Below are 276,088 nucleotides of genomic sequence, written 5' to 3'. Positions count from 1 at the left end.
TCACATACCAACCACCCATGTCTCACTGAAAGTGTCCTTAATATCTAATTGCTTCACCTTAGGAGATAAGGATGACTTCATTTCTTAAATTTCTTAAGTTTTGTCTCCTCTTGTAAGCTATCTAAAGTAAGTATTTCATGCCCTGATAATACTGACCAATGCTGTTTAATGAAGGAATTTATTTAGTGTGATAACCTAGAACTGAAAATACAAGTGGTTTGCTCATTTTCCAGCATGAACGTTACTTGTAAAGGCCAAAGCTGTGCTTGTTTTATACACTTGTATGGATATCTCCACTGGAAAAATTTCATGAGCAATACTCAACTCTGCGTTTTAACATCCTGAAGATCCATACATATATGTTGTATGCAAAAAAACAAAACGCTGTCTGATTAGTCTAATTTTATAGGTTTTGGATAACAACCTTGAAACCTAAAAATAAAATTTATGTTCTGTAGATTTTCTGTACAAAGGAGTACAGAATCATTATTCTCTAAAAAAATATCAATGTCTAAAAAAAGGAATATTTATACTGGATCCAAATAGTATAACATCAAAAGCTTCTTAGCATCCAGTTAAAGTCCATTAAACATCCTTTTCACACAGATATGAATCATTCACTGCTACTTCAATTTCTGTTCAACATTTCTCTACATATGAGAAAATTTATAAGCAATTTTGATGCTCACCGCCCTCCACCCTTACAGGATTTACGTGGCGATATCACAAGCATCAGCCTCTTCACAGGTTCACTTTTCAAACATTACTTCAAATACAAATAAATTCTTTCAATAATTATTGATTTATCTTTTCAAGACTCTATTTAGTCGGATCGCAGGGGTGTGTCCTTGAGGCAGCTCGCTTGTAGAGCGAAACATGTCGGACAGTAGAACCCCTGGGTCCGACTAAATAGAGTCTTGAAAAGATAAATAAATCATAATTATTGAAAGAATTTATTTGTATTTGAAGTAATGTTTGAAAAGTGAACCTGTGAAGAGGCTGATGCTTGTGATATCGCCACGTGAATCCTGTAAGGGTGGAGGGCGGTGAGCATCACTGAGGTCACTTAAAATCCATCAAAATTGCTTATAAATTTTCTCATATGTAGAGAAATGTTGAACAGAAAATTGAAGTAGCAGTGAATGATTCATATCTGTGTGAAAAGGATGTTTAATGGACTTTAACTGGATGCTAAGAAGCTTTTGATGGTAAAAGGAATAGACATTTTGCCAAATTCTATAGTAAACATTAAATAAGGATTCTTATTGTTTAATTCAACTACTATATAAAACTCAAATGTAATTCCTTTGTGCCATTCTGTACCAAACTTAAGTCATAAATGTATCTCCCCCCCCCCCCCCAAATCTGAGTCATTCAGTCAGAGGTGTATAACTTGTTTTCTTCAAAGTGGATGATCTGCAAAGTCTGGAGTCATAGAAGCCTCCCTAGCCGTGCAATGAATCTGTATAGTTAAAAAAAAAAAATCACCATTGAACTCCAAAACGTCTTACATAAAGCCAATTGTGCCAATCCAACACTGATTAAGGACTGAACTGATGATGTTAATGACATGGGGGCCTTTTACTAAGCCACATAGGCGCCTATGTGCCCAAAGCATGTCAATTTGGAGTTAGCACCCGGCTACCGTGTAGCCTGGGTGCTAATTTCGTTTTTTGTGTCCACTGAGTTGAGCCAGAAAACAATTTTTATTTTCTGGCGTGTGGTGGAAACCGGGTGGTAATCATCATTCTATGTGCATAGACCATTACTGCCCGGTTAACACTTGAGGCCTTACTGCTAAGTCAATGGGTGACGGTAAGGTCTTAGGCCCAAAATAGACACGCACCAATTTTTATTTTGCTGCACATCTATTTCAGCCCCCCAAAAAAGGTCTTTCTTGCAGGTGCGCTGAAAATGGACCTGCGCGCATCCAATACATGCGTCTACACCAGCGCAGCCCATGTTTCAATGCAGCTTAGTAAAAGGGCCCTAAGGTGCGCTGATGTTCTGAGGTTCTAAAATTTATATATGTGAAAGCTAAAACTACACGAGAGAGGTTATTATTATACAAGGTGATTTCCTTGCTTAGTGAGTCTTTTGAATCAATGAGTGAGGCAGTTACATTTTAATTTAGGGTGTTTCATACAATCTGTTTCAGGTTTTTCTCATTAGCCTTCATAAAATAAGAACCTAGGTGTTGCTATACTTTGTGAGACCAACGGTCTATCTAGCACTCTCCTGTTTCTATCAATGGCCAATTGAGGTCACAAATACCCGGCAGAATCCCAAAAGTAGAAAGATTCCATGCTACATACACTGACGGATAAACAGTGGCTTTCTCATGGTCTCCCTTAATGACAGATTATGGGCTAACCTCAATGAATTTCTTCAAACTTTTTTTAAACACAGCTACATTAATTATTTTACCACATTCTCTGGCAACAAGTTCCAGAGCTTAACAATGCACTGAAAAAAATGTTTTCTATTTGCTTTAAAAGTATTTTTACCATGCAGTTCTTGGCATGTCCCCTAGTCTTTTCACCTTTTGAAAGAGTAAACAATTGATTTGGTTTACTTATTCCACTCTTAAGTGGTTTACCATACTAACCAAAGAGTAGTGAGACCGGCAGGGCTCTTCCATGAACAACAGGAAGACGATAAATTAGATGAGAACTTTGTGTTTGCAATACTAAAAAATAAAAAAAAGAGCAGGAGAGACAATTGCAGCAGAGGGAGCATAGGTAGGAAAGAAGAAGCAGAGAGAATAGAAAGAGGAGGGGCATGATATAAGGAACTATAATGTTTTGTTTTCCATTCCTTATTAGGAAAGGAATGGAAAACAAAAAGAGGACGTTATAATGCCTTTGTTTCGCTCCATGGTGCGACTGCACCTCGAATATTGTGTTCAATTCTGGTTGCCTCATCTCAAAAAGATATAGTGGAATTAGAAAAGGTGCAGAGAAGGGCGACAAAATGATAAAGGGGATGGGTCGACTTCCCTATGAGGAAAGGCTAAAGCGGCTAGGGCTCTTCAGCTTGGAGAAAAGGCAGCTGAGGGGAGATATGAAAGAGGTCTATAAAATAATGAGTGGAGTTGAACAGGTAGAGAGAAGCGTCTGTTTACATTTTCCAAAATACTAGGACTAGGGGGCATGCAGTTTTTGTTACATTTGTACCCCGTGCTTTCCCACTCATGGCAGGCTCAATGTGGCTTACATGGGGCAATGGAGGGTTAAATGAACAGTGCCCAGAGTCACAAGGAGCTGCCTGTGCCTGAAGTGGGAATCAGACTCAGTTCCTTAGGTTCCCCAGGACCAATGTCCACCACCCTAACCACTAGGCCACTCCTCCACTCCTCAATGAAGCTACAAAGTAGTAAATTTAAACAAATCGGAGAACTTTTTCTTCACTGAACGTGTAATTCAGCTCTGGAATTCGATGCCAGAAAATGTGGTAAAGGCGGTTAGCTTAGCAGAGTTTTAAAAGGGTTGGATGGCCTCCTAAAGGAAAAGTCCATAGATCATTATTAAATTGGACTTGGGGAAAATGCACTATTTCTGGGATAAGCAGCATAAAATGTTTTGTACTATTTTGGGGACCTTGCCAGGTTTTGTGACCTGGATTGGCCACTGTTGGAAACAGGATGCTGGGCTTGATGGACCTTTGGTTTGTCCCAGTATTGGCAATACTTATGTACTTATGACAGGAAAGGAACAAGAAGACAGTGAGACAGAGGGAGGGAGTCAGTAGTTGTGTCCAACATGTCCCCACCAAGGGAAAAACCATCTTATAGCTAGGAAAAGGCATCAGCAATGAAGTGCACTTTTAAATTGAGATTTAAAGGTTTGTGAAGAATCAAGGTCACATAGGTGAGAGAGGGAAGCACATTCCAGAAGGAAAGACCAGTGGACTGAGAAATGCAGTGATGTGTGGCTACATGAGTTAGTTGCCTGAAGGAGAGAATAGCCAACAGGTTTTGCTGAGAACAATGAAGGGAAAGGGGGTGGGACTTGGTATACCACCTTTCTCTGGTTACAATCAACGCAGTTTACATATTATACTCAGTTACTTATTTTGTACCTGGGGTAATGGAGAGTTAAGGGGTCCTTTTACAAAGGTGCACTAGCGTTTTTAGTGTGCGCTAAGTGCTAGAGATGCCCACATAGTCCTATGGGCGTCTCTAGCATTTAGCACACACTATCATTAGCGCATGTTAAAAACGCTGGCCTGCCTTTGTAAAAGATCCCCTAAGTGACTTACCCAGAGTCACAAGGAGCTGCAATGAGAATTAAACCCAGTAGGGTATCAATAACTGGCCAGAAAAGCTGGAAGGCCAGCGGACCTGATTTTAAAGAACAGGAGAAGACTTTTATAAAATATGATAGGTAATTAGAAGCCAGTGAGCAGTCGAAGGAGAGGGGTAACATCTGTTCTTTATTCCCTAAATCGTCATTGACCTCCCCTGGATGAGAGGATGGTTCCTGTGAAGTTTCATTGCATTTGCTTATACCATGTCCTAATACATGAAGAATGAGCAAAACCAAACATATATCATCTCTTGGGGGCAATGTCTCACTCCTAAGCTATGGATGCATTGGGTATGATCTCAGTTTCTCATATTTACTGCTAGCACTTTCCTAAATACTTGCATTTTGCCAAGGACAGCTTCCTTCTGGAAATCATAGGATGAGTTATATCGTATATAGGCAACTTATCAAGGGGCACTTAGATTTTTTTTTTAAATTAATTAAGGCTACCACATTGCCATAGTCTCTGATTGCATGTTTTGGTACTAGAGGATCATCTGTCTCCACACAATGTACTGTTTATGCACAGAAAACATGCCACAAATTGGGGGGGGGGGGGGGGATGTGCCATACACATATGCAGAAACATTTTGTGGTATGCAAATGTTCAGAATAAAACACAAGTGCCAGCACACATCGGTGCCTAAATATGAGCCTTGAAAAATACAAAAGGAGACAACACTGGCAGTGAAATCTCAAAACCCAGCATGAAACCCTCTCCACGTTCTCATTATTATCCCTATGTCAAAAGCCCCTGTTTACCTCTCTGTATTGCCACAGAATACTCAATGACCTCATTTATATTTATATTCATTTTAAAGCAATGTGCAACCATGTACTCCATGTGGGTTACACCTGTGCTCAATCCCTCTCTGCATTGCTTGGCATGTACAACCTGTGTTTCAACCCTCAGTAACCATGTGGTTAGGCCTGTGGTAGCTTTCTGAATCAGCACCTCAATAATTTACGTTGGATTGCTGTTTCTTTCTGTATGCCTAGTTATTTATATACACCTTAGGGTCTTAGTTCCTCTATGTTACAGTCTATTTCTGTGACTAGTAAATATTTAGAAATTTTATTTAAAAAATGTTAAAATAATCATGGTCAAGTCATTCAAATTTCTGTAAACCTTTTTTTTTTTTCTATAGATACTATGAAACCACTGATAATAATTTGTTAAAAGTTATGATCTGACCAAAGAGTTGCTCTGTGTATGTTGAATAATATGATTTTGCCAAGGGACATCATTTGAGACTATATAAAGAAAAATACAATGTGATCAGTGTGATCAGTTGGTGGCCTCATCTATAGCCAAGATTGATCACTTGTTATTTCTGCTTCAAAAATGAAGAAAAGCAAAAACTGTGGCCTTGTAGCTTAACTGGTGGCATTCATATGAATATGTTTGTAAAAAGGGCCAGCCGCACATGGAAGCGGTGCCACTTACACATGAAGTTGCAAAATTGCCGCTTCCATGCGGAAGCGCTGGGTTTATGCATCTCTCTGGATTTGGCAAGGAACAGGTCATTGCAGACTTTAGAGAGTGCTGTTTCTATTGAGTGGAGAGGGCGAAAACCGGATTGAAGCGGATCGAGGATGGCCTGAGAGGAGAGAAAATCAAGGCAGCGGCTGTGACAGCGCGTTCAAGTATTTTGGAGAGGAAGGTAAGGAGGGAGATGGGGCGGTAGTTGGAGGGACAGGTAGGGTCAAGTGATGGTTTCTTGAGGAGAGGTGTGACTACGGCGTGCTTGAAGGTCTCGGGGACCGTTGCAGTGGAGAGAGAGAGGTTGAGGATATGGCAGATGGAGGGGGTGACAGTATGAGAGATGGTGTTAAGTAAGTTGGTGGGGATGGGATCAGAGGAGCAAGTGGTGCATTTTGAGGAGGAAAGAAGGCGGGCGGTTTCCTCCTTGGTGATATCAGGGGAGGAGGAGGAAAGAGGCCAGAGCTGGTTGGTTGAGGGGGAGGGTTGGAGGGTGAAGGGGAGGAGGTGGCTTGGTAGTGAACTCAAGGTAGTAGTCATTTTATCCACATGTATATTTGTAAAATGACTTCTCCTGGTGTACATGTGCACTCCTGCATATCCTTACAGATATTTTACAAAATACATCGTATTTGGCACACTCTTTGGCAAAATACCACTGAATTGAGCACATCCCGACCTGGATAACTCAGTTCCAATCTCAAAATTCTGTGTAAAATGGGCCTTATTGTCTATTATGCTTGAAAATTATTTTAAACACTTAAGTTACTTATTGTAACATGGAGTAGGTGAGGTTGCTATAGGCAACCAGAAGATAACTGAACCTGATGGATGCAAATTTGTATTTAGTGTACAAATGCTTGAAGGTCAGTCATCATGTCATTATCTAAATCTCACCAGAGCACCGACTTTAATATGAGTAGAAACTAGTCCTAACTCTACATAGTTCATGTTTGATTTCTAAATGTATCACAGTTAAAAACTCCTATGATCAAGGGTGGGAGGAAGGGAGTCAGGTTGGATAGGACAGGGGAATTGTAACAGGGGCACAAAATCTCTTCTAGATCACTGATTATAAACCACCTTACATGTTCTTGCAGATGCAGCAAAGGGCGACTAAAATGATAGTGGGGATGGGACGACTTCCCTATGAAGAAAGACTAAGGAGGCTAGGGCTTTTCAGCTTGGAGAAGAGACGGCTGAGGGGAGACATGATAGAGGTATATAAAATAATCAGTGGAGTGGAACAGGTGGATGTGAAGCGTCTGTTCACGCTTTCCAAAAACACTAGGACTAAGGGGCATGCGATGAAACTACAGTGTAGTACATTTAAAACAAATTGGAGAACATTTTTCTTCACCCAACACATAATTAAACTCTGGAATTCGTTGCCGGAGAACGTGGTGAAGGTGGTTAGCTTGGCAGAGTAAAAAGGGGTTAGATGGTTTCCTAAAGGACAAACCACTACTAAATGGACTTGGGAAAATCCACAATTCCAGGAATAACATGTATAGAATGTTTGTACGTTTGGGAATCTTGCCAGGTGCCCTTGGCCTGGATTGGCCGCTGTCATGGACAGGATACTGGGCTAGGTGAACCCTTGGTCTTTTCCCAGTGTGGCATTACTTATGTACTTATATGTACTTATGATGATTCCCATCTGAGTGCTATATGAAAATATATGCAATTAGTCAGTGGCTTCATTCCAGTCTCCTGTTCTGAAAATCACAGCTATGAATGATAAACATCTTTCATTGACAGTTAAGGCACAGACCCAAGGACAAAATTGACAAGGGGGTCAAACTTCCCCATTACTGTAAGCTTTTTAGAGCAGAGTTAAAGCATGTATTAGTTTTGTTAATAATTGGAGAACTTGATTGTCAGTGCTGGGAATATAATACTCTCCACAAGTGCTACATTTACACACACACACAAAAAAAGAAACTGCATTGGGGTACTTGACGGATAGTGGGAAAGAAATCCAACAGTGGCACAACTGAAAGTGTGAAGTGCTTCAGATGAGTCACATAATTCTTTGGTTAATGGCTGTGCCATACTTACTCATACATTTTTTGTTCAAACTATACTGATTTAGATTGTCATTTAAACTGCTGTTTCATGAATGATTCATCATGCCCTTTCATTAGGGAAATTTGTAGTGAATCAGCATGGTGAAGTTAATGGATAGGTCTCACCAGAATTCCTTTCTCGTCTTCTACGTGGGAAGTACCTGCTCGAGTAGGATAATTATACTGCTATGTGATTAGGATAGAACAGGATCAAAATAATTTGAGAGATGTGCAGAACAAAGGGGCCTTGATAGTCCTAAATGTACCACTACCACTCATTCTATAGTTCTGGTAGGACATATGCAGCACTGTACATAGAATGTAAAGGACAGTCCCGCTTGACAGAACTTACAATCTATTCAAGATAGACCAAAAGGAAAAATAGGGACTTAACTTTATTATGGAATGATTAAAACTACATGGGTATTGAACAGGAGCATAAGGATGTTAAGAGTTAAAGCGGCCTGAAAATAATGAACTTTTAGCCTGGTTTGAACAGGGCCAGGGACATGCATGATGTAGTTTTGGTGTACTAAGACACAGGCATGGCCCAGGTAAGCTCTCCATAGGTGCATCTTGCATCATTATTCTGCACACCATGGGGGAGGGGGTATCATACTATTTTTGGGGGGACTGCAATCATGGGTAATAGCAACAATGGGATTGGGAAGCACTGTCCTAGCATCCATAGGTCAGGATTTTGCCATAGTGTCCTGAATGTTCCTGGCTCATGTGATCATGCAACACTTACTGTGGTGATAGTCTTGGCTTTTGTGATAAGACTATGCCTCATAAGGAGACTCACTGCTTTAGGCTATTGCCAGAAAGGAAGAATATCTTAACAGTGTATCCATCAAGAATGCAGGAGTCTGGTTAGCTGAAGCTGTTCACCTATGATGTCTGGCGTGGAGGCTGGCTCTGTGGGTGAAGAGCACCCACAGTGCTGAGTGACTGAGTGAGTGGAGGGTAAACTAATAGTTAGTGTAGCAGGCTTTGATCCTGGAGACATGGGTTTGATTCCCACTGCAGCTCCTTGTGACCTTGGGAAAGTCACTTAACCCTCAATTGTCCCAGATACAAAAACCTAGATTGAGAGCCCTCTAGGGACAGAGAAATACCTGCATGAAATGTGTACAGTGCTGCGTACGTCTAGTAGCACTATAGAAATGATTAGTAGTAATAGTAGAGTGAATGCCTTCACTGTGTTCAGGTGTTGTGTTTAGATCATTATGCGAAGTTGGTGCCTATGAAATGTTCAGGGCACTGACACATGAAATGTCCCATGAGTTGTGGATTAGGCAATGGGAACTGCAGTGTCCCTTTGGGCAGTATGAAAGTGAGGTTCCGGACAGCTGAGAAGGAGCCAGAGAGGCACCCAAATTGTTGGGGAGAAGCGGGGAGGGAGCACAGCTGGGGTGCCATAGAGAAAGGAACAAGCTAGGAGACAGAATAAGAGACTGGGGCCTAAATGTCCTGGTCCTAAACAGTAGGGCCTACAAGGTGGTACATAAATGTGTTGCTCCCCTTGCACTAGTCACACTGGAATCAGCTTTAGACACACACACTGACTCCTGCATCACTGCCATCCCAGAGGAGGAAGGGAAGATGAGCTACTGAGCACCTGGGGGAGGGGGAGGGAAAGAGAGATGTTGAATACTGCAGAGGTGAGTGAGTGGAGGGGAGCTGCTGAACACCTTGGAGGTGGAGTGGGGAATGTTGAACACCATGAGGGAGAGAGGAGGTAGGGAAGGGGAGATGCTGGACATGAAGGGTGAGGTAGGGCCTTGCGCTGCCCTGTAGTGGTGGAGAACAGAGATGAAGGTTCACCTAGCGTGAATGATACCCTTGAGCCAGCCTAAGGAAAGGGAGTAATGTAAACTAGAAGAGGGAGAAATATTACAGGGCAGGGATAGAAGAAAGCGAGAGAGAGAGAGAGAGAGAGATGTGGGGGAGATATTACAGGGCAGGGAAGGATAAAAACTAGAGAGGTGAGCATTAGGGGTCAGCTAGGAGAAAGACAAAGGGAGGCAGCACTGGGTGAGAGAAGGAGAAGAAAAGCAGTAGCATTGGAGGGGAGATAAATTTTGAACCTTTCACTTGCTTATTCTGATCTCCCTACCCTTTTGCTTTCCACCTCCATCTCTCAAATTAAATTGTCAAACTTTGTACGTCTACGGCTCTGTCATCCTAGGTAGGTGATACATACAAGATTCAGCCCTCATCCATATTTTCCAGCCCTGCAACAATCCAAGCAGCTGCCAACATGAGGGCATCTGTTGCCCAAACCTCTGGCCTCTTAGGATCCTGTGTCCTTGCTGTAGATCCTCTTTTTAATGTAACTTAAAAAGTCAAGAAAGTAAAATAACAATTTGAAGTATTTAGGGGTAAAAAGCCTGGATATGTCTTGCTCAGATTTCTTCAAAATCAAGTGTGTAGCACAGATGTAAAAGTTGCAAATGAAAATGTACTTAAATAGCAGGGTACCAAGGACACTGTGAGAAAAATTATCTCATTAAAAAAGGAACATGAACTGCAAATGTTTGCAAGCATTATATAATATTGATTTATATTTTACATACATATATTTGGTGCAATAAAGTTACTCCAATCAACCCTTGGCTGACGAGACTTCTTGATCCACCGCTACTTCTTGACTTTGACTGTTGTTGTATGAATAGGGGTTCTCGTACCCTGACCTGCGGGTTTCTGCTTTGGAACATACATGTATCGCAGTTTGTGAACGACCTCATACAGCTAGCTACAAGGTTTACCTACAAACAGGGTAGATGCTAAGTTTTCAAGGTGTAAAAAAATAGAGCTCTAATACATGCCTTAGAGACAGGGGTTATGCAGTGTCTATGGATCTGAATTTAGGACATAGGCCATCATAATCCAGCATCTATCTTAACCACATTAATCCATCACAGTAGGCCACAACCATTTCAATGCAACACAGTTACAATGATTGTTTTTTTGACATTTTATATACATTTGTCTAATATTCCTGAAGCTAGATCTGGCCTGCTGTAGCAGCAGACATGCACTTTGATGGCTACACTATTACAAACTGACAGATGAAAGGCAATTCGTTTCTGCACTTCTTGTCAAACCACTTGCCATTGGCTATTCCTGACAAGGCCGCACAGTTCTCCTGCTTCCCTCCATCGGGCTGGGTGGTGATTTCTGTCTCCCAGTTTTTGAAGCTGATGCTGCTGCCAGACATGTCCACCCAGGTGCCTTCGTTTGCCATGTCGTTGATGCCAATCCAGACCTCCTCCTCTGAGCCTAGGATCTTTCTCATGTACTCGTATAATGAGTCATTCTCATCACCATTTTCGGGGGTGCTGAGAATGCCTCCCTGAGCCATGCAGTCATTGTTAGCTTCGTGGTAAGTCTTTGCCTGGGAGAAGGGCAGGAAGCACTTGTTCTGGACCTTGAAACCTTTGAAACAAACTAATAAAAGAGAAAGACAAGAGAGTCCCCTGATGAACTTGAATCTTGCCATATGCCCATCAAAACACGGTATCTTTTTTTCTCTTGCCTCTTCCCTTTCCCTTTCCCTCTAGCCCTGCAATGTTGTAATTGGCTGATTTATCAAAGCAGTGCTCCATTGCAAAAACTGTTTCTGTTGCCCACTGAAGATGCTGGGGATTTGGACAGATAAATTCTGGAAAAAGATTTGTTTCCACAAAAGCAAACTATGTAATCACCCCCTCATACTGTATACTCACTCAGCTAGAGTATGAGCTTCCTGTAAGGAAACCAGCATCATTTACATTGGGCAAGTCGCTTAACCTTCCATTGCCCCAAGTAAAATTAACTTAGCGGCCATTTTACTAAACTGTGGTAAAAAGTGGCCTGTGGTAGATTTGGCACGTGAAATTGGTACGTGCTAGGCCACATTCTATCATGGCAGGAAAAAAAGTGCTTTTTTAAAATGGAGCCTTAAATGGCCATGCGCTTAAAATAAAATTAGTGTGCAGCCATTTACGGTCTTAGCCCTTACCACCTCCTATTTATTTGATTATTTTATTTGCTGCATTTATATCCCACATTTTCCCACCTATTTGCAGGCTCAATGTGGCTTACAATATAATACAACTACAATCACATTGATGGAATAGAGAATCAGAGTATATATAACAGATAAGGTGCATAGGGAATATTATGGCAATCATATTAACTGGAGAAGAATTTCAGAATTATTGCTATTAAGGTTCATACGAAAATTATGATGATTAAGAAGTGGGTAAGTGGATAACAACATAATATAATGATATCAGGACAAGGTATAATTGTCAGTAATTATAAATGGATAACAACATAAACATAATTTTCTAGGCAGTAAGGGCAAATGCGCTAACCATGTGGTAATCGGGCAGTGTGTGGCAATGTGGGTCACTGCCAGTTACTGCTGGGGATGCCTCCCATGGTAGAAAATAGAAAATAATTTTCTACCACGGGAAGCTGCGCACGCCAAACTTGGAACTGCTGCCGGGCCGGCAGTAAGGCCGATTTGGCACACACAGTGCTGGCATTCCTTTCTAAAAGGGCCTCTCAGATTCTGAGTCCATTAGGGCTAGAGAAGGTACCTGTATATAATATATAAACCATTTTAGTTGTAACACAGAAAGGTGGTATATCAAAAGCATTGCCCATACATTTTGGGTGATTAAAATCTCACCTTTTGTAATTAAAATGCTCCAGTAGTCCACACTGTGGGATCTGGCTGGTGCATGTGACCTGAACCATTACTGGTTATGGTTACATGATTTCTTGAGAGGTAAAAGAAGCATTGAGAGGCTGATGTAATAAGCTGAGTTGTCCTTTTGTGTGGCGGTTTACTTTCAATTCTCACATGTTATATTTACTCTCAAGGCAATAAGAGCAAAATTATATAACTTGGTGCCAAGATGTAGGTGCTACAATGGGGTGCACTTAGCACCAGTTCTATGATGGCAGTTAGATGTGCCTATGCCAGGGGCATAGCCATGGGTGGGGCCAGGTGGGCCTGGGCCCACTCAGTTTGGACTCAGGTCCACCCAGCAGCAGGTGCATCTTAAAAACACCAGCATTTGCTGTCCTGGCGCTTTTTTCCAATGGGGCCCACGCCAATCTCTTCTTTATTCCTTCCCTTACTTCACCATGACTCTCCTTGCTTCAGCGGGTCCCCAGCAGCAGCGGCACAGCAGAAATTCCTATATGCTGCTACCTGCCTCTAACCCTGAAGCCTCTCCTCTGCCGCAGCTTCCTGTTTCTCTGCCTGGGCGGGAATTGGTACGCGACAGAGGGGAGGCTTCAGGGTTAGCGGCAGGCAGCAGCATATAGGAATCACCGCTGCTGAAGGAGACCCACTGGAGCAAGAAGTGTCATGGGATGGGTGAGGTGAGGGAAAGAATGAATAAGAGAAGCTGCATGGGGGGGGAGGTGAGAGAGGGAAGGAGAGTTGCTGTATGGGGGGGGGGCAAAAGGGTGAAGCAGATTTGCTGCACGGGAGGGGGGACGAGAGGGGGAAGGAGAGTTGCTAAATGGGGGGATATGCAAGATAAGGAAGGCAAGTTGCTGCACAGGGAGGCAAGAGGGAAAGAGAGTTGTTGGGGGGGCAAGAGAGGGAAGGATAGTTGCTGTACGTGTGGGCTAGAAAGGGAAGGAGATGATGTACAGAGGGCGAGAGGAGGAAGGAAAGTTGCTGCACAGGGGGGCAAGAGAAGGAAGGAGAGTTGCTGCATTGGGGGGCAAGAGAGGGAAGGAGAGATGCTGCATGGGGGGGGCAATAGAAGGAAGGAGAGATGCTGCATGGGGGCAAGAGAGGGAAGGTGAGTTGCTTAATGGGAGGGGGCAAGAGAGGGAAGGAGAGTTGCTGCATGGGGGGCAAGATAGAGAAGGAGAGATGCTGCATGGAGGGGAGAGGGAGGGATGATGCTGTATGGGGGAGAGATACTGCACAGACAGGGAGTGCAAGAGAGGGAGAAATATTAGGCATGATGGTGAAGGGGAGGAAGGGAGAGATGTTGGGCACAAGGGAGGGAGGGAGAGAGAGAGATGGTGGACAATGGTGGGGAGGAGAGAGGTGAGAGAGAGGGAGAATTGTTGGATATGGGATGGATGGAGGGGAGGAAGGGAGAGATGTAGCAAAGGAGTGGAGAGGGGCGAGAAAGGGAAGGAGAGATACTGCATGGAGAGGGGTGAGAGAGGGAGAAATATTAGGCATGATGGTGGAGGGGAGAAAGGGAGAGATGTTGGACCCAGGGCACAAGTGAGAGAGAGACAGAGATATTGGACAATGGGAGGGATGCTGGTCAAGGGGGTTGAGAAGGAGGGAAAGATATACAGGAGGTGGAGAGGGGAGAAAAAAAAGGAAAAATTGGATCCAGGAGCAGAGGGGAGTGATGGAGAGATGCCAGACAATGGGAGTGAAGGAAGAGAGGGGAGAGATGCTGGACTATGGGGGAGAGGGCAGAAATGCTGGACTATGGGTGAAGGGAGGAAAACGCTGGGAATGGTGGAACCATGTGGGAGAAGCCAGAAAGAGGAGGAAGGGGGTGGCAAGGAAATGAATGGGAGGATAGTGTTACTGAGGGTAGAAATATGGTAATGGGAATGGAGGGCTGAGGAAGAAGTGAGATGGGGAATGGGACAGCTAGAAGATGAGAGAAGATGAAGATTTGATAGGTAGCTGAAAAGTAAAAAGGAAAAGAGTGAGAAAGAGGGTGAAATTTGAGTTGACAGGCAGAAAATAAAATAAAAGATAGGAAAGACATAAAAAAAGAACAAACAATGTGTCAGAGGCAGGTGTAGTGAAGGAATAGATAGGAGAGAGGGGAAAAGAAATAGACAGCAGCCACTTGAAAGAGAATTAGCAGATGACAGACTGGAAAGCATAAAAGAAACAGTGCAACCAGCATGATGGAAAAATAAAATGTCCAGGCAACAAAGGTAGAAAAAGGCATTTTATTTTGAATATTTTGAATGGAATATGTTAGCTGTGGGAAATGTGCATAACAAATGTCTTTGTATTGTGATCTGTGAAATGCATTTCTGTTTTTTGTCTAAATATTTTTATTTCTAGTTTATGATCCCTTGTTCTATATTTGGTGAGGGTAATGGCAGGTGGGGAAATTGGAGGGGTTGCAGGGAGGAGAAGGGATCGGGAATGGGGGCTCTCCTTTATTTTCTGACCTGGGCTCTAGCATGTCTACTACTGGTCCTGACCCTTGCTGTATAGCTTGTGCAGATCTTCAGCTGAGGACCTCCTCCAAAGACAGCCAGAACTCTCTTCTACCAAGCTCTGCAGTCCGTGAAAGCATCCTTGAGCCCCTGACAACTAAGCATGCATATAGTGCAGGCATTAGTGGCTAAGGGCAGCTGCTCCCTGCACCCCTCCTGCAGCATGCACCCAGGGCGGACCAACCCCACCACCCCGCCCTTGGTATGCCACTGGTGTTTAGCACATGCTTATTTTTAGCGAGCACCAAAAATGCTGCCATAGCTTAGTAAAAGTCCCTATTAATGTCCTCCTGTCAATGATTATATGCCAAATTTCATTGAATTTTTATGGCTCCTTGCACCAGGTCCTGCACGCTGGTGAGGGCTAAATATAATATAGTTCCCCCCCCCCCCTCTAACATTGATTCCAGGATCTGCTGCTTCATGAACCTGTCATTTATAGTATCTAAAAACCTTTACCTGCCTAGTATATCCTGATGAAACATTTACCCAATCAATACAAAGGTAATTGAAATCTCCCATTGTTATTGAGTTGACAATTTTGTTAGCATTTCTCATTTGTATTACTGTTTCATTGTCTGTTTCTACATCCTGACTACCTCTCTTATTTCTAAAGAAATACTAGGTGTATGCTGCATAGTACAGACACACATAAGAAACTGTAAGCTCTGGGCAACAGTTGACATTCTCCTCACGCAGCTTCATGTGAAACAGGGCCGCTGTTGAGAGAACTATAAAGACCCCATGGATTGCGCTGTTATGGATGTGCTGTGGAATTGAACTATAAGAATTTTGTGGAGCTTGCATGATTTTGTTGTTTGGAGACTGTTAAAGGTTCTCAAAGTCTTAAATGTTCCTCCTTGGGAGTATCCTGTTTTCCAGTCTGTCCAACAACGTATAAGATAATGCTTGAAAATTTTGTGAAAGAAGATAATTTGGCACATTTATGTAGCAGACTTTTTTTATGACAAGTGACTGGGACAGCTCTTTTTCACAACACTTTCTGTAAGTGGAATGAAAAGGGGTGCTTTATCTCTAAGGTCTTTTTCTCTCCACCTTAATTATATTGTTTTTCATTTTTTTTAAAGTTTTTGGCAGGACTAGTACACTACACCAATTTAGAGCTGTGTTATATTTCATGTTTTTTTCTGACTGAAACTGTTTCTCCATTGTGAGATTGGTGTACTCCCATTGTCATCCTCATTCTTGTCACACATGAAGTTTCTACAATGCATTCTTTCCTGCCAGGCTTTGATGCTTTGTCTGTATGCTATCCTTGTCACATAGAAGGGCATAATCGAATGGGGTGCTCAAGTTTTCCTGGGGCCGTCCTCGCAGGATGGCTCCATAAGGGGCAGGGAAACCCGTATTATCAAAACAAGATGGGCGTCCATCTTTCGTTTTGATAATATGGTCGGGGATGCTCAAATCTCAACATTTAGGTCAACCTTAGAGATGGTTGTCCCCGGTTTTTGGCAATAATGGAAACCGAGGACACCCATCTCAGAAACGACCAAATCCAAGTTATTTGGTCGTGGGAGGAGCCAGCATTTGTAGTGCACTGGTCCTCCTGACATGCCAGGACACCAACCGGGCACCCTAGAGGGCACTGCAGTGGACTTCACAAATTGCTTCTAGGTGCATAGCTCCCTTACCTTGTGTGCTAAGCCCCACAACCCCCCCCCCCCAAAAAAAAAAACCCACTCCCCACAACTGTACACCACTACCATAGCCCTAAGGGGTGAAGGGGGGCACCTATATGTGGGTACAGTGGGTTTCTGGTGGGTTTTGAAGGGCTCACATTTACCACCACAAGTGTAACAGGTAGGGGGGGGGGGATGGGCCTGGGTCCGCCTGCCTGAAGTGCACTGCACCCACTAAAACTGCTCCAGGGACCTGCATACTGCTGTCATGGAGCTGGGTATGACATTTGAGGCTGGCATAGAGGTGGGAGGGGGTTAGTGACCACTGAGGGAGTAAGGGGAGGTCATCTCCAATTCCCTCCAGTGGTCATCTGGTCAGTTCGGGCACCTTTTTGAGGCTTGGTCACAAGAAAAAATGGATCAAGTAAAGTCGGCCAAGTTTTCATCAGGGATGCCCTTCTTTTTTCCATTATTGGCTGAGGACGCCCATCTCAAGCACGCCCCAGTCCCGCCTTCACTACGCTGCCAACACGGCCCCATAAACTTTGGTCATCCCTGCAACGGGAAGCAGTTGAGGGCGCCCAAAATCGGCTTTCGATTATGCCGATTTGGGTGACCCTGAGAGAAGGACGCCCATCTCCTGATTTGTGTCGGAAGATGGGCGCCCTTCTCATTCGAAAATAAGCCTGATAGTGTCATCCCTCCACCCAGTTTGTTTTTTTTTGTTACATTTGTACCCCGCGCTTTCCCACTCATGGCAGGCTCAATGCGGCAGGCAATGGAGGGTTAAGTGACTTGTCCAGAGTCACAAGGAGCTGCCTGTGCCGGGAATCAAACTCAGTTCCTCAGTTCCCCAGGACCAAAGTCCACCACCCTAACCACTAGGAGTTGATCTGTCCTCTCATTTTAACATACAGAACAGCAACCAGAGCAGATCTGGAAATCTTTATTGAAATAGACCCAACATGGCCATGTTTTGCCAATTAGGCTACATCAGGGGTTTTACAAAACACCGACAAGGAGTTGATGCAAGGTGTCCCCTAGCTAGTAATTGCACATCCAAGACTGCAATTGCAACTTCTGAATTTCACAAATGAAAGCAGAGCAACAGCTTCTCAAATCCATGTTTTATCCCCTGTGAAAATGTTTTGTAGGTGTGTATTTTTTACAATGTACAGTATATGTGCTTCAGGAATTCACTCAAACATCTCCCCTAAACATGACTAGATCCAACCCCATGCAAGTGCACACTTTTGTCATAGTGGCACTGGTATGTATGGGTCAATTCTATAAGAGGCTTTATATGCATGAAACAGTGTTAGTAAGTTATTAAGGGCAATATAGAAATGAAATGAAAATGATCCCCTAACAACTATCTCTGTACATGAAGATATCAAGGTGCAGTTAAAATCACCTTAATTTACTGAGGGAGTCACCAACTGGCAGTAGTTCAGTAGCACAGGTTTCCAACTCCCACAGAACAAAATCAAAACTTCAAAAGCAGCGTTATTGTTCTGTCCTGGAAGCATTTGGCCACTTCTCAAAGGCACTGGTGCTAGCAGTAACGAACTGCCCCTCTCCCTTCCCTTTGAATGACATCACCCACTGCAAAGACCCCTCCAAGTTCTTCCTCCTATTCCAAACTGACTCCCAAGTAGTTAAGTACTTCCCCCCTCTCCACTGCAAAGGTCACCCAATTACATCCCCTTAAGTACAGCCAAAGCAGCCCCCCACCCCAGACCAGTATTGTCTAGTGCTCTTTTCAAATTCTCTTTTAGCCGTGGGTGGAGCATGTGCATCTTATAGAATACCATCCATTACACACATTGCCTTATACCTGCTACTGACCTGTCGTGAGTGGGTATGCTTAAATTTGCCTGTACACTAATGATTTATAATGGCATAGGCCAGTGGCATAGCCAGACCTCTGCCCCACCCTACCCCACCTCAAAATATAAATACTTTAGCTAATGAGAATCCCCACATACTGTCAGAAGGTGGCCAGCAGATCTCCCTTTTACCAAGCTTGACAGGCAGCAGCAAGGTCCCTTAGCCACTAATGCCTGCACTATATGCATGCTTAGTTGTCAGGGGCTCAAGGATGCTTTCACGGACTGCAGAGCTTGGTAGAAGAGAGTTCTGGCTGTCTTTGGAGGAGGTCCTCAGCTGAAGATCTGCACAAGCTATACAGCAAGGGTCAGGACCAGTAGTAGACATGCTAGAGCCCAGGTCAGAAAATAAAGGAGAGCCCCCATTCCCGATCCCTTCTCCTCCCTGCAACCCCTCCAATTTCCCCACCTGCCATTACCCTCACCAAATATAGAACAAGGGATCATAAACTAGAAATAAAAATATTTAGACAAAAAACAGAAATGCATTTCACAGATCACAATACAAAGACATTTGTTATGCACATTTCCCACAGCTAACATATTCCATTCAAAATATTCAAAATAAAATGCCTTTTTCTACCTTTGTTGCCTGGACATTTTATTGCTTTCAAAAAGGTAAACATAGGAAGTCAAATATGTTAGGGTCAGCTTTAAAAAAGGAAGCTATGATAAAATGAGAACGGTAAAAAGAAACTTAGAGGAGCGACTGAGAGGGTAAGAAACCTACAACAGGCGTGGATGCTGTTCAAAAACACCGTCCTGGAGGCCCAGGCCAAACATATTCCACGTATCAGAAAAGGAGGATGGAAAACTAAATGACAACCGGCATGGTTAAAAAATGAGGTAAAGGAGGCTATTGGAGCTAAAAGGAATCCTTCAGAAAATGGAAGCAGGAACCGAATAAAGAAAATAAGAAGCGGCATAAGGAATGTCAAATCAGATGCAAAGCGCTGATAAGAAAGGTAAAGAGGGATTTTGAAAGAAAGATAGCGCTAGAGGCGAAAACTGATAGTAAACATTTTTTTAGATACATTAAAAGCAGGAAGCCAGCAAAAGAATCAGTTGGCCCGCTGGATGACCGGGGTGTAAAAGAGGCAATCAAGGAAGACAAAGAAATAGCAGAAAAACTAAATGAGTTCTTTGCCTCGGTCTTCACCGAGGAAGATTTGGGAGGGATACTAATGCCGGACAGGGTATTCGAGGCTGACGAGTCGGAAAAACGTAATGAAATATCTGTAAAACTGGAAGACGTAATGGGAGCAGTTCTGCAGACTGAAGAGTAGCAAATCTCCTGGACCGGATGGTATTCATCCCAGGGTACTGATAGAACTAAAAAATGAGCTGGCAGAGCTACTGTTGGTGATTTGTAATTTATCCTTAAGATCGAGCGTGGTACCAGAAGATTGGAGGGTGGCCAATGTAGTGTCGATATTTTAAAAAGGTTCCAGAGGAGATCCGGGAAATTATAGACCGGTGAGTCTGACGTCGGTGCTGGGCAAAATGGTAGAGACTATTATCAAGAACAAAATTACAGAGCACAAAATTTTAGGATATTAGTACAGGCAATCCTTCTCCCTCAGTTGGATTACTGTAATTCATTCCATTATAATATTTCGATCAAACTCCAGAAAACGCTGCAGCTATTGCAAAATACTATTGCTAGATTAACTTTTGGTAAAGGTAAGTTTCATAGTTCTGCTCCACTTTTGTCTAATCTTCACTGACTATCTGTCAATAAGCATATTAAATACAAGATAGCTTGTATAATTTTTAAATCAATTCATGGTCAGAACTCAGAGGGAGTTATAGAACTACTTGTTATTCCTTCCTATAAACAAAATTCTTGTTTTCTTCAAACTCTGCAAATAGGCTATCCATCGCTTAAAAATGGACAGTTAAAATCCATTCACGAACATTCGTTTCCATTATTAGGTGCAAGAATTTGGAATGTTTTGCCTTGTGAGTTAAGACAATTACCATCTTCTATATGTTTCACAAAGGCTTTAAAAATGTATGTGTTTGAAAATTAATGTATTTATCCATATTTGATGATGATTATAATTCCCTCGGTTGTTGAGACCTTTTGATTGTTAACCACTATGAATCCAAATTTTGGAATGTGGGCGGTATATATAGAACAGAATAGAACATCAAAGTGTTTCACAAAAGCCAGCAGTACCTCAAAGTAACATGCAGATAACCGCAACCACTTGATAGCAATAATGTGATTGAAGGATTTTCTGTGAATGCTCCTGAGGCAGCGCTTTTGCTTGGGTGAAACATGGTCCACGTCGGGCATTTTTATTGCATAAACATCTTACTATGACTTGACGTGTGATCTGCTCTTTTGTGCTCCCTGATCACTGTCTGCAGACCACCTCTTCTTTGCTGTGTTCTACCTCAAGTGTGCGTTCTGCTTAATGTTCATAGAGGGTATTTGTAAGGGGGGGGGGGGCAAACACAGGGGCAAAGCATTGGGGGGACATAGGCCAGGATCCCACTCACGTGACTGTAAGTTATGGGAATTTCTGTGACACTTAGACACTCAACTCACACCAGCTATATGGCTGGGATGTGTGATCACACCTAAACGTTAGGGGCATTAGTACCTGGTTACACTAGTATTCTATAAACAAATGAAGGTGTCTACGTTCCTTTGTTAAAAAAAAAAGGCTCCTACTGCACAACCTGTGGACACGAAATTCAAGGCGTCGTGTTATAGAGTTACCCTCTTAGGAAGCTCTGGAACAAGAGGACATAGGATGAAGGTGAAAGGGGATAGACTTAAAAGTAACTTGAGGAAGTGGTGGAAACAAAAACAGTATCTGAATTCAAGAGAGCTTGGGACAAGTAAACAGGATCTCTAAGGGACTGATAGGGAGAGTGGATGGCATGGATGGGCAGACTGCGTAGGCCATATGGTCTTTATCTGCCTAAATTTTTCTGTGTATAACTGACTCCCTCACAGACTTCTTGCTTCAAATGTACAGGGTGAGGCAAAACAAGTAGAGTTTTTCTGTCATTTTCTCAGCAACTGTTTTGAATTTTAATGAGAAATTTTACGTACTTATTTAGTCATCATACTTACATATTACTATTAAACAAGTTAATTATCTTAAGTTATGTTGATGTTACTGACATTTTAGCGTACCTACCTAGCAATTTTTGCGCATTAAAAATGTTCGAGCTAAAGCACAATAAAATAACATCACTCAAATGATATAACTAACAATGTGTCAGAAATTTGCAGTCACTGTGAATGCTCAAAGTGTTCATCCCCAGCTTTAACACAGGCCTTCAGTCGCTTTGGGAAGTTCTTAATAGTGATATTAGACCTGGTTTTACATAAATTAGATTTTATTTGCGTAATGTCCAAATTAACGGCACAAAAAATGGCAAGCTAATAGATTTTCATAAAATTGGAGACATTTATACAACGTGGTGAAACATTCAATAATTTACTAAGTTGATTTGCTGATATCTGCTTCCTGATGCATGGTTATTAATCTTAGGACCTACTGGAGGAGGTGTCGGGAAAAGCTTAGACAGGGCCGTAGCAAGCTATGCGTGGGCGGTGTGGCCGCACAGGGCGCAAAGGAAGTTGGGATGCCAAAATCATGCTCCTTCCATTGAGTTCCCTTGCAAAGTGGGCAGAGCAGGGGCACGTCAGCAGCATTTGGGGATCGTGTTACAAAGGGCACGCACCAGACTTGCTATACTTCTGAGCACAGAGATAGGAGAGAGACATGGTTTACTCATTCCATTCTTCCTGAATAGAGGCATTAACTTCCTGTGGAGAGTTGTGTTTACAAAGAAATGACAACCTTAGAATCTGATGAACTAAAGTGCATTACTGTACAATAAGGAATATTTTTAAAGCACTTTGGGAAATAGGTCCTATTTGCTGTTAAGTAAGCTGCACTAAGTGGTCACTGTGCTTTATAGTGGCTTTTTTTTTAGCATGATTTAGTGAATCAGTTTTGTAATGATGGTCTATCTAATCATGAGCTCAGGAGCAAGATGAGAGGGTTGTACAGAGAGATCCATTTCTATAGCAATCAAGTAGTGTTAAAATGGATTAACACTGCCCTCTTCTGCCTAGCTAAGTATTTGCAGACTTCTGCAAAATGGACACTATTAGGTAGATAGTGTGGATGTTTTCCCCAAAGTCTGTTTAGGTCAGGAGAGGAAAAACAGTACTTCCTTTCCTGCCCCAAAGCTACAAAGATTATGCAATAATCACCTGGACTTTGGTTCAATAATCAAATGTGACTGAATTCCATCTATAGGACAATGGGAATTTAGAAGTTGAAAGCGAATAAATCAGCAGAAAGTACCATTCAGACTCAACAGAGGAGATTCTCCAGGTTTGAAGCGACCTTTAGATCTCAGGCTGGCAGGGCTTAGGGCAGGGGAGATGGTCTTGGGACAAAGACAGGGAAGTGTGTTATTTTCACAGATCTTGTGACTAATCCTGAAGCAAGTGCATGTTCTGGAGTGGAGGGAACTTACTTGTTTGTAATGCCTGCTGTTCCTTCAATAGGTTCACACACATATCTGAGGCTGTGCATTATCTCCATTGGATAAAAGGCAAAGCCTATCAGGATGTTTTTCTGAAGAATTTATGTGGATCTGTGATGCTTTCCAAGGCACATTATAGAATGATTTTGTGTCAGGAAGGTGGTATATAAATCTTTATTATGCAATCTTCATCCATTCCGACCCTCCAGTTATACCTCATAAGATCACTATACAACTTTGTATTTGTTATTCACCGACTGAGCAAACCCCTTTGACGGTACTATGCAAGCCACATTGAGCCTGCAAATAGGTGGGGAAATGTGGGGTACAAATGCAATAAATAAATAAATAAATAAAAATAAATAAATAGATAAATGAAAAAAGACAGAGGAAGGAAATAAATAAGGCTGTGCGATAGGAATGTACACAGGCAAAAGTTTCTGGTTTGCTTCTGGAAAATGTGACTTTTTTTCCATTGACTTTCATACTTTTTTCAGTTTCATATATTCATGCTAACAACAAATTTTCAACCCACTTTGGAACATTATAATGCATGGTATTTGATTGTATATTGTATGCACATTATATTGTTTTTGTGTGAACTGAGATTTTTAAGGCACTTAAACAGACTGAATGTTTGCTAAAAAAAAAAAAAACCCATAACCCTCCTATATGAGGCCTAGCTCACTGCTAAAATGAAGGATACAAGTAATATACTACCAGTATAAATGGAGTACATTTGTTTGCAGTAATGGTAGTGATGAATGGTCAATTCTGTGAAATGGTGATGTTGAAGGTTTGCAACAATAACTTACTTGTTTGTAATGCCTGCTGTTCCTTCAATAGGTTCACATCATGTGCAATGTCATTGATTTGCTTCTTTATCTCATCAATGATTTGCATGGTTACCACATCTGTTCAAGAAACCAAGTTATAAAATTGCAAATAAGAGTACATTTGCAAGATCACATCAATACAGGGTTACTAAAAACACATAGGGGAGTGGAGACACCTAAATATATAAAGAGGCTCATTTTCAAAACATATAGACTTATAAAGTTACATAGGCTATGTAAGTTTATGTGCTTTGAAAATGGGCACCTTTAAAGTCTCACAGAGCCCTTCGTTTTTTGAATTTCCTGCCAATAATATATTCTGCATGCTACTGCACATAAAAATCAAGGTGTTCTAAGAAATAATTTGAAACGATATTGAACTAGCAAAGTACTTTTACATTTCTAGTGCTAGAAAGTCTGCTTCTCTCTCCTACCATATCTTACCTATTTGCCAGTGTCTAACTCCCCTATTTACTAAGCCACGCTAGCGGCTACCATGTGCTATTGCCAACACAGTCTATTCACTTTGAAAGGAGGTAAATGATTAGATTTACAGATAGAAATTGGTTTAAAAATAGAAAATCAATTCATAAAAATATGGTTTGGAGCGGATTATAACTAGATTAACCAGAAACAACTAACTGGAAATTACAAAATAATAATATCAAAGTTAGTAAAGCTAAAACAGGATTATCTTACAAGAGCACGTTTCTTAAATTAAACAGCCTTATTCAATCTGTGAAAAGAATAATAAGCTAAACTTGTTGGCAAAGTATTTGGCTGCTTGATAAGAAAACAAGCATGTGTTTCAACCATAACTCTTAAAAGTTGGAAAAGATAACCTAAAAGTGTTACGAGTAGTAATTCCCGAACTCAACATTTTAATTAGAGGACACATATAGGGCTTCTTTTACAAAGCCCTGCTAGCGATTCCCATGTGGCAAATGAGAGGAAGCCCATAGAAATTGAATGAGCTTCCTCTCATTTGCTGTGCAGGAATCACTAGCGTGGCTTTGTAAAAGAAACCCATAGGCTGAAGCAGTGGTTCCCAAACCTGGTCCTGGAGGCAATCAGGTTTTCAGGTTATCCACAATGAATATTCATGAGTGAGATTTGCATGCACTCTCATGAATATTCATTGTGGATATCCTGAAAACCTGACTGGTTGGGGTGTCTCCTGCACCAGGTTTGGGAACCACTGGGTTGGAGCATATCCATGGACTATTTTATAAACAAAACAACATAGCTTAAAAATGATTCTGCCCTGTATTGGTAACCAATGAAGTTGGATACAATAGAGAGAAACACTGTCAAATTTCTTTAGCAAACAAATTAACTGAATTGCAGTGTTTTGTATGGTTTGCAACTTTCTTAATATATTCTTAGAACAACATATAAAAATAACCTTGGCTGAAAAGTAAACCAAATATCAGAAATTATTTATTAAGCCAACTAATTTCATAAAATCATTGTGGCAATCCTATCTAGGACATCAGTAAATGTTCCCACCGACAGATAAATAAACACTGCCAAGCCCCATGAATATACAGAGCCAGCTATGTTAAAGAAAAATAACATCCACTTATCTGAAGAAAAACATTGCTGATTCAAACTCAAGCGGTAAACCACAGTCAAACTGCAGATGAAAGCATCGTAACAGGCTCTGTCCCAAGTATTTCTTAAAGATATCACCCAGAGTCAATCCAGCAAATTTAGGAACGTTCAGAAAACGCGCATTCAAGCTATGATTGTAGTTTTCAAAAGTTTCTATTTTTCTATGAATTAAAGTGTTATCCTTTACCAATGAAGCTGTTAAATCTTGCACGGATTTCACACATCTCTGTTGAATTTGCGTTGAAAAATCTGACTTGACTGCCTCAACATTTTTAGATAAAATATTGATTTTACCCAGGAGTGTAGACAAGTCAGTTGAAATCTTGGTTAAAGAGGCTTCCAAACTTTATAGCATTTGCCACACACCATCCAGAGTCACTCCACCGGAAGCAAAAGATGAAAAATCCACCACAACCAGAGGAAATCCCAGCAGAATTAGAACCCAAAGGGCAGATCACCTCTAGCGACTTCCCAGCAGTGCCTTCTGCATTCAGGTCAGGGGCTGTCAAACCTTTTGATTCTGCCAGGCAGGAAGACAGATTGCAGATTGGTAGAGACAACGATGTTTCTAAGCTCAAGTTCTTGGGCTCTCCCACACCAATGGGAACAGCGAGCTCTACTACTCCATCCTTCACAGGGGTACCAGTGGCATACCAGACAATAGACTGCTTTACTGGGGTAGATGTACAGGTCACAAAGGCAGCAGTCTTAACCTCCCCTTTCTGGTTAGCATGAGGCATTTAGGTATGTGGAAAAAGAAGAACTAAAGTTGTGGTAAGCTTCAGCCTTCTCAAGAGACGCCACCAGCAGTCATGCTGCTATCTTGGTTCTGCCCCTTGTTGACCCTCTAACTAATATGCATTATAATATAATACACATGATTTGTCATTCAATGAATGTTAAGGGGCAAATAGTTTGAGTGGAGGAACGGTCTAGTGGTTAGGGAACGAAGGTGACAACTAGGGAAGCCCAGTTCAAATCCCACTACTACTCCTTTTGATCTTGAACAAGTCACTTAACCCTCCTGGGACAAGGAAATACTGGGGGCATGGCAAGATGGCGACCTGAAACTCGCACGCTAAGCAGCTCTGTGGTTTCCTGGAGTTTTCCGCTTACATGTTCTGTTTGTCGATGCCGCACACGAAGAGAAAGGGAATGGCAAAAAGCCAACCGTCGATGGCCAGAACTTCGTCCCCCCATCCAGCAAACTTTAGACTGCTATGTGATGAGTGCCCACAGACAACCGGCTTGACGAGTCCCGGGCAGAGTGCTGGCAGAGGAGCGCCGGCACTCCAGGGCCTAGAAACAACTTTATCCTTGCCGGAACTAAATCCACCTCCATGTCCTGCGAGGTCCAGAGGCAACATGGAGACCCTAGCTGAGATGGAGCGCGTTTACAGCGGTGCCCAGACCGGCGGTGCAGTCTCTAAACCCACAGAACTCACTAACTTGGAGCACGAATCTCCCGTGGAGGCTACATTTGGAGCCATATGGAAAGCAATCCAGGAATTAACAGTAGCAGTTACTAAGTCGACCCAGGAAACAACACTAATTGTGAGTAAAATGGATACTCTTACTGAATCTCTGGAGAAGCTAAAAACTGAAACAACAAATCAGGTTTGACAGGCACAAACAGAAGTTAATAAGATAAAGCTTACGATGGACGCTTTGGTAAAAGATAAGCTAGTAACATACCGAAAAATAGAACAAATGGAGAATCACAATAGGCGACTAACATTGAGAATATTGAATTTTCCTAGCTCGGCAGGTATAACACCTCATGATTTCTTTAAAAAGTATTTACTTGAAATTTTGAAGATTTCTTCGTCAGCTGTTCCCCAGTGTAATTAAATTTATTATTGTATTGTAACATTTATACCCCGCGCTCTCCCACTTATTAGCAGGTTCAATGCAGCTTACAAATATAACAGGTTTACAAAATAACACAAAATGGATAAAACAGCTGAATATGTGGACAATAAAAAGTGGGTAAGTAAGATGGGTAAGGGAGGAAGGTGGTAGAGGTAGGGAGTGGGAAGAGGGTGTAACTTGGGATAGTGTGTTGTAATTAAGGAAGAATGTATAATGATGGTTAGAAGAGGGATGAAATCAAAAAGGGTACATGAGGAAGCATATTTCAGGTTCTGTCATAAAGTCAGATCCGGGAAGTGCAGAAGGATCTTAATTTAAGTTAAGTCCTTTGTGTAGGCTTACTTGAAGAGGTAAGGTTTTAGCAGCTTCTGGAAGGGTATATGGTTATTGACTGTTCGAATCAATCTTGGTAAGGCGTTCCAGAGCTTGCTACCTAAAATGGAGAAATTGGATGCATAATATGTTTTGTACTTGATTCCTTTACAGTTGGGAAGATGTAAGTTTAGATACGTTCGAGAAGATCTAGAGCAATTCCTGGTAGGAAGGTCAATCAGATTGTGCATGTAGGCTGGTGATTCTTCATAGATAATCTTATGAATCATCATGTGGACTTTGAAATTTATTCGTTCCATAACAGGGAGCCAATGAAGTTTTAAATGGAGAGGTGTTGCGCTCTCAAACCGCGAATTACCAAAAATAAGTCTGGCTGCTGTGTTTTGGGTAGTTTGGAGTTTTTTTCAGAATTTGGGCCTTGCATCCAATAAAAACACTATTGCAGTAGTCAACGTGGGTGAGTACAGTGGATTGGTCCAAATTGCGGAAGGTTTTTAGGGGAAGATAGGGTTTCACATGCTTCAACATCCACATCATGTTGAACATTTTCTTTGTTGTAGCTTTTGCGTGATTTTCCATAGTTAGGTGTTTGTCTAATAATACTCCTAATATTTTTAGGTTGTCTGATATGGGGATGGTGACGTCATAGAGAGTGTAGAGTACTTGGATGTAAGGATTAAGCATTGTGTTTTCCCCTTATTCAATTTCATCTTGAAAGCATTGGCCCAAGAGGCTAAGGTGTTCATCCCATTGATTATTTTATCGGAAATTTCTGCAATGTTGGATTTGAAGGGGATAAAAATAGTAACATCATCTGCATAAATGAAGGGATTCTTTTTGAACAGAAGATGGGTTTACCATCTTCTGTTCAAAAAGGAGGGGAACCTGTAAATCTTGGAAATTTACCTCAAATACAAAGAGATGAACAAGGTGTTCATGATTTATCAGCTTTTCTAGAAGATTCATTGACTGAAGTATTTACTCTTGGGACATTAATTGTTTCACTTGTATTTGAACAAGATCCATACTCAGTGATGAGATTATACTTTAAAAATTCTTCTATACCATTCTGTGGATAAAAAGTATGGATTTATCCAGATGTGGCAAAAGTGACACAAGAGAGAAGGAAGCAGTTTCTGACTCTTGGAGAGGAAACAAGAGCTTTAGGAGCAACTTTTCAGTTAGCATATCCATGTAAATGCTTGATACGTTTCCTGGGAAATAAGTATGTTTTCTTTGAACCAAATCAACTACGAACTTTTTTGGACATGAGAAAGCTATCCAGTGGACCGACAGAACAACTGATACAGGTTAAGAATTAGAATTTGTAGGAACACGCGGGCCAGGCCATTTTCCTCTTGATATTTCAAGTAATGTAATCTTAATTTTACTTAAACCCCCTTATCTGACTTTCAAATAGTGGTCTAAGGAAGAGTATAGTATATAATTTACTTTGACATTGTATTTTGTTTCTTCATTATTATTTCTCTGGATTTCATTGCAAGTTTTCTCTACTTGTAAAAATTAAATTGCAAAAAAAAAGGGGACAAGGAAATACCTAGTATACCTGACACTTTGAGCTACTACTAAAAAGGTGTGAGCTAAATCCAAAATAAATAGTCATGTATCATTCCCTATGCACATATTAGTAACTCTCCCCCTTATATGGCTAACTTGTTTCTTGTCTCTTTTTCTGCACTTCATTTTCAGTAGCTTCCATCTGTTTCCCTTTCAGATTAGTTCATCCCATCCTCTATATATGTTTGAATAAATATTTCCTGCAGGCTGCCATACTACCTTTTAGGCTGACATCAGAATTAGCTATCATAGTGTTCAAAGGAAGCAGTTTTCTAGTTTCTACCGGTAGTACTCTACACTGATTCATATCTAAGCTGTGTATCAAATTCATTTGAAGGAAAGATAAAGGCTGTGTTTACCATATCAATCAATGTACCTGAGATATCTGAAGCAATAAATCTTGAGTGCAGCATCCCATTTATTGCAAAATTCAGCTTTCTTGTATTTACTCATTAACCTATTTACAGGATCTATCTATATTAATATTGGCTATATGCATTTAGAGATGCATTCTTCTCTAAAATAGAAAACAATCTTTTTTTTTTTTTTTTTTTAACAAGTAATGACATTAAGAGAGGGTTTTTTTTTTTTAAGTTATATGGGACAACATTTCAACCAGGGCACAAAACATGGCCATTAAGTACCTCTAATTTTTCTTTATTGGAAACTTCAACAAATTTATATCAGGTAAGTCTTCAGACTCTAAAAGAATTTACAGCATCAATACAGAACCTCATGTAGGGAAAAACAAATCCAGGTAGTCAATCACCATAACACACATTAAGAGGATAATGAGAAAAACTCCGCTACCACAATGAAGGAAAACAAAAATATATCACCAGGAGCAAGATTTGAGAACACTATGATGCTCCCTAAACTCTTGAACATAGGGTTTGTACTGTCAGTCTTATCATCCTTCTCAAATTTCAAGCTGAGTTGGTTAAACCTGCATTTTGTAAAGAAAATACTTATTTAAAGTGTTGCCCACAATTCCAGACGTGTCCTACCTTTCTTGGAATTGGTCGGTTTCTGTCTGGGTTTGCTGTTGCTTTGCTGGATGGTGATTTGTGCAAGGTTGAGGAGACACAGGATTAGGCATGCACTTCTGAACGCCATTCTGCTTTTTGCACAGAGAGGGTGGCTGGGGCTGTGCTTCTTTAGTTAGGCTGTGCTGTAATCAGGAACGTCTGCTGAAGGAATACTTCCAGATTCTCATCTTTTTTTTGTTTTGTTATCTTTATTTTAGATCAATAGCATTCCAACAACACAAAAGAGAGAAATTTTGGAATGCAGGGTTAGGGATCACGAGAAATCGAAGTGAACTCATTTTGTGACTTGGCAATTTCTGTGTTAGTAGTAGATTATGGTCAAAAGGGTTATAATAAATTTTTTAAACAAGGACATTAATAATTGTTTTAGAAGTGTAACCTGTACAATTTTTGCAGTCCTGTCGGGGCTTCTACCTTGAAGAGAGACCGGGACATACTGGGTCAGACCAATGGTCCATCTAGCCCAATATCCTGCTTCTAACAGTGGCCAATCCAGGACAAGTCACAAGCACCTGGCAGAAACCCAATTAGTAGCAACATTCCATGCTACCAATCCCGGGCAAGCACAAGATTTTTTTTTACTGCACTCCAGATCCTGACAAGACTTCAAGACAGTTTATATAACTTTTGTCACACCTCGGAGGGGAAAGGAGAGGCCGGATGGCTTATCAAGTTTCCTCTATTCATTTAGGGTCTTTTTTACTAAATCGTGCTAGTGGCTCCCGCGCAGCGAATGAGCTGCGGTGCATTTACCGCACTGGGAATTGCTAGCACGGTTTAGCAAAAAAAGGCCCTTAACTTTTTGAGTCATAATATCAGAAAGCTTTGACCTCAGCTAGGCAGTATAAGCAGTTTTAAACATTAAAGTACAAATGCTTATTGTAATTTTTTAATGCTAGGGCTAACCATCTTATATTGTTTCCAACTTCCTCAAAATAGAACAAGGGACCCTACTTTTACCACAAAACAGCACACAAATGAAGGGGTGTTCAGAGGTGAGAAGAATGGGCAGAATACTGTAAGTTATGAGCTAAAAGCACCAAAAGTAATAAGGTTCACCTTATTGTCATTGCTCTTCCCTAAGCTCCACCTCCTTTTGATGATGACATTGGATGTGATACCATAACTCTGCCCTACACATGCTGTTTTTTTCCAAGATGGCAATCTCCATGTGATGAGAAATGACATCACAAATCCCAAGATGTTAACAACCAATCTCATATGATACCAGTGCTATCATGACTCCTTCCTAAACCTCTCCCCTTTTTATGTCATCACTGGAAGTGATGTAATAACTCATCACTGGAAGTGATGTAATAACTCTACCCAAGCCACAGCACATGCATTTTTCCAAGATGACGGCACCCATACTACTCCACATGCGCACTGCATCTAGGTGCTTAATGTGTTGTTCCCAATTGTAGAATTGCCCCCTATAAGTGCAGGAAACATTCTGTTTGATGGTATTTACGTGCTGTAGGCCTAAAGGAAGCTTCAACAGTAGCTAGTTATAAATATGAAACCAGTTTAGTGCTTCCAATTTCTAAACTGAGTGAATTTCAAGAATATATTTTAGTAGGTTTATTTACAGTTCGTTGTCTCTGGTTTCTGCTTTCCTCATCTTTTCACTGTCTTCCTTCTATCCAGCATCTGTCTTCGCTCTCTCTCTGCCATCCAGTATCTGCCCTCTCTCTCTGCCCCTTCTATCCACTGTCTGCCCTCTCTCCCTTCCATCCACTTCTGCCCCTTTCATGCACCATCTGCCCCAGTCTGCCATCTCTCTCTCCCCCTTCCATCAACATCTGCCCTCTATCTCTGCCCCTTCCATCCACCATTTGCCCCAGTCTGCCCTCTTTCTCTCTCCCCTTCCACCCACCATCTGCCCTTTCTCTCTACCCCTTCAATCCATCTGCCCTCCCTCTACCATTCATCCAGGGTCTGCCCTCCCTCACGCTCCCCCTTCTATCCCCTCTCTCTCTCTCTGCCCCCTCTTTTCAGCTCCCAGTTCCAGCCCCCTTATTCCACCTGCCCCTAGTTCCAGCCCCAGCCCACATCTCCCACCTGCCCCCCTTTTCAGCCCCACTATCCCACCAGTTCCCAGCCCTTTTCTCCCATCAGTCCCGAGCTTCAGCCCCCAGCCACTTCTCCCTGTCCTCTTTTCAGCCTCTAGTTTCAACCCCAGCCCTTTTCTCTCACCAGTCCCGAGCTTCAGCCCCAGCCAGTTCTCCCTGTCCCCTTTAAAGCCCCTAGTCCCCACAGTTTCAGCCCCCTTCATCCACCACATGCCTTACATCCCCCCCTTTTCAGCCCCAGACCCACTCTCCCACCTGCCCCAGGCATGGACCCATTTTCCCTCCTGCCCCCTTGTCAGACCCCAGTTCCAGCTTCAGACCCCTTCTCCCATCTGAGCACTCCCCTCCCCCTCTGAGCACCCCCACCCTCTCCAATCCCCTTCTCCCCTCTCTGAGCACCCATCTGAGCACCCCCACCCCTCCCCAATCCCCTTCTCTCCTCCTTGATGCTCTCCCACCCACCCTAATCCCCTTTAAGCACCCCTCTGAGTTCTCCCACCCCTCCCCAATCCCCTTCTCCCCTCTCTGAGCTCCCCACCCTCCCTAATCCCCTTTAAGCACCCCTCTGAGCTCCCCCCCCCCCCCCCAATCCCTTCTCCCCTCCTTGATGCTCTCCCACCCTCCCTAATCCCCTTTAAGCACCCCTCTGAGCTCTCCTACCCCTTCCCAATCCCCTTCTCCCCTCTCTGAGCTCCCCACCCTCCCTAATCCCTTTTAATCACCCCTCTGAGTCCCCCCCCCGACCCGACAGCTGAGATCTGTTCTCCTGCTGCTCCTACCCTGTCCTGCCTTAAAAAAAATTTTTTCGAAGCGCCGGAGAGTGGCAGGCAGCGTGCCTCGCGTCTGCCCTGCTAGTAAAGAAGATCTCGTCGATGTCATCATCCTTCCCACACTGAGTCCCGCTCGCCCTCGCGGTAATAGGAAGTTGCCTCAGAGGTGGGCGGGACTCAATGTGAGAAGGGCGATGACATCAGCGAGATCTTCTTTACTAGCAGGGCAGACGCGAGGCGCGCTCCCTGACACTCTCCGGCGCTTCGGAAAAAATTTTTTTTAAGGCGGAGCAGCGGGAGCGGAGCACCCCCCACCCGATAACACCCGGGGAGGACCGCCCCCACCGCCCCGCCCTTGCTACGCCACTGTGTGTGTGTGTGTAGTAGGTCTTTCCTATCATTTTATGGAGTTCTTTTTGAAATTGAGTTGCCAAGTAGTGGTGCTGAGTGGATTTTAGAAGAGGAGAGGTTTAGTATAGATTAGAGGAAGTGAGTTAAGTTACTTAATTTTCTAAAAAAAAAAAAAAAAAAAAAGGTTTAGATTTATTGTAATACCAAAGGGAATTAATCGGGTATGCATGAAATCGTGTTTGTGTGTTTGGAATGTTGTATGAAGAGCTGATAGAATCCCAGAGTGACAGCATATGCCCCTTCATTTGCCCTTCCTAGTTTAGGGACATAAAAGTAAAGTGCAGGCCTGGAAGTAAGGGAATATTTTAATTAATTTTATTTTTATTAGATTAATTGACCACAGTGTTTTAAGAATTGTTTAATGTCACCTATTGGAGTTTAATGAATAGTGTCAGGAAGTTAGGGTTTTCTTCCCCAAATTTAATTTGAGTAAGAGAGGTTTAGGAAGAAGCTTTGCAAGAAAAGGAAAGAGAAAGCTGTGAACCACAACCTGGAAATTCTTCGGGCCCCCACGCAAGAAAGAATTCTGCACTTCAGATTTCATCTGGAGAATAATATTTTCAGCTACAGCTAAGTAACTGCATAACAGAAAGATAAGCTGATGTACTCACCTGAATATTTGCTGGGTTTTCTAAAGTGAATCCTGTGAACACACAAAAATACCCACAAAGAATCAAATTCTTACTATATACAAGAAATTTTAAAGTTTAAAGAAAAATTGATACATTTTAATGTTGGAAAATGTATACTTATCTGATGGTTGTTCTTGTTCTGGGGTATTTGAGGTAACTCTGTTAAGAGAATAAAAATAAATATAAGTAAATAATTATAACCACATATAGAATACTTATGTTCAAATGTTTGAAGAAAGGAAATATTGTTGAATTTAAGAAGAAAAGGTTAAATACTTACTAAGTTCTGTTCCAGGAAAAAAAAATAATTTGTGAATATTTTAAATGGAAGTTGTAACTGGACATGTGCTAATAAAAATATTGGCATGCAGTAATTTACTATTTTAGTAGGTGGTAATGGTTCATGCACTAACCTGGTGGTAATCGTACAGTGCGCGGCGATGGTCAATTACCGCTGGCACATCTACACTGCATCCCTGTACTAGAAAATAGAAAAATATTTTCTGGTGTGGGAAAAGCCACAAAGCCAATACAAAACTATTGCAGGGCACCTGGGTGTGCCCTGCAGTAGTGCCATTTTGCCATGTGCTACCCACATGGTAGCCCTACCCCTGCTTTGTAAAAGGGGCCCTTAATGAGTTAAGGTGCTAAATACCTTTTATACATACGTCAGCTCATAATGAGTTCAGTTTACAGACTTAGTTTCAATGCACTTAACCAGTCAGAAGTTTACTAATTAGAAGTTTGCCTAGCTGATTTACGGTGGTGCTTATTTTAGTTTACAAGAGGGGAGAAAAGGACTGGCAAAGACTGAAAGATACAAATGATTTATGACAATAGAGATAACTTTTCCAATGGTAAGCTTTTATATTCCTATCTGGAAATTAATTAGCAGAAAATGAGCTAATATATTTCAAGAGCTGGGATAAGATTTAAATGCTCACTTGCTAAAAATGTAGCTTTTACTGTATTTTCTATTTTTTCTCTGTAATTATCTATATAAAAATTATAAATGTTATCTCCACTGTGATCGTTTGAATAAATGGCAGATAAAAACCTCACTTTTCCAGATTCCCTGTGGTAGTTTGTTCAGTACATTTTTTCCCTTGGATTGCATGACTTGCTTTGGTTTCAATTAGTTGCAAGAGATAATAACACTATAAAACAGGGCACATGACCCTTTTTTTTTTTTTTAGAAAGGATGTGAAAAGGGGAGTTCAGATGTCAGGTTGTGATGCAGAAAATTCCCACAGTATTTTACAAGACGCTCAACCAAACCTAGAGGGTCTTTTACTAAGGTGTGCTCATGTTTTTGGCGCACGCTAAAATTGTGGGCGCGCTAAACGTTAGAGATGCCAATGCATTCCTATGGGCATCCCTAACATTTAGCATGCCGACAATTTTAGCGCGCACTAAAAATGTGTGTGCGCCTTAGTAAAAGACGCCCCTAGAGCCTCTTATAAACTGCACGTATATGTCCCTTCATATCCAGGAATAGCAGCAATTTCAAAAAGCTACATGTGGGGAAAACAGTCATGCAAGGACTTCTCATATCTGCATGGGAGCAGTGCTTTGAAACCACTGCTCCTACATTCACTGTTGCCCCTCCCCTTCCCTCAAGATTGTTCCCTCCCTCCTGATCACAACTGCCATCCTCTGATGCCCCCAGTCCACAGTTATTTAATGGAAAACAAATATTTGTGAACTACACTCTAAATGTTGCTGTTATTTTGTTTATAGACTAGGATTTGGTCAGAACAATTGTTTTTTCCTCTATTCTTTTCCCAAACATGCTATTGGGAGGCAGAGCGGAAGCTAGGAGGAAGAAAGACTAGGGAGGCAGTAAAGAAATCCTGCCTTGGCATGGCAATCTATGATAGACTCTAGGTTTTATGGAACTGAGAAGTGCAACTAGCAGATTCCTTTCCCAAACCAGAGAGAGACAGAGAACAAGCAGTTAGAGAGAACTGAGAAGAAAGCATTGAGGCTGTAAAGGGACAGAGAAAGATGATAAGAGATGAAGTTATACGGAATGGCAAGGAGAATGAGTGGAATATCCTATATAATAAAACGCACCTCCAACATTCTGAAGCTGACTGCATGGCTGAGGCATTCTTGCTCTCTGTATCCATCTCCTGAATTGACATCACGTACTTCCGGGTTCCTCACAAGCAGAAGTGACCAACCACACAAGGTTTCTCGGCTTCAGAATGTTGGAGGTGCATTCTATTAAATAGGATTGGTCAGTTCCTTGAAGCACAGCCAGAGCTCAGTGTCCTGCACAGTAATGCTCAGACACCAGAGAGAGAGGGGGTGGGGGGGGGGGGGCCTGACACCAGAGAGAGAGAGGGAAGGGAGGCCTGACACCAGAGAGGGGGTGGAGGTATCTCTGTCACACACACACTCTCTCTCTCACACACTCCCTCTCTCTCACAGTCAAAGTCTTTCTCTCTCTCACTCTCACACACTGTCTCACACAGAGAGGGGGGGGAGGTATCTCTGTCACACACACACTCTCTCTCTCACACACTCCCTCTCTCTCACAGTCAAAGTCTTTCTCTCTCTCACTCTCACACACTGTAAGCTCTTTGAGCAGGGACTGTCTTTCTTCTATGTTTGTGCAGCGCTGCGTATGCCTTGTAGCGCTATAGAAATGCTAAATAGTAGTAGTAGTAGTAGTAGTAGTACTCTCTATGTCTCACACTGTATCACATTCACTCTCTATGTGTCACACAGTCACTCACACACTCTCTTGGTCTCATACACTCAGTCTCACAGAGAGTCTGTGTCTCACACACACTCACTCTCTCGCATACACTGTATCTGTGTGAAACACTCTCTCTCTCTCTCTCACTGTGTCTCACATACGCACTTGCACACACTCTCATTCTCACACACACACACTCTCTCTCACAGACACACTCGCACCCAGACTCACTCTCTATCTCTCTCTCACACACACACACTCGCACATTCACTCTCTCTCACACACAGTCACTCTCACATACACTCTCTCAAACATACACACTCCGAGGAAAACCTTGCTAGCGCCTGTTTCATTTGTGTCAGAAACGGGCCTTTTTACTAGTGGACTAATAAGGGAGAGAGAGCTCAAACATGTGAGAGACACAGACTGAAGTACAATCATAGAAGAAAATAATATAAGAATAACAACAATAGATTAGATAGAATTACACCATACATCAAACAATTAGTGGAACATTACCTATCACTGGAAAGGTGTAAGCTAAATAAAATAAATCAAGATAAACCATGTTTTAGTTCTATGGACATTAAGGGGTCCTTTTACCAAGCTGTGGTAAAAGGACTCCTGTAGAGGCATCCAAGGCCCCCTTTTACTGCAGCAGAAGGATTAAAAAAAAACAATCAAACCAGAAATGGCCAAGTAATAAGTTAAGCATGTGCCGTGTGGCCATTTCCTGGGGGAGCCCTTACTGCCTCCTATTAGGAGGTAAGGGCTTTGCGCTATCCAAGAGGTAAAAAAAATAAAATTATATTTTGAGTGCTGGAAATGATGTGTGGTACACACTGGCACTACTGCCAAACTCCTGCTGTAGCCCGACAGTAGGGCCAATTTGCCATGCGCCATTGCCATGGTAACCCTACCACAGCTTAGTAAAAGGTCCCTTAAATCATTCCAATTTGGAAATAAACCATAAAAATTTCAATCTAAATTCACTAAAACAAGCACCTATATTCCTTCTCATCTTGTTGGCAGTCTGATCCCTCACAAAATGAAACTACCATACAAATTTCAATAAGTCCAATATACTAAAGTGTGCTAAAATCCTCAAAAAGTAAGTTTGTGTGCTAAAATCTTGTAGCATGTGTTAAAAGGGTTATGAGCATTACTGACCCCTTTAGCAAGCATATTTATTTATTGGGATTTATTAACCGCCTTTATGAAGAGATTCACCTAAGGCATTGTACAGCAGGTACAGTTTAACATAAAACATACAATTTTGTTAACAGCATAGCAATAGTAGAATAACCAAGTACAAAACATAAATACAGTAAAAGAGGTAAACTTGAAAACAGTAAACTGAAACCTAATAATAGAACTACCGTGAAACAGTATAAAAATAGACACATTTAACAGCACTAAAATTCAAATACCAGAGATATAATACAATGTTGGCATAGTATTAATGATACACCTAATAAGCACACATTAGAAAATTCAAGTAACATAGATATGATGCTAATGATTTTCTACATTACAGCTTACCATATAGTTAAGGGACCAAGAGCAGATATATGAAGGGAACAAGATACGTGGTTCAGTGTCAGTTGGGATAATTAGATGTATAGTTAAGCAAGAGTTAAGAGACTGATCTAAGTTACAGTGTTTGTAGTAAGCTAGTCCAGGTGCAGAATGAGTGTATAGTTATTTTTTTTGCACAAACAGTAGATATTTTCATAAAAATTCAGTGTTGGAGTGACTAACACAAATTTATAGTTAAACATTGCTAAACTATTTAGCTATACCTAAGGAGATATACTTAAGCATTTTGAGGAAAATTTTAAAAGCAGTATCTTGTTCACACAATAGGTGCTTATAAAATTGCACACATGATATGCATGTAAAGTTAAATACATTCAGCTTTTATATATGTAGCTTTACCCAAAGTAAACCAAGGCATTCTTAGGAAGGAAATTGGGAAGGGGTTTATATGTATGCACATAGGAGCCCTTACTAAAGGGCATTAAACCCTTAATGTGGGAAAACAGGCTACTGCAAAATGCGTTAAAGTGTTTTGCGGTATTTTGCCTGTTTTCACTTGCTAAGGGCTTGTTAACTTTAAAAACTTTTTTTTTTAGAGGGGACGTGTCATGGGCAGAGAGGCTCCAATGCTCAAACTCCGGTGCTGTATAGAACAGAACGGAGGAGGAGGAGTGGCCTAGTGGTTAGGGTGGTGGACCTTGGTCCTGGGGAACTGAGGAACTGAGTTTGATTCCCAGCACAGGCAGCTCCTTGTGACTCTGGGCAAGTCAATTAACCCTCCATTGCCCCATGTAAGCCGCATGGAGCCTGCCATGAGTGGGAAAGCACGGGGTACAAATGTAACAAAAAAAAAAAAACAGCACCAGAAAAATAGCGCTGGGACAGTGCAATACAACTCCCTAATGCTCAACGCTAATGGTATGTATATATAGGCATGTCATTAGCATTCAGCATTAGGGAGTTCAGGGGGCATGTACACAAGAGCATGCTGTGGTGTCCCTTATGCCAACCCCTTCCCTATTAAATTTAAAAAAACCCTGGCCTGGCCCTGGTGGTCCAGTAGACCCCTGACCCCCAAAATAGATAGAACCCTGGTGGTCTGGTGGACCCCTGACACCCCCTTTCAACATCTTTGTAAAAACCCTGGTGGTCCAGTGGGACCCCAGCCAGACCAGGACCACCCCCCCCAAAGACTACCCTGGTGGCCTAGCGGTAGCCTCTGATCCCATCATACATGGGAGAAAGATTCCTACTCCCTCCTGCTGGGCACGTCATCAAAATACCCAGTGTATCATGGGATGTATTGGGTGGGCCTAACTATCATATAAGGGAGTTTTTAGGCCTCCAAACATATCAAAAGTGAAATGACTTCGTGGATCTTGGAGAGAGGGTGAAGCAGACAGGTGCACAGGTGGTATTCTTATCGATTCTCTATGTTGAGGGTAAAGGCCAAGGCAGAGAAGCTCATATCCTGAAGATGAATGTGTGGCTGTGCAGATGGTGTGTTCAAGAGCGTTTTGGCTTCCTGAACCATGAGATGCTTTTCCAAGGGCCGCTGAGCAGAGGTGGTGTCCATCTATCAAAGAAGGGATGAAATGTCTTCAGACTGGCTAACCTACTAAAGAGGGCTTTAAACTAGAATCATTGGGGCAAGGTGATCAAAGCCCTCAAATACATCTACACAAATGGGGAAAAGGGGCAACATCTGGAAAGCAGTATATACTAATGCCTGAAGCATCGGAAATAAAGTTTTAGATCTTGAGGCTGTTATGGAGGAGGTTGATTTTGATTTAGTGGCAATCACAGATACATGGTTCACAGCAGGGCCGGTCTTAGCAAGTGCGGGGCCCTGTGCAGACCAATTTGGTGGGGCCCCATCCTAGCCCTGCCCCCACCCTAGCTCCGCCCCACCCTAGCTCCACCCCATTGATAAGATTATTCCATTTTTAGAATTTTTTTTTATTTATGAAATTTCAAATAAAGACAAATGAAGCTAAACTTGTACAAAAAACTGATTGAAATAATAAACACAATGCTATCATCATGAAACCTCCCCTCCCCAGAAATTATTCAGTTCAAGTCCACTACAATTAGTAGTTCCAATTCTTAGAACAAAGGAGAAAATAAGGAAAAATATTAAGAAAAGATCCAGCACAGTGCTACAGTGTACAAGGTATGCCAGGAATGCTTTATCTGCCTATGGTTGGAAAGAGGTTGAGTGACTCGATGCGGTCCCGGTCCGGGTCGGAGCGGAGGCACGAGGCAGAGTTGAGGCACGCTGAGCGGGCCCCCTTAGGCGCGGGGCTTATGCGGCCGCCTTGGTCGCCTCTGCCTAAGACCGACCCTGGTTCACAGAGAACCTTGACTGGGATCAGTGGCATAGCCAGACAGCCAGCTTTGAGTGGGCCTGAGCTCAAAGTGGGTAGGGACAAAATTTTCTCTGCCCCGCCCTACCCCCCTGAAGATGGACAGATGACAAGGCAATTTTATAAGGGCCCTGAAGCAGCTAAGCGAAACGCTGGCCACCATTGATCTGGGGTTGTGAAGAAAGCTGGAAGAATTTGGCTTGCTTATTGTCGTTCAAAAGATAAGTGCTTAGTTTTTTAGTTTTTCTTATAATCCATTCTGCACTGAGGTTTCTACTTTTCTTAGCACTAGGCACAATGGCTATGATATGATCCTCTCATTGCCCTTCTGTTCTATTACCATGATGTTATTAGAGTCTATATGATCATATATTCTGTCAGTTTATTTATTTTGATTTTGGATCACAAGTAGCAGCAGTGGGATTTTAAAACGGTAACGGAGTTCAAACATGCGTGGGATAAACATAAAGGAATCCTGTTCAGAAGGAATGGATCCTCGGAAGCTTAGCTGAGGTTGGGTGGCGAAGCCGATGAGAAGGCGGGGCTGGTGGTTGGGAGGCGGGGATAGTGCTGGGCAGACTTCTATGGTCTGTGCCCTGAAAATGGCAGATACAAATCAAGGTAAGGTACAGTGGGGGAAATAAGTATTTGATCCCTTGCTGATTTTGTAAGTTTGCCCACTGACAAAGACATGAGCAGCCCATAATTGAAGGGTAGGTTATTGGTAACAGTGAGAGATAGCACATCACAAATTAAATCCGGAAAATCACATTGTGGAAAGTATATGAATTTATTTGCATTCTGCAGAGGGAAATAAGTATTTAATCCCTCTGGCAAACAAGACCTAATACTTGGTGGCAAAACCCTTGTTGGCAAGCACAGCGGTCAGACGTCTTCTGTAGTTGATGATGAGGTTTGCACACATGTCAGGAGGAATTTTGGTCCACTCCTCTTTGCAGATCATCTCTAAATCATTAAGAGTTCTGGGCTGTCGCTTGGCAACTCGCAGCTTCAGCTCCCTCCATAAGTTTTCAATGGGATTAAGGTCTGGTGACTGGCTAGGCCACTCCATGACCCTAATGTGCTTCTTCCTGAGCCACTCCTTTGTTGCCTTGGCTGTATGTTTTGGGTCATTGTCGTGCTGGAAGACCCAGCCACGACCCATTTTTAAGGCCCTGGCGGAGGGAAGGAGGTTGTCACTCAGAATTGTACGGTACATGGCCCCATCCATTCTCCCATTGATGCGGTGAAGTAGTCCTGTGCCCTTAGCAGAGAAACACCCCCAAAACATAACATTTCCACCTCCATGCTTGACAGTGGGGACGGTGTTCTTTGGGTCATAGGCAGCATTTCTCTTCCTCCAAACACGGCGAGTTGAGTTCATGCCAAAGAGCTCAATTTTTGTCTCATCTGACCACAGCACCTTGTCCCAATCACTCTCGGCATCATCCAGGTGTTCACTGGCAAACTTCAGACGGGCCATCACATGTGCCTTCCGGAGCAGGGGGACCTTGCGGGCACTGCAGGATTGCAATCCGTTATGTCGTAATGTGTTACCAATGGTTTTCGTGGTGACAGTGGTCCCAGCTGCCTTGAGATCATTGACAAGTTCCCCCCTTGTAGTTGTAGGCTGATTTCTAACCTTCCTCATGATCAAGGATACCCCACGAGGTGAGATTTTGCGTGGAGCCCCAGATCTTTGTCGATTGACAGTCATTTTGTACTTCTTCCATTTTCTTACTATGGCACCAACAGTTGTCTCCTTCTCGCCCAGCGTCTTACTGATGGTTTTGTAGCCCATTCCAGCCTTGTGCAGGTGTATGATCTTGTCCCTGACATCCTTAGACAGCTCCTTGCTCTTGGCCATTTTGTAGAGGTTAGAGTCTGACTGATTCACTGAGTCTGTGGACAGGTGTCTTTCATACAGGTGACCATTGCCGACAGCTGTCTGTCATGCAGGTAACGAGTTGATTTGGAGCATCTACCTGGTCTGTAGGGGCCAGATCTCTTACTGGTTGGTGGGGGATCAAATACTTACAGTGGGGGAAATAAGTATTTGATCCCTTGCTGATTTTGTAAGTGTGCCCACTGACAAAGACATGAGCAGCCCATAATTGAAGGGTAGGTTATTGGTAACAGTGAGAGATAGCACATCACAAATTAAATCCGGAAAATCACATTGTGGAAAGTATATGAATTTATTTGCATTCTGCAGAGGGAAATAAGTATTTGATCCCCCACCAACCAGTAAGAGATCTGGCCCCTACAGACCAGGTAGATGCTCCAAATCAACTCGTTACCTGCATGACAGACAGCTGTCGGCAATGGTCACCTGTATGAAAGACACCTGTCCACAGACTCAGTGAATCAGTCAGACTCTAACCTCTACAAAATGGCCAAGAGCAAGGAGCTGTCTAAGGATGTCAGGGACAAGATCATACACCTGCACAAGGCTGGAATGGGCTACAAAACCATCAGTAAGACGCTGGGCGAGAAGGAGACAACTGTTGGTGCCATAGTAAGAAAATGGAAGAAGTACAAAATGACTGTCAATCGACAAAGATCTGGGGCTCCACGCAAAATCTCACCTCGTGGGGTATCCTTGATCATGAGGAAGGTTAGAAATCAGCCTACAACTACAAGGGGGGAACTTGTCAATGATCTCAAGGCAGCTGGGACCACTGTCACCACGAAAACCATTGGTAACACATTACGACATAACGGATTGCAATCCTGCAGTGCCCGCAAGGTCCCCCTGCTCCGGAAGGCACATGTGACGGCCCGTCTGAAGTTTGCCAGTGAACACCTGGATGATGCCGAGAGTGATTGGGAGAAGGTGCTGTGGTCAGATGAGACAAAAATTGAGCTCTTTGGCATGAACTCAACTCGCCGTGTTTGGAGGAAGAGAAATGCTGCCTATGACCCAAAGAACACCGTCCCCACTGTCAAGCATGGAGGTGGAAATGTTATGTTTTGGGGGTGTTTCTCTGCTAAGGGCATAGGACTACTTCACCGCATCAATGGGAGAATGGATGGGGCCATGTACCATACAATTCTGAGTGACAACCTCCTTCCCTCCGCCAGGGCCTTAAAAATGGGTCGTGGCTGGGTCTTCCAGCACGACAATGACCCAAAACATACAGCCAAGGCAACAAAGGAGTGGCTCAGGAAGAAGCACATTAGGGTCATGGAGTGGCCTAGCCAGTCACCAGACCTTAATCCCATTGAAAACTTATGGAGGGAGCTGAAGCTGCGAGTTGCCAAGCGACAGCCCAGAACTCTTAATGATTTAGAGATGATCTGCAAAGAGGAGTGGACCAAAATTCCTCCTGACATGTGTGCAAACCTCATCATCAACTACAGAAGACGTCTGACCGCTGTGCTTGCCAACAAGGGTTTTGCCACCAAGTATTAGGTCTTGTTTGCCAGAGGGATTAAATACTTATTTCCCTCTGCAGAATGCAAATAAATTCATATACTTTCCACAATGTGATTTTCCGGATTTAATTTGTGATGTGCTATCTCTCACTGTTACCAATAACCTACCCTTCAATTATGGGCTGCTCATGTCTTTGTCAGTGGGCACACTTACAAAATCAGCAAGGGATCAAATACTTATTTCCCCCACTGTATTTCCCTCTGCAGAATGCAAATAAATTCATATACTTTCCACAATGTGATTTTCCGGATTTAATTTGTGATGTGCTATCTCTCACTGTTACCAATAACCTACCCTTCAATTATGGGCTGCTCATGTCTTTGTCAGTGGGCAAACTTACAAAATCAGCAAGGGATCAAATACTTATTTCCCCCACTGTATACACAAAAAGTAGCACATATCAGTTTATCTTGTTGGGCAGACTGGATGGACTGTGCAGGTCTTTTTCTGCCATCATCTACTATGTTACTATCCTGCTTATTTTCGAAGGAGAAGGGCGGCCATCTTCCGACACAAATCGGGAGATGGCCGGCCTTCTCCTGAGGCCGGCCAAATCGGTATAATTGAAAGCCGATTTTGGCAGACTTCAACTGCTTTCCGTCGCAGGGCCGGCCAAAGTTCAAGGAGGCGTGTTGGCAGTGTACCGAAGGCGGGACGGGGGCGTGGTTAAGAGATGGGCGTCCTCGGCCGATAATGGAAAAAAGAAGGCCGCCCTGAGGAGCATTTGGCCGACTTGGTCCCTTTTTGTTCACGACCGAGCCTTGAAAAGGTGCCCGAACTGACCAGATGACCACCGGAGGGAATCAGGGATCACCTCCCCTTACTCCCTCAATGGTCACCAACCCCCTCCCACCCACATTTTTTTGCCAGCCTCTAATGTAATACCCAGCTCCATCACAGCACTATGCAGATCCCTGGAGCAGTTTTTAGTGGGTACTGCAGTGCACTTCAGGCAGGTGGACCCAGGCCCAACCCCCCCTACCTGTTACACTTGTGGTGGTAAATAGGAGTCCTCCAAAACCCACCCGAAACCCACTGTACCCACACAGGCGCTCCCCATTACCCTTTAAGGGCTATAGTAGTGGTGTGCAGTTGTGGGATTTGGTTTTTTTTTGGGGGGCTCAGCACCCAAGGTAAGGGAGCTATGCACCTGGGATCAATTTGTGAAGTCCCTAGGGTGCCTGGTTGGTGTCCTGGCATGTGAGGGGGACCAGTGCACTACAAATGCTGGCTCCTCTCACGACCAAATGGCTTCAATTTGACTGGGTTTGAGATGGCCGTCCTTAGTTTCCATTATCGGCGAAAACCAATGGCGGCCATCTCTAAGGGTGGCCTAAATGTTGAGATTTGGCCGGCCCCGATCGTATTATCGAAATGAAAAATGGCCGGTCAAATTTTGATTATAGGTTGGGAACTATGGGCGGCCCCAGCTGCTCTGTTTTGGGTGTCCTCATTTGGATTAAGGGTGATAATGATAAACGTCCGCAGATGCTCTTCCCATTTGGAAGCTTGCGTTTGCTTTATTGGCGCCTCTTTAAAACAGCTTACTCTGTGCTTGCACTTCAGAGGTATTTCTTTACATTATGGGGTGGTATTTGAAAGCGTTTTAGCTCCAGTTATAGTAAACCTTGTTTTTCCCACCATATGCTTGTGTACATTTGTTTGTTTGTGGTTTTGTTTTGCTTTTAGGGGGGTGGGGGAACCTTTTTGCTAATTCTTGAAAGATAACTGGTGTGTGGGTTTTGTTTCAGACTGGGTGTTAGCTGGTAGCTTAGCATATACTCTGCATTTTCTACATGTGACCAACTATCCATTCTCTACCCTCCAGGAGTTCCTTGCTGTGTGTGATGTGCTCCCTCACTGCCCCCCATTCTCTCTCTCCTTTGTTGAAGCAGGCAACCTCTGGTCCCTTGGAGCCAACAGATTCTTGCACCACAAGTTCAAGGTAAGCTCATACCTGTCAGCCACCTCTTCCCTTTCTGCTATGTAGGTGCTAAACTAACACTTCTTGCATCTTGTAGGACAGCTGGTCAAGAGGATTGCAAGAGACAGCAGTGGACAGATGTCTTGTTCTTTATGGACACACTCAGTTGTGGCTGCCTGTGGGGTGGGGGAGGGGAAGAGGCCCTGAGAATGGATGTGTGCATCCCTCATGGTCAAGGGTTCCCCATTCTCTCTATGTTCTCTGCATTCAAATCTTACCTCTATTCTCACCAGGTTCACGCGTATCCACAGCTGGTAGTTTTTCTCCCGCTTTGCACCTCATGTGTCTCACCGCTAGGTTCCATCCTTCTTTATGTGGTGAACCCCAGTCCCGTTATGAAGTGCCCACCCATTCTCAGGGTTGTTGGGGGTGGGGAGGGGGGGGGGAAGCATATATGACCTGAATGTCTTTTCCACATTATTCAACATAGTCCTACAATCCTCCATAGTTATGGAACAACATTTCTATATTCTATCCTGCAAACTATTTTCAAGGTGGCCACAGGTGCGTGCCTACCACGGCCTTGAGCCCTTAAGTCATGGTGAGGAAGAGGGGTTCTGGTTACAGTTCCTATTCTAAATTACCTGCAGGTGGCTACAGCCCGGTGCCTATATAATTCCCCTAGCCTGTGCCCTTCTGTACCTGATGTATTATATTGTAATTGTGATGAAGTAAACATCCATCTAATGCTTTTACCCTTGGTTTCCCTTCTCTCCTGAGCACTATATACCATTGCTGATACATTCAATGTGAAAAAATGACCCAGCTGTTTGTAGCTCCTTCCTGGCCCTCACCAATGAGGTTTAGTTGTGGGTAAGAGTGTCTGGCGATCAGAGAGCAAACATTGTCTATGCGCTACCTATGGTTATCTGCAAGTTTCTACTTGGCAGATCACTAGTGCTAGACAACATACCTATTATTTACACAACTCTGTGCTGTGGGGCTGTATGGTAAGGAAGGAGAGGCTGGATGGGCATTTGTGTTCCTCAACAGAAATGCCCACCCAGCCATGCAGTTTGGAAGGAACAGGTGGCCTTCTGTATGGCCACAGTTATCACACATATATACCAAAGTTTCTCTGTCACAGGTCACTTGTCATGCAACCCAGATTGCTGCCTCCTCTCAAATCAACCCCAGCATTTGATAATATGTAGTGCACAAAGTAGACAATAGTTGGAGGATCACCATACAGGACTCCAAGATACAAGGTCACCAAACATATAAAGAGGAATCCAATAAAATTTATATGGAAATATGATGTTTGATTTTAACAAAATATTTCTAAAAAGCAAGGAAAAGACCTCAAAACGCCCGACCGCTTACTTTCAGTTTTCGGTGGCTTTAACTGGGGGCGTGGTGTTCATCACTGGTCATAAAAACCTTGCTTGGAAAGAATTATTTTAACTTTTAATTTAATTTCCAAATTTATTTCCAAAAAGATTTTAACAATTTTACACTTTTTTTTACAAAAAAGTTTTTTTTTAAATATATTGACAATATCAATGCTAACTTCAAAATTTATTTAGTTCATAAAAACCTTCACTGATTCTCATGAAGTGCTATAAAGCAGCTTTACAAAGATAAAGTAAAGTCGAGCACTTATCTGTTGCCCGACGGTGGCCCCATCCGCTTCGCTTGTAGTCTTTTCAAGGGCTGTGCTTCGACAGAGAAAGCATTGAGAAAAATGTTTTCCTCTCTCTTGATCTGATCATGGCTTAGTTCAAAGCAACACTAAGCCATGATCAGATCAAGAGAGAGGAAATATTGTCAATATATTAAAAAAAACCTTTTTTGTAAAAAAGTGCAAAATTGTTAAAATCTTTTTGGAAATAAATTTGGAAATTAAATTAAAAGTTAAAATAATTCTTTCTAAGCAAGGTTTTTATGACCAGTGATGAACACCACGCCCCCAGTTAAAGCCGCCGAAAAGTGAAAGTAAGCGGTCGGGCGTTTTGAGGTCTTTTCCTTGCTTTTTAGAAATATTTTGTTAAAATCAAACATCATATTTCCATATAAATTTTATTGGATTCCTCTTTATATGTTTGGTGCACAAAGTTGAGACACACACCCTGTTATATCGAAAAATATATAAAATGGGTATTTAACAAAGAAATAAATAGAACTATTTACAATTTTACAGGGAGGCGTTATTCTCCACCCTGAATGGCCCTCTGCAGCAGGCTAATGAGCAGCACCAGGAGCAGCCTCTGCACACTGAAGTGCTGCTCGTTAGCTTGCCGCATCGCTGACACCTCCTGCAGCAACTGGTTTTGGGTATTGACCAGTTGCTACAGGAGGCGCAGTGCTGGGGGTGGGGTTGCAGCTGGGGATGGGGTGGAGAGGGCGGGGGGGTGTTGGGCTCTCATCATCCCCCTCAAGGGGAGGCATGTCTTGCCATGGATCGGCCTCCTCTTGCCGCTGCCCTGTGTATGTAACAGGATTGTCTTTGAGATCAGCACATCCAACATGGCTTGTATAGTGCAGGAGCTGGCTGGCCTGAGGTGGGAGATGTGGAAAGGTGTGGTGAGCCCTGGGCTATACCCACGGGGTGTGAGATGCATGAGATGACATGACAGGGAACCCTGGATGCTGGTCTGACACAGAGTACACAGGCAGGCCACACTCATTGCTCAGCAGCATGTTTGCATTATGATTTGTGACTATGGCTGGCTGACCATTTTGGGTTTTTGTTTTTTTTTGGGGGGGAAGCACATAACTTTAATATGAGGCAATGACATCCACTAAGAGTAGGACCTCAGGCAGGAATACCATGAAACAGTATCCACCCCAGAAAGAGGGATACAGAAGTGAGGCATGTCATCTCATTCATCTCAGAGGAGCTTAGTTGCAAGTTGCAGCAACACTCACGGGAGGGTAGCTGCAACCTCAGGCCTTGATCTGGGACAGAGGTGTTATGACTTACTAGTTGCCTATTAGCCACATGGAAACTGATATTGTACAGGACATTTGCATTATTAAATAAATACATTTACAAATGAGTACAGGTTCCCTGTTTATAATACTTACGTCGAGCCCTGAGGCGCTGTCTCACTGCCCTGATGATGTCAGGGCTGTGCCTCCTCATGTGGCGGAACCTCCGCCGGAGGGACTTGAGGTCCCTCCGAATGCCAAATCTTCTGCAAGATATGTTTGTACACCAGGAGTCAGGGGATGGCCCTTCTTGCCTTCAGCACACAAATTAATTTGTAAATCAAATAGGAGAGACTCACAATGCTGATTGGGGGGGAGGGGACATTACATTGGTACAGATGATGTCATTGAGGTGGACGTGAGGACAGAGAGTACCGTTTGTGTGCAGTCTTGTAGGGATGTGGGAATGTTTTTGCTTTCTAGTACATAGATTTTATTAATGAATGTTAATGTGCACATATCACTGATTACCCTTCAATGCAGACTCCGGTTTGTGGTTACATTGCTGAGGGAGCTCTTATATGTGTAGCTACAGGAGGGGTCCCTGATAGGCCAGGATGGGGGGGGGAAGCAAACACTTACCTCTCAAACCTGTCCCTTATCTCACCCCAGGCTTGGATGGAGAGAGTCCTGGGGGGCAGGTGGTGGTGGTGGGGAAAAAGAATGTGCCTGTGCTTCAAGCACAGGCGCACAAGGCACAGACTTTCTGGCTCGCTGAAATTTGGCTCCCGTGGAGCCATGTTTCTCAGTGAATAACTGTTGGAAAGCGTGCATCACCTTATATGGATGCCCATGCGTGATGGGCGTCCTTACATGTACAGCACCATATATGGATTATCATCCCATATATGGAGAGGTCAGTATGTGCACGTCTTGGCATCTATAATGGCTCCACACATGGACGGCCGTGATGCATGGACGTTCATGGACTGTCGTCATGCGTGCGAGGCCTACGTGCGGAGTTTTCCTTATATGGATCATTATCAAGTGTGCAAACTTCATATATACACAATAAAGTATGTACGTTCCTTATATTTCCCATAGCTGCATGTTCCGCAAGTACAGTGCATGTAGTTGTGGACATCCAGGTACGGGGAAAATATAAGGAACATCGAGAAGTATAAAGTACAGTAAAGCATTTCTCACATAACTGCCGTATTTCTCCTATACTTTGCCCGCCCGATTTGGCCGTTTTCAACTGCGATAATGGAATGTCTAAGGCCGTCCATTTTCCTATACTTTGGGCGCCCATGATTTGACCGTTGTCAACCGCGATAATGGAATGTCTATAGGTGGCCATATTATTTTTCGATTATACTTACGTACTTTTGGCCGGCTTCGTGAGGGCGCCCAAATTCAGATTTAGCCGACATTTCGATTATGCCCCTCCATGTCAGCATCTATTATAGTGAACTGCTTATAGATCATAGGTAGACACATTATCGGTTTATAATTTTTGGTAAGGTTACTTGTATCTCCCTTTGGGAATAGAAGCATTCTTCATGTTATTAGCCAATATGGTGTCAAATCTGGCTGCCCGATCAATTGATTTCTGCATTTTGTCATTTCTTGGTGAAGAGATGGTAACTATTTGAGCCAAAAATTAGTCACTCCATCTGATCCAGGGCTGTTCTAATTTGGTGCTTTTAAACCTGTTTGCCAAGTGTTTTGTTGTTACTTCAGACCATTCCATAGTTGTAATGTTTACCTGTTTAGTTGGTGGTGTTTTATACTATATTGATGCTCTTTCCCTATAGAACTGTTTTTGTTTTTCTCTAAATTTATTTTGATATTATTTCTGTTTTCTTCATATCTCCACAATTTTTGTGCTTCACCAGTTACTTTCATTTTATTATTGGAGCATATTTGTTTGTTTTGAATCTTCCTCAGTAACGCTGGTGATCTTGAGCCTTTATAGATAGCCACAACACTGCTGCTCGGAAAGATTTTATTTTTCCCTCAATGCAATTTTTCCAAGGAGGAGTTGCCTTCTTTCTTTTTCTTCTGTCCCTACATCATCATTGGTAAAATGTTCTTGGTGGTAATTTTGGCAGCACGGTAGTGTATTTGGTTAACTTCTATAATATCTATAGATTATCTTTCATACAGATTATGACCTTATCTTATTTATTGCACTCTTTACTCTAGTTCAGAGGTTCCCAAACCTGATCCTGGAGGCACATGCCCTATATACTTTGGAGAATTAGTTTTTATGATTTTAGATGCATTGGACTTCTGGACTTTATTGTGCTTGTCATCTTGGTAATGTTGGATTTCAGTCTTCTACCCTTTTTACTGCTGCCTGTGGAAGCTTTTTCCCCCTTTTTCTAGTGATTTGATTTCCTAGAGGACCCCAGTCATTCAGGTTTTCAGGATACCCACAATGAATATTGAAGAGAGAGAGATTTGAATGCAGTGCAAACCAATGTGTGTGTGTGTCCTTCTGCTCCGGCCTCTGTCCGTGCTGCACCGGCGCGCGCCTTACCTCTCTGGCTCACTTGCTGTCTCCTCCCAGTGGCTGTCTCCTCCCAGCAGGCTCCGTCCTCTTGCTCTCTCTCGGCCTCACCAGTGCGCCCGCCCCTTCCTATTGTGGTAGGCTCCTCTCGCTCTCTCCCCCTCTCTAGTCGAGTCCTGCCCATCAACGTTACGACGCCTGCTTCCTCCCCCTGCAGTACCATGCGCGTCAGTGAGTGCGCCCTTTCTGCTTCGCCTCCTGCAGACCAGCACGTGTTTGTCGTGACTCCTCTCACGGCTGACCACCACCACACTCTTCATCCTTGCAGCCAGCCACGCGCTAGTAAGTAGCGCCTTCTCTTCTGCTTCCTGCACTGCTAGTCCACAACACCCTGCCCTGCCAGACCACTAGTCTATCGTCGTCCTCTTCCATCCAGCGGCGCAATCTAATATTTATTAATTGACAAAAAAAAAAACATTTTTCAGGGCATTTTCTGCTGCTGCTAGTTTCAGCCAGGGGGATCATAAATGTGAAAAGGAAGGACGTGAGGGGGGGGGGGGGGGGGGGAGGCAAGATAGAACAGTAGTAGCTCTGGAGGGATTGGGAGAGAAAGGGCAATGGCATTGGGCATGAATGGCTAAATTTCAATCCATCCTGATGCCTGGGTTCGTCTTAACTGTTGTTGTTCTAATCTACCATGGGGAAGCCTGGTGTTATAAAGTTGATGAAATATTGAAATTAAATAGAAGTAGAATTATTATTAAACTCTCCTTTCATTGGGGCACACATGGAATCAGATCTTCATCTGTTTTGTAAAAGTTTACCTTTTTTACACAAATGGATTATTCTGTTTTGAACATGTTTCAGGGGGAAGTGGTTTTATTAGTCAAAATAAATATTTTGTTTCATGCAGATTTCTTTTGTTTATACATAAATGGGCTATATAAGCCCCTAATGCAGCCCATATTGGTTTTCTTATATTTTAAGTGGGGGGGGGGGGGGGGGGGGGTGCAGAGGTGGGGGGGGGGGGGGGGAGAGCCTGTTAAAAATTTACCAGCACGCCACTGCATACAATCCATTCAGAAGTTAAAACAGTTGCATATAGAAAGTGTGGTAAAAGCATCATTGAAGACAGCCTCACAGTCCACCAGAGAATCCATGTTGAAGTAAACAATATACATGTGTGTGGATTACCAACTATATCCGAGACCTAAAATATGCAAGAAACAGGAGCAGACTTAAAACTGTACGAGGAAGTTGCTGGAGGTAACATACATAGTAACATGGTAAATGACGGCAGATAAAGACCTATACGGTCCATCCAGTCTGCCCAAGATAAACTCATTTTACATGGTATGTGATACTTTATATGTATACCCGAGTTTGATTTGTCCTTGCCTTTCTCAGGGCACAGACCGTAGAAGTCTGCCCAGTACTGTTCTTGTACTAAGGTCTGAAGCTAACATCGAAGCCCGTTAAAATTTACACTCCAGCTGATCCCTATCTATTCAGTCATGATCAGGGCATAGACCGTAGAAGTCTGCCCAGCTCCCGTTTTGTTTCCAATTACCGGCGTCGCCACCCAGCAATATAAGCAATTGAAGCAGGCATACATAATTTTCAAATACAAAACAATGTAATCCACTGATGGAAAGCAGCACCTGCCCTTTAACATTTTTCTGCTTGGGAAAAATGTAAGCTGTTAAAATTAGAACGCTAAAGTTTTTCTCTTTTTTTTTTGGGGGGGGGGGGGGGGGGGAGGGGCCGGGAAGTGTTGCTAAACATAATTTTAGAAAAGGGTTGATTCAAGTAAGCTTTTCTACACCTCCCCCCTCCACACAACTAGATCCCTGTATGATGGTTATAACTGAAGTCCTTTTGAATTTGAATGTGGATACATTTTCCTATAGTTTGATCAATTCTGCTTTAGATGTTGAAGTGAAAAATTAAAACCCAACACAAACCCCTCACAAGTTGACATGCAGAATAACTTTACAAGTCAGAACCCTTATGACATTTGACCATAATTAAATAGGTTCTTACTTTAGAAGAGCTACACTCCTCACCATGGTATGAAACAATTCCATAACATGTGTTGAAAATATGAAAATATACTTTATTTGCACATGAAAACAGCCTCTAATTCAGTTCTTCAGTCAGTCACACAAGGAAAAAAAAAAAAAAAAGGTTTTCTTCTTCGTCAATCATCCTACTGGTAGGAATGCAACTCATCCGAGGAATCCAACTTTCTGTCGTTGCTTTCCCAAGCTCTCTTCTTTGTTTAAGATCTCCTGCAGTGACACATGCACTGCCTTGCCAACTCGTTTCCCAGTCTGCCAAAGAATGAAGAAAAAGAGGGGGGGGGGGGGGGGGGGGGGGAAGATGAGGCACAACAGATATTTATGACACAATACTAATTTAATCCAGAGTCTAGCCTCTCTATTATCAGCTAACAACGCAAAAGCACACCATAAAGGATATCTCATCTACTTTGGGATCCGAAGCTTTTTAAAATGGTTCTGCTTCAAGCACATGTACACAGACATTTTTGCAACTGCAAAACCTTGTCACCAAAGTTTGAACTATGAGAGTTTCAAAAGATAGCAGATCTTAGAGATAAACAGAATTTTTTGAAGGAAGAGTAATCGTTTCCTTCTGTTCCTCTATATTTCCAGCTAAAATGGAACCTGACTGGGTCTGGTGCCATCAACCTTAAGGGTAAAATACCTTTGGGTATATTTGAATTATCTTATTCTTATCCCTTTTTTGTCTGTTTTAGGTCAACCCAGGAGTCACACTCTCCTGTGTGCAACTGTAGTTTTTGAGCCGATTGCTAGGTACTGCAGTTGCAAGATGGCTGGGACTTCCTCCTCTGCTCCAGGGGCTATGAATGCTATCTCCAGTGCATCATTTGTCATAGCTGGCCCAGACAGAACAGCCAAGTCCTCAGCATAGCAGCACAGCATCACCACCAAAGGTGTCCCAAAGAAGATTCTTAAAACAATGTGATTTGCTTTGCACCCATATCAAACAGGATTTTGTCTAAACCATAATACACTTTCAGGGAACTCAGTCACAATCTTTTTCTTTCACCTGTGGGGTTCCTCAAGGGGTCATTTTGGCACCCAACCTATTTAACATATTCCTGTCTCCATTACTTACTTTAATACATTCTCTTTGATCTATTTCATATGCTTACGCCAATGATAAACAGATTATTTCTCTGACCCTCTTGCTTTTCAATCTTTCAGCCAGAAAATCCAAACTATTCCCTTCTTTTTCACTATCAAGGTCTTAGGATTCCATCTTTACCACTATCTATAGGAGGGGTTTCACTATACATTGTTCAATCAGCAAAGGTGCTTGGAGTAATTTTTGATTCAGGTTTAACTTTTTGTCGTTTATCTTAACTGTGGTTCAAAGATGTCTATTTTGCTACGTTTACTTTGTTCAGTCAAATTGTTATTGCATCTGGCAGCTCTTCATATTCTGATACATGCATTCATCATCACTTCATACTGTAACGTTTTAAAGTTCCGCAGGGACGGAAGCGGTTCTGTTGGTTTCCCGTGGAAGTGTACGTTGCATTTGTGCCAGCCTCTCACTTACCAAGTACCAAGTTCTTTGAGTGCTGTCTCCTCCTTCTCCTTGCTTTAACAGCACAGATGCAGAAAGGCATCGGATGAACACAGAGGATCTCTAATTAGAAAATGGAAGTATAAAAAGACTATACTTAAATGGCTGCATGTGTGTGGATGTGTCGAGTGATGCTTAGATGGTGACTCCAGCTGTTATAAACTAGGGCCGATACTGGGTAAACTTGTATGGTCTGTGTCTCATATATGGCAATTTGGTTTAGGAAGGGTTGGAAAGGGCTTAGACAGGAACTTTAGTGGTTGGAACATGAGGATACAGCTGGACAGACTTTTACGGTCTATTTCCCGCAAATGAGAAGACAAATAAGCTAGAGTGGGCTTCGACGACAACTCCAGCAGTTGGAACATAAGGATAGGGTCAGGTGGACTTCAATGGTCTATGTCCCAGAAACACCAAAGAAAGACTATAATCAAGTATATAATATCATGGTCATTGCTGATTTAATTATGAATTGATAATCAGCGTGACTACTGTGCATACTGGACCATTCAGATTTTTATCTGATGTCACTATTAATCCTCTCTGCTCCCGGGCTGATGCACAGACCTCAGCTCTGACACAAGCACAAGCATTAGATGTCACCTGACCTACTGGCAACCATTAACTTATTGCAGGGATGAGTGGAGACAGGTTAAATTATTGCGGGGATGGGAAAGAGTTCTGTCCCCGAGCAACTCTCTAGTCCCAAGTTCAATTCCTGGACAATCCCTTTCGCATCCCAGGTTTGCAGGGGATGCTGCAGAGGCAGTATTTATAGCGACTGCAGGGAGGGAGTTACATCATTACTAAGAGGTGATAGCTGATGGTCAGAGTTACAGCCTACAGGCGTTTGGAAGCAGCAATGGTGAATCACTCCTGGCTTCAGGACAGTTGATGCAATGACCAGATTAGAACAATGAAAGATCTAATAAAATAGGGGAAAATGAAGTGGAAAATAAATATGAAAGGTGAAACCGGCAGACAAAAAGTATTAGTGTTACATCCCTCTCTTCCAATCATATGATATAGACCAGAGCTTCCCAAACTGGGTTGGGAGCCAAATGGGGTCATGACTTAGGTGGGCTCTCCATAGATGCATCATTCTGCACCACTGGGTGGTGGTGGCAGTGTTTCCACACAATTTTATTTGGCCACTATTATGGCGCCATGGTCACAAAAAGATGGACAAGCACAGATACAGACCAAACCAATTAGGGTGTTGGATAGAGAATGTCACGGGGACAAAGCTTGTCCCCATCTACATGGGCTCTGTCCCCTATGCCCAGCTTGTCCCTGCGGGCTCTGCTCCTATCTGCACAAGCCTCGAACACTTATGATTTTATATTTAAATCTTTTATTAAAGTGTAAAAAAAAGAACAATATTCTGAACAACTGTTTATCAATCACAAACAGAAAACAACAACAACGGACCACTGTATTGCTCCTCGAATACTATGTGCAATTCTAGTCACTGCATCTCTAAAAAGATAGCAGAATTAGAAAAGGTACAGAGAAGGGAGATAGAAATACTAAAAGGGGATTAGACAACTTCCCTATGAGGAAAGGCTAAAGTGGCTAGGGCTCTTCAGCTTGGAGAAGAGATGGCCAATGGGAGATATGATAGAGGTTTATAAAATACTGAGTGGAGTGGAACAGGTGGGATCTTGCCAGGTACTTGTGACCTGGATTGACCACTGTTGGAAACAGGATACTGGGCTTGATGGACCTTCGGTCTGTCCCAGTATGGCAACACTTATGTTCTTAACTGAAAATAACCTCCCCTCCCGCCCCACCACCATACCATCCTCTACCCTTCCAATCCCAAAAATATTTGACTTCTGTTACTCCAAGGAACCCAAGTTCACTGTTAAAATGTCCAAACAACCCACTCTGTGTGCCCTAGTGGGTGGAGAAATATGCCCTATGAATGATTTTTTTAAATCTGTGGATGAATACTAATTCAGGATTCAGTCTAGCTCTCCTGTCTTCTGCAGTCCTTCCTACAATAGAAAGATGTGCTGGTAGCAGGAATGCAAAGGATCCCTTGCACAAACCTTAATCTGGGCATTTTTATTCCACTTTACCAAAATGGCTCAAAGCAGATCACAATCAAGAAAAATAATCCCTCTTATATCAGTAAATGTCCCTAATAATTTTAACATTCTTTTAGATCTAAATACCTGTCAGATATTGAGTGAAAAGATAACCTTTAACAATTCTCCTAAAGGGGTGATAACAAGAGAGATTATGAATATTACAAGTGAATTCATTCCACAAAACAGGGCCCCTGCCAATCATAGTAACATAGTAGATGACGGCAGAAAAAGACCTGCACGGTCCATCCAGTCTGCCCAAGATAAACTCATGTGTATACCTTGCCTTGATTTGTACCTGTCTTTCTCAGGGCACAGACCGTATAAGTCTGCCCAGCAGTTTTTCCTGCCTCCCAACCACCTGTCCCGCCTTCCATCACCGGCTCTGGCACAGACCGTATAAGTCTGCCCTCCCCTATCCTCGCCTCCCAACCACCAACCCCTCTTCTCCCCACCTGCTCTGCCACCCAATTGTAGCTAAGCTTCTGCTAAGACATCTGCTAAGTAGCTGATGTCTGACAAGTTGATATTGCTGGAATATATAGTTTAATTTCTTGAGTGGAGCGCAACACCATGGAAGGGGAACAAACAAGAATTGTTTCCTGAAGATATTCCAGAGCTAACCCATATCAAATCTTAAAAACAAAACAGCAATACAGTTTGAAATGAATCCTAGCCTTTACTGGTAACGAGTGCAACTTAATGAACAAGGTGGAAGTGTATCATTAAAATTTCCACCCAAGATCAATTTTGCTGCCACATTCTGTATAATTTGAATTTGGCTTATTTCTTTTTCAGGTAATCCCAAAAGAACGATACTGCAATAATCAATCTCACTCAGTACCATAGACTGCATAATTGTCCTAATTTGAGACAACTCTAAAAATGGTTTAATTTGCCAAACTAATTTTAGTTAAAAAAAAAAGATTTCCTAACAATTGTATTCACTTGTTTTTCCACGGTTAGAGTACAATCCAAAATAACTCCTAAAATGTTGGTATCCTTTTGAATTGAGATTTCAGTCAAGGCTAATTTTTTTTTCTCTTGTGACAACTTCACATTTTTACCTGCTACCCATAACTTATTTGTTTTATCCGGATCAATTTTCAGACCATTTACAAGCAACTATGTCGAAAAAGGATCGAACACCTCTCTATGGGAAGCATTAAAGATATATCATTTGCGTAGGAAAAGTACGTTATGTCAAAAAGAAAGTTGTAGTTTGCACAGATATACATTTAAAAAAAAAAAAAAAAAAAAACTGGAGAAAGTGGCGAGCCTTGTAGGCCACTTTTGGCCAGCAGTTTTGCTTGTTTTTCCAAAAGAGGAAAACGTCATCTATATCACACGAACATAAATAACTCTTCAATTCATTAACAACAGTCTTCAAAGGAGGCATTGTTAAAAGTCATTCTTTTGGGGGGGGGGGGGGGGGGGGCTTTCCTGGGAGCGTGGAATGTGGAGGATCCTGAGTTGTCAATGTTGATGGACTATAGCCTTCCATTTCAAGCTGGTTTTGGTAGAACCTTTTCAAAAATTTGGTTGCCTGTGTTTTTACATCATCTGGAAAGATAATTAGATTCTTTCAGATGTTTAGATTTATTCCAGAACTTGATACACTGCCTTTACTTAAAACAAGGTCAAAGTGGTTTACATAAAAAAATATTTCAACAGAGACTTAAGGGGTCTTTTACTAAAGGTTAGCTCGAGTTATCTGCAGCAGGTCCCATTTTATTCCTATGGGCCCTGCTGCAGATAACTCAAGCTAATCTTTAGTAAAAGTACCCCTTAAGCTCTTACAAGATGGCTAGGAAACACTGTATCCCAAAAGCGGTCAACATTATTGCTATTTTTGCCTCCGACTTTAGACAGATATCCAGATCTATAAGAAACCAGTTTATTGTGAAAGATGCCTACAGGTTAGCTCCAGGTGTACAAACTGAGAAGTTGTGGCAAGGACTGAGAAGCATCCACGACGAGGACTACATCACAGCAGAGCCTCTGGCTTTGGTAATGTGGCCATCTTGGTTCAGTTTCTCTTTCCCAACTGCCAGATTTTTAAAAATCTGTCAAACTAGCTATGGAGGCAACAAAAAGCAGAAACAGCCAAACCAGACACACGCCTTACCTCTATCATTTCAAAAATACTCTCAGGATCCAGGCTTCCTTTGCCCACTTTCTTCATGCCTGTGAGCAGGCCTTTACTGGTAACAGAGACAAGAAGACTAGCCAGAGTGCAAGCCTCTTCTTGAAGCGTGGCATCAACCACATGCCTGTGACCGATCTGGAAAAACAATCACAGCAGATTCTTAACTACAATAGAATCATTTACTGAACTTAACTCCAAATCTTCTGCTCTGAAGGTTCAATGACTTCACATGTGCCCTTGACATTAGAAGGGGATATGAGATGAGCCATAGATATGAGAACCATTAGTTTTGAATTTTACATTGTTTTCATGGCAATAAAAGTGAAGTACACAAAGTATAAGATTAACTCCCTCCCTCAGGACCAAACATTTTGACTGAACTTGAAAAAGAGAGTGTTTAATCAAAAATGTATTTAGTCCAATAAAGAGGTATTAGATTTTGTTTGTTGCTCTTTAGTCAGCTTCAGTGCACAGAAATAACATGCAGCCACACATAATTCTGACTTTAAATGCATGTTCTATCAAGACAGTACATATGTTAAAAGTACGGGCATGTCACCGACAATCAAGCTTCCTTCACTGTAAGATTTTCCTACCAAGACATAGAGTAAACACTACCACTCAAGCATCTTAAGTACAGAACAAAAATCTGGTACCTTATACTCTTCAATTACTACCCTGCCTAACCTGAAAGGCAGACCTTCCTTCAGTCATATAGCTCTCTGTAATGATGCTGTCTGGCATGAACAAAAGAGAATCCAACAAGCGTGGAGAACTCAAGAGATCCCACGGAGAAACTCAAGTCAAGGAGGAGCGTGGGAATGAAAACCAGGATATCCAGAGACAGGACCACAAAAGATCTTGAGTGAAACAGTATTTATTGAAAATCAAAACGACTCAACACAATGCTGTGTTTCGGCCAGGCCTGCATCAGGAGTCTGTATATTTGTTTCGAAAAATGAGAGTTCAGGAATCATGGCGATTAGCAAGATTGCTATTGCTTTTCTCATCATCCAGTCAGAATCTTACATCAATGGTCTTTTTAAAGACCATCACAGCTAATCGCCATGAAACATGAAATCTCATTTTTCGAAACAAATACACAGACTCCTGATGCAGGCCCTCTGGCTGAAACACAGCGTTGTGTTGAGTCATTTTGATTTTCAATAAATACTGCTTCACTCGAGAACTTGTGGTCCTGTCTCTGGATATCCTGGTTTTCATTCCCACTCTCCTCCTTGTCTGGCATGAACAAGCAAGCATCGCTGCAATATGCCTGCTGGTATCTAGGTACTTTTCTCCATCTTTTCTAAGACACAGGAATCTGCAATTAACATAGGGCACAGGAACTGAACATGAGGACTCATGTAGTCCACAAGGTCAGTTACCAAATAGCTGGTTCCTGAATTATATGGAGCTAAGCCAGACCTGGTTTTTCCTTCATTGCATGCATGAGCTTGCACTTCTATTTTCTTAGAACATGCCACACTACAAAGGTTTATAGATGGATTAGGAGGGTGGTAAAACATGGACTGGCTGACCAAGGATATAAAGCTATCTTACTATTAATAAGACATCAACTAGAGTGGACTACATTCTCCATTAATGTGAGCTACACCACTATCACGTCAACGAAAACTGGAGGTCAGATGATACAAAAGTTATCTACATACAGGCACAGAGGTACTTGAATTTCTTGCCTGAACAGATCTTGGATTTCAGGCGCTTGGATTTCATGCAAAAACACATATCTTCATTTTACTTTTGTATGTACATGGCAATATTTTATTGAAGTTTTATTTTATTTATTTGGATTTTGGCTTACACCTTTTTCAGTAGTAGCTCAAGGTGAGTTACATTCTGGTACACTGGTTATTTCTCTGTCCCTGGAGGGCTCACAATCTATGTTTGTACCCGAGGCAATGGAGGGTTAAGTGACTTTCCCAAAATCACAAGGAGCAGTAGTGGGTTTTGAACCAGCCACCTCTGGATGTCAAGGTGGGTGCTGTAACCACTAGGCCACTCCTCCACTCCAAGGGTGGGCCATTTCTATCAAATAGATGTCCAGAAATATAACAGTTCACAGGAAAACCCACAAATAAGAGAAAGTGAACCCCCCTTCAGAAGCAACCCATCTCAAACGGAAGTTACTTACTTTGCTTAAAGTGATAATGCATGGTACATTTTCCACATTGAGCCGAATGCAGTCATATGGGTCATCAGAGAGTTCAATCTCTTTTGATCCTTCTTCATCTTCCAAAATACGGACTTTAGGTATCCTATGGAGAAAGAAGACAGCATTCCCAGAAAGAGAGAGAATATGAGACATTTGGGTTGACTGTATACCCTACAACACTCTGCTGTAATCCTTTAAGTCTGTGCCTAACTAGTATCTGCACTCACCTTTGCTAGTTTTCTTTGACAGAACCATTCTTAATCTTTTGTCCTCCCACCATTCCACAAAACTTACCATTTACGACTGTTCAATGCTCCACATCCCTTCTTTAAATCCTAGCTTAAAATAAACCCTCACCCTATATACTGTGTAATATTTGAAAGTGCAGATGTACAACCTGACAATTAGAATGGAGCATTTCTAAAACAGATCTTCCTATATCCCAGTTAGCATGAATTTTAGAAGAAAAATTACATTCATATGTTTGTTTTATTTGGGACCCAAAACTTTGCTGTTCCAATCAGCTCTTGTGTGTCAGGTAAATTAGAACTTTCTTGCAAATTAATCTCTGGAACACAGTGAGACAGGCTAAAAGAATTAAAATACACTGAAATGATGGTGAAGTTTTACCTGCCACAGGGCAAATATTAACTCTTATGAATATTTTTTGAAATACTGCACATAGCTCTCTTTTAAAGCTGCTTTTGCACCTGGTTTTGCCTTTCTTTCCCTTGTCCGTTATATCTATACAACAACGAGCATAGTCTGATTGCTTGAAGACCATTTTTTATCTGTATCACAATCTCAACTTAATTGTACCATTTCTTTATGCTTCTGCAAACCACATTAGAAGATAGTATTAAATTTCCTGTTCTTGTTCCATATTATTCAATCAGCCAAAACAAAGCAGATATATTCCACAGAAGGAGAAATCTTAAGTCCAGCCACAAATAGATTTATTGAAAAATGACTCCACTCGGCCAAGTTACGGCATTCACGCCTTCGTCAGGGATCAAAAGCACAAATGTGCATGCTACCACCGCTAGAGAAATAACGAATACACACTATTCTGGCAGCAGGCACATTTGTGCTTTTTATATCCACACAACTAAAAATAGAAAAAAGTGTTCTATTTAGAATTCATTAACTGGAATACGCTAGCTTTGGGAAATGTCTTGTGTTCAGTCTAAGAGGAAATAAGCATTTCTGTTTTTGTTTCTTCGGTGTTGCAGTGCATGTCAATTTTGACTTCTTGGTGTTCCCAATTCAATTTGTGTCTTCATATTTCAAAAAAAGGGGAGCTCGAGTCAGCATGGGTGATGAGAAGGCAAGAAAGCAATAATGGCAGAAGGGAGAAGTGCAGGTCAATTGCTGGCTACAGGAGGAAGCTGGGTGGGGGGGGGGGGGGGGGGTGGAAGGAACAGAAATCAGGTGGCAATGACAGGGTGGAAGGGGAGTGGTCAGGTATGGACAGACCCACAACAGCTGACTAGGGCAAATAAGTTGTCAAGACCATGCAGTGAAAAAAACATGGAGAAAATGCCTTGATTCAGATGGAAAGAAACCCTCAGTGCAGGCAGCTATGATGTGAGAGATAATTCAAAGTAATGACAGCAGCATTTGTGTATTAAGAAGCAGGACACTCATCAGGTGGTGAAAGCAAAAGTGATCCAAGACTATCAAAGCTCAGCAAAAAGACTACATGAGACCCACTGTCCACTGCTAGAGGACATGGTGCAGGAACGCTTCTGCCTGAAGCTGTGTCAGGGCTATGTCAACCCAGCACAGGTATCAGCTCCGATTCCTGTGGAAAAGAAAATCTTTACACACCACAGCTCCTCCCTTCCTCTACCAGTACAGCACACATATATAGCATGACACTATCTATATTTATATAATACTCCCATTACTACCCACCCCCCCCCCCCAATACAGGTGAGGTGGTGCAACTAGCAAAACTGCACGTCACGCCACCAAGTACAGCTGACACTACAGAGGCAACCCACACTGGTCTTTCTACTCAGGTATCATCTCAAGAGTGTGATGCCACTAGTTCCTGTTATCCTTTATGACATTTGGTGGAACACAAGGAGGGACAACCAAACTTCACTTTGGATCAGAGCTACCAGTTCTAGTGAGTGACACAATCACATCCCCAGAGCCCAGTACACTCCACCACACAACTGGAAGAAATAATTCCAGAGGTTATCCAATGGCACCAAGGGCAAAATCAGAGCATGCTGCAGGGCTGATGGTTTCCGAGAAGCAGCAGCAAAGATAACCTCTAGGCTATCTGAGGAAACACCTGCAGGTGTCACAAGCACCCCTGGAAGAAGTTGTCGAAATCAAGTCACAGCCACCTCCTTTCATGCTCCCTACATCCTTACCAACTTTCACCAACTGAGATACAACAACAGAAGGAGAAGGAGAACATGTCAGAATAAGAGTTGGAAAGGAGTGACTTGGTAGAGGCTGGGTCACCAAATTCTTCCTGGTTGAGGTTTTTAAATTAAGTTGTCTGGGCTAAGCCCTAAGTGAAGATCCTGTCTGAAAGCTCCAGTCTGTGGTGGGTCCTGTATGATTATCTTGCCTTAAATTTCCTTCTTTTGGTTACATCTCTAGAACATGATGCTATAAAAGCAGGGAAAATGAGGACATTCAGGATGTTTCCATGGTTGCCATCTGCATCACTGAAGAACTGCAAGCAATGGATGAACCTCAGCAACTTGACTCAATGAAAACTGGTCAGAAGTGCTGTTGCCTATGGAGGGTAGTGCCGATTCAAGTCTTCTTTCAAACAGTGGGACTTTAAAGAGGACCAAGTGCATGCTTAAAAAAAAAAAAAAAAAAGTGTTTTAAGGGAGAACAGCATTTAGTGTTGCCCCATGTTGTCTCTTCAATAATTGATGGTAAGCACTTCTCTGCGGTTGTCTTGCCGTCATTTGTAGATGTTACGCTCCTTTGAACTGGTTCATTTGCAAGAATTCTGGATCTCAGATATCATCCATCCTGCTGCTGGTGGGTTTTTTTTTTCATATGCTGGTCTTGCTGTTACTTTGTGCTGCACCTGCTACGGAGCAAGTTTTACTCTTCTCAATGCTAAACTGTTGCACTTTTTTTTACATTCATCCTGGCTTCTACAATTTGGAGTACAGTTAAGGGTCTTTTGATTATGTCATTATAATCTAAGGTTACAACTCTAAACAAAGGCAGAAAACTCTAACCACCTTACTGGGTAACTGAGATGGGCCATGCTGTCATTCACTATATTACTAATAAGATTTAATTTTAAACAATGGACTGTTGTGATCTGACTTCTCTGCACTGATTTGTCTTTTGACAGCATCTGTGCCATTCGTTGGTCGTTGGTTGAGATGCTGCTACACTCTTAAGAGCCTGGACATTTTTTTTCTGGAATCTACTCTTACAGGTGCTGCAGATCATGGTATATTGCTACATGAACTAAAATGATCCTATTTGTACAGTGACTCGACTTTGAAATGCTTCTCCGTTTGTACATCACTATTGCTCAACATGCTTATTACATCTCTATGTGTTTTTTTTTTTTAATTTAACAATTCAGGCCAAATTTTGTTTTACTTAAATTATCTGTTTTCTTTTTGTTACTTATCTGGTTGGGTGTACTTTCCATGAGATCTCATAATGTTTGGTGTTCTTTCCAGCCAGAACAAAAACATGTATGTCCTGGCCAGATGATATGTGTGTCCTGCTTTGGAGGGCATCCATTACATATGCCAGGGCTGCTCAGAAGGAAAAACCTAGAAGCAACATCTGTTAGGGGGTGCATCAACTGGGCCACTTTCTCTAAGGGAACCTCATGTGCCAGGCCATATTTTGTGTTTTTCCTTTCATCAGAGGTGCCCAAGGCTTCTCTTTTTTACTTAGTTAGCTCACACCTTTTTGGTAATAGCTCAAAGTGAGTTACATTCAGGTACACTAGCTATTTTCTCTGTCCCTGGAAGGACTTACAATCTAATGACCCAAAGGTCAAAGGTAAGCGCCCGCATTTATCTACATGAGATAATAAGAATGCAGATCTCATTTAAATTATATTTAAATGAGCTCTGTGGTATTCCATCTGTATGATCAGAGCACTGCGCTCTGATCATACGGGCAGAATAACACCTTAACTGTACGCCAGTTCAGAGCTGGCATTAGGGTTAAGGCCTCTCTTCCTCTCCCATTCATGCCAAGTGTCAGTTCTGGGGGGGTACAGTGGACCCCTGGACCCCCTCCAAAGACAAAGGCCTGCCCTGGTGGCCTAGCGCCCCCAAAAACGCTGACCCAACTCCCCACCCCCTGACAGCAGAGATGGCTGGAGGTCCAGTGGACCTTCAGCCCCCACCTGGTGATCTAGCGGCCCAACCCCCCGGAACCTTGGGTGACAGAGGAAGGAGTAGCACTCCCTCCTCCTTCCAGTGCCACCTCCAAAATGGCGGCAACCTACCCTGTGCATCCTGGGATGTGCTGGGCGGGGCTTCCATACCATATAAGGGAAGCCCTGCCCAGCAGATCCCAGGATGCACTGGGCAGGCCGCTACCATTTTGTTGGCAGCGCTGGAAGGAGGGAGCGATACTCCCTCCTCTGTCATCCAAGATGGGGGGGGGGGGGGGGGGGGCGTTGGACCACCAGGTCAACCGGACCTCTAGCCCATATCTGTATGTTTGACAGGTCTGGGATTTTTTTTTGACAGCCCGGACCTGTCAAACAATTTATGCAGGAGGATTGTGCCTTGGCGCAAGCCCAGGCACAATCCTCCTGCGGAAGCAGCCCGATGCATGCTATTAGTTCTGATCATTGGGGCGTTGTTTCCCCCATGCTGTTCCGGTGCTAATTTTACAGAGCTGTTCAGAACAACACGGGGAAACTGATCATTGGGTTCCAAGTTTGTATCTGAGGCAATGGAGGGTTAAGTAATTTGTCTTAGATCATGAGGAGCACCAGAGTGATTTGAATTAGGCTACCCTGGTTGGCAGTCTGGTGCTCTAACCACTAGGCTTTCTCCTCCACTGTTCAGCTCTGACTCGGTACCCTCTGTACTACTTACTTCACTTCCAGGAATGACAAAGATTCAGCACTAACCTGGAAGTAAAATCTGTGTTAAAATTAAGCACACTGCTGCACTGGAAGTAATTTCCTACATAGCTCAATAAAATCCATTTCCATGGTTGTATGGTGCTTTAATTCGTTCTAGGTACAGAGTTCTTACGCACTAAAACTCATTAGAAGTTACATAAGTGCCCAAAAGATCTATGCCAAACCACAGTTTTATGCTGGCTCCTAGGTTCCTGAGTTATTACAAGCTTCTAATGAAGTTCAAACCAAAGCTAATGAACCTTCCCTTGTCAGTAATTGAGTGACTGCTTGTTCTTAGAGCACTGGGAAAGGGTGTGGGAGTGTTTTGCAAAATGGATCATCTGGATATTATTTTCCTATGTATTACAAGACTAAAAGGTCAAATGGAAAATAATTCAAAACAACCTGACCATCTGCAGGCAGATTCAGGCACATTCCTTGTTTAATATATGCTTGTCCTAAGATGACATACTTGGAGACTGAACCCAACCCCATCATTATCCATAAACCACATGCCAGGACACCAACCGGGCACCCTAGAGGGCACTGCAGTGGACTTCACAAATTGCTTCTAGGTGCATATCTCCCTTACCTTGTGTGCTAAGCCCCACAACCCCCCCCCCAAAAAAAAAAACCCACTCCCCACAACTGTACACCACTACCATAGCCCTAAGGGGTGAAGGGGGGCACCTATATGTGGGTACAGTGGGTTTCTGGTGGGTTTTGAAGGGCTCACAATTACCACCACAAGTGTAACAGGTAGGGGGGGGGGATGGGCCTGGGTCCGCCTGCCTGAAGTGCACTGCACCCACTAAAACTGCTCCAGGGACCTGCATACTGCTGTCATGGAGCTGGGTATGACATTTGAGGCTGGCATAGAGGTGGGAGGGGGTTAGTGACCACTGAGGGAGTAAGGGGAGGTCATCTCCAATTCCCTCCAGTGGTCATCTGGTCAGTTCGGGCACCTTTTTGAGGCTTGGTCACAAGAAAAAATGGATCAAGTAAAGTCGGCCAAGTTTTCATCAGGGATGCCCTTCTTTTTTCCATTATTGGCCGAGGACGCCCATCTCAAGCACGCCCCAGTCCCGCCTTCACTACGCTGCCGACACGGCCCCGTAAACTTTGGTCATCCCTGCAACGGGAAGCAGTTGAGGGCGCCCAAAATCGGCTTTCGATTATGCCGATTTGGGTGACCCTGAGAGAAGGACGCCCATCTCCTGATTTGTGTCGGAAGATGGGCGCCCTTCTCATTCGAAAATAAGCCTGATAGTGTCATCCCTCCACCCAGTTTTTTTTTTGTTGTTACATTTGTACCCCGCGCTTTCCCACTCATGGCAGGCTCAATGCGGCAGGCAATGGAGGGTTAAGTGACTTGTCCAGAGTCACAAGGAGCTGCCTGTGCCGGGAATCAAACTCAGTTCCTCAGTTCCCCAGGACCAAAGTCCACCACCCTAACCACTAGGAGTTGATCTGTCCTCTCATTTTAACATACAGAACAGCAACCAGAGCAGATCTGGAAATCTTTATTGAAATAGACCCAACATGGCCATGTTTTGCCAATTAGGCTACATCAGGGGTTTTACAAAACACCGACAAGGAGTTGATGCAAGGTGTCCCCTAGCTAGTAATTGCACATCCAAGACTGCAATTGCAACTTCTGAATTTCACAAATGAAAGCAGAGCAACAGCTTCTCAAATCCATGTTTTATCCCCTGTGAAAATGTTTTGTAGGTGTGTATTTTTTACAATGTACAGTATATGTGCTTCAGGAATTCACTCAAACATCTCCCCTAAACATGACTAGATCCAACCCCATGCAAGTGCACACTTTTGTCATAGTGGCACTGGTATGTATGGGTCAATTCTATAAGAGGCTTTATATGCATGAAACAGTGTTAGTAAGTTATTAAGGGCAATATAGAAATGAAATGAAAATGATCCCCTAACAACTATCTCTGTACATGAAGATATCAAGGTGCAGTTAAAATCACCTTAATTTACTGAGGGAGTCACCAACTGGCAGTAGTTCAGTAGCACAGGTTTCCAACTCCCACAGAACAAAATCAAAACTTCAAAAGCAGCGTTATTGTTCTGTCCTGGAAGCATTTGGCCACTTCTCAAAGGCACTGGTGCTAGCAGTAACGAACTGCCCCTCTCCCTTCCCTTTGAATGACATCACCCACTGCAAAGACCCCTCCAAGTTCTTCCTCCTATTCCAAACTGACTCCCAAGTAGTTAAGTACTTCCCCCCTCTCCACTGCAAAGGTCACCCAATTACATCCCCTTAAGTACAGCCAAAGCAGCCCCCCACCCCAGACCAGTATTGTCTAGTGCTCTTTTCAAATTCTCTTTTAGCCGTGGGTGGAGCATGTGCATCTTATAGAATACCATCCATTACACACATTGCCTTATACCTGCTACTGACCTGTCGTGAGTGGGTATGCTTAAATTTGCCTGTACACTAATGATTTATAATGGCATAGGCCAGTGGCATAGCCAGACCTCTGCCCCACCCTACCCCACCTCAAAATATAAATACTTTAGCTAATGAGAATCCCCACATACTGTCAGAAGGTGGCCAGCAGATCTCCCTTTTACCAAGCTTGACAGGCAGCAGCAAGGTCCCTTAGCCACTAATGCCTGCACTATATGCATGCTTAGTTGTCAGGGGCTCAAGGATGCTTTCACGGACTGCAGAGCTTGGTAGAAGAGAGTTCTGGCTGTCTTTGGAGGAGGTCCTCAGCTGAAGATCTGCACAAGCTATACAGCAAGGGTCAGGACCAGTAGTAGACATGCTAGAGCCCAGGTCAGAAAATAAAGGAGAGCCCCCATTCCCGATCCCTTCTCCTCCCTGCAACCCCTCCAATTTCCCCACCTGCCATTACCCTCACCAAATATAGAACAAGGGATCATAAACTAGAAATAAAAATATTTAGACAAAAAACAGAAATGCATTTCACAGATCACAATACAAAGACATTTGTTATGCACATTTCCCACAGCTAACATATTCCATTCAAAATATTCAAAATAAAATGCCTTTTTCTACCTTTGTTGCCTGGACATTTTATTGCTTTCAAAAAGGTAAACATAGGAAGTCAAATATGTTAGGGTCAGCTTTAAAAAAGGAAGCTATGATAAAATGAGAACGGTAAAAAGAAACTTAGAGGAGCGACTGAGAGGGTAAGAAACCTACAACAGGCGTGGATGCTGTTCAAAAACACCGTCCTGGAGGCCCAGGCCAAACATATTCCACGTATCAGAAAAGGAGGATGGAAAACTAAATGACAACCGGCATGGTTAAAAAATGAGGTAAAGGAGGCTATTGGAGCTAAAAGGAATCCTTCAGAAATGGAAGCAGGAACCGAATAAAGAAAATAAGAAGCGGCATAAGGAATGTCAAATCAGATGCAAAGCGCTGATAAGAAAGGTAAAGAGGGATTTTGAAAGAAAGATAGCGCTAGAGGCGAAAACTGATAGTAAACATTTTTTTAGATACATTAAAAGCAGGAAGCCAGCAAAAGAATCAGTTGGCCCGCTGGATGACCGGGGTGTAAAAGAGGCAATCAAGGAAGACAAAGAAATAGCAGAAAAACTAAATGAGTTCTTTGCCTCGGTCTTCACCGAGGAAGATTTGGGAGGGATACTGATGCCGGACAGGGTATTCGAGGCTGACGAGTCGGAAAAACGTAATGAAATATCTGTAAAACTGGAAGACGTAATGGGAGCAGTTCTGCAGACTGAAGAGTAGCAAATCTCCTGGACCGGATGGTATTCATCCCAGGGTACTGATAGAACTAAAAAATGAGCTGGCAGAGCTACTGTTGGTGATTTGTAATTTATCCTTAAGATCGAGCGTGGTACCAGAAGATTGGAGGGTGGCCAATGTAGTGTCGATATTTTAAAAAGGTTCCAGAGGAGATCCGGGAAATTATAGACCGGTGAGTCTGACGTCGGTGCTGGGCAAAATGGTAGAGACTATTATCAAGAACAAAATTACAGAGCACAAAATTTTAGGATATTAGTACAGGCAATCCTTCTCCCTCAGTTGGATTACTGTAATTCATTCCATTATAATATTTCGATCAAACTCCAGAAAACGCTGCAGCTATTGCAAAATACTATTGCTAGATTAACTTTTGGTAAAGGTAAGTTTCATAGTTCTGTTCCACTTTTGTCTAATCTTCACTGACTATCTGTCAATAAGCATATTAAATACAAGATAGCTTGTATAATTTTTAAATCAATTCATGGTCAGAACTCAGAGGGAGTTATAGAACTACTTGTTATTCCTTCCTATAAACAAAATTCTTGTTTTCTTCAAACTCTGCAAATAGGCTATCCATCGCTTAAAAATGGACAGTTAAAATCCATTCACGAACATTCGTTTCCATTATTAGGTGCAAGAATTTGGAATGTTTTGCCTTGCGAGTTAAGACAATTACCATCTTCTATATGTTTCACAAAGGCTTTAAAAATGTATGTGTTTGAAAATTAATGTATTTATCCATATTTGATGATGATTATAATTCCCTCGGTTGTTGAGACCTTTTGATTGTTAACCACTATGAATCCAAATTTTGGAATGTGGGCGGTATATATAGAACAGAATAGAACATCAAAGTGTTTCACAAAAGCCAGCAGTACCTCAAAGTAACATGCAGATAACCGCAACCACTTGATAGCAATAATGTGATTGAAGGATTTTCTGTGAATGCTCCTGAGGCAGCGCTTTTGCTTGGGTGAAACAGGGTCCACGTCGGGCATTTTTATTGCATAAACATCTTACTATGACTTGACGTGTGATCTGCTCTTTTGTGCTCCCTGATCACTGTCTGCAGACCACCTCTTCTTTGCTGTGTTCTACCTCAAGTGTGCGTTCTGCTTAACGTTCATAGAGGGTATTTGTAAGGGGGGGGGGGGCAAACACAGGGGCAAAGCATTGGGGGGACATAGGCCAGGATCCCACTCACGTGACTGTAAGTTATGGGAATTTCTGTGACACTTAGACACTCAACTCACACCAGCTATATGGCTGGGATGTGTGATCACACCTAAACGTTAGGGGCATTAGTACCTGGTTACACTAGTATTCTATAAACAAATGAAGGTGTCTACGTTCCTTTGTTAAAAAAAAAAGGCTCCTACTGCACACCCTGTGGACACGAAATTCAAGGCGTCGTGTTATAGAGTTACCCTCTTAGGAAGCTCTGGAACAAGAGGACATAGGATGAAGGTGAAAGGGGATAGACTTAAAAGTAACTTGAGGAAGTGGTGGAAACAAAAACAGTATCTGAATTCAAGAGAGCTTGGGACAAGTAAACAGGATCTCTAAGGGACTGATAAGGAGAGTGGATGGCATGGATGGGCAGACTGCGTAGGCCATATGGTCTTTATCTGCCTAAATTTTCTGTGTATAACTGACTCCCTCACAGACTTCTTGCTTCAAATGTACAGGGTGAGGCAAAACAAGTAGAGTTTTTCTGTCATTTTCTCAGCAACTGTTTTGAATTTTAATGAGAAATTTTACGTACTTATTTAGTCATCATACTTACATATTACTATTAAACAAGTTAATTATCTTAAGTTATGTTGATGTTACTGACATTTTAGCGTACCTACCTAGCAATTTTTGCGCATTAAAAATGTTCGAGCTAAAGCACAATAAAATAACATCACTCAAATGATATAACTAACAATGTGTCAGAAATTTGCAGTCACTGTGAATGCTCAAAGTGTTCATCCCCAGCTTTAACACAGGCCTTCAGTCGCTTTGGGAAGTTCTTAATAGTGATATTAGACCTGGTTTTACATAAATTAGATTTTATTTGCGTAATGTCCAAATTAACGGCACAAAAAATGGCAAGCTAATAGATTTTCATAAAATTGGAGACATTTATACAACGTGGTGAAACATTCAATAATTTACTAAGTTGATTTGCTGATATCTGCTTCCTGATGCATGGTTATTAATCTTAGGACCTACTGGAGGAGGTGTCGGGAAAAGCTTAGACAGGGCCGTAGCAAGCTATGCGTGGGCGGTGTGGCCGCACAGGGCGCAAAGGAAGTTGGGATGCCAAAATCATGCTCCTTCCATTGAGTTCCCTTGCAAAGTGGGCAGAGCAGGGGCACGTCAGCAGCATTTGGGGATCGTGTTACAAAGGGCACGCACCAGACTTGCTATACTTCTGAGCACAGAGATAGGAGAGAGACATGGTTTACTCATTCCATTCTTCCTGAATAGAGGCATTAACTTCCTGTGGAGAGTTGTGTTTACAAAGAAATGACAACCTTAGAATCTGATGAACTAAAGTGCATTACTGTACAATAAGGAATATTTTTAAAGCACTTTGGGAAAATAGGTCCTATTTGCTGTTAAGTAAGCTGCACTAAGTGGTCACTGTGCTTTATAGTGGCTTTTTTTTTAGCATGATTTAGTGAATCAGTTTTGTAATGATGGTCTATCTAATCATGAGCTCAGGAGCAAGATGAGAGGGTTGTACAGAGAGATCCATTTCTATAGCAATCAAGTAGTGTTAAAATGGATTAACACTGCCCTCTTCTGCCTAGCTAAGTATTGCAGACTTCTGCAAAATGGACACTATTAGGTAGATAGTGTGGATGTTTTCCCCAAAGTCTGTTTAGGTCAGGAGAGGAAAAACAGTACTTCCTTTCCTGCCCCAAAGCTACAAAGATTATGCAATAATCACCTGGACTTTGGTTCAATAATCAAATGTGACTGAATTCCATCTATAGGACAATGGGAATTTAGAAGTTGAAAGCGAATAAATCAGCAGAAAGTACCATTCAGACTCAACAGAGGAGATTCTCCAGGTTTGAAGCGACCTTTAGATCTCAGGCTGGCAGGGCTTAGGGCAGGGGAGATGGTCTTGGGACAAAGACAGGGAAGTGTGTTATTTTCACAGATCTTGTGACTAATCCTGAAGCAAGTGCATGTTCTGGAGTGGAGGGAACTTACTTGTTTGTAATGCCTGCTGTTCCTTCAATAGGTTCACACACATATCTGAGGCTGTGCATTATCTCCATTGGATAAAAGGCAAAGCCTATCAGGATGTTTTTCTGAAGAATTTATGTGGATCTGTGATGCTTTCCAAGGCACATTATAGAATGATTTTGTGTCAGGAAGGTGGTATATAAATCTTTATTATGCAATCTTCATCCATTCCGACCCTCCAGTTATACCTCATAAGATCACTATACAACTTTGTATTTGTTATTCACCGACTGAGCAAACCCATTTGACGGTACTATGCAAGCCACATTGAGCCTGCAAATAGGTGGGGAAATGTGGGGTACAAATGCAATAAATAAATAAATAAAATAAATAAATAGATAAATGAAAAAAGACAGAGGAAGGAAATAAATAAGGCTGTGCGATAGGAATGTACACAGGCAAAAGTTTCTGGTTTGCTTCTGGAAAATGTGACTTTTTTCCATTGACTTTCATACTTTTTTCAGTTTCATATATTCATGCTAACAACAAATTTTCAACCCACTTTGGAACATTATAATGCATGGTATTTGATTGTATATTGTATGCACATTATATTGTTTTTGTGTGAACTGAGATTTTTAAGGCACTTAAACAGACTGAATGTTTGCTAAAAAAAAAAAAAACCCATAACCCTCCTATATGAGGCCTAGCTCACTGCTAAAATGAAGGATACAAGTAATATACTACCAGTATAAATGGAGTACATTTGTTTGCAGTAATGGTAGTGATGAATGGTCAATTCTGTGAAATGGTGATGTTGAAGGTTTGCAACAATAACTTACTTGTTTGTAATGCCTGCTGTTCCTTCAATAGGTTCACATCATGTGCGATGTCATTGATTTGCTTCTTTATCTCATCAATGATTTGCATGGTTACCACATCTGTTCAAGAAACCAAGTTATAAAATTGCAAATAAGAGTACATTTGCAAGATCACATCAATACAGGGTTACTAAAAACACATAGGGGAGTGGAGACACCTAAATATATAAAGAGGCTCATTTTCAAAACATATAGACTTATAAAGTTACATAGGCTATGTAAGTTTATGTGCTTTGGAAATGGGCACCTTTAAAGCCTCACAGAGCCCTTCGTTTTTTGAATTTCCTGCCAATAATATATTCTGCACGCTACTGCACATAAAAATCAAGGTGTTCTAAGAAATAATTTGAAACGATATTGAACTAGCAAAGTACTTTTACATTTCTAATGCTAGAAAGTCTGCTTCTCTCTCCTACCATATCTTACCTATTTGCCAGTGTCTAACTCCCCTATTTACTAAGCCACGCTAGCGGCTACCATGTGCTATTGCCAACACAGTCTATTCACTTTGAAAGGAGGTAAATGATTAGATTTACAGATAGAAATTGGTTTAAAAATAGAAAATCAATTCATAAAAATATGGTTTGGAGCGGATTATAACTAGATTAACCAGAAACAACTAACTGGAAATTACAAAATAATAATATCAAAGTTAGTAAAGCTAAAACAGGATTATCTTACAAGAGCACGTTTCTTAAATTAAACAGCCTTATTCAATCTGTGAAAAGAATAATAAGCTAAACTTGTTGGCAAAGTATTTGGCTGCTTGATAAGAAAACAAGCATGTGTTTCAACCATAACTCTTAAAAGTTGGAAAAGATAACCTAAAAGTGTTACGAGTAGTAATTCCCGAACTCAACATTTTAATTAGAGGACACATATAGGGCTTCTTTTACAAAGCCCTGCTAGCGATTCCCATGTGGCAAATGAGAGGAAGCCCATAGAAATTGAATGAGCTTCCTCTCATTTGCTGTGCAGGAATCACTAGCGTGGCTTTGTAAAAGAAACCCATAGGCTGAAGCAGTGGTTCCCAAACCTGGTCCTGGAGGCAATCAGGTTTTCAGGTTATCCACAATGAATATTCATGAGTGAGATTTGCATGCACTCTCATGAATATTCATTGTGGATATCCTGAAAACCTGACTGGTTGGGGTGTCTCCTGCACCAGGTTTGGGAACCACTGGGTTGGAGCATATCCATGGACTATTTTATAAACAAAACAACATAGCTTAAAAATGATTCTGCCCTGTATTGGTAACCAATGAAGTTGGATACAATAGAGAGAAACACTGTCAAATTTCTTTAGCAAACAAATTAACTGAATTGCAGTGTTTTGTATGGTTTGCAACTTTCTTAATATATTCTTAGAACAACATATAAAAATAACCTTGGCTGAAAAGTAAACCAAATATCAGAAATTATTTATTAAGCCAACTAATTTCATAAAATCATTGTGGCAATCCTATCTAGGACATCAGTAAATGTTCCCACCGACAGATAAATAAACACTGCCAAGCCCCATGAATATACAGAGCCAGCTATGTTAAAGAAAAATAACATCCACTTATCTGAAGAAAAACATTGCTGATTCAAACTCAAGCGGTAAACCACAGTCAAACTGCAGATGAAAGCATCGTAACAGGCTCTGTCCCAAGTATTTCTTAAAGATATCACCCAGAGTCAATCCAGCAAATTTAGGAACGTTCAGAAAACGCGCATTCAAGCTATGATTGTAGTTTTCAAAAGTTTCTATTTTTCTATGAATTAAAGTGTTATCCTTTACCAATGAAGCTGTTAAATCTTGCACGGATTTCACACATCTCTGTTGAATTTGCGTTGAAAAATCTGACTTGACTGCCTCAACATTTTTAGATAAAATATTGATTTTACCCAGGAGTGTAGACAAGTCAGTTGAAATCTTGGTTAAAGAGGCTTCCAAACTTTATAGCATTTGCCACACACCATCCAGAGTCACTCCACCGGAAGCAAAAGATGAAAAATCCACCACAACCAGAGGAAATCCCAGCAGAATTAGAACCCAAAGGGCAGATCACCTCTAGCGACTTCCCAGCAGTGCCTTCTGCATTCAGGTCAGGGGCTGTCAAACCTTTTGATTCTGCCAGGCAGGAAGACAGATTGCAGATTGGTAGAGACAACGATGTTTCTAAGCTCAAGTTCTTGGGCTCTCCCACACCAATGGGAACAGCGAGCTCTACTACTCCATCCTTCACAGGGGTACCAGTGGCATACCAGACAATAGACTGCTTTACTGGGGTAGATGTACAGGTCACAAAGGCAGCAGTCTTAACCTCCCCTTTCTGGTTAGCATGAGGCATTTAGGTATGTGGAAAAAGAAGAACTAAAGTTGTGGTAAGCTTCAGCCTTCTCAAGAGACGCCACCAGCAGTCATGCTGCTATCTTGGTTCTGCCCCTTGTTGACCCTCTAACTAATATGCATTATAATATAATACACATGATTTGTCATTCAATGAATGTTAAGGGGCAAATAGTTTGAGTGGAGGAACGGTCTAGTGGTTAGGGAACGAAGGTGACAACTAGGGAAGCCCAGTTCAAATCCCACTACTACTCCTTTTGATCTTGAACAAGTCACTTAACCCTCCTGGGACAAGGAATACTGGGGGCATGGCAAGATGGCGACCTGAAACTCGCACGCTAAGCAGCTCTGTGGTTTCCTGGAGTTTTCCGCTTACATGTTCTGTTTGTCGATGCCGCACACGAAGAGAAAGGGAATGGCAAAAAGCCAACCGTCGATGGCCAGAACTTCGTCCCCCCATCCAGCAAACTTTAGACTGCTATGTGATGAGTGCCCACAGACAACCGGCTTGACGAGTCCCGGGCAGAGTGCTGGCAGAGGAGCGCCGGCACTCCAGGGCCTAGAAACAACTTTATCCTTGCCGGAACTAAATCCACCTCCATGTCCTGCGAGGTCCAGAGGCAACATGGAGACCCTAGCTGAGATGGAGCGCGTTTACAGCGGTGCCCAGACCGGCGGTGCAGTCTCTAAACCCACAGAACTCACTAACTTGGAGCATGAATCTCCCGTGGAGGCTACATTTGGAGCCATATGGAAAGCAATCCAGGAATTAACAGTAGCAGTTACTAAGTCGACCCAGGAAACAACACTAATTGTGAGTAAAATGGATACTCTTACTGAATCTCTGGAGAAGCTAAAAACTGAAACAACAAATCAGGTTTGACAGGCACAAACAGAAGTTAATAAGATAAAGCTTACGATGGACGCTTTGGTAAAAGATAAGCTAGTAACATACCGAAAAATAGAACAAATGGAGAATCACAATAGGCGACTAACATTGAGAATATTGAATTTTCCTAGCTCGGCAGGTATAACACCTCATGATTTCTTTAAAAAGTATTTACTTGAAATTTTGAAGATTTCTTCGTCAGCTGTTCCCCAGTGTAATTAAATTTATTATTGTATTGTAACATTTATACCCCGTGCTCTCCCACTTATTAGCAGGTTCAATGCAGCTTACAAATATAACAGGTTTACAAAATAACACAAAATGGATAAAACAGCTGAATATGTGGACAATAAAAAGTGGGTAAGTAAGATGGGTAAGGGAGGAAGGTGGTAGAGGTAGGGAGTGGGAAGAGGGTGTAACTTGGGATAGTGTTTTGTAATTAAGGAAGAATGTATAATGATGGTTAGAAGAGGGATGAAATCAAAAAGGGTAAATGAGGAAGCATATTTCAGGTTCTGTCATAAAGTCAGATCCGGGAAGTGCAGAAGGATCTTAAATTAAGTTAAGTCCTTTGTGTAGGCTTGCTTGAAGAGGTAAGGTTTTAGCAGCTTCTGGAAGGGTATATGGTTATTGACTGTTCGAATCAATCTTGGTAAGGCGTTCCAGAGCTTGCTACCTAAAATGGAGAAATTGGATGCATAATATGTTTTGTACTTGATTCCTTTACAGTTGGGAAGATGTAAGTTTAGATACGTTCGAGAAGATCTAGAGCAATTCCTGGTAGGAAGGTCAATCAGATTGTGCATGTAGGCTGGTGATTCTTCATAGATAATCTTATGAATCATCACGTGGACTTTGAAATTTATTCGTTCCATAACAGGGAGCCAATGAAGTTTTAAATGGAGAGGTGTTGCGCTCTCAAACCGCGAATTACCAAAAATAAGTCTGGCTGCTGTGTTTTGGGTAGTTTGGAGTTTTTTCAGAATTTGGGCCTTGCATCCAATAAAAACACTATTGCAGTAGTCAACGTGGGTGAGTAAAGTGGATTGGTCCAAATTGCGGAAGGTTTTTAGGGGAAGATAGGGTTTCACATGCTTCAACATCCACATCATGTTGAACATTTTCTTTGTTGTAGCTTTTGCGTGATTTTCCATAGTTAGGTGTTTGTCTAATAATACTCCTAATATTTTTAGGTTGTCTGATATGGGGATGGTGACGTCATAGAGAGTGTAGAGTACTTGGATGTAAGGATTAAGCATTGTGTTTTCCCCTTATTCAATTTCATCTTGAAAGCATTGGCCCAAGAGGCTAAGGTGTTCATCCCATTGATTATTTTATCGGAAATTTCTGCAATGTTGGATTTGAAGGGGATAAAAATAGTAACATCATCTGCATAAATGAAGGGATTCTTTTTGAACAGAAGATGGATTTACCATCTTCTGTTCAAAAAGGAGGGGAACCTGTAAATCTTGGAAATTTACCTCAAATACAAAGAGATGAACAAGGTGTTCATGATTTATCAGCTTTTCTAGAAGATTCATTGACTGAAGTATTTACTCTTGGGACATTAATTGTTTCACTTGTATTTGAACAAGATCCATACTCAGTGATGAGATTATACTTTAAAAATTCTTCTATACCATTCTGTGGATAAAAAGTATGGATTTATCCAGATGTGGCAAAAGTGACACAAGAGAGAAGGAAGCAGTTTCTGACTCTTGGAGAGGAAACAAGAGCTTTAGGAGCAACTTTTCAGTTAGCATATCCATGTAAATGCTTGATACGTTTCCTGGGAAATAAGTATGTTTTCTTTGAACCAAATCAACTACGAACTTTTTTGGACATGAGAAAGCTATCCAGTGGACCGACAGAACAACTGATACAGGTTAAGAATTAGAATTTGTAGGAACACGCGGGCCAGGCCATTTTCCTCTTGATATTTCAAGTAATGTAATCTTAATTTTACTTAAACCCCCTTATCTGACTTTCAAATAGTGGTCTAAGGAAGAGTATAGTATATAATTTACTTTGACATTGTATTTTGTTTCTTCATTATTATTTCTCTGGATTTCATTGCAAGTTTTCTCTACTTGTAAAAATTAAATTGCAAAAAAAAAGGGGACAAGGAAATACCTAGTATACCTGACACTTTGAGCTACTACTAAAAAGGTGTGAGCTAAATCCAAAATAAATAGTCATGTATCATTCCCTATGCACATATTAGTAACTCTCCCCCTTATATGGCTAACTTGTTTCTTGTCTCTTTTTCTGCACTTCATTTTCAGTAGCTTCCATCTGTTTCCCTTTCAGATTAGTTCATCCCATCCTCTATATATGTTTGAATAAATATTTCCTGCAGGCTGCCATACTACCTTTTAGGCTGACATCAGAATTAGCTATCATAGTGTTCAAAGGAAGCAGTTTTCTAGTTTCTACCGGTAGTACTCTACACTGATTCATATCTAAGCTGTGTATCAAATTCATTTGAAGGAAAGATAAAGGCTGTGTTTACCATATCAATCAATGTACCTGAGATATCTGAAGCAATAAATCTTGAGTGCAGCATCCCATTTATTGCAAAATTCAGCTTTCTTGTATTTACTCATTAACCTATTTACAGGATCTATCTATATTAATATTGGCTATATGCATTTAGAGATGCATTCTTCTCTAAAATAGAAAACAATCTTTTTTTTTTTTTTTTTAACAAGTAATGGCATTAAGAGAGGGGTTTTTTTTAAAGTTATATGGGACAACATTTCAACCAGGGCACAAAACATGGCCATTAAGTACCTCTAATTTTTCTTTATTGGAAACTTCAACAAATTTATATCAGGTAAGTCTTCAGACTCTAAAAGAATTTACAGCATCAATACAGAACCTCATGTAGGGAAAAACAAATCCAGGTAGTCAATCACCATAACACACATTAAGAGGATAATGAGAAAAACTCCGCTACCACAATGAAGGAAAACAAAAATATATCACCAGGAGCAAGATTTGAGAACACTATGATGCTCCCTAAACTCTTGAACATAGGGTTTGTACTGTCAGTCTTATCATCATTCTCAAATTTCAAGCTGAGTTGGTTAAACCTGCATTTTGTAAAGAAAATACTTATTTAAAGTGTTGCCCACAATTCCAGACGTGTCCTACCTTTCTTGGAATTGGTCGGTTTCTGTCTGGGTTTGCTGTTGCTTTGCTGGATGGTGATTTGTGCAAGGTTGAGGAGACACAGGATTAGGCATGCACTTCTGAACGCCATTCTGCTTTTTGCACAGAGAGGGTGGCTGGGGCTGTGCTTCTTTAGTTAGGCTGTGCTGTAATCAGGAACGTCTGCTGAAGGAATACTTCCAGATTCTCATCTTTTTTTTGTTTTGTTATCTTTATTTTAGATCAATAGCATTCCAACAACACAAAAGAGAGAAATTTTGGAATGCAGGGTTAGGGATCACGAGAAATCGAAGTGAACTCATTTTGTGACTTGGCAATTTCTGTGTTAGTAGTAGATTATGGTCAAAAGGGTTATAATAAATTTTTTAAACAAGGACATTAATAATTGTTTTAGAAGTGTAACCTGTACAATTTTTGCAGTCCTGTCGGGGCTTCTACCTTGAAGAGAGACCGGGACATACTGGGTCAGACCAATGGTCCATCTAGCCCAATATCCTGCTTCTAACAGTGGCCAATCCAGGACAAGTCACAAGCACCTGGCAGAAACCCAATTAGTAGCAACATTCCATGCTACCAATCCCGGGCAAGCACAAGATTTTTTTTTACTGCACTCCAGATCCTGACAAGACTTCAAGACAGTTTATATAACTTTTGTCACACCTCGGAGGGGAAAGGAGAGGCCGGATGGCTTATCAAGTTTCCTCTATTCATTTAGGGTCTTTTTTACTAAATCGTGCTAGTGGCTCCCGCGCAGCGAATGAGCTGCGGTGCATTTACCGCACTGGGAATTGCTAGCACGGTTTAGCAAAAAAAGGCCCTTAACTTTTTGAGTCATAATATCAGAAAGCTTTGACCTCAGCTAGGCAGTATAAGCAGTTTTAAACATTAAAGTACAAATGCTTATTGTAATTTTTTAATGCTAGGGCTAACCATCTTATATTGTTTCCAACTTCCTCAAAATAGAACAAGGGACCCTACTTTTACCACAAAACAGCACACAAATGAAGGGGTGTTCAGAGGTGAGAAGAATGGGCAGAATACTGTAAGTTATGAGCTAAAAGCACCAAAAGTAATAAGGTTCACCTTATTGTCATTGCTCTTCCCTAAGCTCCACCTCCTTTTGATGATGACATTGGATGTGATACCATAACTCTGCCCTACACATGCTGTTTTTTTCCAAGATGGCAATCTCCATGTGATGAGAAATGACATCACAAATCCCAAGATGTTAACAACCAATCTCATATGATACCAGTGCTATCATGACTCCTTCCTAAACCTCTCCCCTTTTTATGTCATCACTGGAAGTGATGTAATAACTCATCACTGGAAGTGATGTAATAACTCTACCCAAGCCACAGCACATGCATTTTTCCAAGATGACGGCACCCATACTACTCCACATGCGCACTGCATCTAGGTGCTTAATGTGTTGTTCCCAATTGTAGAATTGCCCCCTATAAGTGCAGGAAACATTCTGTTTGATGGTATTTATGTGCTGTAGGCCTAAAGGAAGCTTCAACAGTAGCTAGTTATAAATATGAAACCAGTTTAGTGCTTCTAATTTCTAAACTGAGTGAATTTCAAGAATATATTTTAGTAGGTTTATTTACAGTTCGTTGTCTCTGGTTTCTGCTTTCCTCATCTTTTCACTGTCTTCCTTCTATCCAGCATCTGTCTTCGCTCTCTCTCTGCCATCCAGTGTCTGCCCTCTCTCTCTGCCCCTTCTATCCACTGTCTGCCCTCTCTTCCTTCCATCCACTTCTGCCCCTTTCATGCACCATCTGCCCCAGTCTGCCATCTCTCTCTCCCCCTTCCATCAACATCTGCCCTCTATCTCTGCCCCTTCCATCCACCATTTGCCCCAGTCTGCCCTCTTTCTCTCTCCCCTTCCACCCACCATCTGCCCTTTCTCTCTACCCCTTCAATCCATCTGCCCTCCCTCTACCATTCATCCAGGGTCTGCCCTCCCTCACGCTCCCCCTTCTATCCCCTCTCTCTCTCTCTGCCCCCTCTTTTCAGCTCCCAGTTCCAGCCCCCTTATTCCACCTGCCCCTAGTTCCAGCCCCAGCCCACATCTCCCACCTGCCCCCCTTTTCAGCCCCACTATCCCACCAGTTCCCAGCCCTTTTCTCCCATCAGTCCCGAGCTTCAGCCCCAGCCACTTCTCCCTGTCCTCTTTTCAGCCTCTAGTTTCAACCCCAGCCCTTTTCTCTCACCAGTCCCGAGCTTCAGCCCCAGCCAGTTCTCCCTGTCCCCTTTAAAGCCCCTAGTCCCCACAGTTTCAGCCCCCTTCATCCACCACATGCCTTACATCCCCCCCTTTTCAGCCCCAGACCCACTCTCCCACCTGCCCCAGGCATGGACCCATTTTCCCTCCTGCCCCCTTGTCAGACCCCAGTTCCAGCTTCAGACCCCTTCTCCCATCTGAGCACTCCCCTCCCCCTCTGCGCACCCCCACCCTCTCCAATCCCCTTCTCCCCTCTCTGAGCACCCATCTGAGCTCCCCCCCCCCTCCCCAATCCCCTTCTCTCCTCCTTGATGCTCTCCCACCCACCCTAATCCCCTTTAAGCACCCCTCTGAGTTCTCCCACCCCTCCCCAATCCCCTTCTCCCCTCTCTGAGCTCCCCACCCTCCCTAATCCCCTTTAAGCACCCGAGCTCCCCCACCCCTCCCCAATCCCTTCTCCCCTGCTTGATGCTCTCCCACCCTCCCTAATCCCCTTTAAGCACCCCTCTGAGCTCTCCTACCCCTTCCCAATCCCCTTCTCCCCTCTCTGAGCTCCCCCACCCTCCCTAATCCCCTTTAATCACCCCTCTGAGTCCCCCCCGACCCGACAGCTGAGATCTGTTCTCCTGCTGCTCCTACCCTGTCCTGCCTTAAAAAAAATTTTTTCGAAGCGCCGGAGAGTGGCAGGCAGCGTGCCTCGCGTCTGCCCTGCTAGTAAAGAAGATCTCGTCGATGTCATCATCCTTCCCACACTGAGTCCCGCTCGCCCTCGCGGTAATAGGAAGTTGCCTCAGAGGTGGGCGGGACTCAATGTGAGAAGGGCGACGACGTCAGCGAGATCTTCTTTACTAGCAGGGCAGACGCGAGGCGCGCTCCCTGACACTCTCCGGCGCTTCGGAAAAAATTTTTTTTAAGGCGGAGCAGCGGGAGCGGAGCACCCCCCCACCCGATAACACCCGGGGAGGACCGCCCCCACCGCCCCGCCCTTGCTACGCCACTGTGTGTGTGTGTGTAGTAGGTCTTTCCTATCATTTTATGGAGTTCTTTTTGAAATTGAGTTGCCAAGTAGTGGTGCTGAGTGGATTTTAGAAGAGGAGAGGTTTAGTATAGATTAGAGGAAGTGAGTTAAGTTACTTAATTTTCTAAAAAAAAAAAAAAAAAAAAGGTTTAGATTTATTGTAATACCAAAGGGAATTAATCGGGTATGCATGAAATCGTGTTTGTGTGTTTGGAATGTTGTATGAAGAGCTGATAGAATCCCAGAGTGACAGCATATGCTCCTTCATTTGCCCTTCCTAGTTTAGGGACATAAAAGTAAAGTGCAGGCCTGGAAGTAAGGGAATATTTTAATTAATTTTATTTTTATTAGATTAATTGACCACAGTGTTTTAAGAATTGTTTAATGTCACCTATTGGAGTTTAATGAATAGTGTCAGGAAGTTAGGGTTTTCTTCCCCAAATTTAATTTGAGTAAGAGAGGTTTAGGAAGAAGCTTTGCAAGAAAAGGAAAGAGAAAGCTGTGAACCACAACCTGGAAATTCTTCGGGCCCCCACGCAAGAAAGAATTCTGCACTTCAGATTTCATCTGGAGAATAATATTTTCAGCTACAGCTAAGTAACTGCATAACAGAAAGATAAGCTGATGTACTCACCTGAATATTTGCTGGGTTTTCTAAAGTGAATCCTGTGAACACACAAAAATACCCACAAAGAATCAAATTCTTACTATATACAAGAAATTTTAAAGTTTAAAGAAAAATTGATACATTTTAATGTTGGAAAATGTATACTTATCTGATGGTTGTTCTTGTTCTGGGGTATTTGAGGTAACTCTGTTAAGAGAATAAAAATAAATATAAGTAAATAATTATAACCACATATAGAATACTTATGTTCAAATATTTGAAGAAAGGAAATATTGTTGAATTTAAGAAGAAAAGGTTAAATACTTACTAAGTTCTGTTCCAGGAAAAAAAATAATTTGTGAATATTTTAAATGGAAGTTGTAACTGGACATGTGCTAATAAAAATATTGGCATGCAGTAATTTACTATTTTAGTAGGTGGTAATGGTTCATGCACTAACCTGGTGGTAATCGTACAGTGCGCGGCGATGGTCAATTACCGCTGGGCACATCTACACTGCATCCCTGTACTAGAAAATAGAAAAATATTTTCTGGTGTGGGAAAAGCCACAAAGCCAATACAAAACTATTGCAGGGCACCTGGGTGTGCCCTGCAGTAGTGCCATTTTGCCATGTGCTACCCACATGGTAGCCCTACCCCTGCTTTGTAAAAGGGGCCCTTAATGAGTTAAGGTGCTAAATACCTTTTATACATACGTCAGCTCATAATGAGTTCAGTTTACAGACTTAGTTTCAATGCACTTAACCAGTCAGAAGTTTACTAATTAGAAGTTTGCCTAGCTGATTTACGGTGGTGCTTATTTTAGTTTACAAGAGGGGAGAAAAGGACTGGCAAAGACTGAAAGATACAAATGATTTATGACAATAGAGATAACTTTTCCAATGGTAAGCTTTTATATTCCTATCTGGAAATTAATTAGCAGAAAATGAGCTAATATATTTCAAGAGCTGGGATAAGATTTAAATGCTCACTTGCTAAAAATGTAGCTTTTACTGTATTTTCTATTTTTTCTCTGTAATTATCTATATAAAAATTATAAATGTTATCTCCACTGTGATCGTTTGAATAAATGGCAGATAAAAACCTCACTTTTCCAGATTCCCTGTGGTAGTTTGTTCAGTACATTTTTTCCCTTGGATTGCATGACTTGCTTTGGTTTCAATTAGTTGCAAGAGATAATAACACTATAAAACAGGGCACATGACCCTTTTTTTTTTTTTTTTTAGAAAGGATGTGAAAAGGGGAGTTCAGATGTCAGGTTGTGATGCAGAAAATTCCCACAGTATTTTACAAGACGCTCAACCAAACCTAGAGGGTCTTTTACTAAGGTGTGCTCATGTTTTTGGCGCACGCTAAAATTGTGGGCGCGCTAAACGTTAGAGATGCCAATGCATTCCTATGGGCATCCCTAACATTTAGCATGCCGACAATTTTAGCGCGCACTAAAAATGTGTGTGCGCCTTAGTAAAAGACGCCCCTAGAGCCTCTTATAAACTGCACGTATATGTCCCTTCATATCCAGGAATAGCAGCAATTTCAAAAAGCTACATGTGGGGAAAACAGTCATGCAAGGACCTCTCATACAGTGGGGGAAATAAGTATTTGATCCCTTGCTGATTTTGTAAGTTTGCCCACTGACAAAGACATGAGCAGCCCATAATTGAAGGGTAGGTTATTGGTAACAGTGAGAGATAGCACATCACAAATTAAATCCGGAAAATCACATTGTGGAAAGTATATGAATTTATTTGCATTCTGCAGAGGGAAATAAGTATTTAATCCCTCTGGCAAACAAGACCTAATACTTGGTGGCAAAACCCTTGTTGGCAAGCACAGCGGTCAGACGTCTTCTGTAGTTGATGATGAGGTTTGCACACATGTCAGGAGGAATTTTGGTCCACTCCTCTTTGCAGATCATCTCTAAATCATTAAGAGTTCTGGGCTGTCGCTTGGCAACTCGCATCTTCAGCTCCCTCCATAAGTTTTCAATGGGATTAAGGTCTGGTGACTGGCTAGGCCACTCCATGACCCTAATGTGCTTCTTCCTGAGCCACTCCTTTGTTGCCTTGGCTGTATGTTTTGGGTCATTGTCGTGCTGGAAGACCCAGCCACGACCCATTTTTAAGGCCCTGGCGGAGGGAAGGAGGTTGTCACTCAGAATTGTACGGTACATGGCCCCATCCATTCTCCCATTGATGCGGTGAAGTAGTCCTGTGCCCTTAGCAGAGAAACACCCCCAAAACATAACATTTCCACCTCCATGCTTGACAGTGGGGACGGTGTTCTTTGGATCATAGGCAGCATTTCTCTTCCTCCAAACACGGCGAGTTGAGTTCATGCCAAAGAGCTCAATTTTTGTCTCATCTGACCACAGCACCTTCTCCCAATCACTCTCGGCATCATCCAGGTGTTCACTGGCAAACTTCAGACGGGCCGTCACATGTGCCTTCCGGAGCAGGGGGACCTTGCGGGCACTGCAGGATTGCAATCCGTTATGTCGTAATGTGTTACCAATGGTTTTCGTGGTGACAGTGGTCCCAGCTGCCTTGAGATCATTGACAAGTTCCCCCCTTGTAGTTGTAGGCTGATTTCTAACCTTCCTCATGATCAAGGATACCCCACGAGGTGAGATTTTGCGTGGAGCCCCAGATCTTTGTCGATTGACAGTCATTTTGTACTTCTTCCATTTTCTTACTATGGCACCAACAGTTGTCTCCTTCTCGCCCAGCGTCTTACTGATGGTTTTGTAGCCCATTCCAGCCTTGTGCAGGTGTATGATCTTGTCCCTGACATCCTTAGACAGCTCCTTGCTCTTGGCCATTTTGTAGAGGTTAGAGTCTGACTGATTCACTGAGTCTGTGGACAGGTGTCTTTCATATAGGTGACCATTGCCGACAGCTGTCTGTCATGCAGGTAACGAGTTGATTTGGAGCATCTACCTGGTCTGTAGGGGCCAGATCTCTTACTGGTTGGTGGGGGATCAAATACTTATTTCCCTCTGCAGAATGCAAATAAATTCATATACTTTCCACAATGTGATTTTCCGGATTTAATTTGTGATGTGCTATCTCTCACTGTTACCAATAACCTACCCTTCAATTATGGGCTGCTCATGTCTTTGTCAGTGGGCAAACTTACAAAATCAGCAAGGGATCAAATACTTATTTCCCCCACTGTATCTGCATGGGAGCAGTGCTTTGAAACCACTGCTCCTACATTCACTGTTGCCCCTCCCCTTCCCTCAAGATTGTTCCCTCCCTCCTGATCACAACTGCCATCCTCTGATGCCCCCAGTCCACAGTTATTTAATGGAAAACAAATATTTGTGAACTACACTCTAAATGTTGCTGTTATTTTGTTTATAGACTAGGATTTGGTCAGAACAATTGTTTTTCCTCTATTCTTTTCCCAAACATGCTATTGGGAGGCAGAGCGGAAGCTAGGAGGAAGAAAGACTAGGGAGGCAGTAAAGAAATCCTGCCTTGGCATGGCAATCTATGATAGACTCTAGGTTTTATGGAACTGAGAAGTGCAACTAGCAGATTCCTTTCCCAAACCAGAGAGAGACAGAGAACAAGCAGTTAGAGAGAACTGAGAAGAAAGCATTGAGGCTGTAAAGGGACAGAGAAAGATGATAAGAGATGAAGTTATACGGAATGGCAAGGAGAATGAGTGGAATATCCTATATAATAAAACGCACCTCCAACATTCTGAAGCTGACTGCATGGCTGAGGCATTCTTGCTCTCTGTATCCATCTCCTGAATTGACATCACGTACTTCCGGGTTCCTCACAAGCAGAAGTGACCAACCACACGAGGTTTCTCGGCTTCAGAATGTTGGAGGTGCATTCTATTAAATAGGATTGGTCAGTTCCTTGAAGCACAGCCAGAGCTCAGTGTCCTGCACAGTAATGCTCAGACACCAGAGAGAGAGGGGGTGGGGGGGGGGGGGGGGCCTGACACCAGAGAGAGAGAGGGAAGGGAGGCCTGACACCAGAGAGGGGGTGGAGGTATCTCTGTCACACACACACTCTCTCTCTCACACACTCCCTCTCTCTCACAGTCAAAGTCTTTCTCTCTCTCACTCTCACACACTGTCTCACACAGAGAGGGGGGGGAGGTATCTCAGTCACACACACACTCTCTCTCTCACACACTCCCTCTCTCTCACAGTCAAAGTCTTTCTCTCTCTCACTCTCACACACTGTAAGCTCTTTGAGCAGGGACTGTCTTTCTTCTATGTTTGTGCAGCGCTGCGTATGCCTTGTAGCGCTATAGAAATGCTAAATAGTAGTAGTAGTAGTAGTAGTACTCTCTATGTCTCACACTGTATCACATTCACTCTCTATGTGTCACACAGTCACTCACACACTCTCTTGGTCTCATACACTCAGTCTCACAGAGAGTCTGTGTCTCACACACACTCACTCTCTCGCATACACTGTATCTGTGTGAAACACTCTCTCTCTCTCTCACTGTGTCTCACATACGCACTTGCACACACTCTCATTCTCACACACACACACTCTCTCTCACAGACACACTCGCACCCAGACTCACTCTCTATCTCTCTCTCACACACACACACTCGCACATTCACTCTCTCTCACACACAGTCACTCTCACATACACTCTCTCAAACATACACACTCCGAGGAAAACCTTGCTAGCGCCTGTTTCATTTGTGTCAGAAACGGGCCTTTTTTACTAGTGGACTAATAAGGGAGAGAGAGCTCAAACATGTGAGAGACACAGACTGAAGTACAATCATAGAAGAAAATAATATAAGAATAACAACAATAGATTAGATAGAATTACACCATACATCAAACAATTAGTGGAACATTACCTATCACTGGAAAGGTGTAAGCTAAATAAAATAAATCAAGATAAACCATGTTTTAGTTCTATGGACATTAAGGGGTCCTTTTACCAAGCTGTGGTAAAAGGACTCCTGTAGAGGCATCCAAGGCCCCCTTTTACTGCAGCAGAAGGATTAAAAAAAAACAATCAAACCAGAAATGGCCAAGTAATAAGTTAAGCATGTGCCGTGTGGCCATTTCCTGGGGGAGCCCTTACTGCCTCCTATTAGGAGGTAAGGGCTTTGCGCTATCCAAGAGGTAAAAAAAATAAAATTATATTTTGAGTGCTGGAAATGATGTGTGGTACACACTGGCACTACTGCCAAACTCCTGCTGTAGCCCGACAGTAGGGCCAATTTGCCATGCGCCATTGCCATGGTAACCCTACCACAGCTTAGTAAAAGGTCCCTTAAATCATTCCAATTTGGAAATAAACCATAAAAATTTCAATCTAAATTCACTAAAACAAGCACCTATATTCCTTCTCATCTTGTTGGCAGTCTGATCCCTCACAAAATGAAACTACCATACAAATTTCAATAAGTCCAATATACTAAAGTGTGCTAAAATCCTCAAAAAGTAAGTTTGTGTGCTAAAATCTTGTAGCATGTGTTAAAAGGGTTATGAGCATTACTGACCCCTTTAGCAAGCATATTTATTTATTGGGATTTATTAACCGCCTTTATGAAGAGATTCACCTAAGGCATTGTACAGCAGGTACAGTTTAACATAAAACATACAATTTTGTTAACAGCATAGCAATAGTAGAATAACCAAGTACAAAACATAAATACAGTAAAAGAGGTAAACTTGAAAACAGTAAACTGAAACCTAATAATAGAACTACCGTGAAACAGTATAAAAATAGACACATTTAACAGCACTAAAATTCAAATACCAGAGATATAATACAATGTTGGCATAGTATTAATGATACACCTAATAAGCACACATTAGAAAATTCAAGTAACATAGATATGATGCTAATGATTTTCTACATTACAGCTTACCATATAGTTAAGGGACCAAGAGCAGATATATGAAGGGAACAAGATACGTGGTTCAGTGTCAGTTGGGATAATTAGATGTATAGTTAAGCAAGAGTTAAGAGACTGATCTAAGTTACAGTGTTTGTAGTAAGCTAGTCCAGGTGCAGAATGAGTGTATAGTTATTTTTTTGCACAAACAGTAGATATTTTCATAAAAATTCAGTGTTGGAGTGACTAACACAAATTTATAGTTAAACATTGCTAAACTATTTAGCTATACCTAAGGAGATATACTTAAGCATTTTGAGGAAAATTTTAAAAGCAGTATCTTGTTCACACAATAGGTGCTTATAAAATTGCACACATGATATGCATGTAAAGTTAAATACATTCAGCTTTTATATATGTAGCTTTACCCAAAGTAAACCAAGGCATTCTTAGGAAGGAAATTGGGAAGGGGTTTATATGTATGCACATAGGAGCCCTTACTAAAGGGCATTAAACCCTTAATGTGGGAAAACAGGCTACTGCAAAATGCGTTAAAGTGTTTTGCAGTATTTTGCCTGTTTTCACATGCTAAGGGCTTGTTAACTTTAAAAACTTTTTTTTTTAGAGGGGACATGTCATGGGCAGAGAGGCTCCAATGCTCAAACTCCGGTGCTGTATAGAACAGAACGGAGGAGGAGGAGTGGCCTAGTGGTTAGGGTGGTGGACCTTGGTCCTGGGGAACTGAGTTTGATTCCCAGCACAGGCAGCTCCTTGTGACTCTGGGCAAGTCACTTAACCCTCCATTGCCTGTCGCATTGAGCCTGCCATGAGTGGGAAAGCACGGGGTACAAATGTAACAAAAAAAAAAAAACAGCACCAGAAAAATAGCGCTGGGACAGTGCAATACAACTCCCTAATGCTCAACGCTAATGGTATGTATATATAGGTATGTCATTAGCATTCAGCATTAGGGAGTTCAGGGGGCATGTACACAAGAGCATGCTGTGGTGTCCCTTATGCCAACCCCTTCCCTATTAAATTAAAAAAAACCCTGGCCTGGCCCTGGTGGTCCAGTAGACCCCTGACCCCCAAAATAGATAGAACCCTGGTGGTCTGGTGGACCCCTGACACCCCCTTTCAACATCTTTGTAAAAACCCTGGTGGTCCAGTGGGACCCCAGCCAGACCAGGACCACCCCCCCCCCAAAGACTACCCTGGTGGCCTAGCGGTAGCCGCTGATCCCATCATACATGGGAGAAAGATTCCTACTCCCTCCTGCTGGGCACGTCATCAAAATACCCAGTGTATCATGGGATGTATTGGGTGGGCCTAACTATCATATAAGGGAGTTTTTAGGCCTCCAAACATATCAAAAGTGAAATGACTTCGTGGATCTTGGAGAGAGGGTGAAGCAGACAGGTGCACAGGTGGTATTCTTATCGATTCTCTATGTTGAGGGTAAAGGCCAAGGCAGAGAAGCTCATATCCTGAAGATGAATGTGTGGCTGTGCAGATGGTGTGTTCAAGAGCGTTTTGGCTTCCTGAACCATGAGATGCTTTTCCAAGGGCCGCTGAGCAGAGGTGGTGTCCATCTATCAAAGAAGGGATGAAATGTCTTCAGACTGGCTAACCTACTAAAGAGGGCTTTAAACTAGAATCATTGGGGCAAGGTGATCAAAGCCCTCAAATACCTCTACACAAATGGGGAAAAGGGGCAACATCTGGAAAGCAGTATATACTAATGCCTGAAGCATCGGAAATAAAGTTTTAGATCTTGAGGCTGTTATGGAGGAGGTTGATTTTGATTTAGTGGCAATCACAGATACATGGTTCACAGCAGGGCCGGTCTTAGCAAGTGCGGGGCCCTGTGCAGACCAATTTGGTGGGGCCCCATCCTAGCCCTGCCCCCACCCTAGCTCCGCCCCACCCTAGCTCCACCCCATTGATAAGATTATTCCATTTTTAGAATTTTTTTTTATTTATGAAATTTCAAATAAAGACAAATGAAGCTAAACTTGTACAAAAAACTGATTGAAATAATAAGCACAATGCTATCATCATGAAACCTCCCCTCCCCAGAAATTATTCAGTTCAAGTCCACTACAATTAGTAGTTCCAATTCTTAGAACAAAGGAGAAAATAAGGAAAAATATTAAGAAAAGATCCAGCACAGTGCTACAGTGTACAAGGTATGCCAGGAATGCTTTATCTGCCTATGGTTGGAAAGAGGTTGAGTGACTCGATGCGGTCCCGGTCCGGGTCGGAGCGGAGGCACGAGGCAGAGTTGAGGCACGCTGAGCGGGCCCCCTTAGGCGCGGGGCTTATGCGGCCGCCTTGGTCGCCTCTGCCTAAGACCGACCCTGGTTCACAGAGAACCTTGACTGGGATCAGTGGCGTAGCCAGACAGCCAGCTTTGAGTGGGCCTGAGCTCAAAGTGGGTAGGGACAAAATTTTCTCTGCCCCGCCCTACCCCCCTGAAGATGGACAGATGACAAGGCAATTTTATAAGGGCCCTGAAGCAGCTAAGCGAAACGCTGGCCACCATTGATCTGGGGTTGTGAAGAAAGCTGGAAGAATTTGGCTTGCTTATTGTCGTTCAAAAGATAAGTGCTTAGTTTTTTAGTTTTTCTTATAATCCATTCTGCACTGAGGTTTCTACTTTTCTTAGCACTAGGCACAATGGCTATGATATGATCCTCTCATTGCCCTTCTGTTCTATTACCATGATGTTATTAGAGTCTATATGATCATATATTCTGTCAGTTTATTTATTTTGATTTTGGATCACAAGTAGCAGCAGTGGGATTTTAAAACGGTAACGGAGTTCAAACATGCGTGGGATAAACATAAAGGAATCCTGTTCAGAAGGAATGGATCCTCGGAAGCTTAGCTGAGGTTGGGTGGCGAAGCCGATGAGAAGGCGGGGCTGGTGGTTGGGAGGCGGGGATAGTGCTGGGCAGACTTCTATGGTCTGTGCCCTGAAAATGGCAGATACAAATCAAGGTAAGGTATACACAAAAAGTAGCACATATCAGTTTATCTTGTTGGGCAGACTGGATGGACTGTGCAGGTCTTTTTCTGCCATCATCTACTATGTTACTATCCTGCTTATTTTCGAAGGAGAAGGGCGGCCATCTTCCGACACAAATCGGGAGATGGCCGGCCTTCTCCTGAGGCCGGCCAAATCGGTATAATTGAAAGCCGATTTTGGCAGACTTCAACTGCTTTCTGTCGCAGGGCCGGCCAAAGTTCAAGGAGGCGTGTTGGCAGTGTACCGAAGGCGGGACGGGGGCGTGGTTAAGAGATGGGCGTCCTCGGCCGATAATGGAAAAAAGGCCGCCCTGAGCATTTGGCCGACTTGGTCCCTTTTTGTTCACGACCGAGCCTTGAAAAGGTGCCCGAACTGACCAGATGACCACCGGAGGGAATCAGGGATCACCTCCCCTTACTCCCTCAATGGTCACCAACCCCCTCCCACCCACATTTTTTTGCCAGCCTCTAATGTAATACCCAGCTCCATCACAGCACTATGCAGATCCCTGGAGCAGTTTTTAGTGGGTACTGCAGTGCACTTCAGGCAGGTGGACCCAGGCCCAATCCCCCCCTACCTGTTACACTTGTGGTGGTAAATAGGAGTCCTCCAAAACCCACCCGAAACCCACTGTACCCACACAGGCGCTCCCCATTACCCTTTAAGGGCTATAGTAGTGGTGTGCAGTTGTGGGATTTGGTTTTTTTTGGGGGGCTCAGCACCCAAGGTAAGGGAGCTATGCACCTGGGATCAATTTGTGAAGTCCCTAGGGTGCCTGGTTGGTGTCCTGGCATGTGAGGGGGACCAGTGCACTACAAATGCTGGCTCCTCTCACGACCAAATGGCTTCAATTTGACTGGGTTTGAGATGGCCGTCCTTAGTTTCCATTATCGGCGAAAACCAATGGCGGCCATCTCTAAGGGTGGCCTAAATGTTGAGATTTGGCCGGCCCCGATCGTATTATCGAAATGAAAAATGGCCGGTCAAATTTTGATTATAGGTTGGGAACTATGGGCGGCCCCAGCTGCTCTGTGTTTTGGGTGTCCTCATTTGGATTAAGGGTGATAATGATAAACGTCCGCAGATGCTCTTCCCATTTGGAAGCTTGCGTTTGCTTTATTGGCGCCTCTTTAAAACAGCTTACTCTGTGCTTGCACTTCAGAGGTATTTCTTTACATTATGGGGTGGTATTTGAAAGCGTTTTAGCTCCAGTTATAGTAAACCTTGTTTTTCCCACCATATGCTTGTGTACATTTGTTTGTTTGTGGTTTTGTTTTGCTTTTAGGGGGGTGGGGGAACCTTTTTGCTAATTCTTGAAAGATAACTGGTGTGTGGGTTTTGTTTCAGACTGGGTGTTAGCTGGTAGCTTAGCATATACTCTGCATTTCTACATGTGACCAACTATCCATTCTCTACCCTCCAGGAGTTCCTTGCTGTGTGTGATGTGCTCCCTCACTGCCCCCCATTCTCTCTCTCCTTTGTTGAAGCAGGCAACCTCTGGTCCCTTGGAGCCAACAGATTCTTGCACCACAAGTTCAAGGTAAGCTCATACCTGTCAGCCACCTCTTCCCTTTCTGCTATGTAGGTGCTAAACTAACACTTCTTGCATCTTGTAGGACAGCTGGTCAAGAGGATTGCAAGAGACAGCAGTGGACAGATGTCTTGTTCTTTATGGACACACTCAGTTGTGGCTGCCTGTGGGGTGGGGGAGGGGAAGAGGCCCTGAGAATGGATGTGTGCATCCCTCATGGTCAAGGGTTCCCCATTCTCTCTATGTTCTCTGCATTCAAATCTTACCTCTATTCTCACCAGGTTCACGCGTATCCACAGCTGGTAGTTTTTCTCCCGCTTTGCACCTCATGTGTCTCACCGCTAGGTTCCATCCTTCTTTATGTGGTGAACCCCAGTCCCGTTATGAAGTGCCCACCCATTCTCAGGGTTGTTGGGGGTGGGGAGGGGGGGGGGAAGCATATATGACCTGAATGTCTTTTCCACATTATTCAACATAGTCCTACAATCCTCCATAGTTATGGAACAACATTTCTATATTCTATTCTGCAAACTATTTTCAAGGTGGCCACAGGTGCGTGCCTACCACGGCCTTGAGCCCTTAAGTCATAGTGAAGGAGAGGGGTTCTGGTTACAGTTCCTATTCTAAATTACCTGCAGGTGGCTACAGCCCGGTGCCTATATAATTCCCCTAGCCTGTGCCCTTCTGTACCTGATGTATTATATTGTAATTGTGATGAAGTAAACATCCATCTAATGCTTTTACCCTTGGTTTCCCTTCTCTCCTGAGCACTATATACCATTGCTGATACATTCAATGTGAAAAAATGACCCAGCTGTTTGTAGCTCCTTCCTGGCCCTCACCAATGAGGTTTAGTTGTGGGTAAGAGTGTCTGGCGATCAGAGAGCAAACATTGTCTATGCGCTACCTATGGTTATCTGCAAGTTTCTACTTGGCAGATCACTAGTGCTAGACAACATACCTATTATTTACACAACTCTGTGCTGTGGGGCTGTATGGTAAGGAAGGAGAGGCTGGATGGGCATTTGTGTTCCTCAACAGAAATGCCCACCCAGCCATGCAGTTTGGAAGGAACAGGTGGCCTTCTGTATGGCCACAGTTATCACACATATATACCAAAGTTTCTCTGTCACAGGTCACTTGTCATGCAACCCAGATTGCTGCCTCCTCTCAAATCAACCCCAGCATTTGATAATATGTAGTGCACAAAGTAGACAATAGTTGGAGGATCACCATACAGGACTCCAAGATACAAGGTCACCAAACATATAAAGAGGAATCCAATAAAATTTATATGGAAATATGATGTTTGATTTTAACAAAATATTTCTAAAAAGCAAGGAAAAGACCTCAAAACGCCCGACCGCTTACTTTCAGTTTTCGGTGGCTTTAACTGGGGGCGTGGTGTTCATCACTGGTCATAAAAACCTTGCTTGGAAAGAATTATTTTAACTTTTAATTTAATTTCCAAATTTATTTCCAAAAAGATTTTAACAATTTTGCACTTTTTTTTACAAAAAAGTTTTTTTTTAAATATATTGACAATATCAATGCTAACTTCAAAATTTATTTAGTTCATAAAAACCTTCACTGATTCTCATGAAGTGCTATAAAGCAGCTTTACAAAGATAAAGTAAAGTCGAGCACTTATCTGTTGCCCGACGGTGGCCCCATCCGCTTCGCTTGTAGGCTTTTCAAGGGCTGTGCTTCGACAGAGAAAGGCATTGAGAAAAATGTTTTCCTCTCTCTTGATCTGATCATGGCTTAGTTCAAAGCAACACTAAGCCATGATCAGATCAAGAGAAAGGAAATATTGTCAATATATTAAAAAAAACCTTTTTTGTAAAAAAGTGCAAAATTGTTAAAATCTTTTTGGAAATAAATTTGGAAATTAAATTAAAAGTTAAAATAATTCTTTCTAAGCAAGGTTTTTATGACCAGTGATGAACACCACGCCCCCAGTTAAAGCCGCCGAAAAGTGAAAGTAAGCGGTCGGGCGTTTTGAGGTCTTTTCCTTGCTTTTTAGAAATATTTTGTTAAAATCAAACATCATATTTCCATATAAATTTTATTGGATTCCTCTTTATATGTTTGGTGCACAAAGTTGAGACACACACCCTGTTATATCGAAAAATATATAAAATGGGTATTTAACAAAGAAATAAATAGAACTATTTACAATTTTACAGGGAGGCGTTATTCTCCACCCTGAATGGCCCTCTGCAACAGGCTAATGAGCAGCACCAGGAGCAGCCTCTGCACACTGAAGTGCTGCTCGTTAGCTTGCCGCATCGCTGACACCTCCTGCAGCAACTGGTTTTGGGTATTGACCAGTTGCTACAGGAGGCGCAGTGCTGGGGGTGGGGTTGCAGCTGGGGATGGGGTGGAGAGGGCGGGGGGGGTGTTGGGCTCTCATCATCCCCCTCAAGGGGAGGCATGTCTTGCCATGGATCGGCCTCCTCTTGCCGCTGCCCTGTGTATGTAACAGGATTGTCTTTGAGATCAGCACACCCAACATGGCTTGTATAGTGCAGGAGCTGGCTGGCCTGAGGCGGGAGATGTGGAAAGGTGTGGTGAGCCCTGGGCTATACCCATGGGGTGTGAGATGCATGAGATGACATGACAGGGAACCCTGGATGCTGGTCTGACACAGAGTACACAGGCAGGCCACACTCATTGCTCAGCAGCATGTTTGCATTATGATTTGTGACTATGGCTGGCTGATCATTTTGGGTTTTTGTTTTTTTTTGGGGGGGAAGCACATAACTTTAATATGAGGCAATGACATCCACTAAGAGTAGGACCTCAGGCAGGAATACCATGAAACAGTATCCACCCCAGAAAGAGGGATACAGAAGTGAGGCATGTCATCTCATTCATCTCAGAGGAGCTTAGTTGCAAGTTGCAGCAACACTCACGGGAGGGTAGCTGCAACCTCAGGCCTTGATCTGGGACAGAGGTGTTATGACTTACTAGTTGCCTATTAGCCACATGGAAACTGATATTGTACAGGACATTTGCATTATTAAATAAATACATTTACAAATGAGTACAGGTTCCCTGTTTATAATACTTACGTCGAGCCCTGAGGCGCTGTCTCACTGCCCTGATGATGTCAGGGCTGTGCCTCCTCATGTGGCGGAACCTCCGCCGGAGGGACTTGAGGTCCCTCCGAATGCCAAATCTTCTGCAAGATATGTTTGTACACCAGGAGTCAGGGGATGGCCCTTCTTGCCTTCAGCACACAAATTAATTTGTAAATCAAATAGGAGAGACTCACAATGCTGATTGGGGGGGAGGGGACATTACATTGGTACAGATGATGTCATTGAGGTGGACGTGAGGACAGAGAGTACCGTTTGTGTGCAGTCTTGTAGGGATGTGGGAATGTTTTTGCTTTCTAGTACATAGATTCTATTAATGAATGTTAATGTGCACATATCACTGATTACCCTTCAATGCAGACTCCGGTTTGTGGTTACATTGCTGAGGGAGCTCTTATATGTGTAGCTACAGGAGGGGTCCCTGATAGGCCAGGATGGGGGGGGGAAGCAAACACTTACCTCTCAAACCTGTCCCTTATCTCACCCCAGGCTTGGATGGAGAGAGTCCTGGGGGGCAGGTGGTGGTGGTGGGGAAAAAGAATGTGCCTGTGCTTCAAGCACAGGCGCACAAGGCACAGACTTTCTGGCTCGCTGAAATTTGGCTCCCGTGGAGCCGTTTCTCAGTGAATAACTGTTGGAAAGCGTGCATCACCTTATATGGATGCCCATGCGTGATGGGCGTCCTTACATGTACAGCACCATATATGGATTATCATCCCATATATGGAGAGGTCAGTATGTGCACGTCTTGGCATCTATAATGGCTCCACACATGGACGGCCGTGATGCATGGACGTTCATGGACTGTCGTCATGCGTGCGAGGCCTACGTGCGGAGTTTTCCTTATATGGATCATTATCAAGTGTGCAAACTTCATATATACACAATAAAATATGTACGTTCCTTATATTTCCCATAGCTGCATGTTCCGCAAGTACAGTGCATGTAGTTGTGGACATCCAGGTACGGGGAAAATATAAGGAACATCGAGAAGTATAAAGTACAGTAAAGCATTTCTCACATAACTGCCGTATTTCTCCTATACTTTGCCCGCCCGATTTGGCCGTTTTCAACTGCGATAATGGAATGTCTAAGGCCGTCCATTTTCCTATACTTTGGGCGCCCATGATTTGACCGTTGTCAACCGCGATAATGGAATGTCTATGGGTGGCCATATTATTTTTCGATTATACTTACGTACTTTTGGCCGGCTTCGTGAGGGCGCCCAAATTCAGATTTAGCCGACATTTCGATTATGCCCCTCCATGTCAGCATCTATTATAGTGAACTGCTTATAGATCATAGGTAGACACATTATCGGTTTATAATTTTTGGTAAGGTTACTTGTATCTCCCTTTGGGAATAGAAGCATTCTTCATGTTATTAGCCAATATGGTGTCAAATCTGGCTGCCCGATCAATTGATTTCTGCATTTTGTCATTTCTTGGTGAAGAGATGGTAACTATTTGAGCCAAAAATTAGTCACTCCATCTGATCCAGGGCTGTTCTAATTTGGTGCTTTTAAACCTGTTTGCCAAGTGTTTTGTTGTTACTTCAGACCATTCCATAGTTGTAATGTTTACCTGTTTAGTTGGTGGTGTTTTATACTATATTGATGCTCTTTCCCTGTAGAACTGTTTTTGTTTTTCTCTAAATTTATTTTGATATTATTTCTGTTTTCTTCATATCTCCACAATTTTTGTGCTTCACCAGTTACTTTCATTTTATTATTGGAGCATATTTGTTTGTTTTGAATCTTCCTCAGTAACGCTGGTGATCTTGAGCCTTTATAGATAGCCACAACACTGCTGCTCGGAAAGATTTTATTTTTCCCTCAATGCAATTTTTCCAAGGAGGAGTTGCCTTCTTTCTTTTTCTTCTGTCCCTACATCATCATTGGTAAAATGTTCTTGGTGGTAATTTTGGCAGCACGGTAGTGTATTTGGTTAACTTCTATAATATCTATAGATTATCTTTCATACAGATTATGACCTTATCTTATTTATTGCACTCTTTACTCTAGTTCAGTGGTTCCCAAACCTGATCCTGGAGGCACATGCCCTATATACTTTGGAGAATTAGTTTTTATGATTTTAGATGCATTGGACTTCTGGACTTTATTGTGCTTGTCATCTTGGTAATGTTGGATTTCAGTCTTCTACCCTTTTTACTGCTGCCTGTGGAAGCTTTTTTCCCCTTTTTCTAGTGATTTGATTTCCTAGAGGACCCCAGTCATTCAGGTTTTCAGGATACCCACAATGAATATTGAAGAGAGAGAGATTTGAATGCAGTGCCTTCACTGCATGCAAATCTATTTCATGAATATTTATTGTGGATATACTGAAACCCTGACTGGCTGGTGTGCCTCCAGGACCAGATTTGAAAACCACGGCTCTAGGTGTTAAATTCAACTTGGGTAACCTTTTCCTTTCCTGGAACTCAGCATATTTATCTATGTCAATATAGACCAGTCACTCAACTGCTAATGCCTGCATTTCTTCTTCCTCCTCCTCAGTTGATTTCTGTTCCTGTACTTCATTTATCATGCTAACTTGCATTTCTAGAGCTCCTCTTTTCATCTCCACCTCATCACAGATACCTTCCTTTGTTGTCGCCTCCAAATGCTGTGGGACCTCCCCTCCTACATGCCTTATTGAATTCCTTTTCTCCTTTTCTCCCTTTCTGTGGCATCACTCAGCTGTTTCAAACCATCCTCACTTAGGTACCATTTTTATGTCTAATTAGGGAGTTTAGATTGACATTAGTTGCCTTTTGAAGCTTTTTCAATATCTTTTCTCTTTCCTTTATTTTCTGATCAGTTCTTTTTGTGAACCCTCTGTAATCAAATACAGAGTTTATAGCATGAGTTTGTATCTTCAAGAGGCCATTTAGTAGTTTGTAGTCCTCTTAACCTTTTTCATTAGTTTCTGTGGTTTATCTCCTGCTGCAGTGGGTCCACAAACAAGTTCAACATGGCCTATGGGTGTTTGTCACCTTGGTTTGCTTTATGGCATCTGTTGGTGATGTCTGTGTGAACTGGTTCTTGTCTTTAACATTTGACCTGTCTCCCCAGTACAGCATCCTTCTTTACATTTTCTTCACTGAATAATATAGGCTACATTAGAGGAGGATCATGAGTAGGATACCTTACGTTGAATGGTTTTCCCATGAGGATAACTATGATATGTGCTGACAGTTTGTAGTTTGGTATCTTGCAGGAACTTGTACCATTCTGTTTCTGTTACAAGTTTGCCTTTCACCAACTTTTCCTTCAGATTCAGTGGTCAATAGTGGTGAAGCAGTAAGCTTTCAAGGGCAGATTTGCTGTCTTCAGATTTGATATTATCATCTTTTGCTCATAACCAAACATATATAGTGAAAAATGAAACTTATTCCGATGTCACGAGGGAAAGGTGGGGGAGGTGACAGGGAGAAACAGGGAGAGGTGGATGGGTAATCAGGTGACAAAGCAGTATAATTTTATGGTTCGTAATGTGATAGAAAACCCAGATCCTTGTTAAGTCCTGACTGGTGTGTATCAAAATATTCATTATTTTAACTTCAAAGATCTTATGTTCCTGGATTGTTGTAAAGTTACCTGTTAGTATTCTGACCATAATGTCATGGTTCTGAAAAATGCTCACACACTGAGGTTTATTTGCACTGTGGTTTTTGATGTGATGCCTGTGTGGGTTGATTCTTGTCTCTAGCATCTGTCCAGTCCTGAAAAAAAAATGAAATTATCTTGTTTACTTACCAGTAAGCTAGAAAGTAACAAAGATCCCATTATGTGATAAGCATTTCCCCCACAAACACAAAGTGGGAAGAACCCTTTATTACATCAGGCCCAGTACCACAGTAATAAAATAAACAGCAAAAATAGGCCAGTTAATCTGTTAATCCATCTGCTAGCCACAGATGTTTAACAGCTTGAAAGATATCACTCAGTCAGTTTTGTTTGCTTCTTTATTGGTTCTCTACCATCCTAAAGCAAGATCACATACATACGGTCTATGCCCTGAGAAAGGCAAGGACAAATCAAACTCGGGTATACATATATAGTATCACATACAATTTATAATACAATATACAACCCTTCTCCTTTTACACCATGACTAAGGAGTGGAAGAATAAAGGTAATGAGGGAGAAAAGGGTAAGGAAGAAAAGTGAAAGGAGGAGGATGCATGACAGGAAGAGTGAAGATTGATAGGGAGAGAGAGAAATTTGCAGACAAAATGGAAACTGGCAATAATAAGCAGTGTTTTGGGAAAGAACCTCTGATTTTGTATTAGAGTCTGGGAGGTTGCTTGTTATGCTTAATGATCCCTCTCCAAAGACAAAAAAAAATCATAGCTTCAGCCCTTGACAGGACAGAAAAATATAAGAGGATGTGTTATGCATAGTATGACAAGTGGGTGAAGATAATATGTATAGCTAAAAAATTACAATGCTTTCAGAATATAACAGCCCTTATGATTACTTATAAGAAAATGTTGGAAGGGTGATCCCCTTGCTCTTTGACCTACACTGGTTAACTCTAGAATCTAAGATTTTTTTTAAGGTGTTGAGTTTGGTATTTAAGGTGTTATGAGGAATTGTACCCCTTTATTTGAAGAACCATTTGAACATCTGTACTTCTAGAGTGATACATTCCCAATATATACATCATTTAGACCTTCCCTCTATTAACGAATTTAGATATAGGCTCAATGTTTTACAGATATAGTTCCTGTTCTTTAGGATAAACTTTTAGGGGCACTAAGAGTTTGATTATGGGGTTTTCCGAAAGCAGTTAAAAACATAGGGGTCAATATTCAGCCGGTGGCACTCAGCTTTTTGCTGACCACAGCCTGTGCTACTCCTGGAAATTCAATTCCTATGCCCAGGCTTTGTCATTGAATTTCTAGGTTTACGCAGCCTGCTACAAGATAGCTGATTAAGTGTGATATTCAGCACTTAATTGCCTATGGGATAGTGTAAAGATAGGACTGATTTTTATGTGGTCCTATTTACATGGTTACCTTAGCGGGTTAAGTGCTGAATATCGGTACTGAAATGCTTTCTGTGGTGAAGCAGGGGTTTTTCAAGCCTGTAAACTGTATTCATTTTTTTATGCAGTGTATTTCACTTGTTTGGCCAGCAGATGGTGTTTGTTTTCTGTTTTAAAGCTGTTTTCTTTTCAGTTTCGCCCTGTGGAAAGGCAACCTGCAGTTCCTTACCCTTTTCTCCCTCATTACCTTTATTCTTCCACTCCTTAGTCATGGTGTAAAAGGAGAAGGGTTGTATATTGTATTATAAATTGTATGTGATACTATATATGTATACCCGAGTTTGATTTGTCCTTGCCTTTCTCAGGGCATAGACCGTATGTATGTGATCTTGCTTTAGGATGGTAGAGAACCAATAAAGAAGCATTGACCTAATACAATTTTATCTCACTCTGAAGGCCATCTACTGGATCTTTTTGCCTATAGCCCGGCTAATTTTTCTATTGGTAATACTCTCTGGGCCCCTGTCCCTTAGACTGGTCATTGTAGGCTTGAGTTTACCCTTTATTGGAGGGAAAAAGCTAGAAACTCAAGGCATCAAGATGCCCTTTCATCTTATTGTATGAGGGGTAAGATTGATGGTGCAAAGTTCTAGATTGCAGTCTTTAATAGCCAACAGCTGCCCCTGACTGGCTCTAATTGGGATGATTTCTGTGGGTCTGTCTTAGATGACACTGTCCCGTTTTTCACTCAAGATACACTTCTTATGAAGAAGTGTATCTTACGAAGAATTGCTGTGGAGGAGAGCTCTGTCTATAAAAATGCTATAAGGGATGCAAAAATATATTATTACAGTAAACTCGTGGGTGGTACCCTTCTCAATACAAAGGATCTCTGTCATTAATGAGGTTTCTCCTTCTGCAAATGAGCTAGCTGCCTATTTCGAACAAAAAATATTGAAGATGAGGAGTGGTGTATTGTCCCTTTGGGATGACCTGGAGGAATTTCACAGGGTGCTGGTCCCACAGAATGGAGGTATTAAAGCTGATAGCATTTGGTCATCCTTCCAGATGCCTTTGTCTGATACTGTTAAGTACATTTTACTAAAGTATTCTTCCTCACAATGTGTCTTGGAAGCTTGTCCAAAACACCTTCTGCAAGTTGCTTCTGACCTCTTTATTGATCTCCTTACTTCACACACATCTTTTATGTTGTCACATGGCCCTTTTCCTACTAAGAAGGGCTCTATTATGTTGACTTCGATTAAAAAAACCCCCCATTGTTTCCAGGAGTGATGCCACTAATCACAGACTGGTAGCTTCTATCCCCATGGTAAAGCACGTGAGATAAGAAACCAGTGTGTGAACCACAGGGCCAGCATTTAGATCTTCTGTAGTGGAGAATGCAGCTACTTTTAATGGTGTTAAATATACGTGCAGGGGCATTTTTGATATGACATCTAAATCTGAATTTTGGATGTTTTACACAAAACATCCAAATTCTGAACAGGAAAGAAGGTCATTTTCAACAACAAAAAAAGTATCTTTTTTGCTTTTGAAAATACTGTTTTAAAGAAAAGTTTTGTGATTTGGACATTTTGTTTTTCAGTCCATTTTCAAACAAAAAACGTCCAAATGCAAAATGCATAAAATCAAGCCATTAGGATACAGACCATAAGAAAAGTTTCAGTCACAGGAAAGCATTCATAGAGGATAACAAAGTTCAAACTGCTGTAGAATTAGTCGCTACACTTGTGGAGGAAACTGTGAACCCTTCAAAACTCACCAGAAACCCACTGTACCCACATATAGGTGCCCCCTTCACCCGTAAGGGCTATGGTAGTGGTGTACAGTTGGGGGTAGTGGGTTTTTTTTTTTGGGGGGGGGGGGGGGTTGGGGGGCTTAACAGAGAAGGTAAGGGAGCAATAGTGAGATTTGTACCTGGGAGCATTTTACGACGTCCACTGCAGTGCCCCATGATTTCCTGGGATGTCACTTTTCCATTATTCTACCTGATGCCAAGCTTTCTATTTTTTTTTAATAACAAATGAGCCTTGTGACTATTGTTTATCAGTAAATTTGGGCTTTGAATTCAGATCTATAGATAAAAAGGAGGTCTCATTACATATATCTAAATACCAGAGTGCTATTTTTCCATACTTCATAGCAAGAGTGTATATTCCCTAATTACCTGTCCCAATGCAACTGAAGTTTTTACCTCCTCAGTGCATGTAAATGGTTTCATCCTTGTGTGGATTCTCTGATGCCATGTGAGGCTTTCTTTCCAATCAAAGCTTTTACCACACTCAGAACATGTAAATGGTTTCACTCATTTGTGGATTTTCTTGTGTAGTGTGAGGTCTGCCTTCTGCCTAAAGCCTTTACCACACTCATTGCAACATGGATTCTCTGGTGGACTGGTCTAGCAATGAGCCGTAGAATCAGTGGTGTACTGGAGCCGGCTCGCAACGGCTCTGCAGAGCCGGTTGTTAATTTTTAAAGAATTTTGCGAGTCGGTTGTTAGCAGGGACGGGAGTCGGGACAAAGTTTTCCCCCCCTGGCTGGAGGCACGCACATGACCGCACACACCAGCTGCCCTGCCTCCTCGTGCTGCAGGCTGGTTCCAGTGACGTGGTGGGGGGGGGGGGGGGGGGCGGGAGCAAACCAATGTGTGTGTGTGTCCTTCTGCTCCGGCCTCTGTCCGTGCTGCACCAGCGCGCGCCTTACCTCTCTGGCTCACTTGCTGTCTCCTCCCAGCAGGCTCCGTCCTCTTGCTCTCTCTCGGCCTCACCAGTGCGCCCGCCCCTTCCTATTGTGGTAGGCTCCTCTCGCTCTCTCCCCCTCTCTAGTCGAGTCCTGCCCATCAACGTTATGACGCCTGCTTCCTCCCCCTGCAGTACCATGCGCGTCAGTGAGTGCGCCCTTTCTGCTTCGCCTCCTGCAGACCAGCACGTGTTTGTCGTGACTCCTCTCACGGCTGACCACCACCACACTCTTCATCCTTGCAGCCAGCCACGCGCTAGTAAGTAGCGCCTTCTCTTCTGCTTCCTGCACTGCTAGTCCACAACACCCTGCCCTGCCGGACCACTAGTCTATCGTCGTCCTCTTCCATCCAGCGGCGCAATCTAATATTTATTAATTGACAAAAAAAAAACATTTTTCAGGGCATTTTCTGCTGCTGCTAGTTTCAGCCAGGGGGATCATAAATGTGAAAAGGAAGGACGTGAGGGGGGGGGGGGGAGGCAAGATAGAACAGTAGCAGCTCTGGAGGGATTGGGAGAGAAAGGGCAATGGCATTGGGCATGAATGGCTAAATTTCAATCCATCCTGATGCCTGGGTTCGTCTTAACTGTTGTTGTTCTAATCTACCATGGGGAAGCCTGGTGTTATAAAGTTGATGAAATATTGAAATTAAATGGAAGTAGAATTATTATTAAACTCTCCTTTCATTGGGGCACACATGGAATCAGATCTTCATCTGTTTTGTAAAAGTTTACCTTTTTTACACAAATGGATTATTCTGTTTTGAACATGTTTCAGGGGGAAGTGGTTTTATTAGTCAAAATAAATATTTTGTTTCATGCAGATTTCTTTTGTTTATACATAAATGGGCTATATAAGCCCCTAATGCAGCCCATATTGGTTTTCTTATATTTTAAGTGGGGAGGGGGGGCGCAGAGGTGGGGGGGGGGGGGGGGGGGGAGAGCCTGTTAAAAATTTACCAGCACGCCACTGCATACAATCCATTCAGAAGTTAAAACAGTTGCATATAGAAAGTGTGGTAAAAGCATCATTGAAGACAGCCTCACAGTCCACCAGAGAATCCATGTTGAAGTAAACAATATACATGTGTGTGGATTACCAACTATATCCGAGACCTAAAATATGCAAGAAACAGGAGCAGACTTAAAACTGTACGAGGAAGTTGCTGGAGGTAACATACATAGTAACATGGTAAATGACGGCAGATAAAGACCTATACGGTCCATCCAGTCTGCCCAAGATAAACTCATTTTACATGGTATGTGATACTTTATATGTATACCCGAGTTTGATTTGTCCTTGGCCTTTCTCAGGGCACAGACCGTAGAAGTCTGCCCAGTACTGTTCTTGTACTAAGGTCTGAAGCTAACATCGAAGCCCGTTAAAATTTACACTCCAGCTGATCCCTATCTATTCAGTCATGATCAGGGCATAGACCGTAGAAGTCTGCCCAGCTCCCGTTTTGTTTCCAATTACCGGCGTCGCCACCCAGCAATATAAGCAATTGAAGCAGGCATACATAATTTTCAAATACAAAACAATGTAATCCACTGATGGAAAGCAGCACCTGCCCTTTAACATTTTTCTGCTTGGGAAAAATGTAAGCTGTTAAAATTAGAACGCTAAAGTTTTTCTCTTTTTGGGGGGGGGGGGGGGGAGGGGCCGGGAAGTGTTGCTAAACATAATTTTAGAAAAGGGTTGATTCAAGTAAGCTTTTCTACACCTCCCCCCTCCACACAACTAGATCCCTGTATGATGGTTATAACTGAAGTCCTTTTGAATGTGGATACATTTTCCTATAGTTTGATCAATTCTGCTTTAGATGTTGAAATGAAAAATTAAAACCCAACACAAACCCCTCACAAGTTGACATGCAGAATAACTTTACAAGTCAGAACCCTTATGACATTTGACCATAATTAAATAGGTTCTTACTTTAGAAGAGCTACACTCCTCACCATGGTATGAAAACAATTCCATAACATGTGTTGAAAATATGAAAATATACTTTATTTGCACATGAAAACAGCCTCTAATTCAGTTCTTCAGTCAGTCACACAAGGAAAAAAAAAAAAAAAGGTTTTCTTCTTCGTCAATCATCCTACTGGTAGGAATGCAACTCATCCGAGGAATCCAACTTTCTGTCGTTGCTTTCCCAAGCTCTCTTCTTTGTTTAAGATCTCCTGCAGTGACACATGCACTGCCTTGCCAACTCGTTTCCCAGTCTGCCAAAGAATGAAGAAAAAGAGGGGGGGGGGGGGGAAGATGAGGCACAACAGATATTTATGACACAATACTAATTTAATCCAGAGTCTAGCCTCTCTATTATAAGCTAACAACGCAAAAGCACACCATAAAGGATATCTCATCTACTTTGGGATCCGAAGCTTTTTAAAATGGTTCTGCTTCAAGCACGTGTACACAGACATTTTTGCAACTGCAAAACCTTGTCACCAAAGTTTGAACTATGAGAGTTTCAAAAGATAGCAGATCTGTAGAGATAAACAGAATTTTTTGAAGGAAGAGTAATCGTTTCCTTCTGTTCCTCTATATTTCCAGCTAAAATGGAACCTGACTGGGTCTGGTGCCATCAACCTTAAGGGTAAAATACCTTTGGGTATATTTGAATTATCTTATTCTTATCCCTTTTTTGTCCGTTTTAGGTCAACCCAGGAGTCACACTCTCCTGTGTGCAACTGTAGTTTTTGAGCCGATTGCTAGGTACTGCAGTTGCAAGATGGCTGGGACTTCCTCCTCTGCTCCAGGGGCTATGAATGCTATCTCCAGTGCATCATTTGTCATAGCTGGCCCAGACAGAACAGCCAAGTCCTCAGCATAGCAGCACAGCATCACCACCAAAGGTGTCCCAAAGAAGATTCTTAAAACAATGTGATTTGCTTTGCACCCATATCAAACAGGATTTTGTCTAAACCATAATACACTTTCAGGGAACTCAGTCACAATCTTTTTCTTTCACCTGTGGGGTTCCTCAAGGGGTCATTTTGGCACCCAACCTATTTAACATATTCCTGTCTCCATTACTTACTTTAATACATTCTCTTTGATCTATTTCATATGCTTACGCCAATGATAAACAGATTATTTCTCTGACCCTCTTGCTTTTCAATCTTTCAGCCAGAAAATCCAAACTATTCCCTTCTTTTTCACTATCAAGGTCTTAGGATTCCATCTTTACCACTATCTATAGGAGGGGTTTCACTATACATTGTTCAATCAGCAAAGGTGCTTGGAGTAATTTTTGATTCAGGTTTAACTTTTTTGTCGTTTATCTTAACTGTGGTTCAAAGATGTCTATTTTGCTACGTTTACTTTGTTCAGTCAAATTGTTATTGCATCTGGCAGCTCTTCATATTCTGATACATGCATTCATCATCACTTCATACTGTAACGTTTTAAAGTTCCGCAGGGACGGAAGCGGTTCTGTTGGTTTCCCGTGGAAGTGTACGTTGCATTTGTGCCAGCCTCTCACTTACCAAGTACCAAGTTCTTTGAGTGCTGTCTCCTCCTTCTCCTTGCTTTAACAGCACAGATGCAGAAAGGCATCGGATGAACACAGAGGATCTCTAATTAGAAAATGGAAGTATAAAAAGACTATACTTAAATGGCTGCATGTGTGTGGATGTGTCGAGTGATGCTTAGATGGTGACTCCAGCTGTTATAAACTAGGGCCGATACTGGGTAAACTTGTATGGTCTGTGTCTCATATATGGCAATTTGGTTTAGGAAGGGTTGGAAAGGGCTTAGACAGGAACTTTAGTGGTTGGAACATGAGGATACAGCTGGACAGACTTTTACGGTCTATTTCCCGCAAATGAGAAGACAAATAAGCTAGAGTGGGCTTCGACGACAACTCCAGCAGTTGGAACATAAGGATAGGGTCGGGTGGACTTCAATGGTCTATGTCCCAGAAACACCAAAGAAAGACTATAATCAAGTATATAATATCATGGTCATTGCTGATTTAATTATGAATTGATAATCAGCGTGACTACTGTGCATACTGGACCATTCAGATTTTTATCTGATGTCACTATTAATCCTCTCTGCTCCCGGGCTGATGCACAGACCTCAGCTCTGACACAAGCACAAGCATTAGATGTCACCTGACCTACTGGCAACCATTAACTTATTGCAGGGATGAGTGGAGACAGGTTAAATTATTGCGGGGATGGGTAAGATTTCTGTCCCCGAGCAACTCTCTAGTCCCAAGTTCAATTCCTGGACAATCCCTTTCGCATCCCAGGTTTGCAGGGGATGCTGCAGAGGCAGTATTTATAGCGACTGCAGGGAGGGAGTTACATCATTACTAAGAGGTGATAGCTGATGGTCAGAGTTACAGCCTACAGGCGTTTGGAAGCAGCAATGGTGAATCACTCCTGGCTTCAGGACAGTTGATGCAATGACCAGATTAGAACAATGAAAGATCTAATAAAATAGGGGAAAATGAAGTGGAAAATAAATATGAAAGGTGAAACCGGCAGACAAAAAGTATTAGTGTTACATCCCTCTCTTCCAATCATATGATATAGACCAGAGCTTCCCAAACTGGGTTGGGAGCCAAATGGGGTCATGACTTAGGTGGGCTCTCCATAGATGCATCATTCTGCACCACTGGGTGGTGGTGGCAGTGTTTCCACACAATTTTATTTGGCCACTATTATGGCGCCATGGTCACAAAAAGATGGACAAGCACAGATACAGACCAAACCAATTAGGGTGTTGGATAGAGAATGTCACGGGGACAAAGCTTGTCCCCATCTACATGGGCTCTGTCCCCTATGCCCAGCTTGTCCCTGCGGGCTCTGCTCCTATCTGCACAAGCCTCGAACACTTATGATTTTATATTTAAATCTTTTATTAAAGTGTAAAAAAAAGAACAATATTCTGAACAACTGTTTATCAATCACAAACAGAAAACAACAACAACGGACCACTGTATTGCTCCTCGAATACTATGTGCAATTCTAGTCACTGCATCTCTAAAAAGATAGCAGAATTAGAAAAGGTACAGAGAAGGGAGATAGAAATACTAAAAGGGGATTAGACAACTTCCCTATGAGGAAAGGCTAAAGTGGCTAGGGCTCTTCAGCTTGGAGAAGAGATGGCCAATGGGAGATATGATAGAGGTTTATAAAATACTGAGTGGAGTGGAACAGGTGGGATCTTGCCAGGTACTTGTGACCTGGATTGACCACTGTTGGAAACAGGATACTGGGCTTGATGGACCTTCGGTCTGTCCCAGTATGGCAACACTTATGTTCTTAACTGAAAATAACCTCCCCTCCCGCCCCACCACCATACCATCCTCTACCCTTCCAATCCCAAAAATATTTGACTTCTGTTACTCCAAGGAACCCAAGTTCACTGTTAAAATGTCCAAACAACCCACTCTGTGTGCCCTAGTGGGTGGAGAAATATGCCCTATGAATGATTTTTTTAAATCTGTGGATGAATACTAATTCAGGATTCAGTCTAGCTCTCCTGTCTTCTGCAGTCCTTCCTACAATAGAAAGATGTGCTGGTAGCAGGAATGCAAAGGATCCCTTGCACAAACCTTAATCTGGGCATTTTTATTCCACTTTACCAAAATGGCTCAAAGCAGATCACAATCAAGAAAAATAATCCCTCTTATATCAGTAAATGTCCCTAATAATTTTAACATTCTTTTAGATCTAAATACCTGTCAGATATTGAGTGAAAAGATAACCTTTAACAATTCTCCTAAAGGGGTGATAACAAGAGAGATTATGAATATTACAAGTGAATTCATTCCACAAAACAGGGCCCCTGCCAATCATAGTAACATAGTAGATGACGGCAGAAAAAGACCTGCACGGTCCATCCAGTCTGCCCAAGATAAACTCATGTGTATACCTTGCCTTGATTTGTACCTGTCTTTCTCAGGGCACAGACCGTATAAGTCTGCCCAGCAGTTTTTCCTGCCTCCCAACCACCTGTCCCGCCTTCCATCACCGGCTCTGGCACAGACCGTATAAGTCTGCCCTCCCCTATCCTCGCCTCCCAACCACCAACCCCTCTTCCCCCCACCTGCTCTGCCACCCAATTGTAGCTAAGCTTCTGCTAAGACATCTGCTAAGTAGCTGATGTCTGACAAGTTGATATTGCTGGAATATATAGTTTAATTTCTTGAGTGGAGCGCAACACCATGGAAGGGGAACAAACAAGAATTGTTTCCTGAAGATATTCCAGAGCTAACCCATATCAAATCTTAAAAACAAAACAGCAATACAGTTTGAAATGAATCCTAGCCTTTACTGGTAACGAGTGCAACTTAATGAACAAGGTGGAAGTGTATCATTAAAATTTCCACCCAAGATCAATTTTGCTGCCACATTCTGTATAATTTGAATTTGGCTTATTTCTTTTTCAGGTAATCCCAAAAGAACGATACTGCAATAATCAATCTCACTCAGTACCATAGACTGCATAATTGTCCTAATTTGAGACAACTCTAAAAATGGTTTAATTTGCCAAACTAATTTTAGTAAAAAAAAAAAGATTTCCTAACAATTGTATTCACTTGTTTTTCCACGGTTAGAGTACAATCCAAAATAACTCCTAAAATGTTGGTATCCTTTTGAATTGAGATTTCAGTCAAGGCTAATTTTTTTTTCTCTTGTGACAACTTCACATTTTTACCTGCTACCCATAACTTATTTGTTTTATCCAGATCAATTTTCAGACCATTTACAAGCACCTATGTCAAAATAGGATCGAACACCTCTCTATGGGAAGCATTAAAGATATATCATTTGCGTAGGAAAAGTACGTTATGTCAAAAAGAAAGTTGTAGTTTGCACAGATATACATTTAAAAAAAAAAAAAAAAAACTGGAGAAAGTGGCGAGCCTTGTAGGCCACTTTTGGCCAGCAGTTTTGCTTGTTTTTCCAAAAGAGGAAAACGTCATCTATATCAAACGAACATAAATAACTCTTCAATTCATTAACAACAGTCTTCAAAGGAGGCATTGTTAAAAGTCATTTTTTTTTTGGGGGGGGGGGGGGGGGGGGGACTTTTCCACAGATGTGACGTTTCCTGGGAGCGTGGAATGTGGAGGATCCTGAATTGTCAATGTTGATGGACTATAGCCTTTCATTTCAAGCTGGTTTTGGTAGAACCTTTTCAAAAATTTGGTTGCCTGTGTTTTTACATCATCTGGGAAGATAATTAGATTCTTTCAGATGTTTAGATTTATTCCAGAACTTGATACACTGCCTTTACTTAAAACAAGGTCAAAGTGGTTTACATAAAAAAATATTTCAACAGAGACTTAAGGGGTTTTTTTACTAAAGGTTAGCTCGAGTTATCTGCAGCAGGTCCCATTTTATTCCTATGGGCCCTGCTGCAGATAACTCAAGCTAATCTTTAGTAAAAGTACCCCTTAAGCTCTTACAAGATGGCTAGGAAACACTGTATCCCAAAAGCGGTCAACATTATTGCTATTTTTGCCTCCGACTTTAGACAGATATCCAGATCTATAAGAAACCAGTTTATTGTGAAAGATGCCTACAGGTTAGCTCCAGGTGTACAAACTGAGAAGTTGTGGCAAGGACTGAGAAGCATCCACGACGAGGACTACATCACAGCAGAGCCTCTGGCTTTGGTAATGTGGCCATCTTGGTTCAGTTTCTCTTTCCCAACTGCCAGATTTTTAAAAATCTGTCAAACTAGCTATGGAGGCAACAAAAAGCAGAAACAGCCAAACCAGACACACGCCTTACCTCTATCATTTCAAAAATACTCTCAGGATCCAGGCTTCCTTTGCCCACTTTCTTCATGCCTGTGAGCAGGCCTTTACTGGTAACAGAGACAAGAAGACTAGCCAGAGTGCAAGCCTCTTCTTGAAGCGTGGCATCAACCACATGCCTGTGACCGATCTGGAAAAACAATCACAGCAGATTCTTAACTACAATAGAATCATTTACTGAACTTAACTCCAAATCTTCTGCTCTGAAGGTTCAATGACTTCACATGTGCCCTTGACATTAGAAGGGGATATGAAATGAGCCATAGATATGAGAACCATTAGTTTTGAATTTTACATTGTTTTCATGGCAATAAAAGTGAAGTACACAAAGTATAAGATTAACTCCCTCCCTCAGGACCAAACATTTTGACTGAACTTGAAAAAGAGAGTGTTTAATCAAAAATGTATTTAGTCCAATAAAGAGGTATTAGATTTTGTTTGTTGCTCTTTAGTCAGCTTCAGTGCACAGAAATAACATGCAGCCACACATAATTCTGACTTTAAATGCATGTTCTATCAAGACAGTACATATGTTAAAAGTACGGGCATGTCACCGACAATGAAGCTTCCTTCACTGTAAGATTTTCCTACCAAGACATAGAGTAAACACTACCACTCAAGCATCTTAAGTACAGAACAAAAATCTGGTACCTTATACTCTTCAATTACTACCCTGCCTAACCTGAAAGGCAGACCTTCCTTCAGTCATATAGCTCTCTGTAATGATGCTGTCTGGCATGAACAAAAGAGAATCCAACAAGCGTGGAGAACTCAAGAGATCCCACGGAGAAACTCAAGTCAAGGAGGAGCGTGGGAATGAAAACCAGGATATCCAGAGACAGGACCACAAAAGATCTTGAGTGAAACAGTATTTATTGAAAATCAAAACGACTCAACACAATGCTGTGTTTCGGCCAGGCCTGCATCAGGAGTCTGTATATTTGTTTCGAAAAATGAGAGTTCAGGAATCATGGTGATTAGCAAGATTGCTATTGCTTTTCTCATCATCCAGTCAGAATCTTACATCAATGGTCTTTTTAAAGACCATCACAGCTAATCGCCATGAAACATGAAATCTCATTTTTCGAAACAAATACACAGACTCCTGATGCAGGCCCTCTGGCTGAAACACAGCGTTGTGTTGAGTCATTTTGATTTTCAATAAATACTGCTTCACTCAAGAACTTGTGGTCCTGTCTCTGGATATCCTGGTTTTCATTCCCACTCTCCTCCTTGTCTGGCATGAACAAGCAAGCATCGCTGCAATATGCCTGCTGGTATCTAGGTACTTTTCTCCATCTTTTCTAAGACACAGGAATCTGCAATTAACATAGGGCACAGGAACTGAACATGAGGACTCATGTAGTCCACAAGGTCAGTTACCAAATAGCTGGTTCCTGAATTATATGGAGCTAAGCCAGACCTGGTTTTTCCTTCATTGCATGCATGAGCTTGCACTTCTATTTTCTTAGAACATGCCACACTACAAAGGTTTATAGATGGATTAGGAGGGTGGTAAAACATGGACTGGCTGACCAAGGATATAAAGCTATCTTACTATTAATAAGACATCAACTAGAGTGGACTACATTCTCCATTAATGTGAGCTACACCACTATCACGTCAACGAAAACTGGAGGTCAGATGATACAAAAGTTATCTACATACAGGCACAGAGGTACTTGAATTTCTTGCCTGAACAGATCTTGGATTTCAGGCGCTTGGATTTCATGCAAAAACACATATCTTCATTTTACTTTTGTATGTACATGGCAATATTTTATTGAAGTTTTATTTTATTTATTTGGATTTTGGCTTACACCTTTTTCAGTAGTAGCTCAAGGTGAGTTACATTCTGGTACACTGGTTATTTCTCTGTCCCTGGAGGGCTCACAATCTATGTTTGTACCCGAGGCAATGGAGGGTTAAGTGACTTTCCCAAAATCACAAGGAGCAGTAGTGGGTTTTGAACCAGCCACCTCTGGATGTCAAGGTGGGTGCTGTAACCACTAGGCCACTCCTCCACTCCAAGGGTGGGCCATTTCTATCAAATAGATGTCCAGAAATATAACAGTTCACAGGAAAACCCACAAATAAGAGAAAGTGAACCCCCCTTCAGAAGCAACCCATCTCAAACGGAAGTTACTTACTTTGCTTAAAGTGATAATGCATGGTACATTTTCCACATTGAGCCGAATGCAGTCATATGGGTCATCAGAGAGTTCAATCTCTTTTGATCCTTCTTCATCTTCCAAAATACGGACTTTAGGTATCCTATGGAGAAAGAAGACAGCATTCCCAGAAAGAGAGAGAATATGAGACATTTGGGTTGACTGTATACCCTACAACACTCTGCTGTAATCCTTTAAGTCTGTGCCTAACTAGTATCTGCACTCACCTTTGCTAGTTTTCTTTGACAGAACCATTCTTAATCTTTTGTCCTCCCACCATTCCACAAAACTTACCATTTACGACTGTTCAATGCTCCACATCCCTTCTTTAAATCCTAGCTTAAAATAAACCCTCACCCTATATACTGTGTAATATTTGAAAGTGCAGATGTACAACCTGACAATTAGAATGGAGCATTTCTAAAACAGATCTTCCTACATCCCAGTTAGCATGAATTTTAGAAGAAAAATTACATTCATATGTTTGTTTTATTTGGGACCCAAAACTTTGCTGTTCCAATCAGCTCTTATGTGTCAGGTAAATTAGAACTTTCTTGCAAATTAATCTCTGGAACACAGTGAGACAGACTAAAAGAATTAAAATACACTGAAATGATGGTGAAGTTTTACCTGCCACAGGGTAAATATTAACTCTTATGAATATTTTTTGAAATACTGCACATAGCTCTCTTTTAAAGCTGCTTTTGCACCTGGTTTTGCCTTTCTTTCCCTTGTCCGTTATATCTATACAACAACGAGCATAGTCTGATTGCCTGAAGACCATTTTTTATCTGTATCACAATCTCAACTTAATTGTACCATTTCTTTATGCTTCTGCAAACCACATTAGAAGATAGTATTAAATATCCTGTTCTTGTTCCATATTATTCAATCAGCCAAAACAAAGCAGATATATTCCACAGAAGGAGAAATCTTAAGTCCAGCCACAAATAGATTTATTGAAAAATGACTCCACTCGGCCAAGTTACGGCATTCAAGCCTTCGTCAGGGATCAAAAGCACAAATGTGCATGCTACCACCGCTAGAGAAATAACGAATACACACTATTCTGGCAGCAGGCACATTTGTGCTTTTTATATCCACACAACTAAAAATAGAAAAAAGTGTTCTATTTAGAATTCATTAACTGGAATACGCTAGCTTTGGGAAATGTCTTGTGTTCAGTCTAAGAGGAAATAAGCATTTCTGTTTTTGTTTCTTCGGTGTTGCAGTGCATGTCAATTTTGACTTCTTGGTGTTCCCAATTCAATTTGTGTCTTCATATTTCAAAAAAAGGGGAGCTCGAGTCAGCATGGGTGATGAGAAGGCAAGAAAGCAATAATGGCAGAAGGGAGAAGTGCAGGTCAATTGCTGGCTACAGGAGGAAGCTGGGTGGGGGGGGGGGGGGGGGGGGGGGAAGGAACAGAAATCAGGTGGCAATGACAGGGTGGAAGGGGAGTGGTCAGGTATGGACAGACCCACAACAGCTGACTAGGGCAAATAAGTTGTCAAGACCATGCAGTGAAAAAAACATGGAGAAAATGCCTTGATTCAGATGGAAAGAAACCCTCAGTGCAGGCAGCTATGATGTGAGAGATAATTCAAAGTAATGACAGCAGCATTTGTGTATTAAGAAGCAGGACACTCATCAGGTGGTGAAAGCAAAAGTGATCCAAGACTATCAAAGCTCAGCAAAAAGACTACATGAGACCCACTGTCCACTGCTAGAGGACATGGTGCAGGAACGCTTCTGCCTGAAGCTGTGTCAGGGCTATGTCAACCCAGCACAGGTATCAGCTCCGATTCCTGTGGAAAAGAAAATCTTTACACACCACAGCTCCTCCCTTCCTCTACCAGTACAGCACACATATATAGCATGACACTATCTATATTTATCTAATACTCCCATTACTACCCACCCCCCCCCCCAATACAGGTGAGGTGGTGCAACTAGCAAAACTGCACGTCACGCCACCAAGTACAGCTGACACTACAGAGGCAACCCACACTGGTCTTTCTACTCAGGTATCATCTCAAGAGTGTGATGCCACTAGTTCCTGTTATCCTTTATGACATTTGGTGGAACACAAGGAGGGACAACCAATCTTCACTTTGGATCAGAGCTACCAGTTCTAGTGAGTGACACAATCACATCCCCAGAGCCCAGTACACTCCACCACACAACTGGAAGAAATAATTCCAGAGGTTATCCAATGGCACCAAGGGCAAAATCAGAGCATGCTGCAGGGCTGATGGTTTCCGAGAAGCAGCAGCAAAGATAACCTCTAGGCTATCTGAGGAAACACCTGCAGGTGTCACAAGCACCCCTGGAAGAAGTTGTCGAAATCAAGTCACAGCCACCTCCTTTCATGCTCCCTACATCCTTACCAACTTTCACCAACTGAGATACAACAACAGAAGGAGAAGGAGAACATGTCAGAATAAGAGTTGGAAAGGAGTGACTTGGTAGAGGCTGGGTCACCAAATTCTTCCTGGTTGAGGTTTTTAAATTAAGTTGTCTGGGATAAGCCCTAAGTGAAGATCCTGTCTGAAAGCTCCAGTCTGTGGTGGGTCCTGTATGATTATCTTGCCTTAAATTTCCTTCTTTTGGTTACATCTCTAGAACATGATGCTATAAAAGCAGGGAAAATGAGGACATTCAGGATGTTCCCATGGTTGCCATCTGCATCACTGAAGAACTGCAAGCAATGGATGAACCTCAGCAACTTGACTCAATGAAAACTGGTCAGAAGTGCTGTTGCCTATGGAGGGTAGTGCCGATTCAAGTTTTCTTTCAAACAGTGGGACTTTAAAGAGGACCAAGTGCATGCTTAAAAACAAAAAAAAAAAGTGTTTTAAGGGAGAACAGCATCTAGTGTTGCCCCATGTTGTCTCTTCAATAATTGATGGTAAGCACTTCTCTGTGGTTGTCTTGCCGTCATTTGTAGATGTTACGCTCCTTTGAACTGGTTCATTTGCAAGAATTCTGGATCTCAGATATCATCCATCCTGCTGCTGGTGGGGTTTTTTTTTTCATATGCTGGTCTTGCTGTTACTTTGTGCTGCACCTGCTACGGAGCAAGTTTTACTCTTCTCAATGCTAAACTGTTGCACTTTTTACATTCATCCTGGCTTCTACAATTTGGAGTACAGTTAAGGGTCTTTTGATTATGTCATTATAATCTAAGGTTACAACTCTAAACAAAGGCAGAAAACTCTAACCACCTTACTGGGTAACTGAGATGGGCCATGCTGTCATTCACTATATTACTAATAAGATTTAATTTTAAACAATGGACTGTTGTGATCTGACTTCTCTGCACTGATTTGTCTTTTGACAGCATCTGTGCCATTCGTTGGTCGTTGGTTGAGATGCTGCTACACTCTTAAGAGCCTGGACATTTTTTTTCTGGAATCTACTCTTACAGGTGCTGCAGATCATGGTATATTGCTACATGAACTAAAATGATTCTATTTGTACAGTGACTCGACTTTGAAATGCTTCTCCGTTTGTACATCACTATTGCTCAACATGCTTATTACATCTCTATGTGTTTTTTTTTTTAATTTAACAATTCAGGCCAAATTTTGTTTTACTTAAATTATCCGTTTTCTTTTTGTTACTTATCTGGTTGGGTGTACTTTCCATGAGATCTCATAATGTTTGGTGTTCTTTCCAGCCAGAACAAAAACATGTATGTCCTGGCCAGATGATATGTGTGTCCTGCTTTGGAGGGCATCCATTACATATGCCAGGGCTGCTCAGAAGGAAAAACCTAGAAGCAACATCTGTTAGGGGGTGCATCAACTGGGCCACTTTCTCTAAGGGAACCTCATGTGCCAGGCCATATTTTGTGTTTTTCCTTTCATCAGAGGTGCCCAAGGCTTCTCTTTTTTACTTAGTTAGCTCACACCTTTTTGGTAATAGCTCAAAGTGAGTTACATTCAGGTACACTAGCTATTTTCTCTGTCCCTGGAAGGACTTACAATCTAATGACCCAAAGGTCAAAGGTAAGCGCCCGCATTTATCTACATGAGATAATAAGAATGCAGATCTCATTTAAATTATATTTAAATGAGCTCTGTGGTATTCCATCTGTATGATCAGAGCACTGCGCTCTGATCATACGGGCAGAATAACACCTTAACTGTACGCCAGTTCAGAGCTGGCATTAGGGTTAAGGCCTCTCTTCCTCTCCCATTCATGCCAAGTGTCAGTTCTGGGGGGGTACAGTGGACCCCTGGACCCCCTCCAAAGACAAAGGCCTGCCCTGGTGGCCTAGCGCCCCCAAAAACGCTGACCCAACTCCCCACCCCCTGACAGCAGAGATGGCTGGAGGTCCAGTGGACCTTCAGCCCCCACCTGGTGATCTAGCGGCCCAACCCCCCGGAACCTTGGGTGACAGAGGAAGGAGTAGCACTCCCTCCTCCTTCCAGTGCCACCTCCAAAATGGCGGCAACCTACCCTGTGCATCCTGGGATGTGCTGGGCGGGGCTTCCATACCATATAAGGGAAGCCCTGCCCAGCAGATCCCAGGATGCACTGGGCAGGCCGCTACCATTTTGTTGGCAGCGCTGGAAGGAGGGAGCGATACTCCCTCCTCTGTCATCCAAGATGGGGGGGGGGGGGGGGGGGGGGGGGGCGTTGGACCACAAGGTCAACCGGACCTCTAGCCCATATCTGTATGTTTGACAGGTCTGGGATTTTTTTTTTGACAGCCCGGACCTGTCAAACAATTTATGCAGGAGGATTGTGCCTTGGCGCAAGCCCAGGCACAATCCTCCTGCGGAAGCAGCCCGATGCATGCTATTAGTTCTGATCATTGGGGCGTTGTTTCCCCCATGCTGTTCCGGTGCTAATTTTACAGAGCTGTTCAGAACAACACGGGGAAACTGATCATTGGGTTCCAAGTTTGTATCTGAGGCAATGGAGGGTTAAGTAATTTGTCTTAGATCATGAGGAGCACCAGAGTGATTTGAATTAGGCTTCCCTGGTTGGCAGTCTGGTGCTCTAACCACTAGGCTTTCTCCTCCACTGTTCAGCTCTGACTCCGTACCCTCTGTACTACTTACTTCACTTCCAGGAATGACAAAGATTCAGCACTAACCTGGAAGTAAAATCTGTGTTAAAATTAAGCACACTGCTGCACTGGAAGTAATTTCCTACATAGCTCAATAAAATGCCATTTCCATGGTTGTATGGTGCTTTAATTCGTTCTAGGTACAGAGTTCTTACGCACTAAAACTCATTAGAAGTTACATAAGTGCCCAAAAAATCTATGCCAAACCACAGTTTTATGCTGGCTCCTAGGTTCCTGAGTTATTACAAGCTTCTAATGAAGTTCAAACCAAAGCTAATGAACCTTCCCTTGTCAGTATTTGAGTGACTGCTTGTTCTTAGAGCACTGGGAAAGGGTGTGGGAGTGTTTTGCAAAATGGATCATCTGGATATTATTTTCCTATGTATTACAAGACTAAAAGGTCAAATGGAAAATAATTCAAAACAACCTGACCATCTGCAGGCAGATTCAGGCACATTCCTTGTTTAATATATGCTTGTCCTAAGATGACATACTTGGAGACTGAACCCAACCCCATCATTATCCATAAACCACAAGGAAACAACTTCCCCCCCCCCCCAGTCATCATGATCTTTCACTATACTTCACAAACTAAAACACTGCCAGGTCTCATTAACTGCACGACTGTTCACAAAATTATTTACGGCGATGCAGCGGGATACATGACAGACCTCATTGACCTGCCAACCAGAAACACCACAAAATCTGCACGATCTAAACCTCCACTACCCAAGCAGCAAAGGACTCAAACACAAATCACCTGTGCAACTAACTAGCTTTTCCTACCTAAGCGCACAACTATGGAACTCATTGCCAAAAAAAAAAAAAAAACCCACGCTCGACCACCTAAATTTTTGGAAAGCACTAAAGACAGACTTGTTCAGAAGAGCATACCCCATTGACCTAACATAAAAATACCGGTCACTTGCGACACAATATAACCAAAGACCGTAACGGACATTACCTGACTCTTCTTCCCCCTTTCCCTCTCTAAGTTTCCCCCAAATGTTTCCTACCATACATATACCTCATTATAACACAATGTCACTTTGTATTCATTCATACTATGTATTTGTTCAAACCGTAACCGGCTAATGCCGTTAACGGTTGTATGTAAGCCACATTGAGCCTGCAAAAGGTGGGGAAAATGTGGGATACAAAGGTAACAAATAATAATAATAATAATTAATACCAAGGACTTGCAACAGTGGATAGCAATACTGAGGATCAACGCTCTTCAGGTGTGTAAATACGGTCTACATGAGAGCAGAAATACTGAAGTCTTGAGAGTAATTGATGTTTGGTGCAATCGCCCTCTTCCTATTCTAACCCTCTGCATTTGTAAAAGACACACACTGACTAGGTCCATTTTGTAACCTAACATATTAGTTTTTGTACTTCTATAGTTAAAGATGTAATTTCTTTAACTATACAAATAGTCTTGGCTACTGGTTCTCTGGGTCATGAGGGGTCCAATGTCTCCAAATGGGATAGGTTTATGCATTCTAAGAACAAAAGAACGTAAGCGTTACCAAACTAGGACAGACCGTCAAGCCCAGTATCCTGTTTCCAATAGTGACTAATCCCGGCCACAAGTACTTGGCAAGATCCCAGAACAGTAAAACAGACTTTATGTTGCATATCCTACAAATAAGCAGTTTTGACATTTATGGACGCCAGACCACAGAAGTCTGCCCAGTATTGGTCTTACTTCCCATCATGTCACTGTACTGGAAAAGCATTTGGAACATGACCTTAAGAGAGATATGGCGCGTGACAAGTTAATGATAACCTGGGGCATCCCCATTCCAATTTATAAAAAGCTGGACTTACAAAAACAAAGAATAGAACGGTAACAGTACAAATCTGAGAGACCTGGACTGGATTTATTGATTTTATATACTGCATTTATACCTTAATGTTAAAGTGGTTTACAACATAAACAGTTATTAATACAAATTCAGTAAATATACAGTTTCATAAAAATTCCTAACCGAATTAATTAAAAAACATTGTTGAAATAACCAAGTTTTCAAAAACTGAGCTAAGAAAAAGCATTATGAAGGTCACTGCACATACAAAAACACACTTTTTCTGGTCATTGAAAGCTGGTGATGTCAAGACCCGGTAGATGAAGATGAATTTTTGGAGAGGAAAAAAATTCCTGCCGTGGAATACACTTAACCCCCTTTTACAAAGTTGCGTGGTAATGCCAAAACAACCCATTCACTTTGAACGGGCTGTGTTGGCATTACTGCGCGGCTTTGTCAAGGGGGGGGGGGGGGGAGCGCGTGTTAGTCAGCTTGTCTGTGGCACTAGTGTTTTCTCATCTGTGGCTCCTTTTGAGTACTTGAGAAAGTTGGTCAACATCCCTTGGCTCAGGCTGTTTGGGGCAGAAATGCTGCAACCATGTGAATTATGTTACACAGTAGTGTTAAAATCTAAATTGCAAATGCAGTTTAGATTTTATTACTTGCTTTCCAAATCTGAGGTTAAGATGAGTTACGTTTCAGGTTTTAGAGTTATTTAATGTTCTTTTTTTTTTTTGCAGGACCAACTGAGTAGGAACAGTTTACTAGTGCATTGCATTCACATGAACTTACAGATTTGAACCTTAGTTATTGCAGGAGCCCGAGTGTGATTGTATGTGTATGTACATGTCCTTCAGACAAGGAGATACATAATGTTGGATAATAAGTCTGTTGAAGATGCCATTTTCTGAGTCACTGCCTCTTTTCTGGAGATCGCCCCTCTAGAGTAGAGCTTGAATTAAAGTATGGTGTGCTTTCTCACTGTCCTCCCTAAATTCTCTCTTTCTTGAACACCTGGGTGGTGATCAGAACTGAAATATGCTGGCACTACCACGGTTCAATCAAAATACATTGTAACAGCAGACACCTGCATGAACAGAGGATCCCTATATAGCACAAGGATGGAATCAAAGCAAAATGTAAATGACTTTCATGTTTCCAAAAAGGAATAAAGGTGAGTAACCTGCATGAAACAGAAGGTATATAATTCTAGTCAACTTACTAGGTTGACTGGCAAGACCAAGGTGGTCTTTTTTTTTTTTTTTTATAAGGAGGGCTAATTATCTTATCTGACATAAGGTTCAAAAAAATAGCTAATTAAAAGTGTACAAGATGGTGAGGCAAACCCTATAAAGGAAAGTTTGAGATGCTCAAAGGTACTTGCTGGAAGAAAGAGGGACTTGCTGGGGGAGTCATGCCAGAAACTTTCATATATTTGACAGGCTTCAATAAAGTGATGGAACAGTGAAATTTTTCATGACAGAGGAAATTCAAGGATAAGGGATCATGAAGTGAAGCTGCAGGGAGGAAACTTAAATAAGGAAACAAGAGAAAACACCTCTTTACTGAAACAGGGTGGCCTATGAAACATGACAGTGACAACCAAATCCAGACAGAATTTAACCGACAGAGCACAGCTGTAAAGAGCTGGTGGTGCATAACAGAAGAAATGGAAAAGGAGTATATTCTGGTAGACCATTATGGAGGTGTGGCAGAAGTAGGGTAGACAGGTTAGGGTGATGATATTGGGAAAAGTGGGGGAAGGGAAACTGGTGTTTTGTTTTAAACAGTGGGACTTTATATGCTCCTGAATCCAAAATGGCAGAAAACCAGAGTGAAAGAAGCTCAATACGTGCTGCTTAGTCTTTATCTGCCAGTATTTACTTTATTGTTATAGTCTGACCTTCACTTTTCTCAGTAGCAGTATATTTTACTCTGTTTCAGCATAAATATTCTGGGGTATAGGAGTTACAGAACATCAGTAAAGTTAAACAATAAATACTGCAGATTGGACTTTCAAGATGCATATATGGGTGTGTCCTTTGTTTTCTGCCACTGTCTGCTTTCATACTGTCATTTGTGCAGGTGATACAATACAGCTAAAGAATTGTTTTCAAATAAGAGACACGCCTTCCAGGTATACACCCTTCCCTTTCAAAAGCATTGTGATTTACATACTGAGTAGAAGCATCTGCTTTAAATATTCCTGCAGATACACAGCAGAAAGATCTCTTAGGTCTTACCTGGTATTAAACAGAGCTGCCTTCACACCTATAGAGATAGCATCAAAGAGGTTCCCCCCACACTCCAACAGCTGAATAAAAATAAAAAAAACAAAACAAAAAGTGACTATATAATAAGAATCAGGTATACAAAATTTACAAACAGGTTTCTTTTTGTGCATGTGTGGTAACAAGGAAGGACTGTGGAAAAGCATTTCCTCAGTAGCACTAGATATGGTACAGGGCCTGTGATCACCAAGGGGCCCTTTCACTAAGCTGTGTAGGTGCCTACATGTGCCAATTCTGAGTTACTGCCCAGCTCTGTGTGGCCCGTGTGGTAATTTCATTTTTTACATGCGTTTGCTATGCGCGCCAGAAAATATATTTTATTTTCTGGCATGCGGCAGAAATCAGGTGGTAACTGACTTGACGTGCGTAGATGATAACCGCACGGTTAACGCGAGACACCTTACATTTACCAGCACACCACTGTGTATAGGACATTATGGATGCAAAAAGGAATGCAATCAGAAGATGTACAAAATGGCTGCTTGACGTCCTTTCAAATTCTTCTCACAATGCTTCACATAGACACAAAAAAAGATATTTCCTTAAAGCACAGAGGAAATTATTTATCTGTCTGAAAGTTGTAGCCTAATGAACTCATGCAATCAGCTATATAATAAGGGGCCCACAGCGTCTGCATTTTATGCACTACTTATTGTTCAAATATTCTTTTTGAAGTTCAATGGTGCAAATTATGATCAAAAGCTATTTGATGACAATGTCAACAGCTTTTACCTCAATCTCTTACTGTGGAAATGTGTTAAATTTCTGGCAACAAATATAGGGGTAAGTTTACTAAGGTGTGTTAGCGTTTTTAACGTGCCTGTAAAGTTAAGGTGCATTAAACGCTAATGTGCCTATACACTTCTGTGGGCACATTAGCGTTTAATCTGCGTAAACCATTAACGTGCGTTAAAAATGCTAACGCGCCCATAGCACCCCTTAGTAAACATAGGCAATAATATGCAAACAGAATAAATAAAAATTAAAACAATTTCTGGCAACAAATAGTACGAAACAAGACCCAGAATATAGTCTGCATCCAAGACTCCACGATGTATGAGATTGCAATACTCAAATCTGTTCCCGGATACAAGACTTAAAAGACAGAAATAAAAACCTGTTGATGTTGTCAACTGCCATACAAACATTCTGAGTTGCTGACCTATCTATATTAATCTATAATGGCTGAGAAAAAAAAGGGGTGGAGTGCAATTAAAGTCTGGTCTCCTATGAGGAAATATGCAGAGGTAAGAATGTAAGGTTGAATATATCAGGGAAATCTCTCTCTCTCTGTATTTAGGGTATACAACATCTTAATTGTCTGGATTATACAATCTGTTGGATGTAGTTTTTCTATTGTTAAAATTAAGAAAGATTATATATATATATATACATATATATATATATATATATACACACACACACACACACACACACACACCTTAAGTTCCAAACTATCTATATTTATTGTGTCTGTTTTTAATATTTTACAAGCTATTTCTTGATTTATTGCACACCACAGCGCTTTAGACAATAAATTGTGTTACACTAAATACAAAAATTTGCACCATCCTTAACAACTTGCCCCATCTCTCAATGTGATATTCAGTATTGTTAAATGAAGAGCAGCAGTAGAGCAGCAGCAACAAAGATCATTTCTTACAGCAAGAGTCTGAACCTTTGTCTTAAATAACAGGAAAATAAGCTGCCACCGTGAAATGGTTTGATAACTGGGTACAAAACAGTGGTGTAGCTACAGATAGACCTGGGTGGGCTCAGGCCCACCTAGCAGTGCCCCACCAGCTGAAGACTCCTGGTATCTCTCTCTCCCCTCCCCCACAGGCGTTCAGGTGCCTCTAACTCCACCTCCCTACAAACCCCTGTACCTTTTGAACCTTTCAATTCTTCTCCAGCAGTGAGCCTTCCCTCTGATACAATTTCTCATTTCTGCATAGGTGGAACCAAGTCAGAGGGAAGGTTCAGGGCCAGCACAAGTTGTGGGTAAGAGTCGCTGCTGGTAAAAAACTTAAAGGTTTAAAAGGTGCAGAGGGAGGGGGAAGAGAGTTGAAAGGCGCCTGAAAGAATGTTGGGGGGTGGGGGGGGGGGGGGAACAGATACACGGCAGGGGTGGTGTTTTCATGCCCGCCCACTTTGGACTCAGGCACACCCAAAATCAGGTGTCTGGCTATGCCCCTGGTATAACAGCTATGCCTGTCTTAGCAAAAGATTCAGATAGAATGGGGAGGGGGAATTTTATTAATTCATTTTTACACATGTGTGCATATTGAAGTGGAATCGCACATTCTGATGTGTGGACAGATTTTGCAAGGCCGTGTGTAGATGATAAAATATGCTAATTTACGTGTACTCACAAATGATCTAGAAGTGGATATTTACACCTGCTTGAGAGCAGGTATAAATGTTGATACCTGCAACGAAGATGTGATTTCTGCCACTTAGGTTAGTATTTTATACAGATCTCAGGCTGTATGTCTTTATAAAACAGTGGCTAAGTAGGCCCTGCTTGCCCTCTTAAAACTAGGCAGCCCCTTAGAAAAATGGCCCTCAATGTGTACTACACAACAGGTGCCATTACTCTAACCCACTACATACAATTAGGGACTGAAATTTGATGCATTTCTATATAATACATTCTCTGTCACCATGTAATATTAACACTGTACTATGTTTTTTAAAAATTCCTCAGTTCCAACTACATTAAGTTGACATACGTTGGGGGGGGGGGGGGGGGGGGGGGGGGAAGGTCATGGAGAAGCACAAAGGCAGAAATACAGATTTTTATTCTTTGCTTTTTATTAGTGTTTTTCCAAGATGGGAATAAAAACACTAGAGTGGTGATGTTGTGTCTCCATCTGGAGGCTTGGTAGCTTCCATTTAACTGCACTGATCAGACTGGTTTGAAACTGGCAGAGTGGGGGAAGAGAATAACTAAAAGTGTACTATTTGCATTTTCCTTTTTAGTATTTATTGCAAATAATGGGAAAAAAATAACAAAGTCTACCATGGCTACACAGATTATGCAATTGAAAATGATCACATCCTGAGAAAAGTAATGTTGAAAAAGAAGCAAGAAATGCATGGGTGTGTCTAGTTCTCACTTTATCCCTTGTTTATGGATGTGTGCATTTTGCAGGAATATGGGATGCTTTGACAAAAACATCTAAGTTCTTATAAAAAGAACAGAGGGTCTTCAATGGAAGAGGCTATTTTGTGGTTTAGCTAATTACTAGAGGGTGGCTGAATTCCAGTCAACTGAACACCAGTGTGTACAGGGATTTGCAAGTTTGGAGCATTCGATCTTTCTGCACATCTGCACATGTGAAATCTCCAGAATCTATGCCAGTGTCAGCAGAAGATAGGCGCCATCTGCTGCTCCTTCCTCCCCTCCCCTTCCTTTCAGCTGCTCCAGGGTTTCATTATAAAATACAAATGAACTTGTAGTTAAGGAACTTGTTCCCAGATGCCACGTTTCATGGTCCTCTCCCATGTGTCGTGTTTTTCTTCTAGTGACAGAAGGGGGAGCACCAAGAGGCCAAACATGTTGCAGAACACACCATGCAACCCTCACGCCCAAGAGTCAAAACATAAGAGAGAGAGAGAGAGAGAGAGAGAGAGAGAGAGAGAGAGAGAGAGAGAAAGGGGGGGGGGGGGGGCAGCAAAGAATAATCATCAGTATTTAGGGAGGTTTTTAGGTGCATTATTCAACATGCCCAAGTAAGGAAAAGCAAAGTGTCTAATGCATTGCAGTTTCTCGCTTCTTTTAAACAAAAATGTAATTGAAGTCAATCAGCCAAATCCTCTCTTAAGCCGAAATGGTAAAGCACAGATGCACAGTACCATGATCCAGCATCTCTCTCTTTTGAGGCTGCCTGTTTCTATATCCCGGTTTTTGACCTGCACTCCCTCTTCTTCCAACTCCGTCAGAGTAATGGGCCTACAAATTTCAAATCAAAGCTTGACCAGTATTAGGATGTACTTGATGCCAGGCCTGATAACAATGGCTTTTTGTTATTGCCCTCATCTAGGGGTTAGGAAATATTGATTAGAGGAATAAGAGTTCTCAGAAGTGGAACAAGTTGCCAGTGGACATCAGAAAACAGCTATAGTAATGTGAAAAGTCCCCCCCCCCCTTCCTGGTTTCCGCGATTATTACATACATCTCATGCTGAATGGTTCCTGATTTTTAAACAAAATGTATTAGACAAAGGGAAATGGAACTTGATATACCACCTTTCTGTGGGGTTTTTTTGGAACTACATTCAAAGCAGTTTACATAGTATATACAGGTACTTATTTGTACCTGGGCAATGGAGGGTTAAGTGACTTGAACCTGAGTAAACAAATAACACTGTTTTTAAATTATTTTTTTTTCATTTATTTAACAAACAAAGCTATCCAACATCCATATCACCCATTTGGAAAAGTAACTGCCCCCTTAGTTACTCAACCAACCAATTAAACAAAATTGAATTAATAATTAGATTTAGCTGATTGAACACAGCCAGCCCTGTTGAATCTAAACCTCAATATATATTGAACCTTGCCATGAGAATGAAGTAGCCACTACACAAGTTTCTAGAAGAACGCTATGCCACGTTCAAAGGAAATTCCAGAAGAGATGAGAAAAAAAAGTTGATGAAATATATCAACCTGAAAAAGGCTACAAAACCATTTCTGAAGTTCTGGGACTCCACTGAACCACAGTGAGGGCCAATATCTCCATATGGAGAAGACTTGGAAGAGTGGTTAATCTTCCCAGGAATGACCAGCTGGCCTGCCAAAATTACTCCAAGGGCGCAGCAACAAATCATCTAATAAGTTACCAAATATCCCAGACCATTCAAAGAACTTCAGGCCTCTCTAGCCTGAACTAAGATCAACGTTCATGACACCACGATAAGAAAGAGACTAGGCAAAAATGGGATTCATGGGAGAACAGCAAGGTGGAAATTGCTGCTATCCAAGAGTAACATCAGTGCTTGACTCATATGCAAAAACACACCTGGATGATACCCAAGCTTTCTGGGATAATGTTCTATGGATAGACAAGTCAAAATTGGAACTCTTTGGAAAACACGAGTTCCATTACATTTGGGATAAAGCAAATACGACATTCTACAGTAAGAACATCGTAACACCAGTCAAATATGGTGATGGTAGTGTGATGGGGTAGAGATGGTTTGCTGCCTTGGGTCCTGGAAACTTGCCATTACTGAAGGAACCATGAATTTTGCACTGCCCAAGAAAATTATTAAGAAGAAAGTTCAGCCATCGGTCTGTGAGCTGAAGCTGAAGTGTAATTGGGTAATGTAGCAAGACAATGATGCAAAGCAAGTTTACATCTGAATGGCTGAGGAGAAACAAAATTAATGTTTTAGATTGGCCTAATGAAAGTTCTGACCTAAACCCAACAGAGATGCTGTGGTGGAACCTGAAATGAGCAGTTCATGCACAAAAACCTACAAATAATGTGTCTGAATTAAAGCAGTTCTGCAAAGAAGAGAAGGTAAGATTCTTCAACAGTGATATGAAAGATTGATATCAAATTATATGAAGTGTCTGGTTGCAGTTATTGCTGTTAAAGGTGGTGCAACAAGAAATTATCTTACCTGAAAATTTTCTTTCCTTTAGTCGCAGCAGATGAATCTAGAGACTTGTGGGATGTGACCATCTACCAGCAGGTGGAGATAGAGAGTGCAATAACTGCACTGTTTTATAGGATGGAATGCTCCTTGGTCAGTCAGTATTTTTCGTAATGAAGCCGAAGGAAACAGAGTTAACATTTCTACTTCCCCACAGCGAAAAGTGATAAACCAAAAACTGCAAGATAAACTGATAACATCATGCCATCTAAAATGTAAACATGCAGCAACCCGGACCAACCAAGAGAACTAACTGATAGAAAACGCCCCCCCAAAAAATTACAGGGTGGGACTCTGGATTCATCTGCTGTGAATAAAGGAAAGAAAATTATCAGGTAAGACAATTTTTTGCTCCTCAGCATCAGCAGCAGATGAATCCAGCAAAGCAGTCCTTAAGTAGTGTGGGAACCTGAAACCCCTGTTGAATACACTGAGACACTGAAAGGAGGCCCCCAAGCGAATGAAGACATCCAAATGGTAGTGTCTGGAGAAGGCAGCAAGGAAGACAAAGCCACTGCCCTACAGAAGTCTTACAAGGAAAACAAATGGGCTTCAACCAGGAAGAAGTGCCAGCCCGGGTAGAAGGCTCCCAGAATCTGGTCAGAAATGGGATAGCTGCTAGTACTGACCTGGATGTGACAGCCTCCGAGGACCAGCAAGGCAGCATGGCTTTGGAGGAAGAAGTACCCATGCAAAGACCTGAGCAGAGCACAATCTAATTAGCAGATCAACAGCTCTCACTGGGCATGCCCACAAAGTGTAGAAATACACGTTGAACGTCAAGTCAGCAAAAAGATACAAAATCTTAAAGTACCCCAAGAAGGAAGGGCAGGACTGAGCCCATGAACCTCCTGGCAGAAAAAACTTGGAGGATCCCAACCAGACACAGTCTGGAGTACCAAGATCCAGCATGGACTGAACCTGAACCTGGATCTCACAGAACACTAGCCCACCCTGGACAACACCCGGTATCAGTAAAAAGAAGGCAAACCTGCCCCAACCAAACAGAACGTGAAGACTTGACCTCAGAAAGATGCTGCATCTTTGATTCACCCACATCTACCCCCAACCTGCAGGACTCACTACACAACAGCTTGCCCTTAACAGGAGATGAGCCAGTCACCACTAGAAGCTGAATCTGTCATCAAGAAGGCAACCACAGCCACTGTGTCCGCCCGAGAAAGCTGCCAGGTCAATGCCCAACTCCAGGCCCACAAAGAATCCGCCAGACAAGACAGCCCAGCTCCACCTCTGGCAATGTAGGAAGGGATTGGCTGTCGGACTCCTGACTGAATCCGAAACCAATGCCTCCAGTTAAGGAATGCCTTAGCAGCAGATGGCTGCCAAGAGAGAAAACTTCTGAACTGACAGAGGAAGGCAATGCTGCATCCACAACTGAGAATGAGATTGGCTTAGAGAGTCCCAGAGGGATGGAGCCCAACTGCGGAGAAGGGACCACTAAAGAAGTCTGGCATGGACATTCTTCCATGAGTCAGATTCTAAGAGAGAGACCATGTCGCCTAGAAAGCACACATATCCCCAGATCCCAGGACCTGGTAGGGAAAGTAGACTCTGACATATGCGAATCTGTGCAAAGCAGCACGAGGAATAAACGTCATCCTGAAGCCTATGGGAAAGATCACGCCCAGATACTCCAAGAGTTGTGTTGTAAACAACTGATTCCTGGTGACATGAAGACCAAGCCACAAAACATAAAAAAAAGCAGTTATAATGGAAGAAACCTGCAGACTCTTTGATAGAAAGAGTCGCCAATTAGCCAGTAGGTCGGTATGGCAGAAGCTGCAATCCACCTTTGTGAAGGAAAGCGGACACCACTACTCTGACCTTGAAAAATGACTGCAGTAAAGAGGAAAAGCTGAATGCCAGGGCCATCAATTGACAATGTTCAGCAAGGGTTGCCAAGCACAGAAATTTCTATGGGAATGTGAAACGTGAGGATAAGAACACATGTCTCCTTGAGAACCAGGAAGGTAGACACACCCCCTACTGGACAGAAACTATTACAGACTCCCATGTGGCAATACTTATGTACTTAAGTGTAATTGGTAATGTAGCAAGACAATGATGCAAAATACAAAAGCAAATTTACATCTGAATGGCTGAGGGGGAGCAATAGTAATTATGGATCGAGCGAAATATGTACAAGAAGTTCAGCAACAACTAGACGATCCTAACTTCTATATCCCCTTACAAGAAGATCCCACAGGAGGAATCCAGAAAGATATAGATGAACTCATAAACATCTCAGCCAAAATGGGTTTCCTCACTGAAAAAGAGAGACAATTTTTACAGGTAAGATATCCTGTCATTCCAACCATTTACACATTGCCTAAGATACACAAGTCTACCATTAACCCACCAGGGAGGCCTATCGTTTCAGGCAATGGTTCCATTTTAGAACCATTATCCATTTTTGTAGATTTCTTTTTACGGCCTTTCGTACCTATCATTCCGTCATATGTACAAGATACTACTCATATGATTAATATTCTTGAACATTATGATGGTCCAATCACAGATACCATCATGGTAACCATGGACATCGAGTCTTTATATACTAATATTCCTCAACTCGAAGCATTGAATGTAATTGAAGAAACCTTACAAAAAAGGACCACCCATCGCAGAATACCTAATCACTTGATTTTGACCTGCGCAACCATAGCGCTTACCAAAAATTATTTCCGGTTTAACGATAGATATTACCAACAGATCAAAGGCACTGCGATGGGCGCTAGTATGGCACCAGATTTAGCCAACCTGTATGTGGGAAAATTCGAGGAAAAATTTCTCACCAATCATCCATTTTTACAGTACATCAAAATCTATCGACGCTATATAGATGACGTCTTCATCCTTTGGCAAGGAAATGAGGAAAGCCTTCATTCTTTCCACCAATGGCTGAATAGACAAGATCCAAATCTCAAGTTTACCTTGGAATACGACAATAATAATATCCACTTTCTCGATATCTCAATCACCAAAACGGACTATTTTTTCAAAACCAATATTTACAGAAAACCCACAGATCGAAATATGTTCCTGCATTATTCAAGTTACCACAACCCTAGCTTGAAGAGCAATTTGCCTCTTAGTCAATTCCTTCGTCTCTGACGCCTCTGCTCAGACTTTGATGATTTTCAGCATCAAGCAAAAATTTTGAAAAATAGATTTACAACCAGGGGCTATCCACAACAACACATTAACAATGGTCTCAATTGAGCCATTGAGAAAGACCGCAAAGAATTACTAGAACCATCAGCAATCAAGAACACACCAGACATAGTGTGTACATTAAAATACTCCTTTCTGGCCAAACATATCTCACGATCAATCAAGAAACATTGGCACATTTTAGAAGGACTAGAATGTTTTCAGAATAAGCAATTGGTTATTGCCTATTCTAGGAACAAAAATCTGAAAGAACATCTTGTGCCTTCTACGTTACCTGACGTGACTATAGATTCACTGCCACTTGGATTTCGGAAATGTGGCCATTGCAGTATCTGTACCCATTGCATTGAAACCAGCAATTTTATCCATCCCAAAACCAAGAAATCTTTCAAATTAAATCATACGTCAGATTGCAACACTTCTTCTGTTATCTACATTATTATTTGCCCCTGTTCCATGTTATACGTTGGCAAAACGCTTAGAGCAATAAAGACCCGCATCATAGAACACAGAAGTTGCATCAGAAGGAAGATTGAGTCCGCTCCTCTTGTAGAACATTGGTATGCAGCAAATCATTTGATTTCAGACCTCAAATTTCTCGTTTTCAAAACCAAGATTAAGAAATGGAGAGGAGGTGACCTAGATAGACAATTGCTACAGGAAGAACAGAAACTTATTTTTGATCTAAATACCCTGGCACCCAATGGATTAAATAACGAAATTGACTACCGGCCATTTTTATGAACACCCTTTTTGATATAGTCTATATTCAAATCAACACCCATACATATCAGCACTTTTTTCACTAACATTTTCCTTTCTTTTTATCATTTCATCTTCTTTTCTCAATTCTTTATTTTTCAACCTTTTTTATCTCTCATTTTTTTCACATAGTCCATTTTTATGTTACAAATAAGGTCATTTATGTCAGTGTTCATATTCTTCAGCTTCAGGATGGCTTTCATCCTTTTTTTCATTATTTCTATTATTTTCTATTATTTAATCACATATTTATTTTCCAGCTAATTCCTTTTTCAACACACAATCCAAATACAACATTTTTGTCGTTTGTTTTTTTCAGTGTTCCATGTTATTTTCATTCATGTATCATTATGTAATTACACGAGTAACTTTGAGTGTTTTCAGCTCCATCACCTTCTTTTTTTATTTTTGTTTAATATCTTTTTTCATTTTTGGTTTTTCACTGTGTGTTCTCATTTTTTTCGATTTAGTTTCCTTTTTAACCACTGTCCCCTGTTCATTTTTTATACTTCGTCAGTTTTGGTTCCCCAGGACCGGCTTTCTTCTGTCACTTTAAATTCTTTTATTATTATTTTTTTTTTATTTACTTATTCTATTTTATTTCACTCTTTATTGTTTTCCCGCTGTTAGCCTCCTTCTTTTTAAAGCATGTTTTATTTATTTTTTTTGGCTTAGCGCTGCTTTCCCATTACATTACATCCAGTTTTCATTTCCCAGTTAGTAGCCACCGTCATCTTTAATTCAGATAGCGTTCGTTTTCGCTTTTTTGATACTCATGCATCACAATACATTTCTTCGTCTTTTTTCCTTCACCTTTTTATTTTTGCATCACTTTCTGTCAATTATTTTTTTGTATTTCAGTATGTTACGTCATCCATTTTCTTTCTTTTTTAAGTTCGGTTTCTTTGCCAACGTCATTTCCGCTCTAGTGTTTTTTTCTTTTTTCAATATATTTTTTTCAGCATATTATTTTTGATGCTTTACTTTGGCTCTTTTTGTTTTATTTTTTCTACATTCTTTCATTTCTTCTAAGTATCAACGGCACACAGTAGTGTGTGTCACTTCCGGTACTGAGTCATTGGCTCCCGTGGATTTCGGCTTTTTTTGTTTTTGGCGCTCTTTTTTCCTTATATACTTTTTTCCGAACTGCACTACGAATAGCGCACGCAGCGCATCAGACGGCTACTTTTTTTCAAACACAGTCTTTTTAAAGGTCAGTATTGCAATTTCCATAAGATAAATATCGCAAGCACTTTCACTGCTCAACTTTTTCATGCTTTATTTCTTTGCACCCTTTATTGTAGTTACGTATAAGGGTTTAATTCCTTTCTTCTTTTTTTCATCACTCTATGTTTTCTCTCATTTATGTATCATCATCTAACCCTATGTGAAGCTCTGTGTCATCCTAGCTTAACCATTGTCCCTGTTTCTTACATTTCTGACAACGTTTGAGTACCCTGGTTCTTAACCCTTTGCATTCTCTGCTCTTTAAGCACAATCAGTTGCGCACATAATTTTCTATCATTTCTTTCAACAGACTACAACGTTACGTCTGAACAATTATTTTCAACGTTATTGTCCCAGAGGTTAGTCTTTTATTAATATCACATGCTCTTATATCAAATTATCAGGCGTTATTCATTTCCATTGTTACGCAGTACAGCATAAAGCAGTTTACCCTTAAATGAAAATTTGGTACTCTTAATCTGCAATTTCTAACATTCTTTGTCAGACGTCACCCTCATCATAGACATCTAAATTTGCCATTTTTCACATAATTTTACCCATCAATTTTGTATCATGTAGCTCAAGTGACATCATATCATTTGTATTTTACATTTAATAGTTTTAAATATGTATGTTATTTTTATGCGGTATATATAATGGCAATCAAGTTCTCATGTTAAGATGTTAAGACTCTTTAATATATCTGTTCTTTTAATATATATGTTTGTTTCATATTTATTTGCTATTCTTTGCCCAATTCTATGTGCATTTTTTGCATTTTTGCCTCTTTAACATATCTATTACATCACTATTCCATATATAGTATGGTTTTATACTTGTATATTTATGTACATTTTTGAAAAAGATCTTTATATAAATTTTATAATTCATAGATTTATTTACTTTACAAATTTATTGTTTCATATATATATATATATATATATATTTTTTTTTTTCGTGAGTATTATATTTTGGTGTTTGTACTACTTTTTTATATAAATGTATGTTTTTATAGACTCCTGATGCAGGCCTGACGGCCGAAACACGACGTGTCGAGTCTTCAAATTTATCAATAAAATTGTTTATCATTTAACATCCTCCAGTTTTCTGGCATCCTTGGTCGCTCTCCCACTTTTTTTTGTTACATTGTTTCTACCGTGGGGTGTTTGAGTTCTCCGCGTTTCTGGCGGATCTTCTCCCATAAGTTCTATTCCAAACATGCAACTAGATACAGTCTCTACTGTGCCTAAGTGAAAAAGTGTGTGCAAGGTGGCTACAACCACTTGAAATTTAGAAACGTGGGCTGGAGCCTATAAGACGATGCCAAGGAAAACCTGCAGAGGAATGGGAGAACTCCAGTTGTAACCCTGCTGTTTCACCAGGACACATTGGTCAAATGTGTTTTAGATCCACTCCTCATGGAACCTGAAGAAGTGACCATACATTATGAAACGTGAGGAGTGAACAGAGACTCATTCACAGGTACATGCGGAAGGTATGAATAGACCTGAATGGGACGCCCAATACTGGCTGTCAGCATGAAAGTCGGCTTGCCCTTGTTAAAGTGGGAGCCCAGAAAGGTAGATTGCCTGGACTGCAGTCCTTTAGCACTGGAATGTACAAGACTGTGATGAATGCTGAGGCTTGTCCTGTAGGTCTTAAACCAACAACTCTAGAGGTCTTCCAAACTAAAGCTTACCTCTAAGGGTAGCATACCAAATGTGACTAGAAGACACAAAACAGCTACCCAATATCTAAGCCAGATCTATCCTCTTGGTGAGCGTGCCAAGAAATGGTTGGGGTGGCTGCGACCTAGAACAGGTTGGCATGGCTGTGCACTGGAGCTAACCAGTAAGGCTGAGAGTCAGAGCTAGATGGCGTAGTAGAAAATAGTTGTTAGCACCCCTGAGCCTTATTGATGGCATGCTGTGGCAGGACATGAACCAGCAACCTCTGGATCCAGGATCGCAGTCTAGGTTGTTTAGTATAACCACATAATAAATAATAAGCGCTAGCTGTCCTATACGAAGAAAAGGTGCCATAGAAGTAGTCTCAGATACTACAACCTACAGCAAATGGCGCTGTTGACAGTTGTGGCTGAACCCAGTGTGTAATAGTTCTGGCCAGAGACAGTGCACCAAACCAGAGATGAGAGCTACTGTGGGAAAACCACACAGCCAATCTAGCATGTAGCACAGAGTTAGCTGGCCTATTCCTGCTTGCCCCGGGACTGGTAAGCATGGAATGTTGCTATTAATGGGGATTCTGCCAGGTACTTGAGACCTGGATTGGCCACTGCTGGAAGCAGGACACTGGGCAAGATAGACCGCAACAGCACCACCCTGGTACTCCACCGCAAACCTGCCCCACTGGCCAAGGGAAGAGTCACTGCCGCTGTGATTTTTTTTGTTTTCTTTAAATCGCCTGCTACAAGGAGAAAACTGCAGGAAGCAGAGACAAATAAAAAGTTGGAGACTCACCCTAGGGCACTAACAATAGTCCTGCTTGTGAAGTAGTGGATCCAGAGACAAACAACCATCCTCTCTTTTCACAGCCCTGACTGGGGGCACCAGTATCTCCCCCCCCCCCTTTTTTTTTTTTTTTTTTTAACTGCAGAGCCACAGTCTGGAGGACAATGGAGAAGGGCAGGAGAGGGGCAGCAGGGTGGGGGAGGGACCTGGGGTGACCAGGTATACCCCCCCCCCTTAAGGCAGTACCACTCAGCTGCACACCCCATAACTCAACTAAACTGGGAGACCCAGAATAAGACCAGTAAGACCAAGAGCTTGAGAGAACATCCATCCACCTGCTGGAGATAAAGAATACTGACTGATCAAGGAGCATTCTATAAGACAGTGCAATTTCTATCTCCACCTACTGGCAGATGGTCACAACCCACAAGTCTCTGGATTCATCTGCTGCTGACGCTAAGAAACCAGTTATTAAGTTTAGGGGTACTTACTTTTTACATGGGTAATGATGTTCCTTAAATAAATGCAGAAATAGTATTAAAATAGTGATGTGTTTACTGAGGTTCCCTTTGTCTACTATTACATGTTGGTTAAACATTAGAAACCATTACATGTAAAATATATGCAATAACAGGGGAAGTTGGGGGGGGGGGGGGCAAACGTTTTTCACATCACTGTAATTCAGTTCTAACTTTTGTTGACTTTTTCCTTGAAGGGACAGCAGTGGTGTACCATGGATCAATGTGTACATCTGTACCCTCCCCGCACATCTCCTCTGCCCCCTTCCTCAGTGGTTCCATTTCAGATGACATGAAAACGCAGTTGGTGATGCAGCAGGCCCAGTAATTCTCTAAACTGCTCTCCCTGCCACTGATGCCTTTGCTGCCTATGTGGTTCACAACTCAGATCTACTGTTTGATCTGCCTGATGCTCTGCGGATCTCTACTGCACTGGGACAGGAAGAAGGGTGTTAAGAAGCACCTGGGATCCCATGCCACCAACTCCTCGTCCTCTTGCTAGAAGCTGGGATGAGGTAGCAAAGGTTTGGAAGAAACTAGAAAGGCGAACTGACCATTCAGCAAAGGCATTACTAGGTACTTAAAAGAATCGGGGCTAAGGCCCATGAAGTCCCCACCCAAAATTTTGATTACTAACCAATATTCGTAACCCCACCCTCACAAATACTGATACTGTAACTAGCCACCATAATTTAAACTTTAAATGAATATTTTAATTTTTGTGTCACCTCAGCCCCTTCTCCCACTCTCATCCTCAGAATATTAGCATCAGACCCTTCGTCCAGCATCTGCCTTGTCTCCCTATACCCACTCACCCCCCCCCCCCCCCAATACCCCCATAGCCTCCCACTCTCTTCCTTCTCATTCTTTTCCCTTGCCTCCGCCTACTGATTAGTGCAGTAGGCTGAGAACCTGGGGAACTGGGTTTGATTCCCACCGCAGCTCCTTGTGATTCTGGGCAAGTCACTTAACCCTCCATTGCCCCAGGAACAAAAACTTAGTTTATGAGGCAGTATATCAAATCCCATACCACTGACCATTCTCTCTTCACCCTGCTTTCCTGCTTTAGCATCTCTCTATTCTTGATCTTCTCCCCATGGTCCAACATCTCTCTGTCCTCGATCTCCTCCCCCCCCCCCCCCCCATGGTCTAATATTTCTCTCTGTTCTTGACTACCCCCCCCCCCCCCGTGGTCTAGCATATCTCTGTTCTCAATCTCCTCTCTCTCCCCCATGATACAGCATATCTCTATTCTCTTCCCACTCCCCCACCTACCCCACTCAACTTTATGGACCATCATCTCCTTGCCCTCTTCTCTACCCTATCCCGTGCTCCAGCATCAATCTCCTAACATGGTCCCGCATCACCCTTCTCCCCCTCCCTCTCTCTGGTCCAGTATTTCCCCTTCAACCTCCCCCTGTTGCAGCCCCTCCACCTTTCCAGCAGGAGTGGCAGAAGCAGCAATAGCAGCAAGTACATGAGCGCCAAAGCCTTCGTGCTCCCATGCTCTCAAAGGCCCTGCCAGGTTCTGCCCAACAGGAAGTAACATTAGAGGGGATGGGACACAGTAAAACCTTTGAGAGCATTGGAGTATGAGGGCTTCAAAGAGCTCATTTACTTCCTATAATTCCCAGTCAGGTGGAGGAGTGGCCTAGTGGTTAGGGTGGTGGACTTTGGTCCTGGGGAACTGAGGAACTGAGTTCGATTCCCACTTCAGGCACAGGCAGCTCCTTGTGACTCTGGGCAAGTCACTTAACCCTCCATTGCCCCATGTAAGCCGCATTGAGCCTGCCATGAGTGGGAAAGCGCGGGGTACAAATGTAACAAAAACAAAAAAAAAGCTGCAGTGGGAGGAAGGGGGGGGGGGGGGGGGCAGAGTTTACATTTTATATCAGGCCACCCTTTTCAGGTCAGAGCTTCCCCAACCCTCACCACTGAGGGGTAGAGATAGTTCAGGAGGATCTGTTGGGCTGAACCTCCTCTCTCATTCCTTCTGCTTAAGAGATGTCAGAAAATTATTGTGCATACTGCTGATTGTCAATACTGTATTTGATATGTCGTTTTTAATGTTCTTTTCAACTTTTTCTTTTTTGTGCACTGACTTGGGTGTTAAGACTGGGAAGGCAATCCAGAAATGTAGGAATACAATTCAAGCTGCTTTGTTTTCCATTTAAAATTCTTTATGGTCTTAGTCCAAATTATTTTGCATCTTTAACTACTACTACTACTACTACTATTTAGCATTTCTATAGCGCTACAAGGCATACGCAGCGCTGCACAAACATAGAAGAAAGACAGTCCCTGCTCAAAGAGCTTACAACTACTTCTTCAATCGAGATCTCGTTCCACTTATTTGCTCATTTTAATAAGATTCAGTTTCTTCCCGCTTCAGTTTTTAAGAAACTGTCTAATTGCAAACAAATGTTGGTATCTGTTGCTCCTGAATTGTGGAACTCTCTTCCTTTGCAACTTAGGTTGGAAAGTGGGTATTGGAGTTTTAGAAAAATGTTAAGACATGGATGCTTTCTAATTATTTTTCTTAATTTTATCTGCTCTGTTTATTTTGTAACTGTATTTTATATTTTAAACAGCTTTGAGCTTTTGGTGGAGGTGGTCTCTGAAAACTGGATTATTATTTTTTTTAAGGAAATACTGAATCTTAGAAAGCAGTCTCAAATTGGGTGGGACAGGTTAGGGGCTTCAAGAAATATCTTGCTCTACTAATAAATTTGACCTCTTAAAAAAGTGCACAGCAACACACAGCATGAGGTTAAAACAGGGGCATCCAACATGTGACCTGCCTGACCTCAGGATGCCACCCACTTAAGTTTTAGCAAAATGAAATTTACAACTAATTAACTAGCATACATGATTCTGAAGCACTGAAGAGCTGTTTGAAGTCACTATTTCAGAAGAGATTCACAGATATGTATAAATCATACTATAATTGGCTAAAATATTCATGTGACCCACAAACATATGGACTTCTGATCATGCAGCCCACTGCTGCTCAGTTTGAATGCCCCAAGATTAAAGTATTAAATAACTGTGCTAACAATACATGCTAGCAATAGCAACAGCTATGTTAACAATCATAGGAGCAGGGCTGGCTCAACCTATAGACCAGATGAGGAAGTAGTGATAAAGGGCACAAAAATCACTGCTCTCTCTAGGCCCCCCCTCCCCCGTGGTCTCTTCCTCCCCTCCACCCATGCTGCAGGATCCACTCTCTGTCTCAAACCCTCCTCTCCATGTACCTTCAAACCCCAAGAGGTTTGATGGCAGCAGCAGTGATTCATGCATGCTGCCTGTGGCTGGCCAGGAGTCTTCCCCATGTGCACCCTGCTCCCTCCGACACAACTTCCTGTTTCCAGTGAGACAGCAAGCAGTAGAGGGAAGGCTCTGGGCCAGCTGCAGGCAGAATGTGTGAATCGCTACCACTGCTACTGACTGCTAAAAATACACTGGGGGGGGGGGGGGGGGGTTGAGAGAAAGGAAGAGATGCTGAACCATGGGGAGCCTAGAAGGAAGTGTGTTTTTGGTACCCTTAATCATTGGGTGTGGGAGAGATATTGGATTGTGGGAAGGAGGAGGAGGAGGAGTGTAGGGAGGGATGCTGAATGGGGGAGGGGCACCGATGCATAGGTTGGTTCAGGGTGACAAAGTCCCTTGAGCTGGCCCTGCACAGGAGGGTGTATGATGCCAATTATTTTGGCTTCACTATTTCCTTCACTTCAAAGCTATTTGTGTGTGGCATTTGATTACTGAGCCAGTAAGGATTAACTCTTCGAACAGAGCTGAAAGTTTGCAGAAGGCTGGTTAGACTCTGTACATTTTGTGGAAAACACTGATGTTCAATGTTGCCTAGGGGCTCTGTGAAGGGTAGATCTGCTCCAATGCCAGCACTGTACTGGTGGGGATGAGGGGGCAGGTCAGTGGATACTACAGAAAATATTAAGAATTAGGTTAAAAATGTTAAAAACTGATATGTTTGCCTCTGTTTTGTAATTCAGAATTGATAAATAAAATGTTTAAAAAAAAAAATCTTACTTCTTTAAAACTACCTTGACAGCCTTCCTCACTCAACTAATTACATCCCTAAAAAGATTAAGAACATCTGACTATATATCTGAACCGACTTTAAACTTGGTGCCTCAGCTCCTACCCCTGTGCACTGTTACAGATCTGCCAACAATCTTTCCAAAGTCTGAGGTTCAAATAATCCACAGCAAGACCTCTTGTGTCATCATCAGTCTTGTTCTTGACCCTCTTCCTCTTCGGAAGGCACCAGTATATGTTTATAGGGAATGCTCCTGAAATTATTTTGGCCTTAAATAGATATTTTTTCCAACATCTCTTCAGCCAACATTTCAGAAGATTTAGGGAAATTTAAAGCCATATAATAGCTTTTTTGGTTTTATATGTACATATAATTTTCAGGACATTTCAGAGGGTACATGATAATTCTGGCACAGGTAACTTTTCTGGATCTGCTTATTTCATGAATATGTACATACAGTTATACCACCAAATAAATTTTTGGCTTTGTATCTGAAGCACAGCAAATTTTCAGAAGAAATCAGGAAGGCCAAGAGGAGCTGTACATGGGTATATTTTTTCACATTGGTGTAGGGACACACAAGTGTGCATCCATTCAAAAAAAAAAAAAAAAAAAAAAGATTTCACAAGTGGAAATTTAAATAATGTTTACAAAACAGAAGCCCCTCTGTTTCCTAGAGAATGATATACAGATGCATTAATTTGCCATTTACTTACCAAAACATCAACATAGAGAATCCAGCAGTGCTCGGCTTGACTGATGCAGAGCGCTTTGAGGTCCAGACTGCTCTCATTATTAAACATTCTGTACAGTGTGTTTGCTATCTCCGTTCCCAGCTCCTCTCCCCCACGGCCCTCAAATTCTGGGGCTGCATTCGCTGAACTATGAAGGGAAAATATGGAAAATCACATAGAATTCTTTTGTGAAAGAAAGAGCACAGCTCTTGCAAGTTAAGGCCACAGAACTTAAGTCACTCATGGAAAATGGTTTCACAGAATCTTCTATCTCCTGAGTTCCTTGCCCTGCCAAGTACCAGGGGCTAGTGTTTTTCCAAATGGGATTCACCTTGTAAAGATCTCAGAAATGATCTAAACCTTGATTTGGGCTAAACTGGCCTAGTCAAAGTGCCTACCAGGTAGGTGTGACAGAGGTATCAGAAAGGCCAGAATCAACTAATTTGGATTCATTGATGCATAATTCATCCTGGAACCCAAGTTTGGTTTGAAAAGGCCCTCTGACCATGAGCTTTAGACTGCCTCCTTATCCCACCGAAATGAATGTATCCCAGAAAAAATGAGGCCCCAATCCAATGAAATTACAAGAGAATGTTACTGTGTGCATGTTCCACTGCCCTCAGAAACAGTGCAAACATTTTAAAAATAGGAATCAGCTTCAACATTTTCCATTTTTACTACTTCATTTAAAAAATCCAATAGTGATGACTAAGAAGCTTATTCGTGTGAGATATATGTGCATGTAATAAGGACAGTATGTGTTAATACAGGTCATATATTTATTGTGGCTATCCTGAGAAAGCATGCTTGGGGATAAAAGCGGGAGAATTAGCCCCTGTGGATCAGCTCCTCCTGTCAGAATAACATTGACAGAGATCACACATTCAGGATTCAACACCATAAAAGAAAACACAAACATCACTAGGCAGAATAATAAATAATCAGTGGACTTAAGATTCAAGATAATTTAAAAACGTATAAAATTCTGACAACATAAAGATGACCTGACCTCTCGTCTGCTGAACCCAGATATGTAAGTTCTCTCCTTTTTCTAAGATTAATGGCAAGGACAAAGCAGACTTTCATAGTTCCTCCTACTTTCACACTAAATCTATTGTGCAGGTCAATTAAAAAAATTCCTACTTTAATGCACTTTCAATTGTATATTTTAGACAGTAGAATGTGAAACAAGTACAAGGGTAAGAAGATTTTTTTTTTTTTAAACAAGGTACTGTACCTTCTGTTACTCTGGCATATCCTGGCTTAGTTACAAGTGCATACTTTCTCAGGATAATCAGCTCTGTGCTTTACTGCCCCAGCATATCACCTCCTCCTCAGTAGCACCAGAGGCCTCTGTGCATACTTGCACACCACATGCCATCTGCAGGATCCTCCACGTTCCATCAGTACTCTATTTTATCTGATGAACTTGCTTCTTAGATTGATAGAGGTTCATGTTTACTTTTTATAGACTGTATTTTATAAACAGAATTTCTGTTACCAATCCATGAATTCTACTGAAAACACTCCACGTGTTTAATAAGCAATGTTTGATAAGACACGTTTGACCCATTTTCCACCTGGATTTTGCTAGGCATAGGTTTACTTGAGGGAAATGGTTTCCTTTCTCATGACAAATTTCCTCGGGGGAGGGGGAAACAAAATGTAAATATTTTCACGGATTGTCTCTGAAAATCCAATTTCAAAATACACAGAAAAACAAAAAATGAGACATAATTTAATTCTGGAAGCTGCTACCATATGGGTCTTCAGTTGCAAAGTAAATTTTAAAAGACGTCAAACCAGAGAAGGGCCAAAAAAACAAAAACCCAATTGCTTGCAAATGCCACCCATCTGAATATTTTGCTCCAGTACTACCTATGGTGGATAATTTTAGATCAATTAGTCAGCTTCCGTTTGTGGGCAAATCAGTTGGACAGGTAGTGACTTAGGGTCTGGTTAATCACTTGGAACTGGAGAACGGATTAGCAGCCAGACAGGCGAGTTTTCATGCAGGTTATGGAACAGAGACTACTTCAGTAGAATTAGTGGTCAGGATGTGTATAAGGTTGGATCAAGGAAAAGAAGGAGGGATCATTGTGCTAGATCTTCAAGCTGCATTCAATATGGTGATTCATAAAATTCTAGTGAAGCGAGTGGAGTCGATAGGTGCAGTGCAGACTCCCTAAAATAGTTTTGACTTTCTTGATGGGAAGGACACAATGAGGAAAGGCTAAAGCGGCTGGGGCTCTTCAGCTTGGAGAAAAGGCGGCTGAGAGGAGATATGATAGAGGTCTATAAAATAATGAGTGGAGTGGAACGGGTAGATGTGAAGCGTCTGTTTACGCTTTCCAAAAATACTAGGACTAGGTGGCATGCGATGAAGCTACAATGTAGTAAATTTAAAACGAATCGGAGAAAAGTTTTCTTCACTCAACGTGTAATTAAACTCTGGAATTCGTTGCCAGAGAATGTGGTAAAGGCAGTTAGCTTAGCAGAGTTTAAAAAAGGTTTGGACAGCTTCCTAAAGAAAAAGTCCATAGACCATTATTAAATGGACTTGGGGAAAATCCACTATTTCTGGGATAAGAAGTTTACAATATTTTGTACTTTTTTGGGATCTTGCCAGTTATTTGTGACCTGGATTGGCCACTGTTGGAAACAGAATGCTGGGCTTGATGGACCTTTGGTCTTTCCCAATATGGCAATACTTATGTACTTATGCAATATGCTGCTCCTCAGAGAGCTAGTTTATTCCCAGTATTATTGAATAGTATGGTCAAACTTTAACAAAGTTAACAGAGATGAAGGGTTTTTTTTTGTATTATATGTACTCATATTTTTGTACATTTTCTGAGGATAAGGAGGAGGTTATAAAGTAGGAGTAGGGTTTAAGAGAGGTGGAATTAGAATTATTTCTAATCTGTCCTTATTCAGGGCAGAGCACAACAAAATGTATAAAAACACAAATAAACATACCACATCAATAATTATACAGATACTACAAGCTAGACAGACAAAGCAGCAATTACCATGATTCCAAAAAAGGAACTATCAAATGGTTTCAATTTCTGAGACCTTATCAGTAACAATCAAGGCAGTCCTCTTCAGGCAGAAATATACGTGAAGGGATGAATCAACTGAATCAGATACAATATTACACTCCCATTGATCATGATCCCACTAAATGGTTGCAGGATCAAATAGTGAAGTGTGTTGACGAGGCAGTGCTGGATGGGATTCTTACCAGGACTGATCAGAAATATTTGTGTCACCCGAGTCCAAAGGTACCATATATATATTTTGTCCCTAAGGTCCATAAGTCCCTTGTGGATCCGCCGGGTCACCCAATAGTCTCGACACGAGAATCGATATTAGAACCCATATCTAAATATATCGACAAGCTGCTCAATCCTGTAGTCAAAAGAGCTAAGTCTTACGTTCGAGACTCCATGCATTTTATCCAAATATTGGAACAGCTGGAACCTTGTTGTGGTGAAGATTTCTATATGGTGGGGTTGGACGTTGTTGCCTTATACACCAATATTCCGCAGGCATAAGCCATAAAGTTAGCATGTGATCATTTGATTGACCTACAAGTGCCTCTGCCTAAAATTGAAGTGTTGAAAACACTATTAACTTTGGTGATTGGTCACAATTATTTTCAATTTAGTGATCAGTTCTATGTACAGACCCGGGGAGTTGCAATGGGTGCTACTGTCGCACCTTCCCTGGCCTGTTTATATATGACCCAATATGAAAATGTTCATGTATATACTTCGAGCTGGTACCGCCACGTTGTTATGTGGAAAAGGTACATTGACGATGTTATTTTGTTTTGGCGAGGCCCCCTTAGTGCTCTTAATGCCTTTATAGAATCCCTCAATGATGTTGATGTTAATATTAAATTCACTTCTAGAGTGGATATTCATGAGCTTGATTTCTTGGATATTAAGATAATTAGAACATCAGATGGCGGGTTTGACACTACTATTTATCGTAAGTCGACAGACAGGAACACCCTTCTCCATTATCAGAGCTTTCACCATAAGGCTCTGAAGAGGGGTGTCCCTGTAGGCCAATTTCTAAGGTTACGTTGCTTATGTTCTTCAGTTATTGAATTCAAGGCTCGGGAGATGAGGGATAGATTTGTAGAGCGTGGATATCCGAAGCAGATTATACGGAGCGCATATAAGAGGGCGTTATATGCCTATCGTCCTTGGTTGTTCCATTCAGGTCAGGTCTCCTCTAGTAACACAGTGGCATGCGTTATTCCCTTCTCACTTAGAGCAGTGGGCATCTCTTCAATCATCCATAGATACTGGCACGTTCTGTCTGTTCATTCAGAGTTCAGGGAACGACCGAAGGTGGCGTATGCTCGGCAGGCCAACATAGGGGAGCTGCTCAAACGTCCTAAACAACATAATAGTATGGGTAGACATTCCCCATGCGGTAAATGTGCGTATTGCCGCTATTCTGTGGACACTAGCGCGATTGACATCCCACATAGTGACAGACAATTCTCTTTAAGACAGAACACTACATGCATTAGTGAGTGTGTTGTTTATTGTATTTGGTGCCCATGTGCACTATATTACATAGGCCACACAAAGAGACAGTTAAAGAATCGGCTGGCAGAGCATGTTAGCAATTTACGATTAGGTAAAAGGGAGAATCCGCTGGTGTCCCATTGGCAGCGATACAACCACACTATTGATCAGCTCCAATGTGTTGTGTTGTCCCAGATTTTACCTACCAACAGAAGTGGGGACATCAGTGCTCGTTTACTTCTACTTGAGCAGCGATACATTTACACATGGGGCACAGTAACACCGCACGGCCTCAATTTGGAGGTTGAGTGGGTGTGACGTAACTATTGGTGCGTGCTTTTACGCAAAGGGCCCCTGGGTATTTAACTCATGCGAACATGGGGCTGACGTACAACAGTTTCCGGTGGTGCGATTCTTGGGCGGAAGCCTGGCCGATCACCACGTAGGCATGCAGCCTGATATAGAATTATTAGTAAGTACACTTTAAAATGTTGATTTATAAAATTAGTTTAAATTTAACATGAGTATGTAGTGGGTGATATGTAATCATATTGTTACAGCTTTGGTTCCTCCTGAGGAAGGAGACGAAATGCCGATCAGCATCGGGGAACCGGCGATTTGAAGTTTCCAAGCACGGATGCATGTCCCCAGCCAACCCAATTTTGGGGTTTGGATATTCTCAGTGACATTTGTCATCGATTGGGAACACTATTGTGGCCTGAAGAATATCCTTATAGTACGCGTATATGGTGCAACATTGTATTAAGTTTGTTCTAGTTAAATACAGGACAATTGACATAGAACATACGCAGGTTCCAGTTTATAGAACCAGCGTCAATGGTGAACTTTTTGATCAAACTGACAAGTTCTAAATTGTCATATTTATATTGTATTTATTGATAATGAGCTGTAACATCTTGTGAGAGTTGTATATAGCTGTGCACTATTATTACGAATATTGATGGATGGCTGGAGCATGCGAATGTCTGAGTGAGGTAAAATTGTATTGTATGTTGTTATGTATGGATGATTGACATTTATTGTCAATAAAAAAAAGGTTTTCCATATGTTCTGGAGTCTTAAGTAGCCATGTGTTAAAACTGACTCTGGTTTTGAAAATAATCCCTATAGCTAAACAGTTGGTTAGAAATATACTGTGCCAAGCATAATAAGTGTTCCCTTAGCTGTCATTTAAACACAGGTGGAGAGTTGGTTGAGTTTATATAAATCAATGAAAACATTATTATGGCTTCATAAGCCTAGGCTCTTGACCATCTGTCCAGTGGTTACCAGTTATGGTTTTAACCCCTCTGAAGAGCTGAAGGTGCTGGGTGTTATTTTAGATGTTTCTTTAACGATGGAGAAACAGGTTGCTGCTGTAGTCAAAAAATGTTGGTACCATTTGTAGAATATCTGCGTTACTTCAATCAAATGGAGTTGGTCATTTTAATTATTGTAATTCCTATGCAGAACTGTCTATGTATCAATTGAATAAACTGCAATCGATTCAAAATATGGCTGCTAGGGTATACATTTATGGGAATATATTATTCTTGTGTTGCGAGACCTTCACTGGTTGCCTATGGAGCAGAAACCAGATTCTAAAATTTGTGTGTTGGTTTTCAAAAGTCTTCATGGATTGGTCTTTGGAGCCTTAATAGTTTCTATTCAATAGTATAAGCGGGTTAGGGCCCCCACAGCCATCCGAAAAGAACATGTTGCAATCTCCAGCGAATGTAATATTAAGCAATACATGGAGACATGCTTTTTCACATGAGGGTTTGGTTTTATGGAATAAATTCCTTAAGGAGTTGCCCGATATCTTAAAATTTCGTAAATAGTGTTAAGGCAAAGCTTAAGAGGAGGTGAAGGGAGGCACTAATATGGCTGTATGTGCACATTTTTTGTGTTTGTTAATAATGCTTTTATTCAAGTTATGGGGTTGTTTGGGGTTAATGACTACTGCTCTACCTTTGTCATTTTTTAATTTATTGCAAACTGTTCTATAACATTTCTGAAGACATATTATATATAAAATAAATAAATGGAATGAACATTCACATACTTACAACAACCTAGATAAACACTAGGCATGATAATATTCCAAAGGGTTCAGAGCTGCCAAGTTCACTAGTTCTTTTAGACCAGTCCTGGATTTATGGATATTTTTGCCCCTCAGTTTGAAGTAGCCCTCTTCCTCTTGTTACTTCCTTTTCTCTCTTCCCTCCCTTCTGTTGTTGTAATATCAATTAATGTTGTCAGGTGTGCGAGGTTTCTCTTGTTCTTTCCCTATCGACCATTGTAGTTCCTTTCTTTACTTTGACTACTGTTTTATGAGTATTGTACACCACTTTGAACTGCTCGTTGGCTAAAGCACTATAGCAAGTATTAATAAAATAAACTGCACCAGGCAGCTCCCAGGGCTGAAATTTAGAAATATACATAAGGAGGTGTAGTAGTACAACAAAAATTCTGACTTGCACACGCAGACAATGAAAGGTCTCAACCTGACTAAACAATGACCCCCCCCCCCCAATTTTAGCAGCGTAACTTAAGCATTCAGGTAATGCCAGGAAGGGAAGAGGGTTGTTAGGTTGTTATTTTGTTGCATCAAACATTACTGGCTTTCACCTATTTTCTGAAACACATGTAGTAATAAGTTTAGCAGAGCTCCTCTGGAGGAAGATCCAAAAGGCAGTTACTACTCTTAAGGTTTGTTTGTATGTATCTGATCTTTTGGATTTCTTTTGTTAATGGTATTTTACCATGGAGATACTCATTGAGGACTTTAATGGTCTGGCTGGGTGTAGAAAGACACACTGTTACAGAAGAAGAGGCGCAAGGGCTAAGTGTGCAGCCTGCTGACAGGAATCCAAACTCTGCAGGCAGAAGAGGAAAGGAGCCAACACGGTGGCAGAACAAGTTAACAAGGGGAGGGGAGCAAAAGGAGCTAGGGATGTTGATAAACTGAGTGCACAGGAGAGCAAACCTGTACACCTACGGTCACAAAAAACATACACTGTCTGACACACACAACTCCCAAGAGATCTCCATTGATACACAACTGTACTCTGCACACAGACACAAATATACACACCATGCCATATCACCTCTCACATACCAGCAATCGCCACACACACCCTATAAAACCCCTTCCCATCCATCCGGCCTCTACCATCTTATTAAGAAACACTTTACTAACTTTTCTCACCAGGTCCCCCATGTAGACATGCATGAATGGAAGGGAACGTGTCATTGTGTCACACAAGTGTGCGGTTTTCAACTCATTTTCTTCTGTCACTATACTAACCAGTCTACAAAGAACTCCACGCAGCCTTCATGTGGTCTTTCCAATTTCGGTGTGCCCATCTCAGCTTTGATTCCCACCAGAATGTCTGTGTGGCCCTGCACAGAAAGCAGAAAACTGAACAGTAAGGGCACAGGACTCGTACTCAAAGGAGGGAGCTGTGCATAATCTAGGAAAATGGACTGCAATAGTACAATGCTGTTTGATATATTTGGAGGACCAAGGCACAGCATCAGAAAAAGTACAGGTTTACAATGTCCCTGAACCAAAGAGTCTGTAACCATAAGCAAAGAAGTTAATGCAACTTGCACAAGGTTGTACTGTGTGCTGGCTAGGAGGAAGAATTATTGTGGTTTCCAGCTACCCAATTCTGAACTATGAACAATACACCAAGGTGGAAAAGAACGACGGTGTTCCACGATAATCCCAGGAGCAGATAAAGGAGTGGGAACAGAACCAGGCTCTTCAGAAAACAGAACGTAGACGGCCAATATTTGGAGTACACTTTATTAAAAGGAGTTTAGATACTTTGTCTTGAAAAGTTAATGGACAAAGCTTACAGGCTAGAATCTCTTGTAAGTAACGTATTGGTTTTGAGAAAGACCTTTGTTGTATTATAGAAGATATGGCTGCTGTGTGCCGCTAGTTCGCTGTGAAAAAAACAAGAGATTCTATCCTGTATGCTCTGTCCATTAATTTTTCAAGACAAAGTATCCAGACTCCTGACAAAGGCACTCCCAGTGCTGAAACAGGGTACCTTGTTGACTCTTCTTTTAATAAAGTGTACTTTGGTGGAGATGAAAACGGTAATGGAATTCAAACGTGTGTGGGATAAACACAAAGGAATCCTGTTTAGAAGGAATGGTTCCGCATAATCTTAGCGGAGATTGGGTGGCAACGCTGGTAATAGGGAAACAAAATGGGAGCTAGGCAGACTTCTACGGTCTATGACCTGATCGTGACTGAATAGATAGGGATTGGCTGGAGTGTAAATTTTAAGGGGCTTCGACGTTCGCTTCAGAACTTAGTACAAGAACAGTGCTGGGTAGACTTCTATGGTCTGTGCCCTGAGAAAGGCAAGGACAAATCAAACTCGGGTATACATTTAAAGTATCATATACCATGTAAATGAGTTTATCTTGTTGGGCAGACTGTACAGGTGTCGTCATTTACTATGTTACTATGTTCAAATATTGGATGTCTCCGGTCTGTTTTTTGAAGAGCCTGGTTCTGTTCAAACTCCTTTATCTGCTCCTATGAACAATACAGCCAGTTCAGTATTCTATGAAGATGCCAGTTTCTCAAAATACTACCTCTCGTCCTCATAACCTGTTGCTCATATTTCTAAAGTTTCTCCACTTTTTTGTTCAATACTTTTAAATATTCCTACTCATTAAGCATGAGCTTTATAACAGTACGTTATAATCTGTTTTCAGTAGCATAATTTATAATTTGAAAGGGGTCAGGGATGGAAAAATCCCAGGCACCTGGCTGACCCAGTATTTAAACCACAATATCCACCACCAAGAAGTGGGAGCAGCAACCTGGGCTGTAAAGTGAAGTGGCAGCAGGATCCAGGAAGAGCTGCAGTGAAGTGAAGTAGTAACAGCAGTAGCAGTGGCTCGGGGTGGAAAGAGACATGACACAAGCAAGACCCAGGAGCAAATGTTGAGCTGCCAAAGAGAGAAGGAACTGGGTGAGAGGCTAGAACAGATGCAGTGAATAAAGAATAACACGTTGGTTATACAAGCAGCTCTGCACTAAAGGGTACTCAAAACAACATATGCGCACTCAAGAAAGAAGTAGGAAATAGGTAATATTTTTTGTGGTGTTTTTGTTTGGGAGTAGGAAAATGGACTGTAGTAATATAGCAAGATTTCTTGCTTTCTTAGAATTGTGCTTGGAAACCTTGTACTGAAGGAAGGGAACAGAAAGGAAGAGCGATGGAGAGATGCTGATCCAAAAGGTAGGGTGTGGACATGGGAAGGAAGGTTCCTGGATAGGCAAGAATAAGGACACAGAGAAAGGAGATGCTCAGCATAGAAGGAGGATAGGGGAAGGGGAGATGCTGGACAGGGCAGATAGGTACACAGAAGGAAGGTGAAAGATGGACAAGAAGAAATGCCAAATGGACTAAGGGACCTTGGCAAGACAAGATAGAGGAAAGCAAAAATCAGAAACTGGGACCAACAATGACCAAAGATAGAAAAAGGAATGCTATTTTCTATTTATTGATTAGAATATGTTAATTTTTGGAATGTACATCTGCCAGAACTGGTTTTACACATGGCTGGGGCCCGTGAGAAAAACCCTCACTCATTGGCCTTCAATCTCCAGCATAGCGATGGAGAATCTCCAGCTTTGGGATTGGCCACCCTTGACATCTTTGTAATTCTGTTGCACTAGATAATTTAGGAGAAATCAGCGGTTGGGACGTTGACAGTTGGACAAGTTAAAGTAAAATGAGTAGAAGTAAACTGATGTTTTACTCGTTCCAAAAGTACAAAGACTAGGGTACACTCAAGGAAGTTACACGGAAATACTTTTAAAACAAATAGGAAGAAATATTTTTTCAATCAACAAACAGTTAAGCTCTGGCACTCTTTGCCGGAGGATGTGGTAACAGCAGTTAGTGCATCTGGGTTTTAAAAAGGTTTGGATAAGTTCCTGGAGGAAAAGTCCATAGTTTGCTATTGAGAGACATGAGGAAGCAACTGCTTGCCCCAGGATTAGTAGTATGGAATGTTGCTTCTAATTGGGTTTCTGCCAGGTATTTGTGACCTGGCTTGGCCACTGTTTGAAAACAGGATACTGAGCTAGATGGACCATTGGTCTAACCCAGTATGGCTACTCTTATGTTATGTTCTTACGTGAGCTAGGTAAACTACAGAGAAGTGGTACTCAATCCAGTTCTCAGTGCACACCCAGTTCTAGCTACGGCCACCGCCTTGTCACACTGTTTCATCGCCTTCAGATCCTCAGATACTATCACCCCAAGATCCCTCTCCCCATCCGTACCTAGCAGACTCTCACCGCCTAACACATACGCCTCCTGAAGGTCCTTTAAGGCCACCCCACCTTCCAAAGGCAAGGTCGTCTTCTTGGTGACCGCTGTCACCAAAGAATCCACCTTAGAAAAGCCCAACTTCTTTCTCCCTTTCCTCCGGAACCAAAGGGTAGAGACGGGCCATGGCTCTCCCCACTCGCAGACCCACCTCGGGGGTATTCCACTCTCCAGAGATTAAATCCTGAATATCTGGATGCATCAGAAATGCCTTAGAGGGACCCCTAAGCACCCGCATGGGACCAGACTGCTGGGAACCTGAAGAATACCCTCCCCCAGGTTCAGATATGGAGAGAGCCCATAAGGACTCCGAAATCAACGCACCCAATTCATCTTTTTGAAAAAGACAGAGCACCCGATGGTCATCCCCGTCTCTTGAGGGGAGCTCCCCCTCCTCTAACTCAGACGAAGGGCCCCCCGAAGAAGCGGATTCCGCGCCTGACCCCGGAGAAACGGGTGAACAACCCTCCAAAGGGTCGTCCAACAGGATAGGCCGAAGTCTCTTGGGATGAGGAGGGGCTGAGTCTGACTCCGCACCCCCTGGGACCCCCGGAGTAGGCAAAGCAGCGCCCTCCCCCCCCTGCTTCAATAAAAATGCCTGCTGCATTAACAAGACAAATTCAGGGGAAAAGGCATACCCTGATCAGGTAAGCCCCCTGCTTTGACTGCCCCTTTCTCTGCCACCGGCAGAGCACGTTCCCTGACAGTGGAGGGCAAAAGGGCCGAAGTTCTCACCTTCGCCAGACAGGAGTCATCAAGAGATCCCCCTGGGGACCCAGAGCGCTGATCCAGGCCCGTTATCCCCAAAGAAATGCCACCAGGATCTCCTCCTCCACTCGGGGACACCGGTCTGCACACCGTGCAGCGGCTCAAGGAGGAGCATCTAACCCCACAGGAGGAGCAGCGCTTCACCACCTCAGCGAGGACCGACATGCCGCCGCGCCAAAAAACACTCGGTCAGAGGCCCGACTCACAAGAGTGCACTGCAAGCCCACTAACTTGCTCCCTCTTATTTTTTATTTATACTTTTGACGCTAGTGTTTAATAGAAAAAAAGGTGCGCCACGGGAACCGCGCGACCGTTACCACGGCCCGCTAACAGATCCCCAACTCACCACCTGGATCCTGAAACAGGGTGTGCACCCCCTTGAACTCTCCAACCTCCTCACCTCCCCAGCCAGAACCGACACCACCAGACTGGAGCCGTTCTGATACGGCCAGAAGAAATGTGGCTTTCTCTCCTTTTTTTTTTTTTGTTGGTTGCTGCACAGACACTGCCACAAGAGGCTCAGGAGGAAAATAAAGGGAAGAAAAGCCTCCAGGCGGGAGCAAGACAGGGACCCAGCACCACCAGGTATGTCTAAATTTCCTCAGGTGTGACTCAACTGGGAACCAGTCACCAACCCGACCAGGAGAAGTCAACTGGAACACAGAGAGAAACGAAGTATGTCCATCTACCTGCTGGAGATAGAAGATACTGAGGAACTGGGCGGAACTGATTTTCTATCTCCACCTGCTGGTCGATGGACATAACTACCACTTGTCCTGGAATAGTGGGATAGAACGTAATGGAAATATTTTTTATTATTTTGACTTATGAAAACCACTTATCCCTAAAACATGCTCAAAACAGAATAGTCCATTGTACAAAAGAGATGAGATGAAGATGTGATTCCATGTGCCCCAGTAAAAGAAGAGTTTAATTTTACTTCCAATCTTTATAACACCAGGCTTCCCAAGGCAGATTACAACAACAGTTAAGATGAACCCATCAGAAATTTGGCCATATATTACTGTATTTATAGAACAGTGTAGAACAAGGAGCACAAAATATAGCCTTTATTAGTGCTGTTTCCACCAGCTACAATCATTTTTTAAGCAGTTTTAGTGATATTCAATTTTATGTCTACATATGGGAAGCTTTCAAATAAATTAAAAAAATAAACTTTTGTTCTTTACCTTCTAAGGAAAAAGGGTGCAGGATAGAAGGGGGGAGGGAGAAGAGAGAAAGCAGAAGCTCGACCCGGAGGGGGGGGGTGGGGGGGGATGCCAACTGATAGTTTGCAGGAGGGTGCCAGACACCCAAGCACTGGCCCTGGTGGGATGCAGTAGCCCAGTGGTTACAGTAATGGGCTGGGTTCAAATCCTGTTTTCCCACTGACATTTCTTCACCTTGGTCAAGCCACTCTTTAGCTGCCTCAGGTTTTAAGCTCTCACACATATGATTATAGCACAGTACGCCACTCCCTGTATTTTCGTACTCACTAGCTTCACTCTCGCAGAGCCGCTTGTGTTCGACACCACATCTGTTTCCACTTCAATGCATCTGTAATCTTCACAACTTCGGCCATCTTGCCGGAGGTCTTCCTAAACATTACAAACACAGCATGACACAGGCTACATCCCCAGAAATCAAGAGAAAGACCACCTACAAATGCCAATATGACATATAAAAAGAGCAGCAGATAACCACAAAACTGGATAAGAATTAAAATGCCTTTATTTCAAAATTAAGCAGTGGTACAATTCACACAAGTCCAGTACAACTTTTAACAGTTTCACTGGCCCAACATTTTTTGGCCATAGATGGCTGCATTAGGGGCAAAAAAACATGGTAGGCTCATCTAAACCAGAGACAGAGATAAACTTCTGTAAAACATACTTATAAAAACAAAAAACATTTGCTCATGAAAAAATAAATAAATAAATAAATAAAAAAACATCCATTTAAACTAAAAATTCACAGGAAAAGAAAAAAAACAAAAGGATAAAGGGAATACAAAAACAGTACCCAGAGATATATCTCTAAAACATTTACTTTAAAGGATACCTAGGACAAATATACAGGTAGACAAAGCAAATTTTAAACTTTACGGCAGGACACAAAAACATACAAGTTGGGCAAGCATGTTCTTTCCAACTCCTTTGCATGTAAGTGTGTGTGTGTGTGTGTGTTGGGGGAGAGGGGACATCTACATGCTTGTGTGTGTCTGCATGTTAGGTGTGTGCCTGTTTTCAGGAGAGATGAGAAAAGAAGGCAGTTCGAAAGGTGCAATTCCTTAATAACAAGGCCAGAGTGACAATGAAGTAAATCAATGTACAGTATATATTGGGATTTTTGGGCACAAAAAAAAAGGCCCAAAAATGGGGATCTCTGTTTATATTAGAGTCTCCCCACTGTTACCGGCATTGTTCTTTCCCTGCCCCCCCCCTTCCACCCGGTGGTTACCAGCTTTAACATGCAGCTCCTTCCTCCTTTGGTTGGGGGTGTGTGGAGGAAGAAATGTGCATCGTTGGGGATGGTGGTGGTGGGGGGTTACTGTACACTTGAATGTAACGCCACCCGCTTATATTCAACTTAAGTTTTCTCCTCATAAAAGGGGGAAATATCTCTGTTTATATTCAAATGTATACATAGAAACATGACGGCAGATAAAAAGTCAAATGGCCCATTCAGTCTGCCCATCCTCCACAACCGCTAACTCTTCCTTTTCCTATGGGATCCCATGTGCCTGTCCCATGCTTTCTTAAATTCCGACACAGTCCTTGTCTCGATGACCTCCACCGGGAGGCCATTCCATGCTTCCATCACCCTTTCCATTAACAAATACTTTCTTAGATTTCTCCTAAGCCTATTTCCTCTTAGATTAAAATTGTGCTCTACAACACTGATATGTTTTTGTTTTGCAATGCCACCATTAAGTAGCCATTTACTCAGGTCAAAGTATGTTATATTTAGGACGCTTGATGCGCTAATTTTTCTTCATTTCTAGGAAACTGAGTCTTAAAAGTCGCTTAAAAGTATTGATATAATTATTTATTCATTTGTATTTTATTCGCTGATTGTCCAATCGTTTGTGCGCTGTTATGGTGGATTGGAAACGCTTGTGAAACGTCAGTTGAACAGAAAAATGCTTTCATAAGCTTTATGCATCCTCATGGTCCCGCTACTTCATTTTATTGGCCGGTAAGACGCGATACTTGCTGGATCCCAGAACAACTTATCATTGCTGTTATTCCAGCTCCATCAGTGACATCATCTGGTCGGCAATATAGTTTCCCTGAAACCGTTCTCTTGCACATCAATGATGCTTTCAGAATGACGAAGTTAACTGAAGAAGGCAGGCTTGGGAACCTGCAGTGAATTAACTGAAGAAGGCAGGCTTGGGAACCTGCAGTAAAGAAACCCACAATCAGGCTTGGGATCCTACAGTAAAGATACCCACCCGTGGCTGTTACTGCATGGCTATCGGGCGTGGCCCCTATGGCGATGGGGTTGCTGGTTTCAATGTGATAACCAGTAATGGCTCAGCCATCATGGACCAACGCAATACATCGCACACACAAAATATAACATACTTTGACCTGAGTAAATGGCTACTTAATGGTGGCACTGCAAAACAAAAACATAGTGTTGTAGAGTACAATTTTCTCTTTCAGATAATACTGTTCACAAGCTGATTCAGGCAGACTCTTTTTTAATAATTGGCTTTGAACTTTGGTACATTTTACCATTTGCACTGACAGTGCCAACTTTGAAGAGATTCTGCAGGGCGGTTATAGATGCTGGTTAGTTGCAAATCTGGCAGTATTATGTCCAGAACAAGCATAATGCTTGTTCAAAATTTCAAGTCCGTATCTTTGTTTGCATGGAAGTTGTTGTGGTCTGAATATTGGTCCAAATATGTTTTCCAATGAGTCGCGACCAATTTTGATGCACACTTTTGAGTCAACTTGTTTGACTGGATTTTGCATCCATAATGTTAAAATGTATTTCATCGGAATTAGCATCAAAAACTGTACAGGATTTGAATTTTTTTAGCCACTTATGTGTTTGGATTTTATTAGACCTCAAAAATGGCATTTTGGTAAATGTCGCGCGCTCATGGACTGACAACCTTTCAGAAAAGGGGGTCTAGATCTGCAACTATTGCAGTTAGAGACCTCAAATTTTGGGAAACTTCGTTTAACACTTGACTCGCACAACAAATAAAATTTGAACAAAATTGGAGACATGATGGTGGGAAGGTTTAGACCACTTGGCATGGAATGACCCAGTGGGATTGATGCAATTGGGCGATAGTTAGATCAGTACTATCTTTTTTGGCATCTTTTGGAATTGGGGTGAGTAATATGTTTCCATGGGTCCCAGGGAAGAATCCATTTCCTAGCATGAAGTCTAAATGCTGCGTTAGATCAGTGACGAAGCAAGTAGTTGCGCTTTTAAGTAAGTAGTTTGGGCATATGTCCAAGTAGCAAAACTTACTGGAAAATCTGTGGATCTCTTGCGTAACAGAATCGACGGTAAGTGCGGAAAAGTGCAAAAATTTTCTGTCTGTCACTATTTATTGCAACCTTACTGTGGTTATATTGTCATTAAGATCTGAGGGCCATTACTTATTGGATGTACCCAATTTTCACCAAATTTGTTTGATGAAAAATTGTTCCCAGGTTTTCTCAGTTACAGGTCTGGTTTTATGGAATCCTTTCCCACTGGTTTATAGTTTGATTGCAAATTTTTTTTTTTTGCATTCTGTAAACAATTTAAAGTCTATATTTTCCTGCAGGAATTCACTATTGTTCTGAACGAGTAGACCATCTGTTAAGTTACAGAATTCTGTTTTAATTTCAGGTATTATTTCTCACAGAGTTAGTTGATGGTTCCCACAGTTTGAGTTAGTTGATGATTTGATTCTATTTGCATTTGCTTTATGTATGTTTACTTTATTGTACTTTGTTTTATATTTAAGATTACGTGTCTTTAGTTGTAACCCGCTATGAACTCTGAGAAATGATGAACTACTTTAAATAACAAATAGCTGGAGTTTGGACAAATTTTTAGATGTGAAGTCCATAAGATATAGCAAAGTAGACCTAAGGAACGGAAGAAAATATATCTACGTTTTGGAATGTCTAGTAACTAGCATTGCCATTGTAGAAGACAGGATGTTGGGCAATTCTATAACTGGATGCCACAAATTTAGTATCTAGATGCAGGGCACTCAGCGCTAATTCTATAGCAGCATCTGGATAGCCAGATTCTGTTATAGAATACTAGATCAAGTTGGCATTTACACATCCACATTTAGGTGCCCACTTACATCATATCAATCACAGTAGTAAATGTGCAAGCTTAAACGTGGCACTTTAAAGCATAACTTACAGTACTACACGTGTAAATGGGCTTGCCTATGCCCTGCCCATGTGCCTCCCCTTACTGTTACGCACTGAATTGCACACTAAAGATACAGAAGACCACTTATACACAAAAGTACTAGCATTCTGCAACATCACATGTAGACACAAGGTTATAGAATGTGAATGAGGGGGTAGGTGACTGCCCAAGCAGCAGCTTCTTGAGGTAAGGAAGTGCAGGCACAGTCAAAGCAAAACAACATATCCTGACAGACACTGAAACTCAAAGGAACCATTATCATAATTTTACCTCCAGGGAAAGTGGATAATTTTCAAACCATTTACCTGGATAAATAACTTCTAGACATTGCCCTCATTGGGCCTGAATTTGTAACAGGACATCTAAGTAAGAAGTCCAAAAGAGCACTTATTATGCACCTATTTTAAAAAAGCAAAACAGGCACCTCGAGTCAACCCCTCATAAATTTGCAACTCAGCACTGCTCCATCCAAACTACCTCAGTCTCCACCCCCACCTCCCCGAATCCCAAAATACAGTGCATGCATACTGTGGGGCAATTCCTTTCACTATGGGGGGAGGGGGGGGGGCTTTTACAAAATCGCCCCCATTAAGCATGTATATGTAAATAACGTTTAATATTTAAATATATGATGAGAAGTTGTGTCTTTCTGCAGGTTATACTGAGATGATATCGTAGTTGTTTAACCATTTGGGATGGGGGGGTCCAAAACTATTGCACCTGCCCTACTTGATAGAACTTTCAACTAACCCAGCATGACATTTCTTGTTATTACTTCTGAAGAAGTGTGTGTGTAGGGAGAGAGGAAGAGACTGCCTGTATGGAGGGGAAGGAAGATCATGGAAAACAGAAAATTGACTGCACCCTTTCAAATCCATACTGAGTTGTAGGGCGATTACATCTTAAAATGTAGTATAATCTTCTATATCTATCTTCTATCTTCTATATATAAGGCACCACTGAAGCCTCCTGCCGGAAGTGTGAAGCGCCAGAGATATCCGGTTTCCCCATGAGTGAAGGAAAACAGCACAGCAGGAAATCCCAGGAAACAGTGAAGGACTCAGAGGGGGGAGGGGAGAGAGATGCCCTCACTCTCTCTGTAACAAAAACACAGAACAGCAGGAAACAACACTGAAGGACTGGACTCGGAGGGGAGAGAGGGGCAGAGGGCAGGGACACACACACTCCCACATGCACACTCTGAAGAAAACCTTGCTAGCCCCCCGTTTCATTTGCATCAGAAACGGGTTTTTTTTTTTACTAGTAATAATAATAAAAAGCAAATCCCACTCAACATGCATTACTACTAAATCAAAGTCACGGAGACCACAAAGCCGACAGAGGGTATCACAGTACCCTTGGCAGTAAGAACTAACGCGGCTGTGTCCCCTGAAGATTCCAAAATGCCCCTCACCTGCACCCCGTGCGCTATGTAGACCTTCTCCGCCTCGCTCAGCCTCACCCAGGCCATGTTAGCGCCGAAACATTTACAGTACGGTCGACATCATTCTTCTGCGACACTGCACTCGACGTCATCAAAACGTTCCTAAGGCAGGGCGGAAGCGCGACTCGCCGTGTTGGGGAGAGGCTAGCACCTTAGATTTGAACAGCAGAGCTGGGGAGACGAGTCTGAAGCCGAATGACTTTGTTTTATTTCGAACGACTGTAATTTAGTGGCGGTTTTAAATTTTGATGAAAACTTGGTATTGATATTTGTGCGGCTTTGCGGCGAGTGCGGGCGGTGTCGCTGCTTATGGGAGAGAGGCCACTGGGTAGAGCACCCCTGCTTGGAGACACCGAAATGGTTGCAGCTCCCCGAGAGGGGTGTGGCCTCGGCCGTTCCAGGAAGTTGCCTGGGCTGGGAGGGAGTGGACGGAGCTTGCTTGAACGAGTGATTGGTGAAGGCAGGGTTGGCCTGTGCTGCTTTTTCTAATCCCCGGCTTCTGCAGGTGCCGGGCACAGTGGGCGGGTTCCGAGCCCTTTGTCTCCGGTGAATGGGATGGAACGGTGCTGTACAACGCCGCTTTTGACCGGGTCTGGAGCGGGTCTCTGAACACCTGCGTCTTCTTCCTCTGTGAGGGAGACCTACGGGCAAGCCCCGCCTTCCCGGACTGTGAGTGAGTGAGTGTGGAGAGGAAGGGATCCCCCAGGTCTCGTATAACTTGGGTGTGGGGAATGGGGGAAAGCTGAATCTGGGCTTCCCTGTTATCATAATGAAAGTTGCATGTGCACAGTTCCAACCTTACTGGCCGAGGAAAATCTTGGCTAATATTTTTGTTTATCAGAGTGTGATACCTTTTTATTGGCTCAGTGCAGAAATTAGCCAGGGAGAATTGTAGATGAGTCTTTGTGACATCAGAGGAAGGGACCAATGAAGTCTAAGATGCTCGTGTAACAAGATTTAAAACTAATTTATTTATATTGGACCTATGAAATGTATCTATTCTAGGTTACACATAACCATAGCTTGTTTTTCTGGCATGGTTTTACGACTTTCAACCAGATTCTGCTATCACTGTGACTACTCGTGTGTGTTTGACATGTAGTTTCCGCAGGATGGTGATTGAATTCAGTGATATCCTCAGTTTCCTTGCTGGCTGTTCAAAACCCAACCCTGTTCAAAATTACTTTTTTATTTGTGATATGCAGTGGGTGTATATCTGTTGCAGGGACTGCACTAAACAAAATATGATGTTGAAATGAATTTTCTTTATATGTTGTACATTTATTTAAAACTATATTTGTAGCTTCTGCATCCAACGTTCTAGGCAGGTAACAAGTTCACATATTACGTGGAGCAAATGCACATAAATCCTAATAAAATAAATTCAAATACATAAGTATCAGCACAAGCAGATGCACAATGGCATTGACTGGGTATGTGGTGATGCAGTGTGGAGGATGCATTCACCCATCTGGTACCCCAAGCTTTTGGATCTGCCTAGCACAGTGTTTCTCCAAGTCCGGTGCAATCAGGTTTTCAGGATATCCACAGTGAATATGCATGAAGAAATTTGCATATAATGGAGACAGTATATGCAAATCAAATTCATGCATATTCATTGTGGATATCCTGAAAATCTGACTGGCAAGGGGTATTCCAGGACTGGACTTGGGAAACACTGGCCTTTCATCATCAGCTCAATCTCATCTAAACTAATGACCAATTGATTTACATCTGTCTGTTCTTCTATAGCAGTGCTTATTAACCCAATCCTTGAGGCACATCTAGTCCCTTCAGATTTTCAGGATATCCACAATGAATATGCATGGAGAGATTTGTATTCACTGCCTCCTTGATATGTAAATCTTTTATGCATATTCATTGTGGATATCCTGAAAACCTGATGCCCTAAGTATTGGGTTGAGAAGCCTTGTTCTATAATGGAAGGGGCATTTAAAAAATATTTTTTTTATTCTTTCCATCCCAATGAAAGTTGGAAAGAATTATAGAAAAGGAGTTGAGAATGTCTGTGTGGAGGCAAAATACGGCTCAGAAAATGTAATAGAATGAGGTGAAAACTTGGCATCTGGCAAAAACAATTAATGTTGCATTGAGTTTGAAAGTGGTCCAAATTGGACCAGTGGCTCCAGAGAAATAAGCCCCCCCCCCCCTTGCAAAAGAAAAATTGGCCCAGTGCATTTCTGTGAAAGAAGAAGCTAGCATAGAAACGTACAGTAAAATTCTCTAACAGAGAATTTCTCTTTCCAAACAGCCTCATGCCTCTTCCCTACTTTTCCTACTACTGCAACTGCCCTCCCTCCCTCCAAAGAAATTTGAAAAACATACTATCGGCAACTCTCCCACCAGTCTGACAAAATGCTTCACCCCCTGCCAGTATGACTACCCTTCTGCAAGCTGCCTCACGTAACCAACCCCAGTTACAACACATGTTCTGCATACTTTTCCCACTTAAGAATATTTTTGATCTATAGTGCTGATGGGAACATGGTTTTTACTGTTATTGTAGGAATGAAATTTCTCCACTAGAATAACTGTGGCCTGGTTCCAATTGTCATAGCATTACTGGCATCACTTATAAGCACCTGTAAAAATATGCGCTCTTTACAAATTTGTAACTTGTATGGTAGGTGCTTTGGTTTGTTCACAAGAGCTTTCTTAACACACACAAAAAAAATGTTCAGTGGTTGCTGTTGAAGCTCTGCAGGTTTACTTTATTTCTGTGACGAAGTGATTTTAAGAAGGCTATGGTTGCAGACCTTGGTAGAAATCTCCAAGCTGCGTGCTTGCACTGCACAGGGCTTCCACACCAGGTAGCATTTATGCTTATGTGAAAATAACAGAGGGCAAAGAGAGAATGGTGTGTGGCCCTTTAAATGAGATATGCAGTGTCTTGAGCCCTAGGCTAGTGATGATGCCTGCAAATGAGGCATGATGTGTCATGTTTAGGGAATGAAAATTCAGGCTCTTTCATGGAAGGTGAGAAGAGTTTGATACACAGTCTCAACTGATTAAGATAAATCTATTTCAGGTTGTAACTTTTTTTTTTTTTTCCTTTTTGATGTGGCGTATTTGCAAGACCCACTATTTTGCTGGAACCTAAACAGACTCTTGGGATATTGACAAGACAAGTGTGATCAGTGGTCCATGCCATGATATTATAGCTAGATGACACTAATGCTCTGTATACTGGTCAAACTAAAAAGAATTTGCATCAGCTACAACCAATTCAGAATGCTGCAGCTTGACTGCTAGAAGGCTGCAAGCAGCGTGACCACATCACATCCTTCCTGCAAAAATTGCACTGACTTCCAATACCCTACAGGACCATATTTGAAACTCAATATGTTTGATTTGCAAGGCCCTCAGATCAAATTGGCCAGAGTAACTTAAGAATAAGTTTGTCTGCTACACACCTTTGAGGCCTCTAAGGTCCTCAGGGAGCATCATTATCTGTTCCCTTGCAAAAAACAAAACAAAACATGTATGATGTAATACCTGCCAGAGAGCCTTTTCAGGAGTAGCCCCTACACTCTGGAACTCACTACTAGAGGGGCTATGCCAAACTCGAGACTTCCGCTAGTTCAGGAAGCAGGTGAAAGCCTGGCTCTTCTCCTAAGTCTTTAATATATGTAGCAACTGACCATCCACTCTCTGTATCTGGACTAGCTTGTATTTGGTTTATTTGTTTATTGGGATTTATTAAATGCCTTTATGAAGAGATTCACCCAAAGATCAATTCAACAAATTATATCTTATTCAACCTTACATATAATTTGCTTTCAACTTAGCCACTTGTCTGTTTATTCCCTAGCCAGCTTGTCCATCTAAATGTCTCAACTGTTTTTGCCCATAAAGATGTATCATTTGTATTGTGCTGACATATTGTTTATCATATCTGTTATATGAGTGTTCTAATATGTTGCCTATTGAAGGTTTTCATTTTTGGTGACAGCATTAAGTATCATGTCTGTGTTATATGAATGTTCTTCCAGGATATGTATTATGATGAGTCATTTATTGTGATATATATATTCAGATTTATCTACTACCTTTTTGTAGAAATTCATCTAAGGCGGTGTATGATAAGAATAAGCCAGACATAGTCAATAGAATATTCAAACAGTACACATGCTTCCTGAAGTGAGAGATTCTTGCAATAAGCAAAGCCTTTATGGGAGTGAGTCCAGAGCATGGGGGCTACTGTGGAGAAGGCTCAGTGGTGGGTGTCGCATCAAGTGATTTTAATTTGGAGAGGGTGTGGTTAGGGATGCTCCTCAGCAACATTGGAGGCACCTTTTCTTTACAGCGCCTTATTGGCAGCAGTGATTGTTTGATTTTTGGCCATACTCCAGCTGTGCTTCAGCTTGTCTTACAGCATCATCTCAGTTATTGCCCCATTGTCAGAGTTTCAGCATCTACCAGAGTTTGTGCGACCCACCCCCACCTGAGGCAGGCGGTGTTTTCCACCAGAACACGGTCCCATGTTGGGTCCGCTCTTGATTCTTACTCAATAAAGTTCTTGCTTGCATCCGTCTTACTGTTGGGAGTCATTGTGTCATTCTCTACTTTTCCTTTGCTTCTTTGGAATTGTCGTATGGCATCCTTTCCTGTTCATTGTTTTGTTTGTATTCAAGTACTCTGGCCATTTCCTTTAAAGGCATACAGGGGAGTTCTATAATTTGATACCAAGATGTAGGGTGCCACAATGGAGCGTGGTTAGTGCCTATTTTTTAATGTGTTTAGGTCATACCTAAGCCATTGTAGAATACTAGTAAAAAAAAAAGCCCGTTTCTCAAAAAAATGAAACGGGCGCTAGCAAGGCTATCTTATAATTGTGATTATGTTTTTAAGGCTCTTGGTGAAGTGATTTCTCCTCTCTCCCCTGCCCTCCCCTCCATTTGCAGCGATTCTCTTCTCCTCTGCCCTCCCATCTGTGTCCCGCGATTCTCTCCTCTCCTCCCGTCAGATAGACAACAGTCCATCCTGCTCAGCAACACCTCAGTACACCATGGGTGCTGATCTGCAGGGTACCACAAGGATCAACACGGTCACCTATTTTGCTTGCTATTTACCTCAAGCCACTAGCCAAGCTTATTCAGTTGATGAATACTCAGTTCTACATCTACTCATACCCACTGAACCTGACTTATTTATTTATTTAGATTTTGCTCACACCTTTTTCAGTAGTAGCTCAAGGTGAGTTACATTCAGCCCTGAGTAAATTGACTACCTGTTTAACAGCAATTCAAGAGTGGGCTAAAAAACAACAAACTTTGCGTGAACCCAAGTAAAACTGAGCTTCTGTGGGTCTCTAACACAAGTGGGCACATACCGTGACACAAGACAAAACAAAAAACAACAGCAGAGATGACCAAATAAAAATAATGGTCTGGTTGCGGTAATAATTACAGCTCTCTAATTGTAGGTTGGAACTGTGAATGAATAATATAAAAGAAGCAACCACATGTCGTAGTGAGACCTTTGAGAAAGAGAACTGGAAAATAACAGTGCTGGTGTTTATTCATTCACAGCTCCAAATTACGATTTCATTTTCACATGAGCCCCCAGATTGTTGCGGACTCCTGATGCAGGCGGAGTGTGCCGAAACATGGCCCATGTTGAGTCCTGTTTTTCAGAATTTATGTGAGCTGTCTTATTTACTAAAGAGCTGTATTTATTACCACATCCAGTCTGTGTGTAAAAGTATATTCTGTTTTTTTTTTTAAGTTGTTTGGCTGTGTTCTTTTTCTTTGATTGCAGCTGCTGTTTGCTGCCCCAGGCCACCACCTGGTTTGCGCTGATGGTTAATTTGGCCCCGATGGCAGATTGCATACAGAAAGCCCAAAGCATTGCAAGACAGGGCAAAACTGCAGTACCTAAACACCATTCTGGGCATTTGTTTTTGAGTGTTTTGATGCTGGTGAAGTTGACTGTGCAGTAAGCTGGGCACAGGCAGAGCTAGATTCTGTCACTTACATGTGAAATACAAGCAAGGGCTTCCCATTTCTTTCTCATTCTGTTAGTCAACCCCTTGAATTTATTTAACTGCAAGTGATTGGAGCTTATTTTCCGTGAATATGATGATTCTATTTTTTCTTTTATCTCCATTTTTCTCTACAAATGTTAACTTACGAAAATGTTTGAAATTTATACATAGTAAATAAGCGGCTTCCCATTCCACCATACATAGTAAATGACGACAGATAAAAGATCTGTACAGTCCATCCAGTCTGCCCAACAAGATAAACTCATTTTATATAGTGTGTGATACTTTATATGTATACCCGAATTTGATTTGTCCTTGCCTTTCTCAGGGCACAGACTGTAAAACTTTGCCCAGCACTGTTCTTGAACTTTCCATATACAGTTACGGTCAGGGCCTAGACCATAGAAGTCTGCCCAGCACCGGTTTTGCTTCCCAATTACCGGTGTCTCCACCCAATCTCCACTAAGATTCCGTAGATCCTTGCCTTCTAAACAGGATCCATTCCTTCTAAACATTCCTTCACCAGCTCTGCCCACATACACTTGCCTGGCTTGTCATGACAGAGTTTACTCAGTCATGGCCCCTTGCCTTTAACACTGCAATCAGTATTAGACATGACTGAAATCTGTCACTGCTTTGGTTATTACCCTCCTCCCTGGTTCTGGATTCCAAATATCCTCATGTCTGTCAGTAAATGGGCATGTATTTCCTTACTTTTAATGCCATATCTTAACCTCTTGTCTGAGCATTGTTAACAAATATAGACTTTTCCATGGCAGTAGAGCTTTGTCCTTTATCAGCTATTTAATTTGGAGCAGTGTTTTTGGCAGTGAGGGTTAGAACCTTGCCAGGTACTAATGGATATTTTATTTATCTTGCTTGACCTACCGCCATTTGCATAGGGCAGTGGGTCCCAAACCTGGTCCTGGAGGCACCCCAGCCAGTCAAGTTTTCAGGATGTCCACAATGAATATTCATGAGAGAGATTTACATTCAGTGGAGGCAGTGCATGCAAATCTCATGAAAACCAGGTTTGGGAACAACTGGCAGAGGGCCATCATAGTGGTTTACAATACCCAAATGAAAGTTGCAACATTAAGACACAGGACTCCTATCATGACACAGATTAAGGGGGAGGAGTGTAAATAGCACAACAGTAAAGAAAACATCTGTGGAACTGAGCAGGACAGGTCAAAAGGGAGGCGAGGTAAAAGTAAGGCTACCTGCCGATTATGTTGGTCTTTGGAAAGCTTAAGCGAAGAATCAAGTCTTGAGGGATGATTTCAACTTCTTGAAGCAACTCTCTAGGCAAGGTCATTAGATACAGAGTTTCAGATGGAAGGAGCTGGGCAACTAAAGGTCATCCTATGAGAAGAATCCAGTCTGAGCTTGGTCATTGATGAAATAAGGAGGAAAATGGCATGGGAGGATCTCAGAGTGCAGTGTGGTTGATAAGGGATGAGAAAAGTCAGGTAGATAGGGACATCAGTGCAGGAAGAAAGGTGTGCAAGTATTAAATTTTTAAACTGGAGCCTACTACAAATAAGAAGCCAGTGTTGGTTGAAGAGAAGCAGGGACTCATTATCTGGTCTCATGGTGTTTTATATGAGTTATACCACAGTGTGTTGCATGAGTTGATAAAGGGGAAGAGCTGTCTGTAAGGGGTTGGAATTATTCAAATGATTTACGAGACCATTTTAACAAAGGTTTCAGTGTTCTATCATCCAAGTAGGTATAAGGTTCAAAGAGAAAATGGGCAAGCACTTAGCAGCAACGTTTTTTTGAATAAACAAATTGGCGGATGGGGTGACATTTTGCTTCCCTTCTTGTGTGTTAGTGTACTACTTTTTTTTAGCATGGAATCTTTGTTGCCAATTTGTGGACAATTCTTCAAGCTTCACTAGATCCTTCCTCATGCTGTCCACACCCTCTGAGATGTCTACCTTGTTACATAGTTTGGTATCATTTGCAGACAGCTCTTCCGCAATATTACAATGGTATTAAAAAGAGCTGGCCCAAGAATGATTCTTGCAGCACACCACTGATAACATCCTTTTCCTCAGAGTGAACTTCATTTACCACCACTCTTTCTCCTTCAACTCATCCAGCTTCTAACCCAGTCTGTCACTTTAGGGCCTGTAGCAAAGGCACCTTTTATTTATCAGTTGCCTATGCAGAACCATGTCAAAGGCTTTGCTAAAATCTAAGTACACCACATCTAGCGCTCCCCCTAAATCCAACTGTTTGGCCACTCAGTCAAAGAAATTAGATTTGTCTGACAAAACCTGCCTCTAATAAAACCATGCTGCCTCTTGTCCAGCAGTCCATTTGATTCTAGAAACCTCACAATCCTCTGTTTTAGGAGCATTTCCATTAATTTACTCATGTAGAGATTAGACTGACAGACCTGTAATTTCCAACCACCTCCTTATTTCCATTTTTGTGCAGAAGAACCACGTCTGCCTTTCTCCAGTCCTGCAGAAGCACTTCAGACTGTAAAGAAACATTGAAAAGGTCAGACAGCGGAGTTGCCTGAACCGGAGTACCCTCAAATATGTCCCATCAGGCCTTATCACTTTGAGGCATATTTTCAAAGCACTTAGCCTTCCAAAGTTCCATAGAAACCTATGGAACTTTGGAAGGCTAAGTGCTTTGAAAATATGCCTCTATGTCTACTATTAGTTTAGCTTCTCATGAATAGTCTTCTAAGAGCCAGTTCAGGTCTACCCTACATATATTACCATTAGAGTTTGTTTTCTGCGGTTCTATTACCGGCCCTTCGTCCATGAACACAGAACAGCAATATTTAGGGTTGCCAATTAGATCCAGATTCGCCCGGAAGAGTTGATCCAGTCCTGACCTTATCCCATTGCATGCAGGGACTTGTGGTTTTGATTTCCTCATTGGATTCCCTAAGAAAAGCCAGCCTACAAGTCCCTGAATGCATTGGGGTAAGCCCAGGACTGGATCAACCCTGTCTGGCGAATCTGAATCTAGTTGGCAACTCTAGACATATTCGTTGTGCTGTTCAGCTTTATCCTTATCAGCTTCTACATATTCCTCCCCTTCACCCTTGTTCCTCACAATGCCACTTTGGCATGTCAGGGATGGATTTCTTGTCACAGATGCTTCTTTTACTTTCATAAGGGGATTCAATATGCATATGTAGAGAGGTGTGGAACCGTGTTAGTCCACTTTTAAAGGTAATCAATAGAAATAAAACAAAATGAAACATGGAAAAGAAAATAAGATGATACCTTGCATATGAAAACAGTCTCTCGCCTTGGATCAAGCATTGTCTGGACAGAGGTAGAAGACTGTACTGTGTCTGTTGGAGTGTGGCCACAGTTAAGATTTCTTCCTTCACTCCTCCCTATTCAGATATTACACTTGCACAGTTTTTCACAGAGGTGAACCCAGTTGAGGCAAAAGGACTTCTGTTCCTTTTGTTTCCTGTGGCTGTTCTCACTTCTGTTTGTTTCCAGCAGGCTGGCTGTTCCTGTTCTCTGGTTAAACATATGTGGTATTACTTGCACTTAAGAGTGTATCAGGGACTCAACTGGAAGCATTGAAACACTAAGCAAACAAAGGGAATTTCTTTTTATCAAAACCTGACCAATCTCATGCTATCTTAAGCTGCATAAACTGGTATTTTAAGTAAAGGATACTCTTCTCACAGTGAAAGGGTTTTTTTTTAAAAAATATGTAGTCAGAGGGCCTCATTCAAAAAAAAACCTGTGCTCCTAAGATGTGGTCTATTAGGTGAAAATTCATCTTACTTTAGGAACTTAGATGTTATGCTTATAAATTTAGGCCGGCCATTCATTTGCCTAGATTTATGAGCCTAGTGCTGAAAATTATCCCACCCTAAATCCATCCCTGTTGTCGCCCATTTTTCATGCACCTAAATGTAGGAGTTTAGTGAAATTTTTGAGTATAAATTTAGGCACCCAGCTCTAGTAAACCTTTTGAAGAGGCCAATTTATGAACATAAATTCTTTGAATATTAGGCCCAGAGTTCCCCAGTCTAGCAAAGTGTAGAATGTGATCTCTGATAAATATTGTTGACTAATGGTTAGAACAGTAGGCTGGAAGCCAGGGTTCAGATCTCTTTATAACCTTGGGTAAGTCGCTTCACCATCTTGCCTCAGTTGCACATCTAGACTGCAAGTTTTCTAGGACAGGGACCTACCTACTGTACTTGAATGTAATTCACCTTGAGCTATCAAAGATAAAAGCTAAATCTAAATGAATTTATAAAAGACATTTGGATTGCCTTTCTGTGCTTTTGAGCTCATACCCTGTCACTTTATTCATCAAAATCTTGTGTCCATATACTGTTACTATCCAGTAGAAACTGAATGCAAAGCTTAATAATGTTTCTAAGTCGATTTATTCAAAGGTTTTGTCCAACTAATTGTGAAAGTTTGACAAATCAACACTTGATTTTTTTTTCCATTGCCCCTCCCCTCTGCCACATTAATTGGTTGACTGTGAGGCATACACTGCTCTTTTTGGGTATAATTGGAGAATGTGACTCTTGGTATAAATTATGGAAAAATATGAAACAGCAACAATTTACTGTCTGGAAAGTAAATGTGTTCCCTTTATCTATAGGCCCGAATTCTAAATCGCAGATATTCTAACAGAACTGATACAAGACTCAGATGTTATAATATTGGCAGCAGGTAAAAATAAGGATACATATGAAACCAACGTGCAGCCTAACTGTAAGTGATGATTGAAGTGTAACAGCATCTACAGCTCCTGTCAGCCCCCTCCATTCAACTTCATCAGAGGGGAGGACTGCTTCTACCAGACAGATTGTGTACGTCATTACTTTTTGTTATTCTGGCAGGATAGTGGCCATATTTAATTATCAGGCCTAGGGTACTAGAGTGCATTCTGCTTATACCATTTGATCGGTACATTTTATACTTCAATCATCACTTACAGTTAGGCTAGCGGGCTCATTTTCAAAAGAGAAGGACGTCCATCTTTCGACATAAAACGGAAGATGGACATCCTTCTCCCAGAGATGTCCAGATTGGTATAATCAAAACCTGATTTTTGGACGTCTCCAACTGCACTTCATCGCAAGGACGTCCAAATTTCAAGGGGGCGTGTTGGAGGCGTAGCGAAGGCGGGACTAGGGTGTGCCTAACACTTGGATGTCTTTGACTCATAATTGAAAAAAAACATTCCTTGGACGTTTTCACCCGGCCGTGTTTTTGTTACAAATAAGGCACAAAAAGGTGCCCGAAATGACCTGATGACCACCGGAGAGAATTGGTGATGACCTCCCGTTACTCCCCCAGTGGTCACTAACCCCCCCTCCCACCCTCAAAAAAAATCTTTAAAAATATGTTGTGCCAGCCGCCAGCCTCAGATGTCACACTCAGGTCCATGACACCATGACAGTACATGCAGGTCCCTGGAGCAGTTTTAGTGGGTACTGCAGTGCACTTCAGACAGGCAGACCCAGGCCCATACCCCCCCCCCCCCACCTGTTACATTTGTGGAGGAAACAGCGTTTTTGACATGGACGTCTTTGGATTCGAAAATTGTCAAAAGTCAGGGACGTCCAAATCTAGGGATGTCCAAATTTAAGGATTTGGACATCTCTGACGGTATTTTTCGAAACGAAAGATAGACATCCATCTTATTTCGAAAATACGGGTTTCCCCGCCCCTGGATTTAGACGTTTTGTAAGGACGTCCAAATCGCAACTTGGACGTTCCTTTCGAAAATGCACCTCCAGGTAATCTAGCATTTGTACATTGTTTTCATATCCTTATTTTTACCTGCTTCCAACAAATAAGCTATTTTTTAAAATAACATCTGAGCCTTCTGTCAGTTCTGTTAGTGAATTTGGGCCTATAGATAAAGGGAACGTTGTTTCTTTCAAAATGGTACATTAATACCAAAGTATTGCTGTTTCATATTTTTCCATAATTTATACTGACAGTCACATTCACCAGTTACACCCCAAAAGAATATAATCTGTGTATACCCCACAAGGCCCTTATTTTACAAGCTCTCTTTGTGTTTCTGAAAACCAGCATTTAGACATCCATATTTCATGGATGTCCAAATCCTAATTTTATAAAGCTGGGATGTGGATGTCTAAAAATGTCTAAAAGTGCACTAGGTCCTTATGTCAAGGGGGCTTGGTGTGGACGTATTTTGGGTGGGACTAGGGAAGGACCAAAATATGGACATCCAACTCCGATTTTAGAAGGGGAAGTAATGTCTTATGTCCCAAAAGATGGAAGTTGATATTTAGACCTGGTATATAGCACATCCAGGTTACAAAAAGGTGCTCTGACTGAGCAGCTGTCCTCTAGAAGGATTAAGGCAAGTCACTTTAATTCCCCTATGGTTGCTGTCCCCCTTTGGGCCCCTGAACGTGAAACCGGCAAGGGATACTAAGCATTGTGACAGCTTCAAGATCTATGGATGTTCATCTTCTGACTTGGCCACATTGATGTCCATGTGGGATAGCCTAATGGTTAGAGCAGTGGGCTAAGAGCCAGGGGACCCTGGTTCAAATCCCACTGTAGCTTTTTGTGATTTGTTTTAATTGTGAACCCTCCAGGGGCAGAAAGTCACTCAGTCCACTATAATCATTAGAAAATTATACATAAACATCTAAGTGGCCTTTTGTAATGTGGACATTCCTATGCTGCCACAGTGACATCCATGTCTCTTTTTCTCTATTCATAGTTTGAATGTTTGTTTGTAAAATGGATATTCATGCTGGACATCACCAGCACATGGATGTCTATTTCTCATGTATTTTAGAACAGGCTGGATGTTGGCAGACCCTATTCTAAAACACTAACACTACCGGCGACATACTTACCTGGATGTCCCTATTCTGAGTGGGACAGAATGGTATTTCTAAAATGCCATTCCACATCTTGTCTACACAAATGTTAGCCCATAAAATTTAATTGGACAAAATGAAAATGCCCTGGTGGTGTTCTTAGGACACAGATTTTGGCTTGACAGTGCTGATTTATTCAGTACTGGCCTGGAAAAGTTACTCAGGTAACTTTGATCAACCAAACAGCAGGCCTAAAAGTTTAACCAGACACATTTGTTAGCTATTTATAGACCAGATATTCATCCTAATGCTGTTCAAGCTGACTACCTGAATAAGTTTGACCTCTTTATCTCCTCAGTAGTGTGCAGTGGATGACATAGGAGTAACATAAGGAAGCACCCCCTTTACAGAAAGCGTTTGTGATGTGTAATTCTTCACAATTGCCCTGTCCAATGTTTGTATACAGCAGGGGCGTAGCCAGAATTCAGCAGGAGGGGGGGGGGGGGGGTCCAGAGCCTGAGATGAGGGGGCACATTTTAGCCCCCCCCCCCCTTCGCCACCACCACCACCTTTGACCCCCCCCCCCCAAGTGTCAACCCTTTTGGAGTGGAGTAGTAGCCTAGTAGTTAGGGCAGTGGACTAGCCTAGTAGTAGTTAGTGCAGTGGACTTTGATCCTGGGGAACTGAGTTCAATTCCCACTGCAGCTCCTTGTGACTCTGGGCAAGTCACTTAACCCTCCATTGCCCCTGGTACAAAATAAGTACCTGAATATATGTAAACCGCGTTGAATGTAGTTGCAAAAACCTCAGCAAGGCGGTATATCAAGTCCCATTTCCCTTTTCCTTTCGACTCCCTCTTCCCGCCGCCAACCCGCAGCCGCCGTCGGGTACAACCCCCGCTAGCCAAAGTCCTCCAGCATGGCCGCGTTGCTGATCTGCAAGGGCAGGCTTCTGTTTCTGTGAGTCTGACGTCCTGCACATTGTACGTGCAGGACGTCAGACTCACAGAAACAGAAGCCTGCCCTTGCAGATCAGTAACACTGCTGCGCCGGAGAAGAGGACTTCGGCTGGTGGGGGGTCGGGGAGGGTTGGCGGTGGGGGGCCAGGGCCAAATCTACGGGGGCCCATGCCCCCGTGGCCCCACGTAGCTACGTCCCTAGTATACAGTTGTTTTATTTATCAATTTATTAAGTTTATAGTCCCTATGTAGACTTCAAGTATACATACATAATCGAATGAAAGCAAAACAGACTAACAGACATCTTAAAAAGGTATAGCATAAAATACATATAGATTCCTATCAAAGCTTGTTCTGTAAGTACATAATTGTGTAAACCTAAACTGCTGTGTAGTCTTGAGAAAATAAATAAGCCTTCATCTAAGAAGGGGCTCTTCAACTTATTTCTGCCAACTTTGTGTTTCTGTCTTTGTAAATCTATACATCTCAAATATCCATGGGCAAATGTGTACACTCACACTCTGTTTTGCTAGGCTTATCTTTTTCAGATTTATGTGCAAAAGGTCTGAAACTCTGTCCTTGATTCTCTTTCAGATGCAAGTATGGATGCACTAGTTTATGATGCTCACTCCGGTGCACCACTTCAGAAATATTGAGAGACATCCAGAGTACCTCCACCCGGAGAAGCGCTTCCCACCACTTCCCCTCAACGCTGTGGAAAGAATGTGGTTTATTAAAGATGGCTGCGGCATCGCATGTGGTGTGGTCACCTGGCTGCTGGTTTTGTACGCCGAGTTTGTGGTCTTCTTTGTTATCCTGGTCCCATCGAGAGACCTGGTTTACAGTGCGATCAATGGGACACTCTTCAATGCACTGGCCTTTCTGGCTTTGGCATCTCATTCTCGAGCTATGCTAACCGATCCAGTAAGTACACTGTGTCTGCATGGGGCAAGAGGGGTGGGGGGGAGAAAGAAGAAGACCAGTAGCCACTGTTTTCTCTAAGCTGAGCGACAGACCTCCATCTACAGCCCTGCCAGTGGGGGCTGCTGTTGCACTATATATGAGGGACAGACTAGCTTTGCAAGAGTTAAGGGAACCTGCCTGTCCCTAGCAATTGAAAACACAGTATTGAAGCACCACCCCTACTGGCAGAAATGCAGTTGGAGGTCTCCTGCTTAGCTTAGAGGGAACAGTGCTAGTGGCACTATAGAAATAAGTAGCCTTGTAGTCTGTTAATTATTAAAATAGGGCCCGAAATAAGAACCTATTGCATTTCTGCTTTTCAAGGTGGTAGTGACTTTTTTTTTTTTTTGCAAGGGTGCTGTGCCGAAAGGGAATGCCACAAAGGAATTCATTGAGAGTTTACAGCTCAAACCAGGGCAAGTGGTCTACAAATGTCCAAAGTGCTGCAGCATCAAGCCTGACCGAGCGCACCACTGCAGGTAAAGGCCACGTCCACACTCCACTGTATCCGATCACGGGAAAGAGCTTATGAGTGAGGAGGAGAAATCCGTGGGGGTAGACAGGAAGGTGGTGGAGATCAGTCCCTCTGAGCCAGAAAGATATGGGCAAACATATGGTGCCTTATTTACTAAAGTGCAGTAAGTTATTACATTTATTGAGACTTGCTTGCCAGAATTAACTGGCAAAGCTCAATGATATCAGCTCTAAGGATATTATAACAACAATAAGGAATATGATTCTGAATGTATTCTCCATCGAGTTTTTGACCTCTGTTGAGGAAATTGTAAAGATGAAAATCTTATCATGGCCGCAGGCTGTAGGAGACCCTATTGGGAATGTTTTAATGAAGTTTCCTGAACCGATAGGTGGCAATCGTGTATGCAAACTGCAAACAGATCCACTCAGAAATGCAAAACCTAGTTACTCAAATGAAGCAGCATCATGAGAACTGCTCTATGCTTTCTTTGAAAATGTTGAAGGGAACATGTAAAATCTGCTGATTTAGTAGATATCCTTTTGTCTAGGGTGGGAAATGATTAAGAATTTTATTTGCAATAAATCGCACGATTATAGATTTTAATCGCATAATTACGCTTAATAACAACATGCATTTTGGGCAATAAAAATAAAGTTTCAAACAACAGAAATTTTCCATCCAATAAAAACACTTACAAAAATATATAATAGTGTCATCATAAACATTGAAAACATATGTAAAATGAACAATAAAATACAAATAAAACCAACAAATCATATACAAAGTGGTTTCAAGTCCCGTGAGACTTCCCTGACTTCCTGCACAGAGTGCTCAAGCATCTGCAGAGCTCGGCTGTGCAGGGGAAGACAAGGACTTTGAGGTTGTGCTGAGGAAGCTGAAAAAATCCAAAGCCTAAGCCCAACAGTGGAGGTAATCGAGGGGGGAAGGGGTGGGTCTGTGTTTAAAAAAAAAAAAAAAAAAGACAACGTTAAAAAGCCCCAAATGCATTAAAAGATTAAGGCATTAATTGCTCAACCCTACTTTTGTCACATTTTTTTTCTTAAGGACTGCCTGTATCCCTGGTTATATCTTTTGGTTAAGCTGAAATTACTACTTGAATTCTTAGGTTATGGTGTTGATGTAACGATTCTCTTTGGGCCCTCTTTACTAAGCCACGCTAGCGTTTTTAGTATGCGCTGAAGGCTAGAGTCGCCCATATGTTCCTATGGGTGACTTAGCATTTAACATGTGCTAATCAGCGCATGCTAAAAACTGTAACGCGCCCTTAGTACTGCTTAGTAAACAGGGCCCTTTGTGTTCCGTCGTTTTAATTAATTTTTATCAATGTATGCAATTAATAATACCAAACAAGCAGTATGCTACTACTTAGGAGGATCCATTTTCAACTTATAGGATCTTGCTGGCTGTCTACCTGCATCACCATGAATGGCTTCATCTATTTCAGAGTTGTTTAATAGTAATGTTTCAGCCATATCTTATATGTCAAAGATGTAGTATATCACCTGTAGATGCAAAAAGAAAAAAAAAAGAATCACTTAAAAATAGGCATAGATATTGTAACCTAGTAGTTATTACAAATATAATGGGTAAATGACAACAACAACAAAAAAGAATTCCCGGCTTTGGTGCAGCAAACTCTCCTTTCCATATGGCTGTGAACACACACACTCCATTAATCCAGTTCATTCTGTACAACCGGGATGCAGACCCGGCATCGGATATATATCATAGGCATACTGCAGGAGAAACTAAGAAATGTGAAGGTAATCTAGAGAACAAATTAATGTGATAGATGGAGCAAAGCCACAATGTTCTAATTTCTGTTGTTTTCTGTTGATACACAAGCACTTATAGACAGGAGTATCTTCCGTATTGAAACGTGATATACCAGAAAATGCACACATTACTGAATACTGACAAGAAGTAGCAGAAGGACTGTAACATACTGTGAGAGTAATTAGGCCTAGGCCGCAGCATTATCACAGTGTTTATTCGATTCAACGCCAGCAAAGTGTTTCTGTGCTCATGTAATAAAGGCTAATGTTGAAACATAGACACCTTGGCATAACAGCTTTGCAGCAGCTACTCTAAAGAAAACAGGAGGAACCAAATTAAAGGCCGTAAGATGTCTGATGGAACTCATTAGTAGACTATCGTGACTGAGAATTAGACTTACTTGATGGCAATTTGAACAAAATTGTGAAGAAACAGATGCAGTGGTTATAACTAAAGTTCTCAACATTGGGCTTAAGAGAGATATTGAACATAGGCCAACTGTCCCAAAACTGGTTTCTGTAGCCTTGAACAAAGCACAAAAAAATAGCTGTTTTTGTTTCTGATACTGTTGAAGTTTGGAAGGAACTGTTTGAGACCTTGAAAAGAGAGAGCATGCAACAACAGAGTTAAATTACAGCTGCCAGTGTGTCTTCCTTTTTTTTTTCTATCTCTTGCTCATTTACTTGCCTGTACTCAGTGCTAGAGTCAATCCTCAACTACCGAAGGAGTTGGCTGGGCATTAAACAATCATCCTCCTATAGTACCCGCTAGAATAAATATTACGGTTAAGGATGATCCATTGAAGAAATATAGTTGCTGTTGATGGTCTTAAAAGTCCAAACATTCAGATTTAGAGATCACAGAAGTAATTTATTCCAGAGAAAGAAAGTCTAAATTGAAGTAATTCTAAATTGAGAAGTAATGTGGGAAAGCTTGTCTATGAACTAATAGTAAGACAATGATGAAGACCGAGTTTGCCAGTATTGTGGTTTTTGTTCTGTTGATTTGGCTGAAATGTATATTTAATTGTTTTGGTAAAGAGAACTAACTAGAACCAGCTTTTTAATACAGTTTAATAGCCTATTTGGTGATTATAGTTACTGTAGCACAGGCCTCAACAAATGGTTTTAGGCTCTAGGAGCTAGCCTTGGAACAAATGGAATTATTTATGCACATTTATAAATCACACAGTCATAATGTACTTAGTGTGATGTAATCCGTTGGGTTGGTCGTGAGCCCTTGGGCCCTGGCCGAGGCCAGCAGGGCGCCGACCCAGGCCAAGGGGAGACCGACCCACCACCGCACACCCCAGCTACACAATACCCCCTAAGCTACCCCTCCCCACAGTCCCTCAGGAAGAAGGGAAATAGGCATACAGGCGGGCCTCGCGGCCGAACCGGAACCCACGCAGACAGAGCCACTCGTGCGAGCCTCACGGCTGAACTGGAACCCAATCACACACAGGGAGGGGTGAAAGAACCCAGAGGGCCCCAAGAGGCCAGACACGCGCTGAAAACTAGCAATAGGGCAGAGGGGGAAACAAAGGACCAGAGCGGGCCACGCCCACGCAGGGGACTAGCGCAGGACAGGGAAACTAACACAGCAACCCCCCCCACCAGGGTAGGAGCCCCAGGCAGAAACCAGAGGAACCAAACACAAAAGGAAGGCAGAAAGCCTTTGCCTCAACCCCACTGTAGACAGAGGCACCCAGAACACAAAGGGTTAAGCTTGTAGAGCCAGCAGAGAGAGAGAGTGCCATAAATCAACAAACAATCAGAGGGAGTGAGGCCCATCCAAACAAACACATAGGCAGAGGCAGGAATACAATACACACAGTACACAAAGGGTTAAACTCACTGAGCCAGCAGGCCAGGACACTGGGAAGAGAAATCTTTAAAACAAACAAACAAAGGAGAATGCTCTCACTCAGCCCAGAGCCCTGGAGGCTGAGCAATGCCCAGCCCCCACTAAACAAACGAGCAGCTGACCCTGATTACAGAGCTACGCACACACACACAAACAAACACAGCAGCAGCTAACCCAGAGGGAAGGAAAAGAATACTCTAAATCAACACAGATCCCTGTCAGAACCTAGAGCACATTCTGAGAGAAACCTATCAGGCTTTCCTGTTACCACCAAATAAGTAACGCAAAAGCAGAGAAACTCTTCAGCTGCAGGCTAAAGTACTATCCCCTGAGGTCAGCACAACTCCTGGCAGCCAGTCAGAAGAGACGTCCCCCCTCCCCCTCAGCCAAACCGGCAGAATCATAACATGTGAATTGCAGCAAGCTATATATTATATTAGCAGGTAAGGCATGGATAAGAGGCTACTGCTTTTTTCCATTGCCCACTTACAGTGCGTCTGGCAGTGGAGAAATGCTTTAGGCTGCAGTTGCTGAGGCAATGGAAGCTGAAGCTGCTAGGGGTGGGTGGTCGCTGCACCCACCTCCTACTCCCAGAAACTGCAGCCTTAGCCTCTCTCCATTGTTTATCTGCCCCCAGTAGCTGCAGGTTTTAAACCCTCCCTATTGTTCGTCCACCTGCTCCCAACAGACACAGCCTAAAGCTTCACCCCAGTAGCAGCCTTGGTGTCACAAGCCTCTCACTACTGTCTCTCCCACAAGTAGTAGCATCTCTCAATACCTCTTGTCTCCTCACCCCCCCAAAAAAAAAGAACCTTAACATTTTTAGATTGATCTACCAACTGAGCTGCTGGCGAATCTCCTCCTTAGCGAGGAATACCGTATGAAACTGAAAAATGCCAAGAGAAAGAGATGTCTGGCGAAAATGCAAATGAAAGAATAAATGGCTAGAAATGTAAGGAGGGACAACAAGAATTTTTCCAGGTATATTAGTGAAAGCAGGAAGACTAAAAGTGGAATTGTGATACTGAAAGATGCCGTGAACTACTATGTGGAAAATGATGAGGGAAAAGCAAACGTGCTAAACAAATACTTCTGTTCTGTGTTCACGGCAGAAAATCCTGGAGAAGGAACATGATGGACTGGCAGAGGTACATATGAGAATGGAGTGGATATAACACTGTTCACGGAAGAAAGTGTTTATGAACAACTTGAAAAATTGAAGGTGGACAAAGCCATGGGACCGGTCAGGATCCATCCCAGAATATTGAGGGAGCTCAGAGTGGTTCTGGGAGATCCTTTTAAAGATTTGTTTAATAAATCCTTGGAGATGGGGGAGGTTCCTTGGGATTGGAAAAGAGCAGATGTGGTGACGAAGAAGCTGGAAACAACAGGCCGGTAAGCCTCGCTTTGGTTATTGGAAAAGTAATGGAAGTGATGCTGAAGGAAAGGATAGTGAATTTCCTGGAAGCAAATAGATTACAAGATCCGAGACAGCATGGTTTTACCAAAGGTAAAATTGTGCTAAACGAATCTGATTGAATTCGTTGACTGGGTGATTAGAGAACTGAATCAAGGATGTGTGCTAGATGTAGCCTTTGACATGATTCCTCATAGGAAGCTCTTGAATAAATTTGACAGGCTGAAGTTAGGACCCAAAGTGGTGAACTGGATTAGGAACTGGTTGACAGATGCCAGAAGGTGGTGGTTAATGGAATTCACTTGGAGGAAGGAAAGGTAAGTAGTGGAGTGCCTCAAGGGTCGTTGCTGGGGCTGATTCTGTTCAATATATTTGTAAGCAACATTGCCGAAGGTTTAGAAGGTAAGGTCTGCCTTTTTGTGGACGATAACAGAGTGGACACTTGAGAGGGAGTGGAAAACATGAAAAAGGATCTGCAGAAGTTAGATGAATGATCTAATGTTTGGCAATTAAAATTCAGTGCAAAGAATTGCAAAATGATGCACTTAGTGAGTAGAAATCCAAGGGGGACATATTTGCTAGGTGGTGAGAGGCTGGTATGCACAGACAAGGAGAGGGATCTTGGAGTGATAATATCTGAGGATCTGAAGGTGACAAAACAGTGTGACAAGGCGGTGGCCATATCCAGAAGGATGCTAGGCTGTATAGAGAGAAGTGTAACCAGCAGAAGGATTGAGGTGTTGATTCCTGTGTATAAATCATTGGTGAGGCCCCTCCTGGAGTATTGTGTTCAGTTTTGGAGGCCATATCTTGTTAAGATGTAAGAAGACTTGAAGCAGTCCTGAGGAAGGCAACAAGAATGATATGCTGCTTGTGCCAAAAGACATATGAGATGAGACTGGAAGACCTGAATATGAATATCCTAGAGGAGAGGAGGAACGGGGGAGATATGATACAGATGTTTAAATACTTGAAAGGTATTAATATAGAAACACATATTTTCCAGAGAAGGGAAAGTGGTAATACTAGAGGACATGAATTGAGGTTGCGGGGTGGTAGAGGAGAGAGTGGTTGATGCCTGGAATGACCTCCCGAGGGAGGTTGTGGGGGAACAAAAAACCTGTGGTGGAATTCAAAAAGGCGTGGGATGAACACAGATGATCGTTAATTAGAAAATAAAATAAAGGGTTGCATATGTGTTTGCATGTGAAGTGGTACTTAGATGGTGACTCTGGCTGATCAACTAGGGCCGGTGCTGGGCTGGGTTGTATGGTTTGAGTACCGCATATGGTGATCCAGTTTAGGGTGGACTGGAGAGAGCTTCGATGTAAACTCCTGTGTTTTGGAACGTGAGAACAGTGATGGGCAGATTTTTATGGTCTTTGTCCTGCAAATGACAAGACAGATTTGGATAGGCTGGAGTGGGCTTTGACGTCAACTCCAGTAGTTGGAATATAAGGATAGAACAGGGTGGACTTCTATGGTCTATGTCATAAGTACATAAGTAATGCCATACTGGGAAAAGACCAAAGGTCCATCGAGCCCAGCATCCTGTCCCCGACAGCGGCCAATCCAGGTCAACGGCACCTGGCAAGCTACCCAAACGTACAAACATTTTATGCAAGTTATTCCCGAAATTGTGGATTTTTCCCAAGTCCATTTAGTAGTGGTCTATGGACTTGTCCTTTAGGAAACCGTCCAACCCTTTTTAAACTCTGCCAAGCTAACCGCCTTCACTATGTTCTCCAGCAACGAATTCCAGTGTTTAATTATGCGTTGGGTGAAGAAACATTTTCTCTTATTTGTTTAAATTTACTACACTGTAGTTTCATCGCATGCCCCCTAGTCCTAGTGTTTTTGGAAAGCGTAAACAGACGCTTCACATCCATCTGTTCCACTCCACTCATTATTTTATATACCTTTATCATGTCTCCCCTCAGCCGTCTCTTCTCCAAGCTGAAAAGCCCTAGCCTCCTTAGTCTTTCCTCATAGGGAAGTCATCCCATCCCCGCTATCATTTTTGTCGCCCTTCGCTGCACCTTTTCCAGTTCTACTATATCTTTCTTGAGATGCGGTGACCAGAATTGAACACAGTACTCAAGGTGCGGTCGCACCATGGGGCGATACAACGGCATTATAACATCCTCACATCTGTTCTCCATACCTTTCCTAATAATACCCAACATTCTATTCGCTTTCCTAGCCGCAGCAGCACACTGAGCAGAAGGCTTCAGTGTATTATCAACGATGACGCCCAGATCCCTTTCTTGGTCCGTAACTCCTAACGTGGAACCTTCATGACGTAGCTATAATTCGGGTTCTTTTTTCCCACATGCATCACCTTGCACTTGTTCACATTAAACGTCATCTGCCATTTAGCCATGTCCCAGAAGCACCAAAGAAAGACCATGGTTAAGTAAATAATATCATGTTCATTGTTGATTTAAATCTTGAATTGATAATGAATGTGACTTTTCGGCAGACTGGATGGGACCATTCAGGTCTTTATGTGCCATCACTAAGTTAGAATGGAGTTCATTTCCAAAAGAGAAAAACGTCCTAAAAGTGGCATAAATATGCATTTGGACGTTTTTCTCACAAAAACATCCAAATTGGTATTTTCAAAACCAATTTTTAGACGTTTTTCTGTGAAATCTGTCAGAAGTGCGTTCAAATCACAAGGGGGTGTTAAGGGCGGGATCTGGGCATTCGTAACACTTGGGCATTTTTAAGCCATAATGGAACAAAACAAAAGTTTGTTCTTTATAATAGTCCCTATCATTTTGCCCTGCACCTATGTCAAGCTCACCTATCTATAATTTCCCAGATCTCCTCTGAAACCTTTTACAAAAATTGGCATTATATTAGCCACCCTCCAATCTAACGGTACCATGCTTGATTGTAAAGATAAATTACATATTACTAACAATAGTAATATGTAATTTATAGTAATCTAATATAATAATTTGCTCCTTCAACATTCCAGTGTGTCTCACTGGGATCGTAACCACCTGCTGACATCACTCCTCCAACGTTCTCCTCCAGCGTTCCAATGTGTGTCACTGGGATTGTAACCACCTGCTGACGTCACTCCTCCAACGTTCTCCGTCCCCCCTCCCTCCCAGTTCCATGGGACCCTGGAACTGGGAGGGAAGGACAGAGGGAGGGAGGGAGGGGGACACTGGAACTCGGAGGGGGGAGGGAGGGAGGGGGGCCTGGAACTCGGAGGGAGGTGGAGGGGGCAGGGGAGAGATGCTGCACATGGATGGATGGATGGATGGAGGGGGTAGGGCACAGAGGACGTTGCCTGCATATGGATGAATGCAGGGGAGGGAGGGGACCCTGAAACTCGGAGGGAGACAGGGAGGGGACGACCCTGGAACTCAGAGGCAGGGAGGGGACGACCCTGGAACTCAGAGGCAGGGAGGGAGACGACCCTGGAACTCGGAGGGAGGCAGGAGGACAACAACCCTGGAACTCGGAGGGAGGGGGGACGACCCTGTAACTCAGAGAGCGAGAGGGAGGGAGGACCCTGGAACTGGGAGGGGGGGAGCCCTGGCACACACTCTCATGCTCACACACACCCTCTCTCTCTCACAGACACACTCGCACCCAGTCTCACTCTCTCTCTGTCACACACACACACTCGCACATTCACTCTTTCTCTCTCACACAGTCACTCTCACACACACTCTCTCATACATACACACTCCGAGGAAAACCTTGCTAGCACCCGTTTCATTTGTGTCAGAAACGGGCCTTTTTTACTAGTAGTAACAATAGTTCCACAAGTTCATTTTTCAATTCTATCAGTACTCTGAGATGAATACCATCCGGTCCAGGAGATTTGCTACTCTTCAGTCTGTGAAATTGAGCCATTACATCCTCCAGGTTTATAGAGATTTCATTCTGTTTCTCCGACTTGTCAGCTTTGAATACCATTTCTAGCACCGGTATCTCTCCCAAATTTTCCTCAGTGAAAACCGAAACAAAGAATTCATTTAATCTCTCCGCTATGGCTTTGTCTTCCTTGATTGCCCCTTTTACCCCTCAGTCATCTAGGGTACAACCGATTCTTTTGCCGGCTTCTTGCTTTTAATATACCTAAAAAAATATTTTACTATGTGTTTTTTGCCTCCAACGCAATCTTTTTTTCAAAGCCCCTCTTTGCCTTCCTTATCAGCGCTTTGCATTTGACTTTCCATTCCTTATGCTATTTCTTATTATTTTCAGTTGGTTCCTTCTTCCATTTTCTGAATGATTGTGTTTTAGCTCTAATAGTTTCCTTCACCTCACTTTTTAACCATGCCGGCTGTCGTTTGGTCTTCCTTCCTCCTTTTTTAATACACGAAATATATTTGGTCTGGGCTTCCAGGATGGTAGTTTTGAACAGCATCCATGCCTGATGTAAAGTTTTGACATTCACAGCTGCTCTAAGTCTTTTTTTTTTTCCACTGTTCTTCTCATTTTATCATAGTCTCCTTTTTGAAAGTTAAATGCTAACATATTGGATTTCCTGTGTGTACTTACTCCAAAGCCGATATCAAATCTGATCATATTATGATCACTGTTATCAAGCGACCCCAGCACCATTACCTCCTGTACCAGATGATGTGTTCCACTAAGGACTAGGTCTAGAATTTTTCCTTTTCTTGTTACCTCCCGTTCCAGCTGCTCCATAAAGCAGTACTTGATTTCGTCAAGGAATTTTACCTCCCTAGCATGCCCCGATGTTACATTTACCCTGTCAATATCAGGGTGATTGAAATCACCCATTATTATTGTGTTGCCCAGTTTGTTAGCCTCCCTAATTTCTGATAACATTTTTACATTAGTCTGTTCATCCTGGCCAGATGGGCAATAGTACACTCCTATCATTATCTTTTTCCCCTTTACACATGGAATTTCAATCTATAGGGATTCTAAGATTTATTTTGTTTTGTTTCCTGCAGAATTTTCAATCTATTTGATTCAAGGCCCTGTTTAACATACAGTTCTACCCCTCCATCAGTTCGATCCACCCTATCACTATGATATAATTTGTACCCCGGAATGACAGTGTCCACCAGTGTCTCCTTCCACCAGGTCTCAGAGATGCCTATTATATCTAAGTTTTCATTTAGCACAATATATTCTAACTCTTCCATCTTACTTCTTAGGCTTCTGGCATTCGCATATAGACATTTCAAACTGTTTGGTGTTCCTATTTACATCTTGCTCAGTAGTTGACAGTATTAATTTGCAATATTTTGTCTGATTTTTATTTAAGAACATCTGATCTACTATGGTCTCTTTTGCAACCTCACTATCGGGATACCCTATCTTCCCTGTTTTGGTGATATCTTTGAAAGATACCTTATTCTGAACCATGCGTTTTTGAGCGACTGTTGGCCTTCCCCCAGGTTCTAGTTTAAAAGCTGCTCTGTCTACTTTTTAAATGCCGATGCCAGCAGGCTGGTCTCACCCTGGTTAAGGTGGAGCCCATCCTTCTCGAATAGGCTCCCCCTTCCCCAGAATGTTGCCCGGTTCCTTACAAATATACAATGCTCCTCCCTGCACCATCGCCTCATCCACTCATTGAGACTCCGGAGCTCTGCCTGTCTCTTCGGCCCTGCGTGTGGAACAGGTAGCACGTCAGATAAATGCTATCCTTAGAGGTTCTGAATTTGAGCTTTTTACCTAGGAGCCTAAATTTGGCTTCCAGAACCTCTCTCCCACATTTTCCTATGTCATTAGTACCCACATGTACGAAGACAGCCAGCTCCTCCCCAGCAGTATCTAAAATCCGACGCTTGAGGTCCGCCACCTTCGCATCAGACAGGGATGTGACCAGGCGATCCTTGTGTTCACAAGCCACCCAGCTATCTACATGCCTACTAATCGAATCACCAACTACAACAGCCGTCCTAACCCTTTCCTCCTGGGCAGTAGCCCCTGGAGACACGTCCTTGCTGTGAGAGAATATTGCATCCCCTAGTGTGCTGGTCCAATCTACAGGATTACTTTCAGCTGCACCAAGGTGATGCTGTCCTTTTAGAAGACCTCCCTCCTCCAAGTAAGCACGGGGGCTGACAGATTGGAGGTGGGACTTCTCTACAACGTCCCTGTAGGCCTTCTCTATGTACCTCTCTGTCTTCCTCTTCTCCCCCAAGTCTTCTACTCTAGCCTCAAGAGAACGGACTTGTTCTCTGAGAGCTAGGAGCTCTTTGCATCGAGCAAACACATATGACCTCTCACCAACTGGGAGATAATCATACATGTGACACTCGGTGCAAAAGACTGGCTAGCACACCTCTTTCAGTTGTGAGCAGTGGATTTTGAGGGGCTCAGCAGACAAGATAAGGGAGCAACAGTGAGATGTGTACCTGGGAGCATGCTTTTGAAGTCCACTGCAGTGTCCCGTTTATCTCCTGGGATGTCTGGGAGACCAGTCTACCAAAAATGCTGGCCCTTCCTATATCCCAATGGCTTGATTTTCTACGTTTTTTACTTGGACTTTTTTTTTTTTTTTTTGGAAAAGAACAAAAGGTCCAAAGCACAAAACGTTGTTAGAAACAGTATTTTCGAAAACAAAAGATAGACATTTTTCTTTTTTGAAAATGAACTTCTTTATGTTTATTCACATGATATACTGCCTTTCTGTAGGTACAGTCAAAGCGGTTTACATAGTCTATTTTTGCAGATACTTTTCTGTCCCTAATGGGCTTAACATACTACATTAACTCCTCTAGATTCTATATAGGGCATTAAAAACTGGGTGTGTAATTGTGCGTGGAAGGGTCATTTCCATGCATAACTAATGGGCCGATGATCAGAACCCCCATGGTAAAAGCCAGCAGTTCAGACACTGTACCACTGGAACTGTGCAGAAACCTAGCTCGCCAGGGCTCAAAGGAAATGGTATTCAAATTATATGCGTGCTGTAAAAGTGAAAGCAAGGGTGGGGGGGGGGGGGGGGGGGCGTGCTATGCACATGTGCCTGGCAAACCCAAAAGTGAAACACACATTGGTGTCTCTTTTCTGTTCTTTCACTTTTGGGTTTGCTCTGACTTGCACACATTCATCTCTCACTACCAACGCTGCACGGGCTTCCTTCTGCTTCCAAATTATATAAAAACTGGCAGATTTTAAAAAGAGAATCATCAGAAATCCTCTTTTCAAACATCCCTAATGCCTGCACTGAGTTACAGTAAGGCAGCTTTGTTTTTTCCATTGTTCTCTGAGCATTGGGAGGGAATAAGGAAGTGACCTCATTAACATCCATTTTGCTATTTTGCGCTAACGTTTGGCTCACACGTCTCCCGCGCTAGAGACTCTGAGCATTCTTCACACATATCTAGCAATGTAAGAATACCTTATGTCATGTTATTATCTTGTTTTCCATTACCATGCTACCCAAACTACTTCTGTAACACCATATGCCAATTCTCCTCTCATTTCCACTATCCATGGTTTATTGTAAGCCACATTGAGCCTGCAAAGAGGTGGGATAATGTGGGATACAAATGCAATAAATAAATAATGCAGGCACTAATCTCCTCTAGCACCCGCGTTTGGTTCTTAGCATCAGCCCACCAATTGGGCTAATGGGTTCTAAATTGGCATCAAGTACCAATAATTGGTGTGAACAAGCAGTAACTGGCACCAATTTATAGTTACACATGTAAATGACTGACGCCCCTAGTCTATAAAATTAGCGCCTAATTTGATGGCGCAGAACTCAAGGGAGTCTATGTGGGAGACTTATGGGTGGGTCAGGGGTGCACTAAGTTATAGAATACTGTCAGTGACACACATAACTGTCAGTATTTGGACACAGACATTTATATCAGCTGTTAACACTCGTGCTTAGAGTTAAGTGCCAAAATGCAGACTTTGTTACTCTCTATAACAGCAACAAAGCACAATACTGCTGTTTATAGAATTTGTTAGCACCCTTTACTGACTTAGGCCCACTGGGCTAGATTCTATATATGGCGCCTGAAAATTCCACACAGAAAAAATAAATACGCCTACGCGTATTCTGTAAAGTATGCCTACATTTTATAGACTAGGCTTAAAGTTCCACACGGTATATAGAATATACCAAGTGCCTTTCCACGTGACCAAATTTAGTTGTGGCCATTTATGTTTGACTTGGCGTAAATCCCAGCGCCTAAATTAGGCACAGAGCAGGTGTATTCTATAAAAACATGCATAGGTTTTAGAAACGCTCCTGCCCCGCCCATGGCCACACCCCCTTTTCAACTATGCGACTTAGAATTTACGCGCACTACATTACAAAATACGCTTAGCGAGTTATGCGTGTAAATCTTAATGCCAGTTAGTGCTAATAATTAACATCCAATTGACAGCGCCGATTAGCTAATCGACAGTGCCAGTTAAGTTACGTGCATTGTTATAGAATACGCTTAGATTTCCACGTGGAAAGTAAGCACAATATATAGAATCGGCAGATTATGTGCAGGAGACTGTTTCACTAGGGGTCCAGAGTCTGTACTAGGCCTTGCTCTCATTTGAACACTGCGTGTTGGTCTGCTGGAGAGAGCACTGGGGTTTAGGCATGCTGTTACTTATATAGATAAACAGGCACAGGCTTCCCTTATATATATTTTTTTTTTAAATAAAAAGGTGAGTGCTTTTGAAGAAAAAGCAACATAAGTATGTCTTATTGTGTTATTACAGCGTTTGTAAGAGGTGTATTCGGAAGATGGACCACCACTGTCCTTGGGTTAATAACTGCGTTGGAGAGAGTAACCAGAAGTACTTTGTATTGTTTACAGTAAGTTGTTTGCATGTTTTGTGCTAACAGTGCACCAAAGACGTAAACATTACGATACAGCATTACCCTGAATGTTAGTAAGGAATGCTACAACTTGATTGGTTAACTAGATAATTTTTTTTTTCTTATTTTTGGTTAAACTAGATAACTTGCTGATTTCATGTTTGTTTTTGTTCTTAATTCACTATATCAAAGCTGTAATCTCTTTTCAAAAATCTTTACAGTGAAATACATTAAAGAAAGGGTTTGTGGGGATAGGAGAAAATTTGTTACTCTATTAATGTCAGCAGTGCCCACTGGAGCCCTTTTCCAAGAAGGCTGTTCCAAACAGAACCCGCTTTCTGTACTGTCTCCTTTGAAGTGTTTTCTTGTTTTATTTCAGAGAATTTTTCAGCTTCTGTTCGGTTTTGGTTTGGGGTTGCCCTGCTGCTTTTCCTGTTTCCACGCTGTCGCACTGCCTCCCTTCTCTCCACTTGCTGTTCAGCCTCTAGCAGCTTGCGTTCCATAATGCAGGAAGAGAGAGAGAGGTGCGTGCCCGGGCAACCATGGGCTGAATTTTCAGTGGCAGTGGTAATTATAATAATTTTAGCACGTTGTTTATATTACATTCAACGGTGCTGAATATACAGTTGCAAGACAATTCTGTAATGTGCAAACTCAGGGGCCCTTTTACTAAAGTGGAGGAGTAGCCTAGTGGTTAGTGCAGTGGACTTTGATCCTGGGGAACTGAGTTCGATTCCCACTGCAGCTCCTTGTGACTCTGGGCAAGTCACTTAATCCTCCATTGCCCCTGGTACAAAATAAGTACCTGAATATATGTAAACCACTTTGAATGTAGTTGGAAAAACCTCAGAAAGGCGGTATATCAAGTCCCATTTCCCTTTCCCTATCCCTAAAGGATTAGGGTGTAGCAACAGGCTTGCTACATGCCAATCCGGAGCTACCGCCGGACTACCGTAGAAGCCTGGTGGTAGTTCCAACCCCCAGGGTATGTCATTTCCGGTGCTACACACAGGAAACAGCGAAAATGACGCAACAGGAAAGACTGGATAATGCTCTCGATATCAGAGTTAATTGTATGAAAATACAGACTCGACATGGCCATGTTTCGGCCAATGGGCTTGCCTCAGGAGTCTCTTACTGTTGTCTTCTATGTATTCATCATTGTTATATATGTATCAACACAGGACTGGAATGTAAAATCAATTGATGACTAATACGTGTCTTGGCGGGAAGGGAACTCTAATGCTCAGCATGAAATATATGACGATTCTCGGGACTGGTGCTTAGAACTGCTCCAGTCTGCTAAAAGATAAGACGCTAAAGTAAGAGACTTCTGAGGCAGGCCCATTGGCCGAAACGCAGCCGTGTCAAAGTCTGTTTATCCATACAATTAAGTCTGAATTCGAGAGCATTATCCAGTCTTTCCTGTCGCGTCATCTTCCCTGTTTCCTGTGTTAATTACTGCACGGCCATTTCTTTTTGATAAAAATAAAAGACAGCCTTTTACAAACTGCAGTGAAAGGGGGCCTCAGCGCACGTCAAAAACACATGCTGACGCTAGTGCAGGCCCCCTTTTTACCATAGCTTAGAAAAAGGACCCCTCAGTTATACATGCATATCATTACAATAATGGTATATGTGCCAAAATTGTGCCTAAGTGCTATTCTACAAATATGCATGTATCTTGCAGGTAGGTGTGCACATGGGTGAAGTCTGAGAGGAGCACTAAGTTGCACATGGAACTCATAGAATGCTAGACATGACGTGCGCATCTGCAGCACTTAGATGCACACACACCTGCTCTATGCCTGGTGTAAGTGTTCGTACCTAAATTATAGATGTCAAGAGAGTTAAGAGTCATGGATTTGATATACCGCCTTTCTGAGGTACAACCAAAGCAGTTTACGTTATATGAAGATACTTTCTCTGTCCCTAGTGGGCTCAGAATCTAAGTTTTTTTTACCTGGGGTAGTGGAGGGTTAAGTGGCATGTCCGGATAAAGAAGATGGGATGACTTCCCTATGAGGAAGGGCTAGAGTGGCTAGGGCTCTTCAGCTTGGAGAAAAATGGCTGAGGGGGAGAGATTTATAAAATAATGAGTGGAAACCATAGACGTGAATTGCTTGTTTACTTTTTCTAAAAATACTAGGACTAGGGGGCAATCATAAAATGAATTGGAGAAAATGTTTCTTCACTCAACGTGTAATTAAACTCTGCAATTCGTTTCCAGAGAATGTAGTAAAAGCAGTTAGCTTAGTGGTGTTTAATTAAGGGTTGGATGACTTCTTAAAGGAAAAGTCCATAGACTATTATTAAAATGGACTTGAGGAAAATCCACTGCTTGTATCTAGGATAAGCAGCATAAAATGTATTGTACTGTTTTAGGATCTTGCCTGGTACTTGTAACTTGGATTGGCCACTGTTGGAAACAGAGTGCTGGGCTTGATGGACCTTTGGTCTGTCCCAGTATGGCAACAAATGCTCTTATGTACATGAAGCTACAGTGGGAATTGAACCCAGTTCCCCAGGTACTCAGCCCACTGCACTAACCCATTAGGCTAGTCCTCCACTCCATGTTTGTTTTTATTGCTGTTAACACTAGTAATCTGTATAATAGAATTAGGTGCCTAATTTCCTTTTATAGAATAGGCCATCTACCAGGCACCTACTGAGCACCTATTTATATACACCAGTTATACAATTGCTTCCCCATAATGCGGTCTGTGCCACCGATGTACCTGAACTTGTATCTTGCTGTAAGCTAAACTTTGCAAAGGTGAGTAATTTAAAATTCAAATCCATTGTAGTTGATTTTCTGTTAGCAAGGAAACTTCTGTTTCTCAACAAGTTTACTATTTGTCTTTGGCAAATAGTCTAAGCTTCTAAATTTCCCCTGCATTATTCCAGTCCTGTAGTAGGGAAGATCTGTCAGATTGGCTCCTGGTTCATTTTCTTTACTAAAATTGATCAAGATTTCTACTTTATAGTCCAAAAAGGATTGTATAGTACCTTGCAAAGTTCTTTACACTCTTATGCATTTTTCATAATCTGCAATCTAAAAATTCCAGTCCAAAATGCATTCAAGTAGGAATGTGTTTCTCTGATCTACACAACATACACTATATTATTATTGTGAGACAACAATTATATAATTGTTCAAAAAGTAATTAAGAAGCCAAAAAGTCTACTACTGAAATCCAAATTGATTACATAAGTCCTCATACCCTTTGTCATTACTAGCAATAAACCAATAAAATGAGAGCTATAGGCAGCAACCTTGAGACCCACTGCACCCCACACTGCTTAGGACCTGCAAAGGACTAGATTCTATATATGGCGTCTGAAATGTCTGCACAGAATATAGGCTTATTCTATAAACTCCATTTGGAATTATACGCGGTATAAAAAATACACTTAGTGGCCATGACTGCATCTAATTGCAGGCCTGTCTATTTACGCCAAGTAAAACTTGGTGTAAATACAGGTATCTAAATTACGCACAGAGCAGGTGTATTCTATAACCATGTGCACAGTTTTTCAGAAGCCCATTTCCCCACCCATAGCCATACCCCTATTTGGGTGCGTGTATTAGAATTTACTCAAAAAAAATGGCCAATTTGAAAAAACTTTGGATACCACAATAATATAATCCAAAACTATTCAAAAGTATCCAATCAAAATATACTCATATCACTTGCTTAGATGCACTACTTCTCTAGCCCACAAAAGATTCTTTATATTCATCAAATCATTTCATTCCTTTTCTTTTAAATGACCTCAGCGATGTTCGTTGCCAACCAACAATTGTTTTTTATGGCAACGTTATCGACATTATAATATCTTCATAGGTCAACTGTATTGACTACTGCAATTTTTCACAACTTTAATAAAACCTTTAAACAGTTCACTTATCTTTTTGAATCCATTTATCATTTGGTCCCAGGGGTAAAAATGTCCGACATGTTTCGCCCGAGACCGAGCTGTCTCAAGGACAATCCACCTGAGGATTTTTAGCGCCAGCTCAGCTCAAAGTTGGCAGATAGAACTTTGAGCTGAGCTGGCGCTAAACGTCCTCAGGGGGATTGTCCTTGAGACAGCTCGGTCTCGGGCATGTCATGTCAGAACAGTTGCACATCTACAAATAGAGCCTAAATATAATGAGGAGTCAAAAACAACAAAAATATATTTTCAGAGATGTCCCTTATTCTTTCTGCTGTTCATTCGGCTTCTAAAACATAAGTATGTGCATGTAATAGCACTGTAAAAATTAGTAGCAATAGTTTGCAGTTATAATGGTTAGGCAGATTACATTTTGATAACATTTATGTTTAGGTAAAAATAAGTGAGCCAGAGCCAAATTAAGTAGTTTTGAGGGGCCGAGGGTGGAACTCAGATGGGGATACTCTTATGACTTGGCTAGATTTCTTTGGCATGGGAGACCTGAGGTACAACCAAATCCTTCTGGACAAGGGTATCATAGATGTCTTGTTCTCCAGCTCAGTGGTTCCCAAAACTGTCCTGGGGCAGCCCCAGCCAGTCAGGTTTTCAGGTTATCCACGATGAATATTCATGAGATTTTCATTCACTGCCTCCACTGCTTGCAATTTCTCATGCATAGGAAGATAATACGGCAGTGGCCCCTGCTGCAGTGTTCAGCCCTGCTGGCAAAAGAGCAAAACTAAACCATTAAATCATAGAGTACATTTTTCACCTGCCATTGGCTTTGGAGAGAACTTTAGTCATCTGGCCTGCCTATTTTCCAGTCCATATTTTAAAATAAACTAGTTTCCAACCTTTTTATATCTGGCTTGATTTATTTTGTTTTTACTCATTCCTTCCTTTTATTTTTCTTTATATAGGTTCTGTCTCATTTTCCTTGGAATTCATCTTTGTTTCATTTTAGTTTCTTCATCTCTACTTGCCCATTGGTCTCTTTCTGCTGCTTTTGTCCACAATCTTCCCAATCCAGCTTAACCTTTTCTTTCTACATGCCTCAGTCTGGCCTTGCTCACTAGCTTCCTCTCTTTCTCTCTTCTCACCTCGGCGTTCTGAGTTTTATTGCCTAAATTGTGGAACAGCCTGCCCAATTATATCTGTAATGAACAATGTTTTGCTGAGTTTAAAGCCCATCTTAAGACTCATTTCTTTCAATTAGCTTTTGAGATACAGTATATGGCCTCCTCCTGATGACTGGGCTGACCTGTGACACCGAGGATCTGTGTGTTTCGTTTGATTGCTGCTGTCCTATTTTTATAAGGCGTTCTTTTCTTGTAATATACTATTTTAACTGTTACTGATTGTACACCGCTTAAATCCACATGTTAATATATGCTGTATAAAAGGTTGCAATAAATTAAACTATAACTATAAAACTCTATCACTTCTTTTACTTCTTACTCTCCCTAGGCATCACAAGAGTTTGAACTGTATGTATGTATATTTCATAGGCTAGTATTATGCACTGATTTGCGATTGCCTAGAATAAGCAATGTATTAATTTAATTAAAGTGGAGGTATTGTGACTTTTATTTTCCTTACCTAAGTCTCTCTCTCTCTTTCTTTCTCCCCCCTTCCCCCCTGAACTCCTACCATCTTCCGGTGGAAGGAAAATAATGATGCTTTATGAACACGCTGACTGATCTCTATAAAACAGTTCTGTTATTACGAGGAGATCTGTGTGGAGCTGGCAGGTCTAATGCTGTGTTTATAGAAATTGCCAGAATTGTGTGGGTTCACACTACAGTGATGAAACTGCATTGTAGGGAAGAATTGATGTTCTGTCTTCCGGCTGAATTCAGGGATGATTATGAATTGGAATTTGTGAGGTGGTTAAAAAAAATAGGTGTTTCGAGCAGCCCGATACTGGCTTTTCTTGCTCTTGTCTAAGAATTACAGTACGAGTCAGGTTTGAGCTTTCAGTGGCTTACTCAGCTGTTAGCAGCTGTATTCAGAATCCAAGCTTTGCTTATTCCTCAGTAGTTCAGGAACCCTAAAAATGGACATAGATTAGGCATCAGAACCCTGCTGATGGTATTTTCAGACTTATGGGTCACTGGTCTATTTTTTTTTTATCAGTAATTGTTTTAGTCAATAGGTGACGAGTATTAAATAACTAACATTTGATTATTGGTGCTTGTCATAGCATAATCGTTCATACTTTAAACTGACGTGCTGTATGTCTGCACCATGTACTTTTTCAGAAAATAAATGCTGATATTCAAAAGCATTTAACTGTCTCGTCAACGATATTCAGCGGGGAATAGCAGGCTGTCTCCCGTTGAATTTCACCGATTAGCGGTTAGCCAGTTATATCGGCCGGCATAACAGTCTGGGCACTGATTTTCAGCCCCACTTTAGCAGCTATATGTGGTCACGTGAATACATGGGATATCTTTGGCTGGTTTGAAGATAACCGGCTAAGTGAGCCGGTTGGTCAAAAATAAATCGGATATTCAATGCCAGTTACTGGAAACGTCCCGGTATTGAATATTTGGGTTTAGCGGTGACTGCAGGAGTTAGCCGGACTAACTCCCATGGTCTGATATCGGCCAAGGCTGTGGTGCTCATGTACAATCTGGATAAAAATTAGTTACTGTAATTCATTTAGAACCCTAAATTGTTGTTTCTTGGTTTTGGGCCTCCAGGGCAGCAAATAGATATGGCTTTCAGGGTTTAATCATTTTGTAAGTGACCTTTTTAGATCTGCTGAAGGAAGGCTTAGGAGGTGAGCCTGCTGCCTTGAGCTGTTGTACCTGTTGTACCTGTTGAAGGAGAGCTAACGGGTGTTCTGGATATATGAGCGCTTCACCCAGAAGAACAGAGAAGCTAGCTCCCTCTCTGTCTGTGACATTAGTGGACTGCTGGCTGTGTAAAAGGTAGTCTTCCTGAAGCCTGACCTAAGGGGAACATGTCACTTAGGTGCCCATTTGGGGACACTTTGGAAGCACTTGGGGAACATATCTTTTGGCCCTGACAGTTGAAGACTGTTCCATTGGCAGTTGCCCAAAGCCAAAGCCCAATGGACAAGAAGTAAACTAGCCAAGGCTGTTTCTTCTCCGGAGATGCCCTCTAGTTTTGAGACTCTTTAAAGTACTTTTTTGAGAGACCCTCTACCTCTTCCTGTGTCTTCTCCCAGTTTGGATTTTCAGAAAGATATGCTGTCGGGATTGGTATTAATTGAGGTACTTCTTCCAGTCTCTTTTTCTTCCCTGAAATGTCCTATGAGGATGCTTGTGCCAAATCCTATTATCTCATCATCTGGCTGGACTTTGCAGTCTGGGCCCTTTGGTGAGAATTCTGAGGATATTTCCTTAAAGGATATTTGATGTTTGTTATTGAAAACTAATTCATTGCTGCAGAGTTTTATTGATATAGTGTAAAAGGTAAGAGACTTTAGCATGAATCTAGGATATCAAAGACTGAAGGTGATCTGAAACATTGGAATCTCAGATAAATATGGTTCAAGCTGCTGAGGTTACATGGATTAAGAACACCCTGGGACTGCACAGATAGCTGGAAGCCTTAGAAAATAACTTTAAAGCCAGGAGTTTGAGACTGTAGAATTTTTCCAGAACATTCCTCTTATCTCCTTTAATATTATTGCAGAATTATTTTAAAGATGTGTTAAAATTTGGTAATGTGGAAAGTATTCCCTATTTCAAAGTCATATTATTTTTCCACTTCTAATGACCCAGCAAATGAGCTGAGAGAGGGAAATGATCCTTCTGTCTCTAATCTGACAGGTTTCCGGAGTCCTCTCGGGACCTGATTTCCTAGGGCATAAGTGAGAAAGAGAATATTGCTGTTCTTAAAGCATATTTTTCTAAAAAAGATGCTCTTTACTGTGGGTATAAAGTAACTATATTTCCAGATGTCTCCAGGTCTATTCAGTTGAGGAGAAAGTGGTTTCTACAGCTGAGACGTAAGGTTTTAGCTTTTGTTGCTTCTATTTATCCACGTTTTCCATGCAGGTGTTGTATTTTGTTTTTTTTAGAACCTACTCATGTGGAAGCTTTTTTGTTAGAATAGCAGCTTGTAAATTCTACTTTGTTTTTATTTATTTTTTTAAATTGATTGCCTACTTTCTTCACTTTTGTAAGAGGAATTATTTCATGAAATATACTTAGTTATTGTACTCAAGGGCTGGGCAATAATTTCTTCTTGATGCGTTTATGTTTTATTATGTGGAACTTTTGAAGAATTTTTAAAATCTTTGTTGCGATTGCTACTACTGCTTGTTTTATTGGAACAAAATTATTTTAAAAATAAGAAAAAAAAAAGATAAAGGCAGACTTGTACGACATGTTAAACTTTTAGCAGGTTATTAGCAATATTAATCAACATCAACAAGGCTAATTTTCATAATGTGATCACCTTGAAAACCACAGCTGTTTATAGTTTTTGAAGACCACCGTTGAGAACCCTTGTCCTAGATGTCCTTCATATCAATCTCTGTTCAAAGCCGATATGGAACTTAGCTCTTAAAATTACATTCTTGCATACTTCTCATTTATGACTTTGCTGTGTATCATATTGTGTTTCAGATGTATATAGCACTAATTTCCTTGCATGCCCTCATCATGGTGGGTTTCCACTTCCTGTACTGCTTTGAGGAGGACTGGACAAGTAAGTAGAAATTAATTCTATTCTTTCAGGTCAACCTCAGGAACAATTGGTGCCCAGTTTGCTCTTAATAGAATTTTGGAAGTCACAAGAGACTTGTGTTGAGTAAAGAAATTTAAAACAAGCAAGAAAAGAAATCTAATCCAAAGACCAAAAGAGGACAAGTCAAAAAAACATTTTTTTTTTTCCATTTGAGTAATAGGGGGCCCTTTTACTAAGTTCAGTTAGGCACAAAAGTCTCCTAAGTAAGAAGATGCAGCAGACTCCTGACGGGATATTCCCTGCCCCTTTCAATTTTGGTGAGGTCCACAGGTTTGGAGGGTGAAAGAGGTCTCTGTCATTGGTTCTGTACATTCTTTTTGCCTGGTTCCAAGTTTGTAAAAAAAAAAAAAATTGTCAAGGCCTCCAGTAGGCCCATACAACAAAATATCTTATTTATTTTAAAAATGTCTATACCACCTATATTTAGAAAACATAAACATATACAAATAAACTGCCTGCAAAAAGTTCTGTCTTCATATAATTATAAAAATAAAGACAAAAACAATTGAGTTTTCAATAACTTCCTAAAATGTGTCCTATTTGCACACTGGCGGAGCTGACCAGACAGTGCATTCCACAATAAAATTCCAGTGGAAGCAAAGGCTGAGGCTTGCGTGTCTGCATAATACAACTGCACAAGTTCATCAGTCGACAATCACATAGCGGTATCGGACCTCGGTGCACACCTCTGTTAGTCATGGCCCATAGTGAAGCTACTATCAGCATTTAGTGATTTGCCATCACATGTGCACCTTCCACTCTTTTCTCCTCTCCTTCTGCCAACAGTCGCCTTAGAGCCCTATGTCTGGAACCCAGTTCCACACTTCATTTCTTGGCAAGCTGATTAGCTACAGAACTTGCCAGATTGTGAGCTGCTGAAACAGTTCATTAGCATAGTGTCTGAGACCTTGTACGTATGGGTTCCATTCAGAAAACAATTAACGTTTTTATTCAGAAACACGTAATTAAAATGTGTTTAAACCCCATTGGAAACTTGAGTGGCTGTGGATTTCACTGTATGTCCTCAGGTCTGCATCCCTAAAAGCACAGCAAGAAGTGAAGAGCACATATTAGCTTGTGCACATAATAAGGGCAATTCTGTAAACTAGGTGGTAACATTTACACGCCCATCGTGTGCGTAAATGTTTGTAATACTAGCATACATGTGTCTGTATTATAGTATGCTACCAAAGCACTGTTCTGTAAATAAATAATTATCTTGCAAGGGGGCATACATATGGATGAGACATAGGCAGGGCATCTACTTGCACAACTTACATAATACTGTAAGTTACATGCGCCCCTGTCACATTTAGGAGGCCATGCTTATACCAGCTCTGTGGCTGGTGTAGGTGCACATGCCTAAGTGTTAGGTGTGCTACTACCAGTTTAAGCTTGTATTCTATAATAGAACCTAGTCACCTAGATTCTGTTATAGAATAGGCATCTACCATGAGGCCTCAGGGCACTTACATGTTGGCACCCAGTTATAGAATTACCCGCAATGTGTGTAAATTCATCTTCCTTCTCATTCTGCTAGACCAGTACAAACCAGTGAATTGTGTTCCTGTACCAGCATGTGGGAAACAGAGAAATGTGAATATTCTAGTGACATCACTGTTATAAGGAGTATTTCTCTGCATCCAGCAGATGGTCCAGGTTGGCCTGGTGCAGCAGCATATGAGGAAAGGCCTGATTCTATTGGCCTCCCTCCACAGGCTGTGATACTATGGTAGAGTCCTTGTTCTTTGCTCCTAAGGGATTGATCCTCAGACCTTTTCCTAGTTGAACTCAGAGTGGCTTTGCCCTCCGAGGCTCTGAGCCTGGTCAGCAGATATCCTTTAGATGTCAGGGGTCCAATGAAGTATCCTTGAGGCCCTTGCCAGTGAAATGAGTCTTCTTTTTACTTTCTGTGTTCTCAGATCCCCCTCCCCAACCCTTCCCTCATTGGGATACTTATAATTTCCCTTTTTTTTTTTAATCTGGCAGTTGGGGTGTGCTGGTCCTTTTTAAAGAAATAAAAATAGAGCAAAAGTTAAATGGGCCACACACAGCAGCATTGGAAGAGCAGGGTGACCTCAGGGAGCCTCAGTATGGTGTGAGTACCAAGGCAGGACATTCAGAGCTGGTGGGTCGCCAATGTGGGGGCTGGCATGTGAGCTCTGTGCTGGCTCCTACTGTTCTCTCTGCAATTGGATCAGTAGTATGTCAGGCCCGCATGGTTCTGCGGGGCTATGATTGCAAAATAAAGACGGGCCAACTACTTCCTGTCCAACAGAGACGAACGCCTCTAAGGTGAGTGCTGAGACAGTTTCAGCACTTTGTCTAGGATGCTCATGTCTGGCCTGCCTTGGACCAGGGAGCACCATTCGTTGGGTCATTGATAGAGCGAAGATGCCTCAGAGGGGAATATGGTATAGTAAGAGATGAAAGATGTGAAAAGCAAGTCGGAAAGCAAGTCGGAAAGCCTTAAAAGCAAGAAGCAGAATCTTATATTGGATGCAAAAATGTACCGGCAACCAATGGTGACTTCTAAGAAGAGGTGAAACTTAGTTATATTTTCCAGCATGACAAATAAGATGAATAGCTATGTTTTGGAGAGTTTGCAACTTCGTCAAGGAAGACAATGGTAAACCTGAAAAGATGATATTGCAATAGTCAAGCTTAGAAATAAGTAAAGAGAGAACAAGAGTGTGAAAAGAGTTATGATCAAAAAACTCACACACACAGCAACTGTCTTAGCACACAGAAGCTGAATTGGAGTAGAGAAGAGATGTGCTGTACACATGTTAATTGGAAGTCAGGACTTATTCCCATAATGAAAATATGAAATCAGGCTGATCTTAGTACCATGCAGATCCTGAGAAGGTACTATCGACTGACCTGTGATCCAACAGCCATTGCTGTTGTCAGGGTTGAGAACCATTCTTTGGGAAGCTAACCAGTGAGCAATGGCATCTAAAGAAGATTGAAGAGGAGAGAGTCAGGGCGAGCCAGCACCAGTGTAATGCAGGAGAAAAATATTGTCAGCATACATGAAAGTAGCATTAGAGAAATGTTGAATTAAGGTAGCTAGAGGGCTAAGAAACAAATTAAACAATAATGGGGAAAGAATTTACCCTTTGAGGAACACCACAATTAAAGGGATATGATGAAGAAAGCGGACAAGGACAATGTTACTTTAAAAGACCGAGAGGAAAGAAAGGAAGTGAACCATGTCAATACTGTCCCTGAGAGACCAAGAGCAGTGAGATGAGACAGAAGGAGAGAGTGATTAAGTCATCATCTGAAAGATCTAAAGAAATAACTAAAGCACAAAGGGCCCCTTTTACTAAGCTGCGTAAGCCGTCTACGCATGTCCGGAAAATATTTTTTATTTTCTGGTGCATGTAGCGGACGTGTTCCAAGTGGCATCTGACGCATGTAGGTCATTACTGCCCAAATTCTTTACCACTAGGTCTATGGCTGGCAGTAAGGTCTGAGACCAACTCAGGTCTGAGAGCTTCATGTGTCTAATGGACAGATTCACTGAGGAAGGGGACTGGGGTAGAGAAGTCTGAAATGCATTTTGTAAAGTGGTTATCTTGGAGCAGAAGAACTGTACTAATGCGTTAGCAGAGGGTCTATTTAACAATTTAGAGGGACGTTAAGGAATAGTGAGAGATTTATAGATAGCGTAAAGTTCTGGTGGTGTCACCCAAGCAACCTGCTCAAAGGGGTCTCGCTGGACTCCCAGAGTGCATGGTGTTGATGACAGATGGTAGCCTGCTAGGCAGGGAGGTCCATTCTCTGAATCAGGTGATGCAGGAGCCCTGGTCATGCCTAGAAGCATTGTGGCTGATCAGTTAGTTGAAAGAGAGAGCCATCCATCTATCTCTTTTCCACTTTCTTCCCCTTCCCCTCTTGTAAGGGAAAGCAGTCTGGGTGATGTGCAAGTGGCTGAAGAGATAGTCCTCCTATGATATTGGGCAGAAGTCATCTGGTGCACATTGCAGGGTGCAGAACATGCAAGCAGATTACCTCAGCCATCAAACCCTGAATCCGGCAGAGTGGGAGTTGGTTTCGAAGTCATTCCAGCTGTTGGTAGATTGCTGGGGAAAGCCCAAGTTCAATCTGATGGTGTCATGATGGAACACCAAGTACCCTTCTTCTTCACTCACAGGAAAGGAGAAGGAGTAGTAGGAATTGATGTGTTGATTCAGTCATGGCTACGTTGGTACCCCTGTATGTTTTTTGACTCCAGCATCCTCATCAGCCAGATTCTCCACAGGATCATGAAACCTGCATTTCTCATAATCTTAGTGCCCCAGAGTGGCCATGTCACCCTTGGTATGTGGACCTAGTAAGGCTCCTAGTAGAGGTGCCTATCCTCTCCAGGGGATATGAGGACCCATATCTCTTCTGGCTTTTGGCATAGCTCTTGAAGTGACAGTTTGCAAGGAATATGGTGCCACTGTTGTTGCTACATTGCTGAGGGCAGAAAGACCTTTGACTTTTGTGGGCTGGAAGTTGTTGAATATTTGTATGAGTTGGCACTTAATTTGATTAAAGTGCAGGTAGCAGTTCTAGCATGTTTTAGAGGTAAGATGCAGGGGATACCTCTGAGTCTCTATCCAGATGTGGGGTATGAAGCACATCTGCCCCCAAGGCATCTGGTAGTTCTTGGGTTTTTTAATTGGTGTAAGAGGCCCTGGTTGAGCTGACCTTTGAGCTTTATGGAGGGGCCTTATTGCAGATTCATTCCCTCAAAGTTGCTTTTCTAGTGGCCATCTCTTCAGCCCGGAAGATTTTCAGAGTAGCAGGCCCTCTCGTTTTGGGATTGTCTGTTTCAGTTCACAGGTGATTTGGCTTCCATTCATCCTTTGCCTTTGTTTTTACTGAAAGTGGTGTCCACTTTCCACTTGAATCAGTCTGTCAGTCTCCCAGCATTCTGTCACGTCTGTGGCCATGACCCCTCTGACTCACCTTATTTCCTGTGGTCAGCTTCTGAGCTGGCTTCTGTCTGTTCTTTGTGAGTTAGTTCTGTCTCTTTGTGCTGGCTGCATTGGATTGTCTGTGTGCTGCTTCCCATTCCAGACTTCAGCCCAGTCCAGTCCGGATCTTCCGGTCTGCTTGACTTGCTTGGCTTGTTTGAGCCTGCACAGCACCCGTAGTTGCCTGGTGATTGCTGCAGCTGAATCTCAGCTGCTGCTGGGCTTATTAGCCATTTTGAAACTCTCTGCTTTGCCTTTACATCGCCTTAGGCCCTGGTTTGTTGGTGCTTGCTGCACTTCTGTTCTGTTTAAGTTCTAGCCTGAGATTCTTGTTTGTTTATAGTTAGGCTGTGTGTAGTTTAGATTAGGTTGTTGTTTGTTTGCTAGTCCTGTCTCTGGGTGGTAATTTTGTGTTTAGTCTTTGTCTGTTTGTGTCTTTGTGGCTGCTCTGCAGCTTTCAGTTCTGTGTCTTATCAGTATTTTGTTCCCTGTTTTAGTGGCTGCTTGCAGCTTTCAGTCCTGCCCTTTAGCTTTCCCTTCCTTGCCCTGCTGCCCCTGTATGTTCCTTTCCCCTCTGACTCTCAGTCCCTGCTCAGCCTAGTTGGGATCCTGTTCCTGCCCTGACCTATAAGTCCTGCCGACCGCCTGCAGCCAGGAGCTCAACTCCTGGTGAAAGGTGGCCATGTGCAGGTGAAGTCTAACTGTTTCAGAGTTCTGCCCTGTCTCTGTGTAGGGTGGTTTTGCCTGCTTCTGCCGCTCGGCAGTGGCCCAAGGGCTCACAAACCTAGTTCCAGTTTTGAAAACGTGACACATTCAGAATATCTAAAAAGATCAGATTGGAGATGATTCTTCACGAATGATGTTTGTAGGATTCTGCTGCACTATATGAAAGGCCTCCAGTAGCTTTAAAAGATTGGCCCACTTGTTCAACCTCTTTGGTGGCCCGCACAAGGGACAAGCAGCCTCCAAATCAATTGTTGCATGGTGAATTAAGGCCACAATTGAGTACACATACATTTTCAATCACAGGATGATTCTGGAATATTTGACTTCATTCCGTGAGATCACAGGTGGCTTCCCAGGCAGAAACCAAAGCAGTCTCCCCAAAAGATATTTTCAAGGCAGTGAGTTGGTCATCATTTATGTTCATTTGTGAAACACTACAGAGTGGATGTTGTGGCCCAGGCAGATAATGCCTGTGGCAGTGAAGTTATGGAGGGGACCTTGTTTCTCTCCTGCCCAGAGGGATAAAGCTTTTGGAACATCCTTCTGGTTTGGACTGGTTTAACAGGATGAGTTCTGCTAGACCAGTCCCGTGTCCCTCTCTGGAAGACTGCAACCCTGGGTATCCTGGACAGCTTTCCCAGCTCCTCCTCACTGTGTATATAGAAGTCTATACTTCCTATCAACGAGTTCCCAGGATGGGTCCCGGGGTTGTGTTATTGTTGTAGTTTCTTATATTCTGTTTACTAATGCTAACCCAAAGTAAGGAATACATACTGAAGTAGGCTGCACCACTCCTTTTAGCGATGACGTTATTGGAATATTTAAGTTTCTCTGCCTTCCAGATCTAGCAGGATTCAAGGAAAAGAAATTAAGAGCTAAGAATAATTTCAACTTTCTTTTAGAGCAGGGGCTCTTAACCCAGTCCTTGGGATATACCTAGCCAGTCAGGCTTTCATGATATCCACAATGAATATGCTTCAGAGAGATCTGCATGCTCTGCTTCTACTGAATTTCATGCATACTCATTGTGGATATCATAAGGCCTGACTGGCTAGGTGTGTCCTGAGGACTGGGTTGAGAACCTCTGTTTTATAGCCATAATAATCAGTGTCTGATGTGGATAAATGTGCTGCAATGGAGATGAAACTGTGTGTGTATGTATTTTAACTTTAAAAATGTGAAAAGTAAATACAGATCTGATGGTGAGATGTGGAATGCCAAAAGAGCAGCACGGTGAGCCCTGGATAACAGTGTGTTAATGGTAAAGGAAAGACCATTGCCTTGGACAACCATAATGAAAAGATCTTAAAAATAAATATTGTTTTTGCAATATCCTGGTCATAAACAAACCCCCAAGTTCTATAAATGGCACCTTAAGTTGTGTGCGCTAATTTGGCCACACAGCCAATTTACAAGCCAATCGGCGCTGATAATTGGTACTTAAGCAATTAGCGGCACTAATTGACTTTCATTAGAATTTACGTGCACACCTTTCTACGTGTATTTTATTTATTTATTTATTTATGAATGACATTTGTACTTCGCATTATCCCAAAGAAGTTTGGGTTCAATGTGGCTCCCAATCAAGTCGGACAGTTGACAACATATTTAAGTTGCAAGAATGCAATGTATGCAAAAACAGACCCAAAAAAACACAGTTAGTACACTAAATTACTTTCAAACACTCTGAGGTCTATGCACTAAAGCTTAGAATACATGCTAAGCTCATTAAACCCACTGCATAAATAGCATGCTACCAACCAACAGCTGGAGTGCACACTAAACTAGCACCCACAAACCTTAATGGTTACATACTAAAATTAGCATATATTCATATGCAGATTAGATTACATCCTAACGTGGGGCGTGTAAATTCTAATGCGTGCAGCCGAAAAGGGTGCATGGAATGGTGGGCGGGTTGTGGGCATTTCAAAAAAACTACTTGCAGTATTATAGAATACACCTGATCTGCACCTAAGTTAGGTGCAGGTATTTAGGCCTGGTTTTAGGTGGCCTAAATGGGTGCATCTAAATGTTGGTCAGAAGAACAGCCGCTAAGCATATTTTATAAACTGCATTTAAGTTTAGGAGTAGTTTATAGAATTGCATTAAGCGTATGGTTTTTCGGTGCCGATTTTTAATGCGCCATTTATAGAATTTGGCCCAAAGTATTTTCTAACAAAGACTGTACAAATATACCTGAGGTACAAACTTACCCCCCCTGTTTACTAAGTCGCGTGGCAATGCTGACACAGCCCATTCAAAGTGAATGGGTTGTGTCGGCATTAGTGCACGGCAGCCACTAGTGAGGCTTAGTAAACAATGAAGTTAGATTGGAAGCCTTCCGGGGACCTAGAGTACCTGAATGTAACTCACGTTGTGCTACTACTGAACAGGTGTGAGCTAAATTCCAATAAATTAATAAATTGGCTTTGGTGGTAATAATGCCCATCTGTTCAAGAAGACTGAGGGTAATTTGACTTTTCCCTGTAACTTCTATGGCTCATATGGAGTTTTAAAAGTCACCTTTTTATAACAGGGAAAATGGGTCTGCAGTGGAATGTTTGGGCCCTGTTTACTAAGCCGCATTATGGGCGTGTTAGTGTTTTTAACGCGCATTAAACCATGTACGCGCCTACAATATCCTTATAGGCGCCTACACAGCACGCGCGCTAATTGTAGGCGCATTAAAAATGGTAAAGCACCTTAGTAAACAGGGCCCTTTGTTTCCCTGATGGTCTGGTTGTTTCTGCAGTGTTTACTGTGGATTTGTTTTGAATTTTTTTGTTGTTTTTATTTACCTTCAGAATGCAGTTCATTCTCCCCACCCACTACAGTGATCCTTCTCATCCTATTGTGTTTTGAGGGTCTTCTGTTTCTCATCTTTACTGCTGTGATGTTTGGGACCCAGGTGCACTCTATCTGCACCGACGAGACGGTGAGTGTTATTTCCAGTTGTATCTTTTTATTTTGTTTAGTTATGAGCATTTCATACACCACCATTCGAAATACATCATGGCAGTGTACAAAAAAAAAAATCATTTTTCGTGTGCTGCTCCTCTTCCCTAAGATCTGTTTGTTCACACGTTTGCTACTCTGCCAGCATTTGATAGTGTGCTGTGCTCAGAAATCATCTTGAGAGAAAATGGGGCTTATTTTGACTCTTCACTGTGAAATGTGAACAGGTACCTAAGTGAACTTCAGAAAATTGCCAGTAACTCGTCGCCTGTTCTTCACATCCTGCTTCCCATCTTTATTCTTGGATGTTCTTTTCATATTTTTGCTTTTCAGCCTGGATGCGGAGTAGAAGGCACTAGCTCATTTATTAAGAATTTATTAGGATGCTGACTGACTGAATGAATGTAGGTGATGTTGCAGCCCCCTCCCTGTTGCTCCTCTAACTTTTTCACTAATGGAGTTTGGTTTCTTCCTCTAATTTGCTGATTGCTGATAACCACAGTCTCTCCAGACTTTGGGGAGTTTTTTTTGTCTGCAAACCTATATCATTTTAGCATATCTCCTTCAAGTCCATACCCTCATGCTCTTCATCCCGAGCTTGTATCAGTTCTAGGTTTATTAATATTTTCAAAAAATTGATGGGCATGTTTTGTACTTAAGTAATCTTTTTGTTTTGTAGATCTGGGGTATGTCTGTATTTATAAAATGTGGTTTCACACCTCGGCCACTAAGATGGAAGCGTATTTTAGAGAGATATAAAATCTCATTACAATGAAAACAAGCCCACCTACAACATAACTCCACCTTACCAAAAGGATGTTTATATGTTTATATTCTGTAAAGACTTTGGTGTGGGGGGGAGAAAAGGCCTTTGGACCCCCCAACATACGTAAAATTAAAAAGTGCCATAGTTTGTGTATGGTTTTTTTTTTTTTTTAAATCTGCTGTCCTGTGAATGATTCAGTCACTGCTTGCCTGCTAATATAGCATAGTCCATAAAGTAAAAAGCACACATCATTTTGGTGAAGGCCACTGTTTTAATGCTTTTATTATATGACCATGTGTGCACAACATCTAAAAATGTTTTAAAATAGTGTATTTATACGTGTATTATAAAATTAATCTCTACATAAAAAGGTTATATTTCCATCTGTTTATTGGTAGAGAAAGCTGGTATGAAAAGAGGTAGGTGCCCAGTCTGTAAGCCAGAAAAGCCCTCAGGAGCAGTACTTTACTGAAAGTGTGACATTTCTGTGTTTTCAGGGAATAGAGCAATTGAAAAAGGAAGAGAGAAGATGGGCTAAAAAAACAAAATGGATGAACTTGAAAGCAGTATTTGGCCACCCGTTCTCTGTAGCCTGGCTCAGTCCGTTTGCTACTCCAGACCCAGGCAAAGCAGACCCCTACCAATACGTAGTGTGAAGAATCCTAAACCAGCACGTCCTCTAGAACTAAACCCACCTCACAGCACTACTGGCATATCAATTTTACTGGAATGTTTTGTAAAAAATAAGCCAAACAAAAGCCTATTTTTTTTAAATGACGATGAAAATTCAGGTATTTGCAGAGAAAAAAAAAAAGCTTTCTGTTCTGCCATTCACATCATTCTGTGTTGCCTGCGACTAAAAACTTTATTTTTCCATCTTTTAATTAACTTGACTTTAACGGGCTTTGTCTCTGTCTGCTTTCTCTTGGGCTTAAATCCTAATCTGGGTAATTTCTCTCTTGGTTTTTTTTTTTCTACTCCCCTCTCCCCAATCGGTTCACCTGCTGTCTGCTAACCTGCGATGGAATTAGCAGTGACAGGTACTAGTGCCAACAGAAACCCCCTTTTTCTTCACGCTTAATTCAGAAGAATAGTCCTGGTATGGAATATGACTGACTGCTGATGTTTCAGGCGAGAGAATGTCTCAGGGGCAATGTTTCCAATGGATTATTTTGGGGACTACCATGACAGTAATGAACTTCACTCTCTGGTGAGGAGATTCTTGTGTTGAAAGGATTGTGTAAAAAGCAGTGGAGTGCACCACACTCTAATTCCCACTACAAAGTGTTTATGGTGGTAAAATTTGCAGCAAAAGCTGGCAGCGTGTCGTGGAGGACAGTGCTTGCTGCCAGTAGTTTTTCTTTCTCTTGGCAAGATGAATTTTCTTTCACATCCCTGTGTTAATTTCCCTCCTCAATGAGATGTGTGCATTTTCCCTTTCCTTAGGCATAAACAATTCTGGGACAGGTTGCCATGTTGAATTGCCTTACTGCACAGTCACAGAGATATGATTGTACCAAAATTCACACGCTACAGTAGTGGACAGAGGATTTAATATATCTTTTAAAATTTGTCTTGAGTTGATAAGCTGCCTGATTTGCACAGATTTAAGGTTTTAAATAGATTTAAGGCCCCATGATTGTTTGTCTAGTGATTGTGTTCATGCTGTGGAGCAGACAGTGTCATCATGGACATGCTTGGAATAACAGTTTAGGGGGTGACAAGCCCTTTTGCTACCTAACAACAAAGAAAACATAGTTGGCCACACAAAGGAGTAGAGGAAACAAATTTATCGAAGACCTGACACTGCCCTTATTTTGGCAAAACTGCCTGCATCCGTGGCCATTCAAGATTAAATGTTCTGTTTTCAGTGTTTCCTAACAGCATTTAATTTGGGTGCTGATTCTGAGTTACAGTAAAATGTTAGTGTTATGAGATTCCACTATTCAAGTGGAAACAGTAAAAAAGAAAAAAAAAAAACCCCAAACCTGTCGCTGACAGTTTGCTGAAATATGTGCTATGTCGGGTGCTCAATAAATTTGTTTCCTCTATTTCTTCTTGTGGATGACTATTCTTTTTTTTGTTGTTGTGCATCTTGTGCTGTGATGCCGACTCTCTCCATTTAATTATTGCCTTTTGCTGCTTAAAACAATAAGTAAATAAATCATTTTCATCTTTTCTTTGCCAATCTGCTTAAACAACAAAAAATTATTGTTGTGAGAGCCAGCAATCCTTTCTCTGGTCCAAGGGTAAGCCCCAACTTGGTTTAATTATACATGAGCTGGTTTCTGTTCCCAGCAAACCCAAATAAATTAATAAATAAATATGGGCCAAGAATGTAAAAACTGAAATCAAGATTCAAAATCTTGCCCAGCACATGCTAGTTTTGGAAAGCTTAGTCACAGTTTCTGCATATAAAATAAGGATCTATGCATTCACATTGGCTATATTGCTTAAGTGGATTTTCAGTCTCCAGAAAACACTCATTCCTTATATGCATAAATGTGGTTGCAGGGGGCATGTTATGGATTTACATGCATAACTTAAATTTTCAAAAGTTATGCAATGAAGAAGTCATGTCATTTAAACATACACAAATTTACACTCCTTCTTTATCAATAAAGTTGCAGGTGGTAAGTTAACCGCGTAACAGCCCACTATTCAAAATCAGTTTACACATTTAGATTCTGAATATCATGTTGCTTTTCTCTTGTGTTTTGAAATTGTGTGTAACTTTGAAGTTAGACAAAGTGTAGTTGGCCACAAGAAGTGGAAAGGCTTGAAAGCTCTATTGTTGAGGAAGCTACTCTTTTTATTATAACCTGACAGAGCTCATGTTTTGGTGGAATCACCTGTGTCGGGAGTCTACAATTTACAAATAAGACAGATCAAAAATATATGTAAAAGTAAAAGATAAAAATTCAAATAATAACAACGTATAATGTGATCAAAATATAAAGGCATAAAAAGAAGTAAAAAAAAAAAAAAAGCAAATAAGTATCATATGATGATTTTTGGCAGTAAGACAGCTTCCTAAGTGGATGATTTATAAAAGCATTCTAGTAGTAAAAAGTCACTCTAACATAAGAAATAATGCCAACACACATTTTTTTAAAGGTCAAAACAAATTGGATAGATCTATCATAATACAGATCTCCAATATAGCTATACTAATAAAGTATTTCTCTTTCAAAAAAAACATCTAGCATTATATCATACATATTAACAACAAATATTTCATCAGTTATCATGATATAGCACAATTATATTTACATGATGGACCATACCTAATGAACTTAAAAAATCATTGAGGGGCCCCAAGATACATTAGGTGCTAAAGCACACCTAATGCAGCCAAAATGGACTAATGTGGAAGGTGCTAAAGCATCTTACGTCAGTATTTGCATATGTGCGTGCTAACAGTGTGGTAAATATTTTTTTGGAAAATATTTTAGGGAGCGTGTCGGGGGTGGAGAGTGGGTGATCTTTGTTAACTAGTTAGTGCATCTACATTACCGTGTGCAGGCTGGTTAGGATAGGGATCATTCGAGAGCCTTTACTGCCTACAGAATAGGTGCTCCTACAGTAATTTATAAAAATGACCGAATTCTAATGGCAAATTAATGTGTGGTCATTAATGAAATAAAGAGAAAATTTAAACACAAAATTTTGTTTTTCCAGCTGCGGTAAAAATAGCTTTGGTGAGTGGAAATGACCTGCATAAGGGCACACCAAGGCCATTTGTTATTGCTGCTTAGGAAGAGGACAGCTAAATCTTGCTGTTGTGCATTCACTGTTGAGATTACAATTTTAAGAGTAATACCGATTAACACATTGTAACATAGTAAATGATGACAAATAAAGATCTGCGCTATCCATCCAGTCTACCCAACAAGGTGGCCAGACTTGAATCTGGCACTCTGCATAGTTTCTACTTCTTCATGATTAAACAACGGTATACTTCTCTGTCTCTCCCTGCCAATTTGGGTCACTGATCGCAGAAGGCTGCCTGACATTGCTTTTACTTCCCAACCTCTGAAGCTGCCATCAGAGCTCACTCTGATGTCATGAGGTCATTAAAGTTCTGCTTTAATTGGATTCTATCCTTTTCCTATATAGTGTTCCTCTGTGTTTATCCTATGCATTCTTGAATTCTGTCACCATTTTTGTCTTCACAACCTTCCACGAGAGGGCATTCCAGGCATCGTGTAGTGTTGTTTAAAGAAAAGGTTAAACTGACATTTATAACATCATAAAAACTATAAATAAGCTGTAAGTATATAGTACTTAAAATAACAGAATTAACAACTCAAAAAAACTCTATAAGAGTGAGTTGTGCGTGCGTTGCGTATTTTACTTTTGCTTTTGTTGCAGCAGCCATAGCTGCATTTATTGATAAGTTATGCCAGTTTTAATTGCTTTCTAGTCTTTAAGGTGGTTGTTTGGCCGCTCTCACTTTTCTTTTGTTGTTTCTTGATACGTCGTGACCTTGTTTTGTCAAGTTTACCGTAAGTGGGTAAGCACTGCATTTTGGTCTTTGTGTTTCAGCACATTTTTATGACCCTAAGCGCTTACTATGATTTTATTTTCAATATGTGCTGTATCTTTGTTTTGGTTTCAGTGAGGACAATTAGCGTTTTGGGTACCTTAACTTGCTACATCTTACTATTGTAGCTATATATGAATACCACACCCCTAATTTTGATGGTGGCATAGCTCCAACTCTAAGGTTAAATGTGAGCATTTAATGCTTTTACAATTTAAGTTCAGTATAATAAGAGTCTTACAAGTAAACCCTTAACACGTCATTGACAGCTTATTTATAGTTTATACGCTATTATAATTGCCAGTTTACTTCCTTTGTTTACATAACACACCATGAGACATATTTTCAAATTGCTTAGATTTACAAAGTATTCATGAGAATATAATCTGCTATATTATGACATCCGATGATGTTTGTTGTTAATATGTATGATATAGTGCTAGATGGCTTTTGAAAGAGGACAGCTTTATTAGTTTAGATATATTGTGATCTGTATATGTTTGATATATCTATTTAATTAGTTTTGACTCCTTAAAAGTTGTGTGTTGTCAATATTTTGTATGTTATAGTGACTTATTTGTACTGGAGCGCTTTTATAAATCATCCATTTAGGTAGCAGTCTTACTGTCCAATCAACATATGATACTTGTTTTTACTACATGCTTTTATTTTGTTCACATTATATATGGTATTATTATTATTTGCTTTTTTATGTTTTATGAGTATGTTTATATACATTTTTATAAATGACTTATTTGTATGTTTTAGACTCCTGACATAGGTGATTCCTGTCTGGATATCTGTTATAATAAAGAATAGCTTCCTCAACAACAGAATTTTGAGCCTTTCCATGTCTACGCGTTGTGGTGTTTTACCCTATTTTCTGGTAAATTGCAGTTGGGTATAATACTGAAACTTTATTCAAGTGTATGTGTTTGCCTTATTGGAAGGAGAGAATAGCCTAAAATGCAAAGGAAATACAAGGTCCCCAGTCATAGTGGTTAGTGCTCAGCAGAGTGGGAAGAAGAGTGATTATTCTGCAGGGGGAATAGTGATTGGGAGGGGGAAGAAAACAATGGTAGAGGAGGTTGGGCAGGTAGAGGGCAGAAAAAAAAATAACAGATGGTGTTAGGTACAGAGAGAGTCTGTTTTCAGGTGTTAGTTGGTACAGAGAAATGGGGGTCCTATTCTGGAGCTTGTAGGATAGAGAGAGATCCAGCTCCTAGTCCTGTTTTGGAAGGAAGTTCATATCGTGTGGTGAGCCTATGTTTGCAGCTGTCAGTATACTGGAGATACGGTAGCAGGTTTGTGCTAAGAACCAAGGCAAGGAGATGGTGAAAATGTTAGCTAAATGTTGAAAATTACCAACACAATTTTGCTAAAATTCAAGTTAACAATAAGTGAGAGAAAAAGGGGAACTGTTTCCCTGCAAACTACTGCAACTTATGTTTTGAAAGTAACAGCACGCATTTGTTTCTTACATAAATAATAAAATGGTTCCATACTTTAAGGAAGTGTTTTATGTTAGCAGTAATGCCATGAGTATGTGTAACCATTTTAATCATATTAGACTGTGATCAGAATCCCTTCTTTTAATCCAGATGATATGTGGATGGTTTTTAAGCAGGGTTGCGCTTTAATCGCAGTTAACGCTGCAATTAATGCATTAAATCATTAATTGCCATTAAAAAAACTAATCACATTGAAGTGTCTCCTGTCTCCTCCAAACATCTCATGTGCTCTCTTCCACTCCCAACCCCTGTCTTTGGTGCAATCTATCATCATCCCCCACCCACCACGTCATCTTCTGTTGATCCTTGCCGGCAACAGCATTGCACATATGCTGCCTGTTCTGAAGTTTTCCCTCTAATCTATCCCACCCCGTCCAGGCAGAAACAGGAAGTGATGTCAGAGGAAGCAGGATAAGCCAGAGGGGAAAGCTTCAGAGTAGGCCACAGGCAGAATATGGGCAACACAGCCACTCCCAGGACCAGCAGAAGACCACCTTTAATGTAGACCAGCAAGCATATTGAGAGGGGGGCAGATGCTTATCCCTGGGTGGGGGGAGAAGTGTGAGCTGCAGACCTGCAAGCAGAACTGGAGGGGTCACCGATGGAAGCTATGACCGAGGCAGTGAGATCCAGAAGCCACAAGAAGAGCTTGGTGCTGCTCACCCCCGAGTATGTGTCCTTGCTAATGGAGGTCAAGGGGAGGGAGGAAGGAGTGAGAGAGAGAGAGAGAAAGGACCCCAGGAAAGAAAGAGAGATAATGGACTTGGAGAAAGAGGAGAGTGAGGGAAGTTTGAAAAAGGGAGAGATGTTGAATCTGGGGGTGGGAAGGAGGGAGATTTAGTCCTTTAGGGAAGGGAAGGGGGATGGGATGTACTACCTTTCTGTGATTACAATAAAAGCAGTCTATATATTGTATACAGGTACTTATTTTGTACCTGGGGCAATGGAGGGTTAAGTGACTTGATCAGAGTCACAAGGAGCTGCGGTGGGAAATAAAATACCTTTTTAATTATGCGATTAATCATGATTAAAAATTTGACTCGACATGTAGTCCTATTTTTAATTATAGTTAAGAAAGCAGAGACCCAATAAATCTGAGTAAAAATGTAAGCCCTTGATTGTGTGTGTGTGATTGTGGGATTTTTGTTGTTTGTATTATTCAGATCCAGTACACTCTTTCCACAGAGCCAAACATGGTTTTCACATTCTCCTGTCTAAACAATACAATTCAAAGTATATTCAAGTAAGACCTTGACATTATAGAGTTTATTGTGTAGATCAGTTAATCATAATCATAAACCAAGGAGTTTTGATTGCTTCAGTTTTCACACGCCTTCACTCGGTACTCAGTGGAAGCCCCTTTTGTAGCAGTGACAGCCTTGAATCATCTATCAGCTTTGCATAGCAGGATTGTACATTTGTTTGCCTAATGTTCTTGGCAGAATGCTTCAGGCTCTCTAAGGTGGTTCAGGCTTGTTTGTGAACTGCAGCTTTCAAGTCTCATCTACACACACACACACACACTACACTACACTAGGTCAGGATTTTGAGTGGGCCACTCAAGGACATTTACTTTCTTCTTGCTGAGTCACTCCACTGTTGCTTTTTGCATTGTGCTTAAGATCACTGTCCTGCTGAAGGGTGAATCTTTTCCCCAGGTCTGTGGCAGTTAGGGGGACAGTCTCCATGTCCCTCTGCAAAGAATCCTCACAACAAAATGCTGCTGCTACTACCATGCATTATGGTAGGTGATATCAAGTTTCAAGTTTATTTGGAATCTTGATATACTGCTTAGGGGCTGACCCATTAAAGCAAATATTAGAAGTAGATTGAAAATAGCTACAGGAAAAAAAAAAGAAAGAAAAATGAATAATAACAAAAATCAATTAGGAAAACAAGCATAAAATCACACACTAAAATCAAGAACGATGCTGTCATTCGGTGTTCCCAGATTTCACAGGCAACTAAGACAAACAGGGGCCAAAGTATAAGGTAGGCCTTAAGCTGGGCTTTAAAAGTTGTCCGCAACGTTTTTTCAGTTGCACTGCCAACGGAGCAGCATTCCAAAGCATGGGGCCCATCAATGTTCATCCCGCAATAAAGGAGTAACATGATTGAAGCAAAAGGCACTGGTAGGAAGACGTATAGCTGCATTCTGGATTAATTGAAGATGGTGTATATCTGATTTCCTAACACTCTGCAATAAAACATTGCAGTAACCTAAACCTGAGAGCACAGGAGAATGAAGAAGAGCTAAGTAGAAAACAATCAGCGAACAGAGTAAAGCATTTTCAATGTGAAAAAGCTGTTTTGTATCACTTTAGAAATCTGAGGCTGAAATGAAAGCACTACATCAAAACCATACCAAGAACCTGGAAACAAGGAAACAATGTTAATGGGCTCCCTGCTATACAAATGGAATGACTGAGAGAACAGGGGCCCAACTGGGAAAAGATTATACCGGTGCATTTCTTATAATTAAGCTTAAGTCTCTGAAAATGAAGCCAGGAAGCAATCTGATCCAGTTTTAAACTTAGAACCAATACGGATGAAACATCAGTAGGCTCCAAATGTGCTGAAATTTGTATATCATCCGCATAAGAAAATACAGTCAAGCTTAGAGATTTAATAAAGTACAATATTTTACATGCACATTTTGCTTGACACCAAAAACTTCCACTGTCATCAAACTACAAGACCCTTCTCGTACATGTGTTCAGTTGACCCCAAGTCAGGAGTGGGCAGATGTTTTGGCCAAGGGCACATTAGAATCCATAACAGGGTTGAGAGAGGAATCCTCCCCAGATCCAGTGGGGGGTCAAGGGCTAAGTACAGAGAAGGGGGTCAGAGAATAAAGAAAAAAAGACATGCTCTCACTATATTAATATGGATTCATAGTCCCCATTTAAAGCCTGTGGCTAAGTTGTAAATGGTCCAGTTATCAGGTAATGCTGATAATAGTAACTGAGGTTGGTTTGCCAAGTCTAGAAATGTCATGGGATAGTCCTTCAACATGACACTGGCCCCCTAGTAAAGTAAGGCAGGAGTGTGCAGGGCGATCTGCTGCTGTCAGTCTGAATCTCAAATGACCTTTTATGGTGTGCTGACATTTGTCCATTATTGAAAGTGTCCTGTGTGATGTTGATAGCAGATTGATCAACAGGTAGGTGTTGCTAGGCTGCATTATGTACATAAAGTGACTGTCACAAAAAAACCTAGTCACCTGCCTGGGGTTACCCCATGGCCACTTAAAGGTTCTATCCCCAGCACAGCTCAGGTCTGCCTGCACCTGCCGCTTGTGCTCTACACTAGTACCCTCCTCTGACTGACTGGGTCACAACCTCCTCTGGGCAAATCTCCCACTCTCAAATTATCCCCAGTGATTTCTAAAGTTACTGGGGTCACTCCCAGTGGTCCCACAGTCCACAGAAAGCACTCACAGACCCAATACATAAACCACCAGGATTCTTTATCAGTCCAGACATGCAGAGTCAATAAACAATTGTTTATTGTCTTAAAAAATACATTGAACAAAAAATGTGCAATCAGCAAACAATAACAAAAAAACTGAAAGGTGGATCAATTATAACACTAACTAAACATTTGTTTACTTTCTATGAAGTATCTGGGGACATCAGGACATATAGCTGTTCACCAGTTATCAAATTTAACTGTCTTTTACAGGGCTTCTGCAAAGAGCTCTCTCTCTCTCTCTCCCTAGGCAGAAACTGGGGGAAAAGCCAGTAAAGTTTAAAAAAAAAAAAAAGGAGCTCCTGGGCCAATCAGCGCTCAGAACAGTCAAGTTAACAACAACAAAAAAAACTGGTTACATCACTATAGGCATTTCCTTTATCTGTGTGCTAACTAAAAGAAAGAGAGGTCAGTCAGCTTTGAGCATAAACATGCACCACCTGGCCAAACTAGAGAAATACACTTCAGAATTAATTTAGGCAGTTTTACAGGCTTAAAACACACTGTTCTGTCATAGTAACATTGCAGGGTCAGCTAAACTTTTGGCACTGGTGGTTTGGGCTTGGTTCTACTGCTGTATTTTGGTATGCTCCTGCCCTTATTTTTTTAATCAGGAACACATTATTTGGCTTTTCTTAACAGTTGCATCCTCCTTGACACCTTTTCATGCAGGCCATGTTTATGGCATGATCTTGAAATTGTTGAATAGTGAACATTTTTCTCATTGTCAGCTGGAGACTCCTGCAATTCTTAGCCCTCATTCTGACATTCCTCAACATCACTAAGGCACTGCCTCAATTAAGCCATCCCTTCAAAATTTTTCTGTTTTATAGTGATGGATCTGGGATATCCAAACACATTGGAAGAAGGCTATAAGAAAATTTCAATGTGTACATTTGAGCAATTTTACACTAGAGTTCTTTTGATTTCTTCATATTTGTGTGTTTAGAACTTTGCTTCAATTCATGTCGTACATCAAGAACAGATTGGTTCTTCATATAAGAATATTTGAATCAGCTTGACTACAGTGATTGGAAACAAGAGGGCTCTGTTATGTTGTGGGTGATGTTAAGGCAGTATTTGGAACTGGCGTGAATTTGGTGCTTTGACAAAGTGTGTGAAGACTTATGCAGTCAAAATTTCTTGGTTTCCTATCAATTACATTTTGAATATTTCTATGATTTTTTTCATATTGAAAGGACAGAGTATACAGTGTAGCTTAATAAAACAAATGCCTTATTTTAAGGCACTTGAATTGTATTATATAGATAGCAGAATGTGAAAAATATATAAGGTACGAAGACCTTTATATTGTACTGAGTGTATGCATATATGTAATTTTACTTTTAAAAGGCATTTTTATATGCTGCTCTTATGACCTACTGAGTAATTACTGACCTGTGGTGACTGAAAAGAAACCAAAAGAAATGAAGTGTCATTTTACTAGAATTTCTGTAGTCATTAAGGATATTTGTTTGTATTTCATTAGAATAGGGGAAAATTGAGGCCATTGAGCCTTGAATTAGAGTCTGAAACCTAATCAAATGAAAAATAAAATCAGATACCACCATATTTCTTCAGAATATTTTGTTAATGGATGGTACTAATGTTACAAAGCGTTACAAGATTTGTTTTTTTAATGAGGGCTGCTTCTATTTTGATGTTTCTTACAAGAATCTCAGTAGACTGCAGTTCTGTTCCTGTGAAGAGAGCCTTGTGTGGGTATCAAACTGTAGGTTTTGAAGTGTGACTGAGGCTAAGATGCACTAAAAAATCGTTAAAGCCCTTCCCTTACCGATTCCCTTAGCGAATCGGTAAGGAACTGGCATGCATCAAGGAATAGGAATGCAAATGAGCTGCTCGTTATAGCTCACTTGCATTCTCTATTCCATCGTTAAACAGTCGGCCGGTCGAGCATGGAATTTGTCTGCAGTGTGTCCAAATCACAAGGGGGCATGTGGAGGGTGTTATAGAGGTGGGATTAGGGCGGGCTCAGGGCGTGCCTAACACTTGGACATTTTATAGCCATAATGAAATAAAACCAAAAACACCTAGGGTGAAAATTTCACAATTTTGGTCTAGACCTGTTTTTCTAATGAATAAGGCACAAAAAGGTACTGTAAATGACCCAGATGTCCACTGGAGGGATTCAAGGATGACCCCTCTTACTCCCCCAGTGGTCACTGACTCCCTCCTACGCACCAAAAATATGAATAAAGATTAGTACTCACCAGCCTCTTTGACAGCCTCACTACTACTACTATTTAGCATTTCTATAGCACTACAAGGCATACGCAGCGCTGCACAAACATAGAAGAAAGACAGTCCCTGCTCAAAGAGCTTACAATCTAATAGACAAAAAATAAAGTAATCAAATCAATTAATGTGTACAGGAAGGAGGAGAGGAGGGTAGGTGGAGGCGAGTGGTTACAAGTGGTTACGAGTCAAAAGCAATGTTAAAGAGGTGGGCTTTCAGTCTAGATTTAAAGGTGGCCAAGGATGGGGCAAGACGTAGGGGCTCAGGAAGTTTATTCCAGGTGTAGGGTGCAGCAAGACAGAAGGCGCGAAGTCTGGAGTTGGCAGTAGTGGAGAAGGGAACAGATAAGAAGGATTTATCCATGGAGCGGAGTGCACGTGAAGGGGTGTAGGGAAGGATGAGTGTGGAGAGATACTGGGGAGCAGCAGAGTGAGTACATTTATAGGTTAGTAGAAGAAGTTTAAACAGGATGCGAAAATGGATAGGGAGCCAGTGAAGCGACTTGAGGAGAGGGGTAGTATGAGTAAAGCGACCCTGGTGGAAGACGAGACGGGCAGCAGAGTTTTGAACCGATTGGAGAGGGGAGAGGTGACTAAGTGGGAGGCCAGCAAGAAGCAGGTTGCAGTAGTCTAAACGAGAGGTGACAAGGGTGTTATTCTGTAAGGTAGCCTCAGATGTTATAGCCAGATCCATTGAAGTGGACCCAGGCCCATACCTCCCCCTACATGTTACACTTGTGGAGGAAACTGTGAGACCTCCAAAACTTTACCAGAAACCTACTATACCCACATATAGGTGTTCTCTTCACCCATAAGGGCTGTTGTAGTGGTGTACAGTTGGAGGTGGTAGGTTTTGGAGGGCTCAGCAGACAAGTTAAGGGAGCAACAGTGAGATGTGTACCTGGGAGCATTTATATGAAGTCCACAGGAGTGCTCCCAAGGGCGCCACATTGCTCTCCTGGGATGTTTGGGGGACCAGTCTGCTAAAAATGCTGACCCTTTCCACATCCAAATGGCTTGATTTCTATATTTTGCACTTGTTCGTTTTTTTTTTTTTTTAAATGACCTGATTAGATAAATGTACAGAGCACAAAACCTTGTTCCAAATGGTATTTTCGGGGGGAAAAAAAGTTGTTTTGCTTTTTCGAAAATGGTTACATTTACTATTCAGAGTTGGGACATTTAGTGCAAAATGTACAAAATCTGACTTAGACATCATATCGAAAATGCCACTCCATGTGTACTAGGTGTTATTCTGTAAGGTAGTGCTTAACTGCAAGGGGGGCATACACATGGACGGAGCAAGGTACTGTTTTCTAGTTAAGCATGTAATATATAGAATATATAAACTACATGCATCACTTTGGACACTTAAGCTCACCAGCTTATGCCTGCTATTGACATGACGTAAGAAAGCATGCCAGTGCTGACATACGCTAGTATTCTATAATGGAATCTTGGCACCAAGAAGCCATTATTTATTTATTTGTTGCATTTGTACCCCACATTTTCCCACCTATTTGCAGGCTTAATGTGGCTTACATAGTACCGTCAAAGGCATTTGCCCAGTCGGTGGATAACAAATACAAAGTTGTATAGTGATCGTATGAGGTATAAGTGGAGGGTCGGAATGGATGAAGATTGCGTGTTGTCCTGTTCGATCATAGTCATGCTGTGTTGGTATTATAGAATTGGTGCTAAGTATTGGGGCACCAGTTTATAGAACTGCCCCATAAGTTTTTCCATGGCTCTTTAGGCTTGATTCATTAAGTTGGCCACACAAAAGAGCAGAGAACCATGATTTCTATTTTAGTTCACTTGGATACATGGAAACAGGTCAGCCACCAAGTGGTAAGTGATATGCTTTTATTGTACTGATTTACTGTATCTTTGACAGCTTTTGAGCATATCCTCTCTGCTTGTTTCTCCACTGATGTGATGAAAAGTGGCCTAGTGGTTAGGGTGGTGGACTTTGGTCCTGGGGAACTGAGGAACTGAGTTCAATTCCTGGCACAGGCAGCTTCTTGTGACTCTGGGCAAGTCACTTAATCCTCCATTGCCTGCCGCATTTAGCCTGCCATGAGTGGGAAAGCGCGGGGTACAAATGTAACAAAAAAAAAAAGCGGTTAGGTGGTGAAAACAAAAACAGTGATGGAATTCAAGGATGCATGGGATAATCCAGAGGTGCCCAGTTCAAATCCCACTGCTGCTCCTTGTGTTCTTGGGCAAGTCACTTAGGGGTCCTTTTACTAAGCTGTGTAAGTGTTTACGTGCGCCCAACACCAGGGCCGTGCCAACACGGTAAGCGAGGTAAGCATGGCAGGATGGCGCCCCGCCGCACCATGCTTACCTCGCCCTCTTCTCCCCAGATCCTTTTCCTTTTTTTTTTTGTTTAAATTTACCTCTGTCCGGTGGCAGCGTAGCGTTAGTGAGGAGGCGGTGCTCCCCCGCCCCGACGTGTCAGTCTTCCCTTCGCTCAGTTCCGCCTTTTTCTGACATCAGAAATGACATCAGAAGAAGGCGGGACACTGAGCGAAGGGAAGACTGACACGTCGAGGCGGGGGAGCGCCGCCTCCTCACTAATGCTACGCTGCTGCCGGACAGAGGTAAATTTAAACAAAAGGAAAAGGATCTGAGGAGAAGAGGGCGGGTAGTGTAGCGATCGTTTTCGGGGGGGGGGGGCAACTGCAGGGGGGCGCCGGAGACCCTAGGCATGGCCCTGCCCAACACCTGCCAAAATGGAGTTACCGCCCGACTTCCACGTGGCTCTTGCGGTAATTTCATTTTTGGCGCGTGTCCGGAAATGATTTTTCTTTACCACTAGGTCAATGGCTGGTGGTAAGGTCTCAGACCCAAAATGGATGCGTGGCAATTTTCATTTTTCTGCACATCCATTTTCAGCAGAAATCTTAAAAAGGCCTTTTTTTACAGGCACGCTGAAAAATGATTCTACGCGCGCCCAAAACCCGCGCCTACACTACTGCAAGCCATTTTCAGCGCGCCTTTGTAAAAGGACCCCTTAACCCTCCATTGCCTCAGGTACAAACTTAGGGCCCTGTTTACTATGGTGCTCTAGCATTTTTAGCACACTAAAAATTAGTGTGTGCTAATGCTAGAGACATTCATATATTCCTATGGGTGTGTTTAATATTAGCATGCACTAATTTTTAGCATGTTAAACAGGGCCCTTAGATTGTGAGCCCTCCAGGGACAGGGAAATACCCACTGTACATGAATATAACTCGCCTTGAGCTACTACTGAGCAAAATCCAAATAAATTAATAAATAAACAAACAAACAGGAACACAATATAGAAAAAAGGATGGAATCTAATTAAAGCAAAATGTAAATGATCTCTTAACTGGAGTGAGCTTTGAGAACAGCTCAACCAAGGTTAGGTAGTAAGACCAAACTCAGGCAGACTTCTATGGTCCGGGTAGTAGTAGTAGTAGGGTCCCATAACTGGCAAAACCCAGTTAGGATAGAGGCTGGGGTGGGCTTCAAGTAGTTGGGAAGTAGGACCAGTGCTGGGCAGACTTCTATGGTCTGTGCCCCAATATTGGCAGGGACAGACAGAGATTAAGTATACCAGTGTTTAATCGTGAAGAAATGGGGCCTGTGCAGAGAGTCAGATTCAGCTCTGGCCTCCTTTCTTGGGCAGATTGAATGGACCATAGAATTTATAATCTGCCAACAATGACTATATTACTGGAAAGGTTGTCAAAGAAAGTTTGCTCAATAAAATTATATAACAAATGATGGCAGATAAAGACCTGTACAGTCCATCCAGTCTGCCCAACAAGATAAACTCATTTTACATGCCCAGCACTCTTCTTGTACTAAAAGTTCTGAAGCTAATGTTGAACACCCTTAAAATTTACACTCAAGCCCATCCATATCTATTCAGTCACGATCAGGGCATAGACTGTAGAAGTCTGCCCAGCACTGGTTTTGCTTCCCAATTACCGGCGTCGTCACCCAATCTCCGCTAAGATTTTGTGGCTCCGTTCCTTCTAAACAGGATTCCTTTGTGTTTATCCCACGCATGTTTGAATTTCATTACTGTTTTCATCTCCACCACCTCCTGCGGGAGGGCATTCCACGTATCCACCACCCTCTCTGTGAAAAAATACTTCCTGATATTACTCCTGAGTCTGCCTGCCGTCAACCTCAGTTCATGTCCTCTAGTTCTACCGCCTTCCCGTCACTGGAAAAGGTTTTTTTGCGGATTAATATCTTTCAAATATTGAATGTCTGTATCATGTCACCCTTGTTTCTCCTTTCCTCCAAGGTATACATGTTCAGGTCGGCAAGTCTCTCCTCATAATATCTATGTATATCTATATATATATATATATATATATCTACACAGCCATCTTTTCTCATAAATGCCTGATTGAGTATTTAAAAATAAATTACATGCATACAATTAGAGATTGAAATTAAAAGTCAAAGTTGCCTCAAATGCTTCTAAAATCTTTATTAGCCAATAAGACAGATACATCTATCAACCACAGTGGAAGATGAGTCAACGCACACTCATGTCCCAGAAAAGGCAAAAATCAAAGGATATATAAATTGTTTTCTTCAAACAACCTGTGCTTTTCTTTATAGCAATAATGCAGTGATTGACCTTCATCACTGGACTCCTATCTGCCATGAAAACACTGCTGTCTATATTCTGTTTCAAAATATTGGAGAATATGTGCCCTCATGGTATGGTCAAAGAAAACATTTTTCAGGGGTTTGATATGACATATTGACAATTTTTGTGAACCTGTGCCAGAAGCATTGGTAATAAGACTGGGGGGACATCTGGAGCACATAGATTCTACTTCAAGAGCCCTGTTTACTAAGGTGTGTTAGCGTTTTTGGTACGCACTAAAATTAGCACACAGTAAATGCTAGAGACACTCATATTCCTATGGGTGGCTCTAGCATTTAGTGCACGCTATAAACACTAGCATACCTATAGCATGGCTTAGTAAACGGCCCCAAATCATGATGGGAAGAGAAAATGTATATAGTAGAGTGGCAAGCAGTGATCACTTAGAATTGAGCTTGAATGTTCAGTTTTAATGTGCAATTTGGAATGGGACATAGCTTGCTTTCACTTTCCCAAAATAGGTTTTTATGTTTTTGTTTGTGTACATTTAGAATAAAATCTATTTATTTGGCGCAGTTTGATCTTCTGTGGCACTATTTTCCCCACTATTCATGTTCTGATTAAGCTGTAGAAGCAAGGCAGACTGCTGTTTTGAGGAATGTGGTGCTGCTGGCTTAAGGATATAAGATTGGGGGATCGTTCTTAATTTGACAATGATCCCTCTTCATTTCCTTTCTCTTTTCAAAGAATAAAAATAAAGTGCCTGCTACATCCTTTTAATTCTTTCAGTGCCTCCAAACGGAAATAAAATGCAATAACATTTTCCAGAAAACTTTTATTTTTTTTTACCTGAATTCTGATTTTTCCTCCTATCCTGCTCCAACCCCCTGATTCTATAAAAGTTGCCAAAAATTGCCTGCATATCCAATTTTCGCACGTAATTCAATTCACCAAAACTTTATAATCACCAAACCTATCAAATTGAAACACAACTAAAAATACTGGGAATCATTCTTGATAAACAACCTAGTTTATGAACTGGACAGTCAGTTTTAGCAGTTGCATCACAATACTTCAAAACACTATGGAAACTGAGAAGGATCAGGGACTGTTTTCCTAGACAATCATTCCAGCTAATAGTACAATCCATATTATCAAAACTAGACTACTGCAATGCAGCATGTGCAGGATTCAAAGAAAGCACAATAAAATCATTGCAAACGGTCCAGAATACAGCAGCAAGGCTGATATTTAAAAAATCAAAATACGAGAAAGCAACCCCACTATTTGAAAAGGTACACTGGCTGTCAATCAAGGCAAGGCTATTCTTCAAAATAAGCATCCTCATCTACAAAATACTATTTGGTATATCACCTGAATATATGCTAGATCTAATCAAATTATCCTCAAAAAATGCAAGAACAGAAACCAGAGGCTACCTACTTCTCCACCTACCCAGATGCAGAAAAATACAAAACCATCCACATGGCCAGATTCAGCTACCTGCGCTCAAAATGGTTGAACTCAATACTCAAAGCCATAAGTAGTATTACTATCTCCAGCTCAGAAAAGACCTGAAAACCCACCTTTTCAAAAAATTCTGTAACTAAACACAAACTACAGATGCTTCATAAAGCTTTGTAACTGAAAAGCACTACTGTAACTTCATCCAAATGTAAATTGTGAGCCACTTTGAACCAAAACTTGTTTTTGGATAATAGTGGAATACAAGAACACATAAATAAATACATTGAATCACGAGCCAATTAGTGCTAATAATTGGCTTTTTAACAAGCAATTATTGATGCTGGATTTAATTGGAATTTACATGTAGCCCGAAAAAGTGGGTGCAGAAATGGGAGGGTCATGGCATTTTGGGGTGGATCGGGGTTTTGAGTTATGCGTTTAATTTTAGAATATGGAGGGCTCCATGCATAAATTTAGGCATGGGAATTTGGACCACCTCAATTTAAACATGACCTTTCTGCTTAAGCATTGTTCTATAAACTGTACCAAACTTTAGGCACAGCTTATAGCATACCTCTTAAGCAGGGGTTTTGGCACCAGTTTTTTTTTAGGCATGATTTATAGAATTTACCCCTAAGTGACTTTGATGCATAAGTCATAGCACTTATGTGCCTATCTACAAATTGTTGGTACCGCTGATGCATGCAAATGCTGTTATTTTATATCATTTGACTACACTTGACACCTTAAATTAGATACCAAGTTATAGAATTGCACTTCACTGGTTTGGTAAACATTAGTGTGGTCATCCACTAACAGCATGAGCTAATTCACACATTATCTGCTCAATACACCATATTCAGATCAGAATATATATGAAATCAGAGTTGGAGACATAAATATGGATACCCTAGAACAGGGGAGGGGAGGGGAGGGGAGGGGAGGGGAGGGATGGCTTATAAAAACATTTATATATTAATTTAGAATTTATGTTGCACTTTTCAATGGCATAATCCCAAATCCAATATGGATTACAAACAGTTTGAAATATCCAAAATAAAATATTTTATCCAAAATTATTTTATTACTTTTTAACATAATACAACATGCAAATGACACATTCTTCCTCCCTACCCTACCCTCCTCGTAGAATACTAGAGAGACATTGAGGTGTATTCTCAGAGCACTTAGATTTACAAAGTCTAAGTGCTCTGTAAATGCTTATATAGAGGGGCATTTTCGATATGAAATCTAAGTTAGACTTTGTACATTTTGCATTAAATGTTGCAAATCTGAATAGGAAATATGGCTATTTTCGAAACAGCAATACATCTTTTTTTTTTTTTAATGACCACATGCAAAATGTTTTCATGCTCTGTGTGTTTATCTTATTGGGCCATTTTTGGAAAAAAAAAATCCAAGTGAAAAATGTAGAAAATCAAGCCATTGGGATGTAGGAGGAGACAACATTTTTTGTAGACTGGCCACCCAGACATCCCAGGAGAGCAATGGGGCACCCTAGGGGGCACTGCAGTGAACTTCATATAAATGCTTTCAGGTACACATCTCACCATTACCCCCTTATATTGTATGCTGAGCCCTCCAAAAACCCAACAAAAACCTACTGTACCCAACTGTACACCACTACAATAGTCCTTATAGGTGAAGGGGTCACCTATATGTGGGTACAGTAGGTTTTGAGGGAGTGTGGGAGGACTCACACTTTTCACCACAAGTGTAACAGGTAGAGTGGCATATGGGCCTGAGTCCTCCTCTCTATAGTGTACTTCACTGACCACTACACTAATCCAGGGACCTGCTTGCTGTTCTAATAGACCTGGCTGTAACACCTGAAGCTGTCATAGAGGCTGGTAAATAATATTTGTAATCACATCTTTGAAGGGGGAGGGGAGGGGGGTCAGTGATCACATTGGGTCATCCCTGATTCTCTCCAGTGGTCATTTGGGGCACCTTTTTATGCCATATTCTTTCAAAAAAAGGTCTAGACCAAAATGTTGAAGTTTTAGCCCTAGACATTTTTGTTTTTTTTCATTATGGCTGTAAAACGTCCAAGTGCTAAGAACACCCTAAGCCTGCCTCCAACATACCCTCTTGTGATTTGGATGCACTGCTTATGAATTGCATAGATAAGCACCTGCAAAAATAGGTTTTGAAACTACTGATTTGGATGTTTTGAGAATAAATTCATCCAAATGCTGCTTTATGACTTTTTTTGAACATTTTTCTGTTTTGAAAATGAGCCCCATAGTAACCTATGGAACTTAGTCTAAGTACTTTGACAATCAGTCCCATTGAATATTATGATTGCAAATATGTGAACAACTTCTACATAGTAACATAGTAAGTGATGGCAGAAAAAGACCTGTACGGTCCATCCAGTCTGCCCAACAAGATAAACTCATATTTGCTACTTTATATGTATACCTGACCTTGATTTGTATCTGCCATTTTCAGGACACAGACCATAGAAGCCTGCCCAGCACTAGCCCCGCCTCCCAACCACTAGCCCCGCCCCGTCAAAGCGCACGCGATTTAAAGCCCTGCTGCGTGCTGGCCGTCTCTCCAGGCTTCCCCTGCTTGCTTCGGTGATGTTTGTGCCCTTAGTCCCGCCTTCGTGGAAAAAGGAAATGACGTCAGAATGATGTCAGAAGGCGGGACTAAGGGCGCGAACATCACCGAAGCAAGCAGGGGAAGCCTTGAGAGACGGCCAGCATGCAGCAGGGCTTTAAATCGCGTGCGCTTCGACGGAGGTAATTAAAAAAAGATGGATGGGAGCGGCAGGGGAGGGTGGGGGCGAAGGACATCGTTGGACATGCTTCAGAGCGGCAGGGGAGGTAAGCATGGGGTGTGATGGCGCCCTCCTGCCATGCTTACCTCCCCTAATGGAGCCGGCTCGCCCCCAACAACAACCGGCTCGCAAGAGCTGTCAAAATTTAACAAGCGGCTCTTGCGAGCCGGACAGAGCCGGCTCCAGCACACCACTGCATCTCCACCACCTCCCTCGGGAGGGCATTCCAAGTATCCACCACTCTTTCCCTGAAAAAATACTTCCTGACATTTTTTTTGAGTTTGCCCCATTGTTGCCAGGGTTGCGGTCTTCCCGCAACACTGGGCGGGTTTTCTTTGAGCAGCTGCGGCAAAATTTCGGTGGCTGTGGGGTGCGGGTTTGGGCTCTTCTCCTGTGGCCGCTGTGTGCTTTTTTCCGGGGCTTCTATTGGTCCAATTTGGTCCAATAGAAGCGTTTCCAGGGCTTCTATTGGTCCAATTTGGTCCAATAAAAGCTTTCCCGGGGCTTCTATTGGTCCGATGTGGTCCAATAGAAGCTTTTGAGGGGCGTGGTCGACATCAGGGGCGGGGTGAACGACGTCAGGGGTGACAGGGGGCGGGGCTGGTGACGTGGGAGGCGGGGCTAGTGATGTGGGAGGCGGGGTTTGACGTTGGGCTGATTTTGGGCGGGGAAAATTTTTCCCATCTGGCAACCTTGGTCTGCCCCCCTTCAACCTCATTTCAGGTCCTCTAGTTCTATCGCCTTCCCGTCTCCGGAAAAGGTTTGTTTGCAGATTAATACCTTTCAAATATTTGAACATCTGTAACATATCACCCCTGTTTCTCCTTTCCTCCAGGGTATACATGTTCAGGTCAGCAAGTCTCTCCTCATACGTCTTGTAACGTAAATCCCATACCATTTTTGTAGCTTTTCTTTGTACCGCTTCAATTATTTTACATCCTTCGCAAGATACGGCCTCCAAAACTGAACACAGTACTCCAGGTGGGGCCTCACCAACGACTTGTACAGGGGCATCAACACCTCCTTTCTTCTGCTGGTCACAACTTTCTCTATATAGCTTAGCAACCTTCTAGCTATGGCCACCACCTTGTCACACTGTTTCGTCGCCTTCAGATCCTCAGATACTATCACCCCAAGATCCCTCTCCCTGCCTGTACATACCAGACTCTCACTGCCTAACACGTCTCCCTTGGATTTCTACTCCCTAAGTGCATCACTTCGCATTGAATTTTAATTGCCAAACATTAGGCCATTCTTCTAGCTTCTGCAGATCCTTTTTCATGTTTTCCATTCCCCCCGGGGTGTCCACTCTGTTACAAATCTTGGTATCATCTGCAAAAATGCAAACTTTACCTTCTAATCCTTCGGCAATGTCACTCACAAATATATTGAACAGAATCGGCCCCAGCACTGATCCCTGAGGCACTCCACTACTCAACCTTTCCCCTCATCCGAGTGAATTCCATTAACCACCACCAATGGGCCCTAGGGGGCAGCAAAAAAAAGACTAAAAGCATTGGATATGATGGAGCCATGACCACAATTTAAATAGTGAATCAGCTTGTATTAGCAACCAGTGTAAGTACTTCAGGAAAGGGGTAGGTGACCAAAATTTGTATGTGTTACAGATCAGACCAATCTGCTCATCCATGCCATCTACTAACCTTTCCTCTTGAATTCGGTTACTTCATCTTCACCACCTCTACCAGAAGACTGTTCCATGAATTCACCAACCTTTCCATGAAGATGTATTTTCTCAGATTAAATCTGTTGCTGTCCCCTTTCACCTTCATCCTATGTCCCCTCATTCCAGAGCTTCTTTTCAATTGAAAGAGACTCGCCTCCTGTGCATTTATGTCATGGAGATATTTAAACATCTCTATTCCGCCTTTCTTCTAAAGTATATATATATATGTGTGTGTGTGTGTGTATATAGATAGATAGATAGATAGATAGATAGATAGATAGATAGATAGATAGATAGATAGATAGATAGATAGATAGATCTTTAAGTGTTCCCCATATGCTGGCTATTTAAGTAGCCACCCTCTGAAACAACCCTACCCTGTTTATATCTTTTGAAGGTCAGTCTCTAGAATTGTACACAATATTCTAAATGAGGTCTCACCAGTCTTATACAGGGGCATCATCACCTCCTTTTTCCTATTGGCCATTCCTCTCCCTATGCTCCCAATCCTAGCTTTCACCGTCATCTTTACTACCTGTTTGGCTACCTTAAAATCATCACATACGTTTGGCTACCTTAAGATCATCACACATTCAAGTCCTACTTCTCTTTAATGCACAAACTTCTTCACCCCCTAAACTGTATCGTTCCCTTGGGATTTTGCAGGTCGAATGCATGACCCTGTATTTTTTTTAGCATTAAATCTTAGCTGTCATATTCTGGATCATTTTTCAAGCTTTCCTAGTTCCTTCCTCATGTTATCCACACTATCAGGGGTATCTACCCTATTTTAGATTTTGCTATCATCAGCAAAGAGGCAAACCATACCAGATAGCCCTTCATCAATATCGCTTACAAAAATGTTAAAAAGAACCGGCCCAAGAACCAAACCTTGTGCTATACTACTGGTAACATACAGAGTGAGCTCCATTTACCACTGCCCTCTGTCTGCTTCCACTCAACCAGTTCCTAACCCAGTTAGTCAGTTTAGGGCCCATACCGAGGGCACTCACTTAATTTAAATCTAAGTACACCACATATAACGCTCTGCCTCGATCCAGCACAGTCAGAAATTAATCAGAAAAGACCTGCCTCTAGTGAAACTATGCTGCCTCAGGTCCTGCAATCCATTGGATTCCAGAAACTTCATTATTCTCTGTTTTAAAAGTGTTTCCATTAATTTACTTACTGCAGAAGTCAGACTTACTGGCCGGTAATTCCCAACCTCTTCCTTACTTCCACTTTCGAGGAGAGGGACCACATCTGCCCTTCTTTAGTCCTCTGGGACCATTTCCAACTCCAGATAAGCATTGAAAAAATCAGCTAGTACAGCTGCAAGAACTTTCCTAAGTTCCTTCAGTACCCTCAGATATATGCTATCCAGCCCATCGCTTTGTCCACCTTTAGTTTAGCTAGCTCTTCACAGATACAGTCTTCTGAAAATCGTTCAGGGTCTACCACACCTCCATTTCTGTTTGTGATTCTCTTCTGTGGTCCTTCTCCCAGTCCTTCAACTGGGAACACAGAACAGAAATATTTCTAATCAATTTTGCCTTATCTTTATAAGCTGCTACATATTCCTTCCCTTCACCTTTGAGTCTCACATGCCACTTTTTCACTTCCTCCTATCACTATCCTATCGACCATATTGGCTATTTTCTTCTATTTGCATATTTGCTTTCCTGACTACTTTACCAGTATCTCTTAGCTTTTTCAGATATTGTCTTCTGTCTTCCTCTTTTTGCATTCTCTTCTAGTTTATGATGGCTAATCTCTTTCTCCTTTTCTTTTCAGCTACTACTTTTGAAGTCCAAATCAGCCTTCTTTTCCTCTTATTTATACAGGAGGTCATGCTAGGCTTGTTGGTGAAGCATTTCATTAAGCAAATGCCGAGTAGTTAAAACTTGTTCTCTATGAGCTGGTGTCATCTTTTTGGCCATCTGTAATCTCACTTGTTTCCGGTTCCTAGTGAGAGCAATAATATCTCAATTAAAGTTCATCATATCAAATTTTGTATAGAAAATTATTTTGTTCCTCATAACAGCTTTCCCTGCTTCCCAGAATAATCCCAGATTATCAATATGAATTTGATTGTGCAGAAAATACATCTCCCATTTTCAGAGCAGGAATGTCTAAAAAAATGTATCATCCCCCAACCAGCATGGGAACTTCCACAATCGAATATAGTCATGTTTCCAGCAGAGAATTACTGGAGCATGCTCTGATAGAGCATGATCTGATATTCCTAAAAGACAAATATCTGCTGATAACATGAGGGAAAAAAGTGCTCTGATACAAGTATGTATTTATTTATTTATTTAGATTTTGCTCACACCTTTTTCAGTAGTAGCTCAAGGTGAGTTATATTCAGGTATAGTGGATATTTCTCTGACCCATGAGGGCTCACAATCTAAGTTTGTACCTGAGACAATGGAGGGTTAATTGACTTTTCCAAGATCACAAGGAGCAGCACAACCGGCCACCTCTGGATTTCAAGACCGGTGCTCTAACCACTAGGCCAGTCCTCCAATCCGCTTAGTATGACTGTCATGAGCTCGGGATAAATGCATATATTCCCTCTCCATGGGTGTAGGAATCTCCATACATCCAATAAACTCAGTTCCTGGTCTCGAATGTGTCCTCCCCATGGCCCTCCACTCTCCTTAGTCTTAACTGCAGCTATATTTGTCAAGATATGGATTGGCTACATTATTTAAAGCTCTTCCAACTATCACTCCCTTTCCAAGAAGCCCTGCTAGGACTCCCACTGTTTGCATGAAAGCCACTAATATCATGTTTCCCAAAACACATGCCCTGGACAATCACCCAGCTCCCATTATTTTCCTTTAATATTAATTGTTCTACAAATTGAATTATCTTATGAATATGTATGATAACTCCTGCTCTCCTACTAATTGGTCATGATGAATAGTAACCAGTTTCTCATTAGTGAAGTGGGTTTCTTGGAGCACTGCAAAGCCTGTGTACAAATGTTTTAACATCGCTACCACTTTTCCATTTTAAAGAAGACTCCAATCCCCTTATGTTCCATATAATTATCTTATCTGGTGTCATAACACCTTAAGTAAAAAAATAAACGCAAGCATATCTATTTCCCCCCTTCTCAACTCACAGCCCCTCCCTACTCCCATTATTAATACTATTTTGCTACCCCAAACCCCTAAACAACCATCCCCTCTACCTGCACCCCTAAAGATAAATCTCATACTTCCGAGTACAGGTCCCCATAAACTGCAGCCTTAAACATCTAAAAATAAAGCCTTCCCCATCCATCTCCAGACATCTGCCCATCAATGCTATTGTTGCTTGCCCTCCATAGCCAATGAATCATCATTACTGCTACATCGTACTTACACACATCATTCCCATCATGCAAATCCACTCCCAAACAATTAAAAACATTCTCCCATTCAGCCCATACTACAAAATAACTATCTCCCTGTGATACTGTGAGCGAGCTGGGCTCGGACCAGGATAAAGTGACACCACATAGCAGGTTAGAATGAGCAAAATTAACATTTATTAAAGGTGATGGGAAGAGGGTCCTGTTGAGTTCATAGGGGAAGGAGAAATCCAATGCAAAACTAGATAAAAGAATGTCCTCTGTGGCCTGCTCCTGCAGGACCACTGCATGCACTACAGTCTCTTGGTAAAGCAATACTTTCTCTTGGCTCTGGGCTGGGAGTCCCAGAGTTATCAGTACAGTTCTTAACATTTCACCAGCCAGCCTGCCTCAGGCTGGATCCAACAGGCAAAGCTACAAGGTGCAAGTTAAACTTGGCCTAACTAGCTGTTGTGGTTCTGGTTCACAGGTATGTGGTAAGGTGCATGCAGTAGCCTTCACTCCTTCCTTCTGGGCCTTCTTAACCCCAACTCTGACTTTGCCTTTTATAGTTTCTAATTCAGCTCCATCCCTCCCATCTCACTTTCTCCCTGGATGGGAGCTAAGGGTTTTAAGGTGGCTCGCAATACTTCTTCTTAAGGGTGAGGGACTGTTTTCTATATATCCCCTCACACCCCCATATTACCACAATAATATGTTCCACATCATATATACAAGGCAAGTATACTTAGAGTCCAACGTCCACTTTGTACTGTCCAAGCCAATAATTCTAGTGCAGCTAGTAGGATGTTCAGTCTTCTGCCTCTTGACAGTGTGCATTTCCAGTGAGGTCTGTGAGCACGCGGGGGATTATTTCCAGGTGCATTCTCAGTTGAAGTGGCTACTTTGTTAAGCACTTTCTGACCTTTCTGCAAGGTTTTCACTTTATAAACAATGCCTCTTATAGCAAACTGTAGTCCAAAGATGTAGAGCCACGTACAGCACACTGCTTCCTTCTGTGAGCTGCATGTAAAGGCCTTCATTTCTATATGACATTGCAGGGCCAGAACCGACACATCATTGGAAATCTGAGAATGCCCTGCTATTTGATTTGTCCCATCTTTCTAGCTTTCTGAAGCACCAAATCTTTTATCGTATAAGTATGTAAACAGGCCAAGATATCCTGGGGAAGATTATTTTGTCTGGATCTTAAGGTGCAGTGTGCCTGCTCAAATTTAATCAGATGGTCTAAGTTTCCACCATTTGGTCCATGAGCCAATATGGATGCACGAAGTTGCTGAATCATTTCTGTGCAGTTCTCATTGTCTTTCTCCCCAGGAACTCACCTAATGCACAGATTGTTCCAATTCTCCAGATCCTCTATTTTTACTAGGAGAGTTCCCGTCTGACTTTCAATCCAATCTACTGTCTCACTAAACTTAAAATCCACATGTTGTTCATCTAATCTGGTTTCCACCTCCTCCATGGAGGTCTATGATCAAGCAGCCATTCACTGCTGACGTCACATTGGAAGTCCAAAATAAAACATTTTAAACCAGTAAGAGTGCAAATACAAAACAAAATAATAAAACATTGCATAACAGGATTAGTATTAATAATATTTAAAAAATTTGAGCTAATAAGTTTGACAAAATTGCTAAAAAAAAGTAGCATTCAATCTACCTGCAATTTCTCCCAGTTTACCCCTAGTATTTTATAATGACACATAGGTGCCAATAGTGCTCATTTTCAAAACACCTAGACTAGTGGTTCCCAGACCTGGTCCTGGAGGCACCCCAGCCAGTCAGGTTTTCAGGGTACCCACAATGAATATTCACAAGAGATATTTGCATGCACTGCCTCCACTGCATGCAAATCTGTCTCATGAATATTCATTGTGGATATCCTGAAAACCTGACTGGCTGGGGTGCCTCCAGGACCAGGTTTGGGAACCACCGACATAAGCTTACAAAGTTCCATGGGCTACTATGAAACTTTGTAAGTAAGTGCTTTGAAAATATGCCTCTATGTGTCTTTTTAGTGTAGGCTAAAAATTAGCACTGTCTCAACCTCCAAACCTAGGCAACTTGTTATGAAATTTGCCTCATAGTGTGACACAGCATTGTATTTCCTCTATATATTCTGGGCAAGAAAGAAAAGGACGGGTCTTCACAACTTCCACAAAAAGTCAAGCAAAAAAAAAACCACGGGTGAAAGTGAAGTAAGTATCAAATGACCAAGGCAAACAAGGAGTAAGAGCATCCAAGAGTCAACTGGTGCAGAGACGATTGGTCGCTATGCATTGCAGCGCTTATTGCTCCAGCGCTTCAATGTTTTTTTTTTTCCATTTATACACTCTATGAAGCTGACTTTATTTGAATCATTACGACTCCTGAGGAAGGCATTGCGCTGAAACACGGCCCATGTAGGGCTTATTTTGAAAAATAAACTCTTGGATGCTGTTATTCCTTGTTTGTCTTGGTCATTTGGTACTCTCTTCACTTTCACCCGTGTTGTTTTTCTATATATTCTAGGGCCATGTTTCCTAAAGCTCTAAAAATCAAAGCATAGATCTTGAAAACTATGTGTAAACTGATAAGTAACCAATGTAGGCTTTTCAATAGCAAGGTAGTTCTACTTCACCTTTTGTGGTTGGTAATAATTTTGACTGCTCTATTCTGGATCTGGACTAATTACAGCTGTGAGATATATTTATTGGTCAGTCCCAATATAGAGCTCCATTACTCAAGGTGGGACAGAGTCAATGCTTGCAAAACTCTCCGTGGTTTGGACTGTGGTAAAAATGTCCATATGTGTCTAATTAAAGAAAAGATTCACAAAAGCTCTCCTGACCACCACTGAGATTTGTTAAGGCATGGTTAATGAATGAATACATCCTGACTGACAAACCACAAATCTTTTAAAATGGAATTAACAACACATTATGCATTTTGAAATCAGAACTGAAGATGGTCATAGGAGCTCTCCCAACTCAGAGAATTTCAGTCTTACCTGGATTTAACTTTAAATAACACGGTGTGTCCATTTTTTTAATCATAAAGAACATTTATTCAACAAAAGTACAGTACATCTTTTATTTACTAAGGGAAGGTACAAGGCAGATTACGTGGTAATATAATAAAGTAAGGTGGTCAGGGTTGTGATTGCTGTTCTGTGTAGGCTACCCTCCATTCTAGATTGGCTAAGCATAAATATTTAAAAGGACTGGAAAGAACATCAAATCCCAGGGCACTCCACAGATAAGACCCCCTTGGAGTGGAAAATTTGACTGATTGATCACAGTCCATCAAAAAAGTCAACAAGAATAATTTGAATGACTTAAGATCTGAGCCTCATCTGATACTGATGATTTTCAAGTGCTGTAGTGGGTGAAGATGGTCAACACTATCAAATGTGGCAGACAAATCTAGCAGAGCTGGAAAGATGGAATCCAAAATGCAGGAAACAAAACCAAGCCAAAAAAAGGCACAATGGGCCTCCAAGAGTGGGTTGGTATCTAAACTTTATTGATGGACCTGACATGGGCCGTGTTTCAACGTAACACCTGTGGGGGTCATCAGTGGCAGTAGTACAATCTAAGTGATGCTTTCTCTTCTTTCAATTATCAACGTGCAATACCAGCACATATAAAGGTAAAAAATATCACCATATCAATAGTGTGTCTCTGTGAGCAGCAAAAAAGCTAGGAAAGATAGACTTGATCTGATGCTATTTTTTTTACCTTTATATATGTTAGCCTGTTGATATTTGAAAGAATAGAAGGCATCACTCAGGCTGTGCTACTGCTTCATCAGTGGCAGTAGTACATTCTGAGCGATGCCTGACATAGGAGTTACACTGAAACACGACCCATGTTGGGTCCTTCATTAAAATTTGGATGCCAACCCACTCCTGGAGGCCTATTGTGCTTTCTTCGATACACAAATCTAGTAGGACAACCTTAAACAGCAGCAGTGTGTCCAGGAAAGCATGGGGTGACCTACACAGAGCAGTTGTTACAACACTAAACTGTATAACAGCATCAGGCTTCAAATGTTCTCTAACCTTGGTGGCTGTGCTACCGTATTTTTCGGACTATAAGACGCACTGGACCATAAGACACACCTAGGTTTTAGAGGAGGGAAATAGGAAAAAAAATTCGGACTATAAGACACACCTTTTTCCTCCTCTAAAACCTAGGTGCTCCGGTGCATCTTGTCCGAATCCCTCCCTCCCTCCCTCCTGCCCTGCTGAATTCCAAGATCCCCTGCCCTCCCTCCCTCTGAGGTCTAAAAGTAATTTTACCTAGTCGGGCTTCAGCGAAAGCATGCAGGCTCAGGACATCACTCTTCCCTTCTGTCTCTCTTAGCTCTGGTCCCGCCTTCATTTCCTGTTTGAGGGCGGGACCAGAGAGCTGAGAGAGACAGAAGGGAAGAGTGATGTGCTGAGCCTGCATGCTTTTCGCTGAAGCCCGACTAGGTAAAATTACTTTTAGACCTCGGAGGGAAGGCAGGGGAAGGGAGGGCGATCCCAAACTCGGCAGGAGGGAGGGCGGCCTGCTAAATTTCTCTACCTTCGGACTATAAGACGCACCCCCCATTTTCCTCCCAAATTTGGGAGGAAAAAAGTGTGTCTTATAGTCCGAAAAATATGGTAATTTTGACAAAAAACAGAAAGGGATAGAGGTGCTAGTTAAAGTATTAGTCTTGTAAGAAGGAAAGTTGAAAATGTAAAGACCTGAAATGTAATAATAATAAAACTTTATGTATGGTCTGCTATATCTATAAAAATCTAAGTGGGGAATAAACCACATACACAATACAATGTAGTAAGAGAAGTGATAGAGACATCAATTTAGTACTGCCTGGGTATGTACAGGACCGGTGCTAGGGCATTGGGTGCTCTAGGTCAACTTTCAGCCTTATACCCCCCCTTCAAAGTTCAGACCTATGTCCCGTCTATCCCCCTAAATTTTGATAATCAAATTTAACATAATCCCAGACCCCTTCCCACAACAATCCTGTAAAAACACAAAATTAAATACCATACTTTTAAATATTAAACTTTGAAAAATAATATCATGGTGAAGTAGATAGAGCACCATTTGCAGAAGAGAAAGTTTGTGAAGAATTTGAAGAACTAAAAATGGAGAAAGCCATGGGAATGTATGGAATAAATCTCAGGATACTGAGGGAGCTCAGAATTGGAAAAAAAACAGACAGGGGTCTCCTTCACAAAAATTCTAAAAAATAAGAGGTGGGAAACTACAGGTTAGTAAGCCTCACTTTAGTGGTAGAAAAAGTCATGGACATTCTCCTGAAGGAAAAAGAGAGTGAGATTTTTACAGCCCAGTGCACTGAAAGATTATTATTATTATTATTAACATTTGTATAGCGCTACCAGACGCACGCAGTGCTGAACACCTGACACAAACAGTCCCTGCTCGATAGATGTAGCAATACGGTTTTACTAGAGGCAGATCGTGCGAAGTAAATTTACAACACAAAGGGCTGTCAAGATTGGAACAAATGTACTTTATTAAAAGACCCGACATGGGCCGTGTTTTGGCATCACACAACCTGCATCAGGGGTCAGTCTAAAATGCACAAAAATGAATGCAGAGTAAAATGTATCCTAAGACCACTCCATGAAGTCTTAACAGGTACAAGAGTGTAGAGCAGTGCCATATTGGCCACTTTTCTGGATACAAGTTCACTATTAGCTAACATACAGAATGAGTTCATAGAGTGCTGTACTGATTGTGTTAGGAATAAAATTTTAATGGAAAGAGATTCAGCAAAATAATTTCATTTTAATATATATTCTAATGAAGGAGGGAACTGAATTATATGAAACTGAAGAGAGAGTTCTTGAGTTTATAGATTCCAATATAAAGACTGGTCAAGACTTTGCCAATCTAATTATTGAGTTTCTCTGAAAATATAAAATTCTAATTACTGAGTGTTGGGGGCAGGGGTACAACAATGGTATCAACATGAGTAGAGCTTACAATGGGGCTAAAGCTCACATATTAAGAATGAATCAGTTGGTTGAGTTTTCACCCTGTGCTTGTCACAGTCTATATTTGTGTGGAGTCCATGCAGCAGAAAGCAGTCCTCTGGTTGTGATGTTTTTCGGAGTCCTTGAAATGCTATATTCCCTATTCAGCTCAAGTCCTCAAAGATGGAAAATATTTATGAAAAACATCAATGGGTTATTGCATAGAATGTCTGACACCCATTGGTCCATAAGGGTTGGAAACATACCTTCCATAGCTGTACATCTGCCAGGCAATTTGAATGCACTTGAAGAAGTGGAAAGTCTTAACATTATAGCTGAGTCCAGATTTGAAATTGACAGACTGCAGACATATTTGAAATCATTTCAATGTGTCCTTATGTGCTCTCTCTGGCTTAAGGTTTTGATGGAAAGGAAGCTGACCCTATTTTAAGGGTGGGTGGCCTTACAAATGGATGGTAGCCCAGGCATGGCAGAAAAGTGGGGCTAAGGGGGGGGGGGGGCGCTGGTAGGAGGAGGCGGGATAGATAGAGGGGTATAAGGCATGATGATAGGAAGTAGTAAGGCCAAGGGATAGGGTTGGGCAATAAGAGGGGAGGTCCAGAGGCAGAAAGGGGGAGGAGCGGGAGGCAGCGAGAAAGACATTTGCAAGAGTGCGATCACCATTTTAGCCTGCTGCTCCAGTGGTTCACCCACCCCATCATCTCCAATTTTAGGAAGGTAGGGTCCTTGTCACAGCATTCAGTGGGTACTAACCTAATTGAGCACATAGCAGTAAGTTCAGACCAATCCAAGCTGCAACAGTGGTCAAATATGAGTAGTTGGGTCACATGCTAGCAGTGTCATTGGTGACATCAATCAACAAGGGCAGTCCCTCTCTTCTACAGAAGGAAATCAGTGCCAGCATAACCGAGAGTCGACGGTGCCTACCTCAGACTTTTATGAGATGGGGAGGCTGAAGGAATCAAGAAAGAGAGTCAACGCTTAAAAGGGGATCTGCTTTTATGGCAACTCCTTATCAATGGTAGCGCCTCAGCATGTCAACGGTATATGCCTAAGGTGGAGCAAGAAAGATGCCTCATGAGTAAGGCAGAACTTGGTGGAGCTGTGTGACTCAGAAGGTTAGATACCCTGCCCAAAATACTCTGGATAGAAGTTCTATGCATGTAACTTATTGCTGGTTATTGTTAGTTGCATGCATGTACAGTTTGTCAGGTGTAGGTATTTAGAATGTGTGCCAAGGTGCTGCCTACTCTGTTTGAGAGATTACCACAAGAAAGTGTTGCAAGCAAAGAAATGTTTGTTAGAAATTGAAATAGAACATCTTCAGAGCTTAGTATCAAACTTAGAAAACTGGAGTGCCATTTTGAAAAAAAGTAAACAAGTTGCTGAAAATGAGAGTTTTAACATGGAATTTCCACAAAGAATTAGGACAAGAAAAAGAATGGCCAATGAACCAGACCAATCAAATACATCAGAGTTAAATGAAAGTGATCGTGAAGAATGGTTCAGAAAAAATGTCTTATGTTTTGATTGTGTTTTTGGAAATGTAATGGTGCAATATGAAGCATGTGTGAAATTCATGAAACATTCAGCTTCCTTTGGATGTATATCCTCTTATCTGATAACAAAATGGAAAAAAAGGCTAAAACCTGTTGTTCCAAATACAGCATTCATATTTCCTCTTCAGCATTGGTTGAAGAAATAAAACATTTAAAAGCAATTCACACAGTCAATATTAGAAATTTAAATTTATAAATATAAACAAAACTTTACTTTTGACTGTGACAGATGGTGGAGGATGGAGGGGGGCCCTTAAGGTTGTTTACCCTGAGCCTGGTTTTGTCTCTTGGTGGCCCCACTCCCCTCCCCCCCTCACAGCTTTCGTACTCTTGACTCTTCTTCCAGTATATCACATCCTTTTGTTTTTTCCCCACCCTTCCTGGGGGGCTCTATTCTATTACTGACTTACCTGGGCACATAATAAGAGTGTAGGGCTTTATACAGAAACTGTCCAGGGTAAGGAAACAATTGTAAATAACAAGTGGGAAAATGTTTCTGGATATCAAAGGATATCTACTTTTCTCAATACGCAAGAGCCTTGAGTAGATAAGGAATACCTTTGGACTGTGAATAACTTGCAGGTCATAGAGCTTTTGGGGAACAGGGACCCAATGTATCATAATTTGAAATCAGGCAAATGCAGAGAAGGTAAAACTAAGTCTGGGATTAAGTATTCAATAGAAAAATAAAGCTGAAGACATCTGGAAAGTATTTCAAAAAATCTTACATATGGCTACCAAGGAATGTATGTTCTAATGACAATTAGATATTAAGAATGAAAAGGTGTTAGTAAGTCCAAGTACTTTGAAAATATGCCTATTTAGACCTTTCTTCTTTGGTATACAAACTTGCACATGGTTAAAACAAAATATCTCATTAAACATTAGAGACCATTTTTTCCTATAGGAAACCAAGCAAGAAACAGAGTCAGTTGATGACCACAGGCAATAACCAATAGTAAGGTAGCTTTCAAAATGTATGCCATCAGCCACCAGGAAAAAGCTTTAAAAATGCTTGATGACTTTGCAATGTGTTCCAATCTCCGTGAAATTTCAACTCAATTAAACTAGCCTTTACCACTCATTCCAGTATCTGTGGTACAGAGTAAAATGGAACTAGATGAAGAGCTCAAATAAAGTACTTATAGAAAGGGACATTTAGGGTGGGGACAAGTACACAGCTCTGATGATTTTCCCAAGAATCCTTTTTATATGAGAAGTTGTCAAGTTTCAAGGTTAATGTTTTTGATAAACTGTCAAATGGTAATTACATAAGGACATAAGAATAGCTATACTGGGTCAGACCACTGGTCCATCTAGCCCAGTATCCTGCTTCCACCAGTGGCCAATCCAGGTCACAAGTACCTGGCTGAAACCCAATTAGTAGCAACATTCCATGCCTTTTGAAAATCCAGATACACAATATCAACCGGCTCACCTTTATCTACATGTTTGTTCACCCCTTCAAAAAAATGTAGTAGATTGGTGAGGCAAGATTTCTCTTCAGTAAATCCATGTTGACTTTGAGGCTCATTTTCAAAAGTGAAGGGTGTCCATCTTTCGACATAAATTGAAAGATGGACATCCTTTTCACAAAAACGTCCAAATTGGTATAATCGAAAACTGATTTTGGACATCTCCAACTGCAGTCCGTCACAGCCTGGGATGTCCAAATTTCAAGGGGGCATGTCAGAGATGTAGCAAAGGCGGGACTTGGGCGTGCCTAACACTTGGACGTCCTGGACCCATAATTGAAAAAAGCAAGGACGTCCTCGACGAACACTTGGACGTTTTCACCTGGTCGTGTTTTTCTTACGACTAAGGCACGAAAAGGTGGCTGAAATGACCAGATGACCACAGGAGAGAATTGGGGATGACCTCCCGTTACACCCCCAGTGGTCACTAACCCCCTCCCACCCTCAAAAAACATCTTGCAAAATATTTTGTGCCAGCCTCTATGCCAGCCTCAGATGTCATACTCAGGTCCCTGACAGCACTTGCAGGTCTCAGGAGCAGTTTTAGTGGGTACTGCAGTGCACGTCAGACAGGCCCATACCCCCCCACCTGTTACATTTGTGGAGGAAACAGCGAGCTCTCCAAAACCCACCACAAACCCTCTGTACCCACATCTAGGTGCCCCCCTTCACCCGTAAGGGCTATGGTAGTGGTGTACAGTTGTGGGTAGTGGGTTTTGAGGGGGCTCAGCACACAAGGTAAGGGAGCTATATTCCTGGGAGCATTTTATGAAGTCCACTGCAGTGCCCCCTAGGGTGCTCACTTGGTATCCTGGCATGTCAGGGGAACCAGTGCACTACAAATGCTGGCTCCTCCCAGGACCAAATGGCTTGCATTAGGACGTTTTTGACATGGATGTCTTTGGTTTCAAAAATCGCTGAAAGTCAGAAACGTCCATGTCTAGGGACGTCCAAATTTAAGGATTTGGACATCCCTGATGGTAGTTTTGAAACGAAAGATGGACGTCCATCTTGTTTCAAAAATACGGTTTTCCCTGCCCCTGAATTTGGACGTTTTGCAAGGACGTCCAAATCAAAACTTGGACGTCCCTTTCGAAAATGCCCCTTCATGTCTCATTAATCTGAAATGCTACCTGTGCCACGCGCAGGGCCCAAGAGACAGGCAGAGCTCCAGAGTCTCAATGCGTGGATGAGACGATGGTGCAGGGAGGAGGGCTTTAGATTTGTTAGGAACTGGGCAACATTCTGGGGAAGGGGGAGCCTATTCCGAAAGGATGGGCTCCATCTTAACCAGAGTGGGACCAGGCTGCTGGCATCGGCGTTTAAGAAGGAGATAGAGCAGCTTTTAAACTAGAAATGGGGGGAAGGCCGACAGTCGCTCAAAAAGAGCATGGTTCGGGATAAGGTATCTTTCAAAGATATCACCATAACAGGGAAGATAGAGTATCCTGATAGTGAGGTTGCAAAAGAGATTGTAGTAGATCGGGTATCCTTAAATAACAATAAAAATCAGACAAAAGATTGCCAATTAATACTGTCAAGTACTAAGCATGATGTACTTAGGAACAACAAACATAGTTTGAAATGTCTATATGCGAATGCCAGGAGCCTAAGAAATAAGATGGGGGAGTTAGAATATATTGCACTAAATGAAAAATTAGATATAATAGGCATCTCTGAGACCTGGTGGAAGGAGGATAACCAGTGGGACACTGTCATACCGGGGTACAAATTATATCGTAGTGATAGGGTGAATCGGATTGGTGGAGGGGTAGCATTGTATATTAACGAGAGCCTTGAATCAAATAGATTGAAAATTCTGCAGGAAACAAAACACTCCTTGGAATCACTGTGGATTGAAATTCCATGTGCAAAGGGGAAAAGGATAGTGATAGGAGTGTACTACCGTCCGCCTGGCCAGGACGAACAGACGGATGCGGAAATGTTAAAGGAAATCAGGGACGCAAACAAACTGGGCAACACAATAATAATGGGGGATTTCAATTACCCGCATATAGACTGGGTTAATGTAACATCTGTACACGCAAGGGACATAAGATTTCTTGATGAAATCAAGGACAGCTTCATGGAACAGCTAGTTCAGGAGCCGACAAGAGAAGGAAAAATACTAGACTTAGTCCTTAGTGGTGCTCATGATCTAGTGCAGGGGGTAACGGTACGAGGGCCGCTTTATAACAGTGATCATAATATGATCGGTTTTGATATTGGCATTGAAGGAAGTGAAACTAGGAAATCAAGTACGCTAGCGTTTAACTATAGAAAAGGTGATTACGACAAAATGAGAAAAATGGTGAAAAAAAGACTGAAAGGAGCAGCTCGCAGAGTAAAAAACTTGCGTCAGGCATGGATGCTGTTTAAAAACACCATCCTGGAGGTTCAGGACAAATATATTCCACGTATTAGAAAAAAGGGAAAAAAGACTAAACGTCAGCCGGCGTGGCTAAACAGTAAGATAAAGGAAGTCATTAGAGCCAAAAAACAATCCTTCAGAAAGTGGAGAAGAGAACCAACTGAAAGTAACAGGATAGATCATAAGGAATGCCAAGCCAAATGCAAAGCGGAGATAAGGAGGGCAAAAAAGGACTTTGAGAAGAAATTAGCGTTGGAAGCAAAAATACATAGTAAAATTTTTTTTAGATACATTAAAAGCAGGAAACCGGCCAAAGAGTCGGTTGGGCCGCTGGACGAAAATGGTGTTAAAGGGGCGATCAGGGAGGACAAAGCCGTAGCGGAGAAATTAAATGAATTCTTTGCTTCGGTCTTCACCGAGGAGGATTTGGGGGGGACACCGGTGCCGGAAAGAATATTTGAAGCGGGGGAGTCGGAGAAACTAAACGAATTCTCTGTAACCTTGGAGGATGTAATGGGTCAGTTCAGCAAGCTGAAGAGTAGTAAATCACCGGGACCTGATGGTATTCATCCCAGAGTATTAATAGAACTAAAAAATGAACTTGCGGAGCTACTGTTAGAAATATGCAATCTGTCCCTAAAATCGAGTGTAGTACCGGAAGACTGGAGGGTAGCCAATGTTACTCCGATTTTTAAGAAGGGTTCCAGAGGAGATCCGGGAAATTATAGACCGGTGAGTCTGACGTCGGTGCCGGGCAAGATGGTGGAGGCTATTATTAAGAATAAAATTGCAGAGCATATACAAAAACATGGACTGATGAGACAAAGTCAGCACGGATTTAGTGAAGGGAAGTCTTGCCTCACCAATCTAATGCATTTTTTTGAGGGGGTAAGCAAACATGTGGACAATGGGGAGCCGGTTGATATTGTATATCTGGATTTTCAGAAGGCGTTTGACAAAGTGCCGCACGAAAGACTCCTGAAGAAATTGCAGAGTCATGGAATCGGAGGTAGGGTATTATTATGGATTAAGAACTGGTTGAAAGATAGGAAGCAGAGAGTAGGATTGCGTGGCCAGTATTCTCAGTGGAGGAGGGTAGTTAGTGGGGTCCCGCAGGGGTCTGTGCTGGGTCCGTTGCTTTTTAATGTATTTATAAATGACCTAGAGATGGGAATAACTAGTGAGGTAATTAAATTCGCCGATGACACAAAATTATTCAGGGTCGTCAAGTCGCAGGAGGAATGTGAACGATTACAGGAGGACCTTGCGAGACTGGGAGAATGGGCGTGCAAGTGGCAGATGAAGTTCAATGTTGACAAGTGCAAAGTGATGCATGTGGGTAAGAGGAACCCGAATTATAGCTACGTCTTGCAAGGTTCCGCGTTAGGAGTTACGGATCAAGAAAGGGATCTGGGTGTCGTCGTCGATGATACGCTGAAACCTTCTGCTCAGTGTGCTGCTGCGGCTAGGAAAGCGAATAGAATGTTGGGTGTTATTAGGAAGGGTATGGAGTCCAGGTGTGCGGATGTTATAATGCTGTTGTATCGCTCCATGGTGCGACCGCACCTGGAGTATTGTGTTCAGTACTGGTCTCCGTATCTCAAAAAAGATATAGTAGAATTGGAAAAGGTACAGCGAAGGGCGACGAAAATGATAGTGGGGATGGGACGACTTTCCTATGAAGAGAGGCTGAGAAGGCTAGGGCTTTTCAGCTTGGAGAAGAGACGGCTGAGGGGAGATATGATAGAAGTGTATAAAATAATGAGTGGAATGGATCGGGTGGATGTGAAGCGACTGTTCACGCTATCCAAAAATACTAGGACTAGAGGGCATGAGTTGAAGCTACAGTGTGGTAAATTTAAAACGAATCGGAGAAAATTTTTCTTCACCCAACGTGTAATTAGACTCTGGAATTCGTTGCCGGAGAACGTGGTACGGGCGGTTAGCTTGACGGAGTTTAAAAAGGGGTTAGATAGATTCCTAAAGGACAAGTCCATAGACCGCTATTAAATGGACTTGGAAAAATTCCGCATTTTTAGGTATAACTTGTCTGGAATGTTTTTACGTTTGGGGAGCGTGCCAGGTGCCCTTGACCTGGATTGGCCACTGTCGGTGACAGGATGCTGGGCTAGATGGACCTTTGGTCTTTCCCAGTATGGCACTACTTATGTACTTATGTACTTATAATCCATACTTTTGAATAATCTCTGTAAGTTTGTTCTTTATAATAGTTTCTACCATTTTGCCTGGCACCAATGTCAGGCTCACCAGTCTATAATTTCCCGGATCACCTCTGGAACCTTTCTAAAAATCAGCATTACATTGGCCACCCTCCAATCTTTTGGTACCATGCTTGATTTTAAGGATAAATTACTTATTACTAACAATAGTTCTGTGTTAATTTTTCAATTCTATCAGTACTCTGGGGTTAATATCATCCGGTCCAGGTAACTATGATTTGGATTATTCTTTCCAATGTGCATCACTGTGCATTACATTTCTTCAGCCATTTGGATGCCCAGTCTTCCAATTTAGTGGAGGATTAGCCTAGTGGTTAAGGTGGTGGACTTTGGTCCTGAGGAACTGAGTTCAATTCCCACTTCAGGCACAGGCAGCTCCTTGTGACTCTGGGCAAGTCACTTAACCCTCCATTGCCCCAGATACAAATAAGTACCTGTATACAATATGTAAGCTGCATTGAGCCTGCTATGAGTGCGAAAGTGCAGGGTACAAATGTAACAAATATAAATTTCCTAAGGTCTTCCTACAATTTTTCACAGTCTGCATGTGTTTTGACAACTTTGAATAGTTTTGTGTTATCTGCAAATTTAATCACCTCACTCATCATTTTGTTTTCCAGATCATTTATAAATATATTAAATAGCACCAGTCCCAGCACTCCACTATTCACCCTCCTCCTTTGAGAAAAATGGCCATTTAACCCTACTTCTGTTTTCTGTCCAGTAACCAATTCCTAATCCAAACCAGAACATTGCCTCCTATCCCATGACATTTTAATTTTCTCAGGAGTTTCCGATGAGGAAGTTTGACAAAAGGTTTCTGAAAATCTAGATACACTACATTAACTGGCCCACCTTTATCCACATGTTTATTCCTTCAAAGATCGGATCTGGTTAAACTTCGCCCTCCTTACCGTCAAAACAGTTACCCAGGCGATTGGTAGGTTTTCCAACACTCACTGTAAACTAGATACCTGTCCCAGCTACCTAATGAAATCCGCCCCTGACCGCTTCATAGCAGACCTCACATCCCACCTAAATTACATGCTTCAGCAAGGCCTCTTTCCTAAGGAAAATGGCAATATCCTACTTACCCCAATACCAAAAGATACCAAGAAAAAAAACAAACAAAATCACTAACTACCGTCCAGTAGCATCTATCCCGTTGGTGGTCAAACTGGTGGAAAGCATGGTAACCAAACAATATACAGATTACATAAACAAATTCTCAATATTACACGAATCACAGTCAAGCTTTCGCCACTTCCACAGCACGGAAACAGTATTTCTCACTCTTCTAGCCAAATTCAAGCAGGAAATAGCAACAGGCAAAAATATCCTTCTCCAATTCGACATGTCTAGTGCATTCGACATGGTAAACCATAATATATTAATAAGATTACTAGATAAGTTCAGGATTGGTGGAAACATACTTATCTGGATCAAGGGCTTCCTAACCACAAGAACATATCAAGTAAAATCAAATTCAAACATCATCACCGTGGGAGTACCGCAAGGATCACCGCTAACACCGATCCTATTCAACTGAATGATGACCCCACTTGCCAAGTCCTTATCCAAACATGGCCTTAACCCTTTCATATATGTAGACGATGTCACAATATACATTCCTTACAAAACCAAACTGACAGAAATTACCAACAAAATCAAGCTCGGCCTGAACATCATGGATTCATGGGCAAATGCATTTCAACTAAAACTCAATAAAGAAAAAACTCATTGTCTCATCTTCTCATCCCAACACAGCATGGACATCCCCACAAGTATCAACACCCCAGATCATACCCTTCCTATCTCAGACAGCTTGAAAATCCTCTGCGTTACAATGGACCGAAACTTAACACTAGAGAGCCAAGTGGCATCCACAACAAAGAAAATGTTCCACTCAACGTGGAAACTCAAACGCGTGAAACAATTCTTCTCGAGGGAAACATTTCACAACCTGATACAATTAATGGTACTAAGCCACTTAGATTACTGCAATGGAATTTATGCGGGATGTAAAGAACAAACCTTAAAGAAACTTCAGACTGCTCAAAACATGGCAGCTAGGCTTATATTTGGTAAAACACGATTTGAAAGCGCAAAACCCCTCCATGAAAAACTTAAATACAAAACAACTTACATATCTAGTTTTTCCTACATAAGCGCACAACTGTGGAACGCATTACCAAAAGCCTTGAAAATGACGTACGACCACCTAAACGTCCGGAAATCACTAAAAACCAACCTGTTTAAAAAGGCATACCCTACCGATCCAACTTAAATGCCTAATCTCTGCAATACAACCAAACTAAAGCACGTAATGGACATAACACAACTCTTCCGTTCTCCGATTCCCTAATGTGGCTGTGCCACATGAACTTGATCTTACCACATCACCCTGTACTTGTTCACACCGGAGCCTGCAAAGGCCTCTCCGGTACTATGTAAGCCACATTGCGCCTACAAATAGGTGGAAAAATGTGGGATACAAATGTAACAAATAAATAAAAAAATTAAACAAATTGTAGAGGCGAGACTTCCGTTGGTGGAACCCAAGCTGACTCTGTCCCATTAAACCATGTTTGTCAATGAGTTCCATAATTTTATTCTTTATAATAGTTTCCACTATTTTGCCAGGCACTGAAATCAGGCTTACCAGTCTGTAATTTCCTGGATCACCCCTGGAACCCTTTTTAAAAATTGGTGTTACATTGGCCACCCTCCAATCTTCAGGTACTATGGACAATTTTAATGACAGGTTATACATCACTAACAACAGATCAGCAATTTCCCATTTAAGTTCTTTCAGTACCCTGAGTTTATGCCATCTGGTCTATGTGATTTATCACTTTTTAACTTGTCAATTTGGTTCAGTACGTCTTCCAGGTTCATTGAAATTTCTTTCAGTTCCTCCACATCATCACACTTGAAAACCATTTCTGGTACAGGTAGTTCTGTTACATCTTCTTCTGTAAAGATGGAAGCAAAGAATTAATTCAGGGGGCCTTTTACTAAGCCAGGGTAGCATTTTTAGCATGCGCTAAATGCTAGAGATGCCCATAGGAAAGTATGCTTCTAGTATTGTCCCAAACACTGTCTAAAGTTCATAGATAGTACACTATCACAGTGTGACCACCATCTTCATTCATAAACTAACATTGTTTATTAAATGAAGATGGTGTTCACACTGTGATAGTGTACTATCTATGTACTTATTAGACAGTGTTTGGGACAATACTAGAAGTATATATTGAATTAATCCCCACACTAGAAGTACAAAGGTCTATTTAATCACATAGGAAAGTATGGGCATCTCTAGCGTTTAGCGTATGCTTATTTTTACTGCGCGCCAAATACGGTACTGTGGCTTTGTAAAAGGCCCTTTCAATCTCTCCACTATGACTTTGTCATCCTTGAGTGCCCCTTTTGCTCATTCATGATGTAACAGTCCCATGGATTCCCTCACAGGCTTTCTTTTTCTGATGTACCTGAAAAAGGTGTTACTATGAGTTTTGTCTCCATGGCAAGCTTTTCTTCATATTCTCTTTTAGCCTTCTTTATCAGTGTGTTGCATCTAGCTTGACACTGCTTATGTTGCTTCTTATTTTCTTCATTTGGATCCTTTTTCCATTCTTTGAAGGATGCTCCTTTGGCTCTAACAGCCTGTTTCACGTGACCTTTTAACCATGTTGGCTGTTGATTGTTCTTCTTTCCACCTTTGTTAATACATGGAATACATCTGGTCTGGGCTTCCACGATGGTATTTTTAAACAATGGCCATGCCTGATTTAGGGGGTCTTTTACTAAAGTTTAGCTCGAGTTATCTGCAGCAGGGTCCATTTTATTCCTATGGGCCCTACTGCAGATAACTCGAGCTAAGGTTTAGTAAAAGACCCCCTTAAAGTTCTAACCTTCGCAGCCAACCCTTTCAGCTTTTTTTTAACCATTTTCCTCATTTTGTCATAGTCACCCTGTCAAAAATTGAATGCTTCTACGGTAGATTTCTTTAGTGACTTAAAATATTCACTTACTCAGAGAAACTACCTTCATAGCAGTTTATAAAACAATAAGATTAGACAGATATAAAGAAGCAAGAGAGGTAAAAAAAATTATTTAGGTTTATAAGAGTAAGGGTAAGGGCAATGGGATTTGATACTTTCTGTGGTATAATCAAAGCGGTTTATATTTATTATATGCAGGTACTTTCTCTGTCTCTAAAGGGCTCACAATCTACATAAAAGATTGGCATGCCGCACCTGTCCCCTGCTCCTTGAGTTCTCAGTAAAAGAAACATTTTGAGACCTTTCTTAAAGGTGTAGAAGGAGGGTTCTAGTTACAGGTAAGATGGCAGCGAGTTCCACAGCATAGATTCAGTCACACTAAAAATAGAATCCTTTTAAAAGCAATATCTGAAAAAGGAGATTATTTAAATTAATAAAGGGGGGAAAGGATAGTGAAAGAAAGACTACGCACAATATACAAAGTATAAAGAAAGTAATTAAACAAGTTGAAATTCATTTTAAAGTATTACAAAAGATATCAAAACAATTTCAAAAGGGTTTTGTAATAATGAAAGGATGACAGAGGATTTTATGGGTTCAAATGTGGCTGAAAAGGAAAACATAATAAATGGGGATAGGGATAAAGCTGTAATAAAAAAATAATCTTTTAAAATTTCCTTTTATATCCTGGAAAAGCCACTAACAGAAGATTTTATTTACTTATTTCAAAACATTTATATTCTATTCATCCAAAAGTAGATTTCATCATAATATAAGAATTATTAAAATAAATATATCATCAAACAATATAAAAACAATAAAGCAATAACATAAATAACGTAAATAACTGCAGCCTTAAATAAAGGCTTTTAAAGGCCCTTTTAATAAGCTGCAGTAAACACTAGCACACACTTACCACAGCTTAAAAGGGCTTACTGTGTCCTGTAGTAAGGGCCCCTTTTACAAAGTGGTGGTAAGCCCAACGCGGGCTTACCGCTCGCTAAAAGGGAAATACCGCCAGGCTACTGCACCAGCCCAACGGTAGTTCCCACCCCCAGCGTGCATCATTTCTGATGCTATAAAAATATTGTTGTTTTTGTAGCACCGTTGTACCAGGCGGTAATCAGGCAGTGCAGCACACTTTCTGGTTACCGCAGAAGTAGCGCAGGAGCCCAAAATGGGTGCACAGCTAGTGCTTCACTTGCCGCACGTCCATTTCTTTTAAAAAACCTGCCTTTTACCTGCTGTGGTAAAAGGGGGCCTCGGCGCACATCAAAAACACATGCCAATGCCAGCACAGGCCCCCCTTTTTTGTCGCAACTTCGTTTAAGGACCCCCAAGTTCCCAATTAGTGCATGATATTTACTTGCTAAAAATATTTTAATTTGTTTCACGGGGGGAGGGCACATCTGGTGGGTAGAGAGGGAGTGTTTCTGTACTAATCAACATGTCTACATTACCGTGCACTAACTGATTACATAGAATTACACGGTAGCTTTTACCACTTACAAAATAGGTGTCAATATGTGCTACCACGGCACTCTTTTTTAGTGACCGCACACTAATGGCGACATTAGCACGTGACCAATAAAGGAAAAAAATTAGAAAATCAGCCATTTTACTGCTGCAATAAAAATGGCCTTAGCTTGTGAAAAGACCCGCATAAGGGCATGCAAAGGCCACTTTCTACACAGCTTAGTAGAGAGGTGTGGTAGCCGTGTTAGTCCACTTTTAAAGGTAATCAATAGAAATAAAACAAAATAAAACATGGAAAAGAAAATAAGATGATACCTTTTCTTATTGGACATAATACATTTCTTGATTAGCTTTCAAAGGTTGCCCTTCTTCCTCAGATCGGAAATAAGCAAATGCTGGTAGATGACAGTATATATAGGTGAAACATCAAAGCATTTCAGCTTAGTAAAAGGACCTCTTGGTAAGAGGCAAAAGATAGAACAATAAGTGAACTTAATGTTAAGCAGAATCAGGTATGTATATATGTATTTGTATATGTATATAGTTCTTTTCTTTTTTTTTTTTTGTCCCTATTCCAGGGTATTGAGCGTCTAAAGAATGAGAGCCCAACCTGGGAAAAGACGAGCGGCTGGGAAAGCATGAAACTCGCCTTTGGTGGCAATTTCTTGCCCTGTTGGTTCAATCCCTTTTCTAGCCCAAGCTATAGCAGAGTGCCTTACAGTGTTGAAATCACTGTGCTAGAAGAAGATGCTGAGGAGGCCTCCAGATCGATGACTGAACTCAAGGGTACTTCTGAAGTGCTGGTGTTTTAGTTTAGGCCTCTCCACCTTGGAAATGGATAAAGTTCTTTTTGTGTATGAACAATAGACAAATCCCTTTCCTGTACTCATAAGCTACTAAGCCTGGGCAAAGCAGGGATTTTAATTAATTCAGGTGACAAAAACAACTAATCAAATAATTGTGCTTTCCCTTTAATATATCCAAATTTTTAAAATAATTAAGGGCCCTGTTTACTAAGGTGCACTAGCATTTTTAGTGCGTGCACAAAATTAGCATGTGCTGTGTAGGCACCCATAGGAATATTGTGGGCGCCGACACAGTTTGCACACGCTAATGGTTAGCTCACGCTAGAAGCGCTAACGCGCCTCTAGCACGGCTTAGTAAACGGGGCCCTAAAACTTTTAATCCTATAATCCAAAGGCTAAGTTATAGGGCAAAAACAGTCAAAAGGTCTACAAGCCAGTTTGTGTGTGCAATTTTGAAGTAGTAAGTTTTGATTCTGAGTCAGTGGCAGTATTAGGGAGGGACATGGCTTTGATTCACAGGTGAGGTCTTCTGTTTCTCAGGCTGGATGCGACTCTAGATGAAACTTTCATAGTCCTTAGGTGAGAGGGTCTCAGTGATTGATTTGTGTGGCACTCACTGGCCGAAATCAGAGTACAGCTGTTGCTGGATTCCAGAGAAAGTCATGAGAAAACAAAACAAAGAGCTGTATGAATTGAAATAAAGCAAATGATATGGTCCCTGGCCAAGGATGAGCACTACAATGGACAGGGTAAGTATGGGTTAAAAATGGGAGGGGGGGGGGGGATCCTGAATAGCTGGGCTATGGCACTACAAGCCTTCATTCACAAGAGGCCAGTTCTTATTGAACTGAATGTCTGAAAAGAGCAAGGGGAACTCTCATGCCGATAATAATAATAGCAATAATAATATTAATATTAAAAAGCACATCAGTAAAGGATTCACAGCTAGAGTTACTGAAATGCACTACAGTGCACTACTGCTGATAGAATATAATTTACTGCGGGTCCCATTTGACATATAATGGGCATTAATGGCATTAGCACGTGGTAACGGGGTAGCACACATTAGTAACTCTAGCAGTTAATTTGCTGCACGTTCAACCAGTGAAAACAATTTCACAGGAAAACATTAGACAAGGTCTTGTGCAGACAGTACTGTTGCAGTTTTTATGAATTCTTAAATTTAGCACAGTTTTGTTTGCAGATTTTTCACTTTGTATATTTATAGGAAATTAAGCCCTTGGGCAAACTATACACTAAATCTTAACTCTTTCTCCCATGCAGCTCTCCCCTCCCCCCCCCCCCCCCCCCCCCCCACCTCATGGTCCTTCCCTCTCCTCTTTCAGGTCCTTTTCATAGGGCCTCTTTCTATCATAAAGCCGAGACAGTACTTCTTATACTTCAGGCTGGGAAAATATAAATAAGATAAATATTTTTTCCTTCTTGAAAAGTCAGACGCTTTTAGGGGTCATTTTACAAATCTGCGGTAAAAAGTAGCCTGTGGTAGTGGGTGCGTGAAATTGTCACATGCTGAGGCCACTTGTTACCACGGCTGGAATTTCCATTAATTTAATTGGAAGTTGTAAATGACCGTGCGATAATAAAAATATTTGCGAGCGGCAATTTACTACCTGAGCCCTTACTACAACCTATTTAATAGGCAGTAAGGGCTCATGCACTAATCTGGCGGTAATCAGATAGCGTGGCATGCCTACACTGCAACCCCACACTAGAAAATAGAAAAATATTTTCTGGCATGAGAAATGTCAAGTGGTAAACACAGAACTACTGCAGGGTGCCATGGTAGTGTTGTTTTGCCATGTGCTACCTGTGTGGTAGCCCTGCCACGCAGTGGCGTAGGAAGGGGAGGTGGTGGGGCAGTCTGCCCCGGGTGCATGCTGCTGGGGGGGTGTCGGCTCCACTGGTTTGCTGCTCCCTCTGCCCCGGAACAGGAAGTAACTGTTCCGGGGCAGAGAGAGCAGGGAACCAGCGGAGCCGACGCAGCTCCCAGCAACGTGCAGTCGGGGCGGATCGGCCCTCCCGCCCGCTCCCCGCTTTCCTATGCTAGTAAGAATGCGCTCCGGGGGGGGGGGGGGGTGCGCAGCGGCACTGCTACAGCACTGCTGCCACGGCTTAGTAAAAGGGACCCTTAGTTTGGAACACAGGCTGAGTCTCCAGTTTTCCTCTGCCCCCTCCTCAGGGACTCTGGGTCAGTCCAGGCACATCATCTCCCCTTTCACCAAGAGGGTTGATTCTCCATGAACATTTTCCATGGACTTCTAACCAACTTAAGGTGAAAAATCTGTACCTAAGCATGGATGCAACATTCAGTGCTTCCCACTGAGACTTGATCAATAAAATTTTCCATACTCACCTGGATAAACTGCCTATACAAGTTACATCTTATGAACTCCAGAGGGCAGCTGTCTTTGGCATGATGCAAGTTTTACAGCAAATATTAGCAGTAAATATGAGAGACTGAGACCATACTCCACATGCCCTGGCATGGCAATGAGGTTCCTTTCTGTCATAGTATGTGCAAAACTAACCCATTTGGAGAAATTGCCCAGGATACAATATCTATTTTCTATTGCTAACCTTCCCTAGAGAAGACTCTCTGAAGAATAGCTAATTCTAAAGGTTCTCTAGATTGAGAGGGTTCAGGAGAACCAAAAATGTAGCTCCTTCCTGCATGGCAGAAGAATCTGTATTTACAGAAACAGACTCATCTATTCTCTATTGCATTAAGAATTGCTATTTACTGGGTCAGAGAAAGGGAATAACCTCCATATATGAATCTAGAGGCTACCATGCTGATACATATTTTTATTTAACAGAAGGGATGATTAGAGCTGGGGGGGGGGGGGGGGCTCCCTCAAGCAGCTGCAAGACACACATTCTGCTCAACATGTTTACACTGCATTTGTGTCTAGATTACTGTAATGTTAGAGCAAGGGTTAGAACACTGAATTGGAGATCAGAGACACTCGAATTCTAGGGTTTGAGCTCTTGCACTGTCTGCGACTCTCTCTATGACCTTGGGTAAGTCATTGCTTATGTCTCAGTACTTCAGTGCCCTAGCTTTCAATATTCTAGTTCAAAACCATCAAGCAGTGTGTCTCACTTCAGAAGAGACTTCATGTGTGTATCCAAAGGTTTTTATATGAGCATTTCAGGCTTTCTGCTTGGTTTCAGATCAGGAAATAAAACCAAATTATAACTCAGTATCTTAGGGGCCCTTTTACTAAGCCACGTAGGCGCGTACATGCATCCTATGTGCGTCAATTTTGAACTACCACTTGGCTACCACGTGGCCCGGGTGGTAATTTCATTTTTTATGCGCGTCAGAAAATTTCCAGTGCACGGCGCTAACTGGGCGGTAATCGGCATTGTATGTGCGTAGACCATTACCACTCAGTTAACGCATAAGACCTTACTGCTAGGTCAATGGGTGGCGGTAAGGTCTCAGGCCCAAAATGGACGTGCACCAATTCTAATTTTGCCGCACGTCCATTTTCGCCCCCCCCCCCCAAAAGGCCTTTTTTGCAGACGCACTGAAAAATGGACCTGCGCGCGTCCAATACACCAACCCAGCACAGGCCATTTTTTGGCGCACCTTAGTAAAAGGACCCCTTAGTCTGCAGGGCATTCTAACCCTTCTTGCACTAAAAGCCAAGACTGTTGGTGATGAATAAATGTGTAGCAGAGCACAAAAAGCTATTTGGTCTGGTACTGATGGATCATGTTTTAGCATCCTTATGTAGGATTAATAAAAAGCCAATATTGGCAACGCAGGGAAAATACTTTATACACAGCATGAGTTCAGCCAAGCAAAACTCAGTTTTCAGAATAACTTTCTCAAACTAAGCAATTATTGTTTGGAAATTTCTCCTTCTTCCCCTCCCCCCTAAAATTCTATGTTTATTTCTCTGAATAATTCTTCTATGAGGTTCAAAAGATTTATGTCTCTCAAATCCTAAATGTCTATATTTTTGCTATCTGTAACAAACCAAATAATCCTATTGCCTTGTAATATTTTTATATTTTAAGATTAAATTTCCACATGTGTTATTACAATTATTTGGGATCTGATTGTCACTGTGCTCATGTTACTTGAACACTTTTAGAAAATTCTCATTGTGTGTCTTCCAGGAACAATTCCCTACAGGATGTATCAGAAGGGTCAAAGTAATAGGGAAGGGACGTAGGCCCACCAATAAAGTAATTGTCCAGAGGTTAATTGCAGCAAATTTATTAAATATCTAAATGCACAAATACTCAACACATAACCGTGTTTCGTCAAATAAAATGCCTGCCTCAGGAGTCAATGTATCTGATATTCAATATCTGTATATCATAAATGTTACAACTGAAAAAAAGCCAAAAATCACTTGGTATTAGTCACCAAAGGTGTCACATTTCAGCATTGGACTCTGCTACAGTGCAGATTTAATGGATCATTTTAAAAGTACTGGTGACATACAGTAAGACCTATAGCACCGTGGTTCTGAGGAGCTGGTAACACTGATGCAAATATTTAATTTATATGTTTATTGGGATTTATTAACCGCCTTTATGATGAGATTTACCAATGTGAAATATAACAGGTATAGCTTGGTGTAAACAACTTATAACAGCATAACAATAGTAAAATGACCAAGCATAAATACAGTCGATAAGGAAAGCTTGGAGGTAGGCAAGCTAAATCTTAGTATTAGGAATAGTGAAGTTACTTACTTGTAGCAGGTGTTCTCCGAGAACAGCAGGACATGTATTCTCACATATGGGTGAGAACATCCGATGGAGCGCCAGTGTGGACACTACCCAGGTTCTATTGCTTTGAGAAGCTTTTGGCAGCATCCCAGTACACATGCGCAAGTGCCTTTCTACCCAGTGTGATCACATGGGACTAGCAGTATAATATCAAAGCATAAGAATACAACTCCTAGGGAAGGTGGGAGGGGATGAAAGAATAAGTGTCCTGCTGTTATTGGAGAACACCTTCTACAAGTGCAGGGGCGGACTGACCATTCGGACAACCGGGCAGTGTCCGAGAGCCCAGTGGCTTTAGGGGGAGCCAGAGGCTCTGCCCAGTTGCCCTCCGCCGTCACACACTAAAGCCCTCCCCAGTGGTCCTACCTTGAAAGGCCCTTGTGGTCTAATGGTCTCTCCAGGGCCAGGAAAGAATCTCACTCTCTCCTGCCCACTGCAGCTACTCTGCCTGTGCCTGGCACCACTGTGTTTTGGGGCAGATCAAAAACACGTGCCAAAGTTAACGCAGGCCCCCTTTTACTGCAGTTTGGTAAAAGGTTCCCAAAGATAGGACTGACTTTTATGTGGTCCTATTTATCCAGTTAACCTGGCCAGTTAAGTGCTAAATATTGGCATTTAACTGGCCAGTGCCAACTCTATCCCCAGAATGCCCCCAAAATAGCCAGTGTTCATTTCGACACTAGCCAGTTATTTTCAGCAGCAATAAGCAGTTACGTGCCACTGAAAATGAGCAGTTAGCCCCTAACAGGTGATTGAACTGGCCAGGAGTCATTTCTGGCTGATGTGGCGGGGCATAAGTACATAAGTAATGCCACACTGGGAAAAGACCAAGGGTCCATCGAGCCTAACATCCTGTCCACGACAGCGGCCAATCCAGGCCAAGGGCACCTGGCAAGCTTCCCAAACGTACAAACATTCTATACATGTTATTCCTGGAATTGTGGATTTTTCCCAAGTCCATTTAGTAGTGGTTTATGGACTTGTCCTTTAGGAAACTGTCTAACCCCTTTTTAAACTCTGCCAAGCTAACCGCCTTCACCACATTCTCTGGCAACGAATTCCAGAGTTTAATTATGCGTTGGGTGGAGAAAAATGTTCTCCGATTTGTTTTAAATTTTCATCGCATGCCCCCTAGTCCTAATATTTTTGGAAAGCGTGAACCGACGCTTCACATCCACCTGTTCCACTCTACTCATTATTTTATATACCTCTATCATGTCTCCCCTCAGCCGTCTCTTCTCCAAGCTGAAAAGCCCTAGCCTCCTTAGTCTTTCTTCATAGGGAAGTCGTCCCATCCCCGCTATCATTTTAGTCGCCCTTCGCTGCACCTTTTCCAATTCTACTATATCTTTCTTGAGATGCGGGACCAGAATTGAACACAATACTCAAGGTGTGGTCGCACCATGGAGCGATATAACGGTATTATAACATCCTCACACCTGTTTTCCATACCTTTCCTAATAATACCCAACATTCTATTCGCTTTCCGAGCTGCAGCAGCACACTGAGCAGAAGGTTTTAGTGTATTATCGAAGACGACACCAGATCCCTTTCTTGGTCCGTAACTCCTAACGTGGAACCTTGCATGACGTAGCTATAATTCGGGTTCTTTTTTCCCACATGCATCACCTTGCACTTGCTCACATTAAACATCTGCCATTTAGCTGCCCAGTCTCGTAAGGTCCTTCTGTAATTTTTCACAATCCTGTCGTGAGTTAACGACTTTGAATAACTTTGTGTCATCAGCAAATTTAATTACCTCGCTAGTTACTCCCATCTCTAAATCATTTATAAATATATTAAAAAGCAGCCGTCCTAGCACAGACCCCTGAGGAATCCCACTAACTACCCTTCTCCATTGTGAATACTGCCCATTTAACCCCACTCTCTGTTTCCTATCCTTCAACCAGTTTTTAATCCACAATAGGACTTTTCCTCCTATCCCATTTTCAATATGATGTCTAAATCTGATTTTGGACAATTTGCTGAAAATGTCCAAAACTCAAGTAATGAACATAATGATTTTTGAGCCAGAAAAACACCTTTTTGTTTTGAAAATGGCTATTTCCTAGATGTTTTGTGTTCAGTGCATTTTTCTTTTGTGACCATTAAAAAAAAAAAAGTCCAAGGGAAAAATGCATAAAAACAAGCCTCTGGAATGTATGGAGAGAGGTCCAGTATTCTTAGTAGACTGGCCACACAGACAACCCATCAGAGCAGTGGGGCACCCTAGGGGGTGCTGCAGTGGACTTCACATAAAAGCTCCCAGGTACACATCTCACTGTTACCCCCTTATTTATTTTATTTTATTTATTTATTTAGATTTTGCTCACACCTTTTTCAGTAGTAGCTCAAGGTGAGTTACATTCAGGTACTCTGGATATTTCTCTGTCCCAGGAGGGCTCACAATCTAAGTTTGTACCTGAGGCAATGGTGAGCCCTCTAAAACCCACCATAAGCCTACTGTACACCACTACAGTAGTGCATATGGCTGTAGGTGTCTCCTATGTGTGGGTACAGTAGGGTGTTGGATGGCTCACACTTTCCACCACAAGTGTTAGAGTGGGATATGGGCTTGGGTCCCCTTCTCTATTCAGTGCATTGCACAAAGCACTAGGCTACTCCAGGGACCTGCTTGCTGCTCTGATAGGACTGGCTATAACATCTGAAGCTGTTGTAGAAGCTGGTATGTACTGTTTCATTTGCATCTTTGGGGGTGAGGTTGTGGGTGGGGTTGTGGGTGGGAGGGGGTCAGTGACCACTGGGAGAGTAGGAGGGTTCCTGCCTTAATCTCTCCATTGGGATTACAATCCTGAAAGTAGAAGTTGGGATCACTTGGTACATTCCTGCTCCTACTGATAGAAAGCTTGATGCTACAAAATCAGATACTGAGGCAAAAGAGGAAAACATGGCATTAGTCTTTCTTCATAAGAGAATGATTCCATCCCCTTTATCACTTTTATTGGTTTTGAATTCTCGGGCCATTTTACTAAGCACTATTACGTATTGTGTTGACATTGCAAGTAGTATACCATCTCCTTGTCTATAATTTTATCAAATGGTGTTGAGATATTCATCTCTCAGCATGTGAATAATATTACTGATTTATCAACCCAGGACCTCAACGCTACAAAGCTTGGCTATTCTGCAAAGAATACTTGCTCTTTCTTTCTTAATTCTTTAAGAGCACCACAGCTTATCATTGGAGCTATGTTCCTATCATTGGTCCTTATAGTGGGAACAGTACCAACCAGTGAAAAAACACTCAATAAGGAGAAAAAACATTGGTTACTTAGTCTTCTTGTAGAAGAAGCAGAAGAAGGAGATCCCGAAGCAAGATGTGAAATACGATTGCAGTAGCCAAGATTGGATAGCACCGAGTGAACGCACCGACCGGCTGGAAAGACTGAACAGTGGCGGAAGGATAAGAATACCTCAAGCCACAATACAGCAGGACTAAAGCCGACAAGATAAGTGCACAGCTGGGGGTGGACAATAAGAGTGCTTTTAAATAAGAAAATACAAAATATAAAAGAAATAAAATGCAAAGAATTGACATAGAACGTAAAATGTTACATTTCGATTAAGTATTTTTGAAGATATTTCTCTCACAGCATGGGTGTTAGCAAGTGGCGGATAGACTAAGTAACCAATGTTTTTTCTCCTTATTGAGTTTTTTTTACATTGGTTGGTACTGTTCCCGCTACAATAAAATAGAAAAAATAAGGACCGATGATAGGAACATAGCTCCAATGATAAGCTGTGGTACTCTTAAAGAATTAAGAAAGAAAGAGCAAGTATTCTTTGCAGAATAGCCAAGCTTGGTAGCATTGAAGTCCTGGGTTGATAAATCAGTAATATTATTCACATGCTGAGAGACAAATATCTCAACACCATTTGGTAAAATTATAGACAAGGAGATACCTAACCAGTGGTCCTCAACAGACTGAGTTTGAATAATCAAAAGTAGTATACCATGCCATACTTTGTATTGTTTGAATATTTTTAATGCCATAATTTCCTGTTGCTCATGTTTGATCTATTCCTACTGTATACCGCTTTGAGTGAATTCCTTCAAAAAGGTGGTAAATAAATCCTGATAAATAAATAAGCAAATAAATAAATACAAATTGTCAAATGTAATATCACCATTCAGCCAGTAGATGACACTGTGGGACAGCACTTGACAAAACCAGAACACTGTACTAATGGTTTTATAGTGAGAATATTTAAAGGAAACTTTAAAACAATACAGGAATGCAAGACCTTTGACGTCAAAATGATTAAATATTTTGACACCCACCAGACAGGACCTAACAAAGATCTGGGTTTTCTAGCCCATTATAAACCATGAAATGTCACTGCTTTGTCACCCTCTGATCACCATGCATTTCTCCCTGTCCCCCATCCTCTCAGCCCTCTCTGTTTCTCACCTAGACCACCCCTCCCTCATCCTTTCAGACTGTCACTGAAATACTTTGATGTTTCACTTATATATGCTGTTACTTATCAAAATTTGCTTATTTCTGATCTGACAAAGAAGGGCTACCTTCAAAAGCTAATCAAAAAATGTATTAAGTTAGTCCAATAAAAAAGGTATCATCTTATTTTCTTTTCTTTGTTTTATTTTATTCTATTTCTATTGATTGGATGTAAGTTTAAAACCAGGACCAGCCAAAAAGTCTCCCTCCTGAAATGGTCGCAAGATCGGTGTGTAGTCATATTTTACAACTATGCCTAACTTTAGGCATAGTTTATAAAATCATGCTAACCGCATGGTTTTTCAGCACCGATTTTTAAGGTGGCATTTATCTAATTTGGTCCAAAAATCCAGAATGAACCACCTTGGATATCTGTTGCTCAAAATGCAGTTCTGAGTCCAGAATAACTCCTAGATACTGAAAGAAGTCACACAACTGGACCCAACCCTCTAAAACTGAGGTACTAAAATAGGGTCAGGAAGATGGCCAACTAGCTAGCAGGCCCTAATCTTCTTCCCCTTCAGTTTCAGCCTATGTTATTATAACCCATACTATCTACACAACAGTGCAGGCTAAGGATTTTACTACCAAACACTGTGTCACCAGGGAGAGCGCTCCCGGTACAATCAAGAAACATATGTCCACCAGCAACTTCAATCTTAAAGGCTTTATTCCATGCAGGTTTCTAGTAGACCTGATACACAGTTCCAACAGCAGCATCCACCTTCAATCTTAAGCACATATAAGCCACCTGAAAGTGTGTGGCAAATAGTCCCTTTTAAGCAGTAGGCTATCAGCACATATCAGGATTCAATACAGGCTCACAGTCAGCTCCAGTCGGGGCTCTTTATCCAGTGCACAGTAAACAGTAGTTCAATTTCCAAGACAAACAGTTCATTCAGTTCATCATCCCAGTTAAATCCCAAAGCAGCCTTTACCTTCAGGAGGTTTCAATACTTTAGGGACTTCTCATACCCAAGGGATTTTCCCTGCAACTGCTTCTCTCTCACTTCTTCTCTCCTCCTGACCTGAACTCCTGAGACTTCTTCCCATCTGCCTAATCAATCCCTGGCTTCTGCTCTCACAACCAATCATTCTCCTTCCATTAGCTTCCCCCACACCCATAGCAGCTGAGTTAAACATTTTAGACTAATGATGAGCTCCTGCACATAGGGTTAACTATCTTTCCCCCTAGTGGCAGCCACTCTACACATCCTGCCAGCTTACATCCATGTCTTCCCCGATTGCAGCTAGGAGTCCAGTCTGGGTTCTTCATCTCACCCTCTGGCTCCTTGCCTGCAATGCCTTCTGGGACTTGTATTTCAAACTGAAACTGCCTTAACCCAACTATCCTGGATGTAACTATCACAACTGCTTGCTGAAGAAAAAACCAGAGCCACAAAGCATCCCTTGCTGAAATGCAAGCTAAAACTACTGTCCACTAATACATAAGCCAAAATACAGAGCATTGTTAATCTACAAACCAAATCCACCACTTACTAAAGTGTAAGCTGAAATCCAGATCTCCTGGCTTCAACTGCTTTCCGTCGCGGAGCTGGAAAAAGTTCAAGGGGGCGTGTCAGCAGTGTACCGAAGGCGGGACGGGGCGTGGTTAAGAGATGGCCAGCTTCAACCAATAATGGAAAAAAGAAAGCCGGCTCTGACGAGCACTTGGGTGGCTTCACTTGGTCCATTTATTTTTAGGACCAAGCCTCCAAAAAGTGCCCCAAATGACCAGAGGGCCACTGGAGGGAATCGGTGATCACCTTCCCTTACTCCCCCAGTGGTCACCAACCCCCTCCCACCCCCCAAAAAAATAAAAAAAAACATTTTTTTCCAGCCTCTATGCCAGCCTCAAATGTCATACCCAGCTCCATGACAGCAGTATGCAGGTCCCTGGAGCAGTTTTTAATGGGTGCAGTGCACATCAGGCAGGTGGACCCAGGCCCATCCCCCCCCCCACCTGTTACACTTATGGTGGTAAATGGGAGCCCTATAACCCCCCCAAAACCCACTGTACCCAAATGTAGATGCCCCCCTTCACCCATAAGGGCTATGGTAATGGTGTACAGCTGTGGGGAGTGGGTTTTTGGGGGAGGATTTGGGGGGGGGACCTCAGCACATAAGGTAAGGGAGATATGTACCTGGGAGCAATTTTTGAAGTCCACTGCAGTGCCCCCTAGGGTGCCTGGTTGGTGTCCTGGCATGTCAGGGTGACTACGAATGCTGGCCCCTTCCACAACTAAATGCCTTGGATTTGGTCCGGTTTGAGTTGGCCGGCATCGGTTTCCATTATTGGCGAAAACCAATGCCGGCCATCTCAAACCCGGCTATCTCTGACATTTGGCCAGCCCAAACCGTATTATCGAAATGAAAGATGGCCGGCCATCTTGTTTTGATAATACGGTTCCAGACACCTCTTTACGGCACCGGCCTTAGAGATGGCCGCCCATATAGATGGCCGGCGCCGTTCAGTTATGCCCCTCGAAGTGTCCCATGATAGTGTGCCGCTTAGTATGTGCTAAATTCTATGCTGAAAATATTTTTTTAATTTTTCAGCACAGGAGGTGTGCCGCGGGCAGAGAATAGGCATGTCTGCATTAATCAGTTAGCATGGGCACATTACCATCCACTACCAAATTAACACGTGAGTAGCACAGGAGTCCTTACTGCCTACTAAATAGGTGGTGATAAGGGCTCCTGCGGTAATGGCCATGAGCTAATTGAGATTGTGATGATGATGATCACAATTGATGATTATGTCGGCCTTACCAGCTAGTTCGATATATGCGGACACAATCAGTGATTAATACTTTAAAAAAATATTGCATTTTGAAGAAAGAAATACACAGAAAAGAAAAATAAAATAGGAAAAATATAAAGTTTATATCGCTCTATTTTTGAATTTTGTTGGGCAAGCCTATGATCGAACAGCCTTGTGTTGCCAACCAGTATATAAGTACATAAGTAATGCCACACTGGAAAAAGATCAAGGGTCCATCGAGCCCAGCATCCTGTCCACGACAGCGGCCAATCCAGGCCAAGGGCACCTGGCAAGCTTCCCAAACGTACAAACATTCTATACATGTTATTCCTGGAATTGTGGATTTTTCCCCAAGTCCATTTAGTAGTGGTTTATGGACTTGTCCTTTAGGAAACCGTCTAACCCCTTTTAAAACTCTGTCAAGCTAACCGCCTTCACCACGTTCTCTGGCAATGAATTCCAGAGTTAAATTATGAGTTGGGTGAAGAAAAATTTTCTCCGATTTGTTTTAAATTTACTACACTGTAGTTTCATCGCATGCCCCCTAGTCCTAGTATTTTTGGAAAGCGTGAACAGACGCTTCACATCCACCTGTTCCACTCCACTCATTATTTTATATACCTCTATCATGTCTCCCCTCAGCCGTCTCTTCTCCAAGCTGAAAAGCCCTAGCCTCCTTAGTCTTTCTTCTTATGTCCCATTGCCGCTATCATTTTAGTCGCCCTTCGTTGCACCTTTTCCAATTCTACCATATCTTTCTTGAGATGCGGCGACCAGAATTGAACACAATACTCAAGGTGCGGTCGCACCATGGAGCGATATAACGGCATTATGACATCCTCACACCTGTTTTCTATACCTTTCCTAATAATAGTATAAGTGCTACAGGAGGTCGGCTACAGCATCTACTGAGGCCCCTTTTTCCTCCATTTCTTTCATTATAGAGTGATATGTCTGCATGCTTTGCTATTCTGGCTGATTTGGATGGGATCACCTTTTTGATAATTTAGTATAGACTACTTATAAGGGATTCCTTTCTTCAACGTAGGATTTGACATGCGCTAATTGGGAAATTAACATGTGGCCATTTCAAGAAAATCATGGCCATTTTACTGGCATCCTAAAGGTGATGCAGTGCATTGCAAACCCACGCGCTAAATGTAGCATGGGCCACTTCTTAGTATGCCTTAGTAAAAGGATCCCATAGTGCGCTCCTCACTATGCATAAGACACTAATGAGTGAGGGACTGGCAGAGAAGACTCATATTTATGAATAACAGCTAAAACCTATCTATCTATCTATCTATCTATCTATCTACTTATCATTTCTATAGCGCCACAAGGCATACGCAGCGCTGTACACCATACATAGAAGACAGTCCCTGCTCAAAGAGCTTACAATCTAGATAAGATGGGTAAACAGACAGAACAATTAAGGGCGAGGGAATAAAGAGGTGAGGATAAAGGACAGGGTAAGTGAGTTAGGAGTCAAAGCAGAGGTAAAGAGGTAGGTTTTGAGTTTGGACTTGAAAACGGCTAAAGACGGGGCTAGACGTATAGGCTCAGGATATTCCAGTCATGAGGTGCAGCGATATAAAAGGAACGGAGTCTTGAATTAGCAGTAGAGGAGAAAGGGATGGATAAGAGAGATTTATCTACAGAACGGAGTACTTGGGGGGGGGGGACGTAGGGGGAGACAAGAGTGGAGAGGTACTGGGGAGCGGCAGAGTGAGTGCACTTATAGGTCAATAGGAGAAGTTTAAATTGAATAAGGAAATGGATAGGGAGCCAGTGAAGTGACTTAAGGAGATGGCTAATGTGGACATAGCAACTTTGGCGGAAAATGAGTCGCGCAGCAGAGTTTTGGATTGATTGAAGAGGAGAGAGATGGCAAAACATAGTCTACGTTGGGACCCTAGAAGAGATTTAAAAAGAAAACCTAACAAGGCAGGCAGTGGCGTTCCTAGGGGGGCTGACACCCGGGGCGGATCGCCGATTCGCCCCGCCCCCAGTGCAGCGCCCCCCCCCCCTGGATGCAGCGTGACCCTCCCTGGCAAAAGGACACCCCCCACAAAAGAACCCCCCCAGGTGCACGCCACTGGGGGGGGGGGTGCCGCGCGCGCGCCTGTCCGTTCGTTCCATGCTTCTTCTCTGCCCCGGAACAGGAAGTAACCATGGAACGAACAGAGGACAGGCACGCGCGGCACCCCCCCCAGCGGCGTGCACCCGGGCCGGTCCGCACCCACTGCCCCCCCCCCCTAGGAACGCCACTGAAGGCAGGTGATCTACAAAATCCAAAGTGGAAAAAATACAGCAGATCAGACAGGAATTCTTTTCTTCAAGGTTTATTCACTGAGGGGTCCTTTTACAAAGGCCTGCTAGCGTTTTTAGTGCGTGCTAAAAATAATCATGTACTAAATGTTAGAGATGCCCATATATTCACATGGGCGTCTCTAGTGTTTAACACATGCTAATCATTAGCGTGCACTAAAAACACTAGCGCGCTTTTGTAAAAGACCCCCTGAAATAGATAAAACAAAAGACCAGACCAACACTGACTCTGTTTCACTCCGCAAGGGCTGCATCAAGGGCTCTCAAAACAACTGGTAAAAAAAAAAAAAAATACCAAAAACAGTACTTACTGTCCCCAAACAATTCAAACAGCGTTAGATTAAACAGATTTAATGTGGGAGGAAAAGCCTTAAAGAGCTACAGGCAAAAACATCCTCGAAGCTATAGGACTCTTCATCATTGGCAGAAGACCTCTCCACCAAGTTACCCATTCCAGGAGTGAGATGTTTTTGTTGGTCCTGGTGTTAGATTGACATCCCAAAGCAGTATAATATTTGTGGTCCCTGATTCTATCCATTGCAATCAGTGCTACAGGTTTCATAATGCACCAGGATGAGGTAGGAAGACATCCTGGACTGGCCAAGAGGACCCCCTCTGGAGATGGGTAACTGTGCAGATTTGGGTAGAGGGTGTGTAGTTGTGGGCCGTGAGTCTCCCAGGATTACTATTATAGAAACCACATGATATAGGGTAAAAAGGGGCAGTGGGCCAGGTGCCTCACTGTGCTGTTTTGAACCATCACCAGTTTACTGTTCTCATCCAGCTCTTCCCATTATACCAAATGAAATGTCATGTTTGGAGAGTTCTGAGGGGGTGAAAATCATGCTTCCATAATGGTCCTAGAGTTCTGACTGCTTGTTTGATTGGGGGGGGGGGGATTTTGCCTTTAACTGGTTGGTGTTTTTGCCTTGATAGTTGGCATTCTGGCTGTGTATGTTATTGTTCAATAGACACTTTAGTTAGTTAAAGAAATACAGGAGAACACAAGAAGTATGGTTGGCCACAACGTTCAGATATGATTACCCCAAGCTCCAGGAACAGGTTACTCCACAGCAGCAGCAGTCTGTTCATAATAAATTCTAAGACCAATGAGCCATAAATAGAATATGCCGAAATCTGCAATATGCACAGAGCCAGCAGATGCGGCCAGTTACGCCAAGGAAAGCTCGGCATACTTAACAGCACCTAGATCACCTCAGAGAGAAAGGAATTCTGTAACCACGCACATAGATTTGTAATATGCCCATGTCATGCCCCTTTTTTCCCTATGCGCAGTAGGAATTCTGTGTCCTACATTACAGAATGTGTGTAGTGATCTACGCGCATGGATTCCAATCAGCAGTGTTGATTGCTTGTCAGCGGCCAATTATTGACTCTTTATCCAATTAAATTATGCACACTACATAGAATACGCTTGGATTACCACTTGGATATTTTGGCACCCTATATAGAATCGGGGTAAGTGTGTATGTCAAATTGTTCTTATGTCTTTTATATTTTCATTATGAATGTATTTTTATTACCCACCCAGAACTTTGGATGGAGTGGGATATAAATTTGTTAAATCAATCAATCAATCAATAAATGTATTTTGCTGCTTTTTTTTCTTTTTATTATTTTGGTTAACTCAGCTTCTCCTCTATTGAATTCTTTGTTTCTTTCTAAATTGAGATCTAGGGCCCTGTTTACTAAGGTGTGCTAGCATTTTTAGCACATGCTAAATACTAGAGTCACCCATATGTTCCTATGGGTAACTTAGCGTTTAGCGTAAGCTAATTATTAGCGTGCACTAAAAACTCTAGCGTGCCCTTAGTGCAGCTTTGTAAACAGGACCCCTAATGTTCTGGGTTGGGTGGTCTGGAAATATTTACTGTTTTTCTTATTTGTTTTGTTGTTAAGTTCTCCTTAACTCAGAAATATCGCTTGTTTGAAATATTTGCTTGATGTAATTAATTTGCAAACAAAAAGAAAAGAAAAAACATTGTCTTATACAATTACACCGATAGATAGTGAACTCGCTAAAATAGTAGCATATTTTGGCCACCTGTAAAGTCTGCAGCACCCGTAGGAGGCATAATTCCAGACATCAGCTTGTTCGTTCTGTTTGAAAACAAGTAACAGCTTCCAAGACAATGGCAGACTGCAGGGAAGCAATATGTCAATGTCAATGAAAATTACTGCTTGAGACCTAAAACTGTTGTTTACCTGGAAGCAATTTTTCCTAAGAAGTAATGTTTCCAAAAGCTCCTTGGCTGAATCTTTCATGCTTCTGTTCTGGTTATTTTTTGCTATCTTGTAGTTTGCCCTACCTGATAACGTCTGTTTTATGGTACCCAGAAGTGCCCTGAAAGTGACAGGCAGAAATAAAAACTTTAAATTTACAAACATGTTAAGGTACTTTAAAATCAAAGTCTCCTGACAAGTAGAGAATGAGGTCCTTTCCTAGAGATATACAATTTTTGCTGGGCCAAGCAAGCAACATAGGGAAGAGGTAAAAAGAAACAGTGGTAGTTCACTGGGTGAACGATGGCTAGGCAGACCTCTATTTTTAAAAGAAAGACAAACAAATCTTTAAGCTGTTGACTGAACTTACCTAGGCCATTTGCACACTGTTATTCCAATATGTGCAGTTCTGATTCTGTTAGTGTCTATTCTGAGTTCAGAAATTGTTCACTTGTGAAGCAAAGAAGTGGAATACTCTGTTAATGGCTCAAATGTTTGTCTAATTTTTGTCAAAGAGCCCAGAGTGCATGTCATCATTGGCTATACTAGCAAAGAAAAATGGCTTTCTAAGAGCAATCTGGATTGTAAATCACAGTATTTCTTAAAACCTGACATTGGGATTGGCCCAGGGATAGAGCTGTTCACTAGGGATGGGCTGTAGGAAATGGCAACAAGATATCCTATGTCATTTGTGAGGGTACCAATAATCACTACTGGTCAGTGCAGGACCTAGACATGTAAATAATTGCTTTAGAACTCTGGGAAAAAATGTCTTATATTAACTGACCTTGAGACCAAAACCTGCCTTATTATTTACTGATAAGGACTACATGGTGGTAATAATAATAATAATAATAATAATAATAATTTATGTGATAAACATAAAGGAATTCTGCTTAGAAGGAATGGATCCTAAAGAGCTTAGATGAGATTGGGTGGCAAAGCCGGTGGTGGGAGACGGAGATGGTGCTGGGCAGACTTATACGGTCTGTGCCAGAGCCAGTGGTGGGAAGCGGGACTGGTGGTTGGGAGGCGGGGATAGTGCTGGACAGACGTATACGGTCTGTGCCCTGAAGAGCACAGGTACAAATCAAGGTAAGGTATACACAAAAAGTAGCACATGTGAGTTTATCTTGTTGGGCAGACTGGATGGACCGTGCAGGTCTTTTTCTGTCGTCATCTACTATGTTACTATATATATATATATATTATTTATAAAGGCAAAGTAAAATATATAACAAGACAAGATTAGAAGAAAAAGTTCCTAATACAAATGTGTGGAATGAAAAATAAATGGATATCAGATGAACTAACACACACTCCCTAGTATAAAAGTTACCTAAAACCCCAAAGTACTCACAGCTTTTAGTATAATAGAAGCATATAACCTTGATGATGATATCAGGTTGTATCTTCAGGCACTCAGCTGGTTCATAATGTTCTGAGGAACACCTCAAGGCACTGTTAGGTGGGAACATATTGAGGAAGAAAAAAAGCAGTGGGCAAAACTGAAAGGAGGTATTGTTAGGGCATAAACCTCTTTGTTAGCATTCACCTCTGCCATAATGAAACAATTATCTGAGCTAATGGCTGTGCTTTGGCTTATCATGAGAAAATGGTTACCTCATTCAGTACTTTAGTTAGGAATTAAATATAATGCTATCCTCTTACAATTTCTCCTTATACAGTGATAATTAATTATGTAAATGGTTACCCTGAAGGCTGGAGCAGGAGACAATTTTGGAAATATAATAAACATTTTAAAATGTAAGAAAATAAAGAACCATCAATTAACATTAAAAATTATTGGGTCAATATTCAGCCATGGCTGGCTGTAGAGATTAAAATATAAATAAATAAATAAATATATCCAGAGTGCCGCTGTCCAGATAGTGGCTAGTGGTGAATAGCTGTATATTGCAGTCAGCACCAGAACTTATCTGGACAGCAATATTAGTCAGTCTGTTATCTGAATAACTTAGATTAATTTAGGACAGCTTTTTTGCTGGATAAGGTTCAAGATCACCTTGGTCTCACCCATACTGCACCCTTGCACTATCTAGATAATGCCAAAGGGCTCTGTAAGGATATTCAGCAGCACTAGCTAATTAGGGGGTAATTCTCTACAGGTTGTCTAAAGTTAGGTGTTGGGATGATGCATGCTAAGTGAGAATTCCGTCAGTCAGGTATGTATCTGATAGTGTACTATAACCTGCATGCATAAGTGTTAGGCTTGCACATGACCCATCCATATCCCTTTCATGTCCACATCCTCCTTGTAGATATGCACTATGGATTTTGCACGCTCAATTGATAGGATACTGACTAAGGGCAGTTACAGGTGTAACTGCTAATCTGTGCCAATTAGCACTGTTTAACAACCAATTATAGTCAATTATTGATTGTTAATGTCAATTAGCACCTAATTTAACAATTTAACACAGTTACATGCATAACTGTCACTTTTATATGACTGCAACTAAAGTAAAGAGTGAGGTCACAAATGAAGAACAAATGCAAGTATTTCAATAAACTTCATTATCTATTGAAGAATGACTCAACACAGCTGTGTTTCGGGAAGTTTGCCTGCATCAGGAGTTGTGTTCCATAACCAGAAAAGTAACAATAAATAAATAAATAAATAAATGACATACCAATAATATATAAATAAATGGCATAAAAATGTATATATGTATATCTAATAATAAAAAAGTACAATAACAATAAAAGGTGTGCTAATAATACAACTAAATTTTGACATAGTTTATAATATCATATATGGTTAAAAATATATCAAGTAAACACATAAAAGACCTCATAAAAACATTATCAAAACAGTATATCAAAATCTAAAAAACAGAAGATAACAATGACAAATGGCTATGACTTTTCTATGACTTGCACGCATAACTTTGCACACTAGGCGCTGAATGGATTTCTATAAAGGGTGTTCCAGATTGGGTACCCTTTATAGAATAGCACATAGCGCTGTGATTCACGCTCAACTTTGGGCATGAGGATTTACACCAACTGAAACCATGTGTAAATACCAGTGCACAAGTAGGCACAGATCTGTAGTATTCTATAACACCACACATTTTAAGGGCACATCCCAACCTGCCCATGTCCTTCCCATTGTTACACCCCCTTTGCAGATCCATGTGGAAACACCTAAAGGCACGATTCTATAAATGGCTACGTAAGTGTGTTTTCATGTGGATCTGCCATTTCTGCCCCTTACATCCATTAGAACACTTTTTTGTGCCAAAAATTTGGTGCAGAAGTATTACTTATCGTTCGACATCATATATAGAATTCCCCTCCAAAAGTCAAATTTATAGAATTGGGGATTGTGCCTCTGAATATCCTGGTCAGCGACACTTTTCCAAACAGCAGCTGCTGCTATCTGGATATTGGATCTTGAAAACTGAGCCATATATTTAGTAGCATATATATAGTTTTTGTCAATAAAAATTATTCAAAGAAATATATGGCTTTTCATTTAAATCTTATTTCTTCTACTTCAGTCTCACAACATGCCTTCAGACAAAACCAGACTCATTCAGATCCACTATTTTTTTTCTTACAAAATTTGGTCAGAGCACACTTTGGGGCCCTTTTACTAAGCTGCGTAGGCGCCTATGCGTGGCCGTGTGTCAATTTTCAGTTGCCGCCTGGCTACCGCATGGCCCTTGCAGTAATTTCATTGTTGACACACGTCCGCTAGGTGTGCTGGAAAATATTTTTATTTTCTGACAAGCAGGCGGTAATCAGCATAGACCATTACCACCCGGTTACTGTGTGAGACCTTACCACTAGGTCAATGGCTGGTGGTAAGGTCTCAGACCCAAAATGGACGCGCGACAATTTTCATTTTGCTGCACGTCCATTTTTGGGAAAAATTTAAAAAAGGCATTTTTTACAGGTGCGCTGAAAAATGATTCTGCATGTGCCCAAAACACGCGTCTACACTACCGCAGGCCATTTTTCAGTGGCGCTCCTTTGTCAAAGGGCCCCTTTGTCTTTCCTCAGCTGTACAAACTGATTAAATCAGTTTTAAAATTTTCACTTCTTTCAAACTGATCCCTTTATACTAT

At 41.9% G+C, this 276,088-nt stretch overlaps 4 protein-coding genes and 1 long non-coding RNA gene across 9 annotated transcripts; 2 read left to right on the top strand and 3 right to left on the bottom strand.

The window, feature by feature from the left end:
- Window positions 1-10,407: 10,407 nt before the first annotated feature.
- Window positions 10,408-30,516, bottom strand: LOC115460157 (tetranectin-like). The gene is made up of 3 exons (XM_030189995.1): window positions 30,383-30,516; window positions 23,958-24,056; window positions 10,408-11,312 (listed from the first exon to the last, which is right to left on the bottom strand). Exons 1-3 carry the CDS (start codon window positions 30,489-30,491, stop codon window positions 10,912-10,914), a joined length of 609 nt encoding a protein of 202 aa, XP_030045855.1. The 5' UTR covers window positions 30,492-30,516; the 3' UTR covers window positions 10,408-10,911.
- Window positions 30,517-53,834: 23,318 nt separating this feature from the next.
- Window positions 53,835-62,568, bottom strand: LOC115472734 (exosome complex component RRP42-like). Its single transcript, XM_030207157.1, has 4 exons — window positions 62,495-62,568; window positions 61,764-61,887; window positions 59,588-59,743; window positions 53,835-54,063 (listed from the first exon to the last, which is right to left on the bottom strand). Exons 1-4 carry the CDS (start codon window positions 62,566-62,568, stop codon window positions 53,959-53,961), a joined length of 459 nt encoding a protein of 152 aa, XP_030063017.1. The 3' UTR covers window positions 53,835-53,958.
- A 45,668-nt stretch (window positions 62,569-108,236) lies between these two features.
- Window positions 108,237-162,682, bottom strand: EXOSC7 (exosome component 7). Its single transcript, XM_030203573.1, has 8 exons — window positions 162,531-162,682; window positions 157,207-157,308; window positions 151,882-151,976; window positions 144,004-144,169; window positions 125,344-125,414; window positions 116,188-116,311; window positions 114,012-114,167; window positions 108,237-108,473 (listed from the first exon to the last, which is right to left on the bottom strand). The coding sequence occupies exons 1-8, from the start codon at window positions 162,585-162,587 to the stop codon at window positions 108,369-108,371; spliced, it is 876 nt and encodes a 291-aa protein (XP_030059433.1). The 5' UTR covers window positions 162,588-162,682; the 3' UTR covers window positions 108,237-108,368.
- Window positions 162,683-162,978: 296 nt separating this feature from the next.
- Window positions 162,979-257,298, top strand: ZDHHC3 (zinc finger DHHC-type containing 3). Of its 5 annotated transcripts, none has more exons than XM_030203522.1 (7): window positions 162,979-163,229; window positions 176,949-177,278; window positions 177,672-177,796; window positions 191,561-191,657; window positions 200,204-200,285; window positions 208,831-208,961; window positions 255,171-257,298. In XM_030203522.1, exons 2-7 carry the CDS (start codon window positions 176,973-176,975, stop codon window positions 255,402-255,404), a joined length of 975 nt encoding a protein of 324 aa, XP_030059382.1. In that variant the 5' UTR covers window positions 162,979-163,229; window positions 176,949-176,972; the 3' UTR covers window positions 255,405-257,298. The 5 variants fall into 5 exon arrangements, with proteins under 5 accessions (XP_030059382.1, XP_030059390.1, XP_030059399.1 ...); XM_030203530.1 differs by having other exon boundaries at window positions 162,979-163,233; XM_030203539.1 differs by having other exon boundaries at window positions 162,979-163,237.
- On the top strand, window positions 213,659-234,271 carry LOC115470411. Its single transcript, XR_003942194.1, has 3 exons — window positions 213,659-214,660; window positions 221,978-221,981; window positions 234,261-234,271. It is a non-coding gene; the product is annotated as an uncharacterized LOC115470411 (long non-coding RNA).
- Window positions 257,299-276,088: the final 18,790 nt, after the last annotated feature.

This window comes from Microcaecilia unicolor, chromosome 1 (assembly GCF_901765095.1).
Source record: "Microcaecilia unicolor chromosome 1, aMicUni1.1, whole genome shotgun sequence".
In the NCBI taxonomy this organism is placed as follows: domain Eukaryota; kingdom Metazoa; phylum Chordata; class Amphibia; order Gymnophiona; family Siphonopidae; genus Microcaecilia; species Microcaecilia unicolor.
The sequence above is the reverse complement of the archived record's forward strand: the minus strand, read 5'-3'. Positions and strand labels throughout refer to the sequence as shown.

Excerpts from the sequence above, each read along its gene's own strand:
- EXOSC7 (XM_030203573.1), bottom strand. The coding sequence starts at position 162,587 with ATGGCCTGGGTGAGGCTGAGCGAGGCGGAGAAGGTCTACATAGCGCAC. Across the intron at positions 125,415-144,003 it reads TTCTCTATGTTGATGTTTTG|CTGTTGGAGTGTGGGGGGAA; the intron begins GTAAGTAAATGG and ends ATTTTTATTCAG. Across the intron at positions 108,474-114,011 it reads GTATTTTTGAAATGATAGAG|ACTGGGAAACGAGTTGGCAA; the intron begins GTAAGGCGTGTG and ends ATTCTTTGGCAG.
- ZDHHC3 (XM_030203522.1), top strand. The coding sequence starts at position 176,973 with ATGATGCTCACTCCGGTGCACCACTTCAGAAATATTGAGAGACATCCA. Across the intron at positions 191,658-200,203 it reads AGTACTTTGTATTGTTTACA|ATGTATATAGCACTAATTTC; the intron begins GTAAGTTGTTTG and ends ATTGTGTTTCAG. Across the intron at positions 208,962-255,170 it reads CTATCTGCACCGACGAGACG|GGTATTGAGCGTCTAAAGAA; the intron begins GTGAGTGTTATT and ends TCCCTATTCCAG.
- LOC115472734 (XM_030207157.1), bottom strand. The coding sequence starts at position 62,568 with ATGGTCTTCAAGCAATCAGACTATGCTCGTTGTTGTATAGATATAACG. Across the intron at positions 59,744-61,763 it reads GCATTATCACTTTAAGCAAA|ATCGGTCACAGGCATGTGGT; the intron begins GTAAGTAACTTC and ends TTGTTTTTCCAG. Across the intron at positions 54,064-59,587 it reads GTATTTTTGAAATGATAGAG|ACTGGGAAACGAGTTGGCAA; the intron begins GTAAGGCGTGTG and ends ATTCTTTGGCAG.
- LOC115460157 (XM_030189995.1), bottom strand. The coding sequence starts at position 30,491 with ATGGCGTTCAGAAGTGCATGCCTAATCCTGTGTCTCCTCAACCTTGCA. Across the intron at positions 24,057-30,382 it reads ACCGACCAATTCCAAGAAAG|ATGTGGTAACCATGCAAATC; the intron begins GTAGGACACGTC and ends TTTCTTGAACAG. Across the intron at positions 11,313-23,957 it reads ACAGCAGGCATTACAAACAA|TTTGTTTCAAAGGTTTCAAG; the intron begins GTAAGTTATTGT and ends CTCTTTTATTAG.